Here is a 276,969-nt window from a genome sequence, read left to right as displayed (position 1 = left end):
TGACTATAAGATCCTAACTGATAATTAATAAAAGTGAATTTACAGAGCTCCCTGAATATACAGTTCTCTTTGTTCCAATCAGAGACATAGTTTTGAAAGTAACCAATAACAGAAAATTACTGAAAGAAATAAAATCAGTCTAGTGAGTGTGTCAGGTCAAGTTACATTAATAGAGATATAAACGATTACATTGTTACATAAATAGGACAAATAGGAGGGTAGAGTGGTCCTCCCATTTTTCTTTGTTCAACTTTAAATTCAATTCCTAACTCCTAAGCAGATGCAGACCGCACTGGCTGTCTTGCATTGTTTTACCTCTCTCTCAGTATCTCTCAATTCCTCTGTCTCTGTGTCTCTTTCTCTGTGTGTATGTGTCTCTGTTCTTCACTCCCTCTCTCCATTCTCAATCTCTCTCCCTGTTTTCAGAAATACAGTCTGAATTAGACAGAATTAATTTGTCCAGCACCCTTGGAAAGCAGTATCAGATACAGATTTCAGTAAGTAAATCATCTGTAAATCCAAGATTCAAGCAGAGGGGATTCAACATTATCAGGACCACTAATTCTGAGGCAGTATGATTTTTCAAGTGGAGAGCACCTAGGGATTCCCCTATGAGAAGTTAGAGTTTTGTTTCAACTTTCCCACTCCCTTATATACAGCCCTTCCTCCAACTAAAACAAGGAATTGGTTCCTTGCCAAGTCGTAGCCTGGTGTGGTATGTGAATATATGAAGTGTGATCATAAAATATCAGAAGGAACTTTTTTTTTTTTTTTTTTTTTTTGAGGAGGAGTCTTGCTCTGTCGCCCGGACTGGAGTGCAGTGGCCAGATCTCAGCTCACTGCAAGCTCCGCCTCCTGGGTTTCCCCCATTCTCCTGCCTCAGCCTCCCAAGCAGCTGGGACTACAGGCGCCCGCCACCTCGCCCGGCTAGTTTTTGTATTTTTAGTAGAGACGGGGTTTCACCGTATTAGCCAGGATGGTCTCGATCTCCTGACCTCGTGATCCGCCCGTCTCGGCCTCCCAAAGTGCTGGGATTACAGGCTTGAGCCACCGCGCCCGGCCGGAACTTTTTATCAAAAACATTAGTCTTGTGTATGCTAGATAGTTTCCAGAGAGTATTTCTTCCCAATCGCGTTAGGAGGCTGTGCAATTGTGCCATTGCTCTGGACATTTTGAAAACTCTACTACAATTCTCTTTTGTGATTGCAGCATATCAATAGATTTCATTTTCATTGCTTAAAGACAGGATCTCATTCCATCACCCAGGCTGGAGTGAAGTGGTATGATCATCGCTTACTGCAACCTTGAACTCCTGAGCTAAAGCAATCCTCCTGCCTCAGCCTCCCAAAATGCTGGAATTACAGGAATGAGTCACCATGCCTAGCCCAATATCTTTAGTTTGAATTACATCTTCAAACATTGAGGGCATATTTTATAAACTTTTTCAAAGTAATTTAAAGTTAAATCTAATGATTGAAATCAGGTAAACATTATTTGAGGTCAAAACAAAATATGATTATAAAGTTCAAGCTACAATATGTAATTCATCTTTTACCCCATCCATGTCTTTCATTTTACCTAGCACATACTCAAAAAATGCTAATAGAAATGGATAATAGATTTTCATTAAATGGTTCATAAACTAGTTTTAAAGACCATTCTGAGAGTTTTAAAATAACCATTGAATTTCTCTAGGTGTCTACTTTGGGTAGAATAGCACGAATTTTATAATTTTAATTTTATATGTGGAAATCTAGTGTTTTCAAAAATCTCATTACTTAATAGCCACATGCCTATTATGCATCTATTGATTGGATCTGGCCATTTACAGCAAGCTGATTTATTCAGCCTGACTTATGCTCTGGTATCTTGGCACTCTATTGATGATTGAAACAGACTAACCCATAATTTCCATTTTGATCTAGAGTAAGGGTCTGTAAACTTTCTCTGTAAAAGGCTAGGCAGTAAATATTTTACCCTTTTCAGCCCAAGTGGCAATGTTGATGACATTATGTAACTGCTTATGTAACAAGAGGTAAAATAAACCTCCACAAACGTATTACTGGCAAATTCAAAATATAATAATAATAATAATAATAATTGAGTATAATTTCTTATAATACAAGTCTACTAATGACAAGATTAAATACTTTTAGAAGGCATAACATTTCTTTTAATCGGAGTCATAGTTAATGCTCCCTATTATCAAATTAATTGCAAATGTTCATCTGTGAAAACCGTTCTTAACTTCTGCAGTGTATAAAAACAGGTGTTGGGGCAGATTTGGTCCAAGGACCATAGTTGGCCAACCCCTGTTCTAGTGGCTGCAGTGAGTCATCATTGACTACAGGGGTTCATTTAGCTCTCTAAGGAGAAGTGGAAGGAAGCAGTCTGTATTTACTCTCAGTAAGAACAAGAACCATTCTCCTGGAAGTCCTGTAAACTTGGTTGTTTTCAAGCCATCTCTTAGGTGCTCCAGGGTAGAGATAGGTTGAGGGGGAGGCTAAGACAACTAGAAAAGAAGGCAACTGACTGAATACACTCCTCAGAGTTACCATATTTATTAATACAAAGACAGAAAGTTTTTTTTCCCATTTAAATATCTCTGAAATCAGATTGGGCCTTACAATCAACGATTCCATTTAGTTGGCCGGACTATTTTCTTCCTTACCGCAAATGAAACAGCAGGGAGACTTCAAATCAATGACATCTTAGCATTTATGAAGTATGGTCATATTTCTCATTCCAGGCTGCAATTCAGTTCCCCCTGGAGTCTCTTTATCCCTGTCTGAGTAACTACCTTTCTTATTAGAGCTATGTTCTGCCTCCTTTTTCTGTTGCTACGAAAATGGAAAAGTCATTCTTAGTGAAGGCTCTGCATGAGCATTAAGAAACTATCAATTTTGGATTACTTCGTAGCAGGGTGTGGTAGAGCTTTGTTTAGAGGTGGACTTTGTTGTAAAATTCGAGTTTGACTTATTTTTAAAAATTAACAATTTCTTTCCTTTCTAAATGACGAGAGAGAGAGGAGAATTCTTGAAGGTTAGTGTGTCCAGCATGCAATCTTTCCCTCCTGGATAAGCATCCCTGGTGTAGGAAAGCCAGCCGGCCTCCTGCGCTGGCACAGAGCCCGGTTCCCTAGACAACTGCCTCTCCAAATCTGATGTCCAGCGCCACCTGGTGTCCACATCAAGCAGACACAACTAATAGTCAACCTGCTAAGGAAAACTGTGAGGGATAAAAAGAAAGAGGATTTATGAAGGGAAAAGAAAGTTTAGAGGATATGCCATGATTGGAATGTAATGAGTAGAACCAGGAAGGCAGTCTCTAGCCAATAAGGTGTTACAACACATGTATCTGCTTTGCCACGTGGGATATGAAGGCAATATATGAGTAAGCATTATGTAACATAACTGATAAAAAAAAAAAAAGTTAATGTAAAAGGGGTACCAGAATAGAAGTCAGGCATCCTGGGTATTATTTCTGGTTTTCCAACTAATAGGCAAATTGTCTGTTATGCAGCAGGCAGTTTAGTAGGTATTTGAGCCAAGCAAACATGGGAGGAGCTGCGGAAGTGCCAAATGCTCTACATAGATTATTTCATCCACATCTCAACTAGCCTATGAGGGAGACAATAAAATTCCAGGGAGCATGAAGGCAGAAGACAGAGAACAGTAAGCACTGGAAAGCCTCATCAAAGGCCTCATCAAAGCTAACAATGTTGTGATTGGTAGTGAAAGTGTTTACTCATAACTAAGGCTATCCCAAAGTTATAAAAGTTTGCTATCAATCTTCTTTTCTGTGATCTCCTGGCCTCACCTAAAATCAGGTGATTTCAGTAAAAGTCAGGGTTCCCAGAGCTACTTCCACCACCCTGTGAATATCTGAACACTTCATATTTGTGCAAATGCCAAGAATTGCATCACATCACTGCAGTAACGGTGCACACCATTTCTGCAGCCCTCCCGGCCATCAGTCCCCCGGCACCACACATCTCTTGAGCCAGAGATGAATCACAAACATAAGGAAAGAAAAATGTACAAACATATGGAGGAAATAAAACTCTCCAGTAAACTGGTAGAATTTATTTTCATCTCCAGGAGCTGTCCTCCAGACTTGCAAACCTCTACCTTCTTGCAAAAGCATCTGAAAGTTCAGAATTGCTTTCCTTTGGCAAATGCATGAACTGTGACTCCTATATTTTGTATCTATTTTCTCACTTAAGACTTGAGGGCACTACAGGAAGAGCATTTCTCTCTTCTTTTACCATCTTCACTCTTGAGAGGCTTACGGTTTTTTCAGGAAGACTCATAAAGAAAAAATAATAATAATTTGAATCTCAGAAAAGCTTTGGAATAAATGAGATCATGTCTATGAAAGTTACATGTGAGCTGGAAAGTACTGTGAGTGTGTCAGGGTTCAGTTAGGAAAGCAAAGCCCTGTATTAGGGGATTAAAGGATTTAGTATGGGAATTAGACTTTACAGTAAACATGGGAGGATCTGGAGAAGTGAAAGTCTAGAAAAGGAAATAAGAGAATCAGAGACAGGGTCATTAACAAATGCCCCTGAAGTCCTGCACAGATGGGCTAGTTTTTCTACTTCTCCAAGCATCAGTTTCCTCCCACGTAATGGTAAGGCATGGAGATTCTAGAACCTTACTACTTGCATTCAAATCCTGGATCTGCAACTTCCTGGCTGTATAGTCCTGTGAAAGCTACTTCACCTCTTTATATCTCATCTCCTCCTTTGAAAACTAAGGATAATAACAGCACCTGTCTATGGAGTTGTTGTGAGAATTAAGTGAAATAATACCTAGAACAGTGCCTGGACCATGTAAGCACGCAGTCGATGCAGCAATCTTTACCATTACAAGACCATGGTGATCACTGAAAAGGATATAGGTTAGGCAGCTGGTTCACTACCTGGAATATTATACATGCTCAATAAGCACTAGCTATGAGCTATGATAGCTTAAGATTCTGAGTCAGAGACATTGTAAGGTCAATGTAGGAGAAGTTTACATGATGAAAATGCTAGGACATATTGAGGAACAACCACTTGTATGGCTGGAAAATAGGTTCTGAAGGAGACTGATGGAAACTGTGATTGGACATACATGTCAAGCAAGAAGCACTTAATTATTACATAAACAACTAAGAGCCACAGCATGCTCTTGAGACTGACATGATGAAAGAGATGCTTTTAAAAGATTACCTGGCAGAATCTGTAGATTAGAATGGGAGAATGGGGGTAAGAATCAAATCTGCAGCAAGAAAGACTAGTTAGATAGTTCTTGTAATAATCTAGGGAAATAGTAATGAGGACTTGGATTATGATAGTAAGGATGGAAATGAAGAGAGAGAAAGTAAAGATATGTCACATAGCAGAACTAACAGACCATGGAAATTAATTAGATATGAAATATAGCAAAGAGGAGAGATCAAAGGCAATGTTTAGGTTAAAATAAGTCAGAGAAAAGAGCAGCTATTGGTGGAAGACAATTTTTTGAGCATGTGCAAATGAAGTACTGAGGTAAAAATGTGTGGCCCAGAGCTCAGGAGAAATGTCGCGCTGGAGATAATGAGCTGAGATTCATCTGGTGAGAGCTATGAGAGTGGAAGACAAAATGCCTTAACTACCAATCTCAATTTGGAATATGGAAAAAAGAAAAAGGAAGACAGAGAGATAGATGGAGAAATCCCTAAATATAACACAGTAGATCCTCACTAAATGTTGTCAGTAAGTTCTTTGAAACTGCAACTTTAAATAATGGTTCCATTCTGAGTGAATGTGAAGGTGTGTGTGAGGGCACTTGTGATGGAAGGTTGTCTTGTCCAAGACTGATTTTATTTATAATGAAAACAATTTATAATTGTTTTCATTATAATGAATAATTATTTCAATAATTGTTTTCATTATTATCTTATTTCATTCATTTTTATCTTAGGCTAATTGGTATAAACAAGAGAGTTCCTATGGCATATTTCTGGTAACAAAAAGACCCAAAACACTTCTAATATTAAACAATGAAATAAAAGGGAGCTATATTTACAATTAAGAAAGATAAATAAAAACAAGTAAGATCACTATTTACCCAAATTTGGTGAATCAGTGAGTGTTAGCAGTTCTCATGGTGATGGGTTAAGTCAAGGATAAAAGTTTGCAAAGCAAAAATTGTAAGGAGCACCTCCTATTACCATGCAGTTTAAAAGCTATGGCAAATAGGGCAGGCTCGCTGAGTGTTTTTATACCACATTGCTTATTGTCATTTATCTGTATGATTTTGGTCTGATTTATGAATTTTTATTTGACAATAGATTATATTTATTTATTCATTTATTTTCCCACCTGCTTATTCCAGTTCAGCATCATGGGTAGCTGAATCCTCTTCTGGGAACCAGTCCTGGACAAGACAGCCTTCCATCACAAGGTGCCCTCACATACACCTCCACGTTCACTCAGACTGGAACCATTCAGACACGTCAATTCATTTAGGGCACTTACAAAATCTGTGCACAGCTTTGGGATGTGGGAGAAAATCTGTACAGGCATGGGGAGAACATGCAAACTCCACATAGAGAGTGGCTCCAGCCAGAGAACTTTTTTGTCTTCTCATCAATGTTATAAAGAAATGACAATGAACGAAACAACATTATTTGAGGACCTACTGTATAAGCAAATCTTATTTAATAATGTATCTGTGTGTATGAAAAGATAAATAAATAGGCTATTGTGATCAATTAACATTTATGTCCTGAGTTCAAGAATGGCTTAACAATAAAAAAAAGTCTATTCATGATTTTACCAATTAAAATGATTTTTTAAAATAACCATCTCAGTGGATACAGAAGAAAACATTTGAAAGAATTCAACATTCATTAGTTACATTTTTTAAAACTTAGCAAACTAGCAATAGAAGAAAGATTTCTTAAAACAATAAGGAATGTATACCAAAATCTCTGGCAAACTTTATACTTACTGATATACATTATACATTAGGAGTCTTTCTTTTAAAATCAGAAACTAGAAAAAAAAACCCTCTATCATATTTCTATTCAACTTTGCAATGGATGTTCAAACCAATACAGGAAGACAAAGAGAAATAAAAGGACAGTAAGATTTTAAAATCAGATACATTATTAACAGATGATGTGGTCTAAAGAGAAATTACTTAAAATTAATAAATTACTCAAAGTTAATAAATCATTAATAATTTATAATAATTTCCCCTGAAAATTTGGTGAATAGAAGATGAATATATAAAACTTAACTGCATTTCTAAACCTCAACAGAAAAATGTATTTTTAAAAGATACCAGTTATAATAATAGCAAATATATATATAAAAGGTAACCAGAAATAAATTAAACCAAAGACGCAGAAGACCTTTATGGAGAAAACTTTGTAAATATTAAAAGATACTATAGATATCTCAAACAAATGGAAAGATACACAATGTTTATGAATAAAAAGACTCAATATCATAAAAATGTCAATTTTTCTAAAATTCATTCATTAATGCAATGTAATTTCAACAGAGAATCCAGAAGTTTTCATGGATTTAATAATATGATTTTTTGCCAGGCATGGTGGCTCAAGCCTGTAATCCCAGCACTTTGGGAGGCCGAGCGGGGAGGTCAGGAGATCAAGACCATCCGGGCTAACACGGTGAAACTCCATCTCTACTAAAAATACAAAAAATTAGCCAGGCATGGTGGTGGGCGCCTGTAGTCCCAGCTACTCGGGAGGCTGAGACAGGAGAATGGCATGAACCCAGGAAGCAGAGCTTGCAATGAGCAGAGATTGCACCACTGCACTCCAGCCTGGGCAACACAGCAAGACTCCGTCTCAAAAAAAAAAAAAATATATATATATATATATATGATTTTTAAATGTATATGGGAGAACAAAAGACCAATAACAAATATAAAAATTTTAAAGAAGGAAAACTATTAATAAACCCAAGGTATTAACATTTGCACTTTCAGTTCATTACATATCATAAGGATTGAGGGATTTGTCCTACTTGACATCAGTATTATTTTCCTATTTGTCCTATTTAACATAAGTATTATTTTCTGTCTGTAGTAATTAAGACAGTGTGAGATTGGCCAGAGGTAGACAAAAGACCAATGGAGCAATAGGGATCCCAGAAACTAAGCCATGCATATCTAGAATCCTAAGGACACATGCAGCATCAATGGTCATTGGGTAGAGGATAAAGTATTCAAAAAATCATTCTAATTCCATCACAACTTGGTGAAATGAAAAAAAAATCATACTAAAATAATCAATTTTTTCAATGTGGAAAAAATAAAAGTATACCCCTACTTCACACTACAAATAAAATAAATCCCAGGTGATTAAAAACTTAAATGTAAAAACCCAAGATTTTAAAAATTAGAGTATATTGACCACAGGTATTTGTGATTCTCACACAAAACACAAAAATCAAAAACCATGAGGAAAAATATTAATAAACCCAAGGTATTAAAATTTGCACTTTCAGTTCATTACATACCATAAAAATGAAAAGATAAACTAGACAAATATTTTGCTCACATATATCTACAAAACTGTAGTGCCCATAATATCATGACATTAAAAGACTCAAACAAATTGATAAAGAAAAAGATAAACAACTCAAATGAAAACTAAGCAAACAATACTAACAGACAATACTAGAAAAGAATACCCAATAACCAACAACAGTAGCTCACATAACAGATATTGAGCAACTGGACCGCGAATGCACTGTGAGTGGGTCTGTAAGTCAGCCGGGTCACTTGGAGAGTCTCTGCTATTTCTAACAAAGTTGAAAGTGAGCTCATGCTTCAACCCATCAATTTCACATCTAGGTATGGACCTCAGAGGGCACAGTATTGTCCCTAGGGGATTGGGGAAATTTGTCAGCCCTCACCTGATTCCAAATTGCAAAGTCTACTTCCACTCAAAAAGATACTAGAATGTTAGCAATTTTATCTTGAAAACATGATTGTAATGGGTTGTATCTATTTAGCTTTATAAAAGGGTGAGATTCTGTTCTGTCTTTGCAAGCTCTCAGTGGATTGCTTGTGATATGCATCCCATTCTGGTTTAATATTTATTTAATAACAAAATTGTTTTCTTTCTCAAAAAAAAAAAAAAAGAAAGAAAGAAAAAAAGGAAGTTTGGCCTAGCACCAATACTTACTTCTAGATCCAAGTGGCTCCAGAGGAAAAGATGAGTTAAATAGGTATAGAGTGGCCCAGTCTTGCTATAAACCTCCAGAATCTTAGCTTCAGGAGACTCCCCAACTCCCATGGACATTTGAGATGTCAAAGAGCGCTGCTTGGAGATTTATCAGGGACGTAACTGCCACTCGTGTGAAGCCCAGAGGGTTTTGCATGGGAAACAGCTACAGTGGAGCACAGTCAAGGACACTTATCCCCAAGGGTTTCCACACTCCTCTAGATGGCTCTGGCCTTCTTTGACTGTTGGACTTGGACAGAAAAGAGTTATCTTGCTCTTGTGATGGAGTCAGTCTGATCTGAGCATCCTCCTGTCTGCCAGCATTTCCCTGGGTCCCTGCCTGGCCATACCTGCTTACAACACAGTCTCAAATATCCAACCAGGACACTTCCCAGCAGCCACTACCATAGCTTCTTCACTGGTAGACTCCACAAACTATCAGAGAGCTCCTGCAGACAGTACACCCCTAGCCCCTGGCATGCACCTATCTGCAACCTCCCCCCATTGCCTTAGCAGTGCATGCACATGAGCAGACCTTGCTATCCCAATCAAGTGCTTTGCCAGCACACCCCTGCCCCCACCCACTGGACTGTTGTTGGCAGTGGACCAGGAATATCTCAGCCCCTCAGGCCTAGCAGGTGCTTAACCTCAAGTGGCCAGAGAACAAAGCCATGGGCCTGGTCTCAACTTCCCAAAGTTAGAGCATGCAGCACAGGAGTGCTGAGCTGAGTCTTGGCCTCCTGAAAATGTCCAGAAATAAAGCCAGTCAACTGAATCCAACTTATACCACAGTCAAACCCTCAAGAGCACCAGAGAATATAAAGAACTCTGGTGACTCTAAAAGCCAGAATGTCTTCTTACCTCCAAATGACCATGCTAGCTCCCCAGGAATGGCTCTTAACCAGGTTGAAATGGCTGAAATGACAGACATAGAATTGCAGACAGAATGACAGTGAAGATCATGAGATTCAGGAGAAAGGTGAAAACCAATCCAAGAAATCTAAGGAATCTAGTAAAACATTACAAGAGCTAAAAGATGAAAGAGCCATTTTAAAGAAAGTACCAAAATGATGTGATAGAACTGAAAAAAATCACTATAAGAATTTCATAATACAATCGGAAGTATTAATGGCAGAATAAACCAAGCTGAAGAAAGAATTTGAGAGCTCGAAGATCAGTTTTCACATCAACTCAGTCACACAAAAGTAAAGAAAAAAGAATAATGAATAAACAAAACCTCTGAGATATATGGGATTATTTAAAGAGAACAAATCTACAAATTGATATCCTTAAAAGAGAGGAAGAGTGAACAAGCAACTTGGAAAGCATATTTGAAGATATTGTCCATGAAAATTTCCCCAACCTCACTAGAGAGATTGACATGCAAATCTAAGAAATTCAGAGAATCCATGTGACATACTAAACAAGATGTCCATCCACAAGACACACAGTCATCAGATTCTCCCAGGTGGAAATGAAAGAAAAAAATGTTAAAGGCAGCTAAAGAGAAGGAGCAGGTCACCTGCTCCATCAGGCTGACAGCTGACTATTCAGAATAAACTCCAAAAGCCAGAAGAGATTGGAAGCCTATATTCAGCATCTTTCTCTTTTTTTTTTTTTTTTTTTTTTGAGATAGAGTCTCACTTTGTCACCCAGGCTAGAGTGCAGTGGCGTGATCTTGGCTCACTGCAAGCTTTGCCTCCTGGGTTCATGCCATTCTCCTGCCTCAGCCTCCTGAGTAGCTGGGACTACAGGTGCCTGCCACCATGTCTGGCTAATTTTTTGTATTTTTAGTAGTGACAGGGTTTCACCATGTTAGCCAGGATGGTCTTGATCTCCTGACCTCATGATCTGCCTGCGTCGGCCTTCCAAAGTGTTGGGATTATGGCATGAGCCACCATGCCTGGCCTATATTCAGCATCTTTAAAGAAAATAAATTCCAACCAAGAATTTCATATCCAGCCAAATTAAACTTCATAAGTGAAGGAGAAATAAAATCCTTTTACGGAAAAGAAATGCTAAGGAAATTCATTACCACCACACCTGTCTGACAAGAGTTCCTTAAGGGAGTGCTAAATAAGGAAATGAAAGACTATTTATTATCAACCACCACAAAAACACACTTAAGTACATAGGCCATTGTCACTGTAAAGCAACTATACAATCAAGTCTACATAACAACCACATATCATATCAATATTAACCTTGAATGTAAATGGGCTAAATGCCCCACTTAAAAGGCTCAGAGTGGCAAGTTATATAAAGAAGCAAGACCCAGTTGTGTGGATCTTGCTAAACAAAACTACAACCAAGGACCCTCACAGAGTCCACTTCACTCCCCTGCTGCCTCCACCAGAGCAGGTGCTGGTATCCACAGCTAAGAGACCTGGAGATAGATCACATCACAGGACTATTTGCAGATACTCCCCAGTACCAGCCTGGATCCCAGTAGCTCTGCTCGGTGGCTAGACCCAGAAGAGCAATAATAATCACTGCAGTCTAGCTCTCAGGAATTTTCATCATCTGGGATAAGGGGGAGAGCACCACATCTTTTGACCCTGTGGGACAAAAGAATCGAAACAGCAGTCCTTGAGCCCCAGATTTTTCCTCTGACATAGTCTAACCAAATGAGAAGAAACCAGAAAAAAATTCTGGTAATATGACAAAGCAATGTTGTTTAACACCCGCAAAAGACCACACTAGCTCACCAGCAATGGATCCAAACCGAGAAGAAATCCTGAATTGCCAGGAAAATAATTCAGAAGGTCGATTATTAAGCTACTCAATGAGGCATCAGAGAAAGATGAAAAACAACTTTAGAAAATTTAAAAAATAATACAGAATATGGACCAAAAAATCTCCAGAGAAATAGACAGTATAAATAAAATAGTCACAACTTCTGGAAATGAAAGACACAAAATACTCTGGAAAGTTACAACAGTAGAATCAAACAAGTAGAAAAAAGAACTCCAGACCTCAAAAACAAGGCCCTTGAATTAACCCAATCTGACAAAGACAAAGAAAAAATAATTTAAAATATGAGCAAAACCTCCAAAAAGTTTGAGATTATGTTAAATGACCAAACCTAAGAATAATTTGTGTTCCTGGGGAAGAAGAGAAATCTATATGTTTGGAAAACTTATTTGGGGGAATAGTCAAGGAAAACTTCCCTGGTCCTGATAGAGATCTAGACATCCAAACACAAGAAGCTCAAAGAACACCTGGCAAATACATCATAAAAAGATCATCACCGACTAGGTGCTGTGGCTCACACCTGTAATCCCAGCACTTTGGGAAGCCAAGGAGGATGGATCATGCGGTCAGGAGAGTGAGACCATCCTGGCTAACACGGTAAAACCCCATCCCTAATAAAAATACAAAAAACAAATTAGCTTGGCATGGTAGCACACACTTGTAGTCCCAACTACTTGGGAAACTGAGGCAGGAAAATGCTTGAACCCGTGAGGCGGAGGTTGCAGTGAGCCAGCATCATACCACTGCACTCCAGTCGCAGTGACAGAGCGAGATTCAATCTCAAAAAAAAAAAAAAAAAATATATATATATATATATATATAATTTAAAGAAATAAAAAAAATCACCAAGGCATATAGTCATGAGGCTATCTAAAGTCAAGATGAAGAAAAGAAGCTTAAGAGCTGTAAAGAAATTTTTAAAAAGGGGTTTTAAATAGGATACAATGTTCAATAACACTGCAAGGAAGCTAAGAATAAGAACTGATTTGTGGATTTGCCAATTAGATCAATTGAAAGATCAAAGATCAGCTTCGCCAGATCAGTGAGAGTGAAATCATAATGCAAGAGATTGAGAAGGGAGTAGGAAGTAGTGAATTGGAAACCATGCATGTCGATGCCACTATCTGGATGTTCAGCAGTATAAGAAAGGAGGTGGAACAGGAGCTACAGCTGCAAAAAATGTCGTGATTGAAGTTAAGTGTCTTTTCTTTGGCTTGTCTTGTTCTTATGAAGGAAGGACTTCTAAGCTGATGGTAGGATGGGAAATAATAAATATTGGAAATAAATATAATTTTCTTGTCATTCTTTGAAAATAATTACCCTCTTTTCTCATGTACATCCTGAGAAGAGGGTATAGTCAGTGCAAGTGATTTAAAGTTTCCTTAGTGACATCAGCAAGAAACAGAATAGGAGATCTTAGACTCCATTGCTTCCCCACCCAATGTTTAACTAGCAACTACCCACAGACCAGAATACTTTTTTGAAAGCCCCAATACTTGAACACAAGCCTGAGATTCCCGCATGTTTCACATAACTGCATGAAAACTGAAATCGAAGTTTAAAAAGAATGGGCTCAAATTGAGCATAATATCCCTTTCCCTCCTTCAACACAACACCAGACTAAGAGGATGACCTGGGCCCACAATGTATACAGGGAGAAAAGAGGACTAGAGGCAGTCATCCAGCTTTCCTAACATTCTGAGATGCATTCCAGGAAATCCATTCTGGTTTCACCTTACGGGATACACTGTTGGTAGCAATAATGGCTAGACCACCCAGGGTCAAGTAGAAACAAAGAAAGGAAGTAGAGGTCATAGTGACTAGCATGCAGATCTTGGTAATACCTCTGTGTTCCTTCCAACTGGGGTGCCCAATCAGAGATATCAATCAACTTCATAGCCTATCTGCAAAGCTGAACTGGTCACCTTCAGACATAACAAGAAGTTAATCTAGCTTGAGTGACAGATAGTCTCCATACCCAGCCTCAGAGACCTCCCCAGTGAACCTGCTCAGGCACAATGATACTCACCTCTGCCCATTTTGGAGAAGTGTAGTGACGAGGCCTACCTGACCATGGAAGTAAGCAGTGGCTCCACTCATCCAAAAAGCCTGCCCAATGTTCCTGCCCAAGCAGGGAGATTCTCATTGTATTAGTCAGGGTTCTCCAGAGGGGCAAAACTAATAAAATATATGTATATGTAAAAAGAAGTTTATTAGAGAGAATTGGCTCACACAATCACAAGGTGAAGTCCCACAATATGTTGTCTGCAAGTTGGGGAAGAGAAGCCAGTAGTGTCTCAGTCCAAGTCAGAAAGCCTCAAAACTAGGGAAGTTGATAGTGCAGCCTTCACTGCATGGCCAAAGGTCCAAGAGCCCCCAACAAGCCACTGGTGCAAGTCCCAGAGTCGAAAGGCTGAAGAATGTGGAGTCTGAGGTCCAAGGGCAAGAGGACCTGGAGGACGCATCCAGCATGCGGAAAAGAAGGAAAACCATAACATCCAGCAAGGAAGCTTATCCCACCTTCTTATGCCTGTTTTTCTGTAGCTGCACTGGCAGCCAATTGGATGGTCCCCACTCACACGAAGGGTGGGTCTTTCTCTCTGAGCTCACTGACTCAAATGTCAATCTCCTCTGGCAACACCCTCACAGACACACCCAGAAACAACACTTTACCAGCCATCTAGGCATCCTTCAGTCTAATCAAGTTGACACCTAATATTAACTATCATATTCATCTTCATACATTTTGAAAAAGCATAGTGGCCACACCTGCTTAGCCCAGGAAGTCAAACTGCTGCTCAACTCAGTCAAAAGCCCATCCCACAGGTCCACCCTGACAGGGAGGCAATCCTCAACCAGGCTTTTTTATTTTTTATTTTTTAGATGGAATCTCACTCTGTCACTCAGGCTGAAGTGCAGTGGCATGATCTCAGCTCACTGCAACCTCTGCCTCCCAGTCAACCAGGGATTTCTAAAGAGCATAACCTCTGGTCCCACCTGTTCCAAGCAGCAACTCTGCTTAATCTCAGAACCCTGACTGCAGCACTGCTCAACTGCATATTCCAAACATTAGAGTTGCCCAGCCAGGAATACATCCAGTGACCAACTTGGCCAGAAGCCATCCAAGTATCCAGCCAGAAACTCCACCTGATAACAGAGCCCAGTCAGTGATCTTGCCAGACAGCAGAATACAGCCAGCAGCCCCACCCAACATCAGAGTAAAGGTAGCAACCCAGCTGAGAACCTGCAAGAAACTGAGCTGTTGAGAAGTTACAACAAGCTCTGCCTGCTTGGAATTATTACCACTTGTCCTTTTCAGAATCACAGGCTAGAATAAATAGTGAAAGTCTATTCCTGCCAAAGAACACCTTTAAAGGCCATAAGAAAGGCTATCTCCTCAAATGCACAGACAACAATGCAAGGATGCAAGGATTATGAAGAATCAAAAAATAACGATGCCTCTAAAATAAACTAATAAAGCTCCAACAATAGACCCTTAAAATGGAGATCTACAAAATGACTGACAAATAATTCTGAATAATCTTCTTAAAGAATTTCAGTGAACTACAAGAATATGGATAGAAAATTAAACACAATTTGGAAAATAACACATGAACAAAGTGAAAAGTTTGACGAAGAAACAGAATCAATAAAAAAGAACCATATAGAAATCCCAGAGATAAAGAATACAACCAATGAATTGAAAAATTCAATAGAAAGCTTCAATAGCAGATGAAGTAGAAGAAATAATCAGTGAGCTAAAAGAGAACACTTGAAATTATTCCTCTTAGAGGAACAAAAAGACAAAAATATGAAAAAGAATAAAGAAAGCCAATGGGAATCATAAGACACCATTAAGAGACCAACCTTTCCCATAATAAGAGTTGCAGATGAAGAATGAGAAGAAGGGCCAGAAAGCACATTTAAAGAAATAATGGCACAAAATGTGCCTAATATGGGGATAGATGCCAAGATCTAGGTTAGGAAACACAAAGGTATCTAACTGAATTCAACCCAAATATAATTTATTGAGACAGATAATAATCAAGCTATCAAAACAAAGAGAAAGAAAGAATTCTTAGTGCAGCGGGAGATAAGAAATACGTCAGTTACAAAGGAGTGCCAAATGACCATCAGTGGATTTCTTAGAAGAAACCCAGCAAGAAATAGTGGAATGACACATTCAAAGCACTAAAGGAGGAAAAAACCGTCAACTCAGAATATTTTACCCAGCAAAACTATCTTTCAGAAAAGGAGAAATAAAAACTTTCCCAAGCAAACAAAACCTAAGGAAATCCATTACCACTGAACACGCCTTATAGGAATTACTTAAGGGAGTGCTTTAAGCTAAAGCAAAAAAGCTACTAATTAATAACATGAAATACATGAAAACACAAAGCTTAATGATATAAGTAAAACAGAGCCATATTCAGTGTACCCTAGAACTGTAATGGTGGTAAGTAAAACAATTTTAACCTTAGCAGGAAGATTAAAAGACAAAACTATTAATAACAACTACAGCTGAAACCAGTTGTCAAGGAATGCTCATACAAGATAATGTAAATTCTGATATCAAAAACACATAATGTGGGGAAAGGGGAACAAAAGTATAGAGTTATTGTATTCAGTCAAATGTAAGTTGTTATCAGCTTGAAATAGGATATTTTAAGTATACGATGTTCAATAGAAGCCTCACCCACAAAACAAAAATCTTTAGTAGAAGAACAAAATAAAAATAGAAAGGATTCAAAGCATACCACTATAGAAAACCATTAAACCACAGAGGAAGACAGCAAGAGAGGAAAAAAGAAACAAAGTATCTACAAAATAACCAGCAAACAATGAACAAGATGGCAATCATATGTCCTTACCTATTGATAATTATCTTGAATATACATGAATTACATTCTCCAGTAAAAAGATATAGAGTGACTGAATGGACAAAAAGAAGAAGGAGAAGAAGAAGGAGAAGGAGAAGGAGAAGGAAAAGAAGAAGCAGGAGGAGGAGGAGGAGGAGAAGCAAGAGGAGGAGGGGGAGGAGGAGGGAGTCGGGAAGGGGGGGAGGATGGGGAAGGGAAGGGGAGGGGGAGGGGAAAGGGAGGAGGGGAAAATGGGGAGGGGTGGGGGAAGGGGAGGAGGAGGAGGAGGAGGAGGAGGCACACCTATATGCTGCCTACAAGAGACTCTTCATTTTTAGGGAAACACGTAAGTGGAAAGCGAAGGGGTAAAAATATTTGACACAAATGGAAACAAAAAGAAAGCAGAGATATCTATATTTATATCAGACAAAGTAAACACGAAGTACTTTAAATCAAAAACTGTAAAAGAAGGCAGATAAGGATGACAAAGGGCTCAATTATTCAAGAGAATATAACAATTTTAAATACATAACATCAAAGCACTTAAACATATAAAACAAATATTAAGGGATATGAGGGAGAGATAGATTGTAATCTAATAATAATAGGAGGACTTCTATACCTCACTTTCAACAATGGACAGATCATCCAAACAGGAAATTAACAAGAAAATATTAAACATGAACACTTTAGATTAAATGAACCTAACAGACATATACAGAGCATTCCATCCAAAAGCAACAGAATACACATTTTTCTCAAGCATACATGGAACATTCTCCAGGATAGATCCTATGTTAGGGCACAAAGCAAGCCTTAGCAAATTTAAGAAGATTGAAATTATATCAATGATTTTTCCCAACTATAAGGCTATGAAACTAGAAATTAATAACAGGAGAAATTTTGGAAAATTTACAAATACAAGGAAACTAAGCAACAAGATCTTGAACAACTAATGAGTCAATGAAAAAAATCAAAAGGAAAAAATTTAAATACCTTGAGATGAACAAAAATGGAAAGACAACATACCCAAACTTATGGGAAACTACAAAAGCAGTTCTATGAGGAAAATTTACAGCAATAAATGCCTATATTGAAAAGGAAGAAAGATCTCAAATAAACAATGTAACATTACTCCTCAAGAAACTAGGAAAAGAAGAACAAACTAAGCCCGAAGTTAGCAGAAGGAAATTAATAATAAGATCAGAGTAGGAACAAATAAAATAGAAACTAGAGAAACAATACAAAAGATCAACAAAACTAACAGTAAGTTTTTTGAAAAAATAAAATAAAATAATATTTAGCTAGACAAAAAAATAGAGAAGTCTCAGATAAATAAAATAAAAAATGAAAAAGGAGACTACAGCTTATATCACAGAACTAAAATGGATCATAAGATAACATGATGAACTAACTGATTTCAAATTATTACTACTAAGCTATAGTAATTAAAACAGCATGGTCCTGGCAAAAAAAAAAAAAAAGACACATTGACCAATGGAAAAGAACAGAGAGCCCAGAAATGCACTCACATGTATAGTCATTTGATTTTCAACAAAGGTACCGAAAATATTGATATGGTTAGTCTTTGCATCCCCTCCCAAATCTCATCTTGAATTGTAATCCCCAAAAACCCCATAATCCCTACAACCACCATGTGTCAAGGGAGAGACCAGGTGGAGGTAATTGAATCATGGGGGTAGTTTCCCCCATGCTGTTCTCGTGATAGTGAGTTCTCACTAGATCTGATGATTTTATAAGGGGTTCCTCTCCCTTCACTCAGCACTTCTCCTTCTTGTCACCTTGTGAAGAAGGAGGTGCCTTGCTTCTCTTTTGCTTTCTGCCATGATTGCAAGTTTCCTGAGGCTTCTCCAGCTAAGCTTAACTGTGAGTCAATTAAATCTCTTTCCTTTATAAATTACCCAGTCTCAGGCAATTCTTTTAGTAGTGTGAAAACCGACTAATACAGTAAATTGATACCAAAGCAGTGAGACATTGCTATAAGATACCTTAGAATGTGGAAGCAACTTTGGAGTTGGGTAATGGGCAGAGGCTGGAACAGTTTGGAAGGTTCAGAAGAAGACAGGAAAACGTGAAAAAGCTTGGAACTTCCTAAAGACTTGTTGAATGGCTTTGACCAAAATGCTAATAGTGATATGGACAATATCAGGCTGAGGTGGTCTCAGATGGAGATGAGGAGCTTTGGGAACTGGAATAAAGGTAACACTTGCTATGTTTTAGCAAAGAGACTGTCAGCATTTGCCCCTCCCTTAGAGATCTGTGGAATTTTGAACTTGAGAAAGATGATTAAGGATATCTGGCAGAAGAAATTTCTAAGCAGCAAAGTGTTCAACAACTGACTTGAGTGCTCTTGAAAGCATTCAGTTTTATGCATTCACAAAGAGATGGTTTGGAATGGAACTTGTGTTTAAAAAGGAAGTGGGGCATAAAAGTTTGGAAAATTTTCAACCTGAGGATGTGATGGAAAAGAAAAACTGATTTTCTGAGGAGAAATTCAAGTTGACTGCAGAAAATTGCATAAGTAATGAGGAGCCAGATGTTAATCCCAAGAAATGGGAAAAATGTCTCCAGGGCATGTCAGAGGCCTTCACGGCAGCCCCTCCCATCACAGGACTGGAGGCCTAGGAGTAAAAGATGGTTTCCTGGGCCAGGGCCAGGGCCTTGCTGCTTTGTGCAGTCTCGGAACTTGGTGCCCTGCATCCCAGCCATGGCTAAAAGGGGCCAATGTAAAGCTTAGGCCATTGCTTCAGAGGGTGCCAGCTCCAAACCTTGGCAGCTTGCACATAGTGTAGGGCCTGTGGGTGCACAGATGTCAAGAATTGAGGCTTGGGAACCTCTGCCTAGATTTCAGAGCATGTATGGAAATACCTAGATGTCTAGGCTGAAATTTGCTGCTGGAGTGGAAGGTGGGGGGCGGGGGCCTCATCTAGAACCTCTGCTAAGGCAGTGTGAAAGGAAAATGTCGGGTCAGTGTCCCCACACAGAATACTCACTGAGGCACTGCCTAGTGAAACTGTGAGAAGAGGGCCACCATCCCCCAGACCCTAGAATGGTAGCTCCACTGACAGCTTGCATCATTTGCCTGGAAAAGCCACAGACTCTCAAAGCCAGCCCATGAAAGCAGCTGGGAGGGGTGCTGTACCCTGCAAAGTCACAGGGGCAGAGCCGCCCAAGGCTGTGGGAGCCCACCTCTTACATCAGCATGACCTGGATGTGAGACATGGAGTCAAAGGAGAGCATTTCAGAGCTTTAAGATTTTATGGCCCTGCTGGATTTTGGACTTGTATGGGGCCTGTTGCCCTTTCATTTTGGCCAATTTCTCCCATTTAGAATGGGTGTATTTACCCAATGCCTGTACCTCTATTGTATCTATGAAGTAACTAACTTGCTTTTGATATTACAGCTCATAGGTGGAAGGGACTTGCCTTGTCTTAGATGAGACTTTGGAATTGAACTTTTGGGTTAATGTTGGAATGAATTAAGACTTTGGGGGACTGTTGGAAAGGCATGATTGGTTTTTAAATGTGAACGGGATATAAATTTGGGAGGGGCTAGAGTGGAATTATATGGTTTGGCTGTGTCCCCACCCAAATCTCATCTTAAATTGTAATCCCTATAATGCCCACGTGTCGAGGGAGAGACCAGGTGAAGGTAATTGAATCATGGGGTGGTTCTCCCATGCTGTGCTCACGATAGTGAGTTCCCACAAGATCTGATGGTTTTATAAGAGGCTCTCCCCCTTTTGCTCAGCACTTCTACTTCCTGTAGCCTTGTAAAGAAAGTGCCTTGCTTCCCCTTCACCTTCACCTTACATATGGTAAGTTTCCAAGGGCCTCCCCAGCCATGCTGAACTGTGAGTCAATTAAACCTGTTTCCCTCATAAATTACCCAGTCTCAGGCAGTTCTTTATAGCAGTGTGAAAATGGACTAATACAAAATACACAATGCAAAAAATAACCTCACCAATAAATAGTGTTGGGAAAACTGGGTATCCACATGCAAAAAAAAAAAAAAAAAAAAAAAGAAATTAGATTCTTATCTCACATCATATACAAAAAACTTCTCAAAATTGATTAAAGACTCAAATGTAAGATAAGAATCCATAAACTTACAAGAAGAAAACACAGAGGAAACACTATACAGCATTGGCCTAGGCAATGTGTTTTTGGAAAAAGTGCAGACAACAAAAGCAAAAATAGACAAATGAATTTATATCAAACTAAAAAGCTTTTGCACAGCAAATAAAACAATTAACAATGTGAAGCAACAACCTACAGATTAGGAGAAATACATGCAAGCAATAAATATTTACATTCAGTAAAGGGTTAATATTCAAAATATATAAACAGAAACAACTCAATAGCAATACAACAAAAAAACCAATTAAAACTAATTAAAAATGGGCAAGAGACATGAATAGAAATTTATAAAAATAAGACATATAAATAGACAATAGATATATTAAAAAATGCTCAACATTGTTAATCATTAGGGAAATGCAAATTAAAACCACAATAAGATATCATCTCACACCTCTCAGAATGGCTATAATCAAAAGACAAAAAATAACAAGTGCTGACAAGGATGTGCAGAAAAGAAAATTCTTTTACACTGCTGGTGGGAATATAAAGTAGTACAGTCACTATGAAAAATTGTGTGAAAGTTCCTCAAAAAATTAAAAACAGAGTCATCATGTAAACCAGCAATCCTGAAATGAATTCACTGAAGAAATGTCTGCACTTCGATGTTTATCGTTGCACTATTCATCATAGACAAGTTATGGAATCAACCCAAGTGTCCATCAACAGATAAATAGATAAAGAATATGTGGTATATACACACAGTGGAATTCTACTCAGCCTTAAAAAAGGAGAAAATTCTGTCATTTGCAACAGCATAGATGGAGTTATAGGACATCGTGCTAAATGAAATAAGCCAGGCATAGAAATGTGAAAAACAAATTTTAAAACCGTCTGCAATTCTAGTGCTTGAGTAAAAGTGGGATAAAGGGGTAGAGACTTGAACCTTGTTCACAGCATGGCAAGTACAGCATGCACATGACTGGGGCAGAGGAGGTGAGGGGAAGTGCAAAGACCCTCAGTGGGAATTTCTCCTATGGTGAGGAATTTGGCTTGGCCTGAAATGAAGCAATAAGAGGGTCTGAAAGCAGCATAGCCCTGGCAGGCCCACTTCCCAGGTGGAGAATTTGCTGGAGCATAAGCTGAAAGAGTACTTTCACAAAATCTTGTAACATTCTTGGATCCAAACAACTCTGCTTTGTGAGTGCCCCAACACATGCACGAACACACAATATCAATCACATCACAGAGGATAGGAGTTGCTTCCCCCTTACCTCACTGAGGATGGAACATAAGCAGCACCAAGATAAAACACCTGGATCTACCCACCATGTCAACATTGGCCCAGCTCCAAGAGAGATAGTGGCTCACAAATATATCACTTACAGCTATAAGTGGGCAGTTACACTCAGTGGTAACCTGAAAGTGGCTAAGTTGTCAAGGCCAACAGTTAGTAGCTGCCTTGGTCCTGGTCCTATTTAAGACATGAGGACACCCTTATATGTCTGGGGGACAGGAGAGGTGGAGAGAGATGATCATGCACAGTGGGGGCAAGTGTGGAACCAGTGAGATTTGGGAATTAATATTAATACAACCTCATTCAACACACAGGCAGCTAAGGCTTGAGCTTATTTGAGCCACACATTTGCACTTGGAACACTTACAGCTTCTCTTTATTTAATTCCTGTGAATAAGGAGCTGTTCCTATCAACTGTCATTAAGGTCACTTCTAGTTCACAACTGGAAGGAAAATGTGAGCAGCTTCTGCTCAGATGGCCACAAAATATGTTCAGAGTAAAATTCCTTTCTCTTTCTGTATAGATTCTTGCTATAGTAACTTCACAGTTCTTCCCAGTCTTTCTCAAGCTATTTTTGTCTCATTTGTTTATTCTTAAACAAACTATGTGTCTCATTGGCCCAGCTGGGTGGAATAATTCTCAGACACCTACACTCTGGTCTCTTACTGACTCCATGGCTTCACCTGTTGACAGGGCATTGGGGCTGGTTCATACATAAGAATGATGAGCCAAAATGACTCAAAACATAACTAATTTGGTAGCTGTACCTAATTCTCCAAACTTCCAGCCAAAGACCACCAAAACCGTAAGAAAGAGGGAGATCCCTATCCCCAACAAAAGACAAAGGAAGAGGTAAGCTGTCCTCAGGCTGAAGTGAGAACTCTAACCTCTATAGCTCCAACTCCTTGGAGACTTAAGGGTCTGCTTTTCTCATCAAAGAAATAAAAACAGAGAGAGACACACACAGGATGTGAAGGAACTCTAAAGTTCAGCAAGCAAATAGAAACTAGTTATTTGTCAATCAGAGAAACAGGAAAACAACAAGAAGAGAAATGCAAGAAAAGTAAGAGGGGCAGACAAGGTGGATGTTGGCAGAAGGAGAAAGCAGGGCAGGCAAGTGAAAGAGATCAAGAGGCAAGGGAAGAAGAGACGGAGAAGGGAACTGAGATTGATCATTATGACCATTGTTATACAAGGAGCATTCAAAAATCTCATACAAAAGACAAGATATGTGAGTCATGTACCTAAAAAGTGACTTAAAACTCCTCCTGTTTGTGAAAGGTATGGAGCTGTGCAGAAGGAGAAAAAGAGCAGCAAGTTTCCTGGGGAGTCCAATAACGCTATGCAATATCTATTGGGAGAGGGCTGATTCGATCCATTATCTTACCTGGAGCTGGTCTACAGTGGTGACCCAACAACATATATTGCCTAATTTTAAATTTTAATTTTTCCTGTGCTTATACTGTTTACATAAATAATACATTACTTTGGTCATTAACAGTCGGTATATTAGTATTTTGGACTGGAATGGAACAGAATACTACCTGAAATGAATATATTTGTTTTCAATCAAGTGTTTTTCTGTTTATCAGCTGTATGAGTCCCTCAAGGTGCAAGAGGCTGAGTCCATGTACCCTTAGAAACCACAGGTAGAGTCTGATACACAAAGGAGGCAAGACCAATGTCGGGGAACCCTTGGCCACCATAGGCAAGTGGGTATCTTTCCAGTTTCACTCCTTCCTCTTATTCTAGGTTCCTGGAACCCATTTTTTGACTCATCCCCTGAACTCTCTGACCCGTATTTTTCAGTAGCTGCATGTTATTAACCTATTTCTGACTATGGGTCTTTACTGCTAAGTTTCATTGGAGGGTTCCCCTACCTCACTATTTCCACAGCCATTCCACATCAGCAGCTGCTGCTTGGCTTTCTTCCCTGGTGGATACCACCTATAGGCTCCCATGACCTTGGCCACACTTCAAGCCTGATGAATCAAAGTCATACCAATCGATTACAATACCTATTTTGTCCCCAAAACTAATGTTGACCATTTTCTATAATGCCTATTAGAAGTCTTGGCCGGGCGCGGTGGCTCAAGCCTGTAATCCCAGCACTTTGGGAGGCCCAGACGGGCGGATCACGAGGTCAGGAGATCGAGACCATCCTGGCTAACACGGTGAAACCCCGTCTCTACTAAAAAGAAAAAAACTAGCCAGGCGAGGTGGCGGGCGCCTGTAGTCCCAGCTACTCGGGAGGCTGAGGCAGGAGAATGGCGTAAACCCGGGAGGCGGAGCTTGCAGTGAGCTGAGATCGCGCCACTGCACTCCAGCCTGGGCGACAGAGCGAGACTCCGTCTCAACAACAACAACAACAACAAAAAAAAGAAGTCTCACGAGGACCCCCCAAACTTACACAAACCAAACATCAAACTCTTATAGGGTTCAGCAAATAACATAAATGATTGAAGCAATTGGGTAGAGGGAGACTAGGACATGGTGGAGACTGAGACAAACCCGAGTCCAAATCCCATCTCAAGAAGGTATACTGGGCTGGGTGTGGTGGCTCACACCTGTAATCCTAGCACTTTGGGAGGCCAAGGCAGGTGGATCACCTGAGGTCAGGAGTTCGAGACCAGCCTGGCCAACATGGTGAAACCCCGTTTCTATTAAAAATACAAAAATTAGCCAGGCATGATGGCACATGCCTGTAATTCCAGCTACATGGGAGACTGAGGCAGGAGAATTGCTTGAACCCAGGAAGAGGAGGTTGTGGTGAGCTGAGATCATGCCGCTGCATTCCAGCTTGGGCAACAGAGCAAGATTCCCTCTAAAACTCTAAAAAAAAAAAGAAGGTCAAATCAGAGCCTAGCCTTTCCAGATCGTTTGAGTGTTTCATAAATCTCTCAATTTCTTTTTAAGTTGGAAACTAACATTTAAAAAATATATACTGTATGAACTAACACTATGAGGGCTCATATGCTTAGGATATTTGTTTCCTCCAAATCTCATGTTGAAATGTAATCTCCAGTGTTGGAGGTGGGGCCTGGTAGGAGATGTTTGGATCATGGGGGTGGATCCTTCATGAATGGCTAGTGTCAACCCCGTGGTGATGGGTGAGTTCATGCAAGATCTGATTTTTTTTTCTTTTTTATTATACTTTAAGTTCTAGGGTACATGTGCACAACGTGCAGGTTTGTTACATATGTATACTTGTACCATGTAAGATCTGATTGTTTAAAAGTATGTGGTGCCTCTCTTTTCTCTTGCTTCCAGTCTTGCCATGTGACATGCTTGATCCCATTTCACTATCTGACATGATTGTAAGCTTCCTGAGGCCCTCACTTGAAGCCGAGCAGACGTTGGTGCCGTGCTTATATAGCCTGCAGAACTACAAGCCAGTTAAGCCTGTTTTCTTTATAAATTACCCAGCCACAAGTATTCAAGTATTTCTTTACAGTAACACAAAATTGACCTAATACAAGGGCCAAACAAAACACATTTTCAACCCTAGGCTGTAATGTGTGACATGTTGCTTAATAACAGAATTGTCAACAGGACATTGGCTTGCATATATGTGATGGACAACAGCAGTCAGACAGAGACCACAAGCCATAGCACATAGCACATAGCACAGCTCTCCACCGTTCATCATTTTGTAATGAGCAGCACAGATGGAAAAAAAAGAGAAAAGGAATCAATAATGTATTTTAGGGGCACCTCAATCAGGCTACATACTAATGAACTGAATTCTGGGTTCCAAAGTAATTGGCAGCCCCAGAGAAACTAAATCCATGTCTCTGGACCTAGGGAGGTTTCACAGGTCTCAAACCTTTTGTTAGGGTGAAGAGATTCAAAGTGAAGCCATCATTAGTTGGAGCCTAGCCTTTGATTTTGTAAAAATTGAAGTACTCAAAGAGTGAACCTTATGCAAATGTGACGGGAGGAATTATGTTTACTTCTTGTACGCTAGTGACCACATGCCTTTCCCAAAAGATTCCTATCATCTTTGCACCCACCAAAACCTGTCCTTAAGACCTTAATTCACCACCTCCCAAGCAGTGTGCATAGGCTCAGGTTATTTAAATGAGTTTGCTGAAACCTTGATCCCCTCAGTCCTCAGGGCTGTCTGGTTGCCACGTGGCAGGCAGCTGAAGTCCCTGAGCCTGTTGCCTCTGAACACAAGCAGCCTAATTTTTTTAACCCAGTGTACCATACACATATTATTAGTTTAATAAGATTAGGAAGCACTGCTAACTCATCTGTCTGCAGGGTTCTTTACGGATGGGTTTGCCCTGGAGGTGGGCTTCACCTCTGTATAGTTGCTCTGCTCAGCTCTTTCCCTCCAGGGTTGCAGCACTTGTTTCCCAGCTGCTGGGTGTGTTGGCAGCTGGCAGCTCTCAGCTGAGTCCCTCAATGGGATGTGCCTTCCTCTGAAGAGAGCCACTTCATTCAAGGTCACTCTCCTCAAGGACACCCTACACTCACTAACAGTTCAGTGATGGCAGATGAGAATAAAAGCCTGGCCCCCTCTTTCCAATTCTAGCCAGGTCTGAAGAGCCACCAGCTTCAGAGCTCCTGTAAGTTCAGATGAGGCCTCTTTCAATATATCACAGTTTAATTTCCCCTTCTGCCCAATCCTGCTTTCCTCGCTTCCTACAGTTGTTGAACCTAGGAGCACATTCAACAATCCTCCTGCATGCAAATCCCTGTCTCAGAGTTGGCCTCCTGGAGCTGACCTATGACAGCCTCCTAATTGAATCTCTCTTTCCTATCAAACTCATGCCCTCTGGAAACACGTAGAAACATAACTAAGCATGGCCTTGCCATCTCAGATGAATCTCATTCCAACCCCCATTTCCATAGAGATTATTAGGGTCTTAATTTCTTAAAGTCTTTTTTTCTCACATAGGTCATGAGGTCTGTCCTGTTTTCACTATCCTAGACTTCTTCAGTGAGGTTTAGAGAACAAGTTTTACACAGAAGTAAAATAAAACTTCCAGTTCTGACACCCTCCCTCCATTTCAGGGCAGCCTCGGTTAGCAGATGTTGCTGTCCAGGAGTAGATTCAGAATTGGATTGTCTGTGCTATTATCCTTGCTTAGACAATAATTACAACAATAACTATTACTACCATCAATTTTATACTTTCTGTGTCATAAGCTCCACACGAAAAGGGTTTTTCCAGAATCTTATCTTTAACTTTTCCAACAAGCCCAATGAGGAAAGTATTATTAACCTTTCTGTAGAGAAATAGTCTAAGAGTCAAATTGCCCAAGGCCATGCCATTCTGGAACTGGAATTAAATGCAGAATCTTTTTGTCCTAAAAGCCTGATCATGGTCCTCTGCACCACTCTTGCCCTGTCCTCTGTTATTCCTACTCCTCAGTTCAAAGTTCACTTTGGAGGGAAAGATTTCTAAGGGCAGGAAGTTTTGTCTGTTTTCTTCTCCCTTGTGTCCAAGTGCCCACAACAGTGGCTGGCATGCGGCAGACGTTCAAGTAGTTGTTTGCCAAATGAATGAATGAGCTTTGGTGACATGATCCTGTCAGAATGGACTCAAACACCAAAAAATGCTGATGAATGTCTGAGCTCATTGTTTTTGAGCAGGAGTCAGGGTGCTGCTACTCCATACACTGCTCTGTGCAAATTAGAAAAGGAGTCCTCTCCTTGAGACACCTGTGAGGACATTGTTCTAGCATATGGATTTATTATTAGAGCAAGACACTTTACTGCCATCTGCCCCCAAATAATAAATGCACAGGTCTGTAATAGTGGATAACATTCCCTTCAGTGGAGTGCTGCTGTGCACCTGACAACCCGTACAATGCTGTGTGGCTGCTCTGCCTAGGCTGGCTAGCTGGGCTACTTTATGCATTTGTCTAACTAGATACTGGTGTCAGATTTGTCTTACTTTTTGACAGCTGGACTCTAGCCCACATTTGTGTTTAATTCCTTATTTAACAATCTTTTCTCAATTTTGAGATAATGACCAAACTCTCAGAAAGTTTGTTAGATGACCATGTAGATATTACCTAGTCTCCCCACTCCATAAGGTTCATGCTTTCAGAAAGCTCTCTCATCACTCTTTGATGGAGAGCTATTTCCAAGAGCTACACAATTTCCTGACATTCTTCTTTACTTGTTGAAGACAGTTTCTCTTGAGAGAGTACAATATCTTAAGCACTTCAAAAACATTGTGAATGCCACCACTGCCCTTCTGAATCAAGCTTTCTTTCTCATCGGCAATCTTCCCCTCTGACCTGCTTTTACTGACTGTTTACTCTCTTTGTCCCAGGCAGATAAAATACTAGTGTGGAAAAGGTCAAATTCAGCATGCCAAAATAACATATATTTCCACATTTCCAATGAAAAGAAAGGCAAATTGATAGATCATATTCATCAATCTATCTCTGAGTTTCCTGAGGAAGAGACACTAGAAAGGTGAAGTTATGAATAGTCTTTGATTAGGGATGGCCAGATGCCAATGTGTCAATCAACGGAGTGTTTTATTTTATATATAGTTCTTTACAAACAAGGCCAAGAGAAAAATAAACAAACAAAATGAATGTAACAGGTTATCCTGCTGTTATAAACTGTAATAAGGCTAAGGGAGATCTCGTAGGATCCAAAACTCTGTTTGGTTTATTATCCCAAGATAATAAAGTGAACATGATTTAGCGGTCTAGATACATCACAGTACAAAATTGCCAACTGCATTTTGATGATCAATTCAGCCCACATGCCATGGCAACTAAACTAAATCTTAACACTGCAGATAGACCTAAGGTAGGTAGACCTAGGTTGTTCTTTTGTTTGAGAATCCATTTCATGTTGTTTAATCTTTGGTTGGAGTATTTAACACATTGTATGGAATTTTCAGCTCACCTATACATATTCTTCCCACCGGACTGGAAATTCCTTGAGGGCAAGAAGCAATCTCCCACATTTTCATCTTCCAGGTGATAATTATAATTCCTGATACATCATGAGTTTCCAAAATGCTTTGTGGGAGTCAGCTGGGCGTTTTTCCATTGGTGCAGAGGAATTAGACAACATCCTTTATGAATCTTGCTTCAAGATAGTGAAAAAAAGAGATGTCATTAGCAGTACCCAGAAGGCTCAAAGGACATGTTCTTAAGAGAGTACTTTTTAACCTCACAGTATTATCATCCATTGATTTCCTGTAATTTATCCTGAATTTGCTGAAATTCAGTTGTTTCTCAGAAATCTTTGTATATTGTCCTATTGTGTTCAATGACTCAAGCGATGAAACACATGGTCTTAGAGGGAGTCTTTGGCCCTCCCCATGATGGGCATGAAGTGAATAAATAAAATTTCCCTAACTACTGTGCCAGAAAGATGATTAACGATGCTGTGCAGCAAGTGTCATAGTGCTACAGAAATGGGGGCTCTCAGAAAGAAGCCCTGCCCAACAAAACACTCCTAAAATCCTTCTTCATCAGCCTGTAATCCCAGCACCTTGGAAGGTTAAGGCTGGCAGATCAATTGAGGTTAGGAGCTTGAGACCAGCCTGAACAACATGGTGAAATCCCATCTCTACTAAAAATACAAAAATTAGCCAGGTGTGGTGGTGGGCACCTGTAATCCCAGCTTCTTGGGAGGCTGAGGCAGGAGAATTGCTTGAACCAAGGAGGTGGAGGTTGCACTGAGTCCAGATCATGCCACTGCACTTCAGCCTGGGCTACAAAGTGAGACTCTGTCTTAGAAAAACAAATAAACAAATAACAACAACAACAAAAATCTCTCTTCATTATTCCATCGCATTCAACAATAATCCAGTGGGAGCAGGGGGTGGATTATAGACCCCACAGCTGAGAAGACCTATTCTGTGAAAAGAATGTAGTTTCCAGAATTTCCCAGCACAGAATGCTGTGATCAGGAGGGTAGTAAACACCACAGCTAACATTTGAGAGAATTTACTTTGCCACACACTTTGCTGCTATACTTGACATACATTTATCCTTGGAGCTACCCATGGAGGAAGGTACTCTTAATAATCTCTATTTTGTAAATAAGGAAACTGAGGTTTATTTAACAGGTTAGTAATTTATTTAAATTCTCAGGGAAAGTAAATAGCAAAGCCAGCCCTGAGCCCTAGTCTGTCTGCTGGAACTCTGCTCTTTAGGCAAGTAAGCTCATAAATAGAAACTAAGTGTGGTAAACAATACCAAGGCTTACCAATGTATTTGAGTTCTTCTCTCCTGAGCACATGGGAGGATTACATGATCCTACCCATTTCAGTTAGTTTTCATCTGTTTTTGGCCAACAAAGTGACACAATGCACTTTATTGCAGAAGCATTTAAAATTCAGAGTATGATTCTTCACTTCTGACACAGCAAAGCCCAAAGACCCATGTTGAGATGGCAGCATCACCCAAAGCACACTTCATGGCCAAGGATGATAATAGAGAAGAAAGTACCTCCTAAAGGGCCAAGCCAAGGGCTGTGGGGATTAATGGACTGGGAGACTCTCCTAGAGATCTGAATGGAATTAAATCAAGGAATATTCTCTACCTCCAATGTAGTAAATCAACACATGCGTACTGAGTTTTCAGAATTGCTCCAGACCAGTTACTGTTATATGTCTACCATTCTTCCTCTCACAGAATGTGAATATTTATTGACATTATCCTGTCCTATTCTATAGGAAAGGTAGGGAGGGAGGGAGGGGTCCCTCTTTTTAGTTCATAGTGTTTCATGGGGATTTGGAGTTCTCTCTCTTGCAGGGAGCAAGGGTAAGGAGTGTATTCTGGATGTGGGGGAAAAGGTGAATAATCTAATATTTAGTTATTAGATTATGGTAGGAATTACAAATATTCCCCAATATTTCTCTTCTCTCCTTTTGGGAATACTGAAGATTATACTTCTCTGTTCTCGAGCTAGGCATAGCCAGTGGCTTGCTTTGGCCAATGGAATGAGAACAAAAATGATGTGCCACTACTGAACAGGTGCATTTAAGATCAATCGCATTATCCTCCATGCTTATTTCCACTGTCACAGCAAACCCTGAACCCCCGTGTTGAAATAGAAATGTTGTAAAATTATAATGCTTCCATCATCCTGGGTGTCTGAATAAGCATTAGTGGGCACTGTTCCTGCCACCGCAGTTAAGCATGTAGTATTAGAAAAAAATAAACTTTCATCTTTCAAACCCAGAGAATGTGGGAGTTGCTTGTTAACACAGTGTAACCTAGCCTATCCTGATGCTACCCTAAAACTTAGCCTGAAGAGAGCACCCAAATTTGAAGCTAATATCCCAGCTCAGAGTGGACTGCATGGGTCAAGAGCAGTGAAAGACACTAAAAGACATTGTAGAATTAAGCTGAACTCTTAGTCAAATTGATCACCACTTGCTCCTTAGTGAAAAAGAGGTGAAATAGACCCAGTAGAGTTTTTTGTAAATGCACATAGATGGCAAAATATTTAAAATTTATGGAATCACAAAAATGCTTTAGTTCTCTGAAAAATTACCAGAGTTAAAGATCCCTTTGGGTATCCCCAGAGAAGACAACTAAGTAAGGAACACCTGATAGCACTGTGTCTCATGGTGTTTTGTTAACATCTTACATATGAATCACTAGAGTCCTTGTTAAAGATACAAATTCCTAGGCCCTACCATTGAAATCCACTGCTGTAGCAAATCTGTTTTAAGTGGCCTCTGTCTGTCTGTGTATACTAGATAATGTCTTGACTTTTCCTAGAGTTCCATAACTCCCAACTCAGTAATGCCACAATCCCTTTAAATCAATAAATGTTTAAGACCATTAACAATTTTATAAGAGCTTATGCTCAAGCTAATATTTAAAAGGGACTTGTAATTACCTGGCCTTTAAGCAGGTATTCTTGGTAGACTGGCATAAGGAAGAACCCGTAATGGCCAATGAAATCAGTATTTGAACTATCCCTTGGTATTATTGTCAAGAATATTAAGCACCAACCGTGTGCTTATATTAACCATAATGCTAGTGTTAGGTATACAAAGGTGATGGTTTCATTTCTCAAGGAATTTTATAGGTACACAAATATATGAATATAGTTGTTTCTCATTATTCATGAGAATCATATTCTATAAAGTCATTCCAAATGCTAAATTATCAAATATTGAACCATTGCTCCAAGGGGAAACATGGGGTTAAGTTCCTGTGAACCTCTGGTCACAAAATTTTTTTTGTCCACTCATCAATACGTAACCTTGTTTTATGCAACATTCTGTTTAAAGATACCTTATTTAATACATATTGTTGATTCATTGGCATTGAATACAATGCTAGCCAACAGCATTATACTTCGTGCCTAAGTGAAGCTTACCTAACACACGTATTTTATTTTATTTTATTTTATTTCTTTTGAGACGGAGTCTCTCTCTGTCGCCCAGGCTGGAGTGCAGTGGCCGGATCTCAGCTCACTGCAAGCTCCGCCTCCTGGGTTTACGCCATTCTCCTGCCTCAGCCTCCCGAGTAGCTGGGACTACAGGCGCCCGCCACGTCGCCCGGCTAGTTTTTTTGTATTTTTTAGTAGAGACGGGGTTTCACCATGTTAGCCAGGATGGTCTCGATCTCCTGACCTCGTGATCCGCCCGTCTCGGCCTCCCAAAGTGCTGGGATTACAGGCGTGAGCCACCGCGCCCGGCCCACACGTATTTTATTTTTAAGACACATCAGAGACTTCTTGTGGTTAGGCACACTAGCCAGTCCTTCAGCACTATCTTTGGGGGCCATTCTAGATGGGGAAATCACCAATGAAAAGCACAGAAATGAGACAACATGGCGCCAAACAGGCTGCAAAATGGACACATGTTCACAGTATGAGAGCTAAAGGAAGAAAGCAAAGTGTCCCTTAACTTGATCTCAGATGGGAATGTGGGTCAGGTGACACAATATTTTTGCCATTATGCATGCATGTGTCCACAATGACTAGGAAAGTGATGCAAATATCGATTTAGGGGTTACAAATAAATTTTAGCATTAGGAAAATTCACAAATATGGAATCTGTGAATAATGAAGGTTAATTGTATGTGCATTCATAATGTACTGTAATGGAAGCATAACAGGGTACAACAGAAATGCAGGGAAAGAGAACTTAATGTAGTGGGTGGGGAAGCACAGAAGATGAAAAAGCTGTCAGAGAGGAAGTCATGCTTAAGCAAAAACTTGTGAAGTAAACAGGAATTTGACCAATAGGCAAACAAGGAAAGGATAGTCCAGGAAGGAGGAAACATGTGAGGGAAGAATACAAGGCAGAACAGCCTGGTGAGGAAAGACCCTGAAAGGCTTCGTATGACATGCTATTTTCTGTAAGTAGCAGAGGATGATATCCTGCTTAATTGAGTAGACTCTCTCAATTTGCATTTCTCTTCTATTCGCCATGTTGCTTCTCCAACACCAAGTACTAGGAGAGTATAAATGATTATTTTCAGAACTATAATTGTTTGCCCTATCCCTTTTGTAATTTCTCCTACTTAAATTTCATTTCCTAAATATGGCTTGCCTGAAAGCTTCTCATTATGATTTATTCACAGAGTAATTTCACATTTAGAAGATGATGTTTTTCCAATGTTTTGATTAGATGAGAATCTAATACATGAAACATGACATGAATCAGTATCTGTCTAATTCTCAGATAACTACAATTCTTATCACATAAAACCAGTCAGAGTGGCTGTGATGTCTACTACATGTCAGTTGCATGCTTTTGACTAAGCAGGCAAAAACTATCATCAAGGAAGAAGTTTCTGTGTATCTGGAGAAGGTAAACTATAAACCAATTCAAAGATTTGGCAAATTAACTGGGCAGCCAACTGAGTGAAATTTGCATTACTGGGGGCTCTATGGTTGTTGTTGGGGTAGTCTAGGAGCCTGGAGTCCTTTCTTCACATTGCTAGCCTTAGACAGTGCTCAGGCAGGTCTGCCTTTTGTTCACCAAATGAAATTGCCACAAATACTTGGGTGATGAGATGTAGTCACCAGGCATCAGTACAGGCCACTGTCATCCGTCACCTCTTTTATTACTATAATTTCCTATCTGCCCTCCCTTACTCTAGTCTCACTTCATCTCCCATTCATTCCAAACTCATGCCAGAGTAGCCTTCTTCAAGTAGTGCTATAACACTGGATTTTGATCCCTACAATTCATTTTGTTAAAGCCCTAACCCCCAATGTGACTGTATTTAGAATAGGGCCTTCATGATTAAATAAGAACATAAGGTTAAATGAGAATATAAGGCTGGATCCATAAACAGATAAGACTGGGTTCCTTATAAGAAAAGGAAGAGCTCTCAAAGATCTCTCTTTTTGTGCACGCACACAGAGAAAAGATCATGTGAGGATAGTGAGACAGTGGCAATATACGTGCTAGGAAGAGATGCAACACCAGATCCCAACCCTGCTGGCACTTTGATCTTAGACTTCTAGCCTCCAGAAGTGTGAAAAAATAAACTTCTGTTGTTTAAGTCACTCAGCCTGTGGTATTTTGTCATGGTAGTCTGAACAGACTAATACAAGTTAGTATAGACAACACATTACTCTCCAGCTCGGAGATCTGCAAAGGCTTTCCTTAACATCGTCTCAAGGCCCAGCTTGCTCAGCTTTCCCTTGACTGTCTTATGACTCTCATCCTCACTTAGTATTTGAGTCATGCTGGCCTATTAAGCACTTCCCTTCCAAAGCATGATTTGTCCTGCCTCAGGGCCTTTGCACATGCTGCTCAATCAGCCCACAATATTCTTCTCTGTTTCGCACCACAAATTCTTATTTACTGTCTCATCTTAAACATCACCTCTTCCAGAAAGCTTTTGCTGACCACCCCATCATTCCCTCTGTGCCACTGTGTTAGGTGCCTCTCTATGGCTCCCATTATTCCCTGTAGTTTACCTAACAAAGCATGGACCTTTCTGTGTTATCACTTCCTGTTTACCTGACTGTCTTCCCCATTTGACTACAAGCTTCATCAAAGCAGGGATTGTGTCCTATTGTTTCCTGTGTTTTAAGAGCCAACTCAGTGCCAACACTGTTTTTGTTACATTTGTTAAACATTTGAGTAAATAAACAGTGAATGAATCAATACTGCTGCTTCTAAGGAGGAGACAAGATATAGGACTTAGAATGTGAAAAAAATGGGCATGAGTTTGACTTCCACCAGTTATTGGTATGTGACTTGGGCAAGTCACTTATTCTTCCTGTAACCCAACTCTTATTTGCAAAATAGGGAGGACAGTAGTACCAACTTCACATAATTGGCACGAGGATTGATTAAAATATGCATTGAGATGCATTGCAAACTATAATTTGTTAAATACATGTTAGTTTTATATATATATAAAATATACATGTTTATTATTCACAGGGTTAATTTTTTAACCACTGATTTAATTTAAAAACTTTAATTTGATGCTGTGGCTGCCATTTTATCCTATAAATGAAAATCATTGTAGTGTGACTAGGATATTAGAACTCTCATGAAATGGAGCAAGAAATTGGAAATGTTAAAAAAAAAAAAAAAGGCTAAACAGAGGGAGGCTGTTGCAATTCTAAGCTTCCAGCACTCACTGGAAAAAAAAAAAAAAAAAAAAAAAAACAAGAAATACACTATGCAAAGATCCTTTCAAAAGTGAAACTCTATCCAGTATAAAAGGAAAGAAAATACTACCCATGATAACTTTATTTGCTGACACTAAAACAATAATTTATAAGCAACCCATTTTCTGTGTGGCCAAGTGGAAACCCAGACATTGCAGATGATCCTGGAACACATAGCCAACGGGCATTCTGCTCTTCAGTTCATTCAACCATATAGAGCTTTCAGCTCACTTCGCCATAGACCCTGCACAGGAAGTTTCATAGGCAATAGCTCAGCTTCCCTAAATGACCAGGGAACTCAGGGACAGTCACGCTTATCTGAAAGCTGACACAGAGTATTTCTCACCACTGGCTTTCAGAGCATTTCCAAATCTACTTCTTTTCTAATCTAGATCAGCAATCATTTTTAAAGTTTGGAAAATGGTTTATCAGCATATGACCTACCAGTGAACTCCAATATGGAATAACCAAGTTGTTCAAATAAAACAAACCTATTCAAACCAGTTCTTCCTTCCCGACCTCAACTGTGATTGAAAGTCATGTCAGGAGGTAGATTTTTCAGTTGTTGTTTTATTAAACTGCTAAGAAGAAGTCTGGCAGTCTAAAAATATTTCTTCAACTGTTTACTCTGCACCCCGATAATGAGGTAGGCAGTCCACAGCTCCCTATCTTTTTAAACAAAGCGTAATTTATTAAAAGGGATAGATCACTTTCACCCAAATTTAACAGGGATGGCGGGAAAAGGGCAACATACTGGACAAAATACTGACGGGAATGTAAGTTGGCACAACCTTTAGGGTGGGCACTTAGACAACCATGAGCCTGCACACAAGGTAGATGTTTAAATACAGTGGCATTTCTAAAGAATGTCCCTTGGGTTCAGAAAAGTTATTTGAATGCAGTTGACATTTTCCTATTTACCTGTAGCTTGCTTAAGAGATGATGTGGCAGACTGCTAGCCCACTGGCTTCTAATTCCTAGTTCAGCCACTTACTTCTTAAATTCCTACCTAGCTCAGACTATGCCAACTGGGCAAATACAAGTTAAAAGAGGCTTAACTCTCCCTATTGAAAATAAGAGACTCCCCTCCTCAAGACATGATACAGTGTACATCAAAAATAAAAATACAAGCTAACAAGCTGAATAATGAGCACTGTTTTTCAGAAAACATAAGTAAAATCCATGTATCTGTTTGAGTGTATAAGTTCATGTGTAAACAGACATTGGTGAGGAAAAAGACAAACCAGGAGGTTAATAAGTGACCTCAGAGGGGTGTGGGTAACAGGGAAGATGACTAGATTTGTCTTTATGTACATCTGGATTGTGTTGTTTCATCTGATGAAATAAAATTATTATTTTAATTTTTAAATATCAAATAAAAAAGGATTGTAAAAATATCATTCAGTCTCCAATGTGGAGAACAGATCATTAGTTGCTGAGGTTGGAAAGGAAAAGACTAGGTAGGATATTTCGGCAACAAGACAAGAGTTGATGGTTGCTTGGATGAGGGTTGAAAATAGTGGTGAGGGAGGGCAGTGGGTAGGTTTGTGTTAGATTTTGGAGGTAGAACTAATGCAAAGAAGGTAAGGGGGTAGGGGAGTAGTGAAGACAAGAGTGGAATAAAAAATTACTCCAAGGTTTTTGGTTTGAGCACTTGGCCAGGTGATGGTATTGTATGAGAACTGAGACTGGAGAAGAAATAGGTTTGGACAGGGGTGCCAATAGAGCAAGTGCTCTATTTTATAAATGTCAGCTTTGAAATGCCTTTTTGACATCCATGTGGAGATGGATTGCCCTCTGGACTATGCTATTTAGGATGTGAGTTGGGAGGCAACCACCTTTTTATGAGCATTGGCATCTCAAAGGAACAACATGGAAGGAAACATGGATGGAAAGCCATTCTTCAACACTGCCTACTTTAATATACTTCTTTCCTGCGGACAGGGAGTTGCTTTTGTCCCAGGAAACATGGAACAGAGGTAGCTAGTTTTGGATCTCAATATCTGATCTCTCCCACTTCCTATGTCACAGAAGCTCTGATTTGTAATGGGGCCTATGGCCAAGGTGATTAAAAAAACAAACAAACACATACTCCCAGCATTCTTTGCAACTAGATGTGGCAAATAGACTAAATTCTTACCAGCAAGCTATAAACAGCAGTGCTGACTGGCAATTTCAGGTAACCCACATTAAAATATAATTAGTATATTTCTTTTGTAACTTTTTCCTGTATCCCTTTCTCTATCCTGCTGCTACAGATGGGTGTGAGTGTTGGAGCTCTGGCAGCCACCTTGGATTAGGAGAATGAAGTCTAGTGATGACAAAAGACAATGCCTGGGTTCCTGATAACTTTGAAGAGTCAGTGTGTCAGTCAGGGACAACCTGGCTCTTGACTTTTTTTATGAAATGGAAAGTTAGGCCGGGCGCGGTGGCTCAAGCCTGTAATCCCAGCACTTTGGGAGGCCGAGACGGGCGGATCACGAAGTCAGGAGGTCGAGACCATCCTGGCTAATACGGTGAAACCCTGTCTCTACTTAAAAATACAAAAAACTAGCCGGGCGACGAGGCGGGCACCTGTAGTCCCAGCTACTCGGGAGGCTGAGGCAGGAGAATGGCGTAAACCCGGGAGGTGGAGCTTGCAGTGAGCTGAGATCTGGCCACTGCACTCCAGCTTGGGCGACAGAGAGAGACTCCGTCTCAAAAAAAAAAAAAGAAATGGAAAGTTAAAATTGTCACATTTAAGCCACTGTAATTTTGGCTATTCTGTCATATATCAATAGCAAATCTAGTTCTGATTGATGAAGAGCAGAAAGAAACTATTATTTTCAGAATTCGATACTCTCAAAGTTCCTTATCCTTCTCTTCCTGACCCTCATATTGGCAACCTCTATATTCATAATTGGAATTGGCTATAATTTCCATTTTTCACTATTTTTCAACCTTCCATATTAATGCTGAACTCATAAAATGAAATGGATTTATAAAATGAATCTTGTTACTTCTCATCTTTTCCTATATATGAAATAGTTTTTTAAAAAAATGAGAATTAACTGTTCTTTTAAAAGTTAGATAACATTCAGCTGAGAAACTTTCTGATTCTGCCGTCCTTCTTAAATAGTGATCTTTTTTATACTTTCAATGTCTGCTACATGAATTGGCCTATCAAGTTTTCTATTCCTTCTTATGCCAACTTTCATCATTTGCATTTTACTAGGAAAACATCTATTTCCTCTAGGTCTTCAAATTTATTGTTAAAAAGTTGCACATAGTATTCTCTATATTGTATCTATGGCTTCTTTTATATCTTCAGTTAAGCCTCCTTTCTTATTTCTTTTTTTTTTTTTGAGACGGAGTCTCGCTCTGCCGCCCAGGCTGGAGTGCAGTGGCCGGATCTCAGCTCACTGCAACCTCCGCCTCCCAGGTTCACGCCATTCTCCTGCCTCAGCCTCCCGAGTAGCTGGGACTACAGGCGCCCGCCACCTCGCCCGGCTAATTTTTTTGTATTTTTTGGTAGAGACGGGGTTTCACCGTGTTAGCCAGGATGGTCTCGATCTCCTGACCTCGTGATCCGCCCGTCTCGGCCTCCCAAAGTGCTGGGATTACAGGCTTGAGCCACCGCGCCCGGCCTCCTTTCTTATTTCTAAACATATTTTCCTCTTTTCTTCATCTTACCTTACATTTAAGTCTCTGTTCCAACTTCTTTGTTTGGTGTCCTTTCTCATGTATTTTCCTTAGGTAGGGCATAGAGCCCAAAACATCTTTCCTTTTGCATGACCCATGAATTATATATTGTCTCTGTATTGGATCAGTAGGTTTTAGTCCTTTTCTCTAAGTCATCTGTGGATGTTATTGTACCACTTCAAGTATTGCTGAAATTCAAAGACAGTCTGATTGTTTTGTCTTCATAACCACTTTTTCTTTCTGCCTGGAATTTTGTGAGGTTTTCTCTTTATACTGGAATTCAGGAATTTTACCAGGATATGCCTAGTTAAGTCTTTTCCTTTCAGTCTTTCCTAAAACGTGGTATGCACTTTCAAACAGTAGTCAGGCCTTTTTTTAGCTCTCTCATCCATCTATTGCTTTTTCTTTAATTGGAATTTCTATTTTTTCCATTTTAGGCTCCATAGATCTTTTCTCTAAGTCTGTTCTCTTTTCCATCATGATTTCATTTTTTGAATGTAAATTGTTCTGTGTCTTCAGAAATCTGATGTCTCAAATCAGTACATAGCTCTAGACAGGAACTATGTTCTTCTTTCTTCATCTACTGATGTTTCATTTGCAAATTATGTTTTCAATTCTGGACAATCTATTTTGTGCTTTCCTTGTATATCCTTAAGTCTGCTTTTTTTTTTTTTTTTAATCCAGATTATGCTTTGTCTTCTCTAAGCAGCTGCATTTCACTAAGAGTCCATTCCAAGAGGCATTTTCCTCTCTTTAGTCTCTACCTGGACCTATGATGTGCTTGTTATTTTCCTTTGTCTGCTTATTGGAGTTCGGATGCAGCTTCTAGGGCACCTTGAATGACCAAAGGCAAATGGAAGAAGGCACACCTGGTCTCTGTTTTTTGGGGAAGAAGCACTATAGTAGCAATGAGGCTGTCGGGCCCCATCCATCACCTCTGTATCCAATTTCATCCCATTTGCTCATTCTCTGGGTAAGAAAGGATTCAGCCTGCCTGTTAAGCTACTGCAAAGCTCCTTGAGGTTCAGGGAAACCATGCATTCTGATATCAACTCTCCCCTGGGAGTGACCCAGAAAAAAGTTGTTCCTGTACCCACTCCCTCGAACAACCTCATTCCCACCCTTAAAGCTTTCTTCTGGAAGCCCCATCTGCTCTTAGAATCAGAAACGGATAAGGTGGAGTGGGAGATGAAGAAAAGTAAGGTCATGTTTAAATCACTATCTTCCCAAAATCCCCTCTGTGTGAGTGGGTGAACTTGTGCTTTGAGTTTTTTTATGTGGTGAAACAAGTGAATGTGTTTTAACTAACAGTTATTCCATGACTATTAGATGTACTGAACTGAATAGTGTCCCTCAAAATTCATGTTCACTTGGAACCTGTGAATGTGACTTCTTTTGGAAATAGGGTATTTACAGTTGTAATTAATTAAATTAAGATGAGACCACACTGGATAGAAGTGGGATCTAAATCCAAAGACTGGTGACTTTAAAAGAAGACCCCATGAAGTCACTGACAGACACAAGGAAAGCCACATAATGGCAGAGACAGAAGTTGGAGAGATGTGTCCACAAATGTAGGAATGCCAAGGATTGCCAGCAACCAGCAAATGCTGACAGAGGCAAGGAAAGACTGTTCACTAGAGCCTTCAGAGGAAGCATGGCCCTGCTGACACCCTGATTTCTGAATTCTAGCCTCTATGTAAGACAATGAATTTCTGTTTATTATTATTATTATTTATTTGAGATGGAGTCTTTTTAAATTTTTTTATTTTTAACTTATAACAACAGGAATTTATTTCTTATAGTTCTGGAGGCTGGGAAGTCCAAGATCAAGGTGCGAGCAGATAGTGGCTGTTGAGGGCCCATCCTCACAGATGGCCATTTCTTGTTGAGTCCTCACATGGTAGAAGGGGCAAACATGTTCCCTCCAGCCTCTTTTTTTCCATACATTTGTTATATCATTTTATCTATTTTTTTTATTATACTTTAAGTTCTAGGGTACATGTGCACAATGTGCAGATTTGTTACATATATATACATGTGCCACGTCGGTGTGCTGCACCCATTAACTCATCATTTACATTAGGTATATCTCCTAATGCTCTCCCTCCCCGCTGCCTCCACCCCACAACAGGCCCCAGTGTATCATGTTCCCCTTCCTGTGTCCAAGTGTTCTAATTGTTCAATTCCCACCTACAAGTGAGAACGTGAGGTGTTTGGTTTTTTGTCCTTGTGATAGTTTGCTGAGAATGATGGTTTCCAGCTACATCCATGTCCCTACAAAGGACATGAACTCATCGTTTCTTATGGCTGCATAGTATTCCATGGTGTATGTGTGCCACATTTTCTTAATCCAGTCTATCATTGATGAACATTTGGGTTGGTTCCAAGTCTTTGCTATTGTGAATAGTGCCACAATAAACATACGTGTGCATGTGTCTTTATAGCAGCATGATTTATAATCCTTTGGGTATATCCCCAGTAATGGGATGGCTGGGTCATATGGTATTTCTAGTTCTAGATCCTTGAGGAATCGCCACGCTGTCTTCCACAGTGCTTGAACTAGTTTACAGTCCCACCAACAGTGTAAAAGTGTTCCTATTTCTCCACATCCTCTCCAGCACCTGTTGTCTCCTGACTTTTTAATGATTGCCATTCTAACTGGTGTGAGATAGTGTCTCATTGTGGTTTGGTTTGTATTTCTCTGATGCCCAGTGGCGATGAGCATTTTTTTCATGTGTCCGTTGGCTGCATAAATGTCTCTTTTGAGAAGTGTCTGTTCATATCCTTTGCCCACTTTTCGATGGGGATTTTTGGTTTTTTTTCTTGTAAATTTAAGGTGTTTGTAGATTCTAGATATTAGCCCTTTGTCAGATGAGTAGATTGCAAAAATTTTCTCCTATTGTATATGTTGCCTGTTCACTCTGATGGTAGTTTCTTTTGCTGTGCAGAAGTTCTTTAGTTTAATTAGATCCCATTTGCCAATTTTGGCTTTTGTTGCCATTGCTTTTGGTGTTTTAGACATGAAGTCTTTGCCTATACCTATGTTCTGAAAGGTATTGCCTAAGTTTTCTTCTAGGGTTTTTATGGTTTTAAGTCTAACATATAAGTCTTTAATCCATCTTGAATTAATTGTTGTATAAGGTGTAAGGAAGGGATCCAGTTTCAGCTTTCTACATATGGCAGCCAGTTTTCCCAGCACCATTTATTAAATAGGGAATCATTTTCCTATTTCTTGTTTTTGTCAGGTTTATCAAAGATTGTATGGTTGTAGATATGTAGTATTATTTCTGAGGGCTCTGTTCTGTTCCATTGGTCTATATATCTGTTTTGGTACCAGTACTATGCTGTTTTGGTTACTGTAGCCTTGTAGTATAGTTTGAAATCAGGTAGTGTGATGCCTCCAGCTTTGTTCTTTTGGCTTAGGATTGTCTTGGCAATGTGGGCTCTTTTTTGGTTCCATATGAACTTTAAAGCAGTTTTTTCCAATTCCGTGAAGAAAGTCATTGGTAGCTTAATAGGGATGACATTCAATCTATAAATTACCTTGGATACTATGGCCATTTTCACGATATTGATTCTTCCTATCTTGAGCATGGAATGTTCTTCCATTTGTTTGTGTCCTCTTTTATTTCACTGAGCAGTGATTTTAGTTCTCCTTGAAGAGGTCCTTCACGTCCCTTATAAGTTGGATTCCTAGGTATTTTACGCTCTTTGAAGCAATTGCAAATGGGAGTTTGCTCATGATTTGGCTGTTTGTCTGTTATTGGTGTATAAGAATGCTAGTGACTTTTGCACATTGATTTTGTATCCTGAGACTTTGCTGAAGTTGTTTATCAGCTTAAGGAGATTTTGGGCTGAGACGATGGGGTTTTCTAAATATACAATCATGTCATATGCAAACAAGGACAATTCGACTTTCTCTTTTCCTAATTGAATACCCTTTCTTTCTTTCTCCTGCCTGATTGCCCTGGCCAGAGCTTCCAACACTATGTTGAATAGGAGTGGTGAGAGACGGAGATGGAGTCTTACTTTGTCATCCAGGCTGGAGTGCAGTGGTGTAATCTCAGCTCACTGTAACCTCTGCTTCCTGGGTTCAAGCGATCCTCTCTCCTCAGCTTCCCAAGTAGCTGGGATTACATGTGTGCACCATCACACCTGGCTAATTTTTGTATTCTTAGTAGAGACAGGGTTCCACCATGTTGGTCAGGCTGTTCTAGAATTCCTGACCTCAAGTAATCCACCCACCTTGGCCTCCCAAAGTGCTGGGATTATAGACACGAGTCACCATGCCCAGCAAATTTCTGTTGTTTTAAACTACCTAGTTGTGCTGATTTTGTACAGCAGGCTTAGGAAACCAATATGCTAAGTTAGGTGCAGTGTGAAGAACTTTATCTCATTTCCTTCTCATATAAATCCTATGAGGTAGTACTATTACTCCATTTTATAGATAAGAAAATCAAGCCATGAAGAGTTTAATCCTCTTTCCCATGTCAAACTATTGGTAAGTGATAAACTCAAACCTACGCAGGCCAATTCTTTTTTTTTTTTTTTTTTGGTGGAGTCTCATTCTGATTGCCCAGGCTGGAGTGCAATGGCACAATCTCGGCTCACCGCAACCTCTGCCTCCCGGTTCAAGCGATTCTCCTGCCTCAGCCTCCTGAGTGGCTGGGATTATGGGCATGCACCACCACACCTGGCTAATTTTGTATTTTTATTAGAAATGGGATTTCTCCATGTTGGTCAGGCTGCGATTACAGACGTGCCAGTAAGCAAGCCAATCACTGCTCTCTATAATCTCCTAGTGCCTTAGAAATGGAAGAATCAATATCGTGAAAATGGCCATATTGTCCAAGGTAATCTATAGATTCAATGCCATCCCCATTTAGCTACCAATGACTTTCTGCACAGAATTGGAAAAAAACTGCTTTAAAGTTCATATGGAACCAAAAAAGACCCCGCATTTCCAAGACAATCCTAAGTCAAAAGAACAAAGCTAGAGGCATCACGCTACCTGACTTCAAACTATACTACAAGGCTACAGTAACCAAAACAACACGGTGCTGGTACCAAAACAGAGATATAGACCAATGAAACAGAACAGAGCCCTCAGAAATAATACCACACATCTACAGCCACCTGATCTTTGACAAACCTGAGAAAAACAAGAAATGGGGAAAGGATTCCCTATTGAATAAATAGTGCTGGGAAAATTGGCTAGCCATAAGTAGAAAGCTGAAACTGGATCCTTTCCTTACTCCTTATACAAAAATTAATTCAAGATGGATTAGAGACTTAATTGTTAGACCTAATACCATAAAAACCCTAGAAGAAAACCTAGGTAATACCATTCCGGACATAGGCATGGGCAAGGACTTCATGTCTAAAACACCAAAAGCAACAGCAACAAAAGCCATAATTGACAGTTGGGATCTAATTAAACTAAGGAACTTCTGCACAGCAAAAGAAACTACCATCAGAGTGAACAGGAAACCTACACAATGGGAAAAAAAATTTGCAATCTACTCATCTGACAAAGGACCAATATCGAGAACCTACAAAGAACTCAAACAAATTTACAAGAAAAAAACAACCCCATCAAAAAGTGGGCAAAGGATATGAATAGACATTTCTCAAAAGAAGACATGCATACAGCCAACAGGCACATGAAAAAATGCTCGTCATCACTGGCCATCAGACAAATGCAAATCAAAACCACAATGAGATACCATCTCCCACCAGTTAGAATGGCAATCATTAAAAAGTCAGGAAACAACAGGTGCTGGAGAGGATGTGGAGAAATAGGAACACTTTTACACTGTTGGTGGGATTGTAAACTGGTTCAACCATTGTGGAAAACAGTATGGCGATTCCTCAAGGATCTAGACCTAGAAATACCATATGACCCAGCCGTCCCATTACTGAGTATATACCCAAAGGATTATAAATCATGCTGCCATAAAGACACATGCACACGTGTGTTTATTGCGGCATTATTCACAATAGCAAAGACTTGGAATCAACCCAAATGTCCATCAGTGACAGACTGGATTAAGAAAATGTGGCACACATACACCATGGAATATTATGTAGCCAGAGAAAAAGGATGAGTTCGTGTCCTTTGTAGGGACATGGATGTAGCTGGAAACCATCATTCTCAGCAAACTATCGCAAGAACAGAAAACGAAGCACCGCATGTTCTCACTCGTAGGTGGGAACTGAAGAATGAAATCACTTGGACTCTGGAAGGCGAACATCACACACCGGGGCCTATTATGGGGAGGTGGGAAGGGGGAAGGATGGCATTGGGAGTTATACCTGATGCAAATGATGAGTTGATGGGTGCTGACGAGTTGATGGGTGCAGCACACCAACATGGCACAAGCATACATATGTAACAAACCTGCACATTGTGCACATGTACCCTAGAACTTAAAGTATAATTAAAAAAAAAAAAGAAAAAAAAGAAATTTAAATACCCTTCATCTGGCTGTTTCTGCAGTAAACTGCATGCCAAACACTGCTTATTGGTATGGCTGTGAGGACTTCACTTCAGTGAGCACCTTTCCACACCAGGGAGAGGGAAGCTAGGTTGTGTGTAAACCAGCAGTCTCTTTGTTGTTAAGCGTGAGATGCTGAGAGTAAGAGATAACAAGATCAAATGGAGCTCATGGATCTCACTACTACTGCCTTTGCAGGAAAGATTGTTTATGATAGATATTTTAATTGGTCCTATTATAATAAAATATTATATTTTATAGCTATAATGCATTGGCTACTTAGCAAAGTTAGAGAAACAAGATGATGCAGTTTCTACGGGCTAGCCAACCAACAACAATGCACCCTCACACATGGGTATCCCTCCTCTATGTTCCTATTATACCCTGAGCCATTTGCTCCTGTTGAATCCTTCTCACTATATTATTTTTTCTATATATCTCTCTGTGCCCCTTACAAGAAGATAAGCTCTTTAGGGATTGGGACAATGAATCTATCACCAGCCCATCCACAAATGGCTACTGTTGTATATATTACATTATACTCTGCTATAGTTGTTTCTTTGGAGGATGGTTCATTTCTCGATTAAACTGTTTGTGCTACAGAGAGGAGAATTTGGATTAAGTTGTACTCAGATGAAGTAAGGAGCATGGATTGCCCAAGAGAGGAGTGGAAGGCATTTTGAGTGAAGACAATAGTATTGATTCTATGCTTCTTCAGTACTAGTGGTTTCTAGATAAAGAAAGCACTAATGGCTTTTGTTGCCATTGTTTTTGGTGTTTTAGACATGAAGTCTTTGCCTATGAAGACTAGGCTTCTTCAGTACTAGTGGTTTCTAGATAAAGAAAGCCCTAATATAAATCAGGTAAGGGTGATTAGTACTGTGATCCACGTGGCTGAAATGGAGAGACTGTGTTAAATAGAAAATGAGAAACAAGCAGGCTGGCCTTAATGTCTAGGAAAAGCAGAGAATGAGCCGTTTTCTATACATTGTGATTTCAGCAACTCAAGGAAGTTTTCTCTAATTTTAGCAAATACCCCCTCAATCCCATTGATGCCTAAAATTAAGACTTTTTAAATTACAAAGTTTGTTCAATTATAAAGGAGATATGTGGAAAGAGTACAATAATTCTTATAAGTCATGGTATCTCAAAGGTGATACCACATCCTTTGCTGAGAACACAAAATGTGAAGATGAAAGAACATGAAGATTTTGGTCCCTGAGGGTGACAGAATATAGGAGACTCAATAGCAGAGGAAGAATATTTATATATACATATACACACATAACTAATTTTACAATTTTGCCTGAAGGAGGCTGAAGGTCTGAAAACACCATTTATTCCCTAAAAGTCTGTATTTTATTTACTCAGTAGAACGAACACATGACTTATTAATTTATCAGAGCTCCCTTTACCAACATTCTTTTACTCTTTAGGAAAAAAGAATGCAAATATCCCAGTGCCCAGGTCATTGACATTGAATAAGTATTTTATTTCTATCACATAAAATAGAGTAAGGAAGTGTACATAAGTGATTTTTACTTTTTCCCAACTGCTTTTGATCTTACAATAGATTTCCTAGGAGGCCTTTAGAAAAAGACACTTCAAGGACAAACAAGTTCAAATTTGATTATTATTTCTTTTGACAATACTTATTAAAAACTGGAAAGAGAGAAATGCTGTCAATTTCTCATTTTGGTTGACCTTGTCATTTTCTAATGACATCAGCAAGAATGAGGTATATCTCTGCCAAAGGTAATATTATCTTTACAAGAAGATATGTTGGAGAAATTAATTGTCTGGTGACTCACAATTTTTTGTCTCTATATCACAAAAGCAAGAAAAGGAATAGAGATTAATAATGATCAAACAAAATATTGGTCACATATATTTTCATTTAACATCCATTTTGGCATTCTCACTATCAACTATTCTAAGGATACAAAGGTTTATATAATATTAACAAATTAATAATAATGCTTTTAATGCTAATAATAATATTAGCTATAATGAGCTTGTGTGCCAATCACAGTGATACATTCTTTTGTGGCTCATTTTTTAAAAAATGTAATTCTCACAAAAACCCCAGTTCTGTCTAAATTCCAAATGCTGATCTCTTTTTAAACACTGTGCTTTGGTCAGTCTGACCTGGGTTGGAGCAGAGTTTCTGCTATTTACCAGTTGTGTGTGACAAGCAATTATAGCACCTCTCACTGTTTCTCGTTTAAAAAGCAGGGATAGTCGTGGAACTTATACTAAGGTGTGACGATGATTGATTTTATATGGTAACTTGACTGGGCCTTGGGTGCCCAGATATTTGGTCAAACATTATTCTGGGTGTTTCTTGGAGGATGTATTTGGATGAAATTAAAATTGGTAGACTGAATAAAGGAGATTTCCCACCCTAATGTGGGTGGACCTCATTCAATCAGTTGAAGGCCTGAATAGAACAAAAAGGATGACCATTCCCCAAGTAAGACAGAATTTCTCTTGCCTGACTGCCTTTGACATGCACATTTGCTTTTCCCCTGCTTTGGACTTGAACTGAAACATTAGTATTCCTGGGTCTCAAGCTTGTCAGCCTTTAGACTGGAATTACACCATTGGTTGTCTTGAGTCTATGGCCTACTGACCACCTGCAGACTTGAGACTTGCCAGCCTCCATAATCATATGGATCAGTTCCTTTTAGTAAATCTCTTCATATATGTATATATGCGTGTGTGTATATGTATGTATGTATAATAAGATATGTAGATAGATAAATCTTATTGGTCCCTTTTCCCTGGAGAAGGCTGATTCATACAATAGTGTAGTAAGGTCTAAATGAAGTAATAAAATATTTACCAAGTACAGCACCTAGCACACAGTAGCACAAACTACTATGCAATTGCTTTTCTCATAATAGTCAAAATACATAAATTGTTTTGGCTTCTTTATAGAATGAAACTATCTCAGCATTATTCTCTTGGACTCAAGGCATGGAATAAATATCATAGTATTGACGATCCTTGCTTATCATTCATTTCACATGTCTTTGGTGGCTGAATTATTTGCTTTAAAGAAACTATAGATTGAGTGATTTCAAGATCTATGTTGGGTTAGTTATTAAATCAATGTTATTAAAGTTGGCTTATTACAGTGTCAGGAATTTAGAGGCCAAGTATATCTTTTCTTTTTTCTTATATATAGATATTCCAGGTCCTTTATCTGTCAAAGCTGTATTTTTTTCTAAAAGAAAGAGTCTATGAGAAAAACACCAGCTCAATAAATAAGCTATTCATTCAATACAGTGATATTAACCTACATCATAAGAGTGACAGGAGAAGTACTGTCTACAAAATATTCTTACAAAAGGCATGCAATCAGAGAATGCAGAGAAAACATAATGTAAGTTGTTTTCAATGACCTGTTCCCAAAATGCATCTTCCAAGTAAAAATAGAAGAGTAGATATAGGGATCCTTACAGAGTGATGAACAAATTGGATACAGTAAATTCCCTTCAGAACCTCAATTCAGATCACTATGTATTGCACAATTATTTTTGCCAGGCACTGTGCTTGGTACTAGACACAGAAAGGTCAGTGAGACTCAGAGGTATTCTCTGCTCTCAATGAGATCACAATCTAGGTTCTGTTCAATGTGGAGTCCAGAATTTAATGAGGATGCGAGGAAGAAGTGGTCTGCTCAATCTGGAAGTTAAGGATGGAGTAAAGAATAACCATGGTCATTATGATGGGGAAAAAGAAGGGGAAGGAAGAGCAATCCTAGGGAGCAGGAAAGCATATAAAAATAAGCCAGAGCATAGAAACAACAGTAGGTGTGGGGAAAAGACAGTGGTTTCCCATGACCCAAGCAGTGGACAGGTCAGGGGAGCAACACAGAAGTGGTAGATGGGGCTTGTATTAAAGAGGACCTTCAGTGACATGCACAGGAATCTAGATGGGTCACATAAATCATTTGTATTAATCCAACAGGATTGTGTCAATACTGTGATAACACTTCATTGCTAAGAACAAGGTATTTCCTTCACCTTTCAGAGTTAATGAGTCTATCAGTGCTAGATTCTTCACCACATGCTTTGCTACATTGTGGTCTTCCAGCAGAATCTATGTGATAACAGCCCGTCCTTTATCTGTTTAGAATGAGCTAGAAAAGAAAAGAAGTAAAAAAAGAGGGTTAGTGAAGGAGAGACAGTTTGATACTTCATCTTTTATACAATTTTACCAATTTCCTGATGGTGGAAGAGAGTGTAGGAAAGGCAATGATTTTCCACCTGTCTCCCTCTGTCACCCTAGAAAGAGCTGGAAGTCTTAGGAGAACCATCACTCAGAGTTTGAGAATCACTCTGGAATGTGGGAATAGAAATTGATTATGAGAAGAGATTTCTAAAATTTAATATGGTGACAAAAAATTTGGAGCCTTTTTATGATATGTAACTGTGTTTTGGGCTTTGCTTTAGAATCACATTCACTTTAATTACCCTGTTTTATTGGCCAATGCAGTTGAATAACATTTAGGTGGCAGGAATGAATAAAAGGCTTCCTTGAAGAATGAAGTGAGCATAGTGCAAATGGTGATCATGGGATAAACTTGGTCTCCAGGCTTAATCTATTTCAGAAACTTCTAGAGGCAACATCAAGGGACATACATAAAGGGACTCAAGGCCTGGACTGCCCATATATTAGATTTCAATTGCTGTAGTAGGAAAGATTTCTGAAGGAGTCCCACAAATGGAATCAATGGGACTTATTTAATGTGCTGCTGATATTTTCCCCAAAAGAGCCGCAATCACACTTAGATTGACCATTATTATTATGGTTAAGTCAACCAGATTAACAGGATAAAAATGAAAAACTGGGAAAATTTGAATCCTAGTCCCCAGGTTATTGTGCTTTGAAATAGGAGATGTCTGCTGCTATGAACTGGTAAGTTTTCAGGACATGATACTGACCGCTATGCTACTGAGTCTCTTTGTTAATCAAACATTACAGAATGCATATGTTGGACCACTCCTCTTCTCTTTTCATTCATAGGCCTGGAGTGGTAAGAACACTACAGCTGTCCTAAGAAAATTCCATCATCTATGTTACCCCTTTTCCAGACTTTTTTTTCTCCAACACAAAAGAAGCCCTGGAGTTACTACCCTATTTGGAGAAACCTGAGGCAAGCAACTCTAGGCATTAAAGAAAATGTGCTCTGCATGTCTGCTCTCTTGGCTTTCCTATCTTCTGTCACAGGTGCTCCTTCCACTTTTCCCTTCCTGGCATGGTTAGCTTTGGAGGAGAAGAACACGTAAGATCCTTTTGGACTGCTTTTATGTTGTTCAGACCCATCTAGCTTCAGTAAAAAAAATCTCTGTAGACCTGGAGTTATATGCTGCTGGAGTTTGAGGTCAAATTGTAGCTTTGCCTTGCTTCCTCGTGTGTGTGTGTTTGTGTGTGTGTGGTGTGTGTGTGTGTGTTTATGCACATTCTCTTCGAGATCTTTTTGGAGGGATTACTGGATAAGAGCAGGATCTAGATTGTGTGGTTTTAAAATGTGTCTGGAAATTCTCTGACACTTCGTATTTCAAAAGGAGAAGCCAAATTCCCCTCCCTTTGATAGTGCATTCGACTTAATTACTTTCTTTTTTTTTTTATTATACTTTAAGTTCTAGGGTACATGTGCACAATGTACAGGTTTGTTACATATGTATACATGTGCCATGTTGGTGTGCTGCACCCATTAACTCGTCATTTACATTAGGTATATCTCCTAATGCGATCCTTCCCCCCTCCCCCGCACCCTGCAACAGGTCCTGGTGTGTCATTTTCCCCTTCCTGTGTCCAAGTGTTCTCATTGTTCAATTCCCACCTGCGAGTGAGAACATGCAGTGTTTGGTTTTCTGTTCTCGTGATAGTTTGCTGAGAATGATGGTTACCAGTTGCATCCATGTCCCCCCAAAGGACATGAACTCATCCTTTTTTTGGCTGCATAGTATTCCATGGTGTATATGTGCCACATTTTCTTAATCCAGTCTATCACCGATGGACATTTGGGTTGATTCCAAGTCTTTGCTATTGTGAATAGTGCCGCAATAAACATACGTGTGCATGTGTCTTTATAGCAGCATGATTCATAATCCTTAGGGTATATACCCAGTAATGGGATGGCTGGGTCAAATGGTATTTCTAGTTCTAGATCCCTGAGGAATCACCACACTGTCTTCCACAATGGTTGAACTAGTTTACAGTCCCACCAACAGTGTAAAAGTGTTCCTATTTCTCCACATCCTCTCTAGCACCTGTTGTTTCCTGACTTTTGAATGATTGCCATTCTAACTGGTGTGAGATGGTATCTCATTGTGGTTTTGTTATGCATTTCTCTGATGACCAGTGATCATGAGCATTTTTTCATGTGTCTGTTGGCTGCATAAATGTCTTCTTTTGAGAAGTGTCTGTTCATATCCTTTGCCCACTTTTTGATGGGGTTGTTTGCTTTTTTCTTGCAAATTTGTTTGAGTTCTTTGTAGGTTCTGGATATTAGCCCTTTGTCAGATGAGTAGATTGCAAAAATTTTCTCCCATTGTGTAGGTTGCCTGTTCACTCTGATGGTAGTTTCTTTTGCTGTGCAGAAGCTCTTTAGTTTAATTAGATCCCATTTGTCAATTTTTGCTTTTGTTGCCATTGCTTTTGGTGTTTTAGATATGAAGTCCATTCAACAGCTTTTGATACTAAAAACTCTCAATAAATTCGGTATTGATGGAACGTATCTCAAAATAATAAAAGCTATTTATGACAAACTAACAGCCAATATCATACTGAATGGGCAAAAAAATGGAAGCATTCCCTTTGAAAACTGGCACAAGACAGGGATGCCCTCTCTCACTACTCGTATTCAACATAGTGTTAGAAGTTCTGGCCAGGGCAATCAGGCAGGAGAAAGAAATAAAGGGTATTCAATTAGGAAAAGAGGAAGTCAAATTGACCCTGTTTGCAGATGACATGATTGTATATTTAGAAAACCCCATCATTTCATCCCAAAATCTCCTTAAGCTGATAAGCAACTTCAGCAAAGTCTCAGGATACAAAATCAATGTGCAAAAATCACAAGCATTCTTATACACCAATAACAGACAAACAGAGAGTCAAATCATGAGTGAACTCCCATTCACAATTACTTCAAATAGAATAAAATACCTACAAATTGAACTTACAAGAGATGCGAAGGACCTCTTCAAGGAGAACTACAAACCACTGCTCAACAAAATAAAAGAGGACACAAACAAATGGAAGACCATTCCATGCTCATGGATAGGAAGAATCAATATGAAAATGGCCATACTGTCCAAGGTAATTTATAGATTAAATGCCATCCCCGTTAAGCTAGCAATGATTTTCTTCACAGAATTGGAAAAAACTACTTTAAAGTTCATATGGAACCAAAAAGGAGCCCACATCGCCAAGACAATCCTAAGCCAAAAGAACAAAGTTGGAGGCATCATGCTACCTGACTTCAAACTACGCTACAATGCTACAGTAACCAAAACAGCATGGTACTGGTACCAAAACAGATATATAGACCAATGGAACATAATAGAACCCTCAGAAATAATACCTCACATCTGCAACCATCTGATCTTTGACAAACCTGACAAAAACAAGAAATGGGAAAAGGATTCCCTATTTAATAAATGATGCTGGGAAAACTGGCTAGCCATATGTAGAAAGCTGAAACTGGATCCCTTCCTTACACCTTATACAAAAATTAATTCAAGATGGATTAGAGACTTAAATGTTAGACTTAAAACCATAAAACCCTAGAAGAAAACCTAGGTAATACCATTCAGGATGTAGGATTTAATTACTTTCTCCTAATGAATAGAATATGGCAGAAGTGATGGTTTGTAACTTCTAATACTAGGTCATAAAAGACATTGTCACTTCCACCTTGCTTTCTTGGATTGGCTGCTCTAGAGGAGATCAGCCATCATGTTATGAGAACATTCAAGTAGCCACATTGGAAGAAACTGAAGCCTCCCACCCATACTCAGCAGCCCTGAGAGTGAGAAATCTTGGAAACAGATTATCCCACCTCCATCAAGCCTTCATGTGAGTGTAAGTTTGGCCAACATCTTCACTGCAACCTCAAGAGAGAGGCTGAGGCAGAAATGCCTAGCTAAGCCACTCTTGCATTCCTAACCCACAGAAATTGTGAAGATAAAAAACGTTTGTTATTGTTTGAACCTACTACATTTTTGGCAATTTGTTTTACAGCAGTAGATAATCAATGAAGATTTAAGCACAGAAAATGGTACTATGCCGTAATAAAAACCTAAAGTGTGGGAGAAGTTTCAGAACCAAGAACTGAGAGGAAGCTGAAAGGACTTTGAGGAGAGTGTAAACAGAATCCTAATGGCCTTTGGGGAGGCTGCTGGTGAGGACTTAAAGAAAAATAAGAAAAACATTATTGGAAACTGGAGGAGAGGGGCTCCTAATTATGTTGAGGCAGAAAGCTTAGTGACAATGTTGCATGGAAAGTATAAAATGTATTAATGAACTGGATTATTTAATTCTCTTTTCATTGTATATGGGCTGAATTTGGTGACTTCTAATCAATAAAATGTGTCAGGAGAGAGAGAGAGTGTGACTTCCACTACATATTAGGGTAATTTGTTACACACCAATAGATCACGAATCCCTTTCCAAATAGTCTCACAATATGATTCCTAAACATTCTCTAAATAAAAATCAGCACCTGGTATAATTGAAAGTTACCACATTTTACAATGAATAGGTTCTCCATTTGGAACAACTTATAAATGACCTGTTCTCTATAAATTCTTCTTTATTTCTCATTTCCATACCAATAACTTTATTGTTAAGATCTTTCTATGTTTGTCTCTCAGACTCACATGAAGTCTTCTTGAGAATAGAAGCTGTTTTTATATAACCACTAATATAGTAGGTGACCAGAATAGTTTATCATCCAAATAAATGGAATACAGGAAAGGTATTACGAATTTTTAAATTTTTACATTAATAAGAGAATGACTTTTTTATGATAAGTGTGCCACAAATATTGATCACGTAATTAACTGATTGAACATGATTTACAGCAAAAATGTCAGAAAAAAAGGATGCGAAGGGTAGAGAAGTTTGTTCAACAGGGTAAAGCTAGCCCTAAAACTAGGAGGTGGATCAGTATTTTTAAAAAATTAGCAAGACGTTATTGCACAACTTTCAAAGCCAAAACAAAACAAAAAAACAAAGCAAAAACACACAGTGTTATAATGTAGAAGGAATAAAGATAGCAGAGAAAATGAGTGACATATATGGCAAAAGGGAATTCAGATAAAAATGAATCACCTTCTTCCTCTTTATTTTCAACCATATTGCTTTTTTAAAATCCCAATTAAATCTATCTTTCCCATTTTACAAAAACAAATATTTTATTATTTTGAACTAGAAATTTTTCCCAAAAAGAAGCTATTAATCTCCTTACTAAGTTGAAAAACATAAATAATCACCCTGTGTATTTTGATGGCACTTTACAAATCACAAGGGATTTTTCACAATACCTAATTTGTGTTTTGCAACAACAGAATGAAGTAGTCATGGTAAGATATTATTTTTTTGTTTTGCAGTGAGGTAAATAAAATTGAAATAGGTTAAAGAATTTGCTCAAGGTCACACGTAAGGTAAATAGCAGAGACTATACTTAAACCCCTGTCCTGACTCCAAATGCAGTTTTCTCTCACTACATCACACTGAAAAACTCACTTAAGTACATGGGAAAGTCAATTCAGTTTATCAGTGAATGAATGATCTGCAAGCCCAGCAGTATTTCCTAGCAAACCATAGTCATAAAAGTTCCATCTGGAACAAACTGCCCAATTCCAGAAATATAGGCCACATAAAAATCACACCTAACCTGAAATTAGAAAGGAAAATTCACAACACTGCTGAATGATAGCCTAGTCTCACAAAGTGGCTTCCTTGACTTTATAAAGAACAGTACTTTCATTCATCATCATTATGCTGACTCATATTCTTATGTAAGAGATGGTGGCTATGGATATAAAAACAAAAAAGTTATTCTTTAAACAGTTTTATCACACGTTTTAATCTTATTTCAACTTTTTCAATTACTGTAGCTTTAAATAAATATAATACTTATATTGAAAACTTATTATTTCCAGTTGAAAGAAACACTGTATTGAAAATTATAAAAGTATATGCCATAAACTGAATATTTGACCAGTAGGAAAAACTGAATATTGAGAATGATTTTAGTGGTTTGGGATAAATCATAAAGGAGGTGATAAACAAGCCAGGGCAGTCATAGGGGGGATTACAGAGGAAGCAATCAGATATTGAAGGCAGAGGTGAGAATGGAAAGACCATGTGTAGAAGACAAAAAGCAAATTAATTTAGTTGGAATAGAAAAAGGCTTGGTAAGAGACCACAAAATATAAGGTGTTGTGGGACTACCACAACAGGGTAAGGATTTTAGATACTAATAGGCAACTGGGAATACCTGCTCCAAGGAGATAATGAAAATGATTAGAAGACTTAGCCGGCAGCTATTGATAGGATGAATGTATGTTTAGGAAATCCAAGAGTATAGTAATAAAACATCCTGAAATGACATTGAAAATCAAGGAAGTATAAAATACATGAATTGGATGGAAAAAAAATGGAGTGATCTGGTAGTCACCACCTTAATCAAGGATCAAACTTTGTTTCACTAATGCTGGGACAGTATGATGTCATGTAACTTCTGGTATGATGCAAAATATACTTCAATATAACCAACGAAGTAATCTTTTAAAAAATGCCACACTGAATTTAATGAAGTTACATTACAAAAAATATAACAGGCATGGTGGCTCACGCCTATAATCCCAGCACTTTTGGAGGCTGAGGTGGGCAGATCACTTCACGTCAGGAGTTGAAGACCAGCCTGGCCAACATGGTGAAACCCCATCTCTACTAAAAATACAAACGTTAGCCAGGAGTGGTGGCATGTGCCTGTAGTCCCAGCTACCTGGGAGGCTGAGGAGGGAGTGTGGCAGGCCAGTTCTCATTAATTCAGGCCTCCATTACAACTGTCCCAGCACTGACTGAGTAGCTAGGTTAAACATTAAAAGGTGATTGAGCCAGTGCCCTTATACAAAGGCTGGAATGTAACAAAGAGCCCACCAAGAGTTTTGCCTAGGTTTTTCCTGGGCCTTGAAGTATGACAAGATAACAGAGGAATTCTTAACAGAACCCTTTTAGGATTAAACAAGTTTTATTGGGAGTCTGAAGAAACTCCCCAGGGGTCTAAAGGAATGTCCCAAACCTTTATGATTTAGCAGGTGACAAGATAAAGGTAATCACTCCAGCACCTAGACCCATTTAGATTAAGTAAACTTACTGAGGCTCCAGAAGAAGGTCTTCAGGACTCAGACCTTAGTTATAGATTAAAAGAAGTTAACCACTTATGTCTTTAGATTTAATGCACACTTACATGTGGACGTATAGCTTATAAGGTATATAAGTTCTGGAAAACTTTGTAATTTTGAGTTGGTCTGGTGATAATTTCCAGGCCTTCTCCCTGTAGCCGGTTACAGAAATAAAAACTTTCTTCCTCCCCAGTTCATCTGCATCTTGTTTCTGGGCCACAAGAAATAGCAGCCCGACCCTCAGTTTGGTCCGTGAACAGGAGGATCACTTGAACCTGAGAGGCAGAGGTTGTAGTGAGCCATAATTGCTGCCACTGCACTCCAGTCTGGGTGACAGCAGCCTGGGCGACAGAGCGAGACTCCGTCTCAAGAAAAAAAACAAAATAAAAAAAGAAAAAAGAAAGAAAGTATAGCAGATAAAGGAAGAAGTTAAATCTCAGTATGAGGAAACAATCAGACAAATTCAGAATGTAGGATATTCCATAATCATCATGGACTCAACATTATGAGAGGAGTTTGAAAACAGTTTCAAACTCCAAAAAGACAAAGAATTAAATGCAATTTGTGAATTTCTATTGGTTTTATATTTTTACAAAAACTCTAAAAACACATCTTAGGACATTTGGGGAAAGTTGAATCTGGACTAGATATTAGATAATTTAGTGAAGAGCTGGAGAATTTAGAAATTATGTGCTAAAATATATTCACTTTACAAAAGAGAAAACTAAAGACCGACGGAGTTTAAATGTGGAATTTTGGATACAATTATACATTTAAGTAACCATAGTGTCATGTTTAAACCCAGTTCTTCTCATTCTCTATGCAATGCTCATTTCACTATTAGAGACAAATGCTATTTACATAAATCATGCCTATTACATAGGAAAATAAAAATAACTAACCATATAGTAAAGAAGGAAAGAGATTCGCTTTTCATTTATCTTTTACCAATGGAGTTCATTAACTTGCTTACTAGGTGTGTGAAGGCTGACTAGTTTTCCTAAGAGCTCCAGCCTCTATCTTCTGCATACATATATTGCTCAAGTCTTTTTAATTCTTTAGAATTAAAGCCATCTATTTCCCTGCTGGTGCAACAATTAAAACCACAACTGAGCAACCACAGCAGAAGGCACAAAAGATTCTATCTTGTTCCTCTTGATTATAAAATTGTATGCCACTTACCAGAGAAATACAAATGTAATGAAATTCTGGAACAAGAAAAAGGATGTACAGTATTTACAAACTTAAAACTTTCATGGCTTGGGTCCATTGTTGTCTTTCTATCTCCCTCTACAGCTGATATTCAGTTCTTTTTAATTATCAAGAGAATGATCATTTGTCCATGAATACATACCCATAGTATGACTGCATACCCATAGTATGACTTACTCAAACATAAGTAGACAAAACAAAACAAAACAAACAAACATAAATAAATCTCTCACTCCTTTTCATCTTATCAGGAAGCTGACGGGACTTGCACATATGCATGTCTGTTAGTTATTGGCTTGCGGTTTTGTTTGCTTACTTGCTGTTTTGCAAGAGAGGGTAAGCTTTTGTTCCTCCATTTGTTTACAAGAAAATTGTTAGAAATTCACATATATGATCAATACCCATTTAAGCACTAAAATGACAACTGACAAAATTCAGTGATATCCCACAACAAAATAATCTTTTCATTTGACAAAATGCTTCACTTTTAAACTAAAATTAGTTTTAAGAAAGTATACCACACATTGATTTTACTTTATGTCTTCTGCAAGACACTGCCTAGATAGTCAATAAATATTGGTACAGCAGGCCTTTGAATAATGGTTCACTCAACATCATTTTGTTATAACATTGATGAGAAAAAAAATCAGTTCCAAGCTGGGGCCACTGTCTGTGTGAAGTTTGCACATTCTCCCCATGTTTGCATAGGTTTTCTCTGGGCACTCTAGTTTCCTCCCACATTCCAAAGCTGTGCATGTGTGTGGAATTGGTGCATTTAAATGGTGTCAGTCTGAATGAGCGTGGGGGTAAGTGCGCCCTGTGATGGAGAGACAGCCTGTCAGGATTGGCTCCCACCTTGTGCCCTGAGCTGCCAGGATAGGCTCTGGCCACCCAAGACCCTGAACTCTAATAAGCAAGTTGAAAAATGAATGAATGAATACAAATTATTGTCAAATAAAAATTCATAAAGTAGGTGGTAATCATACAGACACATGACAATAAATGATGAGCTATGAAAGTGCACAGAGCACCCACCCTGTTTGTCAGTTAGTTTTTGAACTGCATGATAATAGGAGATGTTCCTTGATTTAACAACCATGACTGCCATCACTTACTGATTCACCAAAAACTGGGCAAATAATTATAGTGCTTATATTTATTAATCCTAAATGTATGAATAGTTCACATGTATTTCAATGCTTAATATTAAAAGTGTTTTATGTCTTTATTTAAAAGTTTAGTGGCTCAATATGCTGGCTCATGCCTGTAATCCCAGGACTTTGGGAGGCCAGGAGTTTGAGATTAGCCTGGAAAACATAGAGACACCCCATCTCTACAAAAAAAAAAAAAATTAAAAATTAGTTGGGCGTGGTGGTGCACAACTGTAGTCTTAGTTACTTAGGAGGCTGAGTTGGGAGGATCACTTGAGCTCAGGAGATCAAAGTGACAGTGAGCTATGATCACACCACTGCACTCCGGCCCTGACAACTGAGGAAGTCCCTGTCTCAAAAATAAAAATTAAAAATTAAAAAAATTAAAGTTTAGTGATGTTTTTGTGATCAGAAATATGTCTTAGAAACTTAACTCTTTATCTATATCTATATCTATCTATCTATCTATCTATCTATCTATATGTCTATGGCAAAATTGGTTTTGTTATAAGTAGTTTCTTCTAAAGTTGCATAGGCTTCCAAGAGCCTTATCAAGGACATGAAATGAAGACTTACTGTATTTGGTTTCCAGCATCTATTCACGTAGTTATGCTAGCCAACAGAGTGATGCACAAGACCAAATGATCAAGAATCACTTCTTTTTCCTCCTGGCCTGAAAAACAGGAAGGGGTTGTTCATAATGTGATTTGGGCATCATGTAACTGGTATTCTCAGATACTGAGAGTGATTAAAAATTCTGTTCCAGTGAATAGTTTAATCTCCCCAATGAACTCTTACTGATTTCCATTGCAAAGCATTTTGTCCAATGGCTTTCATTACCTCTGTCTAGATGATCAGATTTTCCAAAATAACAGTTCACATTAATAATGTTTTACTCTAGTCCTTCACCAATATCTTTTAGTCAGTTGCTCCTTTTTCCCTTAAATGATTTGTAATGGAAATGAAAGAATCTGAGAAGTCACAAGTTGGATTCTGACCTCTTAAATTAACTTCATTAAAATAGCTCTAACTACAGAAAAGAGCAGACCTTCTTGCTTTTGGAGTGAAAAGAATCACAATCTGAAATGTCAGTTGCCTCAGGCAGGCACATCACATTGAGTTACATTTAAAGATAGCTTCAAGCTAGCTTCACACTGAATTATAAAAGAAAAGTCACTGAAGTCATCTCTTTTCATCTAAAAGAAAGTAATTTGAGTATTATTTAACATTGAGAATAATGGCTCATGGATACATAACAGCCTACTAATTTTACCCTTATATAACACCAACTTTTCTCTGAAAAATAAAAAACATATAAAGCTACCTAATAAGTGATATAATTTGATATAATGTCAATATATATACGAATTGATGTGATAAAAATGTAGAGACAATTCAGTAATTGTTTTAGTTGGCAACAACGAAAATTTGTAGTTAATGATTATCTGATGAGTACAAGAAAACAGTGTTTTAAAGTCTAGAAGTATAAAACTGTAAAAGCAAGTAAGGACATCTCATAAAAAAAGTTTTAAAAGAAGGAATTCTCTGGTAAAAGGAATTTGAGGAGATTAAGTGTTTTAAATGCTTGTTCCCTGGTGCCGTAAAGAAATAGCACTTGAACATAAACTTAATTTAGTCAGCAAGGCCATTTTCACTTCCTGCAGAAAGGGTATACTCCCCAGCAGTTTTGCCAAGAGAGTACATCGAACAAAGGAGACAGGGTCACTTATAACCTGATGCATCCAATCTACTGCTGTGTCCAGTTTCCATTGGCTGGAACAGGACCTCACATTCTGTATTTGTCCCAATTGGCTAGCAACTTAGAACTTTTTAAAAGAGGCAAAGGTAGAGGAGAACAAAGGAAGGAGGAAGTAACCTGTGGAATGCTGAAAAAGGTAAAAACACCTTCAAATAAGGAAGAAGAACAGGCTATGAACTAATATTTGCTTGGACCATAAAAAACATGCCAGGGCAAATATTTAGGCTAAATTGTGGGAGCTAAGAACATAAAGTACATTGATTTCTTTATCATGGCTAGCAGATATTTAAGAATATTAGCACAAGTCTTTGAATAAACTTTGCTTCTAAGAGAAGTTACTATTTATTCCTAATTAACTGGGGAGGAAAGTCTTTGAAGAGGAACCTCTATTTTACTTTTTACATTAAGAAAAACGTATATTGGGTTGAAGTTAAAGATCCACTATTACTGGTTAGGTCAGTAATACCTTTTTACCATAAATTTTTCTAGCACTGATAGTGTTCCCAAAATATAGCACTTAGGCATTTGAGAAAAACCTTTCCCATTCCCTTCTTCCCTGAAACAGGCCATGAAAGCTAGGAGGGTCACTCTCTGGCCTTCTCCTTCTCTTCTCCCATGAATATCATTATGTGATCAGTGTCTCGTCTTATACCCAGAGGGAAGGAATGTCACAGGGATACCAAGAAGAATCTGAACAAACAACCTTGCCAAGTTCCTCCTAATTTATCACCATTATAACATAACTTTTTGTCCTTCAATCATACTTCTACATTACTGCCCATAAAAATACAGATTTTCTTGTTCCTTTGGGTCTTTATTTATTTTTTTATTTTTTTTTATTTTTTGAGACAGAGTCTTGCTCTGTTGCCCAGGCTGGAGTGCAGTGGCCGGATCTCAGCTTACTGCAACCTCCACCTCCCGGGGTTCACGCCATTCTCCTGCCTCAGCCTCCCGAGTAGCTGGGACTACAGGCGCTCGCCACCTTGCCCGGCTAATTTTTTGTATTTTTAGTAGAGACGGGGTTTCACCGTATTAGCCAGGATGATCTTGATCTCCTGACCTTGTGATCCGCCCGTCTCGGCCTCCCAAAGTGCTGGGATTACAGGCTTGAGCCACCGCGCCTGGCCCGGGTCTTTATTTCTTTTTCAAAAGATTTCTTAAATTGATACATAATATTTTACATATATATGGGGTACATGTGAGTATCTGTTACATGCATGGAATGTGAAATGATCAAGTAAATGTATTTGGGGTATCCATCACCTTGAGTATTTATCATGTCTATGTGCTGAGAACATTTCAAATTCTCTTTTCTGACTATTGATACATTGTTGCTAACTATAGTCACCCTACTCTGCAATTGAACATTGGAATTTATATCTTCTATTAACTGTGTTTGTACTGACTGAACCTCTCTTCCTCTCCTCTCCACTCCACCCCTACACCCTTCCCACCTTTGGTATCTATCATTCTATTCTCTGTCTCTATAAGATGAACTTTTTTAACTTCTATACATGGTTGATAACATATGATATTTGTCTTTTTGTGCCTGGCTAATTTCACTTGACCTAATGACCTTGAGTTCCATACAAATTGCTGCAAATGATATAATTTCATTCTTTTCTATGGCCAAATAGTATTCAAGTATGTATGTATACCACATTTTCTTTAACCATTCATCCTTTCATGGACACTTAGTCTGATTACATCTTTCCTATTATGAATAGTGCTGCAATAAACATGGGAGTGCAGGTATCACTTTGACATACTGATTTCTTTCCCTTTGGATAAATATCAGTAGTGGGATTGCTGATTGATGGGGGTTTTATTTTTAGGCTTTTAAAAAAAATTTCCATAATGCTTTTCATAGTGGCTGTACCAATTTACATACCACCAACAGTATGTGAGAGTTCCCTTTTCTCTCCATCTTTGCCAGCATCTGTTATGTTTTATCTTTTTAATAGTAGCCATTCTATAACTAGAATAACATGCTATCTTATTGTGGTTTTGATTTGCATTTCCCTGATGGTTAGTGATGTTAAAAATTTCCATATACAACTGTTGGCCATTTGTATATCTTCTTTTGGGAAATGTCTATTTGCATCCTTTTCCTACTTTTTAATTGAATTCATTTTTTAAATTGTTGTTTTGAGTTTCTTGTGTATTCAGATATAATTTCATTGTCAAATGAATGGTTTAAAAATATTTTCTCGGCCGGGCGCGGTGGCTCAAGCCTGTAATCCCAGCACTTTGGGAGGCCGAGACAGGCGGATCACGAGGTCAGGAGATTGAGACCATCCTGGCTAACCCGGTGAAACCCCGTCTCTACTAAAAAATACAAAAAAATTAGCCGGGCGAGGTGGCGGACGCCTGTAGTCCCAGCTACTCGGGAGGCTGAGGCAGGAGAATGGCATGAACCCGGAGGCGGAGCTTGCAGTGAGCTGAGATCCGGCCACTGCACTCCAGCCTGGGCAACAGAGCGAGACTCCGTCTCAAAAAAAAAAAAAAAATATATATATATATATATATATTTTCTCCCATTCAACAGGTTGTTCCTTTACTCTGTTTATTGTCTTTGCTGTGCAGAAGATTTTTAGCTTAATATCTTAATGCAGTTCTATTAGTTTTTCTTGTTTTGGTTTTTGTTTGTTTGTTTGTTTCATCTGTGCTTTTGAGTTTTTAGCCATGAGATCTTTGCCTATACTAATGTCCTGAAGTGATTACACTATGTTTTCTTCTAGTAGCTTTGTAGTTTCAGGTCTTATATTTCAGTCTTTCATCTATCTTGAGTTTATTTTTGTATACAACAGAAGATAGGAGACCAGTTTCATTTTTCTGCGTATGGATATCCAATTTCCCCAGCATCATTTATTGAAGAAGGAGTCCTTTCCCTGTTGTATGTTCTTACAGCTTTAATTTAAATTCAGTTGATTGGGAGGCCAAGGCAGGCGGATCACTTGAGGCTGGAAGTTCGAGATCAGCCTGGTCAACATGGCAAAACCCCATCTCTACTAAAAATACTAAAACATTAGCCAGGCATGGTGGCTCACGCCTGTAATTCCAGCTACTTGGGAGGCTAAGCTGGGAGAATCACTTGAACCCAGGAGGCAGAAGTTGCAGTGAGCCAAGATCATACCACTGCACTCCAGTCTGGGTGACAGAGTAAGACCCTGTGGAAGGAAGGAAGGAAGGAAAGAGGGAAGGAAGGAAGGAAGGAAAAAAGGAAGGAAGGAAGGAAGGAAGAAAGGAAGGAAGGAAAAGAAATCAGTTAGCTGGATGGCCAGGTGCAGTGGCTCATGCCTGTAATCTCAGCACTTTGGGAGGCTGAGGCGGGTGGATCAAGAGGTCAAGAGATCGAGACCATTCTGCCCAACATGGTGAAACCCCGTCTCTACTAAAAAGTACAAAAATTAGCTGGATGTGGTGGTGCTTGCCTGTAGTCCCAGCTACTTGAGAGGCTGAGGCAGGAGAATTGCTTGAACCTGGGAGGCAGAGGTTGCAGTGAGCTGAGATCACACCACTGCCCTCAGCCTGGCGACAGAGCGAGACTCCATTTAAAAAAAAAAAGAAATCAGCTGGGTATAAATATTTGGATGTGTTTCTAGATTATTCTGTTCCATTAGTCTATGTGTCTGTTTTCATACCAGTACCATGCTGTTTTGGTTACTGTACCCTTGTAATATATTTTGAAGTTAGGTAGTGTGATGCCTCCAGCTTTGTTCTTTTTGCTCAGGATTGCTTTGGCTATTTGGGCTTTTTTGTTGTTGTTCCATATAAATTTTAAGATTTTTTTTTAATTCTGTGAAAATGAAATTTGTGTTTTGATAGGGATTGCATTGAATTTTTAGATTGCTTTGAGTAGTATGGTCATTTTAATGATATTAGTTCTTTTGATCCATGAGCATGGGATGTCTTTCCATTTGTTTGCATTCTCTATAATTTCTTTCATCATTGTTTGTCTTGTTATTGATTTCTAGTTTTATTCCATGTGGTCTAAGAAGATAGTTAATATGATTTTAGTTATTCAAAATTTGTTGAGACTATTTTGTGTGCTAATATATGGTCTATCTTGGAGAATGTTTGATGTACTGATGAGGAGAATGTATGTTCTGTAGCTGTGGATGAAATGTTCTTTAAAAGTCTGTCAGGCCCATTTAGTCTAATGTGCAGTTTAAATCTAATGTTTCTTTGTTAATTTTCTGCCTAGATGATCTGTCTAATACTGAGAGTTGGGTGTTGAAGTCTCCAATTTTATTTTATTGAAGTCTATCTCTCCCTTTAAATCTAATAAGATTTGCTTTATATGTCTGGGTGACCCAGTGTTGGGTGCATATATGTTTATAATTATTATATCCTCTTGTAGAATTAATCCCTTTATCATTATATAATGACCCATTTTGTCTCTTTTTACTGTTTTGACAGTCTGTTTTATCTGATATAAGTATAGCTACTTGTGCTTGCTTTGGTTTCCATTTGCATGGAAAATCTATTCCATCCCTTTACTTTCAGTCTTTATGTATTTTTATAGATGAAATGATTTCCCTGTAGGCAGCATACAGTCAGGTCATGTTTTATTATCCATTCAGCCAGTCTATATTTTCTAAATGGAAAGTTTAATCTGTTTACATTCAAGGTTATTATTGATATGTGATGGCTTATTTCTGCCATGTTATTAATTGATTCCTGATTGTTTTGTATATTCTGTCTTTCTCTGTCTCTCTCTCTCTCACTATTTATAGTTGTTGTTTAGTGGTTTTATATATTGTCAACATTTGAGTCTTTTCCCTGTTTGTGTGTTTGCTCTGTGAGTAAGTTTTATATTTTCATGTGCTTCCATGATGAGAGATACTATGCTTTCATCTACTATATGCTATCCTACACCTGGAATGTAGGACTCCTTAAGCATTTCTTGTAGTTCTTGTCTAGTGGTGATGAATTCCCTCAGCTTTTGCTTGTCTAGGGAAGACTTTATTTCTCCTTCATTCATGAAGGCTAACTTTGCTGAGTATAATATCTGTGACTGGAAGAAGTTTTTTTAGTATTTTGAATATATCATTATATTTTCTCCTGGTCTATAAGATTTCTGCTGAGAAATCTACTGTTAGTCTGATGGGGGTTCCTTCATAGGTGACTAGATGCTTTTCTCTTGCTGTTTTATAATTCTTTGTTTTGACGTTAGACATTTTGGCTATAATGTGCAGTGGAGAATCTCAGAGCAACCTGTATCTGCATGTCTAAATCCCTTGCTACACTTGGGAAGTTTTCATCTATTACTTAATCAAATACATTTTCTTTTTCTTTTTTATTTAATTTTTTCTTTGAGACAGGGTCTCACTTTGTCACTCAGGCTGGAGTACAGTGGTGTGATCTTGACTCACTGCAATCTACACCACCTAGGCTCAAGCAATCCTCCCATCTCAGCCTCCTGAGTAGCTGAGACTACAGGTATGTGCCACCAAGCCCAGCTAACTTTCTTTTAAGATATAGGGTTTTTCCATGTTGCCCAGGTTGGCCTCAAACTCCTGGGCTCAAGCAATCCACCCACCTTTGCCTCCCAAAGTGCTGGGATTATAGGTATGAGCCACCACACCTGGCCTAAATAGGTTTTCTGTCCCTTTTGTTTTTCTCTTTGTCTTCTGGGACTCCAAAATTTTGACTAACTGGGCACTTTATGAACTTCCATATGTCGGGAAGTCTTTGCCTGTTCTTTTTTTTTTTCTTTATTTTTATTTGACTGGATTATTTCAAAACACCTGTCTTCAAGTTTGAGATTTTTCTTTTGCTTGATCTAGTCTATTGTGGATGCTTTCAAATGTATTTTGTATTTCATTCAATGAGTCCTTCATTTCCAGAATTTCTGTTTGGCGCTTTTTTTTTATGATATCTCTCTCTTTCATAAATTTCTCATTCAGATCTTGAATTTTTTTATTGTTTTTCAGTATTCTCTTACATTCCACTGAGCTTCCTTAAAAATCAATATTTTGAATTTTTCTGAGAGTTTGTAAATTTATTTTTGACTGGAATTTGTTGCTGGAGAATTCTTGTGTTCCTTTGGTGGTGTCACATTTACTTGCTTTTTAATGTTTTCTGTGTCCTTATATTGACATCTGTGCAACTAGTCTAATGGTTGCTTCTCCCAGTTTTTTGAATTTGCTTTTGTAGGGGAGGACCTTTTCCTGACGATGCATCTGTAGTGTTGGGTAGGGCGCTTTGGCTATAATTCTGGGTGCATGTAGTACTGCAGTCTTGGTATGATTCTTTGGCTGTAAACAGTATTAGTTGAGTCTGATTTCCTTTATGGCTTAGAGTGTGGTTATTAGTAGAGGCTGTGATGAAGTTTTGCTAGGAATGGGGATACCAGGTGGGCCAGTCTTCAGGGCCCAGTGATGGCAGCAGTGCATTCAGCATGTCTGCCTTTGGTGCCCCAGTATGGTGTATGCTGACACCAGTAATAGCAGGTCCAGCCAGGCTGATTCTTAGGCCTATAGCCATCTTGCTCAGATGCTAGTGGTGGCAGCAGTGAGCCAAACAAATGGATAGGTTCTCAGGCCTCTGGGTAGCAGGCATGGCATGAGCAATGGTGGCAGCAGCGGCAGGAAAATCCTCTGCATCCCAAGTGATACACACTGGTCTTAATGGTGACTGCAATGAGCTGGGCAGGTTAGTTTCCAGGTCTGCAAATGACACATGAAGAAAAGTTCCAGCTGTGATGGTAGCAGCAGGGTGGGTGGGTCCAACCTCAACACCTCTAGAGAAGTACTCAGGTACCAACAGTGGTGACCCGGGCTGTATAATTCCCCAGGTCTCAGGACTGTGTGCTCTAGCACTGAGGGGTGGGGTATGAAGCTATGCAAGGCAGACTTGTTTTCAGGCCTCTCAATGGTGTGTGCAGACACTCACTGTGGTGGGCAGGGTCAGGGTGATTCCCTAGGCCTCTGGCAGAGTACTCAGGGATGCACTACAGCCTTGAAACTGAGGAGGCCAGGGTTGCTTTCAGTGGCATCAACTGTACACAGGGGAGTGAGAAACGTGCTTCACTCACACTTCAGCCCTAACAGCATCAGCCCACGCTTGACTTGGACTTTATCTCCAGTAGTGGCAGCTTGTGTTCCACACATGCTTTAATTCACATGCAGCAGTCCACAGCAGTAACAGCCATGGGCAGGAAACTATCTACGCATGTGAAAGTGCGCAGTGGCTTCACTGCTGAAGGCAGTTGCAGCCTGTCACCTGCACTTTGGCCCTAGCATCAGAGCTAGCTCCAGCAGTGGTTGCATGCAAAGGATGTCAGTGAGGCTCCAGGGATATGTAAATGCAGGTGCTGCTGAGCCCCAGGGTGACGTGCAGTCTCTTGGCATTGGGTTCTCATAATGGCACCTTGCTGTAGCTGCTTAGGTCTCTGAGAGTGTGTGGGACCCAGGAGCAGTGTCATTGTGTGGTCTCCAGGCAGCTCTGTATGTTAGTTTCAAGGCCTGTAAGAGTTGAGGCCCTCCCCCATGGCTAAGATTGCAGGAGTTCATAGTGGAAATGGGGCCCACTGGGGGTTTCTCACTTACCTTTCCTTGCATTGGGGAGTCTCACCTGGCTCCCAGCTGATCCTGGTCAAGCAGGTTGCCTCTCTTTCTTATTCTTCCTTGCTTTAGGTGTTTCCTGTCACTTCTCCATTGAATTCCAGTGCTCTCTCCTAGATGATCTATTCAAAGTGTGATTATCTGCTCACTATTTAGGTTCTCCTTTGTGGAGGAGATGAGTAGGAGATGTCTCTGGTCAGCTGTCTTGAAGCCCGTCAGAATCTGAGTTCAATAGTTGCTTTAAATAGAGGTAGGCATCAGTGGCCTTTTACATGTAGAGATTATTTATTTAGCCATTTTTAAAAAGTCTTGAACTCCAAAGGCTTAAGACCACTTTCAATCTAGGTATCTAAAGAAAAAAAAAGTCAGCCGGGTGCGGTGGCTCAAGCCTGTAATCCCAGCACTTTGGGAGGCCAAGATGGGCGGATCATGAGGTCAGGAGATCGAGACCATCCTGGCTAACACGGTGAAACCCCGTCTCTACTAAAAAATACAAAAAAAACTAGCCAGGTGAGGTGGTGGGCGCCTGTAGTCCCAGCTACTCGGGAGGCTGAGGCAGGAGAATGGCGTGAACCCGGGAGGCGGAGCTTGCAGTGAGCCAAGATTGCACCACTGCACTCCAGCCTGGGCCACAGAGCGAGACTCTGTCTCAAAAAATAATAATAATAATAATAATAATAAAAAAAGAAAGAAAAGTCAAGACAGAAGGCAAATAAGAGAGGAAAATAATCCCAAATGCTGGGTGATACTATTGTTCTGAAAGTATTTGAGTTATTTTTTAGCATTAACAGCAGCCTAAGTCGTCTCTGAATCTTTATTTCTGAAGGCTGTCATGTCACATAAAACTTACATTAAATAACCAGACTCTACAAGGAACTTAAACAAATTTACAAGAAATAAGTAAACAACCCCTTTAAAAAGTTGGCAAAGGACATAAACAGACACTTCTCAAAAGTAGACATACATGTGACCAACAAACATATGAGAAAAGCTCAACATCACCGATCATTAGAGAAATGCAAATCAAAACCATGGTGAGATATCACCTCATGCCAATCAGAATGGCAATTATTAAAAAGTCAAAAAGCAACAGATGCTGGCAAGGTTGTGGAGAAAAAGGAAACTTTTACACTGTTGGTGGGAGTGTAAATTAGTTCAACCATTGTGGAAGACAGTGTGGCGATTCCTCAGAGACCCAGAGGCAGAAATACCATTTGACCCAGAAATCTTGTTACTGGGTATATACCCAAAGGAATATAAATCATTATATTATAAAGATACATGCACATGTATGTTCATTGCAGCACTATTCACTATAGCAAAGTCATGGAATCAACCTAAATGCCCATCAATGATAGGCTGGATAAAGAAAATGTGGTACATATACACCATGGAATATCACACAGCCATAAAAAGGAACAAGGTCATGTCCTTTGTAGGGACATGGATGGAGTTGGAAGCCATCATCTTCAGCAAACTAACACAGGAACAGAAAACCAAAGTGGGAGCTGAATGATATCACATGAACACATGATGGGGAACAACACACGCTGGGCACCTGTCAGGCTGGAGGGAGGAGGAAGAGCATCAAGAAGAATAGCTAATGGATGCTGGGCTTAATATCTGGGTGATGGGATGATCTGTGCAGTAATCCATCATGGCACACGTTTACCTATGTAACAAACCTGCACATCCTGCACTTGTACCCTTGAACTTAAAAGTTGAAAAAAAAAAAACATTAAATAAATTTCTATGCTTTTCTCTTGTTAATCTCTATTTTTTTTGTTAATCTCTATTTTTTTTTTTTCCCAGACGGAGTCTTCCTCTGTCGCCCAGGCTAGAGTGCAGTGGCGCGATCTTGGCTCACTGCAAGCTCCGCCTCCCGGATTCACGCCATTCTCCTGTCTCAGCCTCCCTAGTAGCTGGGACCTGTAGGCGCCCGCCACCACGTCCAGCTAATTTTTTGTATTTTTAGTGAAAATGGGGTTTCACTGTCTTAGCCAGGATGGTCTCTGTCTCCTCACCTCGTGATCCGCCCCCCTCAGCTTCCCAAAGTGCTGGGATTACAGGCGTGGGCCACTGCGCCCGGTCGCTAAGCTCATAGTTAACAGTAAAACAGAGCAAGAGAAGAAGAGGGCATAGAAGCCCCTCTATGCATGCCATTTTCAGCTGGCTGATAGTGGGCACCTAAAGTACTCTGTGAAGAATTCTTAAGCTTACTGTATGCTCAGCAGGAAATAGTGCCTCACAATCAACATCTGCCATGGAAAAGGAAGATCCTTTGGTACACTGCAGACATTTCCTTCAAAGGCAATAGCAAGGCAAAGAAGCCCCCTGGCAACAATTATTTAACACCAACTTGAAATTTTTAGACAGTATAATAAGGCAGGAAACAAAATGTGAACTGTAACTATTGTACACAGCGTCAAAATTATTTGTATTTTTAGATGATACTCCTTACTAAAAATGAAATAGAAAAAAATGAAATTAAAAAGATTAATAGGAGAGCCCAGTAAGATTTCTGATAACAAAATAAGTATTCAAAATTCAAGAGTTTTCCTATATTCCTATAATAACCAGTTAGAAAACATAATGGAAAAATCCCACTCAGAATACAAACAAAAAATACAAAATACATAGGAATAAGTGTATTATGAAATGTATTGAGGTCCTATATGAAGAAAACAATGAAACTTTGGGTGACCTAAAAAGGGACTTAAATAAATAAATGACCATTTCAAGTTTCTAGATGAAAAGATTCAATATTAAAAAGAGTTTATTCTCCTCATACTAATTCATAAAACAAGTACAGTTCCTATCAAATATAGGAGAACTCAACCATGATATAAACACAACTTAAAAATCTAAATCATTGAGGAGGATAAACTTGAACTAGTAATTATTAAAAGATAACAGAAAACTAGAAAATTGTTTTGTGAAGTATTGACCCAAAAAGACATAAATAGATAAATGTAATGATTAGAAAGCCCAGAAACATTCATTTATGAGATTGATATATATGGTATATAATAAAGGAAGTGTTTTTGTGATCAAAGCATGACACAGGTTATTTTGTTGGATATAAAGTTGGATCTCTTCTTCATGGAAAACCAAAAAGTTAATTTCAAAATCATTGAAAATAACTAAATATGTAAAATGAAGAAATATCAAATCTAGGTGTTGATACAGATTAATTTTATACAATCTTGAGAGATGGTGGGAATTAACTTTCTAAGAATTAAAAAAATGACAATGAGAAACAACGATGGACTAAACTTCAGAACACTTTAACAAGTACATAAACACACATATGTATCTCTTTTTTCTTTCTTTCTCTTTCTGAGATGGAGTCTTGTTCTGTCACCCAGGCTGGAGTGCAGTGGTGCAATCTCGACTCACTGCAACCTCCACCTCCCAGTTTCAAGTGATTCTCCTGCCTCAGCCTCCTGAGTAGCTGGGACTACAGGCACCTGCCACCATGCCCGACTAATAGTTTTTGTATTTTTCATAGAGATGGGGTTTTACCATGTTGGCTGGCTGGTCTCGAACTCTTGAGCTCGGATGATCCACTCGCCTCAGCCTCCCAAAGTGCTGGGATTACAGGCGTGAGTCACCTTGCCCAGTCCACATATATATCTCGAAATAATTTTTTAAGTTAAACTAAATTTTACAATACATGTGACTAACAAAGAATGGACATCCTGACAAATTGATTTAAAAAATAAGACAAATACTTTAATAAAAAAAGAAAGAGTAATAGTAGGTGTTACTTATTCACAAAACAATAAATTTATATTTCTTTATTTTTATTTTTATTTCAATAAGTTTTGGGGGAACAGGTGGTGTTTGGTTACATATATAAGTTCTTTAGTGGTAATTTCTGAGATTTTGGTGCACCCATCACCCAAGCAGTGTACACTGTACCTAAGGTGCAGTCTTTTATCCCTCATCCCCCTCCCACCCTTTCCCCTGAGTCCCCAAAGTCCACTGTACCATTCTTATGTCTTTGAATCCTCATAGCAGAGGTCCCACTTAAGAGTGAGAACATACAATGTTTGGTTTTCCATTCCTGAGCTACTCCACTTAGAATAATGGTCTCCAGTTCCATCTAGGTTGCTGTGAATGCCACTATTTCATTCCTTTTTATGGCTGAGTAGTATTCTATGGTATATATACCACAATTTCTTTATCCACTAGTTGATTAATGGGCTTTTGGGCTGATTACATATTTTTGCAATTGTGAATTATGCTGCTATAAACATGTGTGTGGAGGTATCTTTATTGTATAATGACTTCCTTTCCTCTGGGTAGATACCTAGTAATGGGATTGCTGGATCAAATGGTAGTTCTACTTTTAGTTCTTTAAGGAATCTCCACACTGTTTTCATAGTGGTTGTGCTAGTTTACATTCCCACCATCAAGTGTAAACGTGTACCCTCTTCACCACATGCACACCAACATCTATTAATTTTTATTTTTTGATTATGGCCATTCTTGCAGGAGAAAGGTGGTGTCTCATTGTGGTTTCGATTTTTAACAAAGCAATACATTTAAATTGTCAACAAACATATGAACAATATTGCTTCACTAGTACTCAAATTAACACTGAAAAAAAGTCACCGTTTTCCCTATCACATTAGTTAAGTTTTAAGAAAATTTTAATGCCCAGAGTTGGTTAGATTTTAGCATAAAGGTACCCTCATAAGTTGCTAATAGGATTATATATTGGTAAAAATATTTTTGGATGGTTCACTAGACAGAATAATGTTTCTCCAAAATATCCACATCTTAATCTCCAGACCCTATGAATATATTGATCACTTGACAAAGGGGATTTTGCTGATGTGATTAAGACTCGCGAGATGGGGGGATTATCCTGGATTAGCCATATCCATGCGGGCTCAATGTAATCACAAGGATCTTTACAAAGGAAAGATGGAGGCAGGAACGTCAGAGTTAGGGAGATGAAATGATGAAGGAAGCAGAGGTGAGAAAGAGAGAAAGGAAAGAGATTTGAAGATGCTACACGATTGTCTTTAAAGATGGAGGAAGGGACTATAAACCAAGAAACGCAGACCGCCACTAGAACCTAAAAACCAAAAGGAGAATAATGGTGCAAGAATGAAAATGTATTCCACAGGCCTTTTACCAACCATTTATCCCCTAGGGCCTCCAGTAGTAATGCAGCCCTGCTAACCTACAGAACTGTTAAGAACTAATTTCTGGCCGGGCGCGGTGGCTCAAGCCTGTAATCCCAGCACTTTGGGAGGCCGAGACGGGCGGATCACGAGGTCAGGAGATGGAGACCATCCTGGCTAACACGGTGAAACCCCGTCTCTACTAAAAAAAAAAAAAAAGAACTAAATTTCTCTGCCCGGCCCCACCACTGTCTGGGAAGTGAGGAGCACTTCTGCCCTGCACCCGGCCACCTACCATCTGGGAAGTGAGGAGCACCTCTGCTCGGCCGCTGTGCAACCAACCCTCCAAGTGTGAAGTGGTAGCCTTGTGCATGACCTTTCTGCCCTCCCCAAGTTTGCAAATTCGACATTAAAGTTTACTTTTAAATTAAAAGTTTTAAATTGCAGAATATAAAAAAGAACATAAATTTATATTGTTTAAAATCACTAAGTTTGTGGTAATTTTTGTTTTGTTTGAGACAGTGCCTCACTCTGTCGCCTAGGCTGAGTGCAGTGGTGCAATCTTGGCTCACTGCAACCTCCACCTCCCCTGTTGAAGCGATTCTCATGCCTCTGCCTCCAGAGTAGCTGGAATTACAGGCCTGGCCCACTACACCCACCTAATTGTTGTATTCTTAGTAGAGACAGGGTTTCTCCATGTTGGACAGGTTAGCCTCAAACTCCTGGCCTCAAGTGATCTGCCTGCCTCAGCCTCACGAAGTGCTGGGATTACAGGTGTGAGCAATTTGTTATAGCAGCAATAGAAAACTCACACAGAAAGCATTTAGGCAATTTTCAGATTATACCTGTTCTATGATGCAGCAACTTTATTTTTAGGAATCGATCTTGAAGATGTTATCAGAGAGAATACAAATAGCTAAGTAAAAGTAGGTTCACTGCAACATTGTATAGTACTTAACAATTTAAAGTTACCTAAATTCGAAATAGGGGATTTAGTAAAAAAATTTGTTGGATATATTAAATATATTTATTAAATACATTATAAAAATACAACAGCAATAAAAAAGCTGCTCGAAAATATTTAGAGAAATGGGGAAATGGCCACGACAAGCTTTCTTTTTAAAGGTAGTTTACAAAACAGTACTATATGTAGTATAATACCAATTTTTAAAAAGATATGTATCTGACCATATTCAAAATGTTAACGATAATCTCTAGGTAGTGAGACTATTTATAGGTGATTTTTCTTTATACCTTAGTGAAGACTAATTTTACAATCAACAAGAGTTATAAATGTATAAAATAATTATATACATACTTGCTAAAAAGAGCCTATGTAGTATAAATGTTTATAAATAGCAATATCAGTTATTACAAGTGCAAAATAGTCTCAGAATATAATTGTGTTTTCTGCCACAATAAATAATCCTAGATTCTCTAATATTTGGAGATTTGTTTACATCAGCTCTACCTGTGTAAGCAGAACTCTCTAGTGGTGCTTGCCTGGTCTCACCTAATATCCCTTAATTCAATTCCCAATTTTGGGAACCCTGTCAATCATGAAAGTTACCTGAAAATAACAAATGACCAAGTTTGTCAAATCACTAGCCTGAACACTGTGTGCCACATTAAGTTATCTGACTTTCTACTATTTTAAAGTACATTGGCTTTGCAAATTGTGGAGTTGGTTTTTTGGTTTGTTTGCTTTTGTTTTCAATACTCAAAGACAATTTTAATTTTATATTTGGGCCTGGTGCAGTGGCTCACACCTGTAATCCTCCTACTTTGGGAGGCCAAGGCAAGAGAATAGCCTGAGTCCAAGAGTTCAAGACCAGCCTGGCCAACATAGTGAGACTCTGTCTCTAAAAAGAAAAAAAAATATGTTTATATTTGTGTTCTGGATAAATCAGAATACCACCAATTAAATGAAAATTGTTACACACACACACAGAGTCATGCACTGAACAACAATGTTTTAGTCAAAAATAGACCATATATATGACGGTAGTCACATAAGATAATGATAGGGCTGAAAACTTCCTATTGTGACATTGTAGCCGTCATAACATCACAGTGCGATGCATTACTCACATGTTTGTGGTGATGTTGGTGTAAACAAACCTACTATGTTGCCAGTCTTATAAAAGTGTAGTTCATATAGTTCTGTACAGTACATAATAGTTGATAATGATAATAAATGACTACATTACCAGCTTATGTATTTACTATACTATACTTTTTATCATTTACAGTGTACCCCTTCTACTTTTCTTAAAAAGGCAACTGTAAGCAGTCTCAAGCAGGTCCTTCAGAAGGTATTCTAGAGGAAGGTACTGTTATCATAGATCATGGCTTCATTTGTTACTACTCCTGAATACTCTCTGATAGGACAGGATATGGAGGTATAGATTGTCCTACCCAATATGAGTGGGTGTCATCCAATCCTCTGGAGCCCTAAATAGAACAAAAAGAAGAAGTAAGGGAGAATATGCTTTCTCTGCTTGTTTTTGAGCTGGAATGTCAGTCTTCTGCATTCAGTCTGGAACTATACCACCAGCCACTCTTCTGGGTCTCCAGTTTGCTGACAGAAGATCATGGGATTTCTCAGTCTTCAAAATCGCATGAGCTGATGTCTTGTAAATCTCTTTTTGTGTGTGTGTATATATATATACACACATACATATATGTACATGTGTATGTACATCCTATTGATTCTGTTTCTTGGGAGAATCCTGACTAACCCAATATCTAAGAAATGGTGTATTATACATATAAAATTGAAAACAATAGGCAGAAAATACAATATGAAAATGCCATATTTTAGATGTCTGGAGGTTAATTTTATTTCGTTTGGTGACTTGAAATGTAGTCTTATATGGTTGTTCCTTTCTCAACAAAGCCTTAACTGACACCTTTCCCGTAGGGTGAATGGGAAGACTACACTTTTGCAATTCCACTATATCTTACATTGACTTAAAATATATGATTGCACTTAATAGCCTTGAATTGAAATGAACTAGTAAGACATTACTTCCTATCTTTGATAGAATCAATGTCCTTGAAGGCAGGGATCATATCATACTTATCTATGTACCCAAGGGCCTAGCACAATGCTTGCAAACAGTCAGTAAAATGCTTAGTGAATGCTAAACTTCATGGGAAAGTCTAGAGGTCGATACAGTCATCTATCTTTCAGCTGTTTCATTAAAGCTGTGGTTCTCAAATTGCAGGGCTGGGGCAAGCTTGTGCCCCCTAGAAGACGTTTGGCTATGTCAGGAGACATTTTTGTATGTCACAACTGAAGAGGGTCGTAAAACCATCTAGTGAATGAAGATCAGGTATGCCGCTAAACATTCTACAATGCCCAGGACAGCCACCGATAACAAAATGTCCAGTCCAAAATGTCAAAAGTGCCTAGGTTAGGAAACTCAGCATTAGAGGAATGCAACTGAGCTAATTAAGCAAGAGTCCTAACCCTTCTCCCATCATCCTCCTAAATAAAAGTTTGGCCTTAAGCAAAAGAAAGAATATCAATAGCAGCAACTTTAAATGTGTATGACAATTTTAGAGAGCATTTTGCAACCTGAGGGTTCAAGGTCGAAAGGGCTCAAATTAGTGGTAAATTAGGAGGAAAAATATATTTTTATTCTGAGCCAAACACTCCTGAACACTTTCTTTTTTTCTTTTTTAATTATCCTTTAAGTTACAGGGTACATGTGCAGAATGTGCAGGTTTGTTACATAGGTATACATGTGCCATGTTGGTTTGCTGCACCCATCAACTTGTCGTTGACATTAGGTATTTCTCCTAATGCTATCCCTCCCCCAGTCCCCCACCCCATGACAGGCCCCGGTGTGTGAGGTTCCCCGCCCTGTGTCCAAGTGTTCTCATTGTTCAGTTCCCACCTATAAGTGAGAACATGCAGCGTTTGGTTTTCTGTCCTTGTGATAGTTTGCCGAGAATGATGGTTTCCAGTTTCATCTGTGTACTTGCAAAGGACATGAACTCATCCTTTTTTATGGCTGCATAGTATTCCATGGTGTATATGTGCCACCTTTTCTTAATCCAGTCTATCATTGATGGACATTTGGGTTGGTTCCAAGTCTTTGCTATTGTGAATAGTGACGCAGTAAACATACATGTGCATGTGTCCTTATAGTAGCATGATTTGTAATCCTTTGGGTATATACCCAGTAATGGGATTGCTGGGTCAAATGGTATTTCTGGTTCTAGATCCTTGAGGAATTGCCACACTGTCTTCCACAATGGTTGAACTGATTTACACTCCCATTACCAGTGTAAGTGGGTTCCTGTTTCTCCACATCCTCTCCAGCATCTGTTGTTTCTTGACTTTTTAATGATGGTCATTTTAACTGGTATGGGATGGTATCTCATTGTGGTTTTGATTTGCATTTCTCTGATGACCAGTGATGATGAGCATTTTGTCATGTGTCTGTTGGCTGCATAAATGTCTTCTTTTGAGAACTGTCTGTTCATATCCTTTGCCCACTTTTTGATGGGGTTTTTTGTTGTTTTTTTTTTTCTTGTAAATTTGTTTAAGTTCTTTGTAGGTTCTGGATATTAGCCCTTTGTCAGATGAGTAGATTGCAAAAATTTTCTCCCATTCTGTAGGCTCTCTGTTCCCTTTGACGGTAGTTTCTTTTGCTGTGCAGAAGTTCTTTAGTTCAATTAGATCTCATTTGTCAATTTTGGTTTTTGTTGTCATTGCTTTTGGTGTTTTAGTCATGAAGTCCTTGACCGTGTCTATGTCTTGAATGGTATTGCCTCAGTTTACTTCTAGGGTTTTTATGGTTTTAGGTCTAACATTTAAGTCTTTAATCCATCTTGAATTAATTTTTATATAAAGTGTAAGGAAGGGATCCAGTTTCAGCTTTCTACATATGGCTAGCCAGTTTTCCCAGCACCATTTATTAAACAGGGAATCCTTTCCCCATTTCTTGTTTTTGTCACATTTGTCAAAGATCAGATGGTTGTAGATGCGTGGTGTTATTTCCGAGGTCTCTGTTCTGATCCATTGGTGTATATCTCTAAGTACCATGCTGTTTTGGTTACTGTAGCCTTGTAGTATAGGTTGAAGTCAGGTAGTGTAATGCCTCCAGCTTTGTTCTTTGGCTTAGAATTGCCTTGGCAATGAGGGCTCTTTTTTGGTTCCATATGAACTTTAAAGTAGTTTTTTCCAATTCTGTGAAGAAAGTCATTGGTAGCTTGATGGGAATGGCATTGAATCCATAAATTACCTTGGACATTATGATCATTTTCACGGTATTGATTATTTCTATCCATGAGCATGGTATGTTCTTCTATTTGTTTTTGTCCTCTTTTATTTTCTTGAGCAGTGGTTTGTAGTTCTCCTTGAAGCGGTTCTTCACAACCCTTGTAAGTTGGATTCCTAGGTATTTTATTCTCTTTGTAACAGTTGTGAATAGGAGTTCATTCATGATTTGACTCTCTGTATGTTTGTTATTGGTGTATAGGAATGCTTGTGATTTTTGCACAAAGATTTTGTATCCTGAGACTTTGCTGAAATTGCTTATCAGCTTAAGGAGATTTTTGGCTGAGATGACGGGGTTTTCTAAATATACAATCATGTCATCTGCAAACAGAGATAATGTGACTTCCTCTTTTCCAAATTCAATACCCTTTATTTCTTTCTCTTGCCTGATTTCCCTGGCCAGAACTTCCAACACTATATTGAATAGGACACTCCTGAACACTTTCTTCTGAACTCCTGGCCAGTTCATTCATCATTTACTTTGAACCTCATCAATAGCTGCCTCATCACTGCTTTCTCATTTTACCTCAATTTCTGAACCTAGACAAGATCATCTATGTCAAGATATCCCTTTCTTCCAGTTGTTGTTTTGGTAATAATTTTATTTTTATGATTTTCTTTTCTTTAATTTAGTTAAAGAATGTGGTTTAGATCAGCTCTTCTTTTTCACATTAGACCTCTTAAAAATATTAATTCTAATATTGGCTAAAAACATTTTACAATAAAGCCTGATTGAAAGATAATGAAACGGCAACCTTAACAATCAGGAGCAAGAAAAACAAACAGCTGTGGCCTTCCCCTTTTCCTTCTCAGTTGAGCCTTAAATGGCATTCCAAAGATGCTGCTCTGGAACAGCCTTCTGCAATCAATACAACCTCTTGGAGTTTTTACTGTCTCTGGCACTGGCAGGTTCCCCTGTTCTCACCCTCTCTCTCTTACTGTTACCTTGCTACAGAATGCCTGTTGACCACCAGGTATATGGCAAAATAACTGGATTTCTGCGAGCCAATGGGGAGGACTAGAAGGCAAACCTCATCAAAACAGAGTGTAGAAAAACAGGCTGTCCTAGAGGCAAGCTGAGGCTGAAGGTAATTTACTGAGTAGAGCACCTTTGCTGTAAGAAAAAGTCAGCTTTGACTATGCTGCATTTCTTCTGTTTCCAAAAAAGCAGAGGTAGGAGACGGAAGGAAGGAAGGAAGGAAGGAAGGAAAAGTAACAGGGAGAAAGGAAGGAATGGAGTTAAGGAGAAGAGGGAAATGGAATGAGCGTTTATTGAATACTGCTACATACAACACACTATACTTTTCTATTTGTTGTGTCATTTAATCCTCACAATAGTCCTGTAAGGTAGGTAATATTGTCTCCACTTTTCAAATAAGAAGAGTGAAGATCACAGAGGCTAAGTAACTTGCCCAAAATCATGTAGTTGGGATTTGAACACATAACTGGCTGATCCCAAAGTCTGAAAAAAAAAAAAAAAAAAGTAAGGGGTAGGCTCCAGAAAGATGTTTGTTAAAATGTATTAAGAAAAATCATTTTAGGAACATGGTACTAGGCCTAATGGGAAACTGAAGTGAGATATGGGATTGTTCTTCCTGAAATAAGATATCTGGTCCCTATACCTATTCCATAATGCTTTATTTTAAAAACAGATAATATTTATTCATTTATTTCCTGCCTAAATAATTGTAGAACACTAAGTGAAAGGCACTGTGCTAGTTGCCATTGAAGGTACAAGTATGAACAAGGCATGAAATTTAGCCTAGCAGAGAAAGAAAGTAAATATGAAATTACAAGACAGTTTGATAAATATTATAACAAGTGATACCCCAATGATGTATGGGAACAAGTAATTATTGATAAAGAGAAATGTCAGTTTCAGGTTGAGGCTTAAGGCATGAGTAAGCAAAACTGAAAAATCTTTCTTCCACAAAAGTCGACATTAAGTTTGAAGGAACTGCACACACGTACACAGAAACAATACTCTCATTCCAAATGATAAAAGAAAGACCTCTGTCACTTCATCTGCCATGTCATTTATCACAACAGAGCTAATTTCAGAGCATATGGTGAAAAGCAGCATTGGACTAAAAGTCAGATCTGAATTTTCATCTAGGCTTGCCTGAGTGCTGGCTATGTGACTATGGGAAAGAAATTTTACCTTCTCCGAGCCTAAGTTTTTTCATCTGTTAAGGGAGTTAAGCTAAACCATTTCTAAAGTCTCTCCCACTTTTAACACTCTCTGTAGTTCTAACTCTAAAGACTACTCAAGTACATATCATAACTTGCTAATCAGAAATTTGATTGGTAACTGTCTTAGAATATTAGACTTTTGAATATTTATGGAGAAGTGGAGCCAGATGGAGGAATAGAAAGTTCCACCCATTGTCCCGCCAGCAAGGACACCAAGTTAACAACTAACTACTCAGAAAAAAAATCACCTTCATAATAACCAAAAATCAGGTGAGATTTTAACTTCATATCACTGAAAGAGGCACTGAAGAGATAGAATAAACAGTCCTGAATCACCAGTGCCACCCCTCTGCCTCCCTGGGTAGCAGTAATGTGATGCTGATAGCATCTCTGGGAACTAAGGGAGAGAGCACATTGAAGTCAGCGCTATTCTGTTAAAGAAGAAAGACCAAACTCAAATGATACCTGCCCACAAAGACAGCATTTAAACCAGCCCTAGCCAGAGGGGATGCACCTATCTCAGAGGTCCAAATTTGAGTGCCTACGAAGCTCACCACCAGGGCTATAGCACTCTGTCTCTAAGTAAACTTGAAAGGTAGTCTGGGACTTAAAAACTGCAACTCTGTAGGCAAGTGCTAGTGCTGAATTAGGGCAAGAAACAACGGACTGGGTGGGCACACGGCATACCGAGACACCAGCTTGGGCAGCAAGGGAGTGACAGCATCACTCTTCTCCTAACCCAAGGCTACACAGCTCTCGGCTCCAGAGGAGAACCCTTCCTTCTGCTTGAGGAGAGGAGAGGAGAGGGAAGAGTGAGGAAGACTGTATTATACCTAAGACACTAGCCCAGCCACAGCAGGATAGGGCACCAGTCAGAGTTGTGAGGCCCCTGTTCCAGGTCCTTGCTCCCAGACAACATTGCTAGACACACCCTGGGCAGGAAGGAAACCCACTGCTTTAAAGGACCCAGTCCTGCCAGCATTCATTATCTGCTAACTGAAGAGCCCCTGAGCCTTGAATAACTAGCAGCAATACCCAGGTACTACAATGAGGGCCTTGGGTGAGCCTCTGAGACTTGCTGGCTTCAGGTGAGACTCAGCACATAACCAGCTATGGTGGCTATGGGGCAAAACTCCTTCTGCTTGAGAAAAGCAGAGGAAAAAGTGAGTAAAGGGGACTTTGTCTTCCACCTTAGACACCAGTACAGTCACAGGGGAGTAGATCACCAAGTGGGTTCTTGGGATCCCCAACTCCAGAACTTTACTTTTGGATGGCATTTCTGGACTTGCCCTGGGCCAGAGGGGAACTTACATCACTAAGGGTGAGTCCCAGGCCAGGGAGCATTCACACAGCTGACTTAAGATACCTTGAGCCTTAGGGAACATCAGTGGTAGTCTGGCAGTATTCCTCATGGCCTGTGGTAGCAGTGTATATAGTGTGAGGCTCCTCTCCCTTTGAAAAGGGTAAGGAAGAGTTGGAAGGACAGTGTCATGTGGGTTGAGTGCCACCTCAGCCACAATATAATAGAATACCAGGTAGACTTGTAAGGTTTTTGACTCTAGTCCCTGACTCCTGGACAACACTTCTGAACCCACCTGGGGCTTGGGGGACCTCACTACCCTAAAGGGAAGGACATAGGATTGCCTGGCTTTTCCACCTGCTGATTGTAGAGCCCCAGGGCCTTTAGTGAACATAGGCAATAGACAGGGAAGGCCCTGGACAAGAACTAGCTCTGTGCTAGCTTCAGGTCTTCTCCAGTGCAATCACAGAGGTAGTGACAGCAGGGTGTTTATGCCACTCCATCCCTAGCTTTAGGTGGCTCAGAACAGAGAGAGAAAGAGACTCTGTATGTTGGAGAAAAAGTAAAGGAAGGGAAGAAGAGTATCTCCCTGGTAATCCAGAGAATTCTCCTAGATCTTGTCCAAGACCATCAAGGTAGTACCTCTATGGGGAAAAGTTGAAAGCCTTTCCTCTAAGATCTCGAACATGACAAGAATGCCCACTGTCACCACTGTTACTCAACATAGTACTGGAAGTCCTAGCTGGAGCAATCAGACAAGAGAAAAATATAAAAGGCATCCAAATTGGATAGGAAGAAGTCAAATTATCCTTGTTTGCTGATGATATAATCTTATATTTAGAAAACTCTACACTCCACAGGAAAATTACTAGAATTGATAAATACAAAATCCACATAAAAAAATCAGTAGCATTTCTATATGCCAACAGCAAAGAATGTGGAAAAGTAATTTGAAAAGTAACCCCATTTGCAATAACCACACGTAAAATTTAAAACCTAGGAATTACCTTGACCAAAGACGAGAAAGACCTCTATAATGAGAACTATAAAACATTGATGAAGGAAATTGAAGAGGACATCAAAAATGAAAAAAAACTATTCCATGTTCATGGATTGGAAGAATCAATATTGTTAAAATGTCTTAACTGCTCAAAGCAATCTACAGATTCAATGCAATCTCTAACAAAATACCAGTGACAGTCTTCACAGAGATATAAAAAGCAATCCTAAAATTTATATGGAAACACAAAATACCCACAATAGCCAAAGCTATCCTAAGCAAAAAGAACAAAACTGGAGGAATCACATTGCCTGACTTCAAATTATACTACAGAGCTATAGTAACCAAAACAGCATGTTACTGGCAAAAACTAAATCAAAAAACAGACACGTAGGCCAATAGAACAGAATAGAGAACCCAGAAACAAACCCAGAAAAAATTATGGAAATTCTCTAGGATATTGATCTGGGCAACCAAAGCAAACAGGAACAAATGAGATCACATCAAGTTAAAAAGCTTCTGCACAGCGAAGGATACAACCAACAAAGTGAAGAGACCACTCACAGAATGGGAGAAAATATTTGCAAACTACCCCACTGACAAGGGATTAATAACAAGAATGTGTCAGGAGCTCAAACAACTCTAGAGAAAAAAATCTAATAATCCAATCAAAGCATAGGCAAAAGATTTGAATAGACATTTCTCAGAAGAAGACATACAAAAGGCAAACAGGCAAATGAAAACATGTGCAACATCACTGATCATCAGAGAAACGCAAATCAAAACTACAATGAGATATCATCTCACCCCTATTAAAATGGCTTGTATCCAAAAGACAGGCAATAACAAATGCTGGCAAGGATGTGGAGAAAGAGCAACCCTTTTACACTGTTGGCGGGAATGTAAATTAGTACAACCACTATGGAGAACAGATTGGAGATTCTTCAAAAAACTAAAAGTTGAGCTACTATATGTTCCAGCAATTCTACTGCTGGATATATACCCAAAAGAAAGGAAATCAGTATACTGAAGAGATATCTGCACTCCCAGGTTTATTGCACCACTGTTTACAATAGCTAAGATTTTGAAGCACCTAAGTGTCCATTAACAGGTGAATGGATAAAGAAAATGTTGTACATATACACAATGGAATACTATTCGGCCATAAAATAAATGAGATCCAGTCATTTGTAACACGTATAGAACTGGAGACCATCATGTTATATGAAATAAACCAGGCAAAGAAAAACATCGCATGTTCTCACTTATTTGTGGAACTAAAAAATCAAATCAATTGAACTCATGGATACAGAGAGTAGAAGGATGGTTACTAGAAGTTGGGAATAGCAGTGGGGCAGTTGGTGGGGAGGTGGGTATGGTTAATGGGTACAAAAACATAGAATTAATAAGATCTACTATTTGATAGCAAAATAAAGTGACTATAGTCAATAATAATTGTATATTTTAAAATAAGTTAAAAATGTAGTTGGATTTTTTGTAACTCAAAAGATTAATGCTTGAGGAAATGAATACTCCATGATGTGCTTATTTCACATTGTGCATCATTTTCTATGATGTGCTTATTTCACACTGCAGGCCTGTATCAAAACATATTATGTACCCCATAAATATGTACATCTACTATGTATCCACAAATTTTTTTTATTTTTTAAAGTTATATTAAGATGAATTTATTATTGAAGAAGAGAAAATTTTAAATAAATTTAGTGTAGTTAATTTGTACAGTGTTTATAAAGTCTACAATACTGTACAATTATGTCCTAGGCCTTCATACTTACTCACAACTCACTGATTGACCCACCCAAAGCAATTTTCAGTCCTGCAAGCTCCATTGATGGTAAGTGCCTTAACAAGTACACCATTTTTTAAAAATCTTTTATTTTTTTATTTTTTATTTTTTTGAGACAGAGTCTCTCTCTGTCACACAGGCTGGAGTACAGTGGCACTATCTTGGTTCACTGCAGCCTCCGCCTCCCGGGTTCACGCCATTCTCCTGCCTCAGTGTCCCTAGTAGCTGGGACTACAGGTGCCCAACACCACACCTGGCTAATTTTTTGTATTTTTAGTAGAGACAGGGTTTCACTGTGTTAGTCAGGATGGTCTTGATCTCCTGACCTCGTGATCCACCCGCCTTGGCCTCCCAAAGTGCTGAGATTACAGATGTGAGTCACCGCCCCCAGTTCTTTTATACTGTTTTTACTGTGTCTTTTCTATGTTTAGATACAAAAACATTTACCTTTGTGTTATAATTGCCCGCACTATTTAGCATGCTGTACAGGTTTGTAGCCTTGGATCAATAAGCTATACCACATAGCTTAGGTGTGTAGTAGGCTAAACCATTGAGGTGTTTTTTTGTTTTGTTTTGTTTTGTTTGTTTTTTTTCCTCTTGTTTTAAATTATACTTTAAATTCTAGGGCACATATGCACAAAGTGCAGGTTTGTTACATATGTATACATGTGCCATGTTGGTGTGCATTAGGTCATTTACATTAGGTATATCTCCTAATGCTATCCCTCCCTCCCCACTCCCCACAATAGGCCCCGGTGTGTGATGTTGCCCTTCCCGTGTCCAAGCGATCTCATTGTTCAATTCCCACCTATGAGTGAGAACATGTGGTGTTTGGTTTTCTGTTCTTGCAATAGTTTGCTGAGAATGATGGTTTCCAGCTGCATCCTTGTCCCTACAAAGGACACGAATTCATCCTTTTTTATGGCTGCATAGTATTCCATGGAGTATATGTGTCACATTTTCTTAATCTAGTCTGTCACTGATGGACATTTGGGTTGATTCCAAGTCTTTGCCACTGTGAATTGTGCCACAATAAACATACGTGTGCATGTGTCTTTATAGCAGCATGATTTATAATCCTTTGGGTATATCCCCAGTAATGGGATGGCTGGGTCAAATGGTATTTCTAGTTCTAGATCCTTGAGGAATCGCCACGCTGTCTTCCACAGTGCTTGAACTAGTTTACAGTCCCACCAACAGTGTAAAAGTGTTCTTATTTCTCCACATCCTCTCCAGCACCTGTTGTCTCCTGACTTTTTAATGATTGCCATTCTAACTGGTGTGAGATAGTATCTCATTGTGGTTTGATTTGTATTTCGCTGATGCCCAGTGGCGATGAGCATTTTTTTCATGTGTCCGTTGGCTGCATAAATGTCTCTTTTGAGAAGTGTCTGTTCATATCCTTTGCCCACTTTTCGATGGGGATTTTTGGTTTTTTCTCTTGTAAATTTAAGTTGTAGATTCTAGATATTAGCCCTTTGTCAGATGAGTAGATTGCAAAAATTTTCTCCCAATCTGTAGGGTTCCTGATCACTCCAATGGTAGTTTATTTTGCTGTGCAGAAGCTCTTTAGATTAATTAGATCCCATTTGTCAATTTTGCCTTTATTGTCATTGCTTTTGGTGTTTTAGACATGAAGTCCATGCCCTTGCCTATGTCCTGAATGGTATTACCTAGGTTTTCTTCTAGGGTTTTTATGGTTTTAGGTCTAACATTTAAGTCTCTAATTCATCTTGAATTAATTTTTGCATAAGGAATAAGGAAAGGATCCAGTTTCAGCTTTCTACTTATGGCTAGCCAATTTTCCCAGCACCATTTATTCAATAGGGAATCCTTTCCCCATTTCTTGTTTTTGTCAGGTTTGTCAAAGATCAGATGACTGTAGATTTGTGGTATTATTTCTGAGGGCTCTTTTCTGTTCCATTGGTCTATATCTCTGTTTTGGTACCATGGAAGAACATACCATGCTCTTTTGGTTACTGTAGCCTTGTAGTATAGGTTGAAGTCAGGTAGCGTGATGCCTCCAGCTTTGTTCTTTTGGCTTAGGATTGTCTTGGCGATGTGGGCTATTTTTTGGTTCCATGTGAGCTTTAAAGTAGTTTTTTCCCCCAATTCTTTGAAGAAAGTCATTGTTAGCTTAATGCGGATGGCATTGAATCTATAAATTACCTTGGGCAGTATGGCCATTTTCAAGACATTGATTCTTCCTATCCATGAGCATGGTATGTTCTTCCATTTGTTTGTGTCCTCTTTTATTTCACTGAGCAGTGGTTTGTAGTTCTCCTTGAAGAGGGTCTTCGCATCCCTTATAGTTGGATTCCTAGGTATTTTATTCCCTTTGAAGGTATTGTGAATGGGAGTTCATTCATGATTTGACTCTCTGTTTGTCTGTTATTGGTGTATAAGAATGCTTGTGATTTTTGCACATTGATTTTGTATCCTGAGACTTTGCTGAAGTTGCTTATCAGTTTAAGGAGATTTTGGGCTGAGACGATGGGGTTTTCTAAATATACAATCATGTCATCTGAAAACAGGGACAATTTGACTTCTTCTTTTCCTAATTGAATACCATTTATTTCTTTCTCTTGCCTGATTGCCCCAGTCAGAACTTCCAACACTATGTTGAATAGGAGTGGAGAGAGAGGGCATCCCTATCGTATGACAGTTTTCAAAGGGAATACTTCCAGTTTTTGCCCATTCAGTATGATATTGGCTGTGGGTTTGTCATAAATAGTTCTTAGTATTTTGCGATACGTTCCATCAATACTGAATTTATTGAGAGTTTTTAGCATGAAGGGCTGTTGAATTTTGTTGAAGGCTTTTTCTGCACCCATTTAGATAATCATGTGGTTTTTGTCTTTGGTTCTGTTTATATGCTGGATTACGTTTATTGATTTGTATATGTTGAACCAGCCTTGCATCCCAGGGATGAAGCCCACTTGATCATGGTGGATAAGCTTTTTGATGTGCTGCTGGATTTGGTTTGCCAGTATTTTATTGATGATTTTTGCATTGATGTTCATCAGGGATATTGTTCTAAAATTCTCTTTTTGTTGTGTCTCTGCCAGTCTTTGGTATCAGGATGATGATGGCTTCCCAAAATGAGTTAGGGAGGATTCCCTCTTTTTCTATTGATTGGAATAGTTTCAGAAGGAATGGTACCAGCTCCTCCTTGTACCTCTGGTAGAATTTGACAGTGAATCTGTTTGGTCCTGGACTTTTTTTGGTTGGTAGATTATTAATTATTGCCTCAATTTCAGAGCCTGCTATTGGTCTATTCAGGGATTCAACTCCTTCCTGGTTTAGTCTTGGGAGAGTGTATGTGCCCAGGAATTTGTCCATTTCTTCTACGTTTTCTAGTTTATTTGTGTAGAGGTGTTTATAGTAGTCTCTGATGGTAGTTTGTATTTCTGTGGGGTCAGTGGTGATATCCCCTTTATCATTTTTTATTGCATCTATTTGACTCTTATCTGTTTTCTTCTTTATTAGTCTTGCTAGCAGTCTGTCAATTTTGTTGCTCTTTTCAAAAAACCAGCTCCTGGATTCACTGATTTTTTGGAGGGTTTTTTGTGTCTCTATCTCCTTCCGTTCTGTTCTGATCTTAGTTACTTCTAAGTAACTAGTTCTCTAGTTCTTTTAATTGTGATGTTAGGGTGTCAATTTTAGATCTTTCCTGCTTTCTCTTGTGGGCATTTAGTGCTATACATTTCCCTCTACACACTGCTTTAAATGTGTCCCAGAGATTCTGGTGTGTTGTATCTTTGTTCTCATTGGTTTCAAAGAACACTTTTACTTCTGCCTTCATTTCGTTATGTACCCAGTAGTCATTCAGGAGCAGGTTGTTCAGTTTCCATGTAGTTGAGTGGTTTTGATTGAGTTTCTTAATCCTGAGTTTTAGTTTGATTGCACTGTGGTCTGAGAGACAGCTTGTTATAATTTCTGTTATTTTACATTTGCTGAGGAGTGCTTTACTTCCAACTATGTGGTCAGTTTTGGAATAAGTGTGATGTGGTGCTGAGAAGAATGTATATTCTGTTGATTTGGGGTGGAGAGTTCTGTATATGTCTATTAGGTCCGCTTGGAGCAGAGTTGAGTTCAATTCCTGGATATCCTTGTTAACTTTCTGTCTCGTCAATCTGCCTAATGTTGACAGTGGAGTGTTGAAGTCTCCCATTATTATTGTATGGGAGTCTAAGTCTCTTTGTAAGTCTCTAAGGACTTGTTTTATGAATCTGGGTGCTCCTGTATTGGGTGCACATATATTTAGGATAGTTAGCTCTTCTTGTTGAATTGATCCCTTTACCATTATGTAATGGCCTTCTTTGTCTGTTTTGATCTTTGTTGGTTTAAAGTCTGTTTTATCAGAGACTAGGATTGCAACCCTTACCTTTTTTGTTTTTCATTTGCTTGGTAGATCTTCCTCCATCCCTTTATTTTCAGCCTATGTGTGTCTCTGCATGTGAGATGGGTCTCCTGAATACAGCAAACTGATGGGTCTTGACTCTTTATCCAATTTGCCAGTCTGTGTCTTTTAATTGGACCATTGAGTGCATTTACATTTAAGGTTAATATTATTATGCATGAACTTGATCCTGTCATTATGATATTAGCTGGTTATTTTGCTCATTTGTTGATGCAGTTTCTTCCTAGCTTTGATGGTCTTTACGTTTTGGCATGTTTTTGTAATGGCTGGTACCCATTGTTCCTTTCCATGTTGAGTTCTTCCTTCAGGATCTCTTGTAGGGCAGGCCTGGTGTTGACAAAATCTCTAAGCATTTGTTTGTCTGTAAAGGATTTAATTTCTCCTTCACTTATGAAACTTAGTTTGGCTGGATATGAAATTCTGGGTTTAAAATTCTTTTCTTTAAGAATGTTGAATATTGGTCCCCATTTTCTTCTGCCTTGTAGAGTTTCTGCCGAGAGATCTGCTGTTAGTCTGATGGGCTTCCCTTTGTGGGTAACCTGACCTTTCTCTCTGGCTGTCCTTAACATTTTTTCCTTCATTTCAACTTTGGTGAATCTGCCTATTATGTGTCTTAGAGTTGCTCTTCTTGAGACGTATCTTTGTGACATTCTCTGTATTTCCTGAATTTGAATGTTGGCCTGCCTTGCTAGGTTGGGGAAGTTCTCCTGGATAATATCCTGCAGAGTGCTTTCCAACTTGGTTCCATTCTCCCCATCACTTTCAGGCACATCAATCAGATGTAGATTTGGTCTTTTCACATAATCCCATATTTCTTGGAGGCTTTGTTCATTTCTTTTTACTCTTTTTTCTCTACACTTCTCTTCTCACTTAATTTCATTCATTTGATCTTCAATCACTGATACTCTTTCTTCCCGTTGATTGAGTCAGTTACTGAAGCTTGTCCATTTGTCACATAGTTCTCATGTCATGGTTTTCATCTCTATCAGTTCATTAATGGACTCCTCTGCATTGATTATCCTAGTCATCCATTCTTCCATTCTTTTTTCAAGGTTTTTAGTTTCTTTGTGCTGGGTATATAGTTCCTCCTTTAGCTCTGAGAAGTTTGATTGACTGAAGCCTTCTTCTCTCAACTTGTCAAAGTCATGCTCCATCCAGCTTTGTTCCGTTGCTGGCGATGAGCTGCGTTCCTTTGGAGGGGGAGATGCACTCTGATTTTTTGAATTTCTATCTTTTCTGCACTGCTTTTTCCCCATCTTTGTGGTTTTATCTACCTTTGGTCTTTGATGATGGTGCTGTACTGATGGGGTTTTGGTGTTGATGTCCTTTCTGTTTAGGACCCTCAGCTGCAGGTCTGTTGGAGTTTGCTTGAGGTCCGCTCCAGATCCTGTTTGCCTGGGTATCAGCAGCAGAGGCTGCAGAAGATAAAATATTGCTGAACAGTAAGTGTTGCTGTCTGATTCTTGCTTTGGAAGCTTCATCTCAGAGGTTTACCCAGCCATGTGAGGTGTGAGGAGTCAGCCTGCACCGACTTAAGCCTCAGCAATGGCAGGTGCCCCTTCCCCAGCCTCACTGCTGCCTTGCATTTAGATCTCAGACTGCTGTGCTAGCAATGAGGGAGGCTCCATGGGCGTAGAACCTATGGAGCCTCCCTCATTGCTAGCACAGCAGTCTGAGATCTAAATGCAAGTCAGCAGTGAGGCATGGGATATAATCTCCTGGTGTGCCATTTGCTAAGACCCTTGGTAAAGCACAGTATTAGGGTGGGAGTTACACGATTTTCCAGGTGTTGTGTGTCTCAGTTTCCCTTGGCTAGGAAAAGGAATTCCCTTCCCCCTTGCAATTCCCAGGTGAGGTGATGCCTCACCCTGCTTCAGCTCTCGCTGGTTGGGATGCACCCACTGACCAGCACCGACTGTCCGACACACCTCAGTGAGATGAACTGGGTATCTCAGTTGAAAATGCAGAAATCACCCATGTTCTTTGTCGCTCACCCTGGGAGCTGGAAGCTGGAGCTGTTCCTATTCGGCCATCTCGGGCATGCCCCCCCGCATTGAGGTTTTTGTAAGTACACTGTATGATATTCATATAACAATGAAATAGCCTAACAATGCATTTCTCAGAATCTGTCCCCATTGTTAAGTGATGCTTGACTGTATATCTATACACACACACACATATATGTAAACTGATTGTAAAACGAATTTACAAAGTTTAAAACCTAAAGTAGAATGATGATGGATGAAGGAATTAAAATTTATATCACAAACTTCCTTTGACTGAATTGATTCTAAATCTCTATCTATATGATGCAGTGCTCAAACTGAAGATTCATAAATTAAAATAGAACAGGATGGTAAAATGATTATTCAAATAGAGGAGTAATTTTAACACTTAAAATCAATTGTGTTACTGACACAGGAGCATAGAGGCTATAAAAAATGTTCTGAGTCCCAAAGTAATTCTTTACAACTGCCAATATTTTCAAGTTACTCAGTTTTATTGCAAAAATATGTACTTGGGTAATGTTGTCTAAGCTTATTATAGAAATGCCTTCATTGAATTATTAATAAATATCAAACCCTCTTTTTCTAGGAGATGGAAGGGAATCAAATAATAGAAGACACGTTAATTTAAAAGTCTGCAGAATTTGGGCTGGGCGCGATGGCTCACACTTGTAATCTCAGCTGAGGTAGGTGGATCGCCTGAGGTCAGGAGTTGGAGACCAGTCTGGCCAACATGGTGCAAAAATTCACTGGGCATGGTGGCATACACCTGTAGTCTCAGCTACTCGGGAGGCTGAGACAGGAGAATCTCTTGAACCCAGGAGGCGAAGGTTGCAGTGAGCCAAGATCATGCCACTGCACTCCAGCCTGGGTAACAGAGCGAGACTGTATCTCAAAAGAAAAAAAAAAAATTTGGAGATTTTTTATAAAACTCTGGTTAAAAACTTTGCTCATTACATCTTAAAAGAGTGAATTTTATAGCATGTAAATTATATCTCATTTAAAAATTGATTATACTAAGTAGTGTCCATTATTAAAAGGAGCCACATAACAGTGGCTTAACAAAATATCTGGAAACTAATTCGTGATAATCTAAGAGTGCAGAAACATTAGGATAAGCTATAGAATGCATAATTATTTTGTCCCTTAGATTTTTCTGTCTCTCAAATGTCAGCTGTCAATTGGCCACTGGTTGAGTGCTAGATTCTAATAATTTTATGCTTGAATTTCCTAAAATACTGATTACTATGTTATGTGCTTCATCTTTGTTAGATATCCAGAAACCAGTTAAGAGGCTCAAAACCACAATGAGCTATCACCTCATACCTGTTATGATGGGCCATTATTTAAAAAAACAAAACAAAACACAAAAAACAAACAGAACAACAAACATTGCTGAGAATGTAAAGAAACTGGAGCCTTTGTGAACTATTGGTAGAAATATAAAATTGTGCAGCCATCATAGAAAACAGTAAGGAGGGCTAGGGGAGATGATGGATGAAAGAATTAAAATTTGTATCACAAGCTTCCTTTGACTGAATAGATTCTAAATCTCTATCTATATGACGCAATGCTCAAACTGAAGATTCACATATTAAAATAGAACAGGATGGTAAAATGATTATTCAAATAGAGGGGTAATTTTAACATTTAAAATCATTGATTGATTTTAAATGATTGATTCCAAAAATTAAAAAGAGCAGTACCATATGATCCAGCAGCAGTTCCACTTCTGGATATTTACATAAAAGAATTGAAAAGAGTTTCTCAACAAGATATTTCCACTCCCATGTTTGTGGCAGTATCATCTACAATAGTCAAGAGGTAGAAACAGCCTAAATATCCACCTACAGATGAATGGATAAAGAAAATATGCCACATATATACAACAGAATATTACTCAGCCTTATAAAAGAAGTAAATCCTGCCATATGCCACAATATAAATGAACCTTGAGGGATTATGCTAAGTGACATAAGCCAGAGAAGAAGAAATGCTGCATGATTCCACTTATGGGAGGTAGCTAAAGTAGTCAAACTCAACAAAGCAGAAAGTAAAATGATGATTTCCGGGGGCTGGGGAGGAAGGAATGGGAAGTTTCTAATCAATGAGCTACAGTTTTTGTCATGCAAAATGAAAAAGTCCTAGATACTTGCATATACTTAAAAGTTTGGAAGAGGGGAGATTTTATGTTATTTGTTTCTTTGACCACAATACAAGATAAGGGAAAAATGACACCTAAGTGGCAGAGGTGACATTCTCCTGAGGAAGAGAGAAGGTAAGAACCTTGCATTCTTACTTGGGTAAAATACCACATGATTTCCACACATAAAGTGAAGTCTGGATTTTAATGTACTTCTGATGATATTTTCTACCTTAAATGTGTTTATCTCAAAGAAACTTGCATAGCTCAATAGAAGAGTGACAAACAATAAAAGAATCTGTTAATAGCTTTCAGGTATTCATAATCCTAGGATATCTAGCATGGTGAGACTTTTAAGTATAAATTAAAAAGATTAGACCTTTGATTTTGTTTTTAAAGGGTTAAAATTTCACATATGTTCTTACGATTTTCTGCAAGTAATCATATTTCCAATATGCTCAATATGAGTCACCTGTGTGTTTATTTTTAAAATTTAACTGTAATACTAGATATTTTGTGGTTTCTGCCTTTTTTAGCCACAACTGACTAGCCTGAGGGGTAGACATGGTCCCAAGGAAAACTCACATAAAAGTTGGCCAAGGCTATGTCTTAAAATAGCCTAACTCAAAAATTGAGTTAAAATTAAGTTTAAAGATTGTGTTACAAATTTGAGTAGATACTGTGAGGTAGAGACAAGTCTACCCATTGTAGCTCTGTGCAAGCCAAAGTTCTGAGGGAACCAAAATTATGAGTCTAAGTGTTTCCTGAGGGTTGTCTCAGTTCATGAATAGAACAGTAAAAATCCAGTTTGCCATGTATCTTAAGATATTTTGTAAAGCTGACATTGAGGTATTAAAATATATTCAAGGCATCATATAATATGTACACGGAAATGGATACTCTGCCTTTGGAAATACACACTGATCCTACCCAAACATCAAAAATCAGGAAATTCCTCTTCTCTCAAATGTATTTTTGCTTTGTATTTTCTTTTAAATACATGAATCAATACTAGACATGAATGGTATTGAGAATGGGCAAGCCTGGTAAAAGGGCTAATGCAAGCTGAGTATCCCAATCCAAAATGCTTGGGATCAGAGTGTTTCAGATTTTGAATTTGTTTCAAACTTTGGAATTTTTACATACATATACATAATGAGATATCTTGGGAATGAGATCCAAGTTTAAACATGAAATTCATTTATGTTCCATATACATTTTATATATATAGTCTAAAGTTAAATTTATACAATATTAAAATAATTTTATGCATGAAACGAAGTTTGTGTATGTTGAATCATCAGAAAGCAAACATGTCAGGTGTGGAATTTTCCACTTTTGATGTCATATCAGAGCCACAAAAGTTTCAAATCTTGGAGCATTTTGGATTTTGGATTTTCAGATTAGGGATGCTCAACCTGTGTAAATTTTATAGAGTAGATAGAATAGAACTTCTACAAGCTTAATTTTATATAATTATGTAACAACTATACTACTGAATCCATCAAAGTCATTCTTATCTACTGACATTTGTTTTGTAGTTTGCTGAGACTATACAAACCTGTCACTCATCTATGACTTACCTATAAATCCCATTTCTGGAGAAAGTGCTTAGCTGGTCAACTTTGTCCTTGGCATCTCTCCTTAGGTAGGTGACTACCTCAGTTGTCTAGCGCTGTTGTGCTACACCTTTTATACTTTCCTAATTTGTAAATCAATGCACTCAGATTTTCCTGATATGCTTCCCTCTTATTAATAAAATGTAGCTGCACCAAGCCAGGTTAGAGGCTTAGGAATACAATCAAAACAAATTACTTCAAGCATTAGTTAGTAATAATGATTTCAAGTATAACAACTAGGTCTGAAATGCCCTAACATAAAAGAGTAAATGAGTAGAAATTTCAGGCAGCATTTGGGACCTATATAGCTTTTGGCCTACTTACAACACATAAAGGCCAACATTCAATCTATGTTTAGGTTATGCAGTCTTAAGTACTGAAAAGCCCAGGTAAGATATTTAGTTGAAACTCATTATTTCTCAATCATTAGCATATAATGTATGAAATATGTATGTAACATTTTTCTTTCTTTAAGTCAGGACATTTATGAAAGCATGGAATGTATTTCAGTGCCATTAGACTTCTAATTATTTTACTGAGGGCTTTCTACAAATATGAAATGTATAAGATATACTCTAGCATAGATGTTACAGCTATACCAAAGTTTGAAGGCAGCTGAACGCAAAGAACATGAACTGTGGATACAACTTTGGTTCAAATCACTGCCACTCACTAGCTGCATGATCTTGGGCAAGTGGCTTAACCAATCTAAACCTCAAATTCCTCAACCATAAAATGGGTAAAATAAAACAAATTATGATGATTAAATGAGAAAAAAGCATATAAAGCACCCACCTAGTACAATGTAAGTACTCAAGATCTCCGTACATGTTAGCTAGTGTTATTAATTAGTAGGTTGTCTACTGTATGTATTTTTGATGTTTATATTAGCAGTGAAAATAACTTTAAAAATATATATTTTTTTGAGGTAGAGTCTCATGTCACCTGGTCTGGCATGCAATGGTATGATCTTGGCTCACTGCAACCTCCGCATCCTGGGTTCAAGTCATTCTCCTGCCTCAGCCTCCCGAGTAGCTGGGATTACAGGTGCACACCACCACATCTAGCTAATTTTTTTGTATTTTTAATAGAGACAGGGTTTCATCATGTTAGCCAGGCTGTTCTCAAACTCCTGACCTCAAGTGATCTGCCTATCTTGGCCTTCCAAAATCCTAGGATTACAGGCGTGAGCCACTGTGCCCGGCCAACTTTTTAAGAATTTTAAAGAACTAATGCAGCAACAGCTTTGACTTACTATGTTATAGTTATTATTTTCAAAGTGAGCATGACTTGTTTCTTGCAATTAAAAAAATACACACTGATATTCAAATTATCAAGAAAGTATAAGGAAAAAAGAGAAAAAATCACTCGAGTTTTCATATCCACAGATTTACATTAATATTACTTTAATGTATATTCTGAACACTTTTTTTTCCAAAAGCAGGATTAACCTACTATCTATCTTCTGCTTTTTGACATACAATTGTAGAACTCTTATTTCATGACTGCACTTCATAAACTAGCCATAGTAAGGTAGCTCACTTTGGAGAACCAGGGGAGAGTAGAGAGAAAGTCTCTAACCCTATTTTCTTTGGGTTCAAATTCCACCTTTATCACTTACTAGATAAATGATCTTGGCAAAGATACTTAAGCTGTATATCTCAGCTTCCTTATCTGTGAAGTAAAAATTAAAGGAGTTAATATATAAAGCACTTAAAACAGTACCTGATATGTAACAAGTAGGACACAGAGTTAGCATGTATGACCATATATGGTCATACAAAGGTAATAATACTACATTGTTATAAAAATAAAAAGTAACTCATAGAGCAAGACATGTGTAATGTTATCCTATTTGTATAAGAATGACAATTTTTTTTCAGATTAGGTATCTGTACTCTTTTTTTAAAAAAGACAAAATTTTATACACACATAAGCAAAAACATTTGAAAGGCTATACAAAAAACTGCTAGCATGATTATCTCAGGGAGGAATTGTTGCTGGCTCTGTAATGTTTCAACTTTTTATAAGTTTTATGTATTGTATTAAGAAAGCAGTAAAACAGTTTAATTAAAAAAAAAAACAGAAAAAGTGAAAGAAAACAACGAAACTTGGTTTTTAGAAAGATGACAATATGTAGTTAGTTTAATTAGGTTGTCCAGCTGGGAAAAGACACTTTAGAGTTTACAAAATAAAATGCAATATTAGTAGATGCATATTACAGTAAATCTAAAGGCATAATTTTTTCTTACTAAAGAGACATCATTCACGATTTGAAGAAAAATAGGCAAAAGGAAAAAGAATATATTTAATTACCTTTAAAAAAGCTAATACATACACCCAAGGTTGTTAAGACTGATCACTCTGTGAATGGTATAAAAAGGTGGCTGAAACATTAACTACAGAATAATGATAAAAACAACCATAACATCTTTCCCCTTTATTGTACTGGGGCAAGGACACCATATCAAGCTTGAGGTACCTTTAATGCCCAAATTGTATACATTCTGCCTGGTTTATAGCAAATAATTTCTGTAAAATTTAAAATTCTAAAAAAAGGTCTGACGCAGTGGCTCACGTCTGTAATCCCAACACTTTGAGAGGCCAAGGCGGGCAGATCACGAGGTCAGGAGTTCGAGGCCAGCCTGGCAAACATGGTGAAATCCCGTCTCTACTAAAATACAAAAATTATCTGGGTGTGGTGGTGCGCACCTGTAATCCAAGCTGCCCAGGAGGCTGAGGCAGGAGAATTGCTTGAACCCGAGAGACAAAGTTTGTAGTAAGCTGAGATCACAACATTGCATTCCAGCTGCGGCAATAGAGTGAGACACCGTTTCAACAACAACAAAAAAAATCTAAAACAAAGTCTTTAAATTTTGGTTAATATTGTATGACATTCTTTCTCTTTGGGAATGAATATATTGGCAAGCTACTTAACCTATGTAAGCCTTAGTTAGGCACAGTGCCTCAAGCCTGTAATACTAGCACTTTGGGAGGCTGAGGCAGGGGGATCACTTAAGCTCAGGAATTCAAGAACAGCCTGGCCAACATGGCATAACTCTGTTTCTACAAAACATACAAAAATTAGCTGGGCATGGCGGTGCATGCCTGTAGTCCCAGTTGTTTGGGAAGCTGAGGTGAGAGAAAGCTTGAGCCCAGGAGGTCAAGTGAGCCATGATCATACCACTGCACTCCAGCCTGGGTGACAGGGTGAGACCCTGTCTCAAAAAACAAAAAACAACAAAAAAATTATCTGTGTAAGCCTCAATTTCCTCAACTATAAGATAGGGGAAATAATTGGTGAGGATTGAGAGCATACAGTATTCATGCAGAATATGAGAACAACACGAATTTATTCACTCTAGCAATCATTGTCTGCTTACATAATAGCCTACAAAGGATGATCAATCTGTTTATTACTATTATGTAGTCTACTGAAGAAACATGCAGAACTTGAGAAACAATGCAGACTACCCTGAACTGAATTCTTAGAAAATTAAATATACTGCCGGGCGCGGTGGCTCAAGCCTGTAATCCCAGCACTTTGGGAGGCCGAGACGGGCGGATCACGAGGTCAGGAGATCGAGACCATCCTGGCGAACACGGTGAAACCCCGTCTCTACTAAAAAATACAAAAAATCTAGCCAGGCGAGGTGGCGGGCGCCTGTAGTCCCAGCTACTCGGGAGGCTGAGGCAGGAGAATGGCGGGAACCCAGGAGGCGGAGCTTGCAGTGAGCTGAGATCCGGCCACTGCACTCCAGCCCCGGCGACAGAGCGAGACTCCGTCTCAAAAAAAAAAAAAAAAAAGAAAAATATATTGTATCTTAGCTTTCACGTTTGCCATTTCTGTCCAATATGTCTCTTTCAAATGTCACCAGTTACATATAATATCCCCTCTGACTTATGCTGGTGACCTCTACCTATTGTGGAGGAATCTCCACCTATTGTGATGTCATCCAGTACTTTGTGGTAATATTTATTTTTTCTGGTTACAGTTTAAAGGGCACTTCTGTTTGTGGAGTAAAGTCTACCACATTATCAAAATATGTAACTGGAGGATTACAGTATGCTTACCTCTGATTTTATTTCTATACTGCTGCTATAAGTAACAATGAGTAAATCTACTAAATTATGTCGTAAGACTTCTTGTCCAAGGAGCAATATATTCTGCAATCTCCTTGACAAAATTGTTAAAAGACCCTCCTTACAGTTTTTGGGTCAGTGGGGATATCACTGTTATGAACCAAGGATTTACAGATCACTGGCAAAAATTCTGAGATATGTGGACTTGGATGGTTTTGACGCACTACTCACAGATTACATTGCATTTGTGGAAAAATCAGGATACCGTTTTGAAGTAAGTTTTAACCTCGACTTTACTGAAATATGTGTGAATACAATTCTGTACTGGGTTTTTGCCAGAAAAGGTAATCCTGACTTTGTGGAATTGCTTCTCAAGAAGACAAAAGACTATGTTCAAGACAGAAGTTGTAACCTGGCACTGATATGGAGGTAATAATCTCATATGTTTTCACTATAGAACAAGAAAATTTATCTTTAAGAGAGTAGAATGCTTCTTTTTTCTAAAATTAACATGTATAGTGGCTATATGTGAAGTAAGGAATTCTCACCTAATTGCTTGACCAGTTGTTCACTCCTTCACTCTTTCATTATGTATTGCATTTTAATTTATATGTAAATTATTATGTACTAATAAATCATTAGTGATTCTGCTCTACACAGCTTACACGTTAGTGCTAAACAACATGTTTCTCTAACTAAACAGAGACACTATATTGTGTAATACTATGATCTCCTATTTCTGAGAATCCTGAGGTTTTATATTTGTATATGTTTATAAGCTGACTTTCAAAGTACAATTGGGAATATGCACACATATTCACATAGTAATACTTATTAAACACAACAGTTCCCTATTTGTGTGTTAAACATTGATAAATTGGACTCCAAATTCTCCAAATTTGAGCACAATGAAGGTCAAGTACCTGATGCTATCGATAATAGAATCAAATTTTTATTGTCTTCACATGTCAATTTACCTAATGCATACTACTGAGGATCTTAGGAAAATAAAATCTCCAATGTATCCTCTTTGTAGAGCCTGTAATATAGATTTTTTTTTTTTTTTTTTTTGAGACGGAGTCTCGCTCTGTCGCCCAGACTAGAGTGCAGTGGCCGGATCTCAGCTCACTGCAAGCTCCACCTCCCGGGTTTACGCCATTCTCCTGCCTCAGCCTCCCGAGTAGCTGGGACTACAGGCGCCCACCACCTCGCCCGGCTAGTTTTTTTGTATTTTTTAGTAGAGACGGGGTTTCACCGTGTTCGCCAGGATGGTCTCGATCTCCTGACCTTGTGATCCGCCCGTCTCGGCCTCCCAAAGTGCTGGGATTACAGGCTTGAGCCACCGCGCCCGGCCGTAATATAGATTTTAAAGTTACTTAGTTTGCACTAACTTTAATTTATTCTTTGGTTTTAGATATTCATCTGAATAAAACATTCATGTGTTCACTCAACAAAATATTTATTAATCATATTATTATGTATGCAGCTCTGTACTAGGTGCAATGATAAATGCATGTATGCAATGAAAAACAAAATTGACAAGATCAGTTAAAGACTAAACCAATTTAGATTCTGCCTAAAGCAGAATTTTTCCTTGATTGTGTATCCTATGGTACTGGAGAACCACTGGATTTCATTACTTAATGATTACTAAAGTACATGAACTGATAGCTGTGGTTTGGAAACAACAATAAACAAAACTACCACATAGTACTTTGTGTTTTAAGTAACTATTATATTTGTAACTACAGCAGAGATCAGCAAATCTTCTAAAGCTAACTGTCACTAGCTGGGCTAAAAAGTGCCTGTCTATAGCCCTGGAAGGCCCATGGGAAAGAAAAATTCAGTCAAACAGAGGGAGAAAGAATAAATTTTTTAAAATTAAAAATGGAAGCAGAGAGGAGAAAGCTGTAAGGAAAATGAAACAGAGAAACACAGTGGAACATGATAGAGTGCTATTAACAACTGTCTTAAGACAGGTTTAAAATTAATAAATTTCAGCTTAGATGCATCCACAAAGTAAAACCCATTACAGGCCAATTCTATGGATCACAACATCATTTGGACTTTTCAGAATCATAGAATTTTAAATTTGGATGGAGCCTAACAATTCATTAGCAGACCCTTACCCTGGACAGCAACCCTCTGTAGGGCATCACTGGTTGATGCTCACTGGTCTCTTCTTAAACAATTCTAGTAGTAGTGAGTTAACTATTTCCCGAGGTAAACCATTCCTTTGCCTTGGGGTCCTTGTTTTTTCTAGTGTTATATATATAGTTATATATATATAGTTATACATATATATGCATGTTATACATAGTTATATATGTTTTATATATATAAAACTGAAAAATATAACTAGTTATATAAATATATAAATATAACTAGTCATAATAGTTATATAACTATATAAGTAGTTGTATATATAACTAAGTGTTTGAATATATATAATATATATAGTCACATGACTTTAAATATGATATATATGCCAATGACTCTCAAATCTTTATCCCCAGTGTTGACTTTGCCTCTGAGCTCTAAACTCCTTCTATATTTAATTAATTGACATTGCCACATGGCATCTCAAACTGAATAGAAACAAAGCAGAATACTGATCTAATGCACCCCCCTTTCTGCCAACCTTTTCCTTCCCCAGAATTCCCCCCAACCCCCGATTAACTGTACCTGCTTCTCTACCACGTGGCTCAAGGCAGAAATCTAGGATTTATTCTTGATTATTTCCTTTGCTTCAACACATCAGTAAGTCCTTTTATCTCCAAAACATATCCCAATCATTTCTATTTCTTTTCATCTCCTTTCATCTCTTCCATTTCAAATCTAGGTGAACCCACCATCACCTCTTGCATAGAAAACTGCAATAGACTCTTAAAGAGTCATCCAGCTTCCACTCTTCCCTGTCAACTCCTGTAATCTGTTATTGACTCAGAAGCCTGAGTGACCTTTTAAAAATACAAAATGACTCATATCAACCATAGTTAAAATCCTCCAGTTTTTCCACTACAATGATTTTATACAAGGGGTATAGAATTCAAATAATACCACTTTTTAAAAAAAACGTACATGAAAGATCACTCTGTATTTTTCCCAAACCCAATCTCATATTACTCTCCCCTTTGAACACTATATTCCAGCCACACAAACCTTTCTATTTCTTGAACATCTTCAAGTTCATTCCTGCCATAAGGCCTCATAATACTGTTCCCTCTGTCCGAAAATCTATTCACTTGGGTCTTCCTCCTCATCAGCTAGGTCACAGTATAAATATCATCTTCTCAAAGAGGCCTTTCCTACTCACACAATCTAAAGAAGCCACTCAGTCATTATATTATTTTATTTTAATGTTCTGCACCTGCTGATCACTGACCTGTTTATCTACTGTTGTTCCTTTTTTCATTGGTTTGCTCACAATCTATCCTCATGGATAGAGTGTGTAGAACTATGTCAGATACATAGCAACTGCTCAATCAGGATTTTGTTGAGTGAGTAAGTGAATTTTGAAACAGTTTTATTTGATTCTTCTTTCCTGTACTGCACTGAAGTCTTGCATTTCTCCAACCCTGCCCCTGTAGCTATAAAGATCAGTCTGTTAACTCTTTTCTACACAAAAACTTCTCAAATATTTGAACACATCTATTATGTCCTCATAATGAATACCCCATATTTCCTATTATCTGTTGTTCTTTACTTCGACAACATCATTCTTTGGTCATCCTCCCTTGTTTACACTCTAATTTGATAATTTCTCTATTATATCTCCCTGGAGGAGAGGAGATAGAATTAACAAGGGAAAGAAACTTAAGTTTGTTCATTTTCACCACAAACCTGCAAAAATCATCTAAATGCCACAGTGACAGATTGTAGGTGGCTAACGGGAGAAGATGTCATTCCATTCAAATAACAATGATAAATATTAAGCATTTTCTAAGTGCCAGACACTATGTTATTTATTGGGGAATACAAAAACAAAGTAGACATATTTCCTGATTTTAGAGAGCTCATATACTAGTAAGTGAGGCATAAATGTAAACAGCAATTATAAACACACTCTAGGTACAAAATAGAAGCATGTACAGGTAGAGAGAGCAGAGAAGGAAATTGTTAACACCATTAGAGAGGAGTAGGTATCTGAGAAGGCTCAATAGAATAGGTGATGTCTTAAACTGATTTTTAAAAGATAGCAAAGAGTTTTTTCTTCTTTCTCTTCAAGACAAGTAGTCTATATAGAAGGAGGATGACTGAAACTAAGGGAGATACAAACAATATTGTTGTATCCTATAACTAAAAGCAGTTTAGTAATAGCTAGAGAGTGAGATAGGAATCAGGTAGTAAGAGAAATGAAGACTGGAATTGAAAGAAGGAAGGATTTTGTAGGCCAGACTGAGGAACATGAAATTTATACCATGAATAATGCCTGGCCAGTGAAAGTCAACTTGTGGAATTAAAAAGATTCATCAGCCCCATTTGAAGACTGGATTTTGGGAAAACAGGCTGCAGCTACGGCAGGGAAACCAGTTAGTAGACTACTCAAGCACTCCAAGTATAATGTTCTATGCAGGAAGAGTTGGGGGAAAGTGATCTAATTTGTTTAAAGGGAGGTGGTTAGAGAAAATCCTTGAGGCTGAATTTGCATAGCATGCAAAGTGTATGTACTTAGTTTGCATGTGTATTTATAATAGTTTTGAGGGGAGAACTAATTCTGCTCGGCCAACATCCCTCCCAACTTCTGGTCGCCCTTTGATACTACAACTGTCCAGGTAAATTATAATGAGAACTTAAACTAAAACAGTAGCAATGGGAGAAAGGAGAGAGATTTTTAGACAGAATAACAAGACACGGTAAGTGATCAGAATTGGAAGATCTAAAAGAAGAAAGAGTTAAACTTCAGATTTCTAAATTTTGAGAGTGGTTGAAAGTTGTATTAGTTTCCTGTTGCTGCTGCAACAAATTGCCACAAACTTAGTGTCTTAAAACAACACAAATTTATAGTTTAGTTCTTATAGTTCCAGAGTTCAAAAGTCCAAAATAAGTCTTATAGAGCTAAATCAAATTGTTAGTAGGCCTGGTCCCTTATGGAGGTTTTAGGGAAGAATCTGTTTCCTTGCCTTTGCCAGCTTTCAGAGGCCATCTATATTCCTTGGCTGATGGCCTCTTCATCTTCGAAGCTAGCACTGTAATGTCATAATATCTTATTCATTGACTCTGCTTCCAACATTCTCTGTACTTACAAGGACTCTTGCAATTACATTGGGCACACCTAGTTAATCTCCCACCTCAAGATCTTCATCATATCTGCAAAATCCTATTTGCCATACTGAGGGGCTATTATTCAGCCCACCAAAATGGTCATACCACAAACTTATCAAGGTAAAATATTTTTTAAAAACCTATAAAATCAGTTTTGGACACATGAGTTTGCACTGCCTAATGGATATCGAGGTAGAGATGTGCAGTACATGGCTAGATATACAGTGCCATCCTTAATCTTCTCTTACATCTCACATCTATGTTAGGATATCTGTTGGTTCTACCTGCAAATAATATACAGCATCTGGCTATCTCCACTACTATGTTCCAAGCTAAGTGATTTCCTTCCTTCTTTAACAAATTCTCAACAAAGGGCAGATAACATTACTCTTCTATTCAAAACCTCCAGGGACTTGTCATTTTGGTTTAGAGTAAAAGGTGAGGTTCTTACAGTGATCCTTAAGGCTCTAAATAACGTGGCATCCCATTACCTCTGCCCTCTTTCAGCCACACTGGTTCCCTTATTCTTCCTTCATCACACCAGGCACACTGTCCCGCGATAGGGCCCTGAAATATCCAAATGCTTAACTTCCTCACCTCCTTCTGGTCTTTGTTCAAATGCCACTTTTCAATGATGTACTCTTCCACCATCTTACTTAATATTTAAAGATGCCCTGACTGTACCCGCCCACAGCATATCCATATTTCTTATTCTGCTCGACTTATTCTTTTTTCCAAGCACTCATCACCTTCTAACATAAAATGTGCTTGTTTACTATGTTCATGCTATATTGTTGTTAATCATCACTGTAATATAAGCAAGAGAGTAGGGATCTTCATTTTGTTTCCTGATATATCCCAAGCACCTAAAACAGTTCCTGGCATATAGTATGCATTCAATATTTGCTGAAATAAATAAATGGACAGGGACTGAAGTTATAATCATAAATGAAATTGCCTGGGAACAGTCAAATAAAATTGGTCTAAAGGCCATGCATATTTACTTAGATGTCGAGGGCAGAGGAAGAGGAGCCAGTGAAAGACAGTTGAGGAGAAATAGCCAAAGAGATAAATGGGTAACTTGGAGAGACTAGCCCAACTGAGTAAAAGGAAAACATAGTTTTAAGAAAGACAACTGTGTGAAATATCACACACACAAAATTATTCTGGAGAAGCACCTATCAAATTTTTCAGTTAGAAATTGAAGGAGAATGAGAAGGGAAAAAATTAGAAATAATTATAGCTAAAAACTGAATCATTCTCTGCATGTCTATATGGAAATATTATGCCCCATTTCATAAGCATTATGACAGGTTTTCAGATACCAAGGGTTCAGTTCATTAACCTCACATTTAAAAACTAATTCTTGCTTTGCTTGCTGCACTTCATCCATATAAGTACTGCTATAATTAACTGTCAGTACAGATTAAGCAAATTCTGGTTTACAGTAACATACTCTTTAAACATGAGGATTAATGATATGTCATTTGGGTACAGATTAGACTTTTAAATCTCATTTTAAACCTATTTGAGTTTTAGTCATGTTTTCAACATTTTTCAGTATTCATTCAGTATCTGCTAAAGGAATGTCAATCTTAATATCTTAGAATCAACTAATATCTCAAAATCTTAATAATGACCACTTATGGTATATTTTGCCTCTGAGTGTCCAGAATTCCCATACTTATAAGGTTCTTAAGTCAAATATTTTCTTAAGAACAAGCAAGATGAATACATTAAATTGCCTTTGAAAAGTTTAAGTGATTACACATCAACAAAAATCTTGTTAGGCCTGAAAGCTACAGGATAAATTCAAGGAATTTTTCACTATCACATATATAGTCAAAATTTTCAGTAAAAAAAGTTCAATGAACAAATATTTGAGTGCCTAATATGGGCCAAGCATTGTTCTAGGCACTTAAATATGTAGTAGTCAACTAAGATGAAATTACTGTCTTTTAGGAGCTTACACTTTGGTAAATTGTTCTGCTTATCCATTTATTTTGAAGATGAGAAAATGAAAGTTTAGAGGTGTTAAATAAGTTTTCCAAAAGATACAAATTTAATGTAGGTAGGTACAAAGTGCCCTGAGGAGTGTGAGATATATCCGGGTAATCAAAGAAGACTTCACGAAAGAGTTTATTAGACAAGGTCTCATAAAGATGAGTTAGACTTATCGCAGAATTGGGGGGGGTGGAAAGGCGGGGGAGAAGAACATATACAAAGCAAAGAAATGGGAAAGACCTGGATGCAGTGGCAGTTTGGGAAACTGCTTACTAATGATAGGTAACATAGAAAGATATGTAGTTTAGAAGTTCTCCATGTGTTGGAAGTATTTGTAAAAAAGATGAGATGCCCAGGACATTATTGGTCTGGAGATGATTCCACAAGAGAGAGAGGAAATAATACATATCCACATTCATACATATGTACATACATATATATCCTCTCTCTCTTTCTATATGTGTGCATGTGTGTATATATATGTATATGTATGTATAGTGCCAGTGACAGAGTTATGACAAAAACCTACATCTTGATTTCTAAAATGCTACTTTGCACTACACTTCACTATTTTTTAAATTACAAAATCCTGGCATTTCAGAGTTTGGTGAAGCTTTGGAGATAAACTAGTTGGTCCAGTGACTTTCCAACTATACTTTTTGGAGACCTGAACGAGGAACTAGTAGGGGTAAGGGCTCTAGGACTTCCATCAGAAAATCTCTTTTTTCTTAGTTTTGTCAGATTCTTCAAAAACAACTTGAAAAAAGCTCATCTATTACAAAACATTTATCTTCTATAGCTAGTTCTGGTATAGCAATCCTCCAATGCTGGTTTATGTTTGTGCCTAAAACATTCTTTCGAATCTTTGTATTGGAAAACACCTACTAATCTTTCAAATCTTAGTTTCTGGATAACCTATAGGAAATGACTATTTCAGATAGAGTTAAGTACCTCTCCTCAGTGCTTCTATAGTACCCTGAGCATGCTTCTATCATTGTAATTATCACTTTGTATTGTATTTATACAATTTCTTGTGTTTTCCTTACTAGATGGTAATAGTCAAGAACTGTATCTTTCATCTCTGTGTATCTACTCCTTAGTACACTCTAGGCAAGCAAGTGTTAAATAAATTAGGTAATGAAGGAATGAGCAAATGAGTACATAAATGCTTGTGGAAACGGATGTAAAGAGGCCAGCTTGTCCAACAATCACACAGCCAATTCAGAGTCAAACCTTGGAACCTAGAACACTTGTCTCTACTGTTTATACCATTATACCATGCTGCCTCCCATTTTACCTAAGTACTATATATGCAGTCTTAAAGTTCCCCTTTTTGCATAAGACTTTCCTTGCTCTGAGTAGTTGCCTAAAACCAGCATTTATGCTTCGTGTGCTGCCCTGCAGTATTTTATTAGGCCAGTCAAGAGAATTCCACAGACAAAGATCATTAATAAAATTTCCCTTTCATTAGCCTAAAAACTATATTACTTGGCAAAATTACAGCTTGCTAACATAAAATCCCTTGTGGTCAGTGACACCACAACAATATTTACTCTGACCAAAATAACAGCATAAAAGTCTATTAAATCAAACAACTGCAAGAAGTATATACTATTTTAAAAAATGAAGTTTTCATTTCCATCATAAAGGAAGAGAAATTTTTAAGTCTAGCCATCATGTGACACTCTAGGGAAAACAAGATTTCAGAGCAGACTCAAAATTTTACTCAAGAAGAAAAATTCTGCCCTTGAGGGACCTGATACGGTTCTCATTATAATTTACATTTCCTAAGCCCAACCAACTCTAATTTTATTAGAATGAAAAACATAGAATTAAGATAGTTGTATTTATTCCTTTCCTAATCTCCAAACTCAATTCAAGCTCATGTCTGGTACATGATCAAGAAGAACAAAAACAAAAAGATATGCAAATGACCACATAATTCTTTCTATTAATAAAGTCAAATAAAAAAGTTCTGTCTTTCTTTTCCATTTTATTTTTTCCAGAGCTACATCAGTTTTGTAATACTGTCCTAAGCAGTATAGATTTCTCAACTAGAATTGCTATGACTAAAAGTAAACACTTTACATATATTATAAATTGGTTTTGTTTATTTTTACAATGTAAATGGGGTTTAAGTGTTTGGTAGGAGTTTTCTTTTAACTTTCAGTTTGGTCTAGATTCATAGAGTGGAAAACTCCTTTTAAGAAATATATAGGCTGGGGGCAGGGGCTCACGCCTGTAATCCCAGCACTTTGGGAGGCTGAGGCAGGCAGATCACCTGAGGTTGGGAGTTTGAGACCAGACTGACCAACATGGAGAAACACTGTCTCTACTAAAAATACAAAATGAGCTGGGCATGGTTGCATATGCCTGTAATCCCAGCTACTCAAGAGGCTGAGGCAGGAGAATCGCTTGAACCCAGGAGGCAGAGGTTGAGATGAGCGGAGATCATGCCATTGCACTCCAGCCTGAGCAACAAGAGGGAAACTCCATCTCAAAAAAAAAAAAAAAGAAAGAAACATATAAAGTTACATTTAAGACACTTAACACTCAAGATAATACTATTATTTTCCCATTACTAGAAAGATAAAGTGTTTATCACATTTCTTAATTCTATATCCAATGAGTTTTTGTTTTGTTTAATTCACAGAACTTTCACACCAGTATACTGTCCAAGTCCATTAAGTGGCATCACACCTCTCTTTTATGTAGCTCAGACAAGACAGTCTAATATCTTCAAAATACTACTGCAATATGGAATCTTAGAAAGAGAAAAAAACCCTATCAACATTGTCTTAACGATAGTACTCTACCCTTCAAGAGTAAGAGTAATGGTTGATCGTGAATTGGCTGACATCCATGAAGATGCCAAAACATGTTTGGTACTATGTTCCAGAGTGCTTTCTGTCATTTCAGTCAAGGAAATAAAGGTAAGAAAACTACTTTAAAAAAAAATGGGCTCAAATATGAGTGAATCTTAAGATTAAACTGTAAAGGAAAGAATACAGTTAATTTTTAATTTACAGAATATGTCCAGTGACAGATCATTGAATATATATTAATAAAAATAATAGGGAAAATCTCAAACAGTCCTTTACTTCTTATGTTTTTAGAAATATGAAAGAAAATTAAATTGTATGTATAGTCCATTTTAGTATTAAGTAGATATATATTATATCCTAATTATATTTTTAAAACTGTTTAAGATGTCTTTGTCCTTTAAAAACTAAATAAAAAAATTTAACAGATCTCCTTTCCAACAGAATATTTCAAAATAAGGGTTACATTTCTCCCCACAAGTACAATCATATGTAAAAAAACAGATTTCTTCCATTCAAGTTCTCAAAGCAACATCAAGTATTATAAAAATATAAATAAAGGCTTAAAATATTGTTCAAGTGAAAATATCTATCCCTCAGAAATGGGGAGACCTTCTTAATAATAAGGTTTCTGGAATAAATCAAATTTAGAGAAAACAATTAACAGCATATAGGGTACCCTGTCAAAATGAACTGCAAGTTTCAGCATCAAATTGAATTATGCCCATTAGTAGCAAGAAATAAGTCCATTTAATAGAGAGAAAGCTACCCCTATAAATTTAAACCAATAAAATCAACAAGGAATCCAGTAGTTCCCCTAATCTTTAATGGTGTGACTTCAGAAATAAACTCGTAAGAGATATAACTCTACTATTTTTTTCCTTTAATGCCTCAGCAGTGAATATGAATACCTGAGCCAACTGTAAGCAAAGCAAATTTATCAAATTATTTTGGCAGCCCATTTTTAAAACAATTTTTTTTTGCATTTTCAGAAACTTGCTTGTCCTTGGTCCAGTATTAATTCTGCATAATTGTTACAGAACATACCAATTCTCAACCAGTTCCATGAATGCTATTCCTGAGATACAACCCTAGTAGAAAAGCACTAGGATAGAGTGAGTTCACCAAAATCATCTGCCTAAGTGGCAAAAAATTTATAGCTGGGTTCCAATCAATTACAGTTTAATAAAGTAAAATAGCATTGAGCAAGAAGATAAAGAATAGCATTAAAACTGCTTAAAAAACACTTTAAATGCCTCTGTTCTGCATTTCCACACTTCTCAGTAGTTTTCCCTATCGCAGCACATATATTTTATTGTAAATATATGTTTACATATTTCTACCTCTACACCAGGAGTCTTGTAAGCACAGAGGCTGTGTCTGTTTTACCTACCCTAGCAATTATCTCAAGCACCTATCACAATGCTAAGCATATATTCTTTAATAGTTAAATAATTGAATAATGAATGCATTATATATGTAATAGATAAACAATAGTATCATGTAGCCTGTGGAGTATATGTTCTAGCGGAGAATATTTCTGTAATACAGCAATGTTTTTTCCTCCTAAGTCAATCTATTAACATTTTAACCTAAGATTAAATATTGTAAAAGATGCCTTTCTAAATCTTTAAAAGACATCTTTTCATTTGGACAGGCCTCCTGTCAGACTTTCTTGTGTAGGAAGCATTACTCTACAATGGTTGATATCACCTTGGAAACTTTTAGGACTTCATTGTCTGTGTCCAACCCCAGACTAGTTGAATCAGAATTTGTGGAGTAGGACCTGAGCACTGGTATTTTTTACAGTCTCCCAGATAATTCTATATGGCAAAGTTGACCATAACCACTCTTCAGGAAGAAGTTGATAAAATATAAGTACAATCCAACTAAAATTAAAAACTTGATTGGATTCATAGTTGTAAAAAAATTTTGCCTTGTGTCCTTAGACATATAGATTATTTAAAGTTTATCCTTGTGAAAAAAAAATGGGAATAAAATACTTGCCTCAAGTAAAAATGCTTTGGAAAAAAAGTTATAAGGGTTTTATAAATTTATGGTCTATTTTCTAAATTTAAATTAAAAACAAGTGTTAATAATTTGGACCAATCCAAATTACAAAACACTACAAAAGTAAAATATTTTGCTTTTCTTCAGACACAGCTGAGTTTAGGAAGACGTCCAATTATTTCAAATTGGTTTGATTACATTCCTTCAACAAGATACAAAGATCCATGTGAACTATTACATCTTTGCAGACTAACCATCAGGAATCAACTATTAACCAACAATATGCTACCAGATGGAATATTTTCACTTCTAATTCCTGCTCGTCTACAAAACTATCTGAATTTAGAAATCTAACATAGGTCAATGTCCTCAGTTCCTTAACAATGCTTACCAATGTATGGCTTAGAAGTTAATAAAAATTAACTTCATGTAAGTTTTTATTGCATTGATCATTCATTTAGAAAATATATTTTCACACAACATCTTAATTGGATCATCTTTTAATCATTATGTGACTCTGCCCATTACCGTCTATAAATGTAATAAATTATATGCATTTTACACAACAAAAAATGAACTATTTTGATCCAAATTACACAAAAATGAAAATATCAGTTCAATCTGTATGTTCTTTCGTCACGAAGAAACTTATCTAAAAAACAATAGAGTTTTCTCAGACAATTTTTTGGCTACTTTCTAAGTATTAGATTTTTTTCTCTACAACTATGTGCAAACATGAACCTTGGAAGACAGTTCTCTATGCATCTCTCTCATGTTTTTCCCGTCAGGAGAAGCAGCACTAATTTCCATTTATTATGGGCTAGCTTTTCAAGAATGTTTGTATAGTGAGCAGTTTGGGAGATAGAGATACTGTCTTCCTCTGGAGCAGAGAGCAGGTTTATTGTCTAGTATAAAAAAGCAATGTCCTCCTCTGAGGCAAAGGTTGAGCAAGTTTGCTTGAAATTCATTATAAAAGATTGGAATTTCCCAAGCTCAGAGCTCCTCAGCAATGACACAAATCTACTGTGTCCACTTCTACTTGGACCACTCCATATCTTGGAGGGTGGATCTAAGTGGAATCGACACAAGCATGAATCTTATGCTACTTGCTAATGCCATTAGTAATAAAGTCCTTTGTTTCTAACCCAAGAATCTCTTGTCTTCTGACAGCAAGCATGAAGCTATGGCAGGCTAAACTGCTTGTTTGCAATTAGGGTAAAAATGTCAGACTCTTCACAGTTCTTGACAATGAGCATCTGTTCCCACCTTATCACTATATATTTTAGGACCTGTCTTAGTAAATTATGGCGGACAGTAGCAGATTCCACCGTCCACTCACAGTCTGGGTACTATCAAAGTGTGACAATTCACAGAAAGAGTGTTCACTCTGGTCCTGTACTAACATAAACTGTGTGAGTATTATTATTACAGTGTCTAAAGAACAGAATGTAAATAGTAAAGTAGCAAAGACATGGAGCAATATAACCAGATTACTTGCTTTTTCTTTACCTCTACTTCCATTTAGGTGAAGTAAAAATACATTATAGGATTGAATTACAGAAATGCTTACTTATACACTTTATTAAAATGTTTATAACAGCATATTTTAAGCTCATAAATATAGAAGTACATATTACAGACAAGCTATTCACATGAATATTTCCTTTACTAGAAACATGTAAAATAGTTATATATTTTGGTTAAAAATAAGTTAATATAAAGGAAGCCTAAAAGCTACCTTTAGTCTAGCACATAAAGAAACACTGATAAATAAATTCATTCCAGATCCAGATCCAGATGAAGCAATTTATCTGGCCAAATACCTCAGCAAATCTTTTGACATTTATTCTCTAATTTTCATCCTTTTCTTCCATCCTTCTCTTCGTATGTCTTCAACTCTAAGAAAGAGTAATAAATTTGGTCTAGTCTTCACTTTTATTGACTATGTCTCATGCGTATTCTAAAGGGTGGGCAATAAGCAGCAACTAAGTTTCAGGAACTTCTTCCTACTGGAATTCCGATTACTTCCATATTTCTCAACATGATAAATCCAATATCACCCAGAATCTTACTGAACTCTTCCCTTCTGTAATAGTTTCCTAGAGTTGCTGTAACAAAGTGCCACACACTGGGTACTTTATTTCTCATCTCACAGTTGTGAATCCTACAAGTCCAAAATCAAGGTGTCACCAGGGCCCTCCTCCCTCTAAAGCTTTTATGAGAATTCTTCCTTACCTCATTCTAGCTTCTGGTGGTTTCCCTTCCTTGGCCTGTAGCTGCATCACTTCAATCCTTTGTCTTCATATGGTGTTCCCCTCTGTCTTCATGTGGTCTTATAAGGACAGCTGTCATGTCTTATCTGATTACATTCATAATAATCCCATTTCCAAACATCACATTCTGAGGTACTGAGGGTTAGCACTTGAACATATCTTTTTTATTGTTTTCACATTTAAAACATTTTTGTCTTTTTTTTTTAAGTTCAGGGGTACATGTGCAGGATGTGCAGGTTTGTTACACAGGTAAATGTGTGCCATGGTGGTTTGCTGCACAGGTCATCCCATCACCTAAGTATTAAGACCAGCATCCATTAGCTGTTCTTCCTGATGCCCTCCCTTTTCCGTCTCCACCCTCTGCCAGGCCCTGGTGTGTGTTGTTCCCCTCCATGTGTCCATGTGCTCTCATCATTTAGATCCCACTTATAAGTGAGAACATGCGGTGTTTGGTTTTCTGTTCCTGTATTAATTTGCTGAGGATAATGACCTCCAGCTCCAACCATATTCCCTCAAAAGACATGATATCTTTCAAATCAATGTCTTCTCTCCCTCATCAGTCACTCTGCCCACTCAACTCTTCTCTCCTCCCACACGCATCTGTCCCATTCCCATCATTTCTACCTTTAACCCTCATCAACTCTACTAAAATAGTCTCTTAAACTATTTGGTCTCCTTGACTCTGGTTTCAATTGCCCCTTTCAAAATCATTCATGCTAACACCCAGATGATCTTATTAAGATGCAAATCTAATCATGTTCTACCACCATCACTACTACCACCATCCCTTGCCAATCCCCCAAGGGCAAACATGCCTTAAAACTCTACAGTGGTTTATAGGAGAAACTGATAGAAAGCACCTAGCTTCATTATGCATTGTATCCTCTAGCTAAACTAAGCTGCTTACTGCTTCACATATCTTTACTTACACATATGCTGATCTATCTAAAATGCCTTTTCCTTCCTAAAAACCCAATATATTTTATCCTTTAAATTCCCTTTGACCAACAAACATTACATACTCTTGGTTCCAGTACTTTAACCATTCCTCTATTATGGCACTTATCACATGGTGCTCCAATCCTAATATATGTGTTTTTTTCTCTTTATTACACCCAAGGTTCTCAAAGTCAAATGCCCTATCTCTTGTACCTCTAACACCTAATATGTTGCCTGGTTCATAGAAAATATTTATTGAATTAGATTTGTTTTATAGATTTCTAAAAGTAATACTCTAAAAGTTTTGCTTGAAGGAACAGATCTTAAAATGTGCTTTCAGAGAGGCTAAAAGTAGTTAAAAAACAGAAAAAAGAGAAATAAAACATCACTGCTGGCTAAAAACATTATCAGAATAGCTTTAAACATTTTTTGAAAAGCATTACTCACTGCACACCTATTAAAATGGCTCAATTAAAAAAATAAAAGAAAGCGGACAATACCAAGTACTAGTCAACATAAGGAGCAACTGGAACTCACACATAGCTGATGAGAAAGAAAAGTGGTATAGTCACTCTGGAAAAGACTGGCAGCTTCTTATGAAATAAAACATACACTTAACATATGACACAGCTATTTTACTCCTATTTAATCTAGATAAATGAAAACTTATGCTCCCAAAAAAACCCTGTATAGGAAGGTTTATGGTAGCTTTATTCATAATCACTGAGAACTAAAAACCCAAATGTCCCTCAACGAATGAAAGAATGACAAACTCTGGCACATATAAACAATGAAATACTTGTCAGCAATAAAAAGGCACAGCAACACGTATACATTTCAAATGCATTATGCAAAAGAAGCCAGTCTCAAAAGGTTACATGCTATATGGATTTCATTTGTTGGACATTCTGGGAAAAAACAAAACTATAGGGAAAGAAAACAGGCCTGTGATTGCTGGGTTAAAGTTAAGGGTCAGGGAAAGATTTGACTACAAAGGAACAGCACCAAGGAAGTCTTTTGGGGTGATGGAACTGTTCCATACCCTGATTTTGCTGGTGGTTACGTGAATCCATAAATGTACTAAAATTTATAGGACCATACACCAAAAAATTTAATTTTATTGAATGTAAATGTAAAAATAAATGCATTACTTCCTAGGCATGAGAATAAGCTGTTTCTTCTCCACCCCCCACATATTTTACCCCTAAACTTGAAAAAGACTATCTTATGTAGGATTTTGTCCTGTGAGGAGAAAAGTGGAACAGGCTAAAATAATGGCTTTATGGTGGAAATTAAAGGAGTTTGCTAACACATTATGGGCATTTACCTTGAAAGACTGGATTATGAGATAATGATCTATAATATTAGAAAAAGGCAAAGGCAAAGAGGAACAAACGAGTAGAGCAAATCGATCTTAAAATTAAGAAATGGATTGTCTCCCTAGTATTCACCTTCATTTTATAGTACCATGACATAATAATTATATCTTTATTTGATTTGGTTTTCTGTATGTTTCTGCTACACACAAATGGTTTAAGAAAAAGTAATTTAATTTAAAGAAGATATAAACCTGTTTTTATTTCAGTATCTCAATTCTAAAATAAAAGACATTAATCATTTGGCTGCAGTTTTTGCATCAAAAGCTTTAATTGATGAAAAATGTCTTAAAACTTTGGTGGAATTTCACATTGAGGTTAAATCTAAAAAGAAGTGAATGTATTTGAGATAATGATATTCAGCATATTTGATATGTTGCACTCGTCTCTGCTTCCATGTTTTTTTCCTCACTGCCTACTCCCTTTCCACCTTTTATTGCTTTCCTCTCTTTCTTTCCTGCCACCCCAATCTGCCATGCCTTTTCCTCCTCAGTGTCTTCTTGAAGTTTGCCACAAACCTAAATTACCTAACTGCCTTTAGAAATGACCATATAGGCCTGGCGCGGTGGCTCAAGCCTGTAATCCCAGCACTTTGGGAGGCCGAGACGGGCGGATCACGAGGTCAGGAGATCAAGATCATCCTGGTTAACATGGTGAAACCCGTCTCTACTAAAAAAATACAAAAAAAAATTGCCGGGCAAGGTGGCGGGTGCCTGTAGTCCCAGCTAGGCGGGAGGCCGAGGCAGGAGAATGGCGTGAACCCGGCAGGCGGAGCTTGCAGTGAGCCGAGATCCGGCCACTGCACTCCAGCCTGGGCGACAGAGCAAGACTCCGTCTCAAAAAAAAAAAAAAAAAAAGAAAAAGAAATGACCACACAAGGCCAGGCGCAGTGGCTCACATCTGTAATCCCACTACTTTGGGAGGCCGAGGCAGGTGGATCACCTGAGGTCAGGAGTTCGAGACTAGCCTGGCCAACATTATGAAACCTTGTATCTACCAAAAAATACAAAAATAAGCCAGTCATGGTGGTGAGTGCCTGTAGTCCCAGCTACTCAGGAGGCTAATGCAATAGAATCGCTTGAAGCAGGGAAGTGGAGGTTGCAGTGAGTCGAGATCGCACCATTGCACTCCAGTCTGGGGGACAAGAGTGAGACTCTGTCTCAAAAAGAAAAAAAAAAATAAAGAAAAAGAAATGACCACACAAAATAGAATTCATTTCAGAGGCTGTGAATTAAAACATAGCTAATAGTCAAATATAAATATTGTGATAGTTTTTCTAAAACATGACAATAGGGAATATAAGTAATCTAACAAGACATTTAATATATATTGAATTGAATGTCAAACAAACAATAATTTACATTTACTTTTCCAAAATAATATGTGTATCATTTAAATTATAACTTTTTCAATATACTTGACTACTAATAGTTACTTAGAATGCTGTTAAAGTCAACAAACATTAATATTAATTGTTATAGAATAAAATATGGCCCTAAGTGGTCTGTGAATAATATTGGGGGGTCAAATTACTATGAATACTGTAGCTTACTAAATAAATAATTCAAATGTATACCTTGAATTCCAGACATTTAGTTGCCCAAGAAAAGAATAACTTGTCTATGTTAGGCCTTTATGCTGAGATCACTCACTTAGCAGAGTGATTCCAAAATTACTCTGATGAACTTCAGAACCCTCCAGTGTTGGAATGTGGGAGTACTGATTAATAAACTGTTGAGTTATAGGGCATTATTACTTCAGAATAGAATGTGAAAGAAAAGCTCAAAAAAGTTTCCAGACCTAAAAAGAAAGGTGTTTATTAAACTAGGGTGTTTACAATAATATTTTAAACTAGAACTTGTAAGTATAAATAAACTTAGGTCTTAATAATGTGAATTTTTGTGAGAAAAAAGTGGTATATTGTATTTTTTCCTAACATAAAAACCATTCCTTTAAGTAGTTCTCATTTAAGTTACAATAAATATTTTTCATGTAGAATATATAGATGACAATTGTGCTGTTAATATAATGTCATTTTCAGTTAAAATATGAAATTTGGAAAATATTATTTTCCTTATCTCTGAGAAGAAAAATAAATTCTAGGTTCCTTGAATTAAGATATATTATTACATTAGAATTGTTATTATTCTTCAGTCTTTCCTGGAACTTGTTCAGTCCTGGGAAAATCTTCTTTGTACTTCTTCTTGAGGTTACTTAAATATATTCGTAAACTGTCTGGATCCAATTGAGAGTTTCGAGCAGTTTGGACAAGCCTAGTGGCTAGATGGTACACAGCTCTCTGTCTTTCCATCTCAGGGGTGCTCCTTTGGTTTTGCTGTCATTGAAAAAAAAAATATATATATATATGTGTGTGTGTGTGTGTGTGTATATATGAATACCATAATTTTTATTTAAACCACATGTTGGCAATATTCTATCTCCTTCCATAGACATATGGAACTCAAGGGTTAACTAATTCCTTTGAATAAATCAGTTTCCTCCAACAAGGAAAGAATATGCAAGAAGAAATAAAAGAAATATTGTATTTGAAAGAATATAATTTCTTCTGAGTATCTGCTACTTTATCACAGATCTTATGTTCTTGAAAATTACTTGTCAATGAAAAAAATTCTGCTAAATAGGTCAGATTTCTCAACATAATACCAAAAAGTAATAGAAAACCCACCAGAGATAAGTTCTACAAACACTTTCTCATTAAAAAGGTGTGGGAAAACAGCATTGCTCATTGCTACTTTTAAATGATGCCAAAGAGTACTATTCTGATATCTCCTTACTTTAATTCCCCAACAGATAAACTGGCACACAGAATGAGTCATCAGAAAATTGCTTGCCCCTAAAAAGAGTACATATATAGAAACTGCTGGAGTCTAAGAGAAAATACTGCCTGAGGGATAAATTACATTTTAAAAACAAATAATATGAATAGCTATTTAAAATTATGCCTTAATTTTTAATAAACTAAACTTTAGGATACCCAAGAAATAATATTTAAAACAGGAATGTAGAAGTCCTTTAGATACTTGGTCTTGAATAGAACTTCAGGACTGCAAATATACCTAGAAAATTCTCATTTCACCTCTTTGCCTGAACTAGATAGAGGAATCAGCATTTTTAAGCTTAACTTTTAAATCTTAACTCTTAGCGAGTTTCCCTGAAATATAATCCCTTCAACTCATAATAGCAAGCAACTCCAGATCTTTTTTGATTTTTCACTATAGGAAAAATGAGTAAGATTTTATGAGGTAGAATAAGATTATCATATATTCACCCATCTATCTATTTGGTACACTGATCAGTTACCAATTAGTCTATTATTTTAAAAAAGTTATTGAATATCTACTATAATCTGTGTTCCAGGCCTCTAAGCTTATGTTTATATATCTATGGGGGATACAAAAATGTAAACCTTACATGATTACAGAACTCAAGGAGCTTACAGTCTTAATGGTTAAAAAAACAAAAGGCTTGTTTATAAGTAACTGATTATGGTAATTATAAAAAGTCCCATAAAACAGCCACAAAATACTCAGAGGAAGGGAAACTCACTTCCAGCTCAGGCCAAGAAAAGCTTGAATAGGATGGACTATTGGAATGAATCCTGATAGATAAAAGAGTTTAGATGAGAGGTTATTCCACAGAGGAAAGAGTTAGAGCAGGTACATTTGAAAGCCTGGTACACAATCAGGTCAATATCATGAAATGGCAAGTAATTCAATGTAGTAATGACAAGTAATTTAATTTACAAGATTGAAATTGCAGAAATGTAGATTATGTGAAACTGAGTGATAGAAATGTAAGCTTGGTGTAGAAAACAAAGGAAAATCATAAAGCAGAAGCCAACAAGGTTTACAATCACATAAACACTGGTTAAGAAGGCAAATCCCTGAGCCACAGGAGATCCCTGACAATCTAGTATGGGACCCTGTATCTCAGACAATTCTAATGCAGGTAATTCTAAAATATATTTTGAGAATTACAGAGGACTTTTTACACTAGACAAAGGAGTTCAACTTTACTTCGTAAGAAATCATTAAAAGTTTCTGAGTAGGCAAACTACATAATAAAAACCATGCATTAGGAGACAATCTGGTAGAAGTGTATAAAATAGATTGAAAAAGAGAGAGAACTTACTGCATAGTCCTAAGGACAGGTGATTAAGAGGAAGGATCCATATATGACTTTGGTGGGTCATTGAGAGACTTAAAGGTGAAGAGATAAGAGAATTTTTTTTTAGAAGATGATAAATTTAACTTTGACTTTTAAACATAGATTAAGATATGAAGGGGAAATATGGAGAAAAATGTATAGATTCAGAGTTGAACAGAAATGATGACGGATGCTGTGAGAAAAGATGAGATCACCAAGTGCAGATTTTAAAAAGAAAGGAAACAAGGGCAAAAATCTTAGAAACTTTTAAGTGGAATAAACACTTGTAAGTTTTAAGTGGAATAAAAACTTTTAAGTGGAATAGAAACTTGTAAGTGGAATAAGAAAAAGTAATGATGATGAATAAGAAAAAGTAATGATGATGCCTGGGTGCAGTGGTTCATGCCTGTAATCCCAGTACTTTTGGAGGAAGAGGTGGGTGGAATGCTTGAGCCCAGAAGTTTGTTCAAAACCAGCCTGGGCAACATAGTGAGACCTTGTTTCAAAAAAAAAAGAAAAGAAAAAGTACTAGTGAAGAAGGGACAGAAGTAATCAAACAGGTAGGAGAATGAAAACATCCAGGAGAGAATAATTCCATATAGCCAAGAGAGGGCAGAATTAAGAAAAGAGAAAACAAGGGTGGTGTCAAGTGCTATAGAGAGATCATGGAAGATCAGAAGTGAAAAGAAGGACAAAGAATTTTATAACAAATTGGTATTTAAGAGAAAATTTTAGGTAGAGTGATGACAATAAGACTCAGTGTAAACTTGAGAAATGAAAGAAGTAAACTTTTGATAAATTTGCAGTAAAAAGAAAATGAAATAATAGTTTCAAAAGTAAACAGTCAGAATTGTAGGGAGAAATCTAAGCATACCCATAGAGAAAGGAAAAGCCTGTGACTAAAATATTAAAGATGCAAAAGAGAATAAACTGAGAAGTAATACCTTAGTGGAGTTTTTTTTTTAAATGGTAGAAAAGTTAACCTTTTGTCTGAAAGTCAGTCTCTTCCTCTGAGATAAGATGGAAGAGAGATGGTAGAGAAACAGAAATATTCAAAACAAAATTTTGAAGGAGGGAAGGTTCAAGAACTCATCAAGATGACCTCAAATTTGTTAAAAAGTAGGAGGCATATTATCTGTAGAGAGTGAGGTGATTGAGAGTTCAGGAAGAGTGAAACTGTTTCAAAAGAGTTATTGCAAACGAAGCTAAATAATAAATAAAAAGAAGAAAAAAAATACAATTCTCATCACATACCATGGCCTGTTGGGGGATGGGGGGGTAAAGGGAGGGATAGCATTAGGACAAATATCTAATGCATGCAGGGCTTAAAACCTAGATGATGGGTTGATGGGTGCCGCAAACCACCATGGCACATGTATACCTATGTAGCAAACCTGCATGTTCTGCACGTGTATCCCAGAACTTAAAGTATATAATTAAACAAAAGAAAAAAAATACAGTTCTGGATATTAACAAAATGGCAGAGTAAAAGCAATCTGCCTTTGCTCTCCCCACAGAGAACCAAAAGCAAATATCCAGAGCACAGATTAACACCAGCAACATCTGAGAAGCCAAATCTGAGGCTGAAATGATAACTGGGACACAGAGAAGTGAGAAACTCTGAGCAGACAATAACAAGAAAGAAAGCTCTCTATCTGCAATGCCCCTGCCGCAATCTGCCAGGCATCATGCATAGAAAATTCCTCCCAGTCTCTTTTGTTCTATTTTGGCAAAAGTGAGATTGAGGTGAATAGCCATCTTCCCCACCATCTTGGGTTCCCTTGCAGAAAAATCATTCCTGCCTAAACCCACAAGAAGTACCACTAGTACCTGGAGGGAGAAAACCGCCTGAGGGCAGCTAGAGACAAAGAGGGGAGTGGAATTAGAAACTCCAGCCTGTAAAACTACTCTTCATTTCAGTCAAAGGAGACACCAAATCAGTGTGGCTGTTCAGCAGCACCATGCTAGAGGAAGTAGATGTCACAGGTCATCTGGGTATAAACTCCTAGCCAGCCTTTCCACACAACTGAGGTATCCCCTCTAAGAACGCTACCATGTGAGATGGGCAGTACTGCAAACATTTGCCAGAGCTGAGGAAATTCTGGGCTTAAGGTGCCATCTAGTGCTGAAAATGAGGCAACAATCTAAGATTAAGGGGAATCAGACAATTGCAAAGAACCTCCAAGCAAGCATACAACCTAGAAAGTTCAACAAGTGAGATAGTGAAGATAAACTAATCCTTCATTGCAAAAACATAGATATGTGTCCACAAGGAACAACAGCAAACAGGAAACTACGACCTCCCCACATGAACAAAACAAGCAGCTGGTGATCAACACCATGATGAGACGGTGATACGTGAGCTCTCAGATCAAGAATTCAAAATAGCAGTTTTAAGGAAATTAATGAACTCCAAAACAGCACAGAAAAAACAATTGATAAATTTATCAGAGAAATTTAATAAAGAGATTAAAGTTTGGCCGGGCACATTGGCTCACACCTGTAATCCCAATACTTTGGAAGGCCAAGGTGGGCAGATCATTTGAGGTCAGGAGTTTGAGACCCACCTGGCCAACACAATGAAACCCCATCTCTACTAAAAATAGAAAAATTAGCCAGGCATGGTGGTGTGCGCCTCTTATCCCAGCTACACAGGAGGCTGAGGCAGGAGAATTGTTTGAACCCAGGAGGCGGAGGTTGTAGTGAGCTGAGATAGCACCACTGCACTCCAGCCTGGGAGACATAACCAGACTCTGTCTGAAAACAACAACAAAAAAAACAGATGAAAGTTTTAAAAAATCAAATGGCAAACAGATTTGAAACCCTGGAACTGAGAAATACATTTGTTGAACTGAAAAAAAGTACAGAGGCTCTCCAAAAAAGAAATGGATCACGCAGAAGAAAGAATCAGTGAGATGAGCCAGGAATGGTAGTTCATGACTATAATATCAGCACTTTGGGAGACTGAGGTAGTCAGATCACTTGAGCCTAGGAGTTAGAGATCAGCCTGGCCAACATGGTGAAACCCTCTCTCACTAAAAAATTAGCCAGGCATGGCGGCACATGCCTGTAATTCCAGCTACTTGGGTAGCTGAGGCACAAGAAATACTTGAATCCAAGAAGTGGAGGTTGCAGTAAGCCAAGATATAGTCAGAGGGGGGGAAAAAAAAACAAAACAAAACACACACACACAAAAACAGAATGAAAGGAATAAAGAGAGCCTGAAAGAGATACACACACACAAACACACAGATATATATATACACCTTGAACAAACAAATCTAAAATTCACTGATGTTCAAGAGATAATTGAGAAAGAGCAAAGAGTAGAATGCCTATTTAAAGAAATAATAATAATGGGAAACCTATTAAACCGAGAGAAATATGTTAATATCCAGGTATAAGAGTCACAGAACACCAAATATATTCATCCCAAATAAGACAACTCAAATGATAAAATAATCAAACTCTCAAAGGTCAAGGACAAAGAGAATCCTAAAAGCAGCAAGAGAAAAGAAGCAAATAACATATAAAGCAGGTCCAATTCGTCTGGCAACAGACCTCTCAATAAAAACCATATAGATCAGGAGGGAGTGGAACAACAGATTCAAAGTGTTGAGGGAAAAAAGCTGCAAACTGAGAATACTATACCTAGCAAAACTTTCCTTCAAACGTGAAGGAGAGAAAAAGTCTTTTCCAGACTAACAAAAGCTGAGGAAATGCATCATTACTAGACCCATATAATAAGAAATGTTAAAAGGGAGCTCTTAAATCTGAAAGTAAAGAATGCTAACATGCAAAAGACAAACAAACAAACTTGAAGGTATGAAACTCACTGGTAAATGTAAGTACTTAAATTCAGAATACTCTAATACTATAAATGTGATGTGTAATCTACTCATATCTCTAACATAAAGACTATAAGACACATTTATTAGCCCGGTATGGTGGCAGGCACCTGAAGTCCCAGCTACTCAGGAGGCTGAGGCAGGAGAATGGTGTTAACCTGGGAGGCGGAGCTTGCAGTGAGCCAAGATAGAGTCACTGCTCTCCAGCCTGGGCAAGAGAGTGAGACTCCATCTCAAAAAAAAAAGAAAAAGAAAAAGATACATTTATAAAAATGGTAACTACAGAAACCTTTAAAGAAATAGACAACATAAGAAGGTGTAAACAGAGACAAGAAAAAATCGAAATGTCAGGGGAATGAAGTTAAAGTACAGAGTGTTTTAGTTTTTCCATTGTTTGTTACTTTTCTTCTCGCTATGGTCAAAACTAAGTAGTTATCTGTTTAAAATAATGTGTTATAGCTATAAGATATTTTATAAGCCTCATGATAATAATAAATTAAAAACCTATAATATATATTAAAAATATAAAGCAATGAATTAAAATATACTACCAGAAAAAATTACTTAATCAAAAAGGAAGAAAGAAAGAGAGCACTTACTAAACAGCCAGATAACAAGTAACAAAATGGTAGTAGTAAGTCTTTATCAGTAATAGTATTGAATGTAAATGTCCTAAATTCTCCAATTAAAACACAAAAGAATGCCTAAATGGATTTAAAAAACAAGACCTACAGGAGTTCAAGAACAGCGTGGAAAACATGGTGAAACCCTGTCTCTACTAGAAATACAAAAATTAGCCGGGTGTACAGGCAGGTGCCTGTAATCCCAACTACTTGGGAGGCTGAGGCAGAAGAACCGCTTGAACCTGGGGGTGGAGGTTGCAGTGAACTGAGATCAAGCCACTGTACTCCAGCCTGGATGACAGAGCAAAACTCTGCCTGAAAAAAAAAATAAAAATAATAAAACAAGACCTAACTATATGCTGCTAACTAGAAACTCACTTCACCTATAAAGTCATACTAGATTAAAGTAAAGGGATGGAAGAAGATATTCCAGATAAATAAAAACCAAAAAGGATCAAGAGTAGCTATGTTTATATCAGATAAGACAGATTTCAACTCAAAGACTGTAAAAAGAGACAAAGAATGTTATTCTATAATAATAAAGGGGTCAATTCAGCAAGAGGACATAACAATTATAAATATATATTCACCTAACACTGGACCATCCAAATATATAAAGCAAAAATTCATAGACATACAGAGAGATATAGACTGCAATACAATACTAGTATGGGTCTTCAACATTCCATTCTCAGTAATGGCCAGATCATCCAAACAGAAAATCAACAATTAAGCACTGAAGTTAAACTACACTCTAGACTGCTTGGACCTCACTGACATTTGCAGAACATTCCATCCAACTGCTGCAGAAAACAAATTCTTCTCATCATCACATGAAACATTCTCCAGGATAAACAATACATTAGGCCACAAAGCAAGTGTCAATAAATTCATAAACGCTGAAATCATATGAAGTATATTTTATTCCACAATGGAATAAAACTAAAAATCAATAACAGAATGAACTTTTGGAAACTATATAAACACATGGAAAATAAATAACATGCCTCTGAACAATCAATGGGTCAATAAAGATATTAAAAAGAAAAATTTTAAACTTCTTAAAAAAATACACAACATACTAAAATCTATGACATACAGCAACATATTGCTAAGAGAAATGTTTATAGCAATAAACACTTACAACAAAAATGTAGAAACATTTCCAAAAAAAAAAGAAAATACCTAATGAAGTACTTCTCAAACCTGGGAAAGCAAAAATAAGCCAAACCTAAAATTGGTAGAAGAAAAGAAATAATAGAGATCAAAGCAGAAATAAATGAAGTTGAAACTAAAATAAATACAAAAGACAAACAAATCTTTAGCTAGACCAACTAAAAAGAGAGAAGACCCAAATAAAATCAGAAATGTAAAAGGAGACATAACAATTGATACCACAGAAGTACAAAGGATCATTAGAGACTGTTGTAAACAACTATATGCCAACAAATTGGAAAACCTAAAAGAAAGAAAGAAATTCCTGGAGACATACAACTTACCAGGATTGAAGCATGAAGAAATAGAAAACAAGAATAGACCTATAATGAATAATGCCATTGAAGTAATAATAAAAAATCTCCCATCAAAGAAAACCCCACAATATAAGGAGACCCCCATCTCTGAAAAAAAAAAAAAATTAAAAATTAGCCAGATGTGGTGGTGTTTACTGTGGTCTCAGCTATTTGGAAGGCTGAGGTAAGAGGATTGCTTGAGCCAGGAGGTCAAGTAAGCAGTGGGCTGGGATTGCACCACCACACTCCAGTCTAGGCAACAGAGCAAGATCCTGTAAAAAAAAAAAAAAAAAAAAAAAAAAAAAGCAAAGAAAAGAAAAAAAGGAAAGAAGGAAAGAAGAAGAAAAGAAAAGAAAAAGAAAGAAGAAAAGAAAAAGAGAAGAAAAGCCAGTACCTGATGACTTCACTGCTGAATTATACCAGATATTTTTAAAGAGGAATGAATGCCAAGTCTACTCAAATTATTTCAATTAACTACAGAGGAGGGAATACTTCCAAACTCATTCTATGAGGTTAGTATTACCCTAATATCAAAACCAGACTATGAAATAACAAAAAAAGAAAACTACATGCCAATATTCCTACTAAACATAATGAAGAGCTCAACAAAATACTAGCAAACCAAATACAACAACATATTGAAAAGATCATTTACCATGATTACATGGAATTCATCCCAGGGATGCCAGAATGATATAACATATGCAAATCAATAAATAGGATATGTTATATTAACAGAATCAAGGACAAAAACCATATGATCAATTCAATAGATGCTGAAAAAGCATTTGACAAGATTCAACATTCTTTTACGACAAAAACTTTCAACAAACTGGGTGTAGAAGGAACACACCTCAAAATAATAAGGGACATACATTACAAACCCACAACAAAATCATACTATGGGAGTAAAAATTGAAAGTCTTTCCTTTAACTTCTGGAACAAAACAAGGACACCCACTTTCACCACTTTTATTCAACATAGTACTGGATGTCCTAGCCAGAGCAATTAAGCAAGAAAAAGAAACAAAGGGCATCCAAACTGGAAAGGAAGAAGTCAAAATATCCTTTTTGCAGATGATATATTATACTTAGAAAACCCTAAAGACTCCACTAAAAACATAAAAATCAGTGATATTTGTATATGTCAATAATAAATAAACTGAAAAAACACAAAAAGAAATCCCATTTATGGATTGGAAGAATAAATATTGCTAAAATGTGTTCGCAGATTGGAAGAATAAATACTGCTAAAATGTCAACACTATTCAAAGTAATCTATAGATTCAACACAATCCCTATCAAAGTAACACAGACATTCTTCACAGAAGTGGAAAAAAATCCTAAAATTTATATGGAACCACAAAATACTTCAAATAGTCAAAGCAACCCTGAACAAAAAGAAAGACCTGGAAACATCATACTATCTGACTTCAAAATATACTATAAAGCCATAGTAACCAAAACAGCAGAGTCCTGGCATAAAAACAGACACATTGAAAAATGGAACATAATAGAGAATCCAGAAATAACTCCAAGCATTTACAGTCAACTCATTTTCAACAAGACACCAAGAAGACAGTCTCTTCAATAAACAGTGCTGGGAAAAATAGATAACTATATACAGAAGAATGAAGGCAGACTCATATTTCTTACCAAATATAAAAATCTAATCTAAAAGAATTAAGGACTTAAATGTAAGACCTGAAACTATGAAACTACTTGAAGAAAACATTGGGAAATGCTTTAGGATATTAATGTGGGCAAAGACTTTTTGGGTAAAACCTCAAAAGTGCAGGCAACAAAAGCAAAAATAGACATAAAATTACATTATGTTAAAAAGCTTCTGCATAGCAAAAAAAACTTAACAAAGTGAAGAGACAGCCTACAGAAGGGGAGGAAATATTTTCAAGCTCTCCTTCCAACAACCAAATAAGCAAAATAATAACAAACAAATAATAACCAAAACATCTAAGGAACTCAACTCAATAGCAAAAAAATCCCACCAAATAAACCCAATTAAAAAATTGGCAAAACATCTGAATAGACATTTCTCAAAAGAAGACATACAAATAACCAACAGGTGGTGGGAATGCAAATTAGTTCAACCTTATGGAGATTTCTCAAAGAACTAAAAGAACTATATAAATATACACATATATAACACCTGTACCTAGTTCATCACAGCACTATTCAGAATAGCACAGTTATGAAACCAACTTAAACACTCATCAATAGTTGACTGCATAAAGAAAACCATGGAACACTATATAGCCATAAACAAGAATGAAATCATGTCCTTCACAGAAACATAGATGGAGTTGGAGGCCATTATCCTAAATGAACTAACTCAGAAACAGAAAACCAAATACTGCATGTTCTCACTTGTAAGTGAGAGCTAAACAGTGGGTACACAGATGGAAATAACTGTCACTGGGGACAAAAAGGGGAAAGGTGGGAGGTGGCAAGGGTTAAAAACTATCTATTGGGTACAATGCTCACTATTTGGCTATTGGGTACACTAGGAGCCCAACTCCCATCAGTATGCAATATACCTATGTAACAAGCAAGCACATGTACCCCCTCAATCTAAAATAAAGTAAAATAAAAATAAACAAAAATAGGCAATGTGAGTATATTATTGCAACTACATCATAGTTGTTGTGAAAAGAGGCCCTTAAGAAGAAGACATGAGTTCATTGCTCCACTGGAAAAAAACGCAGGGAAGTTTCTTGGGGGAAGTTCACATCTGAGCTAGGTAAAAATGTTAAATAAAAATTATATGGATGAGGTAGATGGAGGAAGAGGAATGAAATTCTTAGCAGAGGGAACAACATAAGTGAAATAAAAGAAGTTAAAAAACAAAACAAACATATAGCCAACAGATATATGAAAAAACGTTCAACATCATCAGTCATTAAGGAAATACATATTAAAACCACAATGAGATATCACCTCACCTAGTTAAAATGGCTTTTATCCAAAAGACAGACAATTAACAAATGTTGGTGAGGATAGAGAAAGGGGAATGTGCATACACTGTTGATGAGAATGTAAATTAGTATTGCCACTACGAAAAATAGTATGGAGGGTTCTCAAAAAACTAAAAATAGCACTATCATATGATCCAGCAGTCCTACTGCTGGGCATCTATCCAAAAGAAAGAAAATAAGTATATCAAAGAGATGTTTATATTCCCACATTTGCTGCAACACTACTCACAATAGCCAAGATATGGATCAAGCTAAGTGTCCATCAACAGGTGAATGGATAAAGAAAATGTGGTACATATACACAATGGAATATTTTTCAGCCAAAAAAGAAATGAAATCCTTGCAATTGTAGCAACATGGATAAAGAATCACTATGCTAAATGAAATAAACCAGGCACAGAAAGGCAAATACCACATGTTCTCATTCATACGCCTGAGCTAAAAGAGTTGATCTCATGGAGGTGAAGAGCTCATTGATGGTTACTAGAGGTTAGGAAGGGTTTGGAGGAGGAAGGAGATGAACAGAGGTCAGTTAATGAGTACAAAAATACAGTTAGATTGAAGAAATAAAGTCTACTGTACGATAGTTCAGTAGGGTGACTATAGTTAATATTTGTTGTATAGTTCAAAATAGCTAGAAGGTAAGAACTGGGATGTTCCCAACATGAAGTAAAGATAAATGTTTGGGGTGATGGCTATCCCAACTACCCTGATTTGATCATTACACATTGCATGCAAGTATCAAAATATCACATGTACCCCCAAAATATGTACAACTATTAAGTATCAATTAAAAAAAGAAAAAAAATCACAATTATCCTGTAAAATATTCAACTAAAATCAGAATATATGAATTTGCAGTGGATAAAATTAGCTTGTTTTGAATACTTTTCAAACTTCATTAGAAGAACCAAAGCCTACTAGAAGGCTAGTGGAGAGGTGGCCTATAAATGAAATGTGGTAAGAAGAACTCTAAAGAGATAGGTAATAAGAGCTTCTTCAGAGTATAGCACAGTTAAAATTTCTGACGAAGAGATTCAAATAGATAATTAGGCAAGTGAAGTCATACACAGTAGAGGAACTTAAAGGAGAGAGGAATTAAAAATGGAAGACAGGTTAAGAAAGAGTGATGGACATAGAAAATTGTTATTGAAGGAAATATCACACTGCACCTAGGTAAGTTTACTGAACACATTGCATTTTCAAAACACTATAAAGCAGCTGGGTGTGGTTGCTCACACCTGTAATCCCAGCACTTTGGGAGGCCGAGGTTGGTGGATCACTTGAGGTCAGGAGTTTGAGACCAACCTGGCCAACATGGCGAAATCCCTCATCTCTATGAAAAATACAAAAGAAATTAGCCGGATGTGGTGGTGGGCACTTGTAATCCCAGCTACTCAGGAGACTGAGACAGGAAAATCGCTTAAACCCAGAAGGCAGAGGTTGCAGTGAGCTGAGATCGTGCCATTGCACTCCAGCCTGGGTGACGAGAGCAAAACTCCATCTCAAACAAACAAAAAAAACCCCAAAAACCAAAAAACACTTATATAAAGCAACCAACTACAATTTTCCAAATTTCGAGTCAACAGATGTGAGTTTAGTGTTGAACCTACTGCTTCCTAACAAATCACTTAACCTCTGTGAACCTGTAAAATTAAGAGTAGAAGTAATTCATTTTTAATCTTTTACTATAAAGACCTGACTATTTCATGAAGAGGTATGAGGCTTACATATGATGAGTAGAAAAGCTTTGAAAACTATAAAAAATATATAATTATACAAATATTGTGCAGAGTGATTTTCGTTTTCAATGTCCACTTAAAATAGATTTATTTTCTCATCATAAAGTTAGTATAGCAATAACTATTTGAGAAACTGGACTGTTTAACTTTTATCTCCTAGCTTGTTAGCTGATTTGCTGTGAGGATTATAATAGACCAAACCAAAAGAGTTTTTTTATTTTTTATTTTTATTTTTTTTAATTTACTTTTTTACTATACTTTAAGTTCTAGGGTACATGTGCATAACGTGCAGGTTTGTTACATATACTTGTGCCATGTTGGTGTGCTGCACCCATCAACTCGTCAGCACCCATCAATTCGTCATTTATATTAGGTATAACTCCCAATGCAATCCCTCCCTCCTCCCCCCTCCCCATGATAGGCCCCGATGTGTGATGTTCCCCTTCCGAGTCCAAGTGATCTCATTGTTCAGTTCCCACCTATGAGTGAGAACATGCGGTGTTTGGTTTTCTGTTCTTGTGATAGTTTGCTAAGAATGATGGTTTCCAGCTGCATCCATGTCCCTACAAAGGACGCAAACTCATCCTTTTTTATGGCTGCATAATATTCCATGGTGTATATGTGCCACATTTTCTTAATCCAGTCTGTCACTGATGGACATTTGGGTTGATTCCAAGTCTTTGCTATTGTGAATAGTGCCGCAATAAACATACGTGTGCATGTGTCTTTAGAGCAGCATGATTTATAATCCTTTGGGTATATACCCAGTAGTGGGATGGCTGGGTCATATGGTACATCTAGTCCTAGATCCTTGAGGAATTGCCATACTGTTTTCCATAATGGTTGAACTAGTTTACAATCCCACCAACAGTGTAAAAGTGTTCCTATTTCTCCACATTCTCTCCAGCACCTGTTGTTTCCTGACTTTTTAATGATTGCCATTCTAACTGGTGTGAGATGGTATCTCATTGTGGTTTTGATTTGCATTTCTCTGATGGTAGTGATGATGAGCATTTTTTCATGTGTCTGTTGGCTGTATGAATGTCTTCTTTTGAGAAATGTCTGTTCATATCCTTTGCCCACTTTTTGATGGGGTTGTTTGTTTTTTTCTTGTAAATTTGTTTGAGTTCTTTGTAGATTCTGGATATTAGCCCTTTGTCAGACGAGTAGATTGCAAAAATTTTCTCCCATTCTGTAGGTTGCCTGTTCACTCTGATGGTAGTTTCTTTTGCTGTGCAAAAGCTCTTTAGTTTAATTAGATCCCATTTGTCAATTTTGGCTTTTGCTGCCGTTGCTTTTGGTGTTTTAGACATGAAGTCCTTGCCCATGCCTATGTCCTGAATGGTACTACCTAGGTTTTCTTCTAGGGTTTTATGGTATTAGGTCTAACATTTAAGTCTCTAATCCATCTTGAATTAATTTTCGTATAAGGAGTAAGGAAAGGATCCAGTTTCAGCTTTCTACTTATGGTTAGCCAATTTTCCCAGCACCATTTATTAAACAGAGAATCCTTTCCCCATTTCTTGTTTCTCTCAGGTTTGTCAAAGATCAGATGGCTGTAGATGTGTGGTATTATTTCTGAGGACTCTGTTCTGTTCCATTGGTCTATATCTCTGTTTTGGTACCAGTACCATGCTGTTTTGGTTACTGTAGCCTTGTAGTATAGTTTGAAGTCAGGTAGCGTAATGCCTCCAGCTTTGTTCTTATGATATAGGATTGTCTTGGCAATGCAGGCTCTTTTTTGGTTCCATATGAACTTTAAAGCAGTTTTTTCCAATTCTGTGAAGAAACTCATTGGTAGCTTGATGGGGATGGCATTGAATCTATAAATAACCTTGGGCAGTATGGCCATTTTCACGATATTGATTCTTCCTATCCATGAGCATGGTATGTTCTTCCATTTGTTTGTGTCCTCTTTTATTTCACTGAGCAGTGGTTTGTAGTTCTCCTTGAAGAGGTCCTTTACATCCCTTGTAGTTGGATTCCTAGGTATTTTATTTTCTTTGAAGCAATTGTGAATGGAAGTTCATTCATGATTTGGCTCTCTGTTTGTCTGTTACTGGTGTATAAGAATGCTTGTGATTTTTGCACATTAATTTTGTATCCTGAGACTTTGCTGAAGTTGCTTATCAGCTTAAGGAGATTTTGGGCTGAGACAGTGGGGTTTTCTAAATATACAATCATGTCATCTGCAAACAGGGACAATTTGACTTCTTCTTTTCCTAACTAGATACCCTTGATTTCTTTCTCTTGCTTGATTGCCCTAGCCAGAACTTCCAACACTATGTTGAATAGGAGTGGTGAGAGAGGGCATCCCTGTCTTGTGCCAGTTTTCAAAGGGAATTTTTCCAGTTTTTGCCCATTCAATATGATATTGGCTGTGGGTTTGTCATAAATAGCTTATTATTTTGAGATACGTTCCATCAATACCGAATTTATTTAGCGTTTTTAGCATGAAGGGCTGTTGAATTTTGTCAAAAGCCTTTTCTGCATCTATTGAGATAATCATGTGGTTCTTGTCTTTGGTTCTGTTTATATGCTGGATTATGTTTATTGATTTGCGTATGTTGAACCAGCCTTGCATCCCAGGGATGAAGCCCACTTGATCATGGTGGATAAGCTTTTTGATGTGCTGCTGAATCCGGTTTGCCAGTATTTTATTGAGGATTTTTGCATCGATGTTCATCAGGGATATTGGTCTAAAATTCTCTTTTTTGTTGTGTCTCTGCCAGGCTTTGGTATCAGGATGATGTTGGCCTCATAAAATGAGTTAGGGAGGATTCCCTCTTTTTCTATTGATTGGAATAGTTTCAGAAGGAATGGTACCAGCTCCTCCTTGTACCTCTGGTAGAATTCAGCTGTGAATCCATCTGGTCCTGGACTTTTTTTGGTTGGTAGGCTATTAATTATTGCCTCAATTTCAGAGCCTGCTATTGGTCTATTCAGGGATTCAACTTCTTCCTGGTTTAGTCTTGGAAGAGTGTAAGTGTCCAGGAAATTATCCATTTCTTCTAGATTTTCTAGTTGATTTGCGTAGAGGTGTTTATAGTATTCTCTGATGGTAGTTTGTATTTCTGTGGGGTCAGTGGTGATATCCCCTTTATCATTTTTTATTGCATCTATTTGATTCTTCTCTCTTTTCTTCTTTATTAGTCTAGCTAGCGGTCTGTCAATTTTGTTGATCTTTTCAAAAAACCAACTCCTGGATTCATTGATTTTTGGAGGGTTTTTTGTGTCTCTATCTCCTTCAGTTCTGCTCTGATCTTAGTTATTTCTTGCCTTCTGCTAGCTTTTGAATGTGTTTGCTCTTGCTTCTCTAGTTCTTTTAATTGTGATGTTAGAGTGTCAATTTTAGATCTTTCCTGCTTTCTCTTGTGGGCATTTAGTGCTATAAATTTCCCTCTACACACTGCTTTAAATGTGTCCCAGAGATTCTGGTATGTTGTATCTTTGTTCTCATTGGTTTCAAAGAACATCTTTATTTCTGCTTTCATTTCGTTATGTACCCAGTAGTCATTCAGGAGCAGGTTGTTCAGTTTCCATGTAGTTGAGCAGTTTTGATTGAGTTTCTTAGTCCTGAGTTCTAGTTGGATTGCACTGTGGTCTGAGAGACAGTTTGTTATAATTTCTGTTCTTTTTCATTTGCTGAGGAGTGCTTTACTTCCAATTATGTGGTCAATTTTGGAATAAGTGCGATGTGGTGCTGAGAAGAATGTATATTCTGTTGATTTGGGGTGGAGAGTTCTATAGATGTCTATTAGGTCCACTTGGTGCAGAGATGAGTTCAATTCCTGGATATCCTTGTTAACTTTCTGTCTCGTTGATCTGTCTAATGTTGACAGTGGAGTGTTGAAGTCTCCCATTATTATTGTATAGGAGTCTAAGTCTCTTTGTAAGTCTCTAAGGACTTGCTTTATGAATCTGGGTGCTCCTGTATTGGGTGCATGTATATTTAGGATAGTTAGCTCTTCCTGTTTAATTGATCCTTTTACCATTATGTAATAGCCTTCTTTGTCTCTTTTGATCTTTGATGGTTTAAAGTCTATTTTATCAGAGACTAGGATTGCAACCCCTGCTTTTTTTTGTTCTCCATTTGCTTGGTAGATCTTCCTCCATCCCTTTATTTTGAGCCTATGTATGTATCTGCATGTGAGATGGGTCTCCTGAATACAGCAGACTGATGGGTCTTGACTCTTTATCCAGTTTGCCAGTCTGTGTCTTTTAATTGGAGCATTTAGTCCATTAACATTAAGGTTAATATTGTTATGTGTGAACTTGATCCTGCCATTATGATATTAACTGGTTATTTTGCTCTTTAGTTGATGCAGTTTCTTCCTAGCCTCGATGGTCTTTCCATTTTGGCATGTTTTTGCAATGGCTGGTACCGGTTGTTCCTTTCTATGTTTAGGGCTTCCTTCAGGGTCTCTTGTAAGGCAGGCCTGGTGGTGACAAAATCTCTAAGCATTTGCTTATCTGTAAAGGATTTTATTTCTCCTTCACTGATGAAACTTAGTTTGGCTGGATATGAAATTCTGGGTTGAAAATTCTTTAAGAATGTTGAATATTGGCCCTCATTCTCTTTTGGCTTGTAGAGTTTCTGCCGAGAGGTCTGCTGTTAGTCTGATGGGCTTCCCTTTGTGGGTAACCCGACCTTTCTCTCTGGCTGCCCTTAAGATTTTTTCCTTCATTTCAACTTTGGTGAATCTGGCAATTATGTGTCTTGGAGTTGCTCTTCTCGAGGAGTATCTTTGTGGTGTTCTCTGTATTTCCTGAATTTGAATGTTGGCCTGCCCTACTAGGTTGGGGAAGTTCTCCTGGATGATATCCTGAAGAGTGTTTTCCAACTTGGTTCCATTTTCCCCCTCACTTTCAGGCACCCCAATCAGATGTAGATTTGGTCTTTTTACATAATCCCATACTTCTTGCAGGCTTTGTTCATTTCTTTTTCTTCTTTTTTCTTTAGGTTTCTCTCTTGCTTCATTTCATTCATTTGATCCTCAATCACTGATACTCTTTCTTCCAGTTGATCGAGTCGGTTACTGAAGCTTGTGCATTTTTCACGTATTTCTCGTGTCATGGTTTTCATCTCTGTCATTTCCTTTATGACCTTCTCTGCATTAATTAGTCTAGCTGTCAATTCTTCCACTCTTTTTTCAAGATTTTTAGTTTCTTTGTGCTGGGTACGTAATTCCTCCTTTAGCTCTGAGAAGTTTGATGGACTGAAGCCTTCTTCTCTCATCTCGTCAAAGTCATTCTCTGACCAGCTTTGGTCCGTTGCTCGTGATGAGCTGCGCTCCTTTGCGGGGGAGATGCACTCTTATTCTTTGAATTTTCAGCTTTTCTGCCCTGCTTCTTCCCCATCTTTGTGGTTTTATCTGTCTCTGGTCTTTGATGATGGTGACGTACTGATGGGGTTTTGGTATAGGTGTTCTTCCTGTTTGATAGTTTTCCTTCTAATAGTCAGGACCCTCAGCTGTAGGTCCATTGGAGATTGCTTGAGGTCCACTCCAGACCCTGTTTGCCTGGGTATCAGCAGCAGAGTTTGCAGAAGATAGAATATTGCTGAACAGTGAGTGTACCTGTCTGATTCTTACTTTGGAAGCTTCCTCTCAGGGGTGTACTCCACCCTGTGAGGTGTGGGGTGTCAGACTGCCCCTAGAGGGGGATGTCTCCCAGTTAGGCTACTCAGGGGTCAGGGACCCACTTGAGCAGGCAGTCTGTCCGTTCTCAGATCTCAACCTCCGTGTTGGGAGATCCACTGCTCTCTTCAAAGCTGTCAGACAGAGTCATTTGCGTCTGCACAGGCCTCTGCTGCTTCCCCTTTTGTTGTTTAGCTGTGCCCTGTCTCCAGAGGTGGAGTCTACAAAGACAGGCAGGTTTCCTTGAGCTGCTGTGAGCTCCACCCAGTTCGAGCTTCCCAGAGGCTTTGTTTACCTATTTAAGCCTCAGCAATGGTGGGCGCCCCTCCCCCAGCCTCGCTGCTGCCTTGTGGTTAAATCGCAGACTGCTGTGGTAGCAATGAGAGAGGCTCTGTGGCCGTGGGACCCTCCCAGCCAGGTGTGGGTATAATCTCCTGGTGTGCCCGTTTGCTTAAAGTGCAGTATTGGGGTGGGAATTACCCAATTTTCCAGGTGTTGTGTGTCTCAGTTCCCCTGGCTAGGAAAAGGGATTCCCTTCCCCCTTGCGCTTCCCAGGTGAGGCAATGCCTCACCCTGCTTCAGCTCTCGCTAGTTGGGCTGCAGCAGCTGACCAGCACCGATTGTCGGGCACTCCCCAGTGAGATGACCCCAGTACCTCAGTTGAAAGTGCAGAAATCACCGGTCTTCTGTGTCGCTGGCGCTGGGAGTTGGAGACTGGAGCTGTTCCTATTCGGCCATCTTGCTCCGCCCCCCACCAAAAGAGTTTTAAGAAGTAACAATAATTTTCTTTGTTTAGAAATTAGGTTTTAATTTTTAATATTTGAATTATTATATTAATTATTATATATGTAGATCAAAGGTCATAATAAAAATCTACACTAAAAGCATTTTTTTAATTTGAAGAACAAATAAGAACAAAGTTTCTTACCAAAATTTGCCTTGTAATTTGAGTTGTGATTTCCTTGGCATCCAAGACAATTGATGGTGGAAGTGATGACACCTCTGCAGCTTTTAATCCTAGAATTATTTGTTTTAAATTGACTTCAATATTATTACTGTTGGCATTTTTATGCTTGTTTTAACTAGTATTAATCTTTTATTCACAGATTTAAACTTTCCTTCTAGAGGCATTTCCGAACTACTCAATAATTCTCAGAATTAAGCTTTCTAAAATTCTGGATGACAACTTACCAATTATTAGATTTAATTACTTATTCAAGACACATAGGGCAAATTAGAACATCAGTTACCTTTCAATATAGGTCAGATATCAGGAACAAAAGAAATAGTTAGAAAATAATAATATTGAAATTCCAATTGCAAATATAGTTGGTTAACAGAATTTCAAAAGGCATATGAGTTTTCCAGGGGAAGATAACAGCTAGTCACAGAGATAACGCTACAGCTAAACATTCACCCACCTAAATCAATGAGACAGGAATTTCTCAGAAGATATAACAGTAGGTGAGTAATTTATATGCAAATTCGAAGTAGTAATTATAATTCTCATGTTTTCAGAGCTTAATTTTATTGTATAAATGCCATACAGACTTTCTACTGTATGCCAGTAGCTTACTGTATTTAATGCTTTAGAGATAGAAGCAACATCAAAATTTATTGAGCCGTTAGTAATTGCTAAGCACTGTGCCACACAGCTCACAATTGATAATTCATTGAATCTTTGCAACTCTACATATATTAAAAATTATTCCCATGTCATAGATTATGAAATTGATACTTATAAATTTTAAACATCTGATATAAATAAGTTATCCAGTTGATTTCCCATTTCAAATAGCAAAACAAAGATGGTTTTTTTCCCTCAAAGGGTCATATCCATAGCTAAAATAATTTTTGAAACTTATATGTATAGACCAATTGAAAATTCTCTGAATCTGTGAGAGTTAATGATTCAAATAGAAAGTATCTAACCAAGTTTAAGAATATCTAGCTGGGCATGGTGGTGCATGCCTGTAGTCCCAGCTACTCAGGAGGCTGAGGCAGAAGAATCACTTGAGCCCAGTGGGTGGAGGTTGCAGCGAGCAGAGATAGCACCACCGCATTCCAGCCTGGGCGACAGAGCGAGACTCTGTCTCAAAAAAAAAAAAAAAATCATATGGTTTGGTAATACATACCCTTTTAAGATTTTAGATTTAATTTTCAAGTACCCAGAACCTGAAGAAAAGAGAGGAAGGACCCTGCTACTGAAAGATTGTGTAGAAAATATATAATTTTCAATTCATTATATAACTTGCAAATATAAGCTAAATTACATTTTCTAAGGAAACTAATACTTCTAGGGTTTTCAGTTGTCACTGTATTTTTACATAGTTACTGGCTTATAAAAATTTAAAAAGATTTATATATCCATATCTAGATATAGATATAACGAGTTTGACATAGAAAATACAATCTAAGAGAATACAAGCACTCAAAAGAATGAGAAAATTTGCTTAGATTGACAGCCAAGTAAAGAAGAGATTAAAGTTTGTCTTAGGAGAATATATAGTATTTGAATGTATAGGTATAATTTCTATATGCAGTACCATAATTTTTCTCTTCTGTGAATCCCTTAGAAAGTTTGTAGGTATACAAAATTGCTTCTTTATTTCTTGAGGTATTCTTTACATGTTGAACTTCAAAATGCATGTTTTCTACATTAAGATAGAGGGCATCAATATGGCATAGTTCCAGGAAATGTGTAGCAAACAATGTAAACGCCTGGAATATATAACAGATGGTGAATATTAGTACTCTAAAAATTAACTGGAAAATTCCATTTTAACTATGTGAACATAAAATTTTAGTTTAATTTTCTAAGTAGCTTGGCAGAGATGTAGGAATAAAACTAATAATTTGGAGGCTAATATCATCAATCTATTTTAAAATGTTTTGAGATTTTATATTAAATGAAGAAGATATGTTTATTATGTTTGTACACAGACATGTATGCCACATTATGGGAAAGAGAACAAAACTGAAAATAAAATCCTAAGAAATACATCTGAAGTATTGAAAAGATGAAGTTTACCAGAAACAAAGCTATGAATTGAGGTAATCATTTATTAGGAAGGTAACTCACATGCAAAAAAATAATATTTTCCTCAATTTTTAAAAAACTTCACTATAAATTTGCCTCCCTTGTTGTAAGTAGGTTTTGGCAGTGGAATCAAGAGATTGTTTTAGGTATGTGAAATTCCAAAAGTTTCTAGTTTTTAGATTTCATTGTGTTTAGTATTAGTAGAGGAAAAAGAAAGATTGGGAGCACCGATTAAGATAATGGCTCTCAAACATTAGTAATCCCTTAGAGAGCCTGTTAAAGATGCAAATTCTTGGTATATATCCCCTGAAAAATTCTCAATCAATAGTTCTTATGTGGCACCCCAGGAAATGACATTTTCCATAAGTACTTTAGGTGATTTTGATGAAAGTGGTTCAAGTGATTTACAGCTAGCACAAGATTTCCAGCCCAGAATTTACTAAGGCAGATAGAGATCTGAATAACTGGTTATGTTTTAAGACATTATCAGTGACAAATTAGGTAGGTAGTCAGTGGATATTTAAATATTAAGACAGTAAAAATAATTGATTGGCAAAATGGCTATCAACTATGGAAGGTGAAAAGCAAGGGAAGGAATAATTTTGTATATGACAGAAAAATAAAAATTCTTAAATATCTACTCAACAAATCAAAAGGAGTATAAAACAAAACCAAATTTATAAAGCTACAGGAAAATAGAACATAGTAAGCTATTTAAAAGGTAGAGACTATATTCAATAACAATAATGTCCTTAAAAGTTATGTGCCAAACCAATCTATTAGAGTAACTTTTTAAACTCTTTAAAATTCAGGTTAATTCAATTTAGCAAATAATTATTCAGACCCTATATATTGCAAGGATTGTGCTAGGCACTAAGGATACTGTGTTAGAAAATAATAATTAAATTTAAAAGTAAGTAGCAATATTATATTTTTATTAAATTATTTATACTAGAAAATAGTATTGTAAAGTAATACTAAAAGCACTATTTTAAACTATTGTAGAATACTTTGAAAACAGATATTGTATGCTTGAACCTGGGAGGCGGAAGTTGCAGTGAGCTGAGATCATGCCACTGCACTCCAGCCTGGGCAACAAGAATAAAACTCCATCTAAAAAAAAAAAAAAAACAAAAAACAGATACTGTATTAGATGGGGTTCTCCAGAGAAAGAGACCAATAGGATATGTGTGTGTGTGTGTGTGTGTGTGTGTGTATGTATTGTATGTGTGTAAAGAGATTTATTATAAGGAATTGGCTCATGCAATTATGGAGGCTGGCAAGATCAAATATCTGCAGTCAGCAAGCTGGAGACCCAAGAGAATTGATGGTATAACTCCAGTCCAAATGTCTGCAAGCTCTAGACTCAGAAAGAGCCAATGTTTCAGTTTGAGTCTGAAGGCAGGAAAGAACCAGTATTTCAGACTGAAGGCAGTCAGTTCTCTCTTATTCTTAGAAGGATCAGTCTTTTTCTTCTATTCAGGCTTTCAATTTATTGGATGGAACCCATCCACCCTAGGGAAGGCAATATGCTTCATTCAGTCTACCAATCTCATCCAGAAACACCCTTACAGATAAACCCAGCATGTTTGACCAAATGTCTGGGCATCCCATGACCTTGCCAAGTTGACACATAAAACTATCCATCACAAATCTACCCTTTGAAAACTTGGCATCCATAGGCATCTCCTTATACCACATTTAATCTACAAATGAAGACAATAATTAGATCACACTTCCCTCTAATATGATACAACTGTCTTCAGTACAACTGAGAAAGCACTAACCCCTTTTCCAGAAAAGGAGGTAATGTCCTTGAGTGATGTTCAGTCTTCTTGATATCTCATAACTTAAATACTATAATGTGAAATTGGCAATACTTAAATAATATGATGTGAAGTCAACGCATCTTATGTTACATTATAAGAGAATAAGAGAAGAAAGAAAATATTTTTTTAATATATGTGTATATATACACCAAAACATCACACAAAATAAGGTAGAAATAATCATGACAATTACAGACAGTCCTTATTTCTGTAACTGGTAGTTGGTAACTGTAGTTAGTAATTACAACTACCTTTTCCTTTTACTACCTCTTCTATATTTCCTTTGCCTTCAGCAAGCCCTAGCTAGTCAGAGCTCTTTAACTAGTGGGGTAAATCAAATCTTCATTCCTGAAAGGTCTTGGCCGTTCATAGTCCTGCCTGGATTGGGTTGTAGTTTTCCACTGACTTTTAACACAGAGTGTGACAGAACTGAGATAACCTAAGGAATCTTCTGTATTCCAGACATATTCTTTCTTTATTGCATTGTGCAGTAGTAGTCCAATTTCCCTTTGCTAATCAGGATCAATCACTTCAGCCAGCACAATAACTCCCTTCTTTGCCAGTTGATTTAGAGGCATAAGACAGTCAAAGTGGCTGGGCAAGAGTCTTAACTTCCAGGTCAAAAAGTTATTGCTATGTCTCTTGGTGGAAGCATACTTCTTTTGGAATTAAGACCTCTATGTTAGCAGAGCAAGGTTATAGAAACTGGAAGCAGATATTTTGCCCTTGAATTACTAGGGGTAATGGTGAGTGATGCTACTTCCATTTCCATTCTTGATTCCTGGACCTATGAATCCTGGCAATGGGAGAAACAGCGTCATATATTGGAAGCTGATTCAAAGCATATACAGCCTTCTGGAAAACCTTTCCCTAGTCCTGAAAGGTACTGCCACTTAGCTGGTGTTGTAATTGAGTCCTTAAAAGACTAGTCCACCAGTCTATCAAACCAACTACTTCAAGATGATTGTTGAACACAGTCAAAACAGTGAATTCCATGAGCACAGGCCCTTTTGCAGCACTGCATTTCCTGTGAAGTAAGCTCCTTGGCCAGAAGAAATGCTGTTTGGAATACCATAATGGCAGATGAGATATTCTTTAAGTCCATGGATGTTCGTTTTGGCAGAAGCATTACACATACAGAAGGCAAACTGATGTCCAGAATAAGTGGCTATTCCAATATGAATATAATGGAGGTGGTCCAGTGTAATCAACCTGCTACCAGGGAATGGTGCCATAATGGGGACTCAATGTTGGTTTCTGCTGCCAGCAGACTGGGCACGCAGTAATGGCTACAGCCAGGTCAGTCTTGGTGACTGCAGGCTCCTGTTGCTGATCTCATGCATGAAACCTCAACCTAGAACTTTTATGCTTATTCAGATCAAGTCAGAATTTAGTAGCCCTCCTATCCAATGCCATAGGTCTGTGTAAGTCAGATTATTCTGATTGCTGCTTTAACTCTGCTTCCCATTACAGTAACTTATCCACCTTGTCTTTGGTGGCTGAGTGTCACAACTTGGCGCCTACCACCCTGGGATCCAATTATTCCTATTGCATTTGGGTTTTCCAGTTAAGTGCCTGCGATGAAGGCCTTGCGGTGGGCCATAAGGTCTGTCCTACATAGAAGAGTGATAACAGAGTTCTTCAAGGCTGCCAGGGCTCCTCTCACAAATTTATTTCTCATACTCATGGTAAAGGGTATATCATCTGGACTCTCCCAGGATGGGTAAGTGATCTTAAATTACAAACCCACTCTAACAGTCCAACCTCCCTAAGCTTTGAATCCCTTCCTCTACATTAAATCAAGGCAACTCATTCATGGTGGGCCACCTTTTGGTCTGTTTTTCAGCCAGTCAATCAAACTGTTAGATCCCTTTCTAACTCTTTGAGTTGCAACATTAAATGTATACCTGGCTTAGTAAACCCATATCAATAACTTTGGCCTAATCCAACCCTTATCCCAGAGTCTTAGAATACATTCCCATGCATGTTTCCTGGATTTCTGTCTGTATAAAGTAGAAAATTCAAGTAGTTCTTTCTGAGTGTAATGTACTTCTGTATAGTCACATTTTTACCTCACCTTTAGAGATCTAGTTATAGGTCTAGAAGCAAAGAAATGTGGTGGAAGTGGGTCTTGAGGAGACTCAGCATTGCTTGGGATGCCATTGCAATTTCCTCAGGTAATGCTAGGTTAATCCCCTCAGATGGGGTGAAGTGGTTTCTTCTACTGGCAAAGATGACTCATCAGAATTTAGGGCCTAAATGTCCCCAGCTTCATCAGTGTCTCCCTACACATTCCTACTCCAACTGGTAGTCTCCCATTCCTTCCCAACTAATGCCCTCACTTTAACAGTAGATACCCTATAAAGTTGGGGATTCAACTTGTGTTGTAATTCTGGGACAGGATGAGATTCTGGGTTTGATTTTCAGCTATCTCAACCCTGTGACTATAGGAGATAAAGATTTCCTTCAGGGCACATTTAGGTGCTTTCAAGTCATTTATGCAGCAATGAGCTGGCAATTTGGTGTTTTTTTGTTATTTAACATTTTTTAGTTAAAAAGATAAGTAACACACATGCTTCTAAGTTAACACATTAAATAATGAATTAAATAGCAGCAAGGCTAATTAAATCCTGCTTTTGGAAGCAGTGAGGAGGTGACGCACATTTCCTGGTGTCTACAGCCACTGTCACAGAACTAGCTAGGGAAAGCACAGTTCCTGCTAACCCTGGTGTGCTTCCTTGCCTGCATTCACCTGGGAGAAAAGGCTCAATTTTGAGTAGAGGTTAGTGACCATAAAGAGGCTTTTTTCCCATCTAAGTTGAGGCTCCTGAACCAAGTTTTCAGATTCATGCAGCCCTGGGGATACATGGATCCCAGGTTAAGAAACCCTGCCCTTCTTACAGCCCCCCTGCTGTGATCCAGGGACACATGTGATGGCTGGTTCTTCCAGGTATGTGATGGGCAGTGCCTGGAAGTCCCTTGGGTGGGGGCCTGAGCTGGTAATTTGAATCCTTGAGTTTATCCTTTGCTTTCCCAATTTTGTCTAGTGACACTAGGAGCAACCAGCCAATTTCATTATATTCATTAGTTTGCCAAAAATGCTTAGAAGTATCATATATAAAATCACCTGGATCTCTGCTGCTTACAAGCAGTTGATTAAGAGTATATGATAGTGATATTTTACTTATCACTATTGTCAGATCATATCAGAACCAAGATTTGTATTAGGGTTCTCCAGAGAAAGAGAACCAATAGAGAGGGGGGCGGGGCAGGAAAGAGAGAGAGAGAGAGAGAGAGACAGAGAGACAGAGAGTGTGGGTGAAGAGATTCATTATAAGAAACTGGCTCATGTGATTTATGAAGGCTAACAAGTACCAAGGTCTAAAATGGACTAGCTATAGGTCCAGGAGAGTCAATGGCACAACTCCAATCCAAAGCTGGCAGGTTCTAGACCCAGAAAAAGCCAATGTTTCAGTTTGAGTCTGAAGATAGTAAAGAAGGCTGCCTTCCATATTGTAGGCAGCCAGGAAGGAGGAGTTTCCTCTTACTCTTTGGAAGGCTTTTTGTTCTATTCAGGCTTGCATTTATTGAGTGGGACCCACCCACATTAGGGAGGGCAATCTGCTTTACTCAGTCTACCAATTCTAATCTCATCCAGAAACACCCTCACAGACTTATCCAGAATAATGTTTGACCAAATGTCTGGGCACTCTGTGGCCCAGTCAAGCTGACATGTAAAATTAACCATCAGAGGCACTAATTAGCTTTTAATCTTAAGTAAGACATGCACCTTATTTATATGAGAAATTGTAACTGACACATTCAAAATTACAAACACTAATATTATTTATTAACATTATTTTTGATTTATCACATACCCTTAAGTATAAAATAGATTTTTCTCATTCTATATAATAAATCATTATGAGCCGGGCATGACAGCTCAGCCTGCAATCACAGCACTTTGAGACACTGAAATGAGTGGATCACTTGAGTCCAGGAATTCAAGATGAGCCTGGGTAACATGGTAAAACCCCTTCACTGCTAAAATACAAAAATTAGCTAAGCGTGGTGGTGCATGGCTATAGTCCCAGCTACTCAGGAGGCTGAGGCAGGAGGATCGCTTGAGCCTGAAAGGTGGAAGTTGCAGTGAGCCAAGATTGTGCAACTGCACTCCAGCATGGGCAACAGAGTGAGACCCTATCTCAAGAAATAAATAAATAAAATAAAAATAAATAAATCATCATGGACTTTCATTTAAGGTAAATAACTTCATCTTAGGGACATTTTAAGGTATCTTAAATAAGAAAAAGTATTTTTATTTAAGTTTTGTTCATATCTGTATATATTGTGAGTGATCATTTAAAAAGATATTTTGTAAATTAATTTAATAGAGTAAAAATCAATGTGTTACATAGTTGATATGTAAAAACTACTTTCTTTAAAGGAATAAAATTTTAGGTAGGTAAAATAGATTTTCTGTAAAGTTACCTGAGTTGCCTAGTGCTTTCCTTCCTGTTGTAACATCATAGTCAACATTATTGCACATGGAGACAATTACTGAAAGACCTTCATATTTTGCTACTTAATATGATGAAATTAAAGCCAACTGACTAATTTTGCATTATTTGAATTTCTCAATTTCATCTTTTCCTTATCTATATCACGGCTATCAAACTAATGATTCCCACTTTCATTGGAAATGAAGGAACAAAAATATAAATGCTATGATATGTGTTTACTATCTAAATTGTTTTAAAAGCTATTTGTGGGTGTCTGTAAAATTCAATAATAATAAAAGAATACATAAAAAAGGACTCAAAATTAATATACTTAAAATAAAAGAATACCTTCAAGCTCAGTAGATATTCACAAACAGCATAACAAATGCCAATACCTTCTTCTGTATTAGTACCTCTGCCAAGTTCATCAATTAATATGAGCGATTTGTCATTAGCATTATGTAGAATATATGCTATCTGAAATATATAATTTTAATATTTATTCATTGTAACCAAACAGCTGTCAATATCACAGGAAAAAATGAGGAGAAATGCAGTCTCATAAAGTTCATCTGAAATGTATTTTTATAGAGACATCCTGCCGAGCAGAAAATAATACATTGTTTTCCTTTCTAAAAATCTCATGACTAATAATTCCAGAATAGCTGATGTGTACATACACATATGCATATGTATAAGAGACAACATAGAGTAAATAACCAGTATCTAAAATATTGATGCTTTAGATACAGTGAAAAAAAGCAATAAATGAAATGTTTAAACTAAGCACAAAGATGGTCATTTTCTTCTCCACAAATGACTAATCTATTACTGCTATAAAATATCCAAAATCATCTCTCAAAGTTATTTAAGTATTACTCTATATCCTGTAAAGATGAAGTAAAGAAAAATTTAAGAAAAAACACCTAAGTCATGATACTTGGTTTAACAAATCAATTTAAATTCACGACCAATGGAGACCAAGACTTAAATTGACAGAAGTGCTCTTTTCCACTGAAGATTATTAATCTCTTTCTCAAAAATAGAATTTTACCTTTATTATATTATGACACAATAGTAACTTTGATGGACATTTTACCTTTCTATGAGACTAAGCTTTTTGAGGGCTAGGACTATTTAAAAATATACCTTAAGTGCCTGATATATTGCTACAATCTGTTATAGATATTCAATACACAATAAATAATTATATAAATTGTGGGACAAATGATAACTTTAATCACCACCTATCTACTTGAAGAAAATTATCCAACTAAACAGTGATCTTAAATTCTTAATACAGATATCCCAAGAGTTACACTTAATTCCTTTAGTTCTAAAGGTTACTTGATGTTTGCTCAATCAGAAATAGGTGATACTTTGGTACAGGAAGTGAAATTTCTATAAGAACAAAAAAGAAGATGATTTTTGGAAGCCTTCTAACACAGTAATCTTTTGTTTTAAAACCGAGCCTATGAAGAACAATAAATACTATGCAAAATGGTACTGAACCAGTTATCATTTCCTGAAGCCTTTTACTTATTCCCTATAAAAACATTTAGGCACACTTTTATTACTTAATAACACTAGCTCTTTCTTTTAAAATTGTATTTTCAATAAAACATTGTCTTCCATTTCCACATAAAATAGAAATTAGGAGGCTGTCTCTGACTGCCCTCTGGCTCTTAGAAAAGGGTATAAGCACATTTGCATATTTTAGTATAAAAATATTTTATGTGATAACTGACCATTAGTGAGAGAATTTAATGTTTTTAACATAAGAAAAGTTTTGTTTGGGTACCTCTTTCATTTCTTTCATAAATGTTGATGAATTTGTTTCGATATCATCATCAGTACTGATTCTTGTAAAAATCTGTTTAGTAATCCTAAACGAAGAATATTCTGCTGGAACATATGATCCTGTAAAATATAAGGTCAAGATAAATTGAAATGTGTTTATAAAATATAAGTACTAATAACATTTTGCACTTCTCAGATTATTTACAAGGATTATATGGTAGAAAGAACACTAGATATGGCCTTAGAAGACATGACCCCAGCCCTATTCCTTATTATACAAGCTTAAACAGCACTTAAACTTTCCCAGTTCTAGCCGGGAGTGGTGGCGGGAAACTGTGGTCCCAGCTACTAGGGAGGCTGAGGCAGGAGAATGGCGTGAACCCGGGAGGCAGAGCTTGCAGTGAGCCGAGATCGCACCACTGCACTCCAGCCTAAGCGACAGAGCGAGACTACGTCTCAAACAAAACAAAACAAAACAAAACAAAGCAAAACAAAAACAGTTGCTCTACCTACTGTACAAAGTTATCTGGAAGTTCAAATAAGACAGTAAATATTCAAGTACATAACAAAGAGACTGTTATAAGCTCAATAAAAATTTTAAATAACTTACTTGAATGATAAAGAACATTCAAAATATTAAAATGTGAAGGGAATGCTTATAAAGCTTATGAATATGCCACTTACAGTGATCTATTCATTATACGTGGTATGCATTGAAACATCACTATGTATCTCTTAAATGTGTGCAACTATTATGTCAAAAATAAAATAAATTTAAAAAAGAAATATGAAAATCTGAAGCAAATGCCTATAAAGCTGAAGTTAATAAAATCATTATAAAAAGATATAAAGAAATATCTGTGATTACAAACATGCAGAAACATTCAGAAGCAAAACATTTAATAAAAAGAAACATTCAGAAGCAAAACATTTAAATAAAACCAAAACATTTAATAAAAAGAAAAAGAAAGTGAATTTTCACCCACAAGACTGTTTCTGCCCAAAAAGTTATTGAGCTAACTCATCTAAAATATTCGTTTCTTAAAAACAAATAATCTGATTAATGCACCCGTCTCAATATAGAATAATATCTAAAAGGCATTCTAACATTATAAGAAGATAAAATATACAAGTAGTTGAATGGGAAACGTACCACATATACAGAATTCTGTATAGATAAAATGGTGAAATAGTAGGCGCAAAAAAACAAAGCCAGATTACTCCAAGATTAAAAACAAAAATAAGGATAAAGAATAGGGCTTAACTCTGAGGAACAAGGAGTAGCAAGAAAAGAAACCAAAAGTCAGGCTAATACTAATGAAAATAAAAGTAACAATCATAACAGTAGTAATTATAACAACTGCACCAATACCATTCGACATACTAGGTCTTTTATATCCACTCTTCCTAATTTTCAAAATAACCCAATAAATTGCATATTATTTTTCTCATTTTACAAATGAAAAGTGGAGGCTCAGGACCCAGTGTGAGTATATATATACTGGGTAGTATATATAAGGTATTATATATATATAATATATCTAATGTATATAATATATATTTATATTACATATAGAAGGTATTATATATATACCATATATACACATAGCATATATTATTAAGCAGTATATGTTTGTATTTTCTCTGCTCTCTTAACCTCCATCAAAAAGTTTCTCAACCTTTCTTATCTAGATTATTACAGAAGCCTCCTGGCTGTTATTTTTGCTTCTAGTCTAGCTCTCATCTATGCACCAGCTAGAATGATCTATCTAAAAATTAAATCTGATCATACCATTCTCTTACTAAATGTCTTCAGTAGCTCCCTACAGATTACTGGATAAAGCTCAATCTTCTCAAGTAAATACCTAAAACCCTCCATGACCTAACTACTGCCCATCTCTCCAACTTTACACCTTGCTACTCCTCACAGTTACTCTTTGCTCTATGAAGCAAAGGAAGTACAAAGCCTCTGGACTACTTTTTTGTAGTTCCTTGGGCACATCATAGTATTTTTTTTCTTCTGAGTTTTGGAACATGCTCTTACCTCTGCCTGGGAAGTTTCCTTCTTTTTCATACTTTCCCCTTAAATCCATAGCATTTTATTTTTATTACCTCAGTCCTTATAAAAATTATTAGAAGTAGGTGTTACCATAGTTTTCATTTGCAGATAGGAAAACCAAGCCTTAATGAGGTTAAGCAATTTGCCTAAGATTACACAGCTAGTAACTCGACAAGCTGGATCTACCTTCCAAGTCTATGGTCCTAACTTCCATGCCTTTCAAGTCCCACTGGTGTCTTACGGTCAGACTATGTGAGATATTATATATGTTTCAGGTGTTTCAGAGGTTTAAGATGGTCAGTGACAAGAGAAGTATCATTATCTTCAAGTATTTGAAGAGCTAATATTGGGAATAAATACTAGATTATTCTGGAGTATATAGAAGAATAAGGATAAATGAGTTGAAATTATAGAAATTGGGTTTCAGTTCAGTGTAATGAATACTCTAATTAAATTAGGGCTGTCCAGCAACTGGACAGCCTGTTTTTTTATAGAACAGAGTTCCTCATAGCTATTCAAATAGAAATATTATGTCTTACATGAAGCAGGTAGTATTCTTATAAGGGGAGGGAAATTAGCTAAAATGTCCTTTTATTTCCAATAAACCTACAAAATCAATAAAATATTTACTCTTCATTAACTCATTCATCTCTGATTGTCCCAGTACTAAGGGTGAATTTATACTGTATCACCAATATTATTATTGCTTTGTTGTCCTTACAAATCATTACATTAGACCAAAGTTTCTCACCCATGACACTACTAGTAACTTGGGCTCAATAAATCTTTCTTATGTGTGTGCGTATAGTGGGCTGAGGAAGGCTGGGGAGCGTGGAGAGGGAGAGCTGTTCTGTGCATTGTAGGATTTTTAACAGCATTCCTGGATTCTACACTCCCTTCACTTGTGACAACCAAAAATGTTTCCAGATATTGCCAAATGCTGGGAGTTGGAAGGTAAGGGATCAAAACCCCCCCTGCTTGAGAACCACTTCATTTTGGCCAAGTATCTCATCTCTGATTCATACAGTTCTCAAGGAAATCCAGTTTTCAGAGATAGGAGTTAAGCTGTGCAACCATATTAAGAAATAGGTGACAATGTTGGCTCAGTGACAGCCATTTAGATAAATATATGCACATGTGTGTGTATAATATATCAACTGCTATAGCCGAGTTATTGTTTCTCCTCAAGTTAAGGGAAATGTTTCTCTGCTCAATACTATATTTAATAATTTTGGAAAAAACTCACATGGATTATTAAAGGCAACAGCTTAACCTACTCATTTCACTTTTTCTCACAAGGTTTGTTTTTGAACCAGAAATAATTGCATGATTCAGTTTAGTAATAATTGATGCAACTTTAATAGTTATAGTAAGAATGGTCCCACTTTTGCAGTATCCCAAAAACATTTTCGTGCAATGCAATTGAAATTGGATGAAGCTTAATAAATATCGAATAGTAAAGTTATACTCTACGCAACAGACACACTGTAATATTTTTAGGTAACAGAATCTGCTCCAAACTGTTCTCGGGTTAATTAGGCACATGGACCCCAAAAAAATTAGGCACAAAGCATTCTGAAAAGAGTGTCAAACTGGTCATTATAAATAAAGCCATAACTTACCAATCTGGGCCATTATCTGACAAAGAGCAATCTGTTTTAAATATGTGGATTTTCCACTCATGTTTGGTCCAGTTATGATCAAAAAATTACTCCCTTCTGTAATATAGGTATTGTTGGCAATAGGTTTTTCCGCAGATATTTTTTCAAGAATAGGATGCCATCCCTGTTTGATTGCTAAAGTATCAGTAAATTCAGGTCGAACTTAAGAAAAAAAAAATAGAATGGTTTTTAAAGATTAATATATTTGTGTCTAAAGATTTTGTAGTGTGTATGTACTCTCTATATCTTAGTGATTTTCACACTGGTCAATTTGGAATAATAACATTAAGGTATTATATTATCCCAAATCCCCACCCAAATTCTTCTAATTTATAATAGACATACTCTAATCACTATCACAACTTTTTTTTTTTATTATTATACTTTAAGTTCTAGGGTACATGTGCATAACGTGCAGGTTTGTTACATATGTATACTTGTGCCATGTTGGTGTGCTGCACCCATCAACTCGTCAGCACCCATCAATTCATTATTTATATCATGTATAACTCCCAATGCAATCCCTTCCCCCTCCCCCCTCCCCATGATAGGCCCCAGTGTGTGATGTTCCCCTTCCCGAGTCCAAGTGATCTCATTGTTCAATTCCCACCTATGAGTGAGAACATGCGGTGTTTGGTTTCAGTTCTTGTGACAGTTTGCTAAGAATGATGGTTTCCAGCTGCATCCATGTCCCTACAAAGGACGCAAACTCATCCTTTTTTTATGGCTGCATAGTATTCCATGGTGTATATGTGCCACATTTTCTTAATCCAGTCTGTCACAGATGGACATTTGGGTTGATTCCAAGTCTTTGCTATTGTGAATAGTGCCGCAATAAACATACGTGTGCATGAACTATCACAACTTTTATTCACTTCTAGAGAACTCTAGAATTTAGTTCTTTACCATTGCTGAGCTCCAAAATAGTTTATAAAATTTTCAGCTTTGTGTAAATTAAAAAGAACCAAGTAGACCATGCATGGTGGCTCATGCTGGTAATCCCAGCACTTTGGGAGGTCGAGGAGGGCAGACTGCTTGATTGCTTGAGCTCAGGAGTTCAAGGCTAGCCTAGGCAACATGGTCAAACCCTATCTCTACAAAATATATATATTAGCCAGGTGTGATGGCTCATGCCTATAGTCCCAGCTACTTGTGGGGCTGAGATAGGAGGATCTCTTGAGCCTGGGAGGTGAAGACTGCAGTGAGCTGAGACTGTGCCACTGCACTCCAGCCTGGGTGACAAAGTGAGTCCCTGTATCAAAAAAAAATAAAAATAAAAATAAAAATAAAAAAGAACCAAGTACTCATTGATTGTACTTTAAAAATCATAATTTGTTACTGGTACTATAGAGTTGCACATTTACTTACTCTATCTTAAACACTACTTCCCCACTTTAAATAATATTTCAAATTTGGCACACTTAGCATTTATTTATGTATTTATTAGAGACAGGGTCTTGGTCTGTCACCCAGGCTGGAAAGCGGAGGCAAAATCATAGTTTATTGCAGCTCAAATTCCTGGGTTCAAGCCATCCTCCTGCCTCAGCCTCCCAAGTAGCTGGGAGTACAGGCACCTGCCACAACTTCTCACCATTTTTTTTTAAGAGATAAGGTCTTGCTATGTTGCCCAGACTGGTTTTAAATACCTAGCTTATAAGTTGAGGTAAGATTATAGAATAAAATCAAATATAAAAATAATTATTTATAAGCCTATGTAGAAATGTTGTATAAAAGGAAATTTCAGAGAATAGGGAAGATCAACACAAATAATTTGTTAATTTATAGAAACAAAAAAGGATCAGGTCTCTATGGATACCACCTGAGGTGAGGCGAGGAGGAAGAGGGTGAAAGGATATGTGAAAACCAAAATGTTACATACCTTTATCTCAAATGCATAGATAAACTTGAAAACATTCATCATAAAAGTGAGGTTAGAAAAAAAATTTTAAGTATTTTCAAAAATTCATTCTTTATAGATATGGAGTTTCAGAATGATCCTTCTCAAACTAAAATGAAGCAATACTAAATCTCTTAATAGTTTTTTAAAAAAAACTACCATTGGAATATCTGACCCCTAAAGTACAGTTTTGACCCAAAGAAGATATAAAAGTTTGAAAAGTTTTGGCTATGAAATATCAATAGAAAAAGTTAATATTTCCATAAGAAATATGAAAAAATCTTAAGATACCTCCCATAAAAGTAAATTAACATAACATTTTATGAATTTTACTGCTGATTTACATTAGAAATTTCAATGTTTTTAATGTAATGAAGCCTACAACTATTCAACCATAATTATCACATACTAGTCCAGTAAATTTGCATACTGGAGTATGGTTATTACTGGTAAGTTAGATAAGAAATGTCAAAGCACTAACTCGAAGTATTCATTTAACATGAGAAAATTACTTAACATTTATATTCATGGCCTTTGTATAGATTTGGGATATAAAAATAAATTACATAATTCCTAATTTTGGTATGTTCACATCTAAGGAGCTAGTGGATTAAAATGCTCACTCTGGAGATGCATTTCTCTCTATTAATATTTATCACACTGCTTCTAATAAGTATTCAGATTTGAACTTTATAAATTTAGATCATTGTCATTTTTACCAAGGAGACAGCTCTTGCAGTCTTTCTTATTCTGGGAATCTTTAGTTTCTTGCAATTTTTTCTTTTTGGTTTGCCAATTTTTGAGAGAATAATTTTTACTTCAAAAAAAATTTTAAGGGTAATCTCATTTTCTTTATTTTGTGTCTTTGTCTAGCACCAGAGGCAAGAGATTCTATTTCAAGTTAAAAATTTTAAATGTCATAACTATTATATCAAATTGTTTGAATGGAATACAAATTTAAGTATGCAATATGTTTATTCCAAAGAAAGCAACTTACCATAGTCAGAAAGAGTGCAGGCATGAGCAAATGACAGTAGCATATCCAGCATTGACACAGTGTCAGATAGTTTATATAAGCAATGAATATGTTCATAAATCTCACTAAGCAGTTTGCACACTATCCTGAAAACACATGTTTGGTAAGACATGTAATAATGTTTTGTCAAGAGGGATATACATTGTAAGTGTAAAATAATATTAAATTCACTGCCTGAAGTAAAATAATATTCACACCTGAGTTATACACTATAGATAAAGCCTATTGTTCAACTGTCTCATTTTAGAGATGAGGAAATTGAAGTTTTTGCTCAAGATCACAGCTACTTAGTGGCAAAGAATCTATCTTCTGGTGTATTAACATCACATTTTTGAAATAACTGCTTTTATATGATATTAATAAAATAAGTTTTTATTATTAAAATAATTGATGTAGGTCAAATCAAGCACTCATACTTGGAAAGATCCCATTTGCTAATCACTTTATGAATTTGCAAATGTTAAGTTCAACACAAAAGTTATATGCATTTTCTCTCTCACCCATTTTTTCTTTCTCTTTCGCACTTGTTCTCTCACTCACACGCATGCACACAGACACGATATCTGAATAATATAATTATTTAAGTTTTTATAAGGCAGAGTTATACTGTGATACAGTGCAAAAAGTTTTTCTCTTGTAAAGATAAATATGTACCCAAAACTTACTATATATTAAAATGTTTGTGGTACATGCTTTGAAATTGTCTTGAAAGCCCAACTTTTCTCTTTATTACCTCAGCCTAATAAGTGTTCTAAATCTTCTACTTCTTTCTGGCTATATTGCTATTTCATGGCCAGCAAAAGAACTGACACTATTGTGATATTGCTATTCAATTATTACTATCAAGGTATAAGAAGCTGAGGAATTACAGACCATAGAAAAAGAATAAACTGAATGAAGCCCAGGTAAGCCCATGATGTGCCAAATTCTACATCATGGTAGAATGCATATTACAGAAATATCAATTATAATAGTATTTGTTTGCAATTAGATCTTCCCCGAAGCTTCTGTGAGGCTCAGTGATTCTAATCACAAAGATAGACTTCCTTTGCTAACGTACTTCATTCTACAATTGTCTGTAATTAGATAACAATTAAATTAATACAATTGTAACAGTTTCTCAAATTAAACCAATTTAATTCAATATTCAAATATTTCAAATGCTCTTACATATAAGTCATGTGATAGATTTCTCTCAAAGATTCTTGGCATCTTTCATTCATTTTAATTAAATCTGCTGATGTAAAGCTATAAGAATTTTTCACTTTAGAAATCTGCTGGGAGATTAAAAAACAAATGTCAAGATAAGTGCACACTATTGTGAAATATAACATAAGAGTTTAAAGAACAGACACATGGGTATTTAAGTTAATCATTTTAATCTTTGAGATATGGCATCACAAAGAAAGTTCTAAATAACATTTGTGAAACATAAAAGGAAGATCACTTCAAAGGATAAAGCCAAATTTTTTTAACCCATACATTCATTTTTTTAAAGCAGGATATTTTGACCTAGTTCATCTGGGATGACTATTCTGATAGGTCTTAAAATGTTAAAAACACTACATCTTATTACCAAGTAACATGCATGATGGACATCAGAGATCCTCACTCCATCTCTGACCCCTGTTGCAGCTCTTGTCCTATATCTGAACCTCAACTCAAATCTCTCATCTTACTCAAACTCTAAAAGCCTGAAAGCTAAATGGTTTGTTCTTATCAAAAAGTACCCCCAGGAAGCAGACAGAACAAAGATTAGAGTGGGTTAGACTTTCCCAAACTGGTATATTGTAAAGGAGCTATATAGGAAAAAATATTCCTGTGGTACAAAGGTTTGGAAATACTAGATTTTTTTTTAAAGTTAAGTAGATTTCTTTACTTCAGGACTTTTTAAACCTTTAACGGGCAAATGGTGTGGTATTTTCCTAATTTCTATTTTCATAAACAGCTTTTGGATGTTCTTTCTTCATTTTCCTTTTTTTCTTACACCAAGCTCCCAGAACTATGGAAAACACTGAGTTTGATATTTCTGCAAAAGTTTATAAATCACTCTTAGATTAGTATATTAGTTAGGTGGGTGGGTAGGAATAGGAGAAGATATCGAACATTCAGAAATTTGGCTTGTAAAACTCAAGAAGTCCCCAAAATACGTAGATGTAATTCTATAAAATCAGCAACAATAATTTCCTAACCACTCTAAAATGAACCTTAATAAATTCTGAAGGAAGTTGATCACTAGGTAGGGCTAAACAATCTGTAGTCATCTGGATGAAAAATCCTCGAGCAGAGCTAAAACTTGTCCTTAAAGGAAGACTATATTTTTCTCCAAGTTGTGATATCATTCCTGGTGACCAGAAACAAGAAAAACAAAAACAAAACAAAATAAATAAATTTTAATGAGAAAATCACTCTGTTTTAAAGTCATATGGTTTTTAAATTCTTATTGGTTTATACATAAATAGGAGGTCTTGTTGCTCTTTCAAACTCTAATAATTTTTTTTTTTTGAAACAGGATCTCACTGTGTCGCCCAGCCTGAGCACAGTGGCACAATCATAACTTATTGCAATCTCAACCTCCTGGGCTCAAATGATCCTCCTACCTCAACCTCCTGAGTAGCTAGGATGACAGGCATACATCACCATGCCTGGCAAATTTTTTCAGTTTTTGTAGAGACAACATTTTGTCTCTACAAAAGACTAACTATATTGCCAAGGCTAGTCTCAAACTCCTGGACTCAAGCTATCAGCCCTCCTTGGCTTCCCAAAGTGCTGGGATTACAGGCTTGAGCTACTACACCTGGCAATGGAAGGTTTTCAAAAGGAGTTTAGTATGAAGGCTACCACATATGCTGTTTCCTTAAATGGCACTACATGCTCAACTTATATTTTGGCAACAAAAAATAAATTTAAAATATGTATGGCTAGTCATCAGCAGCAAAAAAGGACAGCATGTCCTGGAAAGGCTGTTTCATCCCTACAAAACAGAAAAACATTAACAAATAAATAAACTACCTGCTATGTCATCTACAATCTCTGTGTATGTTCTTCTTGCTATGTCAAGAAATTCATTTATGTTAGACCTCACTGCATAGCACTTCTGAGTCCTCATGTTCAGGCATCCTTTCATGTATCTTGCATCATCATTAATTACTGTTTTAATCTTTTCAAGTATGATTCCAAACCTAATATTAAGGCCAAAAGAAGAACATTACAGACAATAAGTCAAAGAGTTATTTTAATTTATAATTTGAATCACAGTTGATGATAGCAAATTTTTGTTGAAAGTTATTTTGTAATAACTAATTAAGCAACAAATATTTAAATTTGCTTAAGTTAGAGCTGTGACTATTTCATATTTAAACTGTTTCATCAGTCAGGACTAGTCTAAAACAGCATCAGGACCCCAAGAACAATTCTACGTCTGCTAATAGAGCTCACAAATTACATATACTGATGTGCCTGTGGGTACAAAATATATCTCTAAAGAACTGTTATAAAAATTCTAGCTTCATGCTCATTCATTCAATAAACATTAACTTACACCATATATCAAGCACTTCGCTAGGTGAAGAGATTCAGAGAAGAATAACATATGATCCCTGCCTTCAGTAGAGGCAACGGTCACTAAACACATATGTAGACAGCGTTAACAGGAACCTCACAATTATCAGTGGTAAAGTGCAGTGATTATGCAAACCAGAAATCTGGTAACATATATTTTCCTCAACTTTTTCTTCATTTCATTCTATATTTTATTTGTAATTAAGCCAGTTTTATTATTAACTTCAATGTGTGACCTCACACAGGGTATATTTCTTCAATTAATAGAAGAATAGTTCTTAGGTATCACAAATCTTTTAAGTTCAGAATCAAGGTCTGGACTAAACCAGTAGTTCTTCAGTCCACAACTACTGCTAATAGTTTAATAGTGTTAAAATTAAATGGCATTTAGATTGTATTCAATATTTATATCTATTATTTTTTGTTACATTAGACCCTTCATGATTTAACAAAATGAAGAAATATATTTTTATTATTTGCAAGTCTTTCCATGGAGAATGGCTTTAAAAAGAAATATTAAAATTGTGCATGGATTTCAAGTTCTCATGCTATTCTAATTGTCCTTTAACACAAATAATCAATGTGTTGTTACCCTATTTATTGTACTGATAACATGAAATGTACAATTAGAATTTTGATGAATAGGTTAAAGATTCTGTTAACCAAAACTCAAGTAATTGTTCCATAGAATACAACTAGAGTATTTAAAATCAGTTATGATCAGGAAGAAGAGAATAATCGTATTTTTAAATAACAGTTGAGTGACAAAGACCTCTTGTCTTCCAAGGAACCATAGTAAGCTCTTAATAAAGGTGTGTTACAGTTCTTCATAGCAATCTAGTAAAGAATAAAATAAAAAAGTTAAGGATAATCAATTATAAGATCATTCAAACATATTATTTTACATTTGTTTAATACTTTATAGTTTACCAAGTGCTTTCTTCATTTCCTCATTTATATCCTCATAAAATATATTTTTAGCTATATAGCTGAGTATAGACAGTATCTTTCCCTTTTTCCAGATAAAGAGTACATGACTAATAAGTGCCATCCACTGCTTATTATAATTTTTATTTTTCTTCCTCCCTACTAATTGTTAACACCCGGCTACTTATAGATATAGGTACTTAAACAACTACTGTTGTACATTTAGAGTACTCTACATATAATTCCAAAATTTAGGTTAGATATACATTAAACCAAAAAAATGCTTTGTATATTCATAAATAGAGTAATTTCTCAATTCTTGTATAGTAAAAATAGGAATTTTATTTTGCTTAATGAAGACTATGAGGGGTCACTAACTAAATAAACAGAAAAGAAGAGGGGAAAGTATATTTAGTTTGACCATTACCTCCGTTTTTAGTTTAATATGAAGCAATGGTAATAACTTTTTTGCTTATGAACAGAAAATAATATGCACAGACAGATAAGTAAAAAATTCACCAAAACTGAAAGAAAAAAATTAAATCTACTATCATTTCAAAGACATTCTAAATATTACAGTATATTTCCTGCCAGTATCTAAAATAAATAATTTTATATCATTGTATGCTCCTTCCCCAACCCCTGACTTAATCCAGGTTGAGTATTTCTTACCCAAAATGCTTAGGATCAGAAGTTTCAGATTCTGGATTTTTTTCAGATTTTGGAATATTTGCATATGTACACAGTGAGATATCTTGGAGATTAAACCTGAGTCTAAACATGAAAATCATTTATGTTTCATGTACACCTTATACACATAGCCTAAGGTAATTTTATACAACGCTTTAAATAACTTTGTGCATAAAATTCTGTGTACATGGAACCACCAGAAAGCAAATGTGTCACTATTTCAGTCACTTATTTGTGATTGTTTGGCATCACTATCATTCCCAACTCTGAATTTATATGCTACCAATAAGCAATCATTTTTTAACATTTATTTACCCATAAGTACTTAACAGTAAAAAAAAAAAAAATGACACACCATTAATACAGTGAAAAAAATGTGTTCAGGGTAACAGCACGGTAGCACCCCCAGAGTACCTGCATTAGCTCTTAAACAACAGCAACAACTAAATTTTCAGTATCCACCTATGATGCTATATTTTGATTAAGAGGTTACAGTAAGCTGTACTTTATTTTTCTGAGTGAAACATCAGAAACAGTTAACGGACCAGGAAGTGGGTATTCTAAGGATATGGAGGCATTTTGCTGGCCAGCTTTTAAAAATGTTTCCTCTAGAGTCATCTGCTTCATTAACAATGGTTTTTGTCATAGAAATTTCTCTTTGATTTTATAACTGACATGATTTCTTGTTCTGTTATGAATGTGTGCTGCTCCATTCTTATATGGTAAAAATAGGAATTTTATTTTGCTTAATAAAAACTGTAGATTTTCAATAAGCCCATCACACATTTTTACCATATCTATAGGCATTTTTTCTGCAGCGTTACAACATCATCTTCATCGTCATTACTGTCATGATCACCTTGAATCAGAACCATTTTTTCTATTTCATCATCTGTTGATTAATGAACAGCTGGAGCCTCATTATTGATGTTAAAAATGTCAATTGGCCTGGCACCGTGGCTCACACCTGTAATCCCACCACTTTGGGGGCCAAGGTGGACAAATTGCTTGAGCTCAGGAGTTCAATATCAGCCTGGTCCACGTGGCAAAACCCCATCTTTACCAAAAATACAAACAACTAGCTGGGCATGGTGGTGCATGCCTGTGGTCCCAGCCACTCAGGAGGCTGAGGTGGGAGGATGGCTTGAGTTTGGGAGGCAAACGTTGCAGTGAGCTGAGATTGCACCACTGCTCTCCAGCCTGGGTGACAGAGTGAGACTCCATCTCAAATAATAAATAAATAAATAAATACAAACTTCAACAGCCACTTCTTCCAGCTTACTGACAGACTCTGGAAGTATACATTTTGCATATTTTGGGAGGTCAGACATAATTTTTTCTCACTTGACATATGGAATCCTACAAAGTCACCACTTTGTTTTATCACCATCATTGAACAGCATCACAGGCCAGAGGTTGTGCCAGGCATGTACAACCATGTCTTTAGTAACTATGTTGCAAGCACTGGCAACAGCATATACGGCATTCTTCATACTAAACTCCTTTTGAAAACCTTCCATCATCAGGTGTGGGGACTCACACCTGTAATCTCAGTGACTCAGCAGGATGAGGCAGGTGGATTGCTTGAGGCCAGGAGTTCAAGACCAGCCTAGGCAACATAGCAAGACCCCTGTCTATAAAAATAATTTTTTAAATTAGCTGGGTATAGTGACATATGCCTGTACTCCCAGCTACTCAGGAAAAGTGGGAGGATTACTTGAACCTAGAATTTCAAGGGTGCAGTGTGCCATGATTGTGCCACTGTACTCCAGCCTGGGCACAGAGCAAGACTGCAACTGTAAAAAAACTTCCACATCTATGCTTCTGTTCACTGCCGCTAGCACGCTGTTCAAGAAAGTGTTTTTAAATTTACAAGAATAAAACAAACAACTTCATTAAAAAGTAAGCAAAGGACATGAACAGACACTTTTCTAAAGACATATATGTGGACAACAAACATATGAAAATAAAGCTCAATATCACTGATCATTAGAGAAATGTGAATCAAAGCCACAATGAGATACCATATCACACCAGTCAGAATGGCTCTTACTAAAAAGTCAAAAAACAACAGATACTGGTGAGCTTGTAGAGAAAGAAGAACATTTATACACTGTTGGTATATGAATGTAAATTAGCTCAACCATTGTGGAAAGCAGTGTGGCAATTCCTCAAAGAACTGAAAAGAGAGACACCATTCGACCCAGCAATCCCATTACTGGGTATATATGCAGAGGAATATAAATAGTTTTACAATAAAGACAAATGCACATGAATGTTCACTGCAGCACTGTTCACAATATAGCAAAGACATGGAATCAACCAAATACCCATGAGTGACAGATTGGATAAAGAAAATGTGGTATATATACATCATGGAATACTATGCAGCTATATATATATATAAAAAAAACACATGTCTTTTGCAGGGACATGGATGGAGTTGGAGGCCATTATCCTTAGCTAATTAACACACGAACGGAAAATCAAATACTGCATGTTTTCACTTAAAAGTGGGAGTTACATGATGAGAACTCATGGACACAAAGATAGGAACAACAGATAATGGCGTTTGCTTGAGGGTGAAGGGTGAGAGGAGGAAGAGGAGCAGAAAAAGTAACTATTGGGTACTAGGCTTAGTACCTTGGTGGTGAAATAATCTGTACAACAAACCCCCAAGACACAAGTTTACCCACATAACAAACATGCACATGTACCCCCAAAACTAAAATAAAAATTAAAAATATTTTAAAAAGTGTTTTTATATTTACTCTTCATTGATCTAAGGATACTCTCATCACAGTCACATGGCTGAATTAATGAAGTCACATTTAGGGGAAACTATATGGCATAAACATTATTTTTGATGAAAATTGAAGCTGGAGGATTAACAGAAGAGTTGTGAAGGAATAACAGGATATTTCAATCATCATCCAATCCGGATTCCTTGCAGTGAGCATGAGCTGCTGATGTAAAATGTTTGTGAGACCAATTGGAAAAAAAAAAAAAAATGTCCCTGGTGATTCAGGCCTCTTTGTTAGCGTAATAATGAACGGGTAAGAAATTCACTCCTTGAAAACTGAGGACACAAGGTTTTATCTATGACAGCACATTTACACTTACGTGCGCCTGCTGCACTAGCACAGCCCAGAATAGTTGTTTTCTGTCTTTGGTATCCTTAATTCCCACAGGGGCTGCTTAATTACCTATAGTCAGTGTCTTTCTGAGGCAATAATGCCAAAACAATGATGTTTAATCAGCGTTATCAATTTGTTCTGGCATCAGATTTTCATCAGCAATGACCTTGGCAAACTCATCAATGAATTTCTCCAATGCTTCATGATCAGCAGATGCTCAATTACTATAAATCTTAAAAAAATTAATGTCATTTTCTTCTTAAATTTCTGCAACCAGCCTGTTAAATATTGACAGTTCCTTTCAATTTTCATTTCATTGTGATACATCTTCACTTGTTTCATGATCAGTATACCATTAAGTGACATGTGTTCACTGCGAGGCAGATGGATCCATTCTTTCTTTCTTTTTTTTTAAAATGTTATGCAGTGTTTTTCTACTTTTCATTAGCTTCTATTCATCACTTTCAGCATATAATTCAGTTTATCCATTTGTTTCTTTAGGTCATATCTGGCAGTCATTCTAACAGCATACACTTCTTTACGACCTTTCACACTTATACCATTATCCGGTTTCTCCAACAGCTTGACTTTCTGTGTTATATATAAATGTTTAAGTGATTCCTCTTTTTCTTATCACTGTTACTGCAGGCCTTTATGACATTTTCTTTGTTTTGTTTTATGTTTTTGTTATCTTAACCACTAGACCAAGCAGGCAATAAGCAAAAAACAGTAATGCACATCAGTCTTGGCCCTATATGGGACATCATGGAAACTTGCCATTGGCACATCTGACCTGCCACTGTGTCACTGTATTACCCTTTGTGGGCATGTTTGCATAGAATAATCTGGGAGTGCACAGAAAAGATATATTACAGATGAAGGGAACTGGGAGGGTCTTTTTTCCCTTGAGGATGCTGAATAAACTGTGTTAAGTACCTGCATTTTGCCTGCAACCCATTATGTAAGATGAAGATGTAAAATTTTCCACTTGTGACATCACATTGTTACTCAAAATGTTTCTGAATCTGGAGCATTTAAAATTTTTAACTTTTGGGTTAGGGATGCTCAACTTACACTATAGCATACATATAAAAAACTATTCAAGGCAAAAATGTTTAATAATTCATAATATTCTAGTCTATGGAAAGAAAATAGTCTCTTCCTGTAATTATTGCAGTTCTACTCTACTACAATTTCTCACTGACATAAATAAATAATACTGTAATGACCATTGTTGGACATAAATACTGGCCAACATTTCTGAAAAGTTCTTTCAGACAAATCTCTAGAAGTAGTATTACAGGATCAAAAGATATATGTCGTAAACATTTCCAGTACAATTTCCTGTAAAGTACGTAAAATTGGAATTTTTATCAGCTGTTTAATTAAAGTTGTCTATCTCATAGATCTCTAATTAGAAATGAGTTACATCCATTAAGATAAATGAAAATGTCTGCTTCTTTGACAGATAAGAACAATGGTTTTAACTGGTATTGCTTTGATTAATAATGAGGTTAACATTTTTGGTACTATTTATGAATCACTTTGATTTCCTTCTTTGGGTCATTTTCCATATTTCCATTGGCTTTTCAATATTTTCCTATGAAATTACATGAGTTTTATGATGACAGAAATCAGTATTTTGTCTGTCTGATATGGTTAGGCTTTGTCTCCCCACCCAAATCTCATCATAAATTATAATTCCTATAATTCCCACAATCCCCACTTTTCCAGGGAGAGACCAGGTGTAGGTAATTGAATCATGTGGGCAGTTTCCCTCATGCTATTCTCATGATGGTGAGTGAGTTCTCACAAGATCTGATTGTTTTATAAACGTAGGGTAGTTCCTCCTGCATTCCCTCTCTTTCTTGCTGCCTTGTAACAAAGTTTCCTTGTTTCCCCTTCTCCTTTTGCCGTGATTGTACCTTTCCTGAAGCTTACCCAGCCATACTGAACTGTGAGTCAATTAAATCTCTTTCCTTTATGAATTGCCCAGTCTTGGGTAGTTCTTTATAGCAGTATGAAAACAGACTAATACACTGTCATTTGTTATAAATTTTTCCTATCTTTGCCTTTTACTTTGCTTTTGACATACCAAAGTTTAACATTTGTGTTTCATGAAATCTCTCAATATTTTTCTGGTGATTTATTCCATTTATTTCATTACAAGAAAGGTGATAACATTTCTGAAGTCTTTTGCCACATTACTTTAACTATATATATATTTGTATTAGTCCATTCTCATGCTGCTAAGAAAGACATACCCAAGACTGGGTAATTTATAAAGGAAAAAGGTTTAATTGACTCACAATACCACATGACTGGGGAGGCCTTACAGTTAAGGCAGAAGGTGAATGTGGAGCAAAGTCATGTCTTACATGGCAGCAGGCAAGAAGAACATGTGCAGAGGAGCTCCCCATTTAAACAACCATCAGATCATATGAGACTTATTCACTACCAGGAGAACAGGGTGGGGGAAACTGCCCTATGATTCAATGATCTCCACCTGGCCCTGCCCTTGACATGTGGGTATTATTACAACTCAAGGCGAAATTTGGGTGGGGACACAGCCAAATCATATCATTCTGCCCCTGGCCCCTGCCAAATCTCATGTCTTCACATTTCAAAACCAATCATTCCTTCCAAAGAGTCTCCCAAAGTCTTAACTCATTTTGGCATTAACTCAAAAGTCTACAGTCCAAAGTCTCATCTGAGACAAGGCAAGTCACTTCTGCCTATGAGCCTGTAAAACTGAAAAGCAAGTTAGTTACTTCCTAAATACAACTGGGGTATAGGCATTGCGTAAATATACCCATTCCAAATAGGAGAAAAAGGCCAAAATGAAGGGGCTACAGGCCCCATACAAGTCCAAAACCCAGCGGGACAGTCAAACCTTAAAGCTCCAAAATGATCTCCTTTGACTCCATATCTCACATACAAGTCACACTGATGCAAGAAGTGGACTCCCACAGCCTTGAGCAGCTCCGCCCTTGTGCCTTTGCAGGGTACAGCCCCGTGAACCCTACAGTTGCTTTTAAGGCTGGTGTTGAGTGTCTGTGGCTTTTCCAGGTGCATGGTGCAATCTGTCGGTGGATCTACCATTCTGGAGTCTGGAGGACAGTGGCCCTCTTCTCACAGATCCACTAGGCAATGCCCAAGTAGGGACTCTGTGTGTGGACTTTTACCCCACATTTTCCTTCTGTGCTGTCCTGACAGAGGCTCTCCATGAGGGTCCCGTCCCTGAAGCAAACTTCTGCCTGGACATCTAGGCGTTTCCATACATCCTCTGAAATCTAGGTGGAGGTTCCCAAACCTCAATTCTTGACTTCTGTACACCTGCAGGCTCAACACCACATGGAGGCTGCCAAGGCTTGAGGCTTGCATTCTCTGAAGCCATGGCCCACGCTGTATGTTGGCCACTTTTAGCCATAGCTGGAGCAACTGGGATGCAGAGCACCAAGTCCCTAGGCTGCACAGAGCAAGGGGGCCCAGAAAAACATTTTTTCTTCCTAGGCCTCTGGACCTGTAATGGAAGGGGCTGCCACAAAGGTCTCTGACATGACCTAGAGACATTTTCCCCACTGTCTTGGTGATTATTAACTTTTGCCTCCTTGTTACTTATGCGAATTTCTTCAGCTGGTTTGAACTTCTCCCCAGAAAATGGGATTTTCTTTTCTATTGTATCCTCAGGCTGCAAATTTTCCAAACTTTTAAGCACTGCTTCCTCCTGAATGCTTCACTGCTTAGGAATTTCTTCTCCCCAGATACCCTCTCTCTCAAGTCTCCAGGGCAGGGGAAAATGCTGCCAGTCTCTTTGCATAGCAAGAGTGATCTTTATTCCAGTTCCCAAAAAGTTCCTCATCTCCATCTGAGACCACCTCAGCCTGGACCTTGTTGTCCCTCTCACTATCAGCATTTTGGTCAAAGCCATTCAACAAGTCTCTAGGAAGTTTCAAACTTTCCTACAACTTTCTGTCCTCTGAGCCCTCCAAACTGTTCCAGTCTCTGCCTGTTACCCAATTCCAAAGTTACTTTCATATTTTCAGGTACCTTTACAGCAGCACCCCACTCTACTGGTAAAATTTACTATATCAGTCTGTTCTCAGCTGCTAATAAAGACATACACACGACTGGGTAATTTATAAAGGAAAAAGGTTTAATTGACTCACAGTTCCACATGGCTGGGGAGGCCTCACAATCATGGCAGAAAGCAAATGAGGAGCAAAGTTACATCTTACCTGGCAGTAGGCAAGAACATGTGCAGGGCAACTCTGCTTTATAAAATCATCAGAACTTGTGAAACTTATTCACTACCAAAAGAACAGTATGGGAGAAACCACCCCCATGATTCAATCATCTCCACCAGGCCCTGCCCTTAAAATGTGGGGATTCTTACAATTTAAGGTGAGATTTGGGTGGAGACAGAGCCAAACTATATTAATATTTATTAGAATAATTTCTATAATAAAATTATTCCATATTTTTCATTATTTCTCTTTCAAAATCAGTTCCCTTTATCACTTTAATAAAAACAAGTTTTACACAGTGTAGTATTTAAAAGTTAATGAGAAAATAATCATCTTGTAACCATCAGGGTAATAATTACTTCAGGTAAGAGTCATCAGTTTATTCTACAATCAATTAGTGGAAGTTTGATGAGGATGGGGTTATTTACACATTCTCAATATAACTCTCCATAGATTAACAACTTATTAATCACAAAAGAAAATCTGACTTTATGGTGAAGAAATTGATCAGTTAATATCACCAAGAATGAGGAAATGGCATTATGTGCCTCTTGATGTGATGTACTAAAAAGGATATATCATAGGGTATTAACGCCAAATATGCATAGATGAATTTAATCAGGAGAAAGCAATCACATAAATTGAGGAAATGAAATTCTATTTAAAAAATTGACCCTTATGCTTCAAAATGTCAGTATCATGAACAAAGGCTGAGAAAGTTTTCCACTTCAAGAGAGTTTTAAAAAACATGGCATTAAATATAAGATATGATCCTGAATTGGACCCTATATCAGGAAAAAATGCTATAAAGAACATTATTAGAACAATTTTAAAAATTTGAATATAGTATACATACTATAAAATAGTATTGCATCATATTAATTATTCTGAATTTGATAATAATATTATGATTATATAAGAGAATATCTTTTTTTTAGGAGACTTTAGTCTCCTAAGTACTTACTACTTTAGTACTTAGGTACTGCAGTTTATTCTCAAATGGTTCAGTAAGTGTAATAAGGCTAATAATGTGTATGTGTGTGTAAAGTATGTACAAGGAGAAAAAGTATGGGGAATTCGCCATGTTATTCTTGCAATTTTCCCTGAGTTTGAAATTTTTTCTGAACAAAAAGTTAAAAAATAATGCTGGACATGTTTTGTATGATAAACACACATATAAATTACCTTTAAAGGATCCACAAGTTCCAAGGTATGTTTCAAGTATATTAAATTTGTTATCTTTGATTCAGCAGCATTGACCTGTTAAGATAAAAACCCAAATTTGGATGGACACCATAAGTATTTAATAGAATAATGGGTTTTCCTCTTGAACATTCTTACTCTTTGCATATTCCATATATTTTTATATATCAGCCTAGCCACAATGCAAACCTAAAGAATGATAAAAAATTATTGACCCACCATAATTAACCTAGTGCACTATTTTCCCAAAAGTCTGAAAATGAGAAGAGTTCATCTCATTGTATCCAATTTTCATTTCTATTTCAATTTCTTGGGTTCAATTTAAACTGAATAGCAAAAGGAGATGCAGTCCAATCTTGAGCAGCACCAAGAGAGTAATATTAACTGAAAAAGGCACAAAGAGTATTTGTAGATAGATGATATTTTAAAAGGCTGAATCCAAACCTCCCAGATAGTTATAGAACAACATGGATTTCCCTCATTGGTTCCTGTTTATTCAAGTAAAACTATTTTCATAATTCCGCTAGGAATTATAGTTTGCCAAAATAAAGCTACATCGACATTCCAAATTTTATTAATAAATTTTATATAAATTAAATTGCACTCTAGAGTTGAGCAGTGTTACCAAACCTGGAGGAATGAGGAATGATCCTGTGCCTGGACTAACTTACTAATACTGACAGATGAAGTAGAGTTTTAGGATACTACAATTATGACATAATGTACTTGATATGAAGATGTTTCTTTTTTCTTTCTTTCTTTTTTTTAATAGAGACGGGGTTTCACCATGTTGGCTAGGCTGGTCTCGAACTCCTGACCTCAGGTGATCCACCCATCTTGGCCTCCCAAAGTTCTGGGATTACAAGCATGAGCCACCACGCCTAGCCAGATGTTTCTTTTTGAGGTACCCTGGTCTATAGCCCCACTGCACAATACCAGGACTGTTCTGTGACCATATGTATCAATTTAGAAAAAATGCCATAATAAATGTTGCTAGCCCCAAATGGGTTATGTCATATTCTCTTATAGTCTCTCTGAAACTAATTGGGAGATTAAAAATAAATAAAATTTGCTAAACAGAAAACAACTATCATCACTATCACTAAAGGAGAATAATTCATGCTAGGAGTAATGGCTCATGTCTGTAATCCCAGCATTTTGGGAGTCTGAGGTAGGAGGATCACTTGAATTCAAGAGTTTGAGACCAGCCTGGGCAACAAGGCAAAACTCTGCCTCTACAAAAAGAGAAATTTAGAAATTAGCTGGGTGTGGTGGCACATGCCTGTGGTCCAGCTACACAAAGGGTGAGGTGGGAGGACCACCTGAGCCAGGGGTTGAGCCTGCAGTAAGCAGTGATCACACCACTGCACTCCAGCCTGGGTGACGAAGTGAAACCCTGTCTCAAAAAAGGGCAGGGGGATAATTCCAAAAATAGCTAACACACCATTGAAGAAGAACAAGGCGGAAAGACTAACTGTAATGAATGTCAACTTCTAATAAAATTACAGTAATTAAGAAATGATGGTATTGACATAAAAACAGAGTCCAATGGAACAGAATAATGAGTCTAGAAACAGAGCTAAGCATATATATGGGCACTCGATTTATGGCAAAGGTTGACTGCAGAACAGTGGGGAAAGGAGAGTCTTTTCCATAAACTGTACCAGTAGAATTATGAATTAATATGGGAAAAAAAGAAACATGGCCCTTCCCTCAACCTACACACAAAAATTAATTCCAGATGGATTGTAGAACTAAGCATAAAAGGTAAAACAATAAAATATCTGGAATTAATAAAGAAGAATATCTTCATGGCCTTGAGTGTTCTAATTAACTTTTATAGATTTTGTAATTGACGATTTGGCATCCATTAATCACATGATGAAACTAATAGCTAAAGTTGTTTACATCTCCCTTGCAGTCTGGCTTTTGCAGGCATGTGAAAATCATATTACGAAACCCCCAGTCACAAACTTCAACATCTGTATTTTACTTCCTGCCCAATAGGCAACTTCCCTACCTAGCAACTTCCTGGTACTGTGGTAATAAGGGGTTTTGCCCATGTTTCTCCTTGCTCCTTCTGCCTCTCGACCAACCCTAGTCCCCAGGTGGTCCTGCCTGACATGCCCTCTCCTCTTGGGAACTTTAAGTAATAAACAATGGCATTAGTATCTCCATGTTATCATTCAATCACCTTCATAGATCAAAATTCCATGGGTACAATCAAGATATTAGAGTAGGTAAAGACTTCTTATGCAGGACATAGCAAACACTAACTATGAAGGGAAAAAAATTGATAAACTAGATCCATTTAAATTACAAATTTCTATTTATCAAAAGATATTACTAAGTCAAGAGAGGTTCTCCAAAAGTCAACTCTGAGAAACTAGAATTTGAGAGCAAATAATTTATTTTAAAAAATAATTCCAGCAAAAACAGGCAAGTGAGTGGGGAAGGAAGACAGAGAAGGAAAGAATACCAATACAGGTTACCAATTTGTCTCCATCTCTCAGATGGAGACATCTGAGAGATGGCATAGAGTAAGTTTCAGAAGCTATCTCCAGAGGTAAGGAAAATGGGGTATTTATTCATCAACTCCTATTCAGTGTTGGTTAAGAGCTGCTGCCAGGGCATCAATTCCCTAATACCCTCCAGCCTCTCTTATGGCCAGAGAATGTCTTCAGAAAGCAGAGTCTCAGCTGCTTCAAGCAAGAAGTCTTCCTGCACAAAAGTTAATACCAAGGCAATGTGGGTAGCATAGCAACAGCATCTATCCACAATACTCAGTGCAAATTAAACTACAAAGTGGGAAGAAATATTTGCAACACACATAACCAAAAAAGGGCTTGTATCTAATATGTGAAAAGAAGCTCTACAAATCACAAAAGCAGATAAACTCAATAGAAAAATGAGTAAGAATCCCAAGCAATATTTTCACAAAAGAAGATATTCAAATGGTCAATATACATATGAAAGGATGCTCAACCTCATTAATAGGAAAATGCAAATTAAAACCACTGTTTATCAAAATGCTATGGCTAAAATTTTAAAACCAGTAATATCTGGTTTGGGGAAGACAAATTGGAGTTCTCATACACTGATGGGAGGATAAATTGATAAATCATTTTGAAAAACATTTTGACATTATCTACCAAAGTTGAATATATGCATACGCCATGACCCAGAAATTCCACTCCTAACTATATACCAAATAAAAACATATGTACAATTACATTAAGAGATGGGTACAAGGTTGCTTAGCAGTATTATTTTTTATTGCAAAGCTGTCAGCAACTCAAAAGTTGAGTTGAAATGGATAAATGGATAATGAAATAGATAAATAATGGCATAATCATATACAGTGGAATATCATATAGCAGTGAAAATAAATGAGCTAAAGCTACCTGAAACAACATGGTTAAATCTCACAAATATAATGTTGATTCAAAGAAGTCAGGCACAAAAAATATGCATTGAATAATTCCTTTATATATACAGTTTTTAATAGATCAGGTCAAACTAAATTATAAAGGAAAGGAAATGATTACTAAAAGTGGTTTCCTTTTGGAGACAGGTAGAAAATAACGGATGGCAAGGAGAAGGGGAATTTTTGAGGTATTGGTGATAACTATTTCTTTACGTGAGTGGTTGTTACATGAATGTTCACTTCGTGATAAATCAATGTAGCACTACATTTTTATTTTGTACAGTTTTCTGTACTGTATATTATTTCTCGTTACTTTAAAAAAGGCTAAAAATAATAATAAACAGGAAGGTAGAAAGAAAAGAGTACTCTTATGGAAGGCAAAAGAAGAAAATGGGAAATGAGTGTGTTCATCTGAGTCAATTTTGCTGCTAGGTCAAGCATGATGAGAGCTGCCATTAACCACTGGATTTAGCAATATGGAAATCATGGGTGGCTTTGAGAAAATGAGCATAATTAAGATACACCAATTACGGATAATCCTTCCAGTGGACTGGTGAGGCGAAGATTTGTTTGGAATGGGTTTGGAGAGAAAATAAGCCTAATTAGATACATCAGTTACAGATAATTCTTCCAAAAAAATATTGCTTTACAGAGAAACAGAAGAAAAGTAGAGGGGGAAGTAAAAACAAGCAAAAAAAGCCATTTTGTATTTTTTTAATGAAGTGATAACAGCATGTTTGAATTTCTCTTTGACTTAAGCATCTTGTGCCTTCTGTCGGCATCTAAGAAACTATGGCAGGCCAACTAGTTAGTTTGCAAGTAGGGTAGAATCTCAGATCCCTTGCAGTTCTAGCTAATACTATGCTGTAATTGCTTATTTTATTTTTACCCAAATATAACATCAGAGTATAAATTTTTCTGGATCAGAGCTGTAATTCTTACTGTATTTTAGCACTTATAACAATACTTACTAAAATGAATCATAGAATAAATCAAAGGAGTCATATACTTCAGATTATATATGGCAGTCTGAAATCATTTGAAAAAAAATTACTCAAAAAGATGTAAAAAACTCAGATAAAAATTAGAAAAATATGTTTAATATAAATTTTTCAAGTGTTGGGGAAAGTATTTTAAGCATTTATAGTGGGAAACACAAATATTCTTAATGCAATACATTAAGTGCTATGGTTATAGATACTGTATAGAAAGAAAATTGTGTTAAGATAAGAAATTTAAGCTTTATTTTTAGTCAACATTTATGATCAGAAACATGCATTTTCTAGAATTCAATATTCTTAAAAAAAAAGAATAGGAACTTAGGCAAACAATTTCTTTCTGAAAATTTTCTGAGAGCATTTAGTTCATTCACAAGTTTTTTTTTTTTTTTTTTTTTTTTTTTTTTTTTGAGGCAGAGTCTCGCTCTGTCGCCCGGACTGGAGTGCAGTGGCCGGATCTCAGCTCACTGCAAGCTCCACCTCCCGGGTTTATGCCGTTCTCCTGCCTCAGCCTCCCGAGTAGCTGGGATTACAGGCGCCCGCCACCTCGCCCGGCTAGTTTTTGTATTTTTAGTAGAGACAGGGTTTCACTGTGTTAGCCAGGATGGTCTCGATCTCCTGACCTCGTGATCCACCCGTCTCGGCCTCCCAAAGTGCTGGGATTACAGGCTTGAGCCACCGCGCCCGGCCCATTCACAAGTTTTAGCAAATCATTCAGTTTAACCAGCACAAGTCTAAACTCAGTAAATACTGTATTTAATTAAGATATTTGTGCTTATATTAAATGAGAAAAGAGCCTTTTAAAACATATTTTCAGTTCGTTAAAAAAATGATAACTGAGAAACATTATAAGAAATAATGAAAGCCAAGAATCATGTATAAAGTTAAATATATTGCTTAAGTTTTCCGAAAGGTTACTAAATCTGATCTGTAAAGTCTAACAAAAAGCCTCCACAAAGGACAGAAATACAATGGTGAGAAAAACATTTACAATTCTGACCGATTCTCCCAAAACTAAAGTTTTCCTTAGTTTAAAGGATGGTAAGTGGACCACACTTCCAAGACAGCCAAATAGGAACAGCTCTGGTTTAGTTTCCAGTGAGACTGATGCAGAAGACAGGTGATTTCTGCATTTCCAACTGAGATGTCTGGTAGATCTCATTGGGACTGCTTGGACAGTGGGTCCAGCCCATGGAGGGCAAGCCAAAACAGGGTGGGGCATCACCTCACCTGGGACGCACAAGGGGTCAGGGGATTTCTCTTTCCTAGCCAAGGAAAGCTGTGAGTGACTGTACCTGGAGGAGCATTCCTGCCCAAATACTGCGCTTTTCCCATGGTCTTCATAACTGGCAGCCCAGGAGATCCCCTTCCATGCCTGACACAGCAGGTCCCACGCCCACAGAGACTTGCTCCTTGGTAGAGCAGCAGTCTGAGATCAACTTGGGACATGGGAACTTGGCAGGCGGAGGGGCGTCTGCCAGGGAAGCTCCAGCTGGGTGGGGCCCACTGCAGCTCAGCAAGGCCTACTGCCTCTCTAGATTCCACCTCTGGGGTCAGGGCATATCTGAAAAAAGACAGCAGACAGCTTCTCCAGACTTAAACGTCCCTGCCTGACAGCTCTGAAGAGAACAGTGATTCTCCCAGCACGGCATTCAAGCTCCAATAACAGACAGATTGCCTCCTCAAGTGGGTCCCCATATAGCCTAACTGGGAGACACCTCCCAGTAGGGGCCAACAGACACCTCATACAGGCGGGTGTCCCTCTGGGACAAAGCTTCCAGAGGAAGGATCAAGCAGCAGTATTTGTTGTTCTGCAGCCTCTGCTAGTGATATCCAGGCAAACAGGGTCTGGAGTGGACTTCCAGCAAACTCCAACAGACCTGCAGCTGAGGGACCTGTCTGTTAGAAAGAAAACTAACAAACAGAAAGGAGTGGCATCAAAATCAACAAAAAGGACATCCACACCAAAATCCCATCCATAGGTCACCAACACCAAAGAACAAAGGCAGATAAAACCACGAAGATGGGGAGAAGCCAGAGCAGAAAAGCTGAACATTCCAAAAACCGGAACACCTCTTCTCCTCCAAAGGAACACAACTTCTCACCAGCAAGGGAACAAAACTGGATGGAGAATGAGTTTGACAAGTTGACAGAAGTAGGCTTCAGAAGGTCGGTAATAACAAACTTCTCCGAGCTAAAGGAGCATGTTCCAACCCATCAAAAGGAAGCTAAAAACCTCGAAAAAAGGTTAGACGAATGGCTAACTTGAATAATCATGTAGAGAAGAGCTTAAATGTACTGATGGAGCTGAAAACCACAGTACAAGAACTTCATGAAGCATACACAAGTTTCAATAGCTGATTCAATCAAGCGAAGAAAGGGTATCAATGAATGGAGATCAGAGAAGACAAGTTAGAGAAAAAAGAGTGAAAAGAAACAAACAAAGCCTCCAAGAAATATGGGACTATGTGCAAAGACCAAATCTACATTTGATTGGTGTACCTGAGAGTGATGGGGAGAATGGCCCAAGTTAGAAAACACTCTTCAGGATATTATCCAGGAGAACTTCCCCAATCTAGCAAGACAGACCAACATTCAAATTCAAGAAATGCAGAGAACACCACAAAGATACTCCTCAAGAAGAGCAACTCCAAGAAACATAATTGTCAGATTCACCAAGGTTGAAATGAAGGAAAAAATGTTAAGGGCAGCCAGAGAGAAAGGTCAGGTTACCTACAAAGGGAAGCCCATCAGACTAACAGCAGATCTCTCAGCAGAAACCCTACAAGCTAGAAGAGAGTGGGGGCCAATATTCAACATTCTTAAAGAATTTTCAACCCAGAATTTCATATCCAGCCAAACTAAGATTCATAAGTGAAGGAGAAATAAAATCCTTTACCAACAAGCAGACACTGAGAGATTTTTGTCACCACCAGGCCTGCCTTATAAGAGCTCCTGTATGAAGCACTAAACATGGATAGGAATAACCGGTACCAACCGCTGCAAAAACATGTCAAATTGTAAAGATCATCAATGCTATGAAGAAACTGTCTCAATTAATGGGTGAAATAACCAGCTAGCATCATAATGACAGGATCAAATTCAGATATAACAATGTTAACCTTAAATGTAAATGGGCTAAATGCCCCAATTAAAAGACACAGACTGGCAAGTTGGATAAACAGTCAAGACCCATTGGTGTGCTGTATTCAGGAGACCCATCTCACATGCAAAGACACACAGAGGCTCAAAATAAAGAGACGGAGGAAGATCTACCAAGCAAATGGAAAGCAAAAAAAAAGCAGGGGTTGCAGTCCTGGTCTCTGATAAAACAGACTTGAAACCAACAAAGATCAAAAGAGACAAAGAAGGCCATTACATATTGGTAAAGGGATCAATTCAACAAGAAGAGCTAACTGTCCTAAATATATATGCACCCAATACAGGAGCACCTGGATTCATAAAGCAAGTTCTTAGAGACATAAAAAGAGACTTGGACTCCTACACAATAATAATGGGAAACTTTAACACCCCACTATCAATATTACACAGATCAACAAGACAGAAAATTAGCAAGGATATCCAGGACTTGAACTCAGCTCTGAATGAAGCAGACCTAATAGACATCTACAGAACTCTCCACCCCAAATCAACAGAATATACATTCTTCTCAGCATCATATCACACTAATTCTAAAATCAGCCACATAATTGGAAGTAAAACACTCCTCAGCAAATGTATAAGAATAGAAATCACAACAAACTGCCTCTCAGACCACAGTGCAATAAATTAGAAGTCAGGATTAAGAGACTCACTCAAAATTGCACAACTCCATGGAAACTGAACAACCTGCTCCTGAATGACTACTGAGTAAATAACAAAATGAAGACAGAAATAAAGATGTTCTTCAAAGCCAATGAGAACAAAGACACAATGTACCAGAATCTCTGGGACACATTTAAAGCAGAGTGTAGAGGGAAATTTATAGCACTAAATGCCCACAAGAGAAAGCAGGAAAGATCTAAAATTGACACCCTAACATCACAATTAAAAGAACTAGAGAAGGAAGAGCAAACAAATTCAAAAGCTAGTAGAAGATAAGAAATAACTAAAATCATAGCAGAACTGAAGCAGATAGAGACACAAAAAATCCTTTGAAAAATCAATGAGAAGATGGCCGAATAGGAGCAGCTCCAGTCTCCAACTCCCAGCGCGAGCGACACAGAAGACCGGTGATTTCTGCGTTTTCAACTGAGGTACTGGGGTCATCTCGCTAGGGAGTGCCGGACAATCGGTGCTGGTCAGCTGCTGCAGCCTGACCAGCGTGAGCTGAAGCAGGGCGAGGCATCGCCTCACCTGGAAGCGCAAGGGGGAAAGGAATCCCTTTTTCCTAGCCAGGGGAACTGAGACACAACACCTGGAAAATCGGGTAACTCCCACCCCAATACTGCGCTTTAAGGAAACAGGCACACCAGGAGAATATATCCCACACCTGGCCGGGAGGGTCCCACGCCCACGGCCTCCCTCACTGCTAACACAGCCGTCTGCGGCGATCTATCCGCAAGGCAGCAGCGAGGCTGGGGGAGGGGCGCCCGCCATTGCTGAGGCTTAAGTAGGTAAACAAATCCGCTGGGAAGCTCGAACTGGGTGGAGCTCACAGCAGCTCAAGGAAGCCTGCCTGTCTCTGTAGACTCTACCGCTGCGGACAGCCCACAGCTGCAGCCCATTAGGGAAGAGCGGGGGCGGTGCAGACGCGAACGACTCTGTCTGACAGCTTTGGGGAGAGCCGTGGATCTCCTAACGCGGAGGTTGAGATCCGAGAACGGACAGATTGCCTGCTCAGGTGGGTCCTGACCCCTGAGTAGCCTAGCTGGGAGACATCCCCCACTAGGGGCAGTCTGACACCCCACACCTCACAGGGTGGCGTCACCCCTGAGAGGAAACTTCCAAAGAAAGAATCAGACAGGTACACTCGCTGTTCAGCAATATTCTATCTTCGGCAACCTGCTGCTGATACCCAGGCAAACAGGGTCTGGAGTGGACCTCAAGCAATCTCCAACAGACCAACAGACAGTCCTTCTGACTGTCAGACGGAAAACTATCAAACAGGAAGGACACCTATACCAAAACCCCATCCGTACGTCACCATCATCAAAGTCCAGAGACAGATAAAACCACAAAGATGGGGAAGAAGCAGGGCAGAAAAGCTGGAAATTCAAAAAATAAGAGCGCATCTCCCCCTGCAAAGGAGCGCAGCCCATCGCCAGCAACGGATCAAAGCTGGTCAGAGAATGACTTTGACGAGATGAGAGAAGAAGGCTTCAGTCCATCAACCTCTCAGAGCTAAAGGAGGAATTACGTACCCAGCGCAAAGAAACTAAAAATCTTGAAAAAAAAGTGGAAGAATTGACAGCTAGATTAATTAATGCAGAGAAGATCATAAACGAAATGACAGAGATGAAAACCATGACACGAGAAATACGTGACAAATGCACAAGCTTCAGTAACCGACTCGATCAACTGGAAGAAAGAGTATCAGCGATTGAGGATCAAATGAATGAAATGAAGCGAGAAGAGAAACCAAAAGAAAAAAGAAGAAAAAGAAATGAACAAAGCCTGCAAGAAGTATGGGATTATGTAAAAAGACCAAATCTACGTCTGATTGGGGTGCCTGAAAGTGAGGGGGAAAATGGAACCAAGTTGGAAAACACTCTTCAGGATATCATCCAGGAGAACTTCCCCAACCTAGTAGGGCAGGCCAACATTCAAATTCAGGAAATACAGAGAATGCCACAAAGATACTCCTCCAGAAGAGCAACTCCAAGACATAATTGCCAGATTCACCAAAGTTGAAATGAAGGAAAAATCTTAAGGGCAGCCAGAGAGAAAGGTCGGGTTACCCACAAAGGGAAGCCCATCAGAATAACAGCAGACCTCTCGGCAGAAACTCTACAAGCCAGAAGAGAGTGGGGGCCAATATTCAACGTTCTTAAAGAAAAGAATTTTCAACCCAGAATTTCATATCCAGCCAAACTAAGCTTCATCAGTGAAGGAGAAATAAAATCCTTTACAGATAAGCAAATGCTTAGAGATTTTGTCACCACCAGGCCTGCCTTACAAGAGACCCTGAAGGAAGCCCTAAACATGGAAAGGAACAAGCGGTACCAGCCATTGCAAAAACATGCCAAAATGTAAAGACCATCGAGGCTAGGAAGAAACTGCATCAACTAACGAGCAAAATAACCAGTTAATATCATAATGACAGGATCATTCACACATAACAATATTAACCTTAAATGTCAATGGACTAAATGCTCCAATTAAAAGACACAGACTGGCAACTGGATCAAGAGTCAAGACCCATCAGTCTGCTGTATTCAGGAGACCCATCTCACATGCAGAGACATACATAGGCTCAAAATAAAGGGATGGAGGAAGATCTACCAAGCAAATGGAGAACAAAAAACAGGGGTTGCAATCCTAGTCTCTGATAAAACAGACTTTAAACCATCAAAGATCAAAAGAGACAAAGAAGGCCATTACATCATGGTAAAGGGATCAATTCAACAGGAAGAGCTAACTCTCCTAAATATATATGCACCCAATACAGGAGCACCCAGATTCATAAAGCAAGTCCTTAGAGACCTACAAAGAGACTTAGACTCCATACAATAATAATGGGAGACTTCAACATCCACTGTCAACATTAGACAGATCAACGAGACAGAAAGTTAACAAGGATATCCAGGAATTGAACTCTCTCTGCACCAAGCGGACCTAATAGACATCTATAGAACTCTCCACCCCAAATCAACAGAATATACATTCTTCTCAGCACCACATCGCACTTATTCCAAATTGACCACATAATTGGAAGTAAAGCACTCCTCAGCAAATGTACAAGAACAGAAATTATAACAAACTGTCTCTCAGACCACAGTGCAATCAAACTAGAACTCAGGACTAAGAAACTCAATCCAAACCGCTCAGCTACATGGAAACTGAACAACCTGCTCCTGAATGACTACTGGGTACATAACGAAATGAAAGCAGAAATAAAGATGTTCTTTGAAACCAATGAGAACAAAGATACAACATACCAGAATCTCTGGGACACATTTAAAGCAGTGTGTAGAGGGAAATTTATAGCACTAAATGCCCACAAGAGAAAGCAGGAAAGATCTAAAATTGACACTCTAACATCACAATTAAAAGAACTAGAGAGGCAAGAGCAAACACATTCAAAAGCTAGCAGAAGGCAAGAAATAACTAAGATCAGAGCAGAACTGAAGGAGATAGAGACACAAAAAACCCTCCAAAAAATCAATGAATCTAGGAGTTGGTTTTTTGAAAAGATCAACAAAATTGACAGACCGCTAGCTAGACTAATAAAGAAGAAAAGAGAGAGGAATCAAATAGACGCAATAAAAAATGATAAGGGGATATCACCACCGACCCCACAGAAATACAAACTACCATCAGAGAATACTATAAACCCTCTACGCAAATCAACTAGAAAATCTAGAAGAAATGGATAATTTCCTGGACACTTACACTCTCCCAAGACTAAACCAGGAAGAAGTTGAATCCCTGAATAGACCAATAGCAGGCTCTGAAATTGAGGCAACAATTAATAGCCTACCCACCAAAAAAGTCCAGGACCAGATGGATTCACAGCTGAATTCTACCAGAGGTACAAGGTGGAGCTGGTACCATTCCTTCTGAAACTATTTCAATCAATAGAAAAAGAGGGAATCCTCCCTAACTCTTTTTATGAGGCCAACATCATCCTGATACCAAAGCCTGGCAGAGACACAACAAAAAAGAGAGAATTTTAGACCAATATCCCTGATGAACATCGATGCAAAAATCCTCAATAAAATACTGGCAAACCGGATTCAGCAGCACATCAAAAAGCTTATCCACATGATCAAGTGGGCTTCGTCCCTGGGATGCAAGGCTGGTTCAACATTCGCAAATCAATAAACGTAATCCAGCATATAAACAGAACCAAAGACAAGAACCACATGATTATCTCAATAGATGCAGAAAAGGCTTTTGACAAAATCAACAGCCCTTTATGCTAAAAACGCTCAATAAATTTGGTATTGATGGAACGTACCTCAAAATAATAAGAGCTATTTATGACAACCCACAGCTAATATCATACTGAATGGGCAAAAACTGGAAAAATTCCCTTTGAAAACTGGCACAAGACAGGGATGCCCTCTCTCACCACTCCTATTCAACATAGTGTTGGAAGTTCTGGCTAGGGCAATCAGGCAAGAGAAAGAAATCAAGGGTATCCAGTTAGGAAAAGAAGAAGTCAAATTGTCCCTGTTTGCAGATGACATGATTGTATATTTAGAAAACCCCATTGTCTCAGCCCAAAATCTGCTTAAGCTGATAAGCAACTTCAGCAAAGTCTCAGGATACAAAATTAATGTGCAAAAGTCACAAGCATTCTTATACACCAGTAACAGACAAGCAGAGAGCCAAATCAGGAATCAACTTCCATTCACAATTGCTTCAAAGAGAATCAAATACCTAGGAATCCAGCTTACAAGGGATGTAAAGGACCTCTTCAAGGAGAACTACAACCACTGCTCAGTGAAATCAAAGAGGACACAAACAAATGGAAGAACATACCATGCTCATGGATAGGAAGAATCAATATCGTGAAAATGGCCATACTGCCCAGGTGATTTATAGATTCAATGCCATCCCCATCAAGCTACCAATGACTTTCTTCACAGAATTGGAAAAAACGGCTTTAAAGTTCATATGGAACCAAAAAAGAGCCCGCATTGCCAAGACAATCCTAAGTCAAAAGGACAAAGCTGGAGGCGTCACGCTACCTGACTTCAAACTATACTACAAGGCTACAGTAACCAAAACAGCATGGTACTGGTACCACAACAGAGATATAGACCAATGGAACAGAACAGAGTCCTCAGAAATAATACCACACATCTACAGCCATCTGATCTTTGACAAACCTGAGAGAAACAAGAAATGGGGAAAGGATTCCCTATTTAATAAATGGTGCTGGGAAAATTGGCTAGCCATAAGTAGAAAGCTGAAACTGGATCCTTTCCTTACCCCTTATACGAAAATTAATTCAAGATGGATCAGAGACTTAAATGTTAGACCTAATACCATAAAAACCCTAGAAGAAAATCTAGGTAGTACCATTCAGGACATAGGCATGGGCAAGAACTTCATGTCTAAAACACCAAAAGCAACGGCAGCAAAAGCAAAAATTGACACATGGGATCTAATTAAACTAAAGAGCTTTTGCACAGCCAAAGAAACTACCATCAGAGTGAACAGGCAACCTACAGAATGGGAAAAAATTTTTGCAACCTACTCATCTGACAAAGGGCTAATATCCAGAATCTCTACCAAAACTCAAACAAATATACAAGAAAAAAGCAAACAACCCCATCAAAAAGTGGGGAAAGGATATGAACAGACATTTCTCAAAAGAAGACATCCATACAGCCAACAGACACATGAAAAAATGCTCATCATCACTGGCCATCAGAGAAATGCAAATCAAAACCACAATGAGATACCATCTCACACCAGTTAGAATGGCAATCATTAAGAAGTCAGGAAACAACAGGTGTTGGAGAGGATGTGGAGAAATAGGAACACTTTTACACTGTTGTGGGATTGTAAACTAGTTCAACCATTATGGAAAACAGTATGGCGATTCCTCAAGGATCTAGAACTAGATGTACCATATGACCCAGCCATCCCACTACTGGTATATACCCAAAGGATTATAAATTACTCTACTACAAAGACACATGCACACGTTTGTTTATTGCGGCACTATTCACAATAGCAAAGACTTGGAATCAACCCAAATGTCCATCTGTGACAGACTGGATAAAGAAAGTGGCACATATACACCATGGAATACTATGCAGCCATCAAAAAGGATGAGTTTGCGTCCTTTGTAGGGACATGGATGCAGCTGGAAACCATCATTCTTAGCAAACTATCACAAGAAGAGAAAACCAACACCGCATGTTCTCACTCATAGGTGGGAACTGAACAATGAGATCACTTGGACTCGGGAAGGGGAACATCACACACTGGGGCTATCATGGGGAGGGGGGAGGAGGGAGGGATTGCATGGGGAGTTATACATGATATAAACGTCATGCACATGTACCCTAGAACTTAAAGTATAATAAAAAAAAAAAAAAAAAAGAAAAATCAATGAATCTAGGATCTTGTTTTTTTGAAAAGATCAACAAAAGAGATAGCCCAATAGCAAGACTAATAAAGAATAAAAGAGAGAGGAATCAATAGATGCAATAAAAAATGATAAAGTGGATATCACCATTGATCCCACAGAAATACAAACTACCATCAGAGAATACTATAAACACCTCTATGCAAATAAACTAGAAAATCTAGAAGAAATGGATAAATTCCTGGACACCTACACCCTCCTAAGACTAAACCAGGAAGAAGTTGAAACTGTGAATAGACCAATAGCAGGTTCTGAAATTGAGGCAATAATTAATAGCCTACCAACCAAAAAAAGTCCAGGACCAGATGGATTCACAGTCGAATTCTGCCAGAGGTACAAAGAGGTGCTAGGACCATTCCTTCTGAAACTATTCTGATCAGTAGAAAAAGAGGGAATCCTCCTTAACTCATTTTATGAGGTCAACATCATCCTGATACCAAAGCCTGGCAGAGACACAACAAAAAAAGAGAATTTTAAGCTAATATCCCTGATCAACATCAATGCAAAAATCCTCAGTTAAATACTGGCAAACCGAATCCAGCAGCATATCAAAAAGCTTATCCACCATGATCAAGTCGGCTTCATCTCTGGGATGGAAGGCTGGTTCAACATACACAAATCAATAAACGTAATCCATCACAAAAACGGAACCAATGACAAAAACCACATGATTATCTGAATAGATACAGAAAAGGCCCTCAGCAAAAATCAACAGCATTTCATGCTAAAAGCTCTCAATAAAGTGGGTATCAATGGAATGTATCTCAACATAATAAGAGCTATTTATGACAAACCCACAGCCAATATCATACTGAATGGGCAAAAACTGGAAGCATTCCCTTTGAAAACTGGCACATGATAAGGATGCCCTCTCTCACCACTCCTATTCAACATAGTATTGGAAGTTCTGGCCCAGGCAATCAGGCAAGAGAAAGCAATAAAGTGTATTCAAATAGGAAGAGAGGAACTCCCATTTACAATTACTACTAAGAGAATAAAATACCTAGGAATCCAGCTTACAAGGGATATGAAGGACCTCTTCAAGGAGAACTACAAACCACTGCTCAAGGAAATAAGAGAGGACACAAACAAATGGAGAAACATTCCATGCTCATGGATAGGAAGAATCAATATCACGAAAATAGCCATACTGCCCAAAGTAATTTATAGATTCCATGCTATCCCTATCAAGCTACCACTGACTTTCTGGACAGAATTGGAAAAAACTACTTTAAAGTTCATATTGAACCAATAAAGGGCCCTCATAGCCATGACAATGCTGGGCAAGAAAAACAAAGCTGGAGGCATCACAGTACCTGACTTCAAACTTTACTACAAGGATACAGTAACCAAAACAGCATGGTACTGGTACCAAAACAGATATATAGACCAATGGAACAGAATGGAGGCCTCAGAAATAACACCACACATGTACAACTATCTGATCTTTGACAAACCTGACACATACAAGCAATGGGGAAAAGATTCCTTATTTAATAAGTGGTGTTGGGAAAACCGGCAGGCCATATGCAGAAAACTGAAACTAGGCCCCTTCCTTACACCTTATATAAAAATAAACTCAAGATGGATCAAAGACTTAAACATAAGACCTAGGACTATAAAAATCCTAGAAGAAAACCTGGGCAATATCATTAAGGACATAGGCATGGCCTAAGACTTCACATCTAAAACACTGAAAGCAATGGCAACAAAAGCCAAAATTGACAAGTGAGATCTAATTAAACTAAACAGATTCTGTGCAACAAAAGAAACTATCATCAGAGTGAATAGGCAACCTACAGAATGGGAGAAAATTTTTGCAATCTATCCATCTGACAAAGGGCTAATATCCAGAATCTACAAATAACTTAAACAAATTTACAAGAAAAAAGCAAACAACCCCATCAAAAAACGGGCAAAGGATATGAACAGACACTTCTCAAAAGAAGACATCTATGCAGCCAACAGACATATGAAAAAATGCTCATCATCACTGGTCATTAGAGAAATGCAAATCAAAACCACAACTAGATACCATCTCATGCCAGTTAGAATGGTGATCATTAAAAAGTAAGGAAACAACAGATGCTGGAGAGGAATAGGAGTGCTTTTACACTGTTAGTGGGAGTGTAAATGAGTTCAACCATTGTGAAAGACAGTGTGGCAATTCCTCAAGGATCTAGAACTAGAAATACCATTTGACCCAGCAATCCCATTACTGGGCATATACCCAAAAGATTATAAATCATTCTATGATAAAGATACATGTACATGTATGTTTATTGCGGCACTATTCACAATAGCAAAGACTTGGAACCAACCCAAATATCCATCAACCCAAATGTCCACATTAAGAAAATGTGGCACATGTACACCATGGAATACTATGCAGCCATAAAAAAGGATGAGTTCACGTGCTTTGCAGGGACACAGATGAAGCTGGAAACCATTATTCTCAGCAAACTATCACAAGATTAGAAAACCAAACATCACATGTTCTCACTCATAAGTGGGAGTTGAACAAAGAACACATGGACACAGGGAGGGGAACATCACACACCAGGGCTTATGGGGGTGGGGGGCTAGGGGAGGGATAACATTAGGAAAAATACCTAATGTAGGTGATGGGTTGATAGGTGCAGCAAACCACCATGGCAAGTGTATACCTATGTAACAAAACTGCACGTTCTGCACATGTAACCCAGAACCTAAAGTATATATAAAAAAAAAAAAAAAAATGTGAAGTAACATTGACCCTTAAAAACCTTATGGCACCAATTATAATTTTTTTTTTCTGAACAGAAAAAAAGTTTCCAGATTCTTAGTTTGCTGAATTACCTTAAACCTAGACCAGAAAACTTTTCTAAAATCTGATAGTCAAACTGAGTATAGAAGCAGGCAAGCTATTCACAGATATTTCTCAGAAAACCAGTTGGTCAAAGTGATATTTTTTCCTAATTTAACCAGAAATGGTCTAGTGCAAAAATATGTATATTACTAATTCCTGTAACTAGTGACACTGTATGAAACTGTGTGACTGTATAATACTATATGTTATATAAATTGACAAGAAAGAGATTACTGTCAGGTATAATCTGATGATTAATTCTTTCCTGTAGTAAAATAGAAACACAGCCTTTGCTTATACACTGTTAAAGGTTGAATTATGTTCCCTCCAAAAAAATTCTGTTGAAGTTCTAAACCCTCAGTACCTCAAAATGTGGTCTTATTTGGAAATAGGGTCATTCCAGCAGTTGGTAATTGTTACAACGATGTAATACTGGAGTGGGGTAGGCCCCTAATCCAGTAATACTGATGTCATACAAAGACAGCCATGTGAACACGTGGACACACAGGGAGACCACCCTTTGATGAGGAAACACAGATTGGAGTTAAGAAGATTCGAGCCAACAAATGGCAATAATTGTAAACAAATCACCAAAAGCTAGGAAGAGGCAAGAAAGGATTCCCCTACAGGTTTCTCAGAGAGAGCATGGCCTAAAACACCTTGATTTCAGATTATTAGCCTCTAAATCTGTAAGACAATAAATTTCTATTATTCTAAGATGTGCAGTTCATAGTGTTTTGTTACACAGTCTTGGAAAACTAGTACAGGTCAGGCACAGTGACTCATACCCATAAATTCAGCACTTTGGGAGGCCAAGATGGGAGGATTGCTAGAGCCCAGGAGTTCAAGACAAGCCTTGGCAAAAAGGCAATACCCCATCTCTACAAAAAACTTAAAAATTAGCTGGGTGTGGTAGCACATGCCTGTGGTCTTGGCTACTCAGGAGGCTGAGGTAGGAAGATCGCATAAGCCAGGGAGGTCAAGGCTAAAGTAAACTATGATTACACCACTGCACTCAAGCTTGGACAACAGAGTGAGACTCTGTCTCAAAAAAGAAAGAAAAAAAAAAAAAACTAAACTAATACAAATACTAATTATCTATATAAAGTAGCCATTTCTTGCTCTATTAAACTGCATTGCATTTTTCTATGTAAAATATGCTATTCACAAGTAAAAACTGTTCTTTAAGTATTTAAGATATTTTTCTTTCAAAAATATCATCCAAAGCAGTGACATCTGGCAAAAGATCATAAACGTTAACCGTGGTACTTTGTTTATATTTATATTGATTATTCATGTTTAAATGTCTGAAAATCCTAAAACATTTACTGATTCCAACAATACTGTTAAACAAATGCAAAGAATAAAAAGGTTAGGCTAGCAACATATTCAAAAATAAAGTGAAGAACCCTCCATATATACTGAAAAATCATTTTATTTTAATACGAACAATGTGATGTAGTATTAGTTGTTAGGGCACAAATAGGAAGAAGACAGCATCGTTGGTGTGGGAGAGGTAAAGCCAGAGCAGAGAGAGGACGGAGGGGTGGTACAGCACAGGAGGCCAGGAAGGCATCTAAACTGAAGGTCTACCTAGCAAGGGTATATTAGCCTGAATATGAACATCAGGAGGTTATTCATGCAAGGGAAGAGGGAAACCCTGACACAAGTTTTGGATTCCAAGTAGGCTGAGGAAAGCTTCCTCTGCATAAAGGGCAGCTTGAGCCTGAGAGAGGTAAGAAGGGTTTCTGCATAGGAAGACCGTTCAGCAGGGAGTACTAGAGCATAGGCAGAGTGAAGATGGTATCTGCATGGGGGAGGGAGTGGCAGTAGTAGGAGATTGGTATTCCTCCTGAATATATCAAATATATTAATATATTAAGAATAATGAGGACTGCTCATTGGATAATAGGATTTCTCATCAGGTTTTTCATTGACAGAGAAGAGAGTTACTAATATGGAAAGAGAGAAAACTAGTATGAACCCTGTGATGGTAAATTGAAATTGGAAGTATTGGTACAAACACATAATTTTATTTTGTATAGATAAATACAGAAATAAATATAGAGGTCAATATCTATATTTATGCATATATACATATACACACACACACACACACATACACATACATACATACACTTATTCCCTAGCCATGAGGGGTTTTAGAACGGTGATACCCCAATAGCAATAAGTACACCTGGTGCTCATATCTTAATTTCTAATACCATTCCTCACTAAAATGAACCAGGACTCCTGGAAGAAATAGTTGATTCAAAGGCTACAAAGGAAAGTACAAGATAAGCCTGGCTTATTTTCTTGAGGCAGAAAATGATAAAGTTCTCAAAGAATTGTGGATGCATTTCCAAAGAGCATAGAAGCAAATTAGAAGAGGCTTGCACAGGTCAAATCTGAGACAATGTGAGAATCAAAATAAATATTGACAGTAATAGACTACTGAATATAAAATCATCAGTCCATATGGATTAAATAATACATACATACATAAATTGAAAGTTGGATAAATTGAAAGAAGAGCAAAATAGTTACATGGTTTCAAGCTACCTCCCCACAAAATACTTATTAATGAAATGGGGGAAATCATAATTGTACAGCAATTTTACACCTTCTCAACCAAGTATACAAACTTATCATCATAATGAGACAAATCAAAATTATGTGCCATATAAGAAGATGCAATGAGAAGAACACGTCATCACTTCTGTGATATTTCTGCCAATATTGTGTAACTTGAATCTAACAATAAAATAATTCAGGTCAGGTGTGGTGGCTCATGCCTGTTACCCCAGCACTTTGGGAGGCTGAGGCAGGAAGATCACTTGAGGTCAGGAGTTTGAGACCATCCTGACCAACATGGTGAAATCCATCTCTACTAAAAATACAAAAATTAGCTGGGCGTGGAGGGGGTGCCTGTAACCCCAGCTACTTGGGAAGCTGAGGTAGGAGAATCACTTGAACCTGGGAGGCGGAGGTTGCAATGAGCCGAGATTACGTTACTGCATTCCAGCCTGAGTGACAGAGTGAAACTCCATCTCAAAAAAAAAACAAAACACAAAAAAAGGGAAAGAAAAATAGTTACTGGGCCGGGCGCGGTGGCTCAAGCCTGTAATCCCAGCACTTTGGGAGGCCGAGACGGGCGGATCACGAGGTCAGGAGATCGAGACCATCCTGGCTAACACGGTGAAACCCCGTCTCTACTAAAAAAATACAAAAAAACTAGCTGGGCGAGGTGGCGGGCGCCTGTAATCCCAGCTACTCGGGAGGCTGAGGCAGGAGAATGGCGTGAACCCGGGGGGCGGAGGTTGCAGTGAGCTGAGATCCGGCCACTGCACTCCAGTTCGGGCCACAGAGCAAGACTCTGTCTCAAAAAAAAAAAAAAAAAAGAAAAAAAAAAAAAAAAGAAAAATAGTTACTGATTTCTGGGGAAAAGCCCACAAAAAGTCATGCAGGCTCAGCTCTGTATAACATACTAATTTTCATAATAATTTTGATCTAACTAAAACTGTTATAATAATACTGGGTGATGAAAAGTAGGGATGTAAGTATCTGTGTTTGTGTGAGATAAGGAAGAAAAAAGAGTGAATATTCATTTTTCTGGTAGGGGATTAATATGAATTTAATCAAGAAAGTGAAAAGACAACACACAGAATGGGAGAAAATATCTGCAAATCATATATACAATAAGGGATTGGTATCCAAAACACATAAAGAACTCTTACAACTCAGAAATAAAAATACAAACAACCCAATTTAAAATGGGCAAATAATATGAATAAATATTTCTCCAAGGAAGATACAAATGGCCAATAAGCATATAAAAAGATGCTCAACATTGTCAGTCATCATGGAAATGCATACCAAAACCATGAGACACCCAACAGGCTCACCAGAATCAAAAACTAAGATAATAACAAATCTTGGCAAAGATGTGGAGAAATCAGAATCCTAAAACACTGCTGGTGGGTACCTAAAATGATGAAGTCACTTTGCAAAACAATCTGGCAGTTCCTCAAATTATTAAACAGAGTTATCACATGACCCAGCAATTCCATTCCTAGATATATATCAAGACAAATGAAAATGTATGTACCTAGAAAAACTTACACACAAATATTCATAGCATTATTCATAATAGTCAAAAGTGAAAACAACCTAAATATCATCAACTGATAAATCAATAAACTAAATGTGTTATAGCCATACAATGTAATATTATTTGTTAATAAAGAGAATAAAGTATTGATAAATGCTACAACATGAAACTTGAAAACATTATGCTAAGTTAAAAAATCCAGTCACAAAAGACTACCTGTACATATTAAAATGTTCCATTTCTATAAAATGTCCAGGATAGGTAAATCTGTAGAGACAGACAATAGATTAGTGGTTATCTAAGGCTAGGGAAAGGGGGTTAGAAGGAATGGGAAGTTATTGCTAGTGGGTGCAGGATTGCTTCTGGGGATGATTAAAATGTTCTAAAATTGACTGTGGTGATGGTTGTACAACTCTGTGAATGCACTAAAGACAATTAAATTATAGGCTTTGAATGCATGAATTGTAATCTATGTAATTCCATCTCAATAAAGCTGTCTTATTTTTAAAAATGAATTGTGAAATATATGTAGAATTAAACCTATTACAATAATAGCATAATGTTAGGGAAGAGGGAAATGATGGTATACTAGTGCAAGGCTCTTATATCATATGTAAAATATTATAATATTATTTAAAAGTGGACTGAGGCTGTGTCTGATGGTTCACACCTATAATCCCAACATTTTGGAAGGCCTAGGCAGGTGGATTGCTTGGGGTCAGGAGTTTGAGACCAGTGTGGCCAACATGGTGAAACCCCATCTCCACTAAAAATACAAAAGTTAGCATGGCATGGTGACATGCCTGTAGTCCCAGCTACTAGGGAGGCTGAGGCACAAGAATCACTTGAAGCTGGGAGACAGAGGTGGCAGTGAGCGAGATGGCGCCACTGCACTCCAGCCTGGGTGACAGAGCAAGACTCTGTCTTAAAAAATAAAATAAAAAATAAACAAAAATTGACTGAATTCAGCTAAAGATGTATTCTATAAACCCTAAATCAATAATTAAGCTAATAAAGGCAATGAGTTATATCTAATAAGCCAACAAAGGAAATGAGATGGAATCATAAAAAATAATACAAAAGAAGGCAGAAAAAAAAAAGGGAGTAAACAGATGAAAAAAAATGGCAGATTTAAATAAAACATATCAATAATCTTATTAAGTAATAAATAAAAGTAATAAATAAATGTAATAAATACCTCAATTAAAAGTAAAGTATTCTCTGATTGCATGCAAAAAGTTAAGATCTAATTATGTCTCACCTACAAAAGCCTTCTTTAAATGTAAAGACAAAAATAAGTTAAAAGCAAAAGGATGGTAAAGATATGCCATGCCAACACTAACCAAAAGAAAGCCAGAGTGGCTATATTAATATTAGACACAGTAGATTTCATAGCAAAAATATTACTAGGGATAAAAAGGGTCATTTAATAATGACAACAGTCTCAATTTATAGAAGACATAGCAATCTTAAATGTGTATGAAACTAATAACAAAGATTCCAAATGCATTAGATAAAAACTGATAAAACTGCAAGGAAAAATAGACAAATCCACAATTACATTTAGAGATTTTGACACTCCTTTCTTAATAACTGATAGAACAAAAAGAACAACAACAACAACAACAAAAATGTAAAACACCTTAGGGATATAGGAGATTTGAAGAACACTACCACACAACTTGAACAAACTGACATTTATGGAACGCTCCAACAAACAACAGTAAAATACACATGGTTTTCAAGTTGACATGGAACATTTACTAAGATTAACTCTATTTTGGGCCATGTAAACAATGTCAATAAAGCTAAAAGGATCTAATACATGTTCTGTGACCATTGGGGAATTAAGTTAGAAACCAATAACAAAAAGATATTTGGAAAGTCCCCAAATACTGTAAATAAAATAACATACCTCTAAAAACCCATACATCAAAGAATTTTTAAAAATAAATTAGAACTTGTTTTGACCTTTTTGAATGAAAAAGAATTCACAACATATCTAAAATTGTGGAATACAGCTAAAGTATTGCTCAGAGAGAAATTTATAGTACTAAAATATTTATATTAGAAGGAAAACAGGTCTCAAATCAGTTACTTCAGCTTCCTCCTTTACAACCTCAAAAAAGAACAGTAGGCACAGAGTAAGCAGAAGAAAGACTGATAAAACCAGAAATCAGTGAAATAGAGAACAGGAGAAAAAAAGAGAAACCAATGAAATAGAAAGTTGGTTCCTTGAGAATACCAATGAAATTGATAACGTCGAGCCAGGCTGATTAAGAAAAACAGAGAACATATTAAAGTTATCAACATCAGGAATGAGAGAGTATATTACTGCCAATTTTACAGATATAAGAAGGGTATTATGAGACAGTTTATGCTGATAAATTGAAAAGTTGGGTGAAATGAAAAATTCTTTAAAAGCTACAAGCTACCAAAGCTCGTTCAAGAAGAAATAGATAACCTGAAGAGTACTATGCCTATTTAATAAGTGGAATTGATAGTTAAAAACTTTCCTACCAAAAAAATTCCAGGCTTTAATGGCTTCATTTGTGAATTCCACCAAATATGTAAGGAAGAAATGATACCAGTTCTATGTAAACTCTACCAGAAAATTAAAGAGCAAAGGATACTTCCAAACTTATTTTATGAGGGCTGCTAATTTAATTCCAAACATCAGTTGTTTTAGGTTACTTCCCATTTGTATATATTGAAATATAAGCAGCTTCAATTATTTAAGGAAACTAAGTTCTGTGCCTGCCCAACAGCTAAAGCTTTTCAGTCTAGTGATGCTTTTATTATAAATGAACTGTAAGAGTATTTTCTTTATAATACAAAAAGGCTTCCCAAACATAGATTAGCTTTCAATGGATTTACAAATGTCATCAAATTATAAATTAAATTTTATTGATGTGCAAGACTTCTTTTCTTTTTATGCATATGGGCAAAAATATACCTGTATTTCATTATAGTAAATATTCTTCAGTTCATCATAAACGGAAGAATGAAAGCTATTACTTTCTTTATAGAATGTACCTGTAAGCACTATTTAAATTTGAAAAATATGCAGTAAAGATGTTGTTTCATTCTTAAAGGTTAAGAATATTTGAAGACTTGGTCAAGCGTGGTGGCTCACACTTGTAATTCCAGCACTTTGGGAGGCCGAGGTGGGTGGATCACTTGAGGTCAGGAGTTCAAGATCAGCCTGACCAACATGGTGAAACTCCATCTCTACTAAAAATACAAAAATTAGCCAGGCATGGTGGTGGGTGCCTGTAATCCCAGCTACTTGGGAGGCTGAGGCAAGAGAATTGCTTGAACCTGAGAGACAGAGGTTGCAGTGAGCCAAAATCGCACCACTGCACTCCAGCATTGGTGACAGAGAGAAACTCCATCTCAAAAATAATAATAATAATAATAATAATAGTATTTGAAGACTAATCAAACTTCACATAGTGATCACTTTTAAGAAGAATCTAAACTCTTTAGCCTTAATATATTTTAGTTATTTATTAGGCAAATATTATTATAGTCTAAGTCTTTTGAAAATTATATGTAACTCCTTAATATTTGATCAGTAAAAATAGGCCAATTCCTTAACTATCTAAAAAACAATTCTTTTTTTTTTTTGAGACAAGGCCTCACTATATTGCCCAGGCTGGAGTGCAGTGATGTGAACACAGCTCATTGCAGCCTTGACCTCCCAAGGCTCAAGTTATCCTCCCACCTCAGCCTCCCCAGTAGCTGGGACTACAGACATACAACATCATGCCCAGCCAATATTTTGATTTTTTGTAGAGATGGAGTCTCATTTTCTTGCCCAGGCTTGTCTTGAACTGCCTTGACCTCCCAAAGTGTTGGGATTATAGGCATGAGCCACCATGCCTGACTGAAATTTTAAATTTCACTATAACCTACAGGAAAATACATTAGGAAAAAAGTTTCCTCTACAATGGCATAAAATACTCCAGATATCAATAATGAAGGACTTTCCCAAAACATTTTGATATTTTCCAATTGTTACATTACATTAAGACAAGTTCCATCACATAATGTATAATAAAACACAAAATGTATACAAAAACATACCGTGTCTTGCTTTGGAATTTGGACTAAAACAGAAAGAAGCTGCTCTGTATCAAGAAATCTTGATATAACTGAAACAAACAAACAAATGTGAGTATTTAAACTTTATGGTACAGTTGAAAATATTGACTATGTAAAATACTATCCTCAAAGAATAAAATAGAACAGTTCTACCTGCAAATATTACCTGTTTTGTCTTCTTTATCTTACGTGTAAAAGGAATATAACTAAATTCTAATGTCCTTTTGTTAATTTTGAGTACTCAATCTCACCTCAAAATTTAATGCTGCTAACCATCCCTTCTGCTGTGGTTTGCCTGTCCCCACCAGAACTCATGTCGAAATCTTAATTCCTAGTGTGGCAATGTTGGGAGATAAAACATTTAATAGGTGGGGTCTAGTGGAAAAACATTTGGGTCACAGAGGCTCCATTCTCACAGGCAGCTTAGTGCCATTCCTACCGAGATGAGTGAGTTAACCCCTTAATAAAACTAGATTAGTTTACACAGAAAGGGACTAGTTCCCACACAAGAACAGGTTGTTATAAAGTGAGGATGTCCCTCATTTTGCTCTTTGCATGTGTCTATTTCCTCCTTGACTGTCCTCCATGTTATGATGCATGATGAAAGCCCTGACCAGAGGCTGAATAGATGCCAATGCCATACTCTTGGACTTTCCAGTCACTGGAATTGTGACCCAAATAAACTCGTTTCTTTGTAAATTACCCAGCCTCAGGTATTCGATTATAGCAACACGACTTACCTTCCTTCTTGAAACTCTACTTCTCTGGTTTTGATATTGTCTATCATAATTTTCTTCTCACCTTTTTGATCTTTACTTTTCTTCATGATACTTAAAAGATGCTTGGTTTAAAAGTATAGTTCAACCACTAACCACATAACCTTCCCAAGAGTTACCTAACTTCTGTAAACAATAGCTGTTCTCATCTTTTAAATGCTGATAACATCTACCTCCCAGGTGTGTTGTGAGAATTAAGTGAGGCGATACCTGTGCTATGGTTTGAATATGCCCCCCAAAGTTCATGTGTTGGAAACTTGATCCCCACTGCAACAGTCTTGAGAGGTGGGATTTTTAAGAGATGGTTAAATCATGAGGGCTCTGCCTCTGTGAGTGAATTAATGCTATTATCACGAGAGTGGGTTCCTGATAGAAGGATGAGTTCAGCTCCCTTCCTCTCATATGCATGCATGCTCTCTTGCCCTTCCACCATGTTACCACACAGCAGGAAGGTCCTGCTGTGAGCCACTCGACTTTGATCTTCCCCACCTGCAGAACTGTAAGAAATAAATCTCTGTCCTTTATAAATTACTCAGTCTCAGACATTCTGTTATAGCAGCACAAAACAAACTAAGATAGAAAATTGGTACCAAGACTGGGGTTGTTGCTATAATAAATACCTGAAAATGTGGAAGCAGCTTAGGAATTGAGTAATGGGAATGGGTAGAGGTTGGAAGAATTTGGAGGAGCAGGTTAGAGAAAAACCCAGATTGCCATGAACAGAACATTAAGGGCAATTCTAGTGATGGCTCAGAAAAAGGAAAGAAATGTAAGAAAACTCTGGAATGCTGTAAAGACTACTTAAGGGGTCATGATCAGAACATTGGTGGAAATATGGACAGTAAAGGCCATTCTGATGAGGACTCAGGTGGAACTGAAAAACAAAATCTTGGAAACTGGAGTAAAGGCCATCCTTGTTACACAGTTGCAAATAACTTGGCAGAACTGTATCCATGTCCTAGGATATTGTGGAAGGCAGAACTTAAGAGGAATGAACTAGGATATCTGGCAGAAGAGCTACCTAGGCAGCAAAAATTCAAGATATTGCATAACTTGTTTCAGTGACTCACAGTAAAATGAGAGAAGAGAGAAATACTTTAAAGATGACATTTATAATTTAAAAAGAAGCAGAATAAAAAAATTAGGAAAACTCTCAGCCTGGCCACATAAAATATATGTTCAGGGGAGAATAGTAAGGGTGTGGTCAAGTGATTGCTAAAAATATCAGCATAGAAAGAAGCCAGGTTCTGTTCATGAAAACAATGAAAATGACTCCAAAAACATTTCAGAAATCTAGGGAAGCTAGGACCTTGAGGGAAAGGTTTCCAGCGAGGTGCTTGTGAGACCTCAGCATTTGCTGCCCTGCAGCACCTTGGAACTCTGCTCCCTCAATTCTGCATAGCGCCTCTCGGCCACCACAGCTGTAGCTCAAGTGAGCCCAGCTGCAGCTCAACCCACTGCTCCAGAAGGTATAAGCTGTATATCTTGGCAGTGTCCACATGGTGCTAATTCTGCAAGCACACAGAATGCAAAAGGTATGAAGCCACAGTGACTTCTTCCTAAATTTCAAAGGATGTTGAGGACAGCCTGAGGCCCTGGCAGAGATTTATCATGGGGCAGAGCCACCACAGAGAGCCTACCACAGAGAGCCCCCACTATGCCTAGTGGAGCCATAGGACAGAGGCCATCATTCACAGAGTCCCCACTAGGGCAATGCCTAGTAAAGCCATGGGAGTGGGGTAATCACCCCCCACCTCCCTACCCTGAGACCACAGAACTGTAGGGGGCACCAGCATGTAATTCCAGTCTGAGAAAGCCATAGGCATGAGACTGCAAACCATGAGAGATGCTCAGTGGACTAAGCCCTGAGGCTGTCTGAGGCCTTGAGAGCCCAACTTTTACCCCACTGTGCCCCTGATGTGGGATATGGAGTCAAAGAAGATTATTCTTCAGCTTTAAGACTTACTATTATTTTCCTTGTGAGGTTTGAACTGATTTCCTTGGGCCTGTTACTCCTTTCTTATTGCCTATTTCTCCCTTTTGCAATGGAAATGTTTATCCTATGCCTGTCCCAACATTTTGGAAGTAGATAACTTGTTTAATTTCTTAGGCTCATAGCTGGTGGGGAATTTGCCTCAGGATGAATCATGCCTTGAGTCTCACATATCTGATTCAGATGAGATTCTGGACTTTTGAGTAAGTGTTGAAATGAGTTAAGACTTTAGGCCTATTTTGCATGTGAGAAGGACATGAATTTGGGGGAGCCAGGAGCAGAATGCTATGGTTGAATGTGTCCCCAAAGTTCATGCATTAGAAACTTAATCTCAATGCAATCTTGTTGAGAGGTAGGACCTTTAAAGGGTGAAGAGGGCTCTGCCCTTATGAATGGATTAATGCCGTTATCACAGAAGTGGGTTACTTGTTCTGGAAGTAAATTCTGGATAAAAGGATGAGTTTGCTCCCCTTCCTCTCTCTCTTGTATGTGTACTCTCTTGTCCTTCTGCCTTTTGGTGTGGGATGATGCATCAAGAAGGCCCTCACCAGATACAGGTCCCTTACCTTGCAGATTCTAGCCTTCAGAACTGTAAGAAATAAATCACTGTTCTTTATAAATTACCCACTCTCAGGTATTTTATTACAGCAACACAAGTAGACTATGACAATGTGTAAAGTGTCTTGCATTTACCACCACTCAAAAACTTACTTTATTCTTCTCAATTTATTTTCCAACTTATAGTGTTCTACAAAAATAAATTTATAGAAAATTGTAATCTATCTCTTTTAAATATCCCCAGGTATTCTTTAAAAAAACTTTTAACCATTTCAGCCCAGGTGTGGTGGCTCATGCCTATAATCCCAGTACTTTGGGAGGCCAAGACAGGAGATCACTTGAGCTCAGGAGTTTGAGACCAGCCTTGGCAACACAGTGAGGCCCTGTCTCTACAAAAAATAAGAAAATTAGCTATGTGTGATGGTGCCTACCTGTAGTCTCAGCTACTCAGGAGGCTGAGGTGGAAGGACGGCTTGAGCCAGGGAGGTGGAAGTTGCAGTGAGCCAAGATTGTGCCACTGCACTCCAGCCTGGGCAACAGAGCCAGACTCTGTCTCAAAAAAAATAATAAAAATAAATATAAATAAGTAATAAACTGTAACCATTTAACATAGAGATTGTTTAAAAATGTACTTATTTCCCCATACTTGAAATACAGTAAACAATGATAACTATTTCTTAAGGACTCATGGTTATTATCACTGTAATATATAACCTTAAAAGTTTTTATATAGACTTACTAACACTTTCTCAAAGTGGTGTCATGCTGTTATCCCTCAAAACACAAAATAAGAGCCAGGTGTGGTGGCTTACGCCTGTAATCCCAGCACTTTGGGAGGCTGAGGCAGGAGAATCGCTTGAACCCAGGAGGTGGAGGTTGCTGTGAGCCAAGATCGCGCCACTGCACTCCAGCCTGGGCAGCAAGGGTGAAACTCTGTCTCCAAAAAAAAAAGAAACCCACAAAATAAGAAAATGTTTATTTTACCTGCTACCTGTTCAAACTGTCAGGTGTCTTGATAGTTTTCAGTTTGCCTATCTCTAGAACTGTCCCCTTTCTAATTTTCTGTTTCTATGGTAATTCATTATGTTAAAACTGTGTTTTGAGGACTAAGCTCTGATTTTCCATCTGGCCCAAATTCCTACCTAAGGGGTCTGGGGAGGTATGCCCTACAAACCATAGATTCTCATCAGATGGGTTTTATTTGACCCTGTATATTGTGACTTGCTTTTCAATCTGACTCTGGCATAACATTATGAAACAAGGAATACAATATTTAACCCCAAAATATACTTCCTTGCCATGCCTTGAAATTGCCCTGCAAAGTCTCTTGTGGGAAAAATTCACATTCTATGGAGAATCCCTCTACCCCTTTGTTTTCCTTCCTTTATTTGCAGATCAGAAGATGATCAACTAAGAGCCAGGCATCCTTTCAGGTCCAATAAGAAACATTTTACAAACTGCTATCTCTCTGAAGTCTGCTATCTGAGAGATTCCTCTGCACAATAAAACTTGGTCCCCATAATCCTTTATCTTAACCTGAACATTCCTTTCCATTAATCCCAAGTCTTCAGATAAACTCAACCAACTGTCAACTAGAAAATGTTTAAATCTATCTATACTCTGGAAGTTCCACCGCCTGCTTTGAGTTGTCCTGCCTTTCTGAACCAAACCATTGTACTTCTTAAATGTATTTGATTGATGTCTCATGCCTCCCTAAAATAAGCAAAACCAAGCTGTACTCTGACTATCTTGGGTACATGTTCTCAGGACCTCCTGAGGGCTGTGTTCATGGGCCATGGTCACTCATAGTTGGCTCAGAATAAATCTCTTCAAATATTTTACAGAGTTTGATTCTTTCCGCCAAAAGTTTAAAAAATTAGAATAGGCTAAATAGATTGCAGCTATAATATTCATTATGTTCAGTATGGCACAATATTATTATGACATTTTACATGTGATTCTACTACTCAGACTCTCTTAAGCCCTCATTTATATTGCTCTTTCTCTTTCCAGACTCCCCTTTCTTCCTTTCCCCAAATCTATCATTACAACCAGAATGTTTCTAAAACAGTATTTGATCAGTGCTCTCTAGGTTCAGAATGGTCAGCTCCATATTGCCTGAAGGAAAAAAAATAAACTCCTTAGCATTATAAAAAGGCCCTTCATAGTCTAGTCTCAATCCTCATTTCCTGCCATTTCCCAAGGCTTTAAGTCATAAATAACTACTGGCCAATCCTTAAATACAGCAAGCTCTTTTACATCAACCTAAGTACAGCCAGGCATGGTGACTCGTGCCTGCAATCCTAACACTTTGGGAGGCTGAGATGAGAAGATTGTTTGAAGTCAGGAGTTCAAGTTCAGCCTTGGCAACAGAGCAAGACCCTGGCTCTACAAAAAAATGTAAAAATTAGCCAGGCATGCTGGTGCAGGCCTGTAGACATAGCTTCTCAAGAGGCTGCAGCAAAAGGATCACTTGAACCCAGAGGTTTATTACAGTAAGCTATGATAGTGCCACTGCACTATAGTCTGGGTGACAGAGCAAGACCATGTGAAAGAAAGAGAGGGAGACCAAAGAAAAATAAAATGGGTGGGGGAGGGAGGAAGTGAGACAGGGAAAGAAATGACTGGTCAAGATCAGAGCCAATGGCATGCATACCAGATCTTTATCCTAACCACTATATCCAAAGAACATCTGCACTACTCCTGTGGACATCAACATACATTGCACAGGCATGTTCCTTTAATCTCGAATATCACTGCTAGGATTCTCCTGTTGCTAAAATCCTACTCCTTCTTTTAAGCTGAAATATTATTCCTGCAAATCCCATCTAGATTCTGTCTTTATCCCAACTCCCTTCTCTGTGTTCCCATGAACTACTCAATTGTTACTGCATTTATCACATTGTATCAAAATTATTTAATTAGAGTTCTGTTGCCCTAACATGGATGTGAGGTCCTTGAGGACAGATATAGCTTAATGTTCCTCATCTTTTTATCCCTAACACCTATAGAATGTCTATAATAAAGGAGGTACTAGGTTTTTTTTTAAAGGTTTAGATTCTCATGTTTTAATAAACTGTAAAAATTACCCTCCCACTCTGCCCTATGCCCTTCTCCCCTACTTTATTATGTATTAAGATAAATTACAAACCATTAAGACATAGAAAACACGGCTCACACCTGTAATCCAAACACTTTGGGAGGTCAAGGCAGGTGGATCACTTGAGGTCAGGAGTTTGAGACCAGCCTGGCCAACATGGTGAAACCCCATCTCTACTAAAAATACAAAAATTAGCCAGGTGTGGTGGTGGGTACTTGTAATCCCAGCTACTTGGGAGGCTGAGGCTGGAGAATCGCTTGAACCCAGGAGGCAGAGGTTGCAGTGAGCCGAGATTGCCCACTGCACTCCAGCCTGGGTGACAGAGTAAAACTCTGTCTCAAAAAAAAAAAAAAAAAAAAAGACAGAAAAAAAAGAAGAAAAGGAAAGAAAAAGATATAGAAAACAGAGACACATTTATTTATAGATATAAATTTGAAATTTTCAGTCATAAGGAATTTAAAAACTTAAAATATATGAAAATTAAAGTTTAAAAAAATCCAAGTTTATCATCAAATTTTTATCATACAAACAGTATTGTCTTGGGAATAACAGAACACAATTTCAACAGATTCAACAACAAATCAATAGTTTAACAAATATGTTAAACTGTTATGTCCTAGCCTTATATGAGAGTTATCCAACAAAACATGCATTTACAATATAGTAAAATAAGTGTCATAACAAGATACTACAGGAAACATGTATTAAAGATGCCTAACACTGACTTGAGGAATCAGAAAGGCTTGTAGCAGAAGTCACATCTAAACTGGAATGGTAAAAGATGAAGTGCAGTTAGCTAGAGAAGCCTGGGAGAAGGAGTTGCAGGGAAGGAGGAGGAGGTATTCTAGGCAAAAATTATAGAGTTCCAAGGCCAGAAAATGACAGCAGATATGTTCAAGTAACTTAAAGAAGCTCATTTAGACTAGAAGACAGAATGGAGAGAGGAGTAGCAAGAGATGCTGTGGGAGATTACAGGAAAACAGCTATATGGAAGAGTTTGCATTTTAATCTAAAAGTTGTGAGAAGAGAATTTAAAGAGAAAAGATTGAAGGATTTTATGCAGATGAGTATAGTAACCAACACCCTCTCCCAGTCACCCGCAGAGATCTGCTTCCTAATCCCTGGAATTTGTGAATATGTTAACTGATAAAAGGAAGTTTCTAGTTGGGATTAAATTAAGGATCTTGAGACAGAGAGATTATCCTGGATTGTCTCTTGCCCCCAGTATAATCATAAGAGTTCTTACAAGAGGGTGGCAGGAGGATCAGAGTCAGAGAGAGAAGATATAAGTACAAAAACAGAAGTCAGAGGAAGGGAAAATGCTCTACTTCTGGCTTTAAAGATAGATGAAGGGCTAAGAGTCAAGAACTGTAGGCGGCCTCTAGAAAGTGGAAAGAGCAAGAAAATGGACTCCCCCTCCAGAGCCTCCAGAAAAATGTAGACCTCCTGACACACTAATTTTAGCCCAGTGAAACTGATTTTGGACCTCCAGAACTGTGAGATAATATATTAGTGTTGTTTTAAGCCCCTAAATTTGTGGTGATGTTTTATATGCATATTAAGAAATGAATACAGAGTGATACGCTTAGATGTATGTTTTCAAAAGATCACTCAGGTAACAATGTAAAGAAAAGGCTAGAAATAGCAAGGTTGAAGAAGGGTGACCAAATAGGAAGCTCTTACAAGAAATGAGATGAGAGAATTAAAGTATCCTGGGCTGCAGTGGCACCCATGGGGATAGAAGAAGCAGATACATCCAAGAGGTCTATAGCAAGGAGACGTGGCAGATTTGATGACTGAATGGAAGGAAGGTATGAGTTAAGAATGGCTTTTATGTATCTAGCTTGCATAAAGAGGTTGGATGTAGAGCTATTCACTGAAACCAGGAAGAACTGATTTAGAAAAGAAGATGGCGGCCAGGTGCAGTGGTTCATGCGTGTAATCCCAGCACTTTGGGAGGCCGAGGCGGGTGGATCACCTGAGGTCAGGAGTTCGAGACCAGCCTGGGCAACATGTAGAAAATCCCATGTCTACTAAAAATACAAAAATTGGTCGGGTGTGGTGACGGGTGCCTGTACTCTTAGCTACTCGGGAGGCTGAGGCAAGAGAATCACTTGAACCCGGGAGGCAGAGGTTGCAGTGAGCTGATATTGCACCATTGCACTCCAGTGTAGGTGACAGCAAGACTCTGTCTCAAAAAAAAAAAAAAAAAAAAAAAAAAAAGGCGCAGTTTGGGCACATTAAGTTTCAGGTGATATAGGAACACCTAATAAATGCTCTCATTCCATTCAAGCTGCTATAAAAAATTACCACAAGTTGAGTGGCTTATAAACAAGAGAAATTTATTTCTCACAGTTCTGGAGGCTGGGAAGTTCTCACCTCAAGGTCCTGGGCAGATTCAGTGTCTGGTAAGAGTCCACTTTCTGGCTCATAGATGGCACCTTCTCGCTGTATCTTCACATGGTAGAAGGGGCAAGGAGTCTCTCTTGAGCTTCTTTTATAAGGGCACTGATCCCATTCATGAGGTCTCTGCTGCCCTGGTGTAATCACCTCCCAAAGGCTCCACCTCCTAATACTATCACCTTGAAGGTGAGGACTTCAACATATGAATTTTGGAGAAGCACAACATGCAGATCACAGCAAATGCTCAGAAGGTGATAAGATACTTGAGTCCAAGAGTCTGGAGAGATATTTGGGCATGAGATGTAAATCTGGAAGTCGTGAATATGTGAATAATAATCATAAAACCATGAAACTGGGTAAGCCATATAATAAGGAAATTCAGGATAAAAGGACAACCCAGAACATATCTTTGAAGAGCCATAGCATTTAGGAAATAAGCAAAGGAAGAGAAATATATTAAAAAGACTCAGAAGGAAACCACAAAGATATAGGAAGAAAATCAGGAGATTATGTAATCACAGAAGCAAAGAAAGGCAGTAATTCAATAATGACAGATATTCAGCCGTATCAAATAAACTGTGGATACCTCTCTTATTCAAATAAGAAAACTAATGTGTCCATTACATTTAACAATTTGCCTGTTGTTGACTGTGTTAGGTTGGGTTCTCCAGAAACAGACACTGAAGCAAGGACTTATGTGCCAGTAACTTATTACGAATGTGCTTCAAGCCTGGGCAACACAGTGAAACCCCATGTCTACCAAAAACATAAAAATTAGCTAAGTGTGGTGGCATGTGCCTGTAGTACCACCTACTTGGGAAGCTGAGGTGCGAGGATTGCTTGCGCCCAGGAGGTAGAGGTTGTAGTGAGCTGAAATCGCACCACCACACTCCAGCCTAGGCAACAGAGTGAGATCTTGTCTCAAAGAAAAAAAAAAAAAAGAAAGAGAGAAAGAAAAGAAAAAGAAAAAGAAAGAAAGAGAAAAAGACATGGCTTCCAGAAGAAATCAGTAGAGCAGTGAAAAAGGACAGAGAAGGGAAACCAAGTCAACCAACAGTGTGATTTCAGGTGAAGTTATGTGGAAGGTAACTTCAACTAATCTTGCAAAGGAATTCTGGAGTTTAAGTTATATTCTGGTTTTTGCCAAATCAATGTGAAAGAGCTGGGCTTTCATACCTTCACACCATACAGTCATTTAAGGGCTACCAGGCATTTTGGGTACTCTGTGCTTAAGAACAAAGGGCTCTAACAGTCTGAAGGTAGGCCTAGGAAAAGAGTCCAGGTGTGGGCCATTAGGCACACAGAGCAGCAAAAGGTGCATACTGAAAGGTAAAAGGGATCCAAGATGATCTGTACAGAGAACCAACAAGATCTGCTCCAGTGACTTTGACAAGAGCAGTCTCAGCACAGTACTGGGCACAGAAATGACTGCAGCACATTGAGATGTACTGATGAAGAGAAAATAGTGAGCATAGGAAATTTGTTTTTCAACAGGTTTGGCTATGAATAGAGAAGTGATATAGTGGTAGCTGGAGAAGTTGAAGTCCAGGGAGAGTTTTTACAAAGATGGGAGAGACATGAGGAAGCTTAAATCCTCTTAGAAGAAGGCCATATTGAGAAAAAATAATGAAGATACAGGAGATGAGTGCAAGGATGGGATCCAGGACACAGATGGAGGAATTAGCTAGAGAATACCACTTCCAGCTTAAACAAAGGGAGTGAAAAGTAGATAAGTATAAATGCATATTTGGTAGCAGAAAGTTTAAAAAGATAACAATGGTTGGAGCTTGACCAATGTAACATGATTAAATGACTTTTCATATTCTTGGCACTTATGTATTACACTAAATGGCAGGTACAAGTAGACCAACAAGATGTTGCTATTAACAAGAAAAGAAAGGATAGTTAAAAATGGCCTCTTTCTGCCTTTCCCAATACTAAATATACAGGAATATATATATTTTAAAAAGAACATACTGAACAACATTGGACAGGCAGAGTCACAGTCAATATAATACCAGAATTTTGAAGGAATTACACTAATAAAAGGTATTTGGAATTGGACTGAAGAAAACCTACCTAGGTAGTAAATGCCTTCTATATGTGAATGCACCACTTTCATGTAGACTACCAGAACACAAGCTGGGGTAGACAGGCAACTGGAGGTATGAAAGACAGACCATGCTGCAAGCAACCAAAACCTGGATAAAGAGTAGTACATATAAACTATCCTTCCACCTGCAGATTTCAGAAGAAAATTGCACCACGACAGTGGACAAACAGCCAGGTTGCAAAGGCAAACTTCTTTTCCTTCTCCTTTTTCATTTTTTAAATTTTTAAATTATTATTATACTTTAAGTTCTAGGGTACATGTGAACAACATGCAGATTTGTTACATATGTATACATGTGCCATGTGGGTGTGCTGAACTCGTTAACTCGTCATTTCCATTAAGTATATCTCCTAATGCTATCCCTCCCCTCTCCCCCTACCCCATGACAGCCCCTGGTGTGTGATGTTCCTCACCCTGTATCCAAGTGTTCTCATTGTTCAATTCCCACCTATGAGTGAAAACATGTGGTATTTGGTTTTCTGTCCTTGTGATAGTTTGCTCAGGATGAAGATTTCTAGTTTCATCCATGTTCCTACAAAGGACATGAACTCATTCTTTTTTATGGCTGCATAGTAATCCATGGTGTATATGTGCCACTTTATCTTAATCCAGTCTATCACTGATGGACATTTGGGTTGGTTCCAAGTCTTTTCTATTGTGAATAGTGCCACAATAAACATACGTGTGCATGTGTCTTTATAGCAGCGTGATTTATAATCCTTTGGGTGTATGCCCAGTAATGGGATGGCTGGGTCAAATCGTATTTCTAGTTCTAGATCCTTGATGAATCGCCACACTGTCTTCCATGATGACTGAATTCGTTTACATTCCCACCAAAAGTGTAAAAGCATTCTTATTTCTCCACATCCTCTCCAGCACCTGTTGTTTCCTGACTTTTTAATGATTGCCATTCTAACTAATGTGAGATGGTATCTAATTGTCATTTTCTCATTTCTCTGATGGCCAGTGATAATGAGCATTTTGTCATATGTCTCTTGGGTGCAGAAATATCTTCTTTTGAGAAGTGTCTGTTCATATCTTTTGCCCACTTTTTGATGGGGTTGTTTGATTTTTTCTTGTAAATGTGTTTAAGTTCTTTGTAGATTCGGGATATTAGCCCTTTGTCAGATGGGTAGATTGTAAAAATTTTCTCCCATTCTGTAGGCTGCCTGTTCACTCTGATGGTAGTATCTTTTGCTGTGCAGAAGCTCTTTTGTTTAATTAGATCCCATCTGACAATTTTGGCTTTTGTTATCATTGCTTTTGGTGTTTTAGACATGAAGTCCATGCCCATGCCTATGGCCTGAATGGTATTGCCTAGGTTTTCTTCTAGCGTGTTTATGGTTTTAGGTCTAACATTTAAGTCTTTAATCCATCTCGAATTAATTTTTGTATAAGGTATAAGGAAGGGATTCAGTTTCAGCTTTCTACATATGGCTAGCCAGTTTTCCCAGCACCATTTATTAAATAGGGAATCCTTTCCCCATTTCTTGTTTTTGTCAGGTTTGTCGAAGAACAGATGGTTGTAGATGTGTGGTATTATTTCTGAGGGCTCTATTATGTTCCATTGGTCTATATCTCTGTTTTAGTACCAGTAACACGCTGTTTTGGTTACTGTAGCCGTGTAGTGTAGTTTGAAGTCAGGTAGCGTGATGCCTCCAGCTTTGTTCTTTTGGTTTAGGATTGTCTTGGCAATGCGGGTGCTGTTTTGGTTCCATATGAACTTTAAAGCAGTTTGTTCCAATTCTGTGAAGAAAGTCATTGGTAGCTTGAAGGGGATGGCATTGAATCTGTAAATTACCTTGGGCAGTATGGCCATTTTCACAATATTGATTCTTCCTATCCATGAGCATGGAATGTTCTTCCATTTGTATGTGTTCTCTTTTATTTTGTTGAGCAGTGGTTTGTAGTTCTCATTGAAGAGGTCCTTCACATCCCTTATAAGTTGTATTCCTAGGTATTTTATTCTGTTTGAAGCAATTGTGAATGGGAGTTCACTCACGATTTGGCTCTGTGTTTGTCTGTTATTGGTGTACACAAATACTTGTGATTTCTGCATATTAATTTTGTATCCTGAGACTTTGCTGAAGTTGCTTGTCAGCTTAAGGAGATTTTGGGCTGAGATGATGGGGTTTTCTAAATAAACAATCATGACATCTGCAAACAGGGACAATTTGACTTCCTCTTTTCCTAATTGAATACGATTTATTTCTTTCTCTTGCCTGACTGCCCTAGCCAGAACTTCCAACATTGTGTTGAATAGGAGTGGTAAGAGAGGGCATCCCTGTCTTGTGCCAGTTTTTAAAGGGAATGCTTCCAGTTTTTGCCCATTCAGTATGATATTAGCTGTGGGTTTGTCATAAATAGCTCTTATTATTTTGAGATACGTTTCATTGATACCGAATTTATTGAGAGTTTTTAGCATGAAGGGCTGTTGAATTTTGTCAAAGGCCTTTTCTGCATCTATTGAGATAATCATGTGGTTTTGGTCTTTTATATGATGGTTTTGGTTCTGTTTATATGATGGATGACGTTCACTGATTTGCATCTGTTGAACCAGCCTTGCAACCCAGGGATGAAGCCAACTTGAGCATGGTGGATAAGCTATTTGATGTGTTGCTGGATCTGGTTTGCCAGTATTTTATGGAGGATATTTGCATCGATGTTTATCAGGAATATTGGTCTAAAATTCTCTTTTTTTATTGTGTCTCTGCCAGGCTTAGGTATCAGGATGATGCTGGCCTCATAAAATGAATTAGGAAGGGTTCTGGTCTTTTTCTATTGATTGGAATAGTTTCAGAAGGAATGGTCCCAGTGCCTCTTTGTACCTCTGGTAGAATTTGGCTGTGAATCCGTCTGGTCCTGGACTTTTTGTGGTTGGTAGGCTCTTAGTTATTGTCTCAATTTCAGAGCCTGTTATTGGTCTATTCAGGGATTCAACTTCTTTCTGGTTTATTCTTGGGAGGGTGTATGTGTCCAGGAATTTATCCATTTTCTTCTAGATTTTCTAGTTTATTTGCACAGAGGTTTTTATAGTATTCTCTGATGGTAGTTTGTATTTCTGTGGGATCACTGGTGATATCCCCTTTATCAGTTTTTATTGCATCTTTTTGATTCTTCTCTATTTTCGTCTTTATTTGTCTTGCTAGCAGTCTATCAATTTTTTTTTGATCTTTCCAAAAAACCAGGTCCTGGATTCACTGATTTTTTGACAGGTTTTCTGTGTCTCTATCTCCTTCAGTTCTGCTCTGATCTTAGTTATTGCTTGCCTTCTGCTAGCTTTTGAATTTGTTTGCTCTTGCTTCTCTAGTTCTTTTAATTGAGATGTTACGGTGTCAATTTTAGATCTTTCCTGCTTTTGCTTGTGGGAATTTAGTGCTATATATTTCCCTCTACACACTGCTTTAAATGTGTCCCAGACATTCTGGTATGTTATGTCTTTGTTCTCATTGATTTCAAAGAACGTCTTTATTTCTGCCTTCATTTCATTATACACCCAATAGTCATTCAGGAGCAGGTTGTTCAGTTTCCATGTAGTTGAGTGGTTTTGAGTGTGTTTCTTAATCCTCAGTTCTAGTTTCATTGCACTGTGGTCTGAGTGTTAGTTTGTTATAATTTCTGTTGTTTTACATTTGCTGAGGACTGCTTTACTTCTAACTATGTGGTCGATTTTCATATAAGTGTCATGTGGTGCTGAGAAGAATGTATATTCTGTTGATCTGGTGTGGAGAGTTCTGTAGATATCTATTAGGTCCACTTGGTTCAGAGCCGAGTTCAAGTCCTGGATATCCTTATTAACTTTCTGTCTCATGGATCTGTCTACGGTTGACAGTGGGGTGTTAAAGTCTCCCATTATTATTGTGAGTCTGAGTCTCTTTGTAGGTCTCTAAGGACTTGCTTTATGAATCTGGGTGCTCCTGTATTGGGTGCATATATATTTAGGATAGTTAGCTCTTCTTGTTGAATTGACCCCTTTACCATTATGTAACGGCCTTCTTTGTCTCTTTTGATCTTTGTTGGTTTAAAGTCTGTTTTATCAGAGACTAGGATTGCAACCCCTGCTTTTTTTGTTTGTTTGTTTTCCATTTGCTTGGTAGATCTTCCTCCATCCCTTTATTTTGAGACTATGTGTGTCTCTGCACGTGAGATGGGTCTCCTAATACAGCACACTGATGGGTCTTGACTCTTTATCCAATTTGCCAGTCTGTGTTTTAGTTGGAGCATTTAGCCCATTTACATTTAAGGTTAATATTGTTATGTGTGCATTTAATCCTGTCATTATGATGTTAGCTGGTTATTTTGCTTGTTAGTTGATGCAGTTTCTTCCTAGCATTGATGGTCTTTAAAATTTGGCAAGTGTTTGCAGTGGCTGGTACCAGTTGTTCCTTTCCATGTTTAGTGCTTCCTTCAGGAGCTCTTGTAAGGCAGGCCTCATGGTGACAAAATTGCTCAGCATTTGCTTGTCTGTAAAGGATTTTATTTCTCTTTCACTTATGAAGCTTGGTTTGACTGGATGAAATTCTGGGTTGAAAATTCTTTTCTTTAAGAATGTTGAATATTAGCTCCCACTCTCTTCTGGCTTTTAAACTTTCTGCTGAGAGATCTGCTGTGAATCTGATGGGCTTCCCTTTGTGGGTAACCAGACCTTTCTCTCTGGCTGCCCTTAACATTTTCCTTCATTTCAACTTTGGTGAATCTGACAATTATGTCTTGGAGTTGCTCTTCTCGAGGAGTATCTTTGTGGCATTCTCTGTATTTCCTGAATTTGAATGTTGACCTGCCTGGCTAGATTGGAGAAGTTCTCCTGGATAATATCCTGAAGAGTGTTTTCCAACTTGGTTCCATTCTCCCTGTCAGTTTCAGGGACACCAATCAGATGTAGATTTGGTCTTTTCACATAGTCTCATATTTTTGGGAGGCTTTGTTCATTTCTTTTTTACTCTTTTTTCTCTAAACTTCTCTTCTCACTTCATTTCATTCATTTGATCTTCAATCACTGATACCCTTTCTTCTGCTTGATTGAATCAGCTACTGAAGCTTGTGCATGCATCACGTACTTCTCGTGCCATGGTTTTCAGCCCCATCTGGTCATTTAAGGACTTCTCTACACTGTTTGTTCTAGTTAGCCATTGGTCTCATCTTTTTTCAAGGTTTTTAGCTTCTTCGCGATGGGTTTGAACATCCTTCCTTAGCTCGGAGAAGTCTGTTATTACCGATCTTCTGAAAACTTCTTCTCTCAACTCGTCAAAGTCATTCTCTGTCCAGCTTTGTTCCATTGCTGGCGAGGAGCTGCATTCCTTTGGAGGAGAAGAGGCACTCTGATTTTTAGAATTTTCAACTTTTCTACTCTGGTTTCTCCCCATCTATGTGGTTTTATCTACCTTTGGTCTTCGATGACGATGACATACAGATGGGGTTTTGGTGTGGATGTCCTTTCTGTTTGTTAGTTTTCCTTCTATCAATCAGGACCCTCAGTTGCAGGTCTGTTGGAGTTTGCTAAAGGTCCTGTTTGTCTAGGTATCACCAGTGGAGGCTGCAGAACAGCAAATATTGCAGAATGGCAGATGTTACTGTCTGATCCTTCTTCTGGAAGCTTTGTCTCAGAGGGGCACCCGGCCATGTGAGGTGTCAGTGGGCCCCTACTGGGAGGTGTCTCCCAGTTAGGCTACTCAGGGGTCAGGGACTCACTTGAGGAGGCAGTCCATTCTCAGATCTCAAACTCCGTGCTGGGAGAACCACTACTCTCTTCAAAGCTGTCAGACAGGGACGTTTAAGTCTGCAGAAGTTTCTGCTGCCTTTTGTTCAGCTATGCCCTGCCCCTGGAGGTGGAGTCTACAGAGGCAGTTAGGCCTCCTTGAGCTGCAGTGGGCTCCACCCAGTTGGAGCTTCCAGGCAGCTTTGTTTACCTATTCAAGCCTCAGCAATGGCAGACACCCCTCCCCCAGGCTCGCTGCTACCTTGCAGTTCAATCTCAGACTGCTGTGCTAGCAGTGAGTGAGGCTCCGTGGGCTTGGAACCTCCAAGCCAGGCACAAGATATAATCTCCTGGTGTGTCATTTGCTAAGACCATTGGAAAAGTGCAGTATTAGGAGTGTCCCGATTTTCCAGGTACCATCTGTCATGGCTTCTCTTGGCTAGGAAAGGGAATTCCCGACCCCTTGCACTTCCTGGTTGAAGTGATGTCCCACCCTGCACTGTGGGCCGCACCCACTGTCTGACAAGCCCCAGTGAGATGAACCCAGCACCTCAGTTGGAAATGCAGAAATCACCCGTCTTCGGTGTTACTCACGCTAGGAGCTGCAGACTGGAGCTGTTCTTATTTGGCCATCTTGGAACCTCCTCTATTCTTTTTTTTTAAAAAAATTATTTTGTATTTATGGGGTACATGTGCAGATTTGTTGCATAGATACATTGTGTGATGCTGAAGTTTGGGCTTTGACTGAATCCAGCACTCAGATAGTAAACATAGTATCCAATATTTTTGAACCCTTGCCCCATTCCTCTCCCCTTTTGGAGTCCCCAATATCTATTGTTCCATCTTTATATCCCCATGTGTATCCAATGTATAGCTCCCACATATAAGTGAGAACATGCAATATCTGGTTTTCTGTTTCTGCATTCATTCACTTAGAATAATGGCCTCCAGCTACATCCATGCTGCCAAAAAGAACATGATTTCATTCTTTTTATGACAGCATAGTATTCCAAGGTGTATATGTACCAAATTTTCTTCACCCAGTCCACTGTTGATGGGCACCTGGGTTCATTCCATGTCTTTGCTACTGTGAAAAATGTTGCAATAAATATACGAGTGCAGGTGTCTTTTTGGGAGAACAATTTATTTACCTTTGGGTATATATCTAGTAATGGGATTGCTGGGTTGAATGGTAATTCTATTTTTAGTTCTCTGAGAAAGCTCCAAACTGCTTTCCACAGAGGCTGAACTAATTTATAATCCTAACAACAATGTAAAGCATTTCCTTCTCTCTGCAGACTTGCCAATATCCGTTATTTTTTGACTTTTTAATAGTAGCTATTCCAACTGGTGTGAGATGGTATTTCATTGTGGTTTTGATTTGTACTTTTCTGAAGATTAGTGACCATTGAGCATTTTTTCATATGTTTATTGGTCTCTTGTATATCTTCCTTTTGAGAAGCTTCTGTTGATGTATTTTGCCCAGGGCAATTTTCTTATTCAAATAAGGGAACCAAAATGTCCATTAAATTTAACAATATGGACAGTGGATGTTAAAGTCTTCCACTATTATTGTGTGGGAGTCTATGTCTCTTTGTAGGTCTCTAAGGACTTGCTTTATGGATCTGGGTGCTCCTGTGTTGGGTGCATGTATATTTAGGATAGTTAGCTTTTCTTGTTGTATTGATCCCTTGACCATTATGTAATGGCCTTCTTTGTCTCTTTTTATCTTTGTTGGTTTAAAGTCCATTTTATCAGAGACTAGGATTGTAACCCCTGTATTTTTTTTTCTTTCCATTTTCTTGGTAAATGTTCCCCCATCCCTTTATTTTGAGCCTATGTGTGTCTTTGCACATGAGATGGGTCTCCTGAATATAGCACACTGATGGGTCTTGACTCGTTACCCAATTTGCCAGTCTGTGTCTTTTAATTGGGGCATTTAGCCCATTTACATTTAAGGTTAATATTGTTATGTGTGAATTTGATCCTATCATCATGATGCTAGCTGGTTATTTTGTACATTAGTTGATGCCGTTTCTTCATAGTGTTGTTGGTCTTTATATTATGGTGTGTTTTTACAGTGGCTGGTACTGGTTTTTCCTTTCCATATTTAATTTTTCCTTCAGGAGTTCTTGTAAGGCAGGCTTGGTGGTGACAAAATCCTTCAGCATTTGCTTGTCTGTAGAGGATTTTATTTCTCCTTCACTTATGAAGTTAAGTTAGGCTGGATGAAATTGTGGGTTGAAATTTCTTTTCTTTAAGAATATTGAATATTGGCTCCCACTCTCTTCTTGCTTGGGTTTCTGCAGAGAGATCTACTGTTAGCCTCATGGGTTTCCCTTTGTAAATAACCTGACCTTTCTTGCTGGCTGTCCTTAACATTTTTTTTCTTTCATTTCAACCTTGGTGAATCTGATGACAATGAGACAGAAAATCAACAAGGTTATTCAGGACTTGAACTCAGCTCTGGACCAAGCGGACCTAATAGACATCTACAGAACTCTCCACCCCAAATAAACAGAATATACATTCTTCTCAGCACCACATAGCACTTATTCTAAAATCAACCACAAAATTGGAAGTAAAACACTCTTCAGCAAATGGAACAGAATAGAAATCATAACAGTCTCTCAGACCACAGTGCAATCACATTAGAACTCAGGATTAAGAAACTCACTCAAAACTGAACAACTACCTGGAAACTGAACAACCTGCTCCTGAATGACTACTGGGTAAATAACAAAATTAAGGCAGAAATAAAGAAGTACTTTGAAACCAATGAAAACAAAGAGACAACGTACCAGAATCTCTGGGAAACAGCTAAACCAGGGTTAAGAGGGAAATTTATAGCACTAAATGCCCACATCAGAGAGGGGAAAAGATCTAAAATCGACATCCTGACATCACAATTAAAAGAACTAGAGAAGTAAGAGCAAACAAATTCAAAAGCTAGTAGAAGGCAAGAAATAACTGAGATCAGAGTAGAACTGAAGGAGACAGAGACATGAAAAACCCTTCAAAAACTCCATGAACCTGGGAGCTGGTTTTTTGAAAAGATTAACAAAGTAGACCACTACTCAGACTAACAAAGAAGAAAATGGAGAAGAATGAAATAGACACAATAAAAAAATGATAAAGGAGATATCACTTTTTCTGTGGGATCACTGATCCCACAGAAATACAAACTAACATCAGAGAATACTATAAACACCTCTACATAAATAAACTAGAAAAATCTAGAAGAAATGATAAATTCCTGGACATATACACCCTCCCAAGACTAAATCAGGAAGAAGTTGAATCTTTGAATAGATCAATAACAAGTTCTGAAATGGAGGGAGGAACTAATAGCTCACCAACCAAAAAAGCCCAGGACCAGATGGATGCACAGCCAAATTCTACAAGAGGTACAAAGAGGAGTTGGTACCATTCCTTCTGAAACTATTCCAAACAATAGAATAAGAGGGACTCCTCCCTAACTCATTTTATGAGGCCAGTATTATCCTGATTCCAAAACCTGGCAGAGACACAACAAAAAAAGAAAATTTCAGGCCAATATCCCTGATGAACATTGATGTGAAAATCCTCAGTAAAATACTAGCAAACTGAATCCAGCAGCACATCAAAATTCTACCACAATCAAGTTGGCTTTATCCCTGGGATGGAAGGCTAGTTCAATATATGCAAATCAATAAATGTAATCTGTCACATAAACAGAACCAATGACAAAAACCACATGATTATCTCAATAGATGCAGAAAGGCTTTCAATAAAATTCAACACCTCTTCATGCTAAAAAACTGTCAATAAACTAGGTATTGATGGGACTTATCTCAAAATAATAAGGGCTATTTATGACAAATGCACAGCCAATATCATACTGAATGGGCAAAAGCTTGGAAGCATTCCCTTTGAAAACCGGCACAAGACAAGGATGTCCTTTCTCACCACTCCTATTCAACATAGTATTGGAAGTTCTGGCCAGGGAAATCAGGCAAGAGAAAGAAATAAAGGGTATTCAAATAGGAAGAGAGGAAGTCAAATTGTCTCTCTTTGCAGATGACATGATTATATATTTAGAAAACCCCATCGTCTCGGCCAAAAAACTCCTTAAGCTGATAAGCAACTTCAGCAAAGTCTCAGGACATAAAATTAATGTGCAAAAATCACAAATATTCCTATACACCAGTAATAGACAAGCAGAGAGCCAAATCATGAGTGAACTCCCATTCACAACTGCTATGAAGAAAATAATATACCTAGGAATACAACTTACAAGGGAAATGTAGGACCTCTTCAATGAAAACTACAAAAAGAACTCAAGGAAATAAGAGAGGACACAAACAAATGGAAAGACATTCCATGCTCATGGATAGGAAGAATCAATATTGTGAAAATGGCCATACTGCCCAAAGTAATTTATAGATTCAACATTATTCCCATCAGGCTACCACTGACTTTCTTCACAGAACTAGAAAAAACTACTTTAAATTTCATATGGAACCAAAAATGGATCATATAGCCAAAACAATCCTAAGCAAAAACACAAAGTTGAAGGTATTATGCTACCTGACTTCAAACTACTACAAGTCTACAGGAACCAAAACAGTATGGTACTGGTACCAAAACAGATATATAGATCAATGGAATAGAACAGAGGCCTCAGAAATAACACCATACATCTAGAACCATCTTATGTTCAACAAACCTGACAAAAACAAGCAATGGGGAAAAAATTCCCTGTTTAATAAAGGGTGCTGGGAAAACTGGCTAGACATATGCAGAAAGCTGAAGCTGGATCCCTTCCTTACACCTTATACAAAAATTAACTCAAGATGGATTAAAGACTTAAATGTAAGACCTAAAACCATAAAAACCCTAGAAGAAAACCTAGGCAATATCATTCAGGACATAGGCATAGGCAAAGCCTTCAGGATTAAAACACCAAAAGCAAAGGCAACAGAAGCCAAAATTGACAATTAGGATCCAATTAAACTAAAGTGCTTCTGCTCAGCAAAAGAAACTATCAACAGAGTGAACAGGCAACCTATAGAATGGGAGAAAACTTTTGCAATCTACCCATCTGACAAAGCTCTAAAACCCAGAATCCACAAGGAACTTAAACAAATTTACAAGAAAAAAACAACCCCATCAAAAAGTGGGCAAAGGATATGAACAGACACTTCTCAAAAGAGGACATGTGTGTGGCCAACAAACATGAAAAAAAGCTCATCATCACTGGTCATTAGAGAAATGCAAATCAAAACCACAATGAGATACTAGCTCGTGCCAATTAGAATGTAGATCATTAAAAAGTAAGAAAACAACAGATGTTGGAGAGGATATGGGGAAATAGGAACACTTTTACACTGTTGGTGGGAGTGTAAATTAGTTCAACCATTGTGGAAGACAGTGTGGTGATTCCTCAAGGATCTAGAACCAGAAACATCATTTGACCCAGCAATCTCATTACTGGGTATATACCCAAAAATTTATAAATCATTCTACTATAAAGACACATGCACATGTATGTTTACTGCAGCACTATTTACAATAGCAAAGGCTTGGAAACAACCCAAATGCCCATCAATGATAGATTGGATAAAGAAAATGTGGCACATATACACCATGGAACACTATGCAGCCATAAAAAAGAATGAGTTCATGACCTTTGCAGGGACATGGATGAAGCTGGAAACCATAATTCTCAGCAAACTAATGCAGGCATAGAAAACCAAACACCGCATGTTTTCACTCATAAGTGGGAGTTGAACGATGAGAACACATGGACACAGGGAGGGGAACATCACACACTGGGGCCTGTCAGTGAGTGGAGGGAAAGGGGAGGGAGAGCATTAGGACAAATCCCTAATGCAAGCAAGGCTTAAAACCTAGATGATGGGTTGATAGGTGCAGCAAACTGCCATGGCACATGTATAACTATGTAACAAACCTGCATGTTCAGAACATTTCAGCACATGTATTCCAGAACTTAAAGTGAAGAAAAAAAAAATTAGCAATATGCCTGTTGGTGACTGTGTTAGGTTGAGTTCTCCAGAAACAGACCCTGAGGCAATGGCAGTTTTCTTATCCCATGTTATGGGTTGAATTGTGACCCCCAAATGACATTGTGAAGTCCTAACTCCGGGTACCTGTAAGTGTGACCTTATTTGGAAATTGCGCCTTTGCAAATGTAATCAAGTTAATGTGAGGTTATTAAGGTAGGTCTTAATACAATATGACTAGTGTGTTTATAAGAAGACAATGTGAATACACCCAGGGAGAAAACCACATGACAATAGAAGCGGAGATTGCAATAACAAGCCTGTGAGCCAAGGCCCATCGTGGACTGACATCGACCACCAAAAGCTAGAAAGGGGCAAAGGATTCTCCCCTATAGGTTTCAGAGGGAGCATGGCTTTTCTGACACCTTATTTTCAGCTTCTAGCTTCCAGAACTATAAGACAAAAACTTTCTGCTGTTTTAAACCATGGAGTATGTATTAGTTTTTAGAGCAGCCTAGGAAACTACTACATCCTATCTGTTGATAATTACCTAGTCTGGACAAATCTTCCCGTCTTTGAGGATTACCATGTAGAAAAAGAATATAAGGTATCTATGAACAACAACAACAGCAAAACAAACAAACAAATAAAAAAAAACAGAAAAAAATGGAAAAGAAAAGCATACAGGAAATCAAAATATATTACATAATATACCTCTGAAATTATTTACTGCAGGATTCAGTAGAAAATTTCAGGAAAATAGCTTTCATAAAAGAATACAAGAATTTACACCACTACTTGTCTTTCAGAAACATGGAAAAATAACTAAGTCAATTGCATTTTTTAATGATTTGCATTTATAACATTAAATAATATTGATTTACCTGACTGAAGTCCAAAAAATAGTTCCTCATCTTGAAGTAGTTCTTGAACACAATCTAATCTCATGTTAATGGTTTCAATATCAACTAGAGGTTCTAATATATTAGAACGAAGTCGTCTACTCCCTCCAGGAGTCTTAGTATAATTTAGAACACCAAAGAGAGTGTGATTATTCCTTTCAAAACACAAGAAATGTCATTAAGAATACAAAGAAAAATGCAAGAAAATTTCATTTCACTTTGTAATTAAACAATCCTATAATCTACAGCAATGATTCTTAAACTTTACTGTGCATACAATTACATGAGTTTCTAATTCAGTAGGTCTAAGAAAAAGCATGAGGATCTACATTTCGGGCCAGGCATGGTGGCTCACACCCATAATCTCAACACTCTGGCAGGCCAAGAGAGGAGGAATGCTTGAATCCAGGAGTTTAAGACCAGCATGGACAACATAGTGAGAACCCGTGTCTATAAAAAACTAAAAATTAACTGGATATGGTGGCACAGGCCTTTAGTCCCAGTTACTCACGAGGCTGAGATGGGAGGATTGCCTGAGCCCAGGAGGTCGATGCTGCAGTGAACCATACTTGCACCACTGTACTCCAGTGTGGTAACAGAGTGAGATCTTGTCTCAAAAAAATGTTTTTAGATATATTTTGAACAAGCTCCCAAATATGCTATTGGTCAATGAACTACACTTTAACAAGGATGAATAGAATCTCCTTGTACTTTATGACTTCTTTTGTAGATCAATTACAATATTCAGACTAATATAAAGTTTTCTAGTCTATTTATTCCATCCATAATAGCAAGATATCAATACTATATCCTTAACAGTGGAGGGACTTTTATATTGTTAAAATAAGTATTTACTATAATCATGTAGTTCTCATGACAAGTACAAGAGAATTTCATAATTTCTAGGTGATTTATAAAGAAATGAGCTATTCTAAAGAATGCTGGCCAGGCATGGTGGCTCATGTCTGTAATCCCAGCACTTTGGGAGGCAGAGGCAGGTGGATCACTTGAGGTTAGGAGTTCAAGACCAGCCTGTTCAACATGGTGAAACCCCATCTCTACTACTAAAAAAAAATAAAAATAAAAATAAAAATTAGCCAGGTATAGTGGCAGGCACCTGTAATCCCAGTTTCTCAGGAGGCTGAGCCATGAGAATCACTTGAACCCAGGAGGCAGAGGTTACAGTGAGCCGAGCTTGTGCCACTGTACTCCAGCCTGGGCTGCAAAGTGAGACTCTGTCTAAAACAAACAAACAAAAACAAAGAAACAAAAAAATGCACTTAGTTGAACTATTTATTCGACAACTTCATATAATACATGTAAAAAACCTGATTCATTTTAATATTCAACAAATATTTTTTGAGCCCTTATGGTATTCAAAAGTCTATGCTAAACATTGGGCATACAAGACGGACATGATACCTACCTTCATGGACCTTACAGCCTAATGGCGATTGCCAATAACTTTTTTCCTTTTTTTGAGACAGAGTTTTGCTCTGTTGTCCAGGCTGGAGTATAGTAGCACTATCTAGGCTCACTGCTACCTCTGCCTCCAGGGTTCAAGTGATTCTCTTGCCTCAGCCTCCTGACTAGCTGGGATTACAGGTGTGCCACTACGACGGCTAAATTTTGTATTTTTGGTAAAGACAGAGTTTCACCATGGCGACCAGGCTGGTCTCGAATTCCTGACCTCAAGTGATCCACCCACGTTGGCCTCCCCAGGGTGCAGAGATTATAGGCATGAGCCACGGCACCCAGCCATTGCCAATAACTTTTGTCAGTTTACTGACCATGACTGAAGACAAGACAAAGAGGAAGGGGAAATAAACAATAAAAACAATAAACACATAATCATATCAAGAAAATAATTTCAGGTACAGAAACTGCTAAAAAACAACAACAACAACAACAACAACAACAAGCCAGGCGTGGTGGCTCACACCTGTAATCCCAGAACTTTGGGAGGCCGAGGCGGGTGGATCACTAGGTCAGGAGATCGAGACCATCCTGGCTAACATGGTTAAACCCTGTCTCTACTAAAAACACAAAAAATAATTAGCTGGACCTGGGTGGCAGGCGCCTGTAGTCCCAGCTACTTGGGAGGCTGAGGCAGGAGAATGGCGTGAACCTGGGAGGCGGAACTTGCAGTGAGCTGAGATTGCACCACTGCACTCCAGCCTGGGGTACAGAGTGAGACTCTGTCTCAAAAAATTTTTAAAAATTAAAAAAAAACAGGAATATACAGAGAAGGACCAGGATGGTTGCTTTAGTTAGGTTGATTAAGAAAGACTTCCCTATGAATTTGACAGTAGAGTTGAGAACTGAATGATTAAAAAAGAAGGCAGCAAAGACGATGATGATGGGATGGGAATCATGACAACAATAATGAGGAGAGCTAACATAAAATGATACTTAGTATGTACCCAGAATGGTTCTAAGTGTTTTAAATGTATTAACTTGTTTATTCTAATAACCATGTTATGAGAGAGACACTATTATTGGCCACATCATTTTACAACAGAAGGAATGTAAGTACAAGGAAACTAGGTAACTTGTCTAAGATTTCCAAGTAAGTAGCATAGCAGTAATTTAAGCCCAGGAAGTCTGGTTCCAGAACAAAAAAGAAGATCAAGGTTAGTGGAGCTTTGCAAGTGGGGGTAAGAATAGAGGGAGATGAATGAAGAAGTTGATAGAAGCCAGGACACAGAAGTCCTTGTAGGCCGAAGAGTCTGGATTCTATTGTAAATGTAAGGAGAACCACTGGAAAGTTTTCAGCAGAAGAGTTACAAGATCTGATTTCTGGATTAAAAGGATATCACAGTCTGACTACTATTAATACGTTGAGAATAAACTATAGGAGGGTAAGAAGAAGGCAGAAAGAAAAGTTAGGAGGCTATTATAGTAGTCTGTGCTAAAGATGATAGAGGTTTGGGTTAGGGTGGTAGCCTTGGAAATGGTGAGAAGTGATCCAGCACTGGTATATACTCTGAAGGCTAGATAAAAAGGATTTTCTGATGGATCAAATCTGAGGTGTGAAAGGAGAGGAAACAAGAATGACTTTTGAGATTTAGTCATCATTCTACCAGATTTTTGTCATACCAATTTAAACAAATTTGTAGGAAACTACTCATATCAACTGGCTGGGGGGGTCTCCCATCACATGTACAATTTTTTTTTTTTTTTTTTGAGAACTTATTTATACGGGAACAAAGGAGGTAAGGAGCACACATAAACCTCCCATTTGTTATAGAAATCAATGGATGTAAGACTGCACTGAACACGCAGTAAGCCTATGGAAGCATTGCAGCTATTGAGATAGTTCAGTAGGTAGAATATCCATCTTTTAACCTGAGTATTCTTTCATTTAAGTCTGTGAAAAGACTTCTCAGTTGTTCCTTTCAACTACAATACTAACTGCTGGAGATCAGATATTCTATCATTTAAGTATCTGTATCCCTAATACATAGCAGGAAGTCAAACAATGTTTGACAATGATAATGACAAATAATAATAAACTATGAAACATGACAAGGTAAAACTGAATATAAAACACTTTGTAATAACTACCAGGCTTGGTCATTGATTTTCTATGCTATGATAACATAGGATATCATAGAAAGTTAAAGACAGAGTAATTTTAACCTATAACCTAATGGATGTGAAGTCGTATCTAACTGTGGTTTTGATTTGTAGATCCCTAATGACTAGTAAAGTTGAGCATCTTTTCAGGTACTTACTTATTGGCCATTTATTTACCTTCTTTGTAAATAATGTCTATTAATAGACATTTGAAAATAATGTCTATTAAGTTCCTTTACCCAGTTCTGAATGGGGTTGCTTTTTGTTATTTAGTACAAACGTCTTTTTAAAACTTGATTTTGGTGAAACACCTGACCAGTTCAGCAATAACAGTACAATGATTTAAAACATTCTTATTCAATATTTCTCCACCATTAGCTGGGCATGGCAGTTTGTGCCCATACTTTCAGCTACTTGGGAGGCTGAGGCAGGAGAATCATTTGAGCCCAGGAGTTTGAGACCAGCCTGGACAAAATAGTAAGACCCTACCTCTTAAATACAATTCTCCATGAAATAATTTAAAGAAGTTTAGGCTGAAAGCAGTAGCTCATGGCTGTAATCCAGCACTTTGGGAGGCCGAGGCAGGTGGATAATTTGAGATCCAGAATTCGAGACCAGCCCGGCCAATATGGTGAGACCCTGTCTCTACTAAAAATACAAAAATTAGCTAGGCATGGTGGCACATGCCTGTAGTCCCAGCTACTTGGGAGGCTGAAACAGAAGAATTGCTTGAACCTGGGAGGCAGAAGTTGCAGTGAACCAAGATCGCATGACTGCACTCCAGCCTGGGCAACAAGAGTGAAACTCCATCTCAAAATTAAAAAAAACAAAACAAAACAAAAAAAAAAAAAACAAAACAAAACAAAAACCCACACACACACAACTTTAAAGTAACTATTTATAGAAAAAAATAAAATATACCGATATATTTTATAAGAAATAAAATGGATGATCTTACCTACTGTCTTGATTATTAATTAACAATTCAAGGTTTTGGGCTGATGATGAATCTATCATGGCTGTCTGTTCACTACCCTGGAAACAAATCTTCAGTGATTTTGGTGCATATACTGAATTTTGAATAAATTCAACATATTTTAACAAGGCTGCAACAGCTGCAAGGCAGTAATACCTAAGAGATGACCAATAATACATCACTATAAGTCATTAATATAAAAAATTATCTATTTTCCCTTAATTTAAGAAAAATTATAAATATTTGCATAGCATTGCTTAAACTCAAAAGGAAAAGGTAAACCAGGTATTTCATATTTTTGAAAACTAGGTAAATAACCTCTAAATCATAAAAATTAATGAGAATAAATAATTTGCTCAAGTCTGACACTTAAGGGACTTTAAATTCTGATAAATCCTGTGTGAGGAGGTAACATTCAATCAAAGGTAATTTGCATCAATTTTTGATGTACCATTCTAAGTATTCAGATAATGTTGGGAATGTCTGATACTTTATTTATTTATTTTGAGACAGGGTCTGGTTCTGTCATCCAGGCTGAGGTGCAGTGGCATGATCTCGGCTCACTGCAACCTCCACCTCCCAGGCTCAAGCAATCCTCCTGCCTCAGCCTCCCAAGTAGCTGGGATGACAGTCATGCACCACCACATCCAGGTAATTTTTGTATTTTTGGTAGAGATGGGGTTTTGCCATGTTGCTGAGGCTGGTCTCAAACTCCTTGACCTCCCGAAGTGCTGGGATTTCAGGCATGAGTCACTGTGCCCAACCTGGAAAAATCTGGTACTTTAACGGTAGAATCAAGTCTCAATGTATAGAGAAGTATGTTATGATCTCAGTGAGAATGATTGTTATTTAACTGAGTAAACAGGTAATCCAACCTAGCTCAAAGAAAGCATCTATTTCGTATGTTTTAGGAAATATGTGTTCCAAAAATATCATTCTCTGTCTCATGCTGAATCTTTTAGGAGTAAAGACAGGAAGAAACAGGAACACAGCTTTACCTGTGTTTCGCTTCTATGCCCTCACATTTCCAGTTTACTATAGCTACTTGAACTTTTCACTCCAAAGTAAAGTGAGCAGCAACAATTAGGTCAATAGATTATGACTAATTTGGAGAAATTCTATATAAATTAAGTTAGCAATATATGCCTTGTGTATAAATTTTAGTTAACTATTTCACTATTTCAATAATGACTGTGTATTATGAACCAGGGAATTTTCCAGGTGGTAGGAATGCAGCAGAGAACAAAACAGACAAAAGTCCCTGTCCTTGTGGAACTCACACTGGAGATTTATTTGCTTTCCTTAAGTTATAACTTACTTGATATGATATTGGTAGCTGCGGGCTAGTAAAAAAATAAATAAATACATAACTTACTTGGACTGAACCTCCATTAGAACAGTGCTGAATTCTGCTATGCATAACTGTTCAATGTACTCTAATCCTTTTGTTTCATTGAAGTATTTCCTTTGGATAGTAGTGAAATTAACATTCTGAAAAGAAGTTTTAATTTCAAAATAAAGTTTGAAGTGCCATGTGCTTGCCCAAAACCGCTTTCTTAAACACATGCTCGCAACTAGGTAAGTGACTTAAATATTGTATAAAAATTTCAACATTTACATAAGAACTTTTCTTATTTATATAAAAAGAATGATTATCCTTGCTAAGTGAATTATAGTACAGTTTGTATCTCTTATTAGACCTTACTCTTACGAGATTTAATGGAATATGTTAGATACAATAATAAAAATAAACATGACAGTCTATACCTTTTAGTAATTTTTTGTATAGAAATAACCTTTCACAGTTTTATATTCATCTTTTCATAGTCTATTATAATTGAGAAAGGGTAGATTCTTATAATGTCCTAGGTGAAAAGATGAAAACACCAATTCTACCTATTTATGATATACTATTTACATAAAGTGAATTGAATTTATTTAGAACAAAGAGAAAATTATAATCTTTTTGAGACAGGGTCTCACTCTGTTGCCTAGGCTGGAGTACAGCAGTATGATCATAGCTCACCACAAATTAGAACTCCAGGATACAAGTAATCGCTTGCTTCATTCTCCTGAGTAGCTGGGACTACAGGCACACCATTACATCTGGCTAATTTTTTTTTTTTTTTAAGCAGAGACAAGTTCTCCCTATGTTGCCCAGGCTAGTCTCCAACTCCTGGGCTCAAGTGATTCTCCCACATTGGCCTCCCAAAGTGCTGGAATTACCAGTGTGAGACATCAGCACCCAGCTGATAATGGAACTTTTAAAAAGCATCAAGTTGTTAAGTAAAAGATTTACCTCCTTTGAATAAAACTAATGGTTAAGAAAAGGTAATATTATATCAATGGACTACATATGAGCTGTTAAGAGTGAAAAAAGGCCGGGCGCGGTGGCTCAAGCCTGTAATCCCAGCACTTTGGGAGGCCGAGACGGGCGGATCACGAGGTCAGGAGATCGAGACCATCATGGCTAACACGGTGAAACCCCGTCTCTACTAAAAATACAAAAACTAGCCGGGCAAGGTGGCAGGCGCCTGTAGTCCCAGCTACTCGGGAGGCTGAGGCAGGAGAATGGCGTAAACCCAGGAGGCGGAGCTTGCAGTGAGCTGAGATCCGGCCACTGCACTCCAGTCTGGGCAACACAGCAAGACTCTGCCTCAAAAAAAAAAAAAGAGTGAAAAAAATATCATGACCAAGTAGGGACATATCTTATTAACTTTGGTTTTCATGTAAATAAAATTCTGAAAAGTCAAGTAACTTTTCTGATATTATACAGTTGATCTGTGCCAAAGCTGAGACTCAAATTTATATTTCTTTGAAGTCCATTTTTCTTCTACTTCATATTGCTTTTGATTTAATGCAGGTCTTTTTTTTCTTAAGAGTGGGGTCTCACTATGTTGCCCAGGCTAGATTTGAATTACTGGGCTCAAGTGATCCTCTCACCCTGGCCTCCCAAGTACCTGGGACTATAGGCACATGTCACTGCACCTGGCTAATGAAGGTCTTCTTATGGTAAGTGTAGTCATAATAGTAATAATGATAATAATAATACTGAATTTTCCCTCTGCTTAGAATACTTTTACAAATACCTCCATGGCTTGCTCCCTCACTCCATTCAGAACTTTGCTCAAATGTAACCTTATCAATGAGGCCATCTCTGATTACCCTATATAAAATATCAATTCTCTAGGAGGTTGGTACCTCCTATTGTTCCTAATTTACTGATGAAAAAACTGAAGCTCAAAGAAGCTAACTGTCTTGTACTAGGTCACTTAGAGTCAAGATTTGAAACTGGGACAATCTGACTTCTCTATTCTTAAGCACTATGCCGTACTGCCTTACTATTCAAATGTACTGAAATTATGTTGTTTTTGCCTTTGGAGGACTTATCCCCCATTCCATGTGATTCTGGAAGGCCTAGCTATCATAGTATTCTGCATCCCACAGCAAAAGGATTAGTCAATCATAGTGTATCTACCCCAAGAAATAGTGATTACTCTAACGTGTGAGAAAATGAACAAAGCGTGATCAGTCAGCATCCTTCCCTGGAAATCATACATGGACACTGGAATAAAGAAATTATTTTCCCTTTGGGTTAGCTAAGCTGAGATGACATCAGCCTTGAGCCATTAGTAATCATCTTCTTAAATCTCATAGAAGTAAACTATCTGCAGTAGAAAAAGGATGATATGGGGAATGAGAGTAGTGATAAAGATTCTCTCTTTGACCAAACTCTACCTGGGCTACTATGAGCCTTCTTCTCAACTAACCCTCCATCCGGCCTATAAAGACGTGAACGAAACACTAACAGTGTTTCTAACTGCTCAAAGTCACATCCCTAGGATGACCTTAGCCTCTCATAAAATGCCAGCCTATGAAAACTCAGGCTGCCAAAAAAAAAAAAAAATTTATTGTGTATTCCACTTAACACCTAAAGATAGGGTCCCTGTCTCCTATTCTCTGTGGGAGAGTAGGAGCCTAACTTCGGTAAGTGCCAGTCAGCAAACCCAGATTTTTTTTTGTTGTTGTTCTTTTGAGATGGAGTCTTGCTCGTTGCCCAGGCTGGAGTGCAGTGGCAGGACTTCGGCTCGCTGCAACCTCCACCTCCCAGGTTCAAGCGATTCTCCTGCCTCAGCTTCCCGAGTAGCTGGGACTACAGGCGCGTGCCACCAGGCCTGGCTAATTTTTTTGTATTTTTAGTAGAGATGGGGTTTCACCATGTTAGCCAGGATGGTCTCGATCTCCTGACCTCGTGACCCACCCGCCTTGGCCTCCGAAAGTGCTGGGATTACAGGCATGAGCCACCGCAACCAGTCTTATTTTCTGTTGTAATAATTTTTTACTTCCCTGACTCTAATGAGCTTGTGCTTATTCCTCCTTATTCCCTTATTCTCCCATTAAAATGCCCAGTATAAACTGAAGTTCAATTCAGTCCACACTGGACTCTTCTCTGTTGCAAGAGCATATTACTGATTAAAATATTTAGCTAGTGTTTGGCTTTGTTTACCTTTGACAGTAGGAACAGGATCTATGCAACCATTGACTTCCCAGTTACATAAGCCAATACATTTCCTTTTTTGCATAAGGTAGTTTACATTAGATTTCTGTTACTTACAACCAAAATAATCATAAGACCTAATCACAACAACAGCAACAACAACAAAACATGAAAGTTGGAAAGGTATGGATAAATAGGCATAATGAAAAGAAGTATAAAGTTATAAATGAAAAAGAACAGATAAAGTGATTTGTCTAATAGAGACAATAGATTTAGAATAGGGACTGTCTCTGGCAATGAGTCAAAGGCAGCTCATCTATACAGGATCTCTAAGAGCACCATGACAAATCTTATATAACTGCAGATGCTGAATATATTAGGAAAGGGAAAGGAACTCATTAGACTCCAAACCTCAGCTTGGTTCGAAATGTGTTAAAGTAAAAGATAAGTCTACACACATAACAAAATATAGTATATTCTTTGGGAGGCCGAGATGGGTGGATCATGAGGTCAGGAGATCGAGACCATCCTGGCCAACCCGGTGAAACCCCGTCTCTACTAAAAAATACAAAAAACCAACCAGGGAGGTGGCGGGCGCCGTAGTCCCAGCTACTCGGGAGGCTGAGGCAGGAGAATGGCGTAAACCCGGGAGGCGGAGCTTGCAGTGAGCTGAGATCCGGCCACTGCACTCCAGCCCGGGTGACAGAGCGAGACTCCGTCTCAAAATTATATATATCATATTCTGAAAATAATTTGCACTCCTAAGGAATTATTCCAACTGCAATGCTGTCTACTTGGTTTGGAACCACAGTCCACATTCTTGTTGGATAAGGTTCCACAATGGTTATCCACCACAGTCCTACAGATGGACACTAGAGTAGCAGGCTAATCCTAAGGCAGCACATGTTACCAGGGGAAGCTGAAACAATTCTGTAATACAAATTAAATTCCCTATAGAAAAAGGTACTTGCTGATAGGTGCTGTCTCCTAAGAACTTCAATTTCAACCAGTCTGACAGCACAATAAGTAGTTTTCAGGAAAATACGTGAAAGGGAAACCTATGCTTTCTCTATGGGTCTGCCCCTTGTATACTGGGAGAAACTTCCTTATTACCTAAAACATTTTTTCTTTTGTTTAAAGTAGATCAAGAGTGCCAAATCAAATAAGTAAATTCCCTATCATTTTTATCATCTGTATTAACAGTCCCTTAGATTAGGATTTGTATTTAGTGACTACTTTAGGACACTAAATATAAAGTTACTAAAATTATTGTTCTTTATAATGATATTATTAAATAAATTTTAAATAAAGTGATTAGGGCTGGGCACAGTGGCTCATGCCTGTAATCCCAGCACTTTGGGAGGCCGAGGCGGGCAGATCTCTTGAGGTCAGGAGTTTGAGACTAGCCTGGTCAACATGGTGAAATCCCATCTCTACTAAAAATCCTAAAATTAGCCAGGTGTGGTGACACACACCTGTAGTCCCAGCTACGCGGGAAGCTGAGGCAGGAGAATTGCTCGAACTCGGGAGCCGGAGGTTGCAGTGAGGTGAGATCACACCATTGCACTCCAGCCTGGGTGACAGAGTGAAACTCCATCTCAAAAAAATAAATAAATAATAAATAAATAAATAAGTGGTTAGATCTTGAATGTTACAAACAGTAAACATCACTTACCTTGAAATTTTCTGTGATCAGAGTGAACAACTTGGTGGAATTCCCCACAGCACAAGCAGTATTTGACATTATTATTTCCAAAGGTGACAAAATTTTAAGTTTAGTGATCACCTGAAATCATTTGAATAATTTCTTAAATAAAGCTTAGGAAACAAAAAAAGTTTCATATTTTTCTGAGATAAGTATTTAAAATTAATTCATAGATACACAAAATTATAACTGTCCTAATGATATATTTCAATTAAAATATGTTTCTAGCCAAGTGGGTTCACACCTGTAATCCCAGCACTTTGGGAGGCTGAGGTGGACAGATCACTTGAGGCCAGGAGTTCGAGACCTACCTGGCCAACAGGGCGAAACCCTGTCTCTACTAAAAAATATACACACACACACACATATATATATATATATATATACACAACTATTACCCAGGCATGGTGGTGCATGCCTGTAATCCCAGCTACTCAGGAGGCTGAGGCATGAGAATTGTTTGAGCCCAGGAGGCAAAGGTTGCAGTGAGCTGAGATCGCACCAGGCACCATTGCACTCCAGCCTGTGTGGCAGAGGGAAAATCTGTCTCAAAAACAAACAGACAAACACCACTGCCACCACCACCAACAACAAAATATATATGTACATATTTCTAATGGTAGTATGTTAAACATATATCTCCTATATAACTACTAATATAAAATACTGTCATAAAATAGGCTATATTTTACTTATAATAGTTTCTAACAGCCTAAGTTCAAAAATTAATTTGAACTTTTCAAATATGTATTCCCAAAATAAAATTTTTTTAAATAAATACTTATACTTAGTATTTTATCCATCTCCATGAAAAATATAAATACATCCAATAAGGGTAACTATAGGCCGGGCAAGGTGACTCACGCCTGTAATCCCAGCACTTTGGGAGGCCAAGGTGAGTGGATCTCTAGAGGTCAGGAGTTCACAACCAGCTTGGCTCACATGGTGAAACCCTGTCTCACTAAAAATACAAAAATTAGCCAGGCGTGGTGGTGTGCACCTGTAATCCCAGCTACTTGGGAGGCTGAGGCAGGAGAATTGCTTGAACCCAGGAGGCAGAGGTTGCAGTGAGTCAAGATTGTGCCACTGCACTTCAATCTGGGCGACAAAGTGAGACACTGTCTCAAAAAAAAAAGGGTAACTATGGCAATACAATCAGTATGGCCACACTGGTACAGATTAAGTGTTGAAAAGTACGTAAACACAGATGAGAAACATCTGCCTTATGCCTTAGCTTTTCATAAAATCAGGTGTATTTCTTAGAACTATTCTAAACACAGAAATTCTCAATTTGTCTAACATTCCTTTTTTTAAAAAACATTTTTCCTACTCTTTTGAAATTGTATAAAAGTATAAAGTACCTACAGATGAAGTTAGTATGCAATACTAATATCATTAAGGTTGTTAAGTATAATAAAAAATTAATTATTAGGAAAGGGAAGTCTACATACTGGAGGACCATAAAGAGGAACTAAGGGAAGAGAATCAAAAAATAATGAAACACTAGAAATAAAACACTAGATCACATCTTCAAAATAATAATTAACTAGGCTCAATGGCTCATGCCTAAAATTCTAGCACTTTGGGAACCCGAGGAGCAATTCAGCTTCTGAGGGGGCAGGATCACTTGGTCTAGGAGTTTGAGACTAGCTTGGGTAACAGAGCAACCTCATCTACACACACACAAAAAAAAAATTTAAAAATCAGCTCTATGTGGTGGTGCATGCCTGTGGTCCCTGCTACTCAAGAGGCTGATGTGGGAGGCTGCAGTGAGTCACGATCATGCCACTGCACTTCAGCCTAGGCAAAAGAGCAAGACCTTTTAAAAATAAAATAAAATAATAATTGGGTTAAATAACATAGAAATTAGGAGCAAACTATCTCTACCTGATAGATCATGCAAATTCCCATGACAATAGGCACGTGGATCAAATGAATGATGACTGATATAAAATGAAGGCAAAATAAGAAGTGAAGGCAAGAAGTTAAGAGGCTAAATTATGACTGATCTAAGATACTAGTTTTCTTTACCTCTGAAAAAATACAGTTCAAATACAGTTCAGTGGAAATAACCCTCTGGAGTTAGCATTATGACAGGTTTGGGCCATAATCCTGAAAGACACAATCTCAAAAGGCATAATCCTGAATGTCAAAATCCCAAAAGAGCAAAATCCTTAAAGTCTAAAAATCCCCAAAATCCCAATACCAAAAGACCGAAATCCCAAAAACACAGTTCTGGAAGAAATAACTTCAAAAACAATTTTAAAGACATTGAATTGCATTTTTAAAAGGGGATTTATTTGAGAAACAAAAACACAACAGAACAATTCATAGACCACTTTACACAATAAAATAGGCAATAATAACATATATTTTTGAAAGCATAAACACTTAAGTGTACTAACGACAGTCACACAGGTTTAATAACAGTTATGAGCAGACAAACTGTATTTACAAAAAATTAGTCAAAACATAGAAATTAGTCAAAAAGCAAAATGTATAAATGCATATCACTGTGGTTGGTAATTGTCTGCAACAAGCTTCATAAATACAGTCATCTGAAATACCACCAGGGACAATCTAAGTCTTTTGATGAGCTAGATCAAAAACTTCTATGGGTCACCACATACACAGTTGCCTGAAGAGCTGAGATTTCAAGAAATAAATTTTATCTTTCACAAATAAATGATGTACTAAAAGGACATGTCTTCATTTATCAAACAAATTTCAACATTTTTATGTATACGTGCAATGCTTATACACAGTCAATGCTATGATAATGAACTTCTGTGGAGTCAAATTTCTGATGTCCAAGGCAGCAGCAGAAGAGTCTGTCCCAGCTCTCAGAGAGAGACCAATTCAACTTCCGTATTTGCTCTCTCTGGGCCCTGGCCAATTGCAAAGTGGCCACCAACACTGAGGGCAGATTTTCACCACCTAGTCCGCTCAGACTCACACACTAATCTCTGGAAACAACCTCACAAACACAGCCCAAATAATGCTTTACTAGGTATTTTTTACTAAAGTCAAGTTGCCACCTATACTTAAATCCACAAGTCCATCCCTTGCCAATTTGGCACTCCTATGCATCTCCTTAAACCATACCTAATTTCCCAATAAAGAAAATAACAAGGTAGTAGTTCTGCCTAATATGATGCGTCTAACATGATGCAACTATCTTGTGTACAGCCAAAAACGCATTAATCCCTTCCCTAGAATTAAGCTTTCAGGATTTCAGCATGAAGGATTTTCAATATTTGAACATCGGGATTATGGCATTTGGGATTGTGTCTTTAAGGATTATGATCAATACCACATTATCACATGTATTACCTTTGGAATAAATCCAGAAATTATTAATTTGAAGATGTTAATTTTAGAAACTAATACTAACAATAGCTTATTCAAGTAACAGTAAAGCACATTCTTTTTGGACAAAATATATTTAAAAAATAAAAATCAGATATAAGACAACTTTATTTTAATTCAGAGTATTTACATTGACATAATAATGAATAACCTTTATTCTACCAAAAAGTAAACAAATTGGGAAGGCACTGACTTTAAAATCTAGATATTGCCTAACAGAGCAGACATTTTCTAGGATTATTAATACTTACCTTTGCATATGTTGTGTTGTCTGCAAACTGGGATAGTATAATTTGGGGGTTTTTTAAATCAATACTTGCCATTCCTATTTCACCTCTGGCAAGTCCTCTCCCTTCTACAACAGCTACAATAACTGATGGGCAGTGTGCAGAAATCGCAGATGAGGATGAAGCTGTAAATTTTTAAATAAAAGATATAAACATTGATAATAATCATTTCTATTTTTTAATTTTTTTTTTTTGAGATGGTGTTTTGCTATTATTGCCTAGGCTGGAGTGCAATGGTGTGATCTCGACTCACCACAACCTGCGCCTCCTGGATTCAAGAGATTCTCCTGCCTCAGCCTCCCAAGTGGCTGGGATTACAGGCATGCAATACCATGCCCGGCTAATTTTTGTATTTTTAGTAGAGACAGGGTTTCGTCATGTTAGTCAGGCTGGTCTCAAACTTCTGACCTTAGGTAATCCACCCGCCTCGGCTTCCCAAAGTGCTGGGATTACAGGCATGAGCCACCACACCCAACCTGATAATAATTTCTCATTCTTTCACATAAGATCTTAAAGCATATCTAGTCTAGGACATGGCTACTGTATTAATAGACAAGGAAATAACCATTTTTTCTCATCAAAAAATAACTTTTCATTACTAGACCAAATAAAAATATTAATTCTCAGAGCATTTTGCCAAAAAGTGACTTCACAATTAGAAATAACAAATTTTAAATTGTCTTATTTTCTATTTTATTGGAATGGAGTCATAAAAGGACTTGGGTCAGAAAATAGATTATTTACCTTATTCTGTCATTTAAAAGCTATTTGGAGACTGGGCGCGGTGGCTCAACCCTGTAATCCCAGTACTCTGGGAAGCCGAGGTGGGTGGATCACCTGACATAAGGAGTTTGAGACCCGCCTGCCCAACATGGCAAAACCCCATCTCTACTAAAAATACAAAAATTAGCCAGGTGTGGTGGCATATGCCTGTAATCCCAGCTACCGGGGAGGATGAGGCAAGAGAATTGCTTGAAACTGGGAGGTGGAGTTTGCAATGAGCCGAGATTGTGCCACTGCACTCCAGCCTGGGTGACAGAGTGAGACTCCATCTCAAAAAATAAAAAAATAAAATAAAAGCTATTTGGGACTGGGCATGGCAGCTCACCTGTAATCCTGGCATTTAGGAAGGCCAAGGTGGGAGGATTACTTGAGACCAGGAGTTTGAGACCAACCTGGACAACATAACAAGAAGTTAGCTCTAAAAAAAAAAACTGAAAAATAGTTGAGTGTGGTGGCATGTACCTCCATGGTCCCAGTCACTGAGGAGGCTGAGATGGGAGGCTTGCTTGAGCCCAGGAGGTTGAGACTGTAGTGAGCTGTGTTCATGCCACTGCACTCCAGCCTGGGTGACAGAGCAAGAACTTCTCAAAAAAAAAAAAAAAATTAAGTATTATATAACTATGAATTCCAATTATGAGATACCTGTGTAATGTGGAAATTAAAATTATAATAACATATCCAACATTTATTAAGTGCTTACTAAGTGTCAAGAATGTTCTAAGTTCTTTAATTAGTTTAACTCACATAATTATAACAACAATCCTATTAAATAGACACCATCATTTTCTCCACTTAGCTATAAGGAGACTGAGGCATCCATATAACTGGTAGAGACAGCATTTGCACCCAGGCAGTCTAGTTCCACAGCTGGTGCTGTGAACCATTACATACATTACTGATTTTGAGATCTGTGCCTTACAAACTATGAATGCTCAGGTAAATTTTTTAAACTTTTAAAACTACCATTTCTTCATCTATAAACTAGAAATACCAAACTTTTTCACGATTATTATAAGAATTAATGCAATCATATAGAAGTGTTTTATAAAGTAAATGAAATTACTCAAATATAGGGCATTATTAGCATATGAAAAAAGTCAGACTAAAAATTTATTTTTTCTTTGTTTTTTTTTTCAGACCAAAAATTTCTAAAATTTTGTTTTCAAAGATGCAAACTAGTCTTTTGTTCCCTTGTCAATCTTTTAAGTAACTCCTTTTCCTCCCTCTTTTCCCTCCCTGACCTGGATTCATTTCTTCTTCCATTCTTCTATTACAATGCCCACAAAAAACTTAAAGTATTTATGCTATCTGAGTCAACAGTAAACTTAAGGATTCACTTAAAAATCTATGTGTTCAGGTCTCAGAAACCTTTTCCCCATGAACGTTATGTTATAAATGGTGATTAAGTTTATATTAAACCTACAGAAGTCAGTCTAAGCTCTGTAATAGAATATGACATTCCTATTTTTAATTAGAAAATAAATACCAAGTACCAGTGGAAATTCAGTACACACAGAAGACACTTCCTAGAAGGTTTTAAAAGTACATTTATGCTGTTATCTCTCTGTTATAAATAATATAATAATGAGCATCCTAATGCATAAAGCTTTTTTCTGGTTTTCTTATTATTTCCTTAAAATGCACCCTTAGAACTCAAATTACTGAAACAAACCATATTTTTAAGGATCTCAGATATACTGCCAAATTTCTTTTGAGAACTGGACTAATTTTTAATTCCATCAATAGTGTATGAGGAAAGCCAGTCTTACTGTATCCTCGTCATTACTAACTTCTAGAATTCATTATGACTATGATTGTTGGCTAATTTAATGGACTGCCACTTAAATCTGTATTTTTAAAAGTACTACTGAAACTGAACATAATTTAATATATCCATTGTTATCTATATTGTTTCCTTTTTAGAGATGTTTACATCATTTTATACAATGTTTACTAGGTCTTAAGGTTTTAATGAGAATTGTGTAAATCAATGACAGTAATTTACCGTTGCTACTAATCTTGATATTTTCATTATCTCAAAAATTTCTATTTTTGCATAGACAATGTTTCTCTGTATAATTTCTTCCACTGCTTTTCTGCTAAGAAACTCCTCCTTCTTTGCTTGAGATATTCTATATTCATTACTATTTTCTTATACTTTTTGACTTTTTTTTTTTTTTTTGAAATGGTCTGGCTCTGTCACCCAGGCTGGAGTGCAATGGCATGAAATCATGGCACACTGCAGCCTCAAACTCCTGAGGTCCAGTGGTCTTCCCCCCTTAGCCTTCTGAGTAGCTAGGACGACAGTCATGCCACCACATCTGGCAAATTTTAATTTTTTTTGTAGAGACGAGGTCTCACTTGTTGCCCATGCTGGACTGCCTTCAAGCAGTTCTCCCATCTTAGTTTCCCAGTGTTGGGATTATAGGCATGAGCCACCAAGTTTGGCCTGTTCATTTTGATCTCTCATCTGGGCAGAATTTTTAGAAGTACGTTTGGTTGTTTACCATGTCTGGAATGAGAGATGGCCAGAAGTACAGATTTAGATTCATTTATAAGCAGTTGATAATGGTTTACCTAGATGGCTGGGACGTGGAAGAAATATGATTGACAGATTGGTGACAAGATCATTTGAGCATATAAATGGATCTCTAAGATTTAAAATATAAATCTTAAATTTAAAATTTAAAATATTTGCATCCCATATGAATGTCCACCATCCATTGTAGAGGAAATTCTTAATCAAGAGTACAAAATAATGCAATCTATAGATACCAGTTAGCCTCTTATTTCAATTCTCCCTAAAGGATCTGTTGGTTCAGTATAACTATAATTTCAATCAAAACCTCAATGTGTTTTTTGGTGGATCTTGAAAACTTCGCCCACAATTGATATGGAAAAGCAAAGGGCCAAGAAGAACCAAGACTACTCTAAAGAAAAATAAGGTGGCCTGTGGAGGGTAATGGTGGTAGGGCTGTCCTACAAAATATCAAGACTTATCATAAAGTTAAAGATGGTGTGATATTGGCACACAGCTAAACATAATGACCCATCGGAGTTAAAAAAAGAACTGCAAACATAGAAACTAACAGAAAAGGCCAGGCGCGGTGGCTCATGTCTGTAATACCAGCACTTTGGAAGGCTGAGGTGGGCGGATCACAAGGCCAGGAAATCGAGACCATCCTTGCTAACACGGTGAAACCCCATCTCTATTAAAAATACAAAAAATTAGCCGGGCATGGTGGCGGGTGCCTGTAGTCCCAGCTACTTGGGAGACAGAGCCAGGAAAATGGCGGGAACCTGGGAGGCAGAGCTTGCAGTGAGCCGAGATTGCACCACTGCACTCCAGCCTGGGCGACAGAGAGAGACTCCTTCTCAAAAACAACAACAACAACAAAAAAACAGAGAAGTCATCAAAATATTTAGTATTCAGAATATATAAAGTATTGCTACAAATCCAGAAAAATAAGGCTAAAGAAAAATGAGTAAAAGACATGAACATTAATTTCACGGAATATTATTAAAGATATATAGCCCAAAAGTACAGAAAAAGATAATCTCACTAGTAATTAGGAAAATGCAAACTCAGACTATAGGTAGTATTTTACAACTGTTAGGTTGAAAAATACTGAGTCTGACAATATCAAATGTTGAAGTGGACTCTTACACATTGTTAATAGAGCATACCATAATAACCAATAAATTAACCAATAAAATTTATTATGATTATGATTATTGGCTAATAATAATCTTATGATGATGATGATGATGATCATTAAATTAGCCAATAATCATAATAAATTTTAGAAGTTAGTAATGATGAGGATAGAGTAAGATTGGCTTTCCTTATACACCACTGAAGGAATTAAAAATTGGCCCAGTTCTCGAAAGAAATTTGGCAATATATCTGAGATCCTTAAAAAATGGTAATTTTGACCAGGCGTGGTGGCTCACAACTGTAATCCCAGTACTTTAGGAGGCCGAGGTGGGCGGATCACTTGTGGTCAGAAGTTCAAGATCAGCCTGGCCAACATGGCAAAACCCCATTTCTACTAAAAAAACAAAAATTAGCCAAGCATGGTGACGCACGCCTGTAATCCCAGCTACTTGGGAGGCTGAGGCAGGAGGATCACTTGAACCCAGGACGTGGATGTTGCAGCAAGCCGAGATGGCACCACTGCACTCCAGCCTGGACAACAGAATGAGGCTTCGTCTTAAAAACAAAACAAAAAATGGTAATTAAAAAATAAAAATAAAAAAGATAATTTCCCTAATTTCCCTGTGTTTCAGTAATTTGACTTCTAGGGGTGTGCTTTAAGGAAATAATAAGAGACTCAGAAAAAAGCTTTATGCATTAGGATGCTCATTATTATGTTATTTACAACAGAGAGATAACAGCATAAACGTATTTTTAGAACCTTAGAGATGTCTTTTGTATGTCTGTTGAATTTCCACTGGAACTTGGTATTTATTTTCTACTTAAAAATAAAAAGGTCAGGGTCAGGCGCGGTGGCTCACACCTGTAATCTCAGCACTTTGGGAGGCCAAGGTGGGCGGATCATGAGGTCAGGAGTTCAAGACCAGCCTGACCAATATGATGAAACCCCATCTCTGTTAATACAAAAGTTAGCTGGGCGTGGTGGCAAGCGCCTGTAGTCCCAGCTACTCAGGAGGCTGAGGCGGAAGAATTACTTGAACCTGGGAGGCAGACGTTGCAGTGAGCCGAGATCACACCGCTGCACTCCAGCCTGGGTGACACAGCAAGATTCTGTCTCAAAAAATTAAAAAAAAATGAAAACAGAAGGTCATGTTCTACTACAGTGCTAAAACTGACTTCTGTAGATCTAATATAAACTTAACCACCATTTATACATTGGTAGAACTACTTTAAAAAGTAATTTGTCATTATCTTGGAAATATATGTATTTACATAACACACCCTGTAACCAAGAAATTCTGTTGTATATACCTTAGAAAACTGTTATACATGGAAACCTATTTTATCTATCTGCTCTTCAAGAAAATCTCATAGATTTAGATAAAAATTAAAATTTAAGTATAAAAAAACCACTCACTAGTAATATCAGTGTCAACTTTTAGATTTAAATGACATCACGTATAAAAGGGAGAGGTTTCTCTTTCTTGTGTGTTTTTTGTCAGAATGGTTAAAATAATGTAGACCTGCATTTATTACCAAACAATATCAGAAACTATGTTGCCTTATTAATCTAGACTCAAATTTTGGATAGAGGTAAACTAATGTATTTATTTTTCATTCATATCAGTTATAGATAAATTCAAATGAACTCAATAACCCTAATTTATAATTTACAAAACTTTTAAGTTTCAAAAGATCATCTAGGTTAATCTTCCACTTATTTTACCTGAATATCCCATTTGTGGTGTCCAGTTCTTATAACCCGATCTCTGAGGATTTCCAGTAGACAATGGAGTTTTAAGTGTTTGAGGATAATTAGTATCTCGTGCAGAAGATGAGCTTGCACCAAAAGTAAGGTTTGATGCAACTATGTTTTCTGCATAAGGTCTTTTGTTTCCAAAGTATGAACCTAAATTTGAAAAATTAACAGTCAATTCTTAAATATTTGAATTATGCAATGATGTATTAATCATTATAATTTATACCATGTTCACTTTCTTCTTTTTTCCTTTTCTTTTTTTTTTGAGACAGAGTCTTGCTCTTGTAGCCCAGGTTGTAGTATAGTGGCATGATCTTGGCTCACTGCAACTTCCACCTCCTGAGTTCAAGCGATCCTCCTGCCTCAGCCTCCTGAGTAGCTGGGATTACAGGCACCCGCCACCATGCCTGGCTAATTTTTGTATTTTTAGTAGAGACGGGGTTTCACCATGTTGGCTGGGCTGGTCTCAAACTCCTGACCTCATGATCCACCCGCCTCGGCCTCCCAAAGTGCTGGGATTAGAGGTGTGAGCCACTGTACCCAGCCACTATGTTCACTTTCTATAAAACTTCATGTGAAAATGATTTTTAAAAATACACAGATTATGACAAAATTAATGACATTATTGATAAATATACGAAAATATGCTAATATAGCTTTTGCCTCTACAAGTTCACTGCAACCACTCTGGCTAAAATCATAAATTACCCTTTAATCTTCAAATATACCAGATATGTTGCTAAGGTGTGAATATCTGTCCCCTCTAAAACTCACATTGAAATTTAATCCCCAGTGTGGCAGGAGAGAGGTGGGGCCTTTGAGAGGTGATGGGACATGAGAGCTCTGCCTTCATGAAGGAATTAATCCATTCATGAGTTAATAGATTAATGGGTTATCACGAGAGTAGGACTGGTGGCTTTATAAGAAGAGGAGGAGAGACCTGAGCTACCATTCTCAGCTCCCTCTCCATGTGATACCCTGTACCACTGCAGGACTCTACAGGGACTCCAACAGCAGAAAGGCCGTCAGTAAATGTGCCTCCTTTGACCTTGGACTTCCCAGCCTCCAGACTTCCAAGAAATATGTTTTCTTTCTTTATAAATCACCCAGTTTCAAGTATTCTGTTAAAAGCAACAGAAAACAGACTAAGACATATGTTTCATTTGTATAATAATTATTAGACCTCTTTTAACCTTCTTCTGTTGATTTCTTCATTGACATTCTCTCCCCTGTGCAAATGGCATTGTAGAGTTTTAGACTCAACTGGCTTCAGTTCCTTATTTAGGTACTTATCTACTGATGTAAGATATTACCTGTTTTACAGGATTGTCATAAAATTTTTAAATAATGTACATAAACAACATAGCATAGCCTCTTGGCACACAGAAGTTCTAAAATAAAATTTAAAATGTTTGGGCTCTATTCTCCTATTCTCTTTGATTTCCACAACTCTCTATCTTGAATTCTCTTTAAACCGCTTTTAGTTTCCTTTGCCATCTCCTTTTTCCTCTGCCTCTTAACTTTTGGCCTCCAGGGCTCTATACTTTTAAGCTTTCCCTCACAAATCAACATTATACATCTCCAGACATCTCATCTCTCCTCTTTGTTTCTATTAACATCTATTTTCTGACAACTCTCAAGCCTTCGTATATAGCTGTAACTACTCTCTTAAACTGTAAACCAGGGGTTGCTAAACTTTTAATTTTTCCTTTTTGTCTCTGTGTGAGATTCTCGTTCTGTAGCTTAGGCTGGAATGCAGTGGTGCAATCTTGGTTAAATGCAGCCTTGAACTGCTGGGCTCAAGCAATCCTCCTACCTCACCCTCCCAAGTAGCTGGGACTATAAGCTCATGCCACCATGCCAGGCTAATTTTTTGTACTTTTGTAGAGATGGGGTTTTGGCATGTTTCCCAGGCTGGTCTCAAACTCCTGGGCTCAAGTGATCTTCCCACCTCAGCCTCCCAAAATGCTGGGATTATAATCAGGAGCCACCGTGCCCAGTCTTTTTTACTGTCTTATAAAAACAAGGTCTCACTTTGTCGCCCAGACTGGAGTGCAGTAGTGTGATCACAGCTCACTGCAGCCTCAAGCTCATGGGCTCAAGTAACCTCCTGCCTCAGCCTCTTGAGTAACTATGGACTATAGGTGCACCTCACCACACACAGTTAATTTTTTTTTTTATAGAGACAGGGTCTTGCTACGTTGCCCAGGCTGATCTCAAACTCCTGGCCTCAAGCAATCCTCCCACTTCGGCCTCCCAAAGCACTGAGATTACAAGCATGAGCCACCATGCCTCAGCATAAACTTTTTTTTTTTTTTTTTGAGATGGAGTTTCACTCTTGTTGCCCACGCTGGAGTGCAATGGCGCAATCTCAGCTTACTGCAGCCTCTGCCTCCCAAATTCTAGCGATTCTCCTGCCTCAGCCTCCCAAGTAGCTGGCATTATAGGCGTGCACAACCACACCTGGCTGGTTTTTTCCTTTTTTTTTTTTTTTTGTATTTTTAATAGAGGCAGGGTTTTGTCATGTTGGCCAGGCTGGTCTCAAACTCCTGGCCTCAGGTGATCCGCCCACCTTCGCCTCCCAAAGTGCTGGGATTACAGGCATGAGCCACCATGCCCAGCCCATAAACTTTTAAATAAAGGACCAGATGGCAAATATTTTAGGCTTTGTGGGCCATATAATCACTGTAACAATTACTTAGCTCTGACACTATCATAGAAAAGCAGTCATAGATAATACATAAATAAATGAGAATGGCTATGTTTCAATTAAAATGGCTTTATTTCTATATACTAAATTCTAAATTTCATATAATTTTAATATTACAAAATATTCTTTTGATTTTTTAATGCTTCAAAAGTGCAAAAACCATTCTCAGCTCTATACCTGCATTGTTCAATAAAGTGGCACATGTGAGTATTTAACTAAATCAAAATTAAATACAATTTAAATTCTGTTCCTCAGTCACACTAGCAACATTTTCAAATGCTCGAAAGCCACATATGGCTACTAGTTACCATATCGCACAGCATCAGTATGAAATGTTTCTATTATCACAGAATATTCTATCAGACGATGTAGCTCTAGAACACTGTATCTATCTCTTGGGCATAAACCTTTAGATATCTTCCCAGCATTCTAAATGTCCAGAAATGAACTCTATCTTTCCCTCAAAATTAATTCTTTATTATCAGTATTGTCAGTTGTACCAGCTTGTCCCTTGTCACTCAAGTCATAAGCTTAGGAGACATTCTCAACTCCTCCTTCATCAACCCTAACATTCAGTGACTGAGTCCTAGAATTCTTTTTTTTAACATCACTAAAATTTAAATCCCTCTCTACTCCTCCCAGCCCATTTTAAGCCTGTATCTTCTTTGGTCCTTGTGCAAGTCTCCTACTTCTTCTCCTTGCTTCCAGTATTACACCTCTCTAATCTATTCTTCGAATCATCACCAGTAATCTTTCTGAAAAACAAATCTGATCAGCATCTCTCTTTCTTACAATTCCCATGTGTCTCCCCATACTCACCATAGGGTAAAACATAACTTCATTATATGGGTTCCAGCAGGAATTAATGATACACTCAAACTGGGATAATTTGATAAAGAGAATATTTGCAAAGGTGTGGATCTCAAACTGGGATAATTTGATAAAGAGAATATTTGCAAAGGTGTGGACAGGGTGTAGGGGTGTTATCATAAAGAACCAGCATAAAATGTGCTCCATTAGCATTCCTAGGCTTTAGGGAGCTAAGGAAGAGAGTGGTTGCCAGAAACTTAGATGGGGAAACTGGAGATGGAGAAGGCTGTTTCTTGTTCTCAGACTACTTTTAGACTATATGCCCTTTCTTGAAACTCATTCACTTGTCTTAATTCTCCTCCTACTTCCTTGACCTCTATTTTGCTATATAATCTTCATATTCCCCACTCTGGTCCCAACATACTGGTAACTTTCAAATCCATATTTCCCTCAAGTTTCTCTCTTCTTAGCCCTAGTTTCCTATATTCAATTATCTTAATATAAATATCTGGATATCCCACAGGCTCTTCACACTCAGCATGTCCATAACAGAACTCATCATCTTCCCTCTAAAAGTTGCTTTGCCTCCAAAATTCCTAGTATCAGAAACTACTACTACCATCTATCCAGTCACCAAAACCAGAGACATCGCGTTGAATATGGGGGTCTCTGGGCAAAATTTGTCTCCCAGATCTAATTCTCACAACTATATCTACATCCAAGTTTATCTACATAGATCACTCTCCTGCTCTAGCCAAGCAAAATTATTTGCAGTTTTACATGAATCTTCTTTTCCTTTGCATGTGTTTTTCTCAAGAATGCACTCCAGCTTCTCTCCTCTTTCCCTTTGGCTGGCATTCTTCTTCATACTTATTCTTCAAGACCAGTTCAAGGTGCACTTACTCTGTGAAACGTCTTTTCCCACTTTTGTCCCCATACTTTAATTATAAATACCTCAAAAATTGTAAATACTTCAAATACAGTTATCTCTTAAATGTGTATTTGTTGATTTTTAAGTCTGTCTTCTCTACTGAACCTTAAGTTCCTTGAGAGCGCAGATTATTATCCCCAGCTGCTAACATAATTTGGACCTTTGTTCACCTATTTGGGCCTTGGTTCTATATGTAAAACAGGAACAAAAAGAAATCTACTCTGCAGAATTATTGTGAGGATCAGAGATCCCATCTGCCTAGTAAGAAGCCAGAACAAAGTAGGTGTATATAAATTAGTGAATGTTATCATTACTGATAAAATAAGTGGGTGACAAAGCATCTGATGAAGAGAGGGATTAGATTGACAATGTGAACATACATGTTGCTTTAGAGGAATTGCAAGTAGCTCAGCTTTGTTAGAAAGGAGGATAAATATTAAGAAATGATGGGGGATAAATCTGTAAAGATTAGAAACCGATCCCAATTGCTTTGGCTATCCTTCAAAGAGTTTGATCTTTTACCTGCAGATACAGGTCTACTGATTTAAGTGGCAAGGGACATGATAAGATCATTTTCAACATAAGTAAGTGGTACAGTAAGTAAGCTAGAAGGACGGAAGAACACTTAGGAGTTTGAGGGCTAGGTGCAGTGGCTCACGCCTGTAATCCCATAATTTTGGGAGGCTGAGGCAGGAGGATCGCTTGAGCCTAGAAGTTCGAGACCAGTCTGGGCAACGTAGGAAGATACTGTCTCTATAAAAAAATTTTAAAAATTGCCGTCTGTAGGGGCACACACCTTGGTCCCAGCTGCTCGGGAGGCTGAGGTGGGAGGATCGCTTGAGCCCAGGAATTTGAGGCTGCAGTGAGTCATGATCATGCCACTGCACTCCAGCCTGTGCAACAGAGCAAGACTCTGTCTCAAAAAAAAAAAAAAAAAATGCAGAGAGGAATTTAATTAATCATATAGTGAGTTTAAGGTATCCATTAGTTCATCAATAAAAACTTCAGAAGACAGTCTGAAATAAGGCTGGAGTGTAGATGAGATCTGAGTTGTGGAGATATTCACATCTAGGTAGAAGTGGCCTAGGAAGAAAAAAGCTTTAATGACATGCCCATAATTTGGGAACAAAGGTGAGTATAGCAATTCTCTAGGAGGAAGCAGAAAAACAGGCGCAAGTGGAATCAAGGAAGCCAAATTAAGAGAGTTTAAGAGAAGACCAGTCAAGAACATAAAATATAGGCCAGGCAGTGGTGGCTCATGCCTGTAATTCCGATGATTGGGGAGAGCAAGGCAGGAGGAGCACTTGAGGCCAGGAGTTTGAGACCAGCCTGGGCAACATAGCGAGACTCTGTTTCTAAAAATAAAGAAATTAAGAACATTAAATGCAGCAGAAAGGTCACATGAGATGAACTGAAAAATGACCACTGGAGTTGGTATTTGTTACTTTACCATTGTGTTGCAATCGTGTGTGAAAAATGGTGATGCTTTGTCATGAATAGAGACTAGTAAAATAATAAATGATGTGAAGGACATGCATCTTTTTTGTTTGTTTGTTTTGAGTCAGGGTCTCACTGTGTCACCCAGGCTGAAATGCAGTGGCGCGATCTCGGCTCACGGCAGCCTCGACTTCCTGGACTCGCCATCCTCCCACCTCAGCCTCCTGAGTAGCTAGGACCACAATCATGCACCACCACACCCAGATAATTTTTGTATTTTTAGTAGAGATGGGGGATGGGGTTGGGAGGTTCACCATGTTGGCCAGGCTGGTGTAGAAAGAACTCCCGGCGTCAAGTGATCCGTCCACCTCGGCTTCCCAAAGTGTTGGGATTACAGGCGTCAGCCACCGCCCAGCCCACATCTTTTAATACTAAACATATTATTTTCCTGAATTAGATGAAATGTTCAATTTATTCTATTTTACCCCCCCCCAGCAGGATTTGGATAATTAAATTCAGCAATCAAAGATCAGCTCACCACTTCTATCAGCAAACTCACACACAAACTGTCGTTTGTCAGACACTGTGAGGGACGTTATATGGGATACTTCAGCCTTCCTCAGAACTGAGCCATCCACAATCAAGGTCTTGCAATAGAACCAATTTGAAAAGTCAAGGCTTCTAATCACCCAGACCAAATTCCCTGGGCACTCTGATCTCACGCCCCAACCAAACCACAACTGAACTTCACTGTGGTAACCACCACGCACGTGTCCCTGAGCCTCCATGAACTGCTGGCCTCTAGCCTCAAGGAGACTCCTCCACCCAACCACTCCTTGCCTTGAGCTGGCCGGGAGCCTGGCGCGGGGCAGGGGAGGCTGCTGCTGCTGCTCCGGTCGCCCGCGGCTCCTGACGTGCTGGGAGGGGTGGATGCAGAGACCACCGGGCTGAAGGGCGGCTCTGAGGAGTCTCCTGGAGTCTGAAATTGTAGCGGGGACCCTGTGGTGAGCGGGTTTCTCCCGACGACGGGGAAACCGCTGGGGCAGAAGGCGAGGTTGATGAGATCTCAGGCCTCAGCATCCTCCCAAACCTTCCCTGACCGGAGAAGTGTGAGGTTTCTGAGCGCCCCCTCGCGTAGCCCAACTACAGAAGCTGCGCAGCTGGAAAGGGCGGGAGAACTGCGCGCGGACGCACTAAGCTGCACTGCGCAGGCGCATGCAGCCTCAGCTTTCCACATGGATTCACGTGCTTCAGTTCTACGACCCTGCTTCCAGCCATTCCCAAACCCATCACTTTCCACATGAACCTCACTGGAACCTCCTCAGCCTGCAGGTATCAGACTGACCAGAACTCTGCAAGGCCCATCAATTACCACCCAATTTGTTAGTCTCATTATTCTCACAGCACCCAATCTCCCTTATTGCAAAATGATACATGCATTTCCCACACATCCAAGCATACTAGCTTATCTTGAAATGTAGAAACCACCCAACACAGTACACCCAGTGCCTTTGACACAATGAGAACATGTAATGCTCACACAGTATAACTCACCTAAAGTTGATCTTGTGATCAAATATAGGAAATATCTAGTTATATTATCACAAGACAGTGTGCGCATGGCCGTGTGCATAGTAGAGTACGAAACAGGGAAAGACTAACTGGGTAGAATTTCCCAGTTAACAGTTCCCCATCCACCAATTTCTAGTACTGTGGTTTCTAACATATAAATCAGTTAATAGCACACTAGAAGTTCAAACTCCAGCTTTGCAATGGTGACCTTTAGAAAATTCCTTAAATAAGGCCAATAGTACCAACTTACCAGAGATCCATGAATTAAACATGATGCAATTATCTGGATACTGTCATATAGAAGTTATTAGAAGGCATTAACTTACACCACTACTGAAATCCTGTCACTGTTGAGTATCTCAATAAACCAGTTATGCACAGCAGTTTACCCACATGCAATGGCAACAGTCCTCAAGAACGTCTCTGTTCTTGGAATAATTATTGCACAGGATATTCCAAACATACTTGAGAAAATCACAATTTCCATCAAAAAACCTTATTTTCAGATTGGGAACGGTGGCTCCTGCCTGTAATCCTAGCACTTTGGGAGACTGAGGCCACAGGATCACTCCACCTCAGGAGACCAGCCTGGGGAAGACACTACGTGCCCCCAAAATTAAAAAATCAGCTGGACATAGTGGGCATGGTGACAGGTGCCTGTAGTCCCTGGTACTGAAGAGGCTGAGGTGGAAGGACTGCTTGAGCCCAGGAGTTTAAAGTTGCAGTGAGCTGTGACTACACTACTACACTCCAGCCTGGGGAACAAAGGAAGACCCTGTCTCTAAAAAATAAAACTTAAAAACAGAGAATACCTCATTTTCACCAAAACTGTAAACCCCTAAAGAGTAATTGTGCCCATTTTAGGCAGGGCGTGGTGGCTCATGCCTGTAATCCCAGCACTTTGGGAGGCCGAGGAGGGCGGATCACGAAGTCAGGAGCTTGAGACCAGCCGACCAGAATGGTGAAACCCCGTCTCTACTAAAATAACAAAAAAATTAGCCGGGCATGGTGGTGTGAGGCTGTAGTCCCAGCTACTCAGGAGGCTGGGGCAGAATTGCTTGAACCCGGCAGGGAGAAGTTGCAGCGAGCCGAGATCGTGCTGCTGCACTCCAGCCTGCCCAACAGACTGTCTCAAAAAAAAAAAAAAAAAGTGAATTGTACCCATTTTAGCTTTTTAAGAAAAAGATAGGTGTAAAAAAATACTGTGGCAACCATCAACTTAACTGTTAGTGTTTCCTTATTTGAAGATAACCCCTTCCTTGGGTAATTCTGATATATAAAATGCTAAAAAAACATGTACAGTCCAAATCACAACCCCATTTTAAGATGGTAGACTGCCATTTAACCTAAGTCTGTGACCAATTCAGAATAACCATATTCAAACCTATGAATCATTTCCAAATTTCAACAGCCATTTATTTTGTGCATCATTTAATTCATGTATGGGTTCTATCCACTTTCATCAGTTAACATTCTTGTTGACAAATCATTTTACATCAACTTGCTATTGAACACATGGAAGGTATACATGGGGGAAAAATCAAGTAGAAATCTAAAGTTCTTCTACGTTAGCTCAGTTACTGAACATAAATAACAGACACAAAATTATACACAAAAAACTGTAGTCAGAATAACAGGACTTCAGAATAAAAAGCAGAAAATAAAATACAGGTCTTTATTTTACAATATGTATAATTATATAATTTATTAAAATTAATTTAACACAATATACAAAATATTAACAGTAGTCATTTTTAGATTTAATAAGCACTTCAAATACAGAAATGTTAAAATGGCAAAACTATACTATGCAGCTTTCACTTTAATGAATCTAGCTCACTAGCTCAGGCTGAACATTCACTCTCTGAAGCACTTCTTCAGGCATGCAAAAGACAGGATTAACAGGTTTAATCTGTTCTTCTCCCAAAAGTGACAATCCAGCAATTCCAAATAAAGTATGAAAAGGATCCACCTATTTAAAAAAGAATTTATATACAGATTACAAAATGAAAACTTCTTTAACTTCAAATCATTAATACCTGACCTTTACCATATACTAATTTTGTTAGCAATAGGCGAGAAGAAATTTCTTTAAGATTGTTCTATATCCTTCACACATTCTACAATAAATAGAAAAAAATACTGCTTTCAAAGCAACACTTGGAATACCACCCTGGAAATCCATGGAACCATGAAGGAATGCGACACTGAAATAATTTATACACATATGTCAGAAATATTACTTGCCATATCTCCTGGCCTGTCTGCAAATCCCCCCGTTTCTTCATCTTGACATGCTAAAATGAAATTACGCAGTTTCTCTCTATCAATCCAATGAAGTCTTCCAATTATCTTTAGGGAAGCCAGGACCCACCATGAATAGCATACATCTGGTAACTAGGAGGGAAAAAAGTTGCCACAATTTCATTCTCTTTTATTTCCCTAATTTTGAGAACAATTTAAAAGTGGACTAAGTCTCACTCTTAGGTAATGTGATGTTCTAAGTGTCAAACCATGTGGAGGGACGAAATCCAGGGATATACTGACATGCAGGGTATGAAATACTTGCTTAGAATGAAAGATAATCAATTAATGGGTAAGAAGAGACCAAACTCCAATTCATAGGTAACCATGCTAAATATCTCAGTACTCACTGATAAGCATGCATCTACCTTGTTTCTATCTGCAACGAATGCCTAACTCAGCCCCTTAACCAAGAAACTAGTAGTATAATCATGAAATCCGTGGGTACAGTTCTGTTTTTCTACCCACACTGTCCAGGTGGGTACACACGTGCTTAAAATTCAACTAAACCCTAGCTCTTCAAAATATGGTGACGTAAGTCTGTAAGGAAGAAAATCCCACGCAAGGCTGCATTTTAATGAGATCCCTGAATAATGCATAGACCCATTAAGAAGCCGCCCTAGATTGTGAGCAAATGCAGGCCCTGGCACGGCCACCCATTTTTCTGTTGACAGTTCCTCAGGTTTTTTATTCCACTCTATTGTAGACAGCAACTGCGGGTGTTTCTCTGCCCATTGTTATTCAGAAAACCTGAGGTTTAAAAATAAAAATACAGGCCGAGCACGGTGGCTCATGCCTGTAATCCCAGAACTTTGGGAGGTTGAAGAGGGTGGATCACCTGAGGTCAGGGATTCGAGACCAGCCTGACCAACATGGTGAAACCTCATCTCTACTAAAAATACAAAATTAGATGGGCGTGGTGGCATATGCCTGTAATCCCAGCTACTGTGCCATCACGTCCCATTCAGAGGGCAGGGGCACAGCAAGCTACAATCCTTGAGTCAAATCTAGACTATCGTGTAGGAATAGATTTTACATTTGTAAATCATTAAAAAATAGTCCTGGGTCAGGCGCAGTGGCTCACGCCTGTAATCCCAGCAGTATGGGAGGCTGAGGCAGGTGGATCACAAAGTCAGGAGTTCGAGACCAGCCTGGCCAATATGATGTAACCCCATCTCTAATAAAAGTACAAAAATTAGCCATGCGCCTGTAGTCCCAGCTGTTCGGGAGGCTGAGGCAGGAGAACTGCTTGAACCTGGGGGCAGAGGTTGCAGTGAACTGAGATGGCGCCACTTCACTCCAGCCTGGGCAACAGAGCAAGATTCCACCTCAAAAAAAAAAAAAATCTGACATATGAAATATGAGTAGATCTGTCCATAATAATTTTAATTGGAACACAGTCATACCCATTCATTTCTTACCACTTATGGCTGTACTTGCTCTACAGGAAAATTACAAAGTTGCAAATGAGTATTCACTGTTTGTCCCTTACAGACCTGATACAGAGAGACCTATCATGTGGAGGAAAATTTAATAATAATCCTCTCTCCAAACCAAATTATCTGGGTATTCGTTAAATAAGAAGATTGCAAACAAAAATTCTGTAGCCTAATTTTTAAAAAATCCAATTTGCCAAAACCAGCTGTCCTTAAACATGGAGATTCCTGTACAAGACTGTCTGGAAATGGACATCAGGATCAATGAGTATTTCAACTCATGGGGCTCTACTTTTGCCAAGGGGAGTCTTTTAGTAGGACGTATTACTGAAAATTTGCAAGAGGGAAAGGTAATAAATAAGCTCATGGCCAATTTACAACATTGAAATAGGCAAGACAAAGCAGCAGCAGCATTCACTCAAGGTTCTAAAGCCAGCAGAACACAGCTTATCAAACAATACCTTCTCTGGCCTTCCATTGAGCCCGCCTGAAGGTAACTGTCGTTCACAAAGCCACCAGCCAAGTAAATCAGAATTTACTTGATGCAACTGACTTGTAATAGCCAGAAATCCTGTGCAACAATAGATCTAAAATTACAGACATAAAGTACATGTGTATAATAATTCCTTGACAGTAAAAGTGATATAACTACTCAAATTATTAAAACACTACTTTATATCTTAAGGTTTTCTTCTTGATCTGACACTTAAAATTCCAAACACGTATTAATACCACATATCTGAACAAAACCAAGCAAACTATTACTGGTATGCAATTCTGTACTGAAATATTATTGTCAAAATTTCTTCATGGTTAGTAAATCAGTTATTCACATATTCAGTGTTCTCTGACACAAGAAAGGAGGTTCATCATTTATCTCAGGGCAGAAAGAAAAATGTGTGTGTGTGTTTTTTTATCTGTATGGTTATTGAAAAACTAGTGGAAAAAAATGTGTTTTGGTGCTTACGAACCCACTTATGTTTGCTCAGGTCAGAGGGATCCACTGACAGAGAAAGGTATATAGTATACAAAGCAAAGTAATGATAGCAACTAAGCAATTCTTATGTAAGATGCCATATTACAGTCATTAACTTTAGGTGTATTTGACAAACACCGAAATAACCCATTTTCCTATTTTACTACATTTGCTTCCAAAATGACAATAAATTTTCATCTGTGTTAATAAATTACCTGCCCAGCATGGGATTCAGAACCTGGTCTGCAACCAAATCCACCGTCAAAGTTCATACAGGATAAAACAAATTCAATTGCCTTTTCCACATTAATAGCATCAAGTTTCCCCTACAAACAGGAAAAAAAAAAAAAAAAAAAAAAAAAAAAAGCCTGTGAAATTCCAGAGTATTCAGCAGACAAAAAAAAAAAAAAAAAAAAAAAAAAAAAAAAAAATCCAGAGTTTAATCATTTCAATCAAATATTCAAAGCTTACCAACAAAGCCAAAGTTGCCACCGCACAAAAAGAGAATCTTGTATCAATTTCTCCTACAATAAAAAGAGATCAAATCAAGGCAGGTGTTACCAAATCATACATGAGTCATCTAAAACCAAACTTTGCACAACTACTACTTTAAATTGAGTTCAAGCTTAACTTTTACTTTAGGGAGGTCAGGAGGAAAGCTAAATCTAAAGTGCCTTTACTTCCCAAGAAAATTCCTTTGTCAAAAATAACAGCAAATTGACCAGGCACAGTAACTCTGGCCTATAATCCCAACACTTTGGGAGGCTGAGGTGGGAGAATCACTTGAGCCTAGGAGTTTGAGACTAGCCTAGGTAACAAAGCGGGACCCCATCTCCACAAAAATCTTTTTTAAAAAATTAGCTGGGGCTGGGCACTGTGGCTCAGGCCTGAAATCTCAGCACTTTTGGTGGCCGAGGCAGCAGGATCACGAGGCCAGAAGACCCCATCTCAACTAAAAATACAAAAGCCAGCCAGGTGTTGTGGTGCATGTCTCAGCTACCTGGAGGCTGAGGCAGAACTGCTTGAGTTTGGGAGGTGGAGGTTGCAGCGAGCCAAGATTGCACCACTGCACTCCAGCCTGGGCAACAGAGCTCTGCAACCCCAGCAACTCTGCCTCCCCCACCAAAAAATAAATAAATAAACAACCAAATAGCTGCCTGTGATGGTATGAGCCTATATAGTCCCAGCTACTCAGGAGGCTGAGGCCTGAGGATCACAAGCGTGGACTGTCAAGGCTGCAGAGGGCAGTGATTGTACCACTGCACTCCAGCCTGGACAGAGCAAGACCCTGCCACAAAAAAGTAACAGCAAATTATCTTAAGTTGCTTAAAGAATGCCCAGAAAGACAAGAAAATCAATAGAACCAAAAGTATTAGTCAATTTCTAATAACACAAGTAAACTTACCCTACTTTATAAAAGTAGATTTTTCACATCCCATGAAGCAGCTGGTCTCTCTGGCCTGCACTGTGTTCGTCCCTAAAGCAGAGATTATCTACATTTATCAAATAAAATTCTATTCCCTCCCTCCACTCAAATATTCAGCAAGTTTGTAAAGTTTTTTTAAAAGTTTTTTCCCTTTCCAGCAAGTAGTTTTTAAAAAACTTTACAAAGCCACCAAATATTGGGGAAAAAAAATTCCACCTACCTTATCTTTTAGACTGGCCCCCTCTGTTCCAGTGCTCCTGTATGCTGATATAACTACCACAGTGCATGCTGGAAGTTCCAGCAGACCATTAACTCCAGTTAGACCAGCTGCTTAGTGGGACCTGAAAAGATGAAAAACTTATAAACTGGTTACTAGCAAAACCAGTACATTTTAATATTGGTATTTTGGGTAGAATGGACTAAATCTGACATTACCCCAAATATCTCCAGCAAAAGAACCATCTTCTTTCTGTAGACCTTTAACATATTCCACAACTTTATTTACGTCGATAACATTAATACTGTCATACAGTGTAAGAATCTGCAATAAAGACAAGTATTAGGTAAATACCCCTTTCAGGTTTATTCTAATGATCTTATGCTCAACTCTTTTTAAGTTGCCAAGCAGTCCTTTTGTCTCTGTGTATAGCCTTTTCTCAAATATGCAGACTCTCCTGTTAAAATTAGATATTATCAAAACCCAAATCTTTAAAGTACAATTTTTCTACATATAAATTTTAACTTGGCATTCCAAGATACTCAAGTATACTAACTCACATACACACAAAGTCCTGATCTTCCCATCTCAGCACCCAGCACAGAAAGACTTTAAACCACCAGGCAGATGTTCACTAATACCAAAATCAAATAGATCCACTTATCTATTTAACAGTATTTACACATACTGAAGATAAAAATTTTACCCTCCAAGGTCTCAGTGTAATTTTAGAAACTCACATCAATTTTGGATTCAGCTAATACATGCCATTACATCATTGACCTTGTAGGACAGCTTCATTTGTAACAAAACTTTTTGACCAAATCCTAAGTTTCAATTTCGAACTCTGAAGTAAGAGAACACACTATCAAGATCGTTGCAATTTTAATTAGTATTTACCTGGACAGCACTAAGAGTGTATAAAAGATGAGGATCATGTCCGATACTAGCACTTATTCCACCACATTCATGTTGGCAAGACTTAATAAATGCCAGAATCTCTTCTCTATTCATGCGATGAAGTTGTCCCATGAGATCCATTACTGTCAGACCCCAATAGATGCCACTCATTCTTAAATACTCAGACATACAGTATTCCTAAAATAATACACAATTTCTTAAATGTGTCAGTTTGAACTGGTAACAGGTTATGAAGAGATCAAATACAAAGCTAACTTATTAGCCATGCTGCTATTTTTACCTCTCCTGACCTTAATGGTACTAATCAGTATTAAGTTTAAAATTTGTGCTGCTCAATGTTAGAAGCCATCTTCAGACACAACTATTAATCAGAAAAAAAACAATTATCTGAGAGGCACAGGATTAGTTCGTCTATGGCTGACAATACAAACAGGGCATTAGTTTCTCCCATGAGCCAAAGACAGAAAAGCGTCTACCTTTTTCATCAGTGAAGTTCAGGGACAGTATTTCTTTCTGAGTACCTATACTATATTTAGCAGACATCTATTTTAACGTGGACTCTGTACAAAACTTATTATATATTAGTAAATTATGTAACTTCATGAAAAGCCAAAATGCCCTAAACATTCTAAAGACGTCTATGCCCAGATAAAACAGTGGCTAATCAATGATAGACGAAAATTAGTATTAGGATTCCAGAAACAAATTTTTCCCACACTCAACAATGCATTACATTTTAAGAAGTTTTGTGGCTGGGTGGTGGCTCCTGCCTGTAATCCCAGTACTTTGGGAAGCTCGGGCAGACGGATCACTTGAGGTCAGGAGTTTGAGACCACTCTGGCCAACATAGCAAAACTCCATCTCTACCAAAAACACAAAAACTAGCTGGGCGTGGTAGAATGTGCCTGTAATCCCAGCTATTGAGGTGGCTCACTTAAACCCAGGAGGTGGAGGTTGCAGTGAACCCAGATTGCACCGCTGTCCTCCAGTCTGGGCAACAAAGTGAGGTTATATCTCCCAAAAAGAAAAAAAGAAGTTTTTTTTAACAGGTGGTGCATCTTTAATTTGCTACTAACCCAAATTCAGGGCATAGATAGCAGATAAAGGCAGAAACGAGTTCAGCCCCATCCATATGGCCTTAACTCCATGATTGCTACTAGAGTATTTTCAACGTTGCTACTAGAGTATTTTCTTTTTTTTTTTTTTTTGAGACGGAGTCTCGCTCTGTCGCCCAGGGTGGAGTGCAGTGGTCGGATCTCAGCTCACTGCAAGCTCCGCCTCCCGGGTTCACGCCATTCTCCTGCCTCAGCCTCCGAGTAGCTGGGACTACAGGCGCCCGCCACCTCGCCCGGCTAGTTTTTTGTATTTTTTTAGTGGAGACGGGGTTTCACTGTGTTAGCCAGGATGGTCTCGATCTCCTGACCTCATGATCCGCCCGTCTCGGCCTCCCAAAGTGCTGGGATTACAGGCTTGAGCCACCGCGCCCGGCCTAGAGTATTTTCAAGGTTATGGGAACCTAACACTTAAGTAAAAAATTAATACATACATCCGACAAATAGGTAGATAAGCTTAAGACAACTGAGTTTGGATACTACAGGGAAAAACATTTACTCTTAACTAAGTTGTTTATTACTTTTTGCTAAGATTGTCCCAGAGTTTTCCTCAAAATTTAAAAATTTAAGGTAAAACTTTTTCAAGGTCTCAGAGTAATTCTAGAGCTAAAGTGTTATTACACATCAGCAATAGATTCAGATAATACATGCCAAAACATCATTGACCTTGAAAGTATTACTCCTAACAACAAAAAGGGAAACCCGTTTTGTACCTCAAACCCTTACCTACTTTGTCTGGCAAGCCCTCTCAGTATAAGTGAATACTGCGATTCTAATAAGCCCACAATCTCAGAGTCCAAAGCACACTTAATTGAAGTTCAAAGGCAAAGTACATCCTCAGTTCTCTGCATGGAGTTGGATGCCATTTTAAGACATAAAAAATAAATACTGTATCACTGCTTATGACTGTCACACTTCTTTAAAATAAACTTTCCAACATAAAATCATACATACATAATCATCTTTCTTTGAGCCATAGGATGCGATATAATCTGCATGTTTCTCCAATAATAGGGTGTCTGGTGCATCTGACTTGATAACAACATCCTTCTGTGGAGTGCCCTTTCAAAATAAAAAAGCAGCAATCCATCAATGTTTACCTCTACAATGTTCTTCTGCCCCACAGCATAGATTCAACATACATCTCAATTTTCACTTCGTTTCATTTTGTAATAGGAAAATGTTCCATTTAAAAATTGTAACTAACTAGGGAGGCTGAGGTAGAAGATCGCTTGAGGCTGGAAAATTAAGGCTGTAGTGAACTGAGGTTGTACCACTGCACTCCATCCTGGGCGACGGGAGACCCCGACTCAAAAACAAAACCAAAAAGAAAAAAAAAAATTGTATCTAACAAAAAAGAACTTAAGTCATTCGAGCTCCATCTTAGTCACGATTCAGGTAATTTTCAGGTCTCAGAGTAATTCTAGAGCTAAAGTATTAATAATCAACTTTAGATTCAGAATACATGCCAGCTCATCATTGACCCAAAAAATTACCACCAGCATTGCTCGTTGTTCACTTTTCATTCAAAAAGGTAAGTAAAAAATAAACACCATAGAATATCAAAGCCTATCATTTCAGGACAACTTATGGTTTACACATGGCAGAGAGCATATATATATATATATATATATATATATATATATATATTTAAATCTAACTAGCCCTTAATTTGCAAGCGAATTCTTGCTTAATCAAATGCAGGTTTCAAAGCACCTTCTAAGTACCCCAAAAGTTGTTCAAATGTATTAAATAAGTAGTTCCTTTAGCTCCATCTTCTCCACCTTTAATCTGAGTCTCTGTATTTGCAGAAGTCCCCACGTGATGCGGCTCTAGTTCTTTTCGTATCTATATCTTCCTCATTGAGAGTACACAGCAGTCATTATAATAGGTCATGAAGATTACCGGAAGTGATTAAGTACCGAATTTTCCTCTGATCCCACTAAAAATCTTAAAGCGAGACCACATCACTAACGATTTTAAAGAAATTTTTGACACCCCCCTCCAAAAAAAAAAAAAAAAAAACCCCACCAATCAGCCCCAGCTTTTTAGAGGGGTTAAGAAATCGGGCTGCTCAACTCTAACAGGTCCTCCCTACAGAAGGCCTGGATAAAATCAGAAGCGGCATTGCCCGCGAGGTCTGCAAAAAAATGCTGAGTAATATTTCACACTCAAAAAATCTTCCAAGGCCTGTGTCTTAATCATTCTCCAGCACCAGGAAACCAATCCTAAGGTGACCAGTGTGCTTAACCCTACTCAACCCTACCCTACCCTGTCTGCTACCAACCCATCAGGACAGCAGCGACAGACTCACACTTACCATGTCTAACCGCGAAAAGAGAGATCAGGGTCAGTTCCTGGGTATACTTAGGAGCCCGGCGCCTGCGCAGATGCGCCACTCAGGCCCCCATGGCGCTCCGATATAGCTGACCACACTTTCGCCTGCAAGGCAGAACAGTTCCGCGGCTGCCGTAGGACCCCACTGATGGCTCATAGGTGTCTTCACTGCCTGAGTTCAAAGTCCCGCGACCATATTCTTGTCCCAAAGTCACTCCGATTTGTCTAGAAACAGTTTTAAATAATATTTAAATATCTGAGTTGCTTTTAAGAAAACGTTTGTTCTAGTTGGACGTGGTGGCTCACGCCTGTAATCCCAGCACTTTGGGAAGCCGGACAGCAGGATTGCTTGAGCCTAGAAGTGTAACCACCCAATATTGGAATTCACTTTGCCTGCTGCTGATGGGGAGCCCATTTATCAAGACAGGGGAATTGCAATAGAGAAAGAGTAATTCATGCAGAGCTGGCTGTGCAGGAGACTGGAGTTTTATTCTTACTCAGATAGTCTCCCCAACCAGTCATCAAATTTTTTAAAGATAATTTGGCGAATGGGGGCTTGGGAAGTAGAGTGCTGATGGGTCAGGTTGGAGATGGACTCATAGTGGGTAGAAGTGAGTTTTTCTTGCTGTTTTCTGTGCCTGGGTAGGACGGCAGAACTGATTGGGCCAAATTACCAATCTGGGTGGTTTCAGCTGATCCATGGAAAGCAGGGTCTGCAAAATATGTCAAGCACTTACCTTAGATTTTACAATAGTGATGTTATCCCCAGGAGCAATTTGGGGAGATTCAGACACTTGGAGCCAGAGGCTACATGACTTCTAAACTGTAATTTCTAATCTTGTAGCTCATCTGTTAGTCCTGCAAAGGCAGACTAGTCCCCAGGCAAGAAAGCAGTTTTTTTGGAAAAGGGATATTATCAATTTTGTTTCAGAGTCAAACCATAAACTGAATTCCTTCCTAAGTTGGTTCAGCCTAGGCTCAGGAATGAACAAGGACAGCTTAAAAGTTAGAAGCAAAATGGAGTCGGTTAGGTCTGATTTCTTTCACTGCTATAGTTTCCTTAGTTATAATTTTGCAAAGGCAGTTTCAGGAGATCCAGACCAGCCTGGGCAATGTTGCAAGTCCCCTGTCTCTACAATTAATAAAAATATGAGCCAGACGTGGTTGTCCAAGCCTGTGGTTTCAGCTACTGTGGAGGCTGAGGTGAGAGAATTACTTGAGCTCTGGAGCAGGGAGGGGGTGGAGGCTACAGTGAGCGGTGATCATGCCACTGCACTGCAGGGTGTGAGACAGAACAAGACCCTGTCTCAAAAAAATAAAAATAAATCATTTGTTCTTGAGGCCCTTTGCACTCTGAAAATCTGAAATGGCTGTTAATTAGTAGAGTGCCTGTTTGCACGTAGTAAGTGTTCAATGAATCTTTTTAAAATGAATATTAATGAAATGTTCACATTTCCTTCCTGTTTGTCTTGTCTATCTCAGGGTCCAGCCCTATACCCGCCCCCCCCTCAACAAACACAGACCACCCTCCCCCCACCACCACGACCACCACAAACACTTCTTCAGAGAGTGCTAATAGTAAAAATATTGGAAGTTACTTTTTTTTTAAAATCACACTTTAAGTTCTAAGGGTACATGTGCACAAGATGCAAGTTTGTTACATGGGGATACATGTGCCAGGTTGGATTGCTGCACCCATTAACTCATCATTTACATTAGGTATTTCTCCTAATGCTTTCCCTCCCCCTGCCCCCTACCCCATGACAGGCCCCAGTGTGTGATGTTCTCCGCCCTGGGTCCAAGTGTTCTCATTGTTCAATTCCCACCTATGAGTGAGAATAAGTGGTGTTTGGTTTGCTATCCTTGTGATACGCTGCTCAGAATGACAGTTTCCAGCTTCATCCATGCCCCTGCAAAGGACATGAACTCATCCTTTTTATGGCTGCTTAGTATTCCATGGTGTATATGTGCCACATTTACTTAATGCAGGCTATCATTGGTGGACATTTGGATTGGACCCAATTCTTTGCTATTGTGAATAGTGCCACAATAAACATATGTGTGCATGTGTCTTTATAGTAGCTTGATTTATAATCTATTGGGTATATACTCTGTAATGGGATCACTGCGTCAAATGCCATTTCTAGTTCTAGATCCTTGAGGAATTGCCACACTGTCTTCCACAGTGGTGGAACTACTTTGCACTCCCACCAACAGTGTAAAAGTGTTCCTATTTCTCCATATCCTCTCCAGTATCTGTTGTTTCCTGACTTCTTAATGATTGCCATTCTAACTGCTGTGAGATGGTATCTCGTTGTGGTTTCGATTTCCATTTCTCTAACGACCAGTGATGATGAGCATTTTTTCATGTGTCTGTTGACTGCATAAATGTCTTCTTCTGAGAAATGTCTGTATATATACTTTGCCCATTTTTTGATGGCATTGTTTGATTTTTTTCTTGTAAATTTGTTTAAGTTCTTTGTAGATTCTGGATATTAGCCCTTTATCAGATGGGTAGATTGTAAAAATTTTCTCCCATTCCGTAAGTTGCCTGTTTACTCTGATGGTAGTTTGTTTTGCTGTGCAGAAGCTCTTTAGTTTAATTAGATGCCATTTGTCTGTTTTGGCTTTTCTTGCCATTGCTTTTGGTGCTTTAGTCATGAAGTCCTTGCCCATGCATATGTCCTGAATGGTATTGCCTAGGTTTTCCTCTAGTGTTTTTATGGGTTTAGGTCTAACATTTAAGTCTTTAATCTATCTTGAATTAATTTTTATATAAGGTGTAAGGAAGATATCCAGTTTCAGCTTTCTACATATGGCTAGCCAGTTTTCTCAACACCATTTATTAAATAGGGAATCCTTTCCCCATTTCTTGTTTTTGTCAGGTTTGTCAAAGATCAGATGGTTGTAGATGTGTGGTGTTATTTCTGAGGCCTCTGTTCTATTCCATTGGTCTGTATCTCTGTTTTGGTACTAGTACCATGCTGTTTTGGTTACTGTAGCCTTATAGTATAGTTTGAAGTCAGGTAGCGTGATCCAGCTTTGTTATTTTGGCTTAGGATTGTCTTGGCAATGTGGGCTCTTTTTTAGTTCCATATGAACTTTACAGTAATTTTTTTCCAATTCTGTGAAGAAAATCATTGGTAGCTTGATGGGGATGGCATTGAATCTATAAATTACCTTGGGCAGTATGGCCATTTTCACAATATTGATTCTTCCTATCCATGAGCATGGAATGTTCTTCCATTTGTTTGTGTCCTCTTTTATTTCACTGAGCAGTCGTTGTAGTTCAACTTGAAGAAGTCCTTCACATTCCTTGTAAGTTGGATTCCTAGGTATTTTATTCTCTTTGTAGCAATTGTGAATGGGATTTCACTCATGATTTGGCTCTCTGTATGTCTGTTATTGATGTATAGGAATGCTTGTGATTTTTGCACATTGATTTTGAATCCTGAGACTTTGCTGAAGTTGCTTATCAGTTTAAGGAGATTTTGGGCTGAGATGATGGGGTTTTCTAATTATACAATCATGTCATCTGCAAACAGGGACAATTTGACTTCCTCTTTTCCTAATTGAATACCCTTTATTTCTTTCTCTTGCCTGATTGCCCTGGCTAGAATTTCCAACACCATGTTGAATAGGAGTGGTGAGAGAGGGCATCCCTGTCTTGTGCCAGTTTTCAAAGGCAATGCTTCCAGCTTTTGCCCATTCAATATGATATTGGCTGTGGATTGGTCATAAATAGGTCTTATTATTTTGAGATATGTTCCATCAATACCTAGTTTATTGAGAGTTTTTAGCATGAAGGGCTGTTGAATTTTGCTGAAGGCCTGCTCTGCATCTATTGAGATAATCATGAGTTTATGTCGTTGGTTCTGTTTATGTGATGGATTACATTTATTGATTCAAAGTATGTTGAACCAGCCTTGCATCCCAGGGATAAAGTTGACTTGATCGTGGTGGATAATTTTTTTGATGTGCTGCTGAATTTAGTTTGCCAGTATTTTATTGACGATTTTTGCATCGATGTTCATCAGGGATATTGGTCTAAAATTCTCTTTTTTTGTGTGTCTCTGCCAGGCTTTAGTATCAGGATGATTCTGGCCTCATAAAATGAGTTAAGGAGGATTCCTTCTTTTTGTATGGATTGGAATAGTTTCAGAAGGAATGGTCCCATTGCCTCTTTGTACCTCTGGAAGATGTCTATTAGGTCTGCTTGGTGCAGAGCTGAGTTCAAGTCCTGGATATCCTTGTTAACCTTCTGTCTCATTGATCTGTCTAAATGTTGACAATGGGGTGTTAAAGTCTCCCATTTTTATAGTATGGGAGTCTAAGTCTCTTTGTAGGTCTCTAAAGACTTGCTTTATGAATCTGGGTGCTCCTGTGTTGAGTGTATATATATTTAGGATAGTTAACTCTTCTTATTGAATTGATCCCTTTACCATTATGTAATGGCCTTCTTTGACTCTCTTGATCTTTGTTGGTTTAAAGTCTGTTTTATCAGAGACTAGGATTGCACCCCCCCCCTTATTTTTCTTTCCATTTGCTTGGTAGATATTCCTTCAGCCCTTTATTTTCAGCCTATGTGTGAGATGGATCTTCTGAATACAGCACACTGATGGGTTTTGACTCTATCCAATTTACCAGTCTGTGTCTTTTAATTGGGGTATTTAGCCCATTTACGTTTAAGGTTAATATTGTTATGTGTGAATTTGATCCTGTCATTATGATGTTAGGTGGTTATTTTGCCCGTTAGTTAATGCCATTTCTTCGTAGCATTGATGGTCTTTACAATTTGGCATGTTTTTGCAGTGGCTGGTACCGATTGTTCCTTTCCATATTTAGTGCTTCCTTCAGGAGCTCTTGTAAGGCAGGACTGGTGGTGACAGAATCTCTCAGCATTTGCTTGTCTGTAAAGGATTCTATTTCTCCTTCACTTATGAAGCTTTTGGCTGGATATGAAATTCTGAGTTGAAAATTATTTCCTTTAAGAATGTTGAATATTGGCCCCACTCTCTTCTAACTTGTAGTTTCTGCTGAGAGATCCTCTGATAGTCTGATGGGCTTCCCTTTGTGGGTAACCCGACCTTTCCCTCTGGTTGTGCTTAACATTTTTTCCTTCATTTCAGCCTTGGTGAATCTGACAATTATGCGTCTTGGGGTTTCTCTTCTTGAGGAATGTATTTGTGGTGTTCTCTGTATTTCCTGAATTTGAATGTTGGCCTGCTTGCTAGGTTGGGGAAGTTCTCCTGGATAATATCCTGAAGAGTGTTTCCCAACTTGGTTCCCTTCTCCCCATCACTTTCAGGTACACCAATCAGACATAGATTTGGTCTTTTCACATAGTCCCATATTTCTTGGAGGCTTTGTTCGTTTCTTTTTAATCTTTTTTCTCTAAACTTCTCTTGTCACTTTATTTCATTAATTTGATCTTCAATCACTGATACCCTTTCTTCCACTTGATTGAATAGGCTATTTAGGCTTGTGCATATGTCACGTAGTTCTCATGCCATGGTTTTCAGCTCCATTAGGTCATTTAAGGTCTTCTCTACACTGTTTATTTTAGTCATTCTTCTAATCTTTTTTCAAGGTTTTTAGCTTCCTTTCCATGGGTTCAAAAATCCTTCGTTAGCTCAGAGAAGTATGTTATTTCCGACCTTCTGAAGCCTACTTCTATCAGCTTCTCAAAGTCATTCTCTGTCCAACTTTGTTCCCTTGCTGGCAAGGAGCTGTGATCCTTTGGAGAAGAGACAGTCCAGTTTTTAGAATTTTCAGCTTTTCTGCTCTGGTTTCTCCTCATCTTCGTGGTTTTTATCTACCTTTGGTCTTTGATGTTGGTGACCTACAGATGGGGTTTTGGAATGGATGTCCTTTTTGTTGATGTTGGTGCTATTCCTTTCTGTTTATTAGTTTTCCTTCTAATAGGTCCCTCAGCTGCAGAATTGTTGGAGTTTGCTGGAGGTCCACTCCAGACCCTGTTTTCTTGGGTATCACCAGCGGAGGCTGCAGAACAGCAAATATTGCTGCCTGATCCTTCCTGGGGAAACTTCGTCCCAGACGGGTGCCCGCCTGTGTGAGGTGTCAGTCGGCCCCCACTGGGAGGTCTCTCCCAGTTAGGCTACACGGGGGTCAGGGACCCACTTGAGGAGGCAGTCTGTCTGTTCTCAGAGCTCAAACTCCATGCTGGGAGAACCACTGCTCTCTTCAGTGCTGTCAGACAGGGATGTTTAAGTCTGCAGATGTTTCTGCTGCCTTTTGTTAAGCTATGCCCTGCCTCCAGAGATGGAGTCTACAAAGGCAACAGGCCTTGCTGAACTGCAGTGGGCTCCACCCAGTTCGAGCTTTGCAGTCCGCTTTGTTTACCTACTCAAGCCTCAGCAATGGTGGATGCCCCTTCCCCTGCCAGGCTGCTGCCTTGCAGGATGATCTCAGACTGCTGCACCAGCAGCGAGCAAGGCTCCATGGGCATGGGACCTGCCAAGCCAGGTGGAGGGTATAATCTCCTGGTGTGCCATTTGCTAAGACTACTGGAAAAGCACAGTATTTGGGTCGAAGTGTCCCATTTTTCCAGGTACAGTCTGTCTCAGCTTCCCTTGGCTAGGAAATTGAAATCCCCTGACCCCTTGCACTTCCTTGGTGCGGTGATGTCTCACCCTGCTTCAGCTCACCCACTGTGGGCTGCACCCACTGTCCAAGCAGTCCTAGTGAGATGAACCAGGTACCCCAGTTGGAAATGCAGAAATCACTCATCTTCTGCATCGATCACGCTGGGAGCTGCAGACCGGAGTTATTCCTATTCAGCTATCTTGGAATAGCTGGAAGTTACTTTCAAAAAAGAAAGGCTTGTGTGCCTTTTACTAGCTTTCCACAGAATTAGGATTTGCTGTGTGTATTACAGCTATTTTGGTTTGTGCATTCTCATCTTTCACACTGAACAAGCATTTCTGAACACTCATTAGAAAATATTGGCACCTTGTCCTCTTAAAACTGACGGCTTTAAGTAAGGATTTGGAGAAGTATTCCTGACATACTGACATGTGTTGGCTATCAATAGTTGAGAGGGAGAAACAGTATTGAATGTACTATGATGATGGATTTCTTCATTTCTTCCTGTAATTCTGTTCATTTATCCCATTTATAGTTTCGGATACTTTATTAAATGTGTGTAAGGTTGTTTTGTTTGTTTTTACTTTTTTCTTTTTTAGAGATGGGATCTTTCTGTGTTGGCCAGGGTGGTCTCCAACACCTGGAGTCAAGCAGTCCTCCTGCCTTGGCCTCCCAAAGTGTTGGGATTACAGGCCATTACCACACTGGCCTGCATGTAAATTTAAAATTATCTAGTTTTGTTGAGTTGAGCATTTTGTTTTGTTATTGTTCATTTGTAGGGAATTAAAAAACATAAAAAGGGAAAGGAAATAGGGTTTGCTCTGTCACTCAGGCTAGCAAGCAGTGACTGGATCATAGCTCATTGTAACCTGGAACTCCTGGGCTCAAGTGATTCTCCCACGTCAGCCTCCTTAGTAGCTGGGACTACATCATGATGCACCACCATGCCTGGCCAATGCTTTTTTTTTTTTTTTTAATGGGGCCTTGCTCTGTCACACAGGCTGGATCTCCACTCACTGCAGGCTCAACTGCCTGGGCTCAAGAGATTCTCCCACCTCAGCCTCCAAGTAGCTGTGACCACAGGAGTGTGCCACGACCCCCAGCTAATTTTTTAATTATTTATAGACACAAGGTCTTGCTATGTTGCCCAGGCTGCTCTTGAACTCCTGGGTTCAAGCGATCCTCCAACCTCAGCCTCCCAAAGTGCTGGGATTACAGGCAACAGACAGCTATTGTACAAGGCATACCCTTTTATCATTAAATGATGACCATATCTAGCCCTAATAAGGTGTTTTATCTTGAAAAGTCTTTGTTAAATGTTAATTTCCACAGATTTCTTTTAGTTAATAGTTACCTCTAAGAGTTTTTTTTCAACTTTATCTTTAACCTTTCTGTGCCCTTATGTTTTAGTGTGTCTTGTAAATGAAATATGGCTGACTTTTTTGTCCATCATTAACCAGTAACCTCAGTTCATTTACATGTAATTATTTGTTTATTGTGGGCTTGTTTCTATTATCCAATTTTTTCTTCCTATTTGTTCTACTTTTCCTGTGGTTTTGTTTTGGCCTTTTTTGCCTTTAAGAAAAAAGTATCTTAATTTTTTCTATTTTTTTCTTTTCTTCTGGTTTAGAAGTTATGAATTCTAATAATTTAGTGGCTATTTTGAAATTTACTTTGCATAATTAAAAATGCATATAGTTAATATCCTAACCCTGTCTCCCAATAGTACAAGAACTTAGGACATTTCAAATGTTTCAACCTCCTTGGACTTGTTCTCTAGTATTTTAGTTATGTTTTTTGTTAACTTCATAAATACTATCTTATCATCATCTAATATATGCAATTTTTGTTTGTTTGTTTGTTTTGAGACAGAGTCTTACTCTGTCACCGGGATGGGAGCGCAGTGGCATGATCTTGGCTCACTGCAAATTCCACCTCCCAGGTTCATGTCATTCTCCTGTCTCAGCCTCCAGAGTAGCTGGGACTACAGGCACATGCCACTAGGCCCGGCTAATTTTTTTTGTATTTTTAGTAGAAAAGGGGTTTCACCGTTTTAGCCAGGATGGTCTTGATCTCCTAACCTCTTAATCCGCCCACATCGGCCTCCCAAAGTGCTGGGATTACAGGCGTGAGCCACCACGCACAGCCTAATATAGGCCAATTTTTTACCCACATAGTCACAATTCATTTAACTATTTCCTTTTGCATAGCACACTGTCCTTCTGGAGCGATCTTCTCTTCCTTTAATTATTTCACTTCACTAGATTTTCTGTTGGTAGAAAACTGTCAGTTTGTTTATCTGAAAATGGCTTTATTTCACACAGATGACTCTTCAAAGAATTTTGTGGGTTAAAGATTCTATACTGGGTATGGTGGTTCACACCTGTAATCCCACCACTTTGGGAAGGAGGGCGGATCACTTGAGGTTAGGAGTTCAAGACCAGCCTGGCCAACATGATGAAACCCTGTCTCTACTAAAAACACAAAAATTAGCCAGGCATGGTGGTGGGTGCCTGTAATCCCAGCTACCGGGGAGGCTGAGGCAGGTGAATCACTTGAACCCAGGAAGTGGAGGTTGCAGTGATCTGAGCTCACACCACTGCACTCCAGCCTGGGTGACAGAGTGAAACTCTGTCTCAAAACAAAAACAAAAACAAAAAAAGTACTTGAGACTGGGCAATTTATAAAAGAAATAAGTTCAATTGACTCACAGTTCTGCATGCCTAGGAGGCCTCAGGAAACTTACCATCATGGCAGAAGATGCAGGGGAAGTAGGCACTTTCTTCACAAGGCAGCAGGAGAGAGAAGAGTGTTGTGTAGGAGGAAATATCAAACACTTATAAAATCATCAGATATCGTGAGAACTCACTATCAGGAGAACATGAAGAAAACCACCCCCTTAATCCAATCAGTTCCTACCAGGTCTCTCCCTGAACACCTGGATATTATAATTCAAGATGAGATTTGGGTGGGGACAGAAAGCCAAACCATTATCACAGCCCCCTTGCCCATAAGGCAATGCTCATTTGTGTGGTCCCTGGTGCTAACCCAGACTTGGAGGAACTGCTTCTGGAGCGGAGCAGCTCACTTGATGTGTTCTACTGAAAGTCAACCCTCCACACATGGGACTGTTAAATTATCTATCTATCTATCTATCTATCTATCTATCTATCTATCTATACACACGCACACACACACACATATATATTTAAAACACACATAAAAAGGAAAAAGAGAAGATATCTGTTGATTTGTCGATCTAACTGTTACTTTGTGGGTAATTCTCTTTTGCTGCTTTTAAGATCTTTTCTTGGTCTTCTGTTTTGTGCAGTTTCATGAAGATGCCTCGAATTGTGGATTTACTTTTACTTCTTTTACCTGGTATTTGATGAACTTCCTATATTTGAGAATGTATCACTCCTAAAAATTTTCTAACATGATCTGTTATAATACCATTCTTAGACACAGGTAAGGTGGATTGGTGGCCCATGTTTAGAGGGTGGGTCCTGCTCTGGTCCTCCTACAGCCACATACCTTTACATGCAGCAAGGAGTCCCTGGAATCAAGTGGACATGCCCACCCAGAATCAGCCTCTCCACCACTAGATGGTATTTCAGGTCACCCTCCCTGCATTTTTCTGCCCAAATGGCCCCACAGACCACTTCCAAATTCAACTTGGGTATCTTCCCTGGGTTCTTGCCTTACAGGGCAGATCATTTGCTGGCATATGCACCACATGTCCCAAGGAGTTGCCAAGGCATTGTTGTAACCAAGGTATGAAGGGAGCTTGGATGTCTAGGTTAGGATGTCCACATGCATAGGTACAAAATGCACTGTGATGCAAGACCCTGAAGTGGTATAACGAAAGGAACAGGCCAAGAGAGATCTTTTCCTAATCTGTAATTTTCTAGCACATGACTCTAAGTTCAAGTTGGCTAAATTTGAACGTGGCATTCTGGGTTGTCATCAAGGTATAACTATGAAAGCTGGAGGACAGAAGATAGATAGATAGATAGATAGATAGATAGATAGATAGATAGACAGATTTTTGAGACATGGTCTCACTCTGTCCCCAGGCTGAGTACAGTGGCACAATCACCACTCAATGCACCCTGGACCTTTTGGGCTCAAGTGATCCTCCCACTTCAGCCTCCTAAGTAGCTGAGAATACAGGTGCATACCAGCATGCCCAGCTAATTTTTTATTTTTTGTAGACACAAGTTTCACTATGTTGCTCAGGCTGATCTTGAACTCCTGGATGCAAGCAATCCCCTCTTCTTGGCCTCCCAAAGTGCTGGGATTACTGGCCTGAGTCACTGTGCCTTGCCAGAACTTTTTTTTTTTTTTTTTTTGAGATGAAGTCTTGCTCTTGTCGCCCAGGCTGGAGTGCAATGGCACTACCTCGGCTCACTGCAACCTCCCCCTCCCGGATTCAAGTGATTCTCCTGCCTCAGCCTCCTAAGTAGCTGGGATTACAGGTGCCTGCCACCATGCCTGGCTAATTTTTGTATTTTTAGTAGCGACAAGGTTTCACCATGTTGGCCAAGTTGGTCTCGAACTCCTGAACTTCTGATCTGCCCACCTTGGCCTCCCAACCTGTTGGGATTACAGGCATGAGCCACCACACCCAGCCCTTTTTTTTTTTTTAAAGACAGAGTCTTGCTCTGTTGCCCAAGCTGGAGTGCAGTGGTGTGATCACAGCTCACTGCAGCCTCTACCTCACAGGCTCAAGTGATCCTCCCACCTCAGCCTCCCAAGTAGCTAGGACTACAGGTATGTGCCACCATGCCTAGCTAATTTGTGTGTGTGTTTTGTAGAGACAGGAGGTCTCACTATGTTGCTCAGGCTGTTTTAGAATTCCTGGCCTCAAGCAATCCACCCACCTTGGCCTCCCAAAGTGTTGGGATTACATATGTGAGCCATCATGACCTGCCCAGATCATATTTTATTTAACTGTGGATTAGGTTGGGTATTAACTTTTAACTGTTAAATGTATCTTATATGGTATGTGGGTGTGCACTTGTGATTTTGCTCCAGGCCCTACAAATGTAAGGAGTGGGCTTTCTCTCTTTTAACATCTCCCTTTCTGGTAGTTTAGTTGACACGTTAGACTTCCTTTTTTTTTTTTTTTTTTTTTGAGATGGAGTCTCTCTGTCGCCCAGGCTGGAATACAGTGGTGTGATCTCAGCTCACTGCAACCTCCACCTCATGGGTTCAAGTGATTCTCCTGCCTCAGTCTCCTGAATAGCTGGGATTACAGGCGTGTGCCACCACGCCTGGCTAATTTTTTGGTATTTTTAGTAGAGACAGGGTTTCACCATGTTGGCCAGGCTGGTCTCAAACTTCTGACCTGAAGTCATCCGTCTACCTCAGCCTCCCAAAGTGATGGGATTACAGGAATGAGCCACTGAACTTTGCTGACATGTTACACTTTCTTGTTGCATCCTTCTCATTTCTTAACCTCTTGTATTTTTCACCTTTTTTTCTTTCTGTAATGCATCCTGGGTAATTTATTCCGATCTATATGCTGGTGTTCTTTTCTTACTTAAAGTCCATGGGCTAGTAGCATCAAAATCACTCTGAGAGCTATTAGAAAGGCAGAGTCTGAGTCACATCCTAGACGTACCAAATCGCATTCTGCATTTTGGTAAGCTCCCTGAGGACTCCTATGCATGTTAAAACTTGAGAAATACTATTTCAGATTCCAATTGATTATTTTTCAGATCTGCCTGTTTGTTTTGACAGATTCCTATTGTTTTCCATTGTGTGATTTTTCAAATTTCTTTCCATCTTTCACGTTGAGCTATTTTATACAGTTTTCTCTTGTTATCTGCAGGGGTACTGGTACCAGGAACCCCTGCAGATATGAAACTCCAAGGATGCTCAAGTCCTTTCTATAAAACAGCATAGTATTTGCATATAACCTATGCACATCCTCCCATATACTTTAAATCATTTCTAGATTTCTTATAATATCTAAAAAGATGCCTACATATCACTCTATTTGTGGATTTAAGGTAGTACTTGCATGTAGCAAATTCAAGTTTTGCTTTTTGGAACTTTGTGAAATTTTTTTTTTCCCCTGAGTATTTCTCATCTGAGGTTGGTTGAATCCAGAGATAATGAACTCACAGAAACACAGTACAGCCAACTGTACTGTTTATCTGATCATTCTAATATCTGGAGTCTTGAGGTCTGTGTTAGTCAGTTCTCTCATTGATATAAAGAAATACCTTAGACTGGATAATTGATAAAGAAAATAGGTTTAATTGGCTCATGGTTTGGCAAGCTGTATAGGAAGCACAGCTGGAAAGGCCTCAGAAAACTTACAATCACAGCAGAAGGTGAAGGGGAAGCAGGCAAGTCTTACATGGCCAGAGTAGGAGGAAAAGGTGCAGGGTAGAGGCACCACACAATTTTAAACAACCAGATCTCATGCAAAAACTCACTCATTATCACAAGGACAGTGTTCAGAGGGATGATGTTAAACCATTAGAAACCATTCCCATGATCCAGTCACCTCCCACCAGCCACATCTTCAACATTGGGATTACAGTTGAACATGAGATTTGGGTGGGGACACAGATCCAAACCATATCAAGGTCCCAAATGTGTTATTTTTAATTTTCAGTTGACTTTATTTCATGCTGATTGGTTCTTTATTTATTTTGAAGATTTTTTGTTGTCAGCTCATATTAGGGCCTAATTGGAAGGCGTTTTTTTTTCTGGAGAACATTTGCATTTGCTCTGACAAGAGCTAGAGAGCGATAATCATCTAAATTTACATTATGTAAACATAAGCATTAAGTATCAAGCATGTGCTACATAGCTGGCCCTATAAGAAATGCTTCTACCCTGAAGGAGCCTAGTGGGAAAAATAGTTGGTAAATAATCTGTGTCAAATTCTCTGACAAAGGCAAGCTTAGTATGCTATGGAAAATGTGCCTGTAAATCAGATGGGAGAGAGTTGTGGTAGAGGGGAAAACAGAGGGACACAGGGATTGATAAGCTATCCTGGGAAAGGCAATGCTTGAAATAAGAATAATGTAAGCATCAGACCCAAAAAGTAACATTATTCAGATTGTTAATAACTACTGAAGGAATGAAAAATAAACCTCACTTTCTACTGTATAAATTCATTCAACTAATATGTATTGAATGCCTAGAATATGCCAATATTATTCTAAGTTCTGGGGGTACAGTGGTAAGCAAAATAGAAATATATGTAGGAAACATACACTCTAACAATTCAGTTTTAATTTTTATTATTATTATTTTTGAGACAGGATCTCACTCTCTTCTCCAGGCTGGAATGCAGTGGTGGGATCAGGACTCTCTACAGACTCATCCTCCCAGGCTCAAGAGATCATCCTCAGTCTCCAGAGAACTGGGACCAAAGGTGTGCACCAACATACTGTGACAGCAGCCCAGCTTTTTATTTATTTATTTATTATTTTTTATTTATTTTTATTTGTTTAGGAAGTAGGGTCTTCCTGTGTTGCCCAGGCTGGTCTTAAACTCCTGGGCCCAAGCAATCCTCCATCCTCCCGCCTCAGCCTCCCAAAGTGCTGGAATTACAAATGTGAGCCACCGCCCCCAGCCCAATTCTTGAACTACATTTGAAAATTCTATTCCTAGGTATTTATCCTATGAATATACCCCCTTGGTTGTGAAATGACTTATGTGCAAGAATAACCACAGGAGCAGTCTTTGTAATAGTAAAAGATTTAAAACATTTAATTGGCTGGGCCCAGTGGCTCACACCTGTAATCCCAGCACTTTGGGAGGCTGAGGCAGGCAGATCACCTGAGGTCAGGAGTTTGAGACCAGTCTGGCCAACATGGCGAAACCCCGACTCCACTAAAAAAATACAAAAATTAGCTGGGTGTGGTGGTACACGCCTATAATCCCAGCTACTCGAGAGGCTCACACAGGAGAATCGCTTGAACCCAGGAGGCAGAGGTTGCAGTGAGCTGAGATCTGAGATCACACCACTGTACTCCAGCCTAGGTGACACAGCAAGACTGCACTTCAAAAATCAAACTAACAAACAAAGAAACAAAGTTAATTGACCATCAAAAGGTTAAATAAACTATGGTATATTCATTATACAGCTATTAAAGAGAATGAAGAAACTCTACATATATGGAAAGGTCTTTAAAATATACCAAGTGAAAACAGACATAAAATGAAAGCAACAAACCATACAGTATGCTATTTATGTGGGAAACAAAGGAAAAAATATATATCTGTGAATGCATAGAATTACTAAAAGCAGCTGCCTAACAGGAAAATATTCAGTGAAAAGTAATCCTTTCTTAAATTCTGTCTACCACCCAATCCTTTAAGACAGGATTACTTTTCATTGAATATTCTATTACATTTATTCAAATAAAAATGATCCCCCTCCAAAGAAATGTAGTAGCTATGCTATAATAAATAATTGAATTATTTCTTTCTGATATTGAATAATTAACACTGTATTAGTCCATTTTCACACAGCTATAAAGAAATACCTGCAACTGGGTAATTTATAAAGGAAAGAGGCTTAATTGACTCACAGTTCCACGACTGGGGAGGCCTCAGGAAACTTTCAATGATGCCAGAAGATGAAGGGGAAACAAGACCTTCTTCACATGGTGGCAGGAAAAAGGAGAGAGCGAAGGGGTAAGAGCCCCTTATAAAACTGTCAGATCTTGTGAGAACTCACTATCATGAGACTATTATGTGGGAAATCACCCCCAGGATTACAATTCAAGATGAGATTTGGGTGGGGACACAGAGCCAAACCTTATCAAACACCATTTAGCTTTAGCCATGTACACAGAATTTCTGTGCTACTCTGATGCTTGCTCAAGGGCTCTGCTATAAACTAGAAGCCAAATTTGTGTTTTCAAGAAAGGGCAGTCTTAGAGCCTCATGGAAAGAACCAGGTGCTTTGGACTACTGATAAATTCTTCAAAAAATAGATTCATGGGTACAGGCTTCTGAGCAGATATAGATTAGACAACTTTCAAGCCATAGCAGTGAACTGAGTCGGCATTTCTAGGACTCTCTTGTGGAAACAGACTGATTCATGAAAGCAGTCCACCGACCCAATTTCCAGCAGAATAATTACACAGGACTGAATGAACTGATGAGAGAAATTTAATCATGGTTATTTATTTATTGGAATATTGTTGATGTAGTGTTCTATTTTTATGGTATATGAGGAAGCCCTTTAAAATTCTTCATAAGCTATTGATTTCATGTACTCCGCTTTTGTAGACTGAAATTTTTCTTTTTTCTTTTTTTTTTTTTTTTTGGCAACAGGGTCTTGCTCTGTCACCCAGGCTAGGGTGTAGTGGTGTGAACATGGATCATTGCAGCCTCAACCTCCTAGGTCCAAGGGATCTTCCTGACTCAGCCCCCTATGTAGCTGGGACCACAGGTGTGCATCTCCACATCTAGTTAATTTTCTAATTTTTTGTAGAGATGAGGTCTCACCATCTTGCCCAGGCTAGTCTTGAACTCCTAGACTCAAGCAATCCTCCCACCTTAGCCTCCCAAAGTGCTGGGATTACAGGCATAAACCACTGTGCTCAGCCCTGACATTTTTAAATGGCATGTGATTCTAAGCCCTCAGAATTCAGGAATGTGCTGAATCTCCTTTTATTTCATAGCAATATTCAAAAGGAATCTGACCTCCTTTTTACCAGGATAATTGATTAGGTCATGAGGACCATACCTAGAGTGTCCGTTTTGAAAATAATTCTAATTTAATCAGTTATGATAAACCTGTTATTAGAAAACAAGTTGACTATATGTAGAATCAATGCCTACAAAGCTGTCTCAATAACACTGGCAAAGTGCCTGGCTTAAAGGTTTGTCTTACCAGTGGTAAGGAAGAGCAATACTCAGCAGGCCAGGAACCCTAGCAAATTTTGAAGATGTTAAGGAGAGAGATTCACCCAAGTTCTTAGGTACTACAGGAGAAATCTAGTGGAGAGTTTCTTGGATTTGGTTCCCCAGCCTTGGGATGTCAAGTTATAGAGGCTTTTAAAAGTCCAATTTGAGGTTTCCGATGAAAAATTTCAGACAGAAGTTAATCCTGTGGCCTTAGTAATTTGTTCAGTACTGTATGGTTCTGGATTTGCAAAGTAAATTGGAGGAGATCTACATGACTAATGAACACTCTTGCTGTACTGTACCTAGGCAAATAATCCAGATAAACCTAATGAAATTTGCTTTTTACTGATCAGGAATACTTGTGGCAAATTCCTATTGATGAAAAGGAAGATACTGTTAAGAAACACTGTCAAAGTCTTGAAAAAGGATACAATAAATTATTGGGTATCCCTTTAGTGGTGTGCTAGGTATTATCTAATGGATCCTCTGCATATTATCTCATGGGATATGTACCATTGTCTTTTTATTGGATAGACTGTTATACAATTGTAAATGTAAATGTTAAATTGTAAAAAAAAATGGAAAGTAATGCAACTGAACCTCAGCTACAAGTAATTTCTGCTCTGTAAAAAAGATGGTCCCATTAGGTTTTATTGCCCTATACCAGTGGTCCCCAACCTTTTTGGCACCAGGGACCGGTTTTGTGGAAGATAATTTTTCCACAGACTCAGAAGGTGGCGGGGGCGGAGGTGGGGGGAAATGGTTTGGGGATAAAAATGTTCTCAGATCATTAGGCATTAGATTCTCATAAAAGCACGAAACCTAGATCCCTCATGTGTGCAGTTCACAATAGGGTTCGTGCTCCTATGAGAATCTCAAGTTGCCACTGATTTGACAGGAGGTGGAGCTCAGGCAGTAATGCTCACTCGCCTAATACTCACCTCCTGCTGTGCAGCACAGTTCCTAATGGCCCAGAGACTGCTACTGGTTTGTGGCCTGGGAGTTGGGGACCCCTGTCCTATAGGATATGGTTAATCTACTAGCAAATTCTTTTTTTTTTTTTTTTAGACGGAGTTTTGCTCTTGTTGCCCAGGCTGAAGTGCAATGGCACGATCTCAGCTCACCACAACCTCCGCCTCCCAGGTTCAAGTGATCCTCCTGTCTCAGCCTCCCGAGTAGCTGGGATTGCAGGCATGCACCACCATGCCCAGCTAATTTTGTATTTTTAGTAGAGACAGGGTTTCTCCACGTTGGTCAGGCTGGTCTTGAACTCCCCATCTCAGGTGATCCGCCCGCCTCAGCCTCCCAAAGTGCTAGAATTACAGGCATGAGCCACTGCACCCAGCCTAGCAAGTTCTTTTAAGCATTTATTACTGCCTATTATCTGCTCTTCAAATTCTCCCTTATACCAGTTTTAACTTCGTACTAATTCCCTCATCCACTGAGTTATAGTCTTTCACATATTAAGAAAAAACACTGTTGCCAGTGGAATTTAATCTTTAATCTCCAAAGACCCTTTGTACTATTTGATAATGTATTCAAATTAATGGCTGTAATTCTAGAAGCCATATCGACGATTTTTTTTTTTAATCCAGAGGAGTCACTGAATAATTCTTCTCCCTCTATGCAAATTGATGACTCTGATAGATTCCTTAAACATTCATTAAAATTCGGTAAAACTACCAGATCACATGTAAAACTATGCTTTCTCTAGGAACCATCAATTCACTAATGGAGGCTGCTAACAGTCACGTTTGTAGTCCATGACTGTACCTACCCTCCTTCTTGTAATGGCCCTAGTCAGCAAGCTTATAAATGTGGTGGTCAATCCAAAATAGAAATATGCTACAGTGAAGTCTGATTCTATCGTGGGATCAAAGAAGCAGAGACAGTTAGGCTATAGAGCAACAATGAATAAAATATGACAGAAGTGGAGAGTTAGCAAAAGACTACATATATTTCATGGATTCCTGAGGACTGACTATTCTGGTTTTAGCCCCTTCCTGAGACTGACTCCATTCCTGCCTTTCAGATCTATGAGTCATTTCCACATACTTAAAATACATATTTGCTTAAAGTAGCTTAAATTCATTTGTTACTTGTGACTAAAAAGGCTTAACTGGTACAAAATTACGTAAGTGCTTAATCTTTGTTAGCAAGGATACTGTAATATTCTCATCATAATGCTTTGGAGTACATTTATATGTTGTGTAGAAACCTTTTCTTTTCTCCTTCCTTCCTTCCTTCCTCCCTCCCTCCCTCCCTTCCTTCTTTTGGAGTACATTTATATCCTGTGTAGAAACCTTTTCTTTTCCCTCCCTCCCTCTTTCCCTTCCTTCCTTCCTTTTATGATGGAGTTTCACTCTTGTTGCCCAGGCTGCAGTGCAATGGCATGATCTCAGCTCACTGCAACCTCGGCCTCCTGGGTTCAAGTAATTCTCCTGCCTCAGCCTCCGAAGTAGCTGGAATTACAGGTGCCCACCACCATGCCCAGCTAATTTTTTGTATTTTTAGTAGAGACAGGGTTTCACTATGTTGGTCAGGCTGGTCTCAAACTCCTGACCTTGTGCTCCGCCCACCTCAGCCTCCCAAAGTGCTGGCATTACAGGCATGAGCCATTGCATCTGGCCCTTTTTTCTTTTTAGACAGGGTCTCACTCTGTCACCCAGGATAAAGTATACATGGTGCCATCACAGTTCACTGAAGCCTTAAATTCCTGGCTTCAGTGATCCTCCCACCTCAGCCTCCCAAAATGTTGGGATTATAGGTACGAGCCACCATGCCCAGCCCATGTCTAGAAGCTTTATGTTTAGAAATGGTTGCGCCTCTGTATTGCAAATTCAAATTTGCATTTGAAATATATACATTCTATTTAATTTCTGATTTCTACATAATAGCAATTAAGAATTCTCTAAATTTCCTTACCAATCTCAAGTTGTATCATTTAAATAAAATTTCATCATTGAGCATGAAGGAAATGTCATTTAAATATTTTATATTTGTAAAAGATTAGATTTTTATTTTGGCAATTCAGTGTGGTATAAGAAATTTATTTGGTCTTTGTCCCCAGTTCCTGGCACAGAGCTCCTAAAATCCTTGGAATTTCTTGAGTGCTTGGAGTATTTTCTGTTATTCCTAAGAAACCTTTTCAATCATACCTGAATTTGGCATATGAGATGACTTAGGGTGGGGCCCCTAGATAATCTCAGGAAGAATCTGGTCACCAGAAGGGCTAAGTCATTAGAGGGTGATGTTATGGACTGAATTGTGTCCCTCCAAAATTTCTGTGTTGAAGCCTTAACTCCCAATGTGATTGTACTTGAAGATAGGATCTTTTAGGAAGTTAATTAAGGTCACGAGCATAGGGCTCTAATCTCACAGGGCTAGTGTCCTTAGAAGAGGAGAAAAAGACGCAGGAG

At 38.1% G+C, this 276,969-nt stretch overlaps 3 protein-coding genes, 1 long non-coding RNA gene and 3 other non-coding genes across 8 annotated transcripts; 2 read left to right on the top strand and 5 right to left on the bottom strand.

The window, feature by feature from the left end:
* Positions 1-77,518: 77,518 nt before the first annotated feature.
* LOC117092116 lies at positions 77,519-92,988 on the top strand. The gene is made up of 3 exons (XR_004440628.1): positions 77,519-77,614; positions 80,525-80,657; positions 92,891-92,988. It is a non-coding gene; the product is annotated as an uncharacterized LOC117092116 (long non-coding RNA).
* Positions 92,989-100,034: 7,046 nt separating this feature from the next.
* Positions 100,035-112,680, top strand: ASB17 (ankyrin repeat and SOCS box containing 17). Its single transcript, XM_033229303.1, has 3 exons — positions 100,035-100,575; positions 110,069-110,348; positions 112,395-112,680. The coding sequence occupies exons 1-3, from the start codon at positions 100,175-100,177 to the stop codon at positions 112,599-112,601; spliced, it is 888 nt and encodes a 295-aa protein (XP_033085194.1). The 5' UTR covers positions 100,035-100,174; the 3' UTR covers positions 112,602-112,680.
* Positions 112,681-118,334: 5,654 nt separating this feature from the next.
* On the bottom strand, positions 118,335-245,859 carry MSH4 (mutS homolog 4). The gene is given in 21 exon segments (XM_033225331.1): positions 118,335-119,170; positions 138,287-138,375; positions 139,905-140,079; positions 147,078-147,206; positions 148,531-148,649; positions 152,211-152,411; positions 155,144-155,268; positions 156,353-156,456; positions 157,390-157,526; positions 158,195-158,364; positions 159,516-159,580; positions 168,930-169,004; positions 194,691-194,758; positions 218,236-218,408; positions 222,791-222,964; positions 224,184-224,299; positions 228,982-229,092; positions 232,632-232,792; positions 238,835-239,017; positions 245,596-245,700; positions 245,703-245,859. Coding segments are annotated over 21 exon segments (2,805 nt in total). The 5' UTR covers positions 245,836-245,859; the 3' UTR covers positions 118,335-118,978.
* A 1,862-nt stretch (positions 245,860-247,721) lies between these two features.
* Positions 247,722-257,138, bottom strand: RABGGTB (Rab geranylgeranyltransferase subunit beta). 2 transcript variants are annotated; one of them, XM_033225329.1, is made up of 9 exons: positions 257,040-257,138; positions 255,674-255,781; positions 253,587-253,784; positions 252,905-253,010; positions 251,515-251,567; positions 251,259-251,369; positions 250,529-250,654; positions 248,575-248,724; positions 247,722-248,299 (listed from the first exon to the last, which is right to left on the bottom strand). In XM_033225329.1, exons 1-9 carry the CDS (start codon positions 257,040-257,042, stop codon positions 248,159-248,161), a joined length of 996 nt encoding a protein of 331 aa, XP_033081220.1. In that variant the 5' UTR covers positions 257,043-257,138; the 3' UTR covers positions 247,722-248,158. The 2 variants fall into 2 exon arrangements, with proteins under 2 accessions (XP_033081220.1, XP_033081221.1); XM_033225330.1 differs by lacking the exon at positions 253,587-253,784.
* LOC117094061 lies at positions 253,398-253,470 on the bottom strand. The gene has a single exon (XR_004441388.1). It is a non-coding gene; the product is annotated as a small nucleolar RNA SNORD45 (small nucleolar RNA).
* On the bottom strand, positions 255,303-255,386 carry LOC117094059. Its single transcript, XR_004441386.1, has one exon. It is a non-coding gene; the product is annotated as a small nucleolar RNA SNORD45 (small nucleolar RNA).
* LOC117094060 lies at positions 256,126-256,204 on the bottom strand. The gene has a single exon (XR_004441387.1). It is a non-coding gene; the product is annotated as a small nucleolar RNA SNORD45 (small nucleolar RNA).
* Positions 257,139-276,969: the final 19,831 nt, after the last annotated feature.

The sequence above is a fragment of the Trachypithecus francoisi genome, unplaced genomic scaffold (genome assembly GCF_009764315.1).
Source record: "Trachypithecus francoisi isolate TF-2019V2 unplaced genomic scaffold, Tfra_2.0 Lachesis_group12, whole genome shotgun sequence".
Classification (NCBI taxonomy): Eukaryota; Metazoa; Chordata; class Mammalia; order Primates; family Cercopithecidae; genus Trachypithecus; species Trachypithecus francoisi.
The sequence above is the reverse complement of the archived record's forward strand: the minus strand, read 5'-3'. Positions and strand labels throughout refer to the sequence as shown.

Bases quoted from the DNA above. Each gene is read 5' to 3' on its own strand.
- ASB17 (XM_033229303.1), top strand. From the start codon at position 100,175: ATGAGTAAATCTACTAAATTATGTCGTAAGACTTCTTGTCCAAGGAGC. The intron at 100,576-110,068 runs GTAATAATCTCA...TTTAATTCACAG, and splicing joins AACCTGGCACTGATATGGAG to AACTTTCACACCAGTATACT. The intron at 110,349-112,394 runs GTAAGAAAACTA...GCTTTTCTTCAG, and splicing joins TTTCAGTCAAGGAAATAAAG to ACACAGCTGAGTTTAGGAAG.
- RABGGTB (XM_033225329.1), bottom strand. The intron at 251,568-252,904 runs GTAATGTCAGAT...TTTTTATTGTAG, and splicing joins TTTTGCTGGAGATATTTGGG to GAGAAATTGATACAAGATTC. The intron at 250,655-251,258 runs GTAATTTATTAA...CTGTAATTTTAG, and splicing joins CTGAATCCCATGCTGGGCAG to ATCTATTGTTGCACAGGATT.